Source organism: Hyperolius riggenbachi, chromosome 4 (genome assembly GCF_040937935.1).
Source record: "Hyperolius riggenbachi isolate aHypRig1 chromosome 4, aHypRig1.pri, whole genome shotgun sequence".
NCBI lineage: Eukaryota > Metazoa > Chordata > Amphibia > Anura > Hyperoliidae > Hyperolius > Hyperolius riggenbachi.
The window spans coordinates 402,258,005-402,499,654 of record NC_090649.1 but is presented as its reverse complement, the minus strand read 5'-3'; the positions used below and the strand labels follow the sequence as shown (position 1 = coordinate 402,499,654).

Here is a 241,650-nt window from a genome sequence, read left to right as displayed (position 1 = left end):
GTAGTACTGCATAGGCACAGAACTCTCCCGGTGACGGGAACGCAATGGGGCGCGCGCAGCCGGGCATGCGCAGTATTAGTAGAGGATCCAGGCTGCCTGGGATGATGGTAAGGGGCCGATCAGGCTGGACCAGGTATGTATAATTTTTTTCTTTTAGGTGGTCTCTGGTTTCCTTTTACCCCCCCCCCCCCCCCTGGCACCTAACCTTAACCCTCCCCATGGTGGTGCCTAACCTTAAATTCCTCCCCTGGCACCTAACCTTAACCCTCCCCATGGTGGTGTCTAACCTTAAACTCCTCCCTGGCACCTGACCTTAACCCTCCCCCATGGTGGTGCCTAACTTTACACTCCTCCCTTGGCACCTAACTGTACCCCCCCCCCCATAGTGATACCTAAACTAAACCCCCATTGGCTGCTAACCTTAAACCCCCCTGCTGATGCCTAATTTTAACCCCTCCCAATGGTGGTGCCTAACCTTCAAGGGAACCTGAAGCGAGTAAAACTATTTAAAATAAACACACGACGTAGCTGCTGCAAATTAATATTACATACTAACCTCACCGTCAGTTCCTCTCTGAAGCTCACCATTTTCTTCTTACAGACATCCCTTCCAGTTCTGACAATATTTTGTCAGAACTGAAATATACCAGTTGCTGTCAGTTACAACTGAATGTGCAAGATAATGTCCAAGTTTCCCTATGGCTCAAGCAGAGCCGGGCCAAGGCATAGGCTGGAGAGGCTCCAGCCTCAGGGCGCAGTGTAGGAGGGGGCGCAGAATTCATTCAGCTGTCATTCCTAATTGTGTTTGAAGCAGAAAAAATAAGAAAAGGGGATACATGGCAGTGACTGCAAGCCATATAACTAGATATTAAGGTGTTGGGGAGGTTGTGGGCCCTGTGGCGCCTCTTAGTCTAATAGCAATCATTGTGTGATGGCTGGGGTGGCAGGGATGGAGGGGCGCACTTTGGTGTCTCAGCCTTGGGGGCTGGAAGACCTTGTCCCGGCTCTGTGCTCAAGTGGGTAATATTACAGTTTCACAGTGTGCTGACCAGGAAGCTGTTATGGGGTAATGGCCATTTTTTAAATGGAGGACGGAGAATCCCATTGATCACAGTGGACAATTGGGGCGCAGGAGAGAAGAAAGAGATTGCAGAATCCACTACATAGGAGGTAAGTGTGACCTGTGTATGGTTACATGGTGGTGCCTAACCTTAACCCCACCCTCTTGGCTCCTAACCTGAACATTCCAAGGTGATGCTTAACCTTAAAATCCCCCCCCCCCAGCTCCTAACCTTAACCCCCCACTCCCCATGGTGGTGCCTAACCTTAAAGGGTAACTAAAGAGAGGTATATGGAGGCTGCCATGTTTATTTCCTTTTAAGCAATACCTGTTGCCTGCCAGCCCTGCTGATCCTCTGCCTCTAATACTATTAACCATAGCTCCTGAACAAGCATGCAGCAGATCAGGTGTTTCAGACTTTAAAGTCAGATCTGACAAGACTAGCTGCATGCTTGTTTCTGGTGTTATTCAGACACTACTGCAGAGAAATAGACCAGCAGGGCTGCCAGGCAACTGGTATTGATTAAAAGGAAATAAATATGGCAGCCTCCGTATACCTCTTACTTCAGTTCCCCATTAACCATTTGAGGACCACAGGCTTACACCCCCTAGCGGCGTAGGAGAGGATTCACCGCCGGGAGACTTGGAGCAGGATACAGCCGGTATGGCTTATCCTGCTGCTGCACAAGTTCCCGGTGACGTTAATTACTATTCACACTGGCGTAACAATAGGGCCCCCTAGGACCCGCTCTGGGACTTTTTGGGGGCAGGAGGGGTCGCAGCATAAGAGGAGAGCTGTGGCTGCAGATCGGTGGGGAGGGGGGAAATTCCCCTCCCCCTCCCTCACCTCGGGCTCTCCTCTTAGCGCTACCCCTCCTGCAATCATTGGTGGTGCTCGTGGCAGCAACGGCGGCAAGCTGAACACATACCTCCTTCTGGCCGGTCTCCGATCACTAAGTGCTTTATGGAACTTCCTGTGTAAACAGGAAGTTCTATGAAGCTCTTAGTGATTAGTGATCGGAGACCTCCGGCCAGAAGGAGGTATGTGCTCAGCTTGCCTGCCGCTGCCGCCGTTGCTGCCACGAGCACCACCAATGATTGATTGCAGGAGGGGGAGTGCTAAGAGGAGAGAGCCCTAGGTGAGGGAGGGGGGGGGGGGGAATTTCCTCCCTCCCCACCGATTTGTGGCCACAGCTCTCCTCTTATGCTGCGACCCCTTCTGCCCCCAAAAAGTCCACGAGCGGGCCCTAGGAGGGGGGCAGAATTCTTTTTGCAGGGGGGCCCGGGGCTTTCTAGGTACGCCCCTGACTATTCCCCTACTTGGTCGACGTAAATGGTGGGGAATGATGTACTTGGGCTTCCAGCTATTGCTGGAGGCCGAAATACAGTGTTTTAAAAGTTACTGAAGTTACTCACTGTGCGCCGCTATAGCCGTAAATCCTATTACGGTCTATGGTGGCGCTGGCGCTGGCTGGCTGCGCTGGATTACCAGTGTTCGCCCCTAGCGACCAAGCTATTTTTTAAGGTTTAGGCCACTGCAGTTTTAAGAGCTCGCTGCAGGGCCATACAACTTAGTACACAAATGATCCCCCCCCCCTTTTTTTGTTGACACCAACAGAGGTTTCTGTTGGTGGCATCTGATTGCTGCTACTACTTAGTTTTTTTATTAATTAATTTGATTAATTCATTAATTTTTATTCATTTTAATGTTATTTTTAAATAAAAAAATGTTGTTTTCTTTCCCACTCTAACCCCCCGAGAGCCAATCAGTGTGATCAGCGATCATCCTCTTAGCCACTCAAGGGGACAGCTCAGTGACAGAGCGGCCCCCTGTACAGCGCTGCAGGAGATCGCTGCGCTGTACAACAGAAATACCGTCTCCTTCTCCTTCTAAACAGCCTGCTAGCCGTGATAGCGGCTAGAAGGCTGATCACAGAGCTCCGCTCCGTGTCTCGGCAGGGAACGATTGTGCAGGCGCACAAGCTTTCCCTGTTAATCGTCGCCCCAGGACTTGACGCCAATCGACGTTAGGTGGTCCTGGGGGGAGCCATTCTGCAGCCGCCAATTGGCGTTATGTGGTCGCAGAGTGGTTAAACCTCCCATGGTGGTGCCTAACCTTCAACTCTCCCCCCTCCCGGCACCTAACCTTCACCACGGTATTCAGTGAAATCCTTGTAGCCCCAATTTTTGAAGATATAACTGGTATTTGGCACGATCATTGTAGCCACATTTTATGTTAAAGATATTAACCGTATTCAATGAGATCAATGTAGCTACAAAATTAAGGGTTATAGTGTAGAAATTAGGTCCTGTATTGTAGCCGCAAAGATTTCCATGATATAACCATAATAAAATAACGGTTGAAATGTCATCGCTTATAGCCGCTAATCACGACAAATAACATGGAAGTCTATGGCGGCGCCCTATTTATACAGACGGCTCTGGCACCCTTTTGAGCTGATACTGTCCCTCACAGGAGCTTAAGGAAGCCACACACCATACAATTTTCCACATTTCTTTTCAATTCAAGTATCAGAAAAAATGATTACAATATTTCAAAAATCTGACTAATGTATCACACACATAAGTTACATTTTTCTCTAAATATGAAAACACAATGGATTGAAAACTCTGAAAAAAACTCCTTGCCTCCATACTTAAGAAAGTGAAAATCTACCGTATACCATTTAATTTCTATAAATATTATGGAAATATCAATTTCTCCAGGATGATACAGATGTCATGTCCAGTCTGTAGAGCAGGATTGTAATGATCAGCAGTGATCAGCTCAGCGCGCTACTGACGTCAGTATACTTTAATAGATGTATTATGCAAGTGATTGGTGCACCACGTTTACACAACAATATATATAAAAGCAATACAGAGGTAATAACCCCCAGTGGCGAGGGCCCACTGGTGGGGATGAGGAGTAACCCCCAGTGGCGAGGGCCTACTGGTGGGAGCGAGGTCAGACAGGCAAAAGTTGGCAACAGATCAGATTGGTAAGGTACAGAATCATAAGGCAGAATCAGAGTAAGTATTCAGGCAGAAGTCGGCAACAGATCAGATTGGCAGAGGTACAGAATCGTAAGGCAGAATCAGAGTCAAGAACAGGCAAAGAGTCAACAACAAGTAATCAATACAATGTATATATATTTCCTAGTCTAGTGTGAAATCCCTGGTGTCCTGCCGGATCAAAGCACACAAGGATCTGACTAAGGTCTGAGCGCTAGCACCGTGAAGTATTCGCAACAACAGACAATGGGCTACTGACATCTCCAAGCTTAAATGCAGACAGGCAATTCCAAGCGTCCCGCCCAGAATACTTCCACCAATCAGCAAAGAGAAACAGCAGCCAGATGTCAGCTGACCGGCCGGTCAGCTGACTCGTCTCCTAAGCCCATAAAGGTCCTGCCGCTCCGCGCGCGAGCGTGCCGACCTGACCTGATGTGCAGCAGAGAGACCTGTTCTGCCGGAGGCCATGATAGACGCCTGCGATGAGGCGGCGATAGCCGCCATGACGTCAGACGCGGAAGCGGCGGTCGCGTTGCCTTCCGCCGCTGAGGTAATTCCACTATTCCTAACAAGGCTCATCCATAAGGCAACCAAAAAGGTCAAGCGACAAGCCAAAGTAGCTTTATTTTAAGGTACAAACACATGCCTGATTTTTCCAAACGACCGGTCGTTTGTACGTCAAATCGGGCGTGTGTACAAACGGTCGTTTGGCTGATAAGGCTAATTTTATGAAAACAAGCCTTATCAGCAGAACGACCATTTTGACGTCCAAATGAGCGTACCGAACGACCGGTTGTTTGGAAAAATCAGACGTGTGTACGAGCTTTAAAGAGGAACTTCAGCCTAAACAAACATACAGTCATTAAGCTACATTCGTTATGTTAATTAAAATAGATAAATAATCTCTTGCCCACCCTTTTTTTTTTTTAAAGAACAGGGAAATGTTTGTGATTTCATGGGGCGGCCATTTTTTGGTTGAGAGAAGGTGACAGGGAGCATGAGACACAGTTCCAACTGTCCTGTGTCCTGATCACCCTCCCAGTTGCTAGGCAATGAGAACAACATCAGAAATCCCATCATGCTTTGCACAGCATCAGGTGGAAAATGCCCAGGCAGATTTCTTTGATCGGGTGGAGCTTAGCTTCTCTGCAGCTAAAAATGAGGCTTGGGTAAGAAAAACAAAGTTCTGATGCTGTGAAATTGTTAAAGAAACACCAAGCCTTTTCATTGCTGAGTAGAATTTTAGTCTGGAGGTTCACTTTAACCATAGTTTTGTCTTTCCATACCTACATACCTGTCTGTACATCCCCTAACACTGGTTTGTCAGCAAAGTACCTCAAATTCAAAATACTCTGCTTTCCAATACAAATTTGGGGGTACTCTGAAGTCAGTAATTACTTTATCTATTTGTTAATGTCATCTAATTATAGGCTTGCAACCAGTTATAGTAATAATAACTTGTGGAATGCTGATTCAGTGGCTGTAAAATAACAGGCATAGGGACACAGCAATAGCCTAAGGTGTAGCAGCTGCAACAGAGCCCAGAGGCAGGGAGGCCGCCACTGGTCTGAATGATTATACTGACCTTTTAACTCTTCTGTGTTCCTCCTTCCTGTGACCCCAGACCATTTAAACATTGCGGTGAGAGACTTCAGTGTCCCATAAACTTTCATAAATGAGAAACCTACATCTTGGACAATATAATCACATTGCAAATGTGATCCCATTATATTGTAATAGTATGTTCACATAGGTTTGGTAGCAGTGCAGTCCGGCAGAATCCATTAGAATAGCACGATGCATGCTGTGCCATACCAGACAATGTGTGCAATTACAGTTGTGGTGAAGCACATTTTTCATGTACCGTATGCTTCACTGCATGCATTGCATACATTGCATCATGCTTGTAACGCACGACTTTTCCCCTCTGTTGCCTTGTGATTCTGTGCAATACAACGCTACAATGTGAAACTAGCCTTAGAGACAGCTACTTTTGCTGACTTGATGGCAGTGAGCAAGGACCCCACCATCAGTCCTAGGGCACAATGGTAGGTGGTGAGAAAGTCAGGGTAAATAGTGCATAGTCATAAAAACTGATGTTAGTGAACCAAATACAAAACTTAAAGGAATACTGTAGGGGGGTTGGGGAAAATGAGTTGAACTTACCCGGGCTTCTAACGGTCCCCCGCAGGCTTCCTGTGCCTGTGCAGCCACTCACCAATGCTCCGGCCCCGCCTCCGGTTCACTCCTGGAATTTCAGACTTTAAAGTCTGAAAACCACTGCGCCTGCGTTGCCGTGTCCTCGCTCCCGCTGATTGTACCAGGAGCGTACTGCGCAGGCCCTGTATGGTCTGTGTCTGCGCAGTACACTCCTGGTGACATCAGCGGGACCATTAGAAGCCCCGGGTAACTTCAACTCATTTTCCCCAACCCCCCTACAGTATCCCTTTAACTAATAAACAAAAAGCCCACCTGCTTAGTAATGTGCAACTGGCCGCGTGCAGCGTGTGCGCCCGCAACCTTGTGCATACGGCCATGGCCCCCCTGCCCCCCTGCATGCATGGCCTGTCCATGAGACTGCCCGCGTGCCATGCATGTGCAACAGGCACATGCCGCACGGACGCAGGGACACAGGGGTATGCAAGGACAGGGAAATTATTATATAGCATTTAGGGAGAGTAAAGAATCCAGGAGCAACTCGCCATATTACACTTCAATAAAACTTCAACTTTTAATGTTGTATTATTATATAGGATGGTATACATTTATATATGACACCTTAGGGGGCATGGAGACCACTAAAGGTGGACATACATTATGTTCCATTGTCGTTCCAATTGATTCTTTTTTTCCAGTCAGGAAACGGTTTGTCGATGGAAAGATAGTCGATCAGTACTCCACACACTGCAATCAATATCTGATAGATTTGTGCTGTCAATCAAACTGTTCAGGAAGTCAGTCATAAAGCCAACCCTCTTTTCCCCTCCACTACGCTGATGGTGCGCATGTCGCGAGTGTAAAAGGCCCCATAGACTTTCATTGCCTTAGCGTTACCGCAGGGTAACGTCACGCAATGAAAACGCCTCAGTGTAAATGGGGCCTCAATATTATGAAATATACGGACTGGTAGTTCTCAGGGGCTTCAAATTCTTTGGGGGAAAGTCAGACAACACACATTTGTATTCAGTAGTGCGAGAGCTAGCGATTTATAGGCAGACATGCAAGCCTGTGCCCTATTCATTTCAACTGTGCCTCCAGATATACAAAAGAGTTCTATAGTTTATGCCTTCCGTATATCAGTGCAACCCGCCTGCTGCTTTGGCGAGCTCAGCAGCACTAAGCCAAGGGATCACAATATGCAATCCCTTGGTTTAGTAGATCACGCTCATAGTATTCCTAGTAAATCAACAGTGGCGTAGCAATAAGGGTTTCAGAGGTCTCGACCACACTGGGGCCCTTGGGCCAGAGGAGCCCTGTAGGGCCCTCTCTTAGCTGTTAATTGGTCCTGTGCTTGTAATAATTACTTCTATAGATGCCTTGAATGGTAGTAATCATTAACAAGCTCTTTCTTATCCCCTTCTTGCACCTCTGACACTGTAAATCAATCTTAATATTTACCTAATCAGTGCTGCCAAAATACTTATTCCTAGATACTGGAAAATACACTACTCCTTGGTAATTAAGGTTGTAAAATACAGTAACAAAATATGTTACTGATGGAAAGGAAATATGCAAAATAATAGCTTGATGATTTTCTACTTGACAGGATTAATTTGCTGAGCAAAAACGTCTGCAGTGAAGTGCTGCCAACACTGGAAATTTGTGATTGTGCTGTCTTGCTATAGCGCTGGGTTTTTTGGTTCACAATTTAACACTTTTTCATAGACTCTTGAAGGTTTGTGTATGTACATCGAACAACAAACTAGTATTTGTGGTTTAGTTTTAAGTGCTGGAACGCAGCAACCGCAAGTGAGCTGGTGGAGTAAGGACATCATGAATCGAAATAGATGACACATCCCTTTTTGCTAGCTTTCATTATTGTATGTGTCTGTAGGGGGGCATTATTGGCACATGGCAAACGCCGCATAACGCCTTAATTGGGCTCCGCCATAGCCACAACGCTATAGCACACAGCCTGCACAGCTGTAATTCGGGGTTCCGGCGATTGCCAAACACCCAAATTACTTCTCCCTCCAAGTTGCTACAACTTGGATAGTAATTAACGCCGTAATTCGGCTCACCCTGCGCCATAGTGTCAAGGCAGCAAATTGCAATGAACACGGAAGATGGGGGGAGTGTAGGCACAACTAATTGACTGAACGATTCTTTGGTCACCTGCCATACTTTTTTTTTTCTAAACATGTTTTTCTGAACATCCTTAGTCATACCATAGTTGCCAATTTTTTCAGAGGCTAGCCTCCACCAACGCTATTGGAACACTTCTATGCAGTCCTCTTTCATGTTCCAATTTATCACCACAGTTTTTTGGGGGCCAGGTCCAGCTGTTGTTGTTACAACAAAATGGAGATCAACTGTTTGCTCCAGATCCTATCTACATATAGCAGACCCCTGCGAGAAATGGCATCTGTGAATTCTCACACCAGAAGCCTACTGCATGTTTACTTTCATACAAGATCTTAAATTACAGTATCACTGAATTTTATCTCCAAAACAAGTTTTATTTTGTTTGATCTTACATATAATTTTGACGGAAGGAATGTGACAGCCTTGTCTTCAATGAGGATTAATCCCTCATTTTTGTAGTGAGGCATTTCTTTTTTTATTTGAAATTTACAAAAACAAAATATAGCAGGCCCCTTTAACACAAAAGTATTAGTAGTCATTTATGGCTGTGATTAAGGCTGCTTTCACCGTGGGACGTTACAGGCGCACATTAGAGCAGACTGTAACGCAGCCCACCGCACAGTAATGAAAAATCAATGGGCTGATCACAGTGCACATGTTGCGTTACATTGTAACGCTGCACGTCAAGACAACGTACTGCATGCAGTACTTTATACGTAGCTAAGCCGCGTTAGACTGCTTGCACATGCTCAGTAATGTTGGGGAGAGCGGCCAGGCACATGGCTAATTAATATTCACTGCACTCAGTGACGTGCAGTGTTTACTTCCTAGAGCGGCCGCTTTGTGCTGCAATTGGCTGGCAGGACCACGTAATGTCGCATGCGTCCAAGAGTATGCATCACGGCATCACGGACGCCAGAGTGAGCTGCACAACGCGGCTCGCTCTGACGTCCACATCCAACACCACCAGGCGTTGCGTTAGGGGCACGTTATGCGACCATAACGTCCCCTAAAACGCAACGTCCTGGTGGGATAGTTGGAAATAGGTTAGTTTATTTTATCTTGAAAAAAAATATTAGTGAAAGAAAAAAATCTGTGTAATTAACTTACCAGGTCAAGCAAGAAGGTGACACATGAGGCTTTTTTTTTTTTTTTTTTTGCAGTAATTGCCCTGGCTACAGAGTGCAACAGAGGCTTGTTAATAAAAAAAAGTCTAAACTTCAAATCTGACTTCAGGGCAGACGTAAGAATTTCACATGTGTATTTTAGTGTTGAAAGTCCGGTTTAACTGTGAATAACTTTATAACGACTTTTAAATGGCTACAGATTGCCCAGCAAGCTCATGATGAACCAGATCTCCCAGGAGTGTGTAAGGGGCTGAAAGAGACCGAAAAGCCTCCTTACTAAAATGCTATGCAAAACAGGTTTGCCTTCTTAAAACATAAGGTATTTGCAATTATTCAGGTTGGCGTAAGCATGAGGTTTCCCACAGTGCATCACTGCTGAATATGCTAATCATCCCTTTGTTGTTTCAAATATCTAAACACACCTCCATAACCGCTGGAATGCAATGATGCATCAGCTTGATAATATTACAGAATATTTTTGGGATTGACTTTCATGTCAGGTTCATACAGTAGATTGAATGATTATATGAGTAACAGTTGCCACCTTGTGTTCGCTGCTTATATTACAACATACAATGTAGCTATAAAATGGGGAAATGCATTATGACATACTGTATATGGTCTGTGACTCTGTGTCCTCTTCACACACTGTCCTGATCTCCAGCCACATCCTCTCCCTCTTCACAGATACCAAAAAGCCTCACAGTGAAGATAGGAGAGAGGTTTCCTGGTAAGCTGCACCTGTTGTGTCCAAATGTACACACAGTACACAAAGAGAGGGGGGAAGCTGATGTTTGCTCCCTATTCCATCCAGCTGAGCTCCATCAACAAACTAACTGATAACCTAAATGTATGCATGCATTGGCTAGGCTTGGGGTGCTACATGACAGAAACACTGCTGAATAGCTCCAGCACTTCAATCTACTGTAAAGGGGCCCATACACCTAACGATTTTCCCGCAGATATACAGCAGATTCGATCACTGTGATCGAATCTGCTGTGAAATCATCGCGCAAACGCTGACAGAACGATCAATTTCCATCCAAAAGCAATCGTTCGCGTCGATTCCCGTCGATGCGTCCATGCGGAAGATTTTTCTCGATCGCCGGCGGGTCGGGAGTGCGTCGATAGCGGCGTTCGAATGCCCGATGACCGACGCAATACAGTGGCAATTCATTATCTGCTCCGACCGGCAGATACATACCTTCCTTGTGTTCCACGGATGTTCCTCTCTCTAGCTTCTGGTGCGACTTCCTGGCGCTTTGAGTCCGCCAGGAGAAAAGCGCTATATAAGCGTTTGTCTTTGTCTTTCTTTTAGCGTCAGACACTAGAGGGAAAAACATCTGCGCTGGAACGCAAGGAAGGTATGTAACTGCCGCTGCCCACCGCCTGCATACACACTACTCAATGCTGGAGGGGAGCACAGAGGGGAGAGCCCGAGGTGCTACCAAGCTCTCCCCTCATGCTGCGATCCCTCCAGCCCCCAAAAACAGGAGAGCAGGGGCTTCATCCCCTATTGTTACGCACACAAAAGCTCGCTTGGCCCTTGCAAATGCTAATCTGGACAAAGAAGAAGACTTCTGGTCTTGTGTGAAACAAAAATTGAATTGTTTGGTCACAATGATGTTTCCTTCATTTGGCGTAAAAAAGGAGAAGTCTTCAACCCAAAGAACACCATCCCCACTGTCAAACATGGTGGTAGGAACCTAATGCTTTGAGGTTGTTTTTTCAGCCAATGGACCAGGGAACCTAATTACAGTTAACGGCACCATGAAAAAAGAGTAATACATGAAGATTCTCAACGACAACATCAGGTAGTCTGCAGAGAAACTTGGCCTTGACCACCAATAGACATTTCAGCATGACTATGACCCAAAACACACCGCAAAAGTGGTGAAGAAATGGTTAGCAGACAACAACATTAACGTTTTGGAGTGGCCCAGCCAGAGTCCTGACTTCAATCCAATTGAATCTGTGGAGGGAGCTAAAGAGTGATGGCAAGAAGACCCTACAACTTGAAAGATTTGGAGCTCATTGCTAAAGATGAATGGGCAAAAATACCTGTGGAGACATACAGAAAGCTGGTCTGCAATTATAGGAAGAGTTTGATTGCTGTAATAGCTAATAAAGGCTTTTCTATTGATTATTGTGAAGGGTATGAATCATTTTGGACTGTGCGCTTTTTGCTCAAATGTAAATAAAAGCTGGGAAATGTTTTTTCCCTCAATAATGCCTCTTGTACATCATCTTATTATCTTTTGGTAGACACCTATGTCATTTCCCATCAAAAATTCACTTGCTGGTTGAATAAAAGTAAGTTTAAGTCAAAATTTGCCAGGGGTGTGAATAATTATGGGCAGCACTGTAGGTGATATTTTCACAACTTTTAAACCACCAGCAAGCAAGAAAATACTCAAAATAATTCTAATAGTAATTTTTCATCAACTTTTGGGTACTTTTTTAATTGTAAAATGCTTAAAAGTTATTTTAAGGAGAATATGAAAATTGTCTCCTAAGAGATACATTCGGAGAAAAAAAGGTTTGCATATTGGCCACAGGCCTCTAATCAATACATTTTTCTCTTGACTTTTCTCCCAGGAGATACTGTATTTTCACACTCATAATACACATTTTAAGCCTAATCAAACAAGAAAAAAGTAAACAAAATACGTTGCATGTTATTTTTCTTCAATTTTTTAGTATTATTTCAATTGCAATTTTTTTTTTAATTTTACTATTTGCTGCTGTGAGCAGCAGTGTTGCCAATAGCTTTTTTTTACACTTAGAATTGTATATATTGGTTACAATCCAATACAATTTTTTTTTTAAATTTGCCGCCTGATGTGATGACGCTGCGTGCGCCAGACACTTGGGGGCACACGCAGCATCATCAGAAGAACACGAATGGGGACAGGAAGTGGATGAAAGAGGATGAAGAGGAGTTCGCCGCTGGGGTTCGCTGCGAACAAGACGTGTGCAGGGAAGCCGCGAGGTGCCGGCGAGAGATCCCGCACGCTAGCGACACCGCAAACAATAGCAATTACTGGATGAGCCTGACTCCAGCTATTTTTTTTTTAGAAGTCATCCATACCACTAGAGAGGTTAAAATTACTTTGTAACTCCTTGCAGCAAACTCAGGACAAATTTTAATTACATAGAGGCTAAGGACACTTCTTACCAAGAGTACCTAAAGCTAAGCGGTCAGATCCAAAATAACCAGTGGAGGTTTTATGTGGAGGGTAGCCTGCAGTGCACAGTTATGGGAAATAAGAACTTTTTCCCTGTTCCACTTAACCATTTAAAGGACAACTGTAATGAGAGGGATATGGAGGCTGCCATATTTATTTCCTTTTAAACAATGCCAGTTGCCTGGCAGCCCTGCTGAACTATTTTTCTGCAGTTGTGTCTGAATCACACAAGAAACAAACATGCAGCAAATCTTCTAAGATCTGACAATAATGTCAGAAACACCTGATCTGCTGCATGCTTGTTCAGGGTCTATGGCTAAAAGTATTAGAGGCAGAGGAGCAGCAAGACTGTCAGGCAATTGGCATTGTTTAACCACTTGAGGACTGCAGTGCTAAACACCCCTAGTGACCAGGCCATTTTTAGTAATATGTGCCACTGCAGCTTTAAGACTAAGCTGCAGATCCGCACAACACAGCACACAAGTGATTCCCCCCCCCCCCATTTCTCCCCACCAACAGAGCTCTCTGTTGGTGGGGTCTGATCGCTCCCCCATGTTTATTTTTTTTAAATAAATATTATTATTGTTGTTTTTATTAAAAAAAAAAACGTTTCTTGAATTACCTGCCCTCCCTCCCTCCCCACAGCCAGCGGTGATCTTCTTCTGCCTATGAGAGCCGATCCCTCTCTTGTCCCCCAGGGGGACAGCCGTGTCACACGGCTGTCCCCAGTGCAGCGCTGCTGCTGATCGCAGCGCTGCAGCATGTAAATAGACGGCGTGATCGCTGTCTAACAGTCTCCCGAGCGGCAATCGCCGCTCGGAGACTGAAGAGGGGGTGGAGCTCCACCCCCCTAGCAGGAGATGCGCGCGCAGCCTGCGCGCGATCTCCTGCAAAACAGAGCCCCAGGACTTTACGCTGATCGGTCGGCAGAAGGTTAAAGAGAAGCTGTCAGCCATACTATCTCAGGAAAAAAAAGTAGATAAATACTTGCTCTACTTACATAACATATGTATTGCACTGTCCACATTATGATTCCTGTGAATTTTATAAAGGAAAAGTAGAGAATCCTATTCTAGACAGTTTCCATATTTACTGTGACTATTTTGAAGCCAGTTGTGATGTAATATCCCCCCTTAGTCTCCTCTGCCTGATTTGCCCGCCCTTCACTATAGAAAGTGCATTGTTTCAGCCTGAGAAATTTTGGCCAATCAGAGAGGAACAGAGGTGTGGGAGGGATAAACAGGAGGGAAAGAGGCTTCAGCCAATCAGGCTGCATTAGTTAAGTCTGAGGGGAAGTAGAGAAGCAAAAAAAAAGACAACCCAGCATGCCCTGTAACTTCTCTTTTGTGTACCAAATTTTCTGTGTACCAAATAAGAGTCATGTAAACTGGGGAATGATAATTTATCAACAAGAAAAGTAATAGTGATTTTAACATTTAGGTTGCCTGATTAGCATCCTTATTACTTGTTTACCAGATAAAAATAAAGAATTGATTTTTGATTTTATGTCAAACAGTTACTCTTTAAAATAAATATGGCAGCCTCCATATCCTTCTCATTGCAGTTGTCCTTTAACCATCATTATGCATTGGCGTGGATCAGTAAGTGGAAACAGAGATTACAGTCACAGTCCCCACAGGGTCGCAGTGCTGAGAGCTCTGAAAAGTTGCAAGGGATTTATGTATCATCAGTGGACGTGTGTGTGTGTGTGCGTGTGTGCGTGTGTGCGTGCGTGCGTGCGTGTATGCGTGTGTGTTCACTTTTTCAGTTGAATGACTGAAATAAATTACATTTTGGATAACGTTCTAAATTATTAACATCAGCGGCAGGTTGGGGCGCCAAGTGGATTACTGCACATTTTGGGGGATTTTGGAGGGAAAAGGAGTGGATGGAGCTAACTGTTATGAAACTCTGTACTCTGTACAGTGCTGCAGAAGATGTCAGTGGTATATAAATACATAATTATATAGTAGGACATTAGACTATGACTATGGCACAATTATTCTGAGCACCTCTGAGGACAGTCAGAAAAGGGGGACAAATACAAAAGAGGGGGATGCATAGGGGGAGGGGGATAAAGAGGTAAAGTTACAAGACAGAGAGCGTGGTGGGAGAGGAGAAATGGCAGGAAGACCTCCCATCAGGACTGCAGACATCACCAGTGCTTCTTGGCAGGGACATGCTGTTAAAAGAAGCCACTGAAATCTGAAAAGAGGAAAAGGTCATAGGGAAGACAACAGGGTGGGAGGGGGAGCTGGGAAAAGCGATAAGATCACCTGCAATCAAGCTACTCTAAATTGCCTGAAGCTTCCTTTTCTGCTTACTACAGAAGTTGGCTGTCAGCACCTGTATCACTGGCTTCTGCAACAGCAGACTGCCTTGCATTATTGATTAATTACTCTGATCAGGATAAATAATCAATAGTTCAGGGCACTCTGGTATTACAGAAGCCAGTGCACATGGCTACTAATGACAGGAAACTTCTGAAGCACTAAACACATCCTGTCACCTCTCCCTGCTAATGTCCCAGCTGCAGCACAGCAATCTTTCTCTCTCCTCACCCTGATCTGCAAATTCACTCACTGCAGGCTGCCTACAGGAGAGGAAAGGTGTGTGTGTGTGTGTGTTTGAGGGAGGTGCTACATCTAATGCAATAAGTAGTACAGTCCCATGCACTGCCTGCTGCTATTTTCCAGAATGTAGCCCAAACTATGAAAAAGGTCTCAGGTGAAAGAACAGTGCCTGAGCACCACCCCTAGCCATGGCTGTGAGCACCTGCAGCCTTGCGGTAAGTATGCCACCTGTTAAGACCTACCATAAGGAGTGCGTACCACAATCTGTGGAATCTTCCAGCCAGGGTCAGCTGTATTCTATAGTGGTAAGTCTTTTGATTTTGATGTGCGATTTAAACCTTTGGCCAGTGTTCGCATACTGGCTCAAGCTAGTAAAGCCAGTAAAGAGTCTTTAGCTAAAGGTAGCCATACACTGGTCGATTTGCCATCAGATTCGACCAACAGATTGATCCCTCTCTGATCAAATCTGATCAGAGAGGGATCGTATGACTACCTTTACTGCAAACAGATTGTGAACCGATTTCAGCCTGAAACCGTTCACAATCTGTTGTGGTGGTGGTGCTGCTGCCGCCGGTCCCCCCCCCCCCCCCGGCACACATTAACTGCTCCGCCGGCGCGACTGCCCCCAGTCACCGCTGCTGCGTCTCCGCTCTGGTCTCCAGGTCCGGCATGCTTTACTTCTTCCTGCCCGGCAGGAAGTTTAAACAGTAGAGCGCCCTCTACTGTTTAAACTTTCTGCCGGGCTAGAAGAAGTGAAGCATGCCGGACCCGGAGACCAGACCAGAGCGGAGACGGAGCAGCGGTGACCGGGGGCAGTCGCGCCGGCGGAGCAGGTAATGTATTGCCGCTCTATTGCGTCGGTTGTCGGGCACTCGAACGCCGCTAGCGACGTGCTCCCTACCCGCGGGCGATCGACGGTAATTTTCCGCACGGAGCGATCGACGGGATCGGACGAAATGGATCGAAATTCGGCGTGTAGCGGGAACGATGTGACAGCAGATTCGATCCCAGTGATCGAATATTCTGTCGATCTGGCGGGAATCGGCCTAGTGTATGGCCAGCTTAAGGCTCCCCCTAATAATCCTGTGCGCCATAAGTGGCTGAAGCGCTTTGAGCCCGCCTGAAGAAAAGTGCAATAAAAATGTTCTGTATCTTGTCACATCTTGTAATACGACACATCTTGTAATAAATATGTCAGCCTCCCCTTCCCTCTTATTTCTGGTTTCCTTATACTCCTTGCAGAATGCTACAATTACTTTCTTCCATTTAGCGATTGTTTTCTCAGATGTCTGTAAGCACTCTTCCACTTCCTCAAGCTAAGTACACACATACAATAAGTGTCACCCATTGGGAATCGGGAAATATTCCCTTGGGCGACAATTCTGAGAACAAAGTTGTAAAGACACATCCCTAGTCTTGAGACTAGAGATGTGTTCTGTTGCTATGGGGGGCGGAGGAACAACAATCAACGCAAAACATAACAGCTTCCATCGGTTGGGGGGGGGGGGGGGGTATTAAAAAAATAACGTGAATGGTCTTGCTCGGGCATCAGGGGCTATTAAGTATCTGAAAGGATCATGGTATTGCTCGCCTGTTTGAAGCTTATAACATTCCACAGGTAATATCTTGTCTCCATTACTTTCAGCTATGGACCCAGAACAGCCAGGTAGATTGTATGTTCTCCCCGTGTCTGTGTGGGTTTCCTCTGGGTACTTCGGTTTCCTCCCACATCCCAAAAACATACAGATAAGTTAATTTCCTACCCCCTAAATTGGCCCTAGACTATGATACATGCACGACTACTCGATACATACTGTACATGTGAGCCCCTCTGAGGGACAGTTATTGACAAGGAAATATACTCTGTACAGTGTTGTGTAATATGTCAGCCCAATATAAATAATTTAATTTGATAAATAAAATAAACAGGTGCTATGTATGATTAAAGTCTGGCTGCATGCTTGTTTCTGGTATGTGATTCAGACACTACTGTAACCCAAAGGATCAGCAAGACTGCTGGGCAAGTGGAATACTTCATAAGAAAGTAAATATGGCAGCCTACATATCCATCTCACTAGTGTCCCTTTCATATTTGAGGGTTATATTGCTACCAGCAATGAAAAGTACATTCCACTTTTTTTATTTCTCGGAATTTTTCTCTCTAGAACTAGTATTTCTTATTGGAAATAATCCTCAGGTTAAATCATTTGGCCGTCCAAAAAGCCAAATCACCGTAAACCTGCTACTATGACAGGAAAGACTGTGATGAGGGCAGGACCTACACTACATGATCCTATTTAATCAGATTGATATGAGGTTTATTTTTCTAGCATTACACATACAAATACTGTGCACAGATCAGTTGTCCTACCCTCCCCCCCAGTAAGGCTGCTAGTGTTGCCAGGAAACTTTCTGCCAAAATGAAACCCATAAGTAGGCTAGCAGGCCTAGAAAGGTTATATGGGAGGGATTCTGCAGAATAGCAGGGAACAAAATAAAAACATGAAGTAACCTCCTGTCTGTGTGTTGGCTGGCTGGGGTTATTTAATCTTTTGTTTCATTTGTGTTTCTTCAGTAGGGTGAAGCTAATCCTCTCTCTAAGGTCAGCTGTCCTGAAGGATGAGTTGGGAAAAAGCGCTTTATGCATCTTGAAAAGTGAATACATGGAAAGCAGTCATCCCACGAAAACCTGCATGCTGATAAGTCACCGAGTAAAACAAAATGTGAAAAGCGGTAAAAGTTCTGAATATTCTAAAAAGATATTCTTAAATGGCCTGGACACATTAAAGAGGCTCTCCATCCTAATATAGAAAATCCTGCAGCGCTGCTGTAAAGAAAAGTTATATTTACCTGCGGTAGTCCCACGAAACAGTCTGGAAGACCCCCGCATCACTGCACTTCCGATGCCTGGCCCCGCCTCCCCTCTCTACCTGGAGAAATAACCGGGCATTTTTCTCTGGGGAGAGAGGGGAGGCGGGGCCAGGCACCAGCAGTGGAGTGATGCGAGTCTTCGGGATGGCTTTGTGGGACAAGACACCGCAGTTAAATATAATTATTCTTTACAGCAGCGCTGCAGGATTTTTTTATATAAGGATGGAGATGCTCTTTAATTAAGGTCCAGTTTCCACTAGGGCTGAATTCGGCCTGAATCTGCAGTTTCCCCACAGGCATGTCGCACGGGGGAAAGCTGCCTATGCTATGTGGCCAATGACTTGCCATTCAGATTACATGCCTTTGCCAATCTGGACAACATTCTGCAGATTTCTCCAGCACGCACTCCAATCCCTGGCCGTGCCATGCTAAGCGATCTGGTTGCATGTTTGCATCACTTCAAGTGCCGGTTTGCATCCTGCAAGATGCACGCCGGCTAGTGGAAACCATCTCAGGTGTACAAGAAAAACAAGATAAGTAATTGGATTAGAGTGCTTTCGCAAACTAACCATTTTCAACAATTAGTTTAACAAAAAAAATATGAATGCGGACTCGCATATTATGATACTCTATGGTGCCTGTGCATTTTCCAGAGGCATATGCGATTCCGCATTGCGTCCAAAATGCAGCCCACTATCATTTCCTGAAAAGGCTAATACTAGCAAAAACGTTTCTGTACCGTGTTAGCCAAACAAATTACATAGGTAGAAAAAAACAAAGTTTTTGTAAAAAATAATACCTTTTAATATTAGAACTAGATCCCAGAAGGCTTGCATAATTTAACTCTATTGGCCAGGTATTTTTTACAAAACTTTTTTCTACCTGAAAAGGCTAAGCAATTCAAATTATTCTTCATTGTAACCATAGCAACGGTAAGATAATAAGTACAGGGTTCAGAGTTCTCTCCTGTCAGTCCATGACATTAGTTCACTGCACTACCTAGCCATGCACTAATCAGGATTTGAAATCATAACCTCGATTTACAACTTCCTTAGCTGACCTGTAATGACATTTTGATTTACATCTAAAGAAACCCAAAAAGTCAATTTTTATTTTACTGTGTGCAGCTTTAGTAATGAGAATCTGCCAACTAATGAAGTAACATCATTATGGTCACAAGAATTCTTGAGTGTTTCTGATTTATGTCAGCTTCATTGGGGGGGGGGGGGGGGGGATGTAGTATAAGGCTTCATAAGAGATGTAGTTACAGCTAAGCACCAGGAGATGATTTCAAGATTTTTCAGCAGTGCTCCTTCAAAGAGAACCTGAACTGAAAATAAAAAGTAAAAATAACCATACACAGGTCATACTTACCTCCTGTGTAGTCTACTCCTCAATCTCTTTCTCCTCTTCTGTGTCCCGTTTGTCCACGGTGATCAATGGAATTCTCCGTCCTCCTTTTTAAAAATGGCCATTACCCCATGACAGTTTCCTGGTCAGCATACCGTTAAACTGTAATATCACCTACTTGAGCCATAGGGAATCATGGACATTACCTTGCACATGCAGTTGTAACTGACAGCTGCTGATATATAACTGACAATAACTGGTATATTTCAGTTCTGACAAAATATTGTCAGAACTGGAAGGGATCACTGTAAGAAGAAAATGGTGAGCTTGAGAGAGATACTGATGGTGAGGATAGTATGTAATATTCATTTGCAGCCACATCATGTGTTGACCTTAAATAATTTTACAAGCTACAGGTTCCCTTTAAGGCACACTTAAAGTGACTCTGTAACAAAAATTACAACGTTTTTTCTACCATCCTACAAGTTCCTAAACCTATTCTAATGCGATCTGGCTTGCTGCAGCGCTTTCTACTATAACCATCTCTGTAATAAATCAATGTATCTTTCCCCTGTCAGACTTGTCGGCCTGTGTCTGGAAGGCTGCCAAGTTCTTCAGTGTTGAACTGTTCCTCTATGCACACTCCAGTGTGTGTTTTATTTACATAAGCCAGCAGCTTCTCTGCTATCTTATCAGTGATAGAAGAGAGCTGGATAAAAATCCTCCTCTGGAGGCTGTGAAAGGAGCTGGTCTGTCACATACTAAGGAATTAACGACATAGGCAGAGCTGTCTGCAGGAAGCCTGTAATGTTCAGTGCATGAGAGAAGCTGGGGACAGAAGGTAAACACACACAAGTGATCTCTTGAGATTCAGAAGTAAGGCTGTATACAGCCTGCTTGTGTATGGATGTATTTTCTATGTGTGGACATGCTGTACATCAACCTACTTCCTGTTTTGGTGGCCATTTTGTTTGTTTATAAACAAACTTTTTAAAACAGTTTTTGACTACTTTTAATGCGGCGGGGAGCGGTGAAATTGTGACAGAGGGTAATAGGAGATGTCCCCTAACGCACTGGTATGTTTACTTTTGTGCGATTTTAACAATACAGATTCTCTTTAAGTATATTATACATTCTGTAAATGACTTCAATACAGTCTCTAGAACAGCAGCACATTTTATTCCATCCATTGTTTTAAAATCAGCCTTACAGCGTCATCATTTCCTGTACAACAGATAACATTGCAGCACACTACAGAGCAATGCATTGCAGGTGAGAAGCAAACTTGACAAATGGTTCTTGGGCAAAGATACAAACTATCTTATGTCTCCATATATACACATTTTTTTGTCAGTGCAGCAACTATATATACAAAAAGAGAATAAAATAAATAGATCACTTATGTTAAAGCATAGTTTTTTTGTAACCCATTTCAAGCCAAAACTTTCATTTTTAGTTTTGAATACGGTGGGCCAGATCAAATTCACTTTTTCTCCTCGGAGAACATTTTCATCTTCTGTTTAAAATAACTTTTCTGCATTCTGCAATTTTGAAAAAGTACCACAAAGTAGGTAAAAAGTACTGTCACAATTATTCTGAGTATTTTCTTGCTTGCTTGCTGGTGGGTTAAAGAGACTCCGTAACAAAAATTGCATCCTGTTTTTTATCATCCTACAAGTTCCAAAAGCTATTCTAATGTGTTCTGGCTAACTGCAGCACTTTATACTATCACTGTCTCTGTAATAAATCAATGTATCTTTCCCCTGTCAGACTTGTCGGCCTGTGTCTGGAAGGCTGCCAAGTTCTTCAGTGTTGTGGTTCTGCTATGAACTTCCCCTCCAGGCCCCTCTATGCACACTGCCTGTGTATTATTTAGATTAGGGCAGCTTCTCTCTTCTCTTTTACATGCTGGATAAATCGTCCTCTGAGCTGGCTGGGCTTTCACATACTGAGGAATTACATACAGGCAGAGCTGTTTGCAGGAAGAAAAGAGCAGCCTGAAACTTCAGTGCATGGGGGAAAGAAACACACAAATGATCTCTTGAGATTCAAAAGGAAGGCTGTATACAGCCTGCTTGTGTATGGATGTATTTTCTATGTGTGGACATACTGTACATCAACCTACTTCCTGTTTTGGTGGCCATTTTGTTTGTTTACAAACAAACTTTTAAAAACGGTTTTTAACCTCTTTATGCGGCGAGGAGCGGCGAAATTGTGACAGAGGGTAATAGGAGATGTCCCCTAACGCACTGGTATGTTTACTTTTGAGTGATTTTAACAATACAGATTCTCTTTAAAGGACATGTTATTGATAAGATGAGAAATATCGCCTAGGAGAAAACTTAGAAGAAAAAGTCAATTGGATCAGACCCAGGCCCATACACAATTCACTTTTATCCTAGGAGATAATTTTTCATCTTCTATTTAAAATAACTTTGCAACTGAAAAAGTACCAATAAGTAGATTAAAAAGTACTTACTTTTTGGTACCTTTGCTTGCTGGTGTTTTAAAACCTAGGTTCTCAACGTGCGGTACGCGTACCCCAGGGAGTACTTCTGATGGTTCCCCCTGGTACTCAGACTTGCTATACTTAACCAAGAATAACAAATTTAGAGTTTTTAGAAAATGATACATCCCATTTAAAGGGACACTTAAGTCAAACAAAAAAAACAAGTTTTACTCACCTAGGGCTTTCAATAGCCCCCTGCAGCTGTCCGGTGCCCTCGCCGCCTCCCTCCGATCCTCCTGGCTCTGCCGGCAGCCACTTCCTGTTTCGGTGACAGGAGCTGACAGGCTGGGGACGCGAGTGATTCTTCGCATTCCCAGACACATTAGCACCCTCTATGCTGCTATATGGTATATGATATATGCTATAGCAGCATAGATGGCGCTATTGTGGCCAGGAACGCGAAGAATCACTCGCGTCCCCAGCCTGTCAGCTCCTGTCACCGAAACAGGAAGTGGCTGCCGGTGGGGCCAGGAGGATCGGAGGGAGATGGCGAGGGCACCGGACAGCTGCAGCGGGCTATTGGAAGCCCCAGGTGAGTAAAATTCATTTTTTTTGTTTGACTTAAGTGTCCCTTTAAACAACACCAAATTAGTAATTTAGCTAAATAAAAGCAATAGTAAATGCTTGGAAATTGTTTAGAACCAATTATCATGTAATATGATCCATACATACATTTGTCAAGGGGTACTTGCGATAATGTTTACTATGCTACGGGGTACTTGGCGAGTACAGGGTTTTAAAAGGGGTACATACTAATAAAATGTTGAGAAACACTGTTTTAAAAGACATTTTGACAATTATGAAAATATCACCTAGGGGAAAAGTAAAGGGGCCCATACACCTAACGATTTTCCCGCCGATATACAGCAGATTGGATCACTGTGATCGAATCTGCTGTGAAATCGTTGCGCAAATGCTGACCAAACGATCGATTTCCGTCAGAAATCGATCATTCCTGACGATCCGTCCATGCAGAAGATTTCGCTCGATCGCCGGTGGGTTGGGAGTACATCGATAGCAGCGTTCGAATGTCCGACGACCGACGCTAGTGGCAATACATTACCTGATCCGGCCGGCGCGTATCCCCGTTGCTCCTTCTCCGCTGGGTTCCGGCTGGCTTCACTTCCTCCTGTCCCGACAGGAAGTTTAAACAGTAGAGCGCCCTTTACTGTTTAAACTTCCCCGGACAGGAAGTACAGTGAAGCTGCAGCCCTGGAGGCCAGAGCGGAGAAGAAGACGACCGGGGGACTCACGCCGGCCGGATCAGGTAATGTATGCAGGGGGGGGGGGGGGCGGCAGCTTCACAGATGGTGAATCGATTTCATGCAGTAAAGGCAGCCATACGATTCCTCTCTGATCAGATTCGATCAGAGAGGGATCTATCTGTTGGTCGATCTGATGGCAAATAGACCAGTGTATGGCCACCTTAAGAAGAAAATGTTATTGCATTTGGGCCCCAGTGTGTAAGTGCCAGAACTTCTAACTACGGTAGTTTTCTTTCACTCTGCAATCCTACTGGGAAAACATCCCCTAGTTGGTACAGGAGGTCCACGGAGGAGATCAAGACAGTAGTAAAACTTGACAAGCTCTAAGCCAGTCTATCCAATGCTGGTTCCACTGCAGCTGCATAAATAATTATGGAGAACCATGTATAAAATATTGTACATTCAACGTCCAAAAAAAGTCCCTTCCTGCATTCCTGGGCGTAGAATCTACATCCATGATTAAAAGCTGCCAACCGTCGCCGCTCATGCATAACAGTTTAACAGTGAATGATAGTTGAAATCATTCAATAAAGTTGGGAGGCAAAAAAAGTTTTACAAGTAAAAAAAAAAAAAGGTCACCATAAAAAGTGGTTTTTATTTCCTTACATTAAGTTTTAACCGCTGCCCAGCCTATGAATCCCTTTTTAACCCCCTATAATACCTAGACATGTTAATACACCTTAAAGCGGAATATAACCCTGCATTTCAACTTTGCTCTAAAATATTATTTACAGCATATTATATGCAAAAAAGCATTTTTTTTTTACTAGACCAGCATTGGAAGGGTTAAACACAGAGGTTTAAAGGTCCTGGAGAGATATGCAGAAGTTCAGATAGATACATTCTATTTAGTTACATGTATCTATTGATAAACAGTTACACACTCTTTGGCTGTCATCCAAGCTCCTCAGTGAGAGAGATGAGTCACATTCAACACTTAGATACATTATGTAAACAAAATGTATCTATTTCAGCTTCGGATGCGTCTGCAGAAATCTAAAGGAACTTTAAAGCCCTGTGCAACCCTTCCAATGCTGGTCTAGTAAAAAAAAAAATGCTGGTTTCATATAATATACTGTAAATAATGTTTTAGAGCAAAGTTGAAATGCAGGGTTATATTCCGCTTTAAATGATTGGCGCCTACAGTGATCAGTTGTGGTCGCTAGGGCAACAGTTTGGGGACCCAATGGTCTACAGAAGCATTGCGCCGCCATTGTCTAGCAATGCAGCTGTACAGCACTGGGGCCACTGATCGCTGCAGACGTGCAGGCTGAGGATAATGGTCCGACGCATGCCTAACAAGTAGTGAGATAAGGCCTTTGTGGTATCAATTTAATCAGGAAGAGCTGAAGAATATGTTTTTATGGGTTTTATAACTGTGGGACTTACGTGAAAATTCTCGGAAGGGTGAACACTGTTCTAAAATGACAATGTACAAATAATGTCCAAGTAGTTGTATAAACATTTTCCTACTTTTCATGTTAAATATCAGAGGCAAAAGCTTTAATTCATTGTGTGTAGGATTTAGCTCTATTGGAACACATCATTTGCAAAAGGAGTGTCTGCTTTAATGCACAGCCAGGGTTGTTATTTTGCATATCAGACGATAAAGTATTTTTCTCTGAAAGCAAAAAAAAAAAAAAAAAAAAAAAAAAAAAAAGTATGAAAAGCTGTGGTGTCAGACAATTACAAATGTTTATAACAAGTTGCATTTCCTCTGCTCTCTTCAGACACTTCAGTCAGAGACACAGGACACTTGACGTTCGCTCACACACAGGTTTAACAGATGCACTGTGAAGGAATTCCCCCTCCCCTCATGGCTCATTCTGCAGTCAGAATAGAGCAAACTTGCCATCAGTTCACAATGAAAGGAATTTGTTACAGTAAACAAAAGAGATAAGCAAATGAAATGTATACATCAATATTTACCAGCACTTCAGGAACTCTCTCAATCCCAGGTAAAAAAAAAAATGTTAAATGATAGTGTTCCTTTAACCTCCTTAGCGGTAAATCCCGAGTCAGGCTCAGGCTGGAAATCCACAGCACAGAGCGGTAACCACGATCTGGATCTATGGGAAGTGTGTAATGTGCAGGGTTGTCACAGATCTATCCAGCAGTATGATTTTTAGGGTTTAAAAGCTTTTGAAAAAATTGCAGTGCATTCAGACACTAAAATCCGGAAATAATTATAACGCCAGGAAGGTTGATAGAAGAGATTGGTGTGTGGCCCTCCTAACAAGGATGTGGCATCACTGCTGATCTTACACAGATACAGACAACAGGTTTCAAAAGCAAAACCTTTCGGTTTGCAATTATGGAATCCCAATACTCTTGCTGTGTTTCCCTAGTAATAAAATACCGGTACATGAAAACAAGAATAGGACTACTGTAATTGTCTGCACCTAGTTTGGGGACCCCAAGTTATGCTACGAAGATCTTGATGCCAGAGATGTGAGACACAAGGTCCTGAGCTTTCTTACCATATGAATCTAACAAAATAGGCTATGGCCCTTTTATTTTTCGAAGATTTGAAACCATTTCACAAATAATTGAGTGGCTGCACAAATTCAGATGAAGTATAGGAATGCTTCGATGTACTATGCACATTTCAACACCTGACACCACAAAGTCAGGCATTGAATGAATTAGACAAGCTGAAACCATGGGCGTAACTACAGGGGAGTAATCTCTGCAACTGCAGGGGGGACGGCTAGAGCTGTAAGGAGGCCCCAACTTCACTCCTCCCATAAAAGTGGTCCATCCTTCATTATCAGGTGTTTTTGTGACTACACTTGTTATGGGTGTGAAGATTATGATGGCCACACTTGTTTTATGACCCTTGAAAGTTAGGCCCCAGGGCTGTGAGGGTCACAAGTGGATGACAAAGGAAACTGTGTGTGAAGTGGGGCCCCTATCAAAAGTTTTGCTCGGGGGGGGGGGGGGGGGGGGGGCATGATTCATAGTTATGCCCCTGAAACTTAGCCTGTTATGTCCTTGAAAACCTGCCCTGTCCATGGAGAACAACAAAAGATGAAGCAGTCACAATCCAAGAGTGCTTCCAAACAGAAAACATAGGTAACAAAAAACAAAACAATTATTGTATAAACATTTGGCATATAATTATAATCATTACTTTTGTCCCTGTCCTGTACCATTAAGAAGAGTGATATTTTTTTAGATTATTTAAGTTTAATATATAGTATCTCAAAGCCCTGTGTGAGACTCTCTCACGACCAGAAGTCATTTTGGATACTTTAAATCTTCTAGTAAACCACAAGCCAGGTGAATTGAGCAAAATCTTTTAGCTTTTAAAAGTAGCAAGGGATCCAATAATGTACACTCAGAGAATTGATCATTCAGACAGGTATAGAATTAAACACCAGGTTCCTATTATATGGTGCAGGAATGCCAGATTTCCGGTTGAAGAAGATGACTCCCGACGTGGACAGTGAACGTGATGGCGGCAGGAAGTACTTGCTATATACACAATATGAAGATATAATCTTCACCCCTTTGCCCAAGAACCACAGCTTTGGTTATTCAATGTCTTCTGGCCTTACAGGGTGGGGCAGAGGTATGATAGACTTTTTCTCTGTGTCTCTCGATAGTGCCTTCCTCATATCTGCAAACATACAAAAAGATTAGTGTCACAGTATATTGTGGTAACACAAGTGGAGAGAAATAGGACATATCAGCTGGGAGAGACAGCACTTTTGACAGTGTTATATATTCATTTGCAGCTACACGAGCTATGTCAGCATATCTATGAAAGGAAGGAAAGGAAAAATGTCAATCTGCAACAGCAAGCAATGATGTACTAATGTTTGCTGTATACCATTGCGAAAAGCAACAGATGGTTTGCTACAGGCAAAACTTTCTTTACCTTTTCCAGATTCTATCAGCTCATTTGTTTTCAGTCACCAGCTATTTTCAATCTAAATGGAAGTGCTGAAAAAAGGCCAGCATTTACTGGCACTTGCTAGTGATTTCACTGGTGCTGGCAGGTATTTTTCCAGTGACTGATGTGGAGGTCAAATTACCAGTAAAAGGCACCAAGATGCCTGATTTTCAGCATAAATGCCCAGGAACGCCACTCGTCTGCGAAGACTCATCAAAAAGAAAGGACCATAATGGTCTCAGTGTATTTAGAATAAGGGACACAAAGTAATCTGGCTTTCTCAGTCTACTCCCAGCAGACTTCAAATAACAGGTACAAGGTTCACATGCATAAAGAAAACAAGGGGAGCCAGATAGTGAATTACTTTTATCTAATAAAAAGAAGTAAACAAATTATACTGGATTTGGCAGGCGTTTCTTCTTTTACTGAGAAATTTAGGGATCTGTCCAAACTTCAAATTGATTTTTTATTGTAGTGTTTACATCTCATATTACTTTATAACTTTTTTCCAGGTTGGAAAATGCTTTTATCTGCACCCCCACTGGCTTGGCAGTGGATACTAAGTTTGCGCCCAGCCTCTCTCTAATCTTATGGCCCAATACACGGAACTAATGCTAGGTACACAAGATGCAATTTTCTGACAGATGTTCTGTCAGATCGATTATTTCCAATATGTTCGATCTGACTTCTGATTGATTTTCCGTTCGCTTCTATGGAAAAAATTGATCAGAAGTCAGATCAGACATGTTGAAAATAATTGATCTGACAGTACATCTGTCAGAAACTTGCATTGTGTGTACCTAGCATTAAGGCCCGTACACACGCTAGATAGGCTGGAACGACGGGTCCGTCAGACCTTCCCGCTGGGCGGGCGTTCCAGCGACAGTCCGGCGTGTGTACAGTCTGTCATGCAGACAGATAAGGCTGTTTCTGAACGATCCGCCGTTCCAGCCTATCTAGCGTGTGTACGGGCCTTTACACTTTTCAGGGGATACCTGGCTCCAACTTAAAAAGTAGCGTTGTTGATTTATTGATGAGATCTTATAAGAGGAAGATCTTTTGACTGCATAGCATCTTTAATAGAATCAAAGGATATTAATAAAGAGAACTGGTCGTTGGGGTGCATGCACTAAACTGCAGTAAGCAGAATAACTGGCATGACGTCTTATGCACAATAAGTAGAGCATAACAGATTGCATGTAATTCATTGCATTCTGCTCTACTCATTGTGCAGTAAGATTTTATGCATGTTATTCTGCTTAGCGCAGTTTAGTGCATACACCGCCTTTTCTCTTAGTTGGCATCTTGATCATCAATTTTCCTGATGCAACCTCTTAAAAAGTTGGCAAACAAACTTTTTTTTGAAGTGAACTAACTGTAATGGTTATATAGCAGTGCAAAGCTAGCAGTACAACCCCTAGCTCAAAAGTATTCCCTAGGCCAGTTTGGTAGGCTCAGATGGCATGCCAATAAACTTAGCGATTGTTGTAGTAGAACAGAGGCACCAGCAGTGCAACGCTTTTCGCAAGCGAAGCCCGCTTCATCAGGCAATACACGTGGGGACAAAACAGAATTTCAGCAATAGCAGGTGTAGCGCCTCACCTGCTATTGCCAAATTCTGTTTTGTACCCACGTTTATTGCCTGATGAAGCAGGATTGGCCTGCGAAACGCGTTGCACTGCACTTTTTGGGGTACTATATAATAAATGTGATTGCTACTATTCAGACAGTCTTTCGTGTCTGCTTTATGGAGGTAAGTCCACCACTTCCTCCAAGCAAATTTTAAAGGTTTTATCCATTTTTATCCTGCTGGCGCCTCTGTTCTCCTACTGCTATACTGTGTCCATCCCTGGTGGAGGGGTGATCTACCCCTTTTTCTAATATACAGAGAGTGACTTCTTATCCCTGAGTGAGGACAGGTCTAATCTCCTCACCTGCCTAGACAGTGGTTGCCTATGTGGTAACCCACGCTTGTGAGTATACTCTTCTAACTGATTATCCTTACTTTATTTTTGCATAACATACTACACTATATTTTAGCAATTGTTGTGATCATTGTGAGATTGTTATGAATCATTTCATGGTGGTAATTTTTGCAATACTTTAGGAAAGAAGAGAGTGAGAAGGGGTAATAAGGTAGAGGGACTCCTGTTTATAGAGAAGATGAAGTAGAGAGAGCTGGTATGGTATATACTACTATCTTCTATTTAGAAAGGGGTTCTTTACAATAAGTAGTGGAAATTACAGTGTGACCTTAACCGTAGCAGCTTGTCACTGATGTTTAGGATTGCTGCCTCGCTTATATTTTCACCTGACATGAGCTCCCATAGGGCTGGTTCACAGTGGTGCTCGCCAGCGATCAGCTAACGCTAGTGCAGTATTACCCTATGGGGGCATTCCCACAGCAGCATTGCTTTTTGTTTAAAGTGTACCCGAGATGACATGTGACGTGAGGAGACAGACGTATATACACAGTGGCGAGAACACAGACACCTATGCTGTGCGCTCCTTTCCTTTTTTCCTTGCCTAAAAGAGTTCAGCTATGTTATCATGCTATGCATCTGACAGTTTTTCTCCAGTCCAGACCCAGTGGGGCTATAACCTCCCTCACTGATAAATTACAGCCATAAAACACTTTACTAAGCAAAAAACTTGGCTTTGGACTGCAAGGGTTAGATAAAAAGGTCAATAGTTCATGTATTTTCCCTCTGGGATGCTTTAGGCTCTGTTCCCACTTAAAGGGACCCTGAGCAGTGACTTAAATTAAATGCATATACATACTATGCATATGTTTTGCATCTGAATTGAATGCGAATTGTGCAGATAGCTTATTAGAGGTGCTGCACATGTGAGCTGTTGGTCATTTTAGATGCAGCCTGTTGTGGTATGCGCTGGCCCTCTCCGTGCTGTCCATTAAAATGTAAGTTAAAACATTTTTGCTCAGCTGCTCCCAGGGTTATACATATGTAGTTTTTGAACATAGGTTAGGCCACTTGCCCGGAGGTCTACCTCACTGTGGCGCAAGTGTCCAGTATATTATACTTGGCATGCAAACTATAGTGGAAGCCAAAGTTCCTCCATAGCATAATAAATGTAGCATTTGTTTTGGACGCAGGGCATGCATTTTCAGCCTAATAGAGGTGGTGCATGCCTGAGCAATTAACCAGTCAATTGCAGCATGTTTTTAGGGATGCACCCCCCCCCCCCCCGACTTAAAATAAAAGGTTTCACGTACCTGGGGCTTCCTCCAGCCCACTGGCGTCCTCCTGGCTCCTCTCCGTGTCCCTCCGGCGGCTCCCGGGTCGGCTCTTCCTGTATCCTGACGCTCGTCGTCATCACGACGGCAGGCGTAACAGGTCTGTGCATGCGTGGTTTAGTGTTATGACGCGTAGGGGCCGGCGTGATGACAAGCGTCAGGATCCAGGAAGAGCCAGCCCGACACCTAGAACGGGTGTCGCTGGTAACGGGAGCCGCCGGAGGGACACGGAGAGGAGCCAGGAGGATGCCGGGGGACCTCGCGGCCTACGGTGGCCTGGAGGAAGCCCCAGGTAAGTTAAATCTTTTAATTTAAGTCCCTTTAAGCAGAGGAACGTACATTTTTTTGTCCGTTTTCCGCTTCACAGTGAATAGCTCCTATTTTATAAATAGGAGCCGTTCACTCTTGTCATGCTGCATTTCATCCACCGGATCTGATGCATTAAGCAAGCCACGCTTCTGTGCAGTCCACGATAATCCCGGGCAGGTGGATGCATTCCCCCATACAGCATATAGCAGAGCGCATCTGTCCCGGGCTACAGCTGGACCACGGCGGACCATCAGCTCTCGCTGGCCACACGTGGTCCGTCAGAAACTGGAACACAGCCTCGGGCACTGCAATTGAGCAAAGTCAATTAAACATTTAATCAACTTTGTAAATCTTTATTTATAAAATAAAACCATGGGAAGTTTATTAATGTCTATTTTAAAATCGTGGTTCAAATCCCAAATTTGCTGCTTGAAGCATTTTCAGAACGATTGCGCTTGAAGGAATGCTGCAAAATGTTTGCTAAGTGATTCTGTTTTGCAGTGTGAACAAAGTGGCAGACTACAATTTGGCGGTACGTCCAGATGCCATCAGTGAGGGCTGATGCACACCAACAGCGCTTTTAAAAAGCGCTTGGCTAATGTATTTGAATGGGATGGATCACACCAGAGCTATGTGATTTTCTCCCAAACGCGAGTCCTGCAGCATTTCTGCTGATTTCTGAGGCAATTCAGCCTCAATGTTAAGTATAGGAAAGTGGAAAATCGCTCTGAAAAGTGCTAGAACCGAGAGATTTTCCAAGCCTTTTTGTTACAGAAGCTGCTCAGTTCCACCTCTACTGTAACAAAAAATAAAAAACGCTACACCAAAACTTAACGAAGCGGATCGTTCAGGATCAGCCTTGTCAGTCCGCCGACAGTGCGTACACACACACTTCTGTCTGATGAAAGTCCGCCCAGCGGGAAGGTCAGACGGACCCAGTCGTTGGCTGCTGTCGTGCGTGTGTACGCACCTATACAGAAAATTGTATGGTGTGTACTAGGCATTAGTTTAGGTTTTAATCACTCCACAGACCTCAGAGGCATCAGGAGATACAGGTTGCTCAAGGAAAAATGTATGCTATGGAGAGGAAAAGATAGAAGTGGGTGTCAGAAAAAAGGATTTCCAGCAAAAATACTAATTTGACAGGGTTTTCTAACCTGTCCCATCAGTATTTTGTGAAAGTTTTTTAAGCCAGTGGTGTCTGATAGCACCCATAAAAAGGAGAGACTGTAGCCTGATCTAACCAAAAATATTACACAATGTCCTTATGTTGACAGGCATATTTAGGAATAAAAAAAGCAAGTGCCTACACACAATTTTGAGGGGAGCTCAGTCCAGTTCACAACTAAAATAAAAAAAAAAAATTACGTGACAGCTGGTTAGCGATTTCATGCATGTTGTCACCATCTGTGATGATGTTCCAGTCAAGTCCAGAAGCTACCTTAGGGAACAATGGCAGGGAAGATTGTTGGGACCAGTCAGATCCTTTCTTCATCATACTATCCAATCCCCTAAAGCACATAACACAACTAAAGCCACATTCCCTGCCATAAGACTGCGTTAGTAGTGATGTCAGAATGATCAGCAGGGCTGCCAGGCAACTGGTATTGTTTAAAAGGAAATAAATGTCAGCCTCCTTATACCTCTCGCCTCAGGTTCCCTTTCGGTATAATGATGCAAGCCATTGGTACACCATCAAACTGATCATCCTGTTTCAAGATGGACAAATTAACATATAATTCAGAAACCAGTACATCCAATCAAAAAGCTGGTTAGGATTTTTGCTGGTGGTATTGAAAACAAATAGAGACAAACTCAAAGTTAGGAACCAGCTGTAATGTTTAAGCTATTTGCCTTCAGAGATTCCTCCAGACTGCTTTATACGGAACACATATTGGTTGGGTACAAAGTAAAGCAATATTTTCTGGCCAGTAACCAGGTCATCCACTGACATTTCCAGCAAAGTATATTTTTAATAAACAAATCTGAAAATGTGTAAGGCTTAGGATAGAATGATTTATTCCTGACTTACCATAGGCATCCTCATCTGGCTCCCCATTACTCGCTGAATAGTACTCTATTACTGTCCTGTAGACGCTGTAACCCAGCTGTTTATACATGTTCACAGCTACTTGATTGGAGACTCTTACAAATAGATCAACAAAAAATCCTCCTTTCCTGCGTGAGAAAACAAAGGGTTAATTGGACTCGTGTTGTGTTTAAAATTGGATGCTGTCATTTCACTACAGAGCTGCCATCACCTTTCAGAGATTTCCTCAAGCAGTTCCATCAGTTTTGCAGCTAAGCCAAGGCGTCGGAACTCAGGTGCCACAGAGAGCGCAGTAACATGCCCATGCCACTCTTCTCGTGCCACGGAGCCTTCAGCTTTCCCCATTACTGCAATATAAATACACATGGCATTTGTTACCATAAACAATGCATCTTTTCCAGTGGTGAAAGCAAGAGTAGCCTCAAAACATCTAGACCCAGAAAGGAGCTAAACTTAAAAAGGTGTAGAAGCTTGAACAGAGACCCCAAAATAGGATAAAACGGTGTAAAAAATGTTTAAAAGAAACCACAGCTGACGATCGTCAAAAGTTTTATGCATACCTAGAGCTTCTCCAGCCCCATCAGCACAGATCGCTCCCACGTCACCGTCCTCAGCCATCTCTTCCTCCGGTATCGGGTCCCGTTAAGAGAAATGAGCTCTTTGCAATAGCAATTTGGAGTGTACCTATTAAATGCTATTTTTTGTATGAAATAAAATAATTGTGTCTATTTGGTCTACTGGGGAGGTAAGTCCACCACTACCTCCTCTTTTAAACGGTTTTTTTTAAACATTGTTTTATCCTATGTTGGCGCCTCTGTTCAAGCTTCTACACCATATTCTAGTCAACCCCAGGTGGAGGGGTGTAACCCCTTTTTTCCTTTCTACAGAGAGCAACTTCTGAAACATGAGTGGGGTCGGGTCATCATCTCCCCAGCCGCCTATACAGTGGTTGCCTGTGTGGTAACCCACTCTTGTGAGTATAACTGCGCTAAGTCATATACTGTGTTTATTTGTGACTTACAAACATACTAAAATCATATTGGGTTCTCAGCCTCCTTTTCTTTTTTCTGTCTGCAAGTAAACTTAAAAAGGAATTGTAATGACAATATAGTACAGCAGCCTTTCTCAACCTTTTTACCTTGGAGGAACCCTGTAAATAACTTTTGGATCTCAAGGAACCACTGCATACTATTTTTTTGGTCTCGAGGAACCCCTATATTTATTTTTCAGGAGGCATGGTCTTTAAATAGGTTAGGCTGCTAATTTCACTACCTCCTATTACACTGCCACTCATTAAACTGTCTCCTGACCCCCCAATTTAGTGCTTCTTGTTACAGTACCACCTATTATAGTGTGCTCTATTATACTTCCCTCACGATGGGGTAAAATGCCAAGGAACACCTGCAGAGTCCTCAAGGAACCCTGGTTGAGAAAGTCTGTAGTACAGGGTAACACTCCCATATGGCACCAAAGAAGGCAGCACAGGTTTCTGTAAAAGGACACTCAAAGCTAGGATATAATAGAGGCACACAGGAACTAGACAGCATCTGCCTGTAAACTCACAGTCATGGCAGGCAGGCAGGGAGTAAGGCAAGAAAAGCGCTGGAAAAATGGGTGCTCCAGGCGCCGCCATAGGCCTTAGTGGGAATTACAGCTATAGAAAAGCTCAGTCAGTAATTTGAGAGCCATCAAAAGACGGAGCCCAAATTGTAATTCCGCCGCCAGCAATAACTGGCAGCCGAATGACAGCTAACCCACGGTGGCCTAGAGGTGGAATAGTAATTACAGCTGCCTGGCCTTTTGTAGGAGCAGAGTGAGCAGTTTTTCGGCTTAACCGTGCGCCTAAATTTAACAGTAGGCCACCCTGTTCAATGTTATAAATGAAATTATTACAATGGCAATGTAATCTTTTGAACACCTTGAGATCACACTTTAGGCTCATCAACAATATGCATGGGCTGATTATTTTAAAAAAGCATCCCAAAGAAAATTATTTTCTAGTACAGTAAAGCTTTTCACACATGACAAGTGGCACCAATTCTTCCTACATCTCTAAAGGAAGGTATACAGCTGAAAAACACTACTGGCTCCTTCCGGGCCAGGAAGAAGGCCGGCCTTTGTGGATAAAAGCTGGTGGTGCAGTAAAGATGGACTACAGATACAGAAGAAGCTCTGCAGGAAATCAGTGGCTTTACCTTATTGAAAAGTAGCACTGAATGAATTTTCTTTACTCTAAAAACATTAGTCAGCAGTGGGCACTGAGTGTGGTAATCCTAGCTTGTATTAGTAAGCCCAGCACTCTCTGCTTTTAAAGTGGACCTGAACTCTTGCACAGGACAGAAAAAAAACAGAGAGAAATGCACCCTGTATGTATTTTGACAGTTTAGCTAATTCCCCCTCATTTGTGTCTAATCACAAGTGTAATTTGATCCCTCAGCTGTGTCAGCTGGCTGCCTGGTAAAGCAGCTAATTTGTAAACACAGGATTTTAACCCTATGTCTCCTTCCATGAAAGCAGGAAGGAGACACACTGCAGAGTTATTGTAGGATTTGTATCAGCTGTAATAAAGAAATGTTTTTCTTTAAAGAGACTGGAACAACATTTTCAGCCTTATTTCTTCTATCCTATAAGTTCCTATACCTGTGCTAATGTGGTCTGGATTACTGCAGCCTTTCCTAGTTGCACAGTGGCTGTATTATCTCTGTTATATAATCTAATCTTCTTTCCCCTGACTGCTTTGTAGGGCTCAGGCACTCAGGCTGGAATGTGCTGCTCTGCTGTGATAGGATAGAAGTTATGCACACCCTCTCCACGCCCCCTGCAGGCTCTGTATAAGTCAGAGACTGAGCTTCTCTGAGCCTGTCACATGCTGGTTAGCAGCCATGCTTTTTGTTTATAAACACTGCCTAAAACTGGCAATTACAGGCCAGGATTGTAGCAGGGAGTTTCCGAAACAGCACAGAGGGGCCCAGGAGAACATAATGAATAGAATGGTATGCTTTTTATTGTAAGACTTTTAGAGTACAGATTCTCTTTAAAGGTGATTATGTTGTTACATATATTTCTGAGCAAAGAGGTTGTTCTGAGTTCAGGTCTGCTTTAAGCTCTAAGACAGCTGGAAATATTATGGAAAAGGAACTTAGTACTTACTGTAGCCCATAAGTTCACCACCTGGAGCCTCAGCGACAATGAAATATTCTGGCCAGTGTGCCAGATACTGCAAGTAAAAAGGGATCCCATACTAATGTTGTTGTTAAGGAAAATATTAGGCAGAAAAGAACTATTAACATTTACTATACTTCTTTTCATTCATGGTAACAGTATACAGTTAGTGTAAAAAAAAAAAACCATCTAGTGTAATTCGGTCAATGCTTTACCCAGAAGCCTGCATCAAGCAAAGACATCCACAGCACAGCAAATTTTAAAGCACACCCAAAGTGAGAGGGATATGGAGGAAGACATATTTATTTCCTTTTAAATAATGCCAGTTGCTTGGCAGTCCTGCTCACATTTCTGCCAGTGTCCAAATCACCCACGTAAAACCAGCATGCAGCTTATCCAGTTAGAAACATCTAATGTGCGCGCTTGTTTAGGGCCCTTTTCCACTAGAGCGATTGTGATTGCTGAATCGCAAAATCGCAAATCGCTAGTGATTTTTAAATCGCTAGGGTTGTTACTTTATCATAGAAAGCATGAGAAGTATTTTCCACTACAGTGATTCGATTTGGAAATCGCTAATCGCAAATCGCAATCGCTTGCTGGAGCGATTTTTACAATGATAATGCAATGCAAATGAAAATCGCAAATCGCAATCGCATAACAGAATTAATGAAAAATCGCAATCGCAATCACTGGCGTTTGTGATTTGTGATTGCGATTGCTAGTGGAAAAGGGCCCTTAGGGTTTATGGTAAAGGCTCAGATCATAAGCAGCCAGCCGGAGCGGACAGTGTATTGTCCACTCTGATGGTCCGCTGTGGTCTGGGGCACATGTTACCACCTGTCTGTCTACCAGGGCTGAGGAGTCTATACAAAAATCATCCGACTCAGTTTATGAAACCACTGACTACGTCTCCAGGTACCCAAAATTGCTCCAACTCAGACTCCTCAACTCCAGTGCAAGAAGGCAGATAAGTGATGAATTCACTGTCTTCAGATGCCTGTATGAAAGAACCCTAAAAACTACAATTAACACACAGATTTTCCACCAAATCCCACTACTTACATTCCTTCAGGGAGCTTCCCAACCCTCCTATTCTCCAGGGCTGTGGAGTCGGAGTTGGAATTGAGGAGTCGGAGCAATTTTGGGCACCCGGAGTCGGAGTTGGAGTCGTGGTTTCAGAAACTGAGGAGTCGGAGTCGCGTGATTTTTGTACAAAATTCACAGCCCTGTTAAGTATTAAACTAAGGAGTCGGAGTCGAGGAGTCGGAGTCTGAGCAATTTTGGGTACCCGGAGTCGTGGTTTCAGAAACTGAGGAGTCGGAAGATTTTTGTACCGACTCCACAGCCTTGCTCTTCTCCACACGTCCCTCTGAGTTTGTATGCACATTGCTAGGCTGTGATTACTCCTGCTCAATGCCTAAGCATGAATATGAGAGTGATCATCACAGGGGAATAGAGGGTAGGCCAAGAGTTCACTCATGTGGAATGGCACTTATCCTCTCTTAGCCATCAGCACCTGCAGATAGATCTCAGGGAAAGTAGATGGGAGGGAGTTATTGATGAAGGGAATCAATTTTTTTTTTATTACTAGGTTTGCTTCAACTTCCCTATAAGTATCCTGCCAACAAATGCAAATAATCAGGATGGGTATAGGTTAAAGGACAACTGAAGTGAGAATATGGAGCCTGCCATATTTATTTCCTTTTAAATAATACAAGTTGCCTGGCAGCCCTGCTGATCTATTTGGCTGCAGTATTTTCTTAATCGCACCAGACAAGCATGCAGCTAATCTTGTCAGATCTAACAAGAATGTCAGAAACACCTGATCTGCATATGCTTTTTCTATGGCTAAGGCTTCATTTCCACTAGCTGCCGTGTGTCCCATGAGACACGCGGCGGCACTTCCTGTTGTGCGAGTACGCAGCCGAACTCCAGAAGCCGTGCAATGCATGCGCGGAAAAATGCTGCAATATTGTCTAAATTGCTGCGGGCAAGCGATTCAGCCGGCGGCAGCATTATCCCCTATAGCAGAGTTTCCCAGCACAATTTGCCTGCAAGGAAACTGCGGATTCAGCCCGATTTCCACACTACTGGAAACGGGCCCTAAAAGGATTAGAGACAGGGGATCAGCAGGATATCCAGGCAACTGGTATTGCTTAAAAGAAATAAATGTGGCTGAATCCATATCCCTACAGTTGTTCTTTAAGGTTTTACATTTATTTGAGGTACTTTAAATAATGCACTGACTTCTTATTGCCAAATGGTGTGAACAAAAGGAAGCTCACTCTAGTGGTTGATTATGGTATCACAGGTATCCAACCATTTCACAGTTTCTTCAGTATTTGTGCAGGCTACAAGCGAAGTCTGTAGAGAAGGTGGCTTAGCGAGTCCCCTCCTCTATACACCCTATATACCCGGCACTTCATTCATGCACCATCATTTGCATTTTATAAGCAGGATTCATTCTGCCAGGTCAGCTTTGTGCATGGATGTGTGATTAACTGTAATGCTGAAGTTTTAATTAAAGCAGAATATAACCCTGCATTTCAACTTTGCTCTAAAACATTATTTACAGCATATTATATGCAACCAGCAATTTTTTTTACTAGACCAGCATTGGAAGGGTTAAACACAGAGGTTTAAAGTTCCGTGGAGAGATATGCAGAAGTTCAGATTGTTACATTCTATTTAGTTAAATGTATCTATTGATAAATGTTACACACTCTTTGGCTGTCCTCCAGCTCCTTCTCAGTCAGAGAGAGTGAGTCACATTCAACACTTAGATACATTTATGTAAACAAAATATATCTATGTCAGCTTCGGATGCTCTGCAGAAATCTCCTGGAACTTTAAAGCTCTGTGTAACCCTTCCAATGCTGGTCTAGTAAAAGAAAAATGCTGGTTGCATATAATATACTGTAAATAATGTATTAGAGCAAAGTTGAAATGCAGGGTTATATTCCGCTTTAAACAACTAAAATGTCCAGTAAGGATACAGTTTCTGTCAGTGGGTCCAAGTTTCTGCAAAAAATAAATAAAATACCGTAAATAAACAAACAAACAGACAAGTATCAAGGTAAAATTAGTGTGCATAACATATCAAACCTCAACTATTCAGTAGTCATTCATAACTTACACATTTCGCATTTCGTGACATAGGCCCAGTGCACACCAAAACCGCTAGCAGATCCGCAATACGCTAGCGGTTTTGGGAGCTGATTTCAGAGCGATTCTAGGTATGTTTAGAGAGGTTTTCTAAACATACCTAGCGGTTTTGCGTGCGTTTTTGTGTAGCAGATTACACATATTGTTACAGTAAAAGCTGTTACTGAACAGCTACTGTAACAAAAATGCCTGGCAAACCGGTCTGAACTAGCGTTTTTCAGAGCAGTTTGCGTTTTTCCTATACTTTACATTGAGGACGAAACGCTTCCGAAAACCGCAAACGCGCAGCAGGAGGCGCGTTTGCGGCTTGGCAAAAGACCGCAAACCGCCGGTGTGCACCATCCCATTGCAATACATTAGACAAGCGTTTTTAGAGGCGGATGCGGCCGGCGGATCACTCCAAAAACCGCTCGGTGTGCACTGGGCCTTAGGCTGGATTCACAGTGGTCAGTTGCATAATGCACACATTATAGTGTGTGTGAACTGCAATGGAGACTGGACATAGACTAATACAAAGCCTGCATGCAGAACGTTAGCATAACGTGATCAGTTACACCGCAGAGATTTAAACAAGCCCATAGAACTGTATAGGTGTGACATGCAGAATTTTTCTGCAACTGAACTGACGCACTGCAAACTAGCCCTTAGGCCTTGTTCACATCATAAATCAAAATCACCGACGCCAGACTTTTGTGATTTTGTGCACAATTTTTTTAGCGCCTCCCGGCACTTACCTGTGCGTTGCGATTTTTTGTAAATCGCTTTTCTAAAAGCTACGTCATATGTTTATTTTAAATTTTACTCGCTTCAGGTTCCCTTTAACCACATCAGCCCTCAGTCGTATTTCACTTTATGCATCCGAGCAATTTTCATCTCCCATTCATTTGCCTATAACTTTATCACAATGAACTGATCTATATCTTGTTTTTCCGCCACCGATTAGGCTTTCTTTGGGTGGTAAATTTTGCTAAGAGCCACTTTACTGTAAATGCATTTTAACAGGAAGAATAAGAAAAAAAAACTGAAAAAAAAAAATTCATTTCTCAGTTTTCGGCCATTATAGTTTTAAAATACTACATGTCTCCATAATTAAAACCTATGTATTATATTTGCCTAATAGTCCCGGGTATTACACCGTTTAAATTATGGCCCTAACACAATGTATGGCGACAATATTTTATTTGGAAATAAAAGTGCATATTTTCCGTTTTGCATCCATCACTATTTACAAGCTTATAATAATAAAAAAAATAAATAAATAAAATAAATTGAAATATTTCATCTTTACATGGCAATTTAAAAAGTTTAGACACTTAGGTAAAAATTTAGTTTTTTTTTTTTTTTTTAACCATTTAGTGGCATCCTAACGCATTAATACGTCATGCTTTACCCTATTAACGGCAACATGACGTATTAATAAGTCGCACGTTCCCGCCGCTGCTACCGCCGTGTGCGCGCCGCTACGGCCGCCGTTTCCGTCAGGATCCCGTGCTGAGGGATTGGGGAAGAGGACCAAACGGTCCTCTACCCAATCGCAGTGCCTGGAGTGAATGGACGTGACCGCGAACAGCGGCTACGTCCATTCACAAAAACAGGAAATGTAACAATTAAATAAAGTGTAAAAAAAAAAAAAAGTGAACACATATTATAACGAGTGTTCACTAGCGCCATCTTGTGGCCAAAAAGTATATGACACGTACAAAATACATACATTTACAAGTACATACTTTGAAGAACCTAGAATATGACATATTTTCAGTTGTTTCACACTTTTTGGTTATGTACTATACTTCCACATGTGTTAATTCATAATTTGGATGCCTTCAGTGTGAATCTACAATGTTCATAGTCATGACAATAAAGACAACTCTTTGAATGAGGTGTGTCCAAACTTTTGGTCTGTACTGTAGATGTAGTTTTACTATTTGGCCACAAGATGGCAGCCATGATTTTATTTACATTACATCACTAAGTGTAACATGTACGCTTAGAGGGACTAGGGGGGACGTAAGAGGCAGAAAGAGCAAGGCTTCCGAGAGAAGCCATCTCTTTTTCTGCAGGGGAAAGGGATCAATGATTGGGCACCATGTCCCAATTCATTGATCCCAGGGCTAACAAACCGCGGCCCGGGAGCATGCGTGCAATCGGCCGCGGAAGCGCACATGCAGCCTTTTTGGACGTAGCCTCTACGTCCAAAAGGCTTAAATGGTTAAAGCACTTTTTTTCTTTTTTTAAAGCCCCTCAAGCTCTGCACCTTGGCTACCCAGACACTGCTTTATTTGATCTGAGCTTGGTGTAATTTGCCTTCTAATCTGAGGAAGCGGTCTGTGCTCCTTGAAACGAGTTATCGTTTTTGTGTCTATTAAAATTTCTTTCTTATATTAGTGTTGCCCCTTCTTCTTAGAGATAAGCTATTTTATGTTTATTACATCCATGATTATTTTTTTGGGGTGCCTGGGAGGCAGTGATATTGTTTACAGCTCCCTAGCTATTAGAGGTGGCAGTCAATTGTTTTGTGTAACCAAACATTCATTTTTTTCTGGAGTGCGACCCACACATTTGAAGACAAAGAACCTAAGTGGGGACTTATTTCCTCACTGGTTTTTATACTGTGGTTGCTGGTCTTGCAACCCACCTTTGTGAGTACCCCATCACTTTGGGCTCTATTCATAAAAAAGATGTGGCGAAAAAACTCCTGGAGGTAAAATACCGCAGCGCTATTTTACACTTCTGGGTGGTCATTCAAAAAAATCTTGAAAGCTGCGATGCAAGAGCGGAGATCTCCCGCTGAAAGCTGGCGGTAAGCTGTCGGAAGGCATGCGGAAACACTTCAGCCGGCAGAGTCCCTCCGTGCACTGCTCTCTCTGGGAGGTCTGTCCCATTCACTTGTATGTAATCCGCAAAATCAGAGGAAGCGGTATTTCCCATCCACATACCGCTTCCTCTAATCTTTATGAATGGCTATTTTGTTACTTTTTTCTAGATTAATCTAGAAAAACACTGGAGAAGGCGGAAATTTCTCGCTCTGCTGGGGGATCGTAGATTTTCATGCAGGAACAGCTTTTATGAATGCCCACTTTGCTAAATGGACGAGAAAACCCGCTGTTTTGAGCGGAAAACTTGCGGTAATGGTTTATGAATAGAGCCCTTTGTATTTATCCAGAACTTGACATTAATATACTACACCATCAGAAGATCTCTCTCTGTGTTTTTCCTGTATCCGTAGGAAGTCTTGGGACTCCTCTGGACTACACACCTCCCACAATGTGTAATATAAATCACTGCAGAAAATATCAGCTTTTTGGAAGAGTACTAAAAATATTGCAGAAAACCAACCAGGCTATGAGCCTAGCTCTATATGTATAAGGTTTGCTGGCACCCTAACATTCCCTGTGCAGCACCCTGGTTTTCCTGAAGTTTTGCTGTATATAAGGAGGTTTTCTGGTACCCTAGCATCCCCTGTGCAGCACCCTAGTTTTCCTGAAACTTAGCTATATATAAGGTTTGCTGGCACCCTAGCATCCCCTGTGCAGCACCCTGATTTTCCTGAAGCTTAGCTGTAAGGTTTGCTGGCACCCTAGCATCCCCTGTGCAGCACCCTGGTTTTCCTGAAACTTAGCTGTATATAAGGTTTGCTGGCACCCTAGCATCACCTGTGCAGCACCCTGATTTTCCTGAAGCTTAGCTGTAAGGTTTGCTGGCACCCTAGCATCCCCTGTGCAGCACCCTGGTTTTGCTGAAGCTTAGCTGTATATAAGGTTTGCTAGCACCCTGGTTTTCCTGTAAGGTTTGCTGGCACCCTAGCATCCCCTGTGCAGCACCCTGGTTTTCCTACTACTTTGCCTCAATAATCCTGAATCACTATGTCAGCATCAGCATGAAGAATTCCAAGAGCTGATTTCCATGTTGTCTTACATGTTGTTAAATCGGAACAGATCATCGCAGGTGAAGGCTCTCAGGGAAGTCATCCTGTTCACACACCAGGGAAGTAGGGAACCAGCGAGGCTGCAGCAGCGGAAGTGGGGCATATGCAAAGCCGCCGGTGAGAAAGGACATGGCGTCAGAAACCTGGCAAGGCTGAAATCCGCCATGCATGTTGCTGGAGCGGTATCAATCCGCTACTGTTAGCTGGGATCAGATATCAGATATATCGTCCATGATTTCCGATCCCCTGTCCAGCTGGCTTTCCGTAATAACAAGAGACATATCATACAAGCACATCACTTCTGCCAGCAGCAGCTAGCTTCCATTCACGTCAGCAGCCGCAGGAGCTGTCACTCAGAGCGCAGTGGCGCACTGTCTGACGGGAAGTTCCAAGATGGCCGCGTCCATTTGAATCGCTTTCCCTTATCTTCCCGTCTCCACATCCCGCTGCAGACCTGTGTTCCCTGTCACTGTTGTGCTTTATGAGGAGGCCGTGCTTCTGACTCCTCTCCAGCGCTGAGAGCACAGGCGGACGATTACTTCATCACCAGGTCGGTGTGTGGGCACTGGCTGCAGGGGCCATTCATTCATTGTGCCCACCACAGCTCTGGGGCCAGGAAAAAATAACACTTCTTTACATGATAAGGAAGGCTCATTGCATTTTCCACCTATTGTCATTATTTGCTATGTAGTAATTTTGATTTTACAATGCTGAAGCAACTGATATACAAAAATTGCCCTGCAGATTCATGTAATTAATAATGAATAATAATTATTAGGTTGTTATGTATTAGGGCTATGAACAGTGCCAGCTTTGTATATCGCCACAGAAAAAAAATGGTGTCAGGTAGGATAGCAGATTTGCATCAAAACGAACAGCTGATCTATTCAACACCATGCAATGTGTTGGTGCTTTATAAATCAATAAAGTAATAATATTCCATGTACTGTGAGGGTGCAGAGACCCTGCAAAAAACACTATCCACGGTGCCACCTGAATATGTTTAGTACATTTGTGTAAGCAGAGGCAGCAGCTGAAGCAAGCGATGTGCCCAACAGGGCTGTGCAGTTGGTATAAAAATCATCCGACTCCTCAGTTTATAAAACCTCTGACTCCAGGTACCTGAAGCCCAGCTGCTGAAGGGTCTAGTAGCAGGTCACCTGACGAAAGGTGCAAGAGTACTGAAACGTGTTGTCACGCCCAGAGACAGAGCCGGCTTACACCACAGATTATCTCTCTTGTAGGACGGCCCCCTAACACTTGACCCGCTGGCCACGAACCAGCGTTTCCCACAGCATGAAGGATCCTGAAATTTGTGAGATAAGCCCATTTTAATCTTTGCTCTTGTAAGAACAACTATTTACTGGCGCACATTATTGCACTAAATAAAGAAGGTATTATGCCGAAGGAGTGCTCCTCCTTGTCATGTCTTAGTTGAACAGGGGAATCAATGGCTAACATTGCACTGCATTAAGCAATAGAACAGCAGATATGTAATTGATTCTCAAAATTTGTGAGAAACCTAATTAAGACGAAATGGACAAGGTGGTAGTATCAATAGCTTTTTGTTCATAGATCGGCCATTAACCCATTTGAAGTTGGCATTAGGCTGACAACATTGTGCCACCCAATAAGAATTTAACTGATTGCAGCCCTAACTGCATCGCTCTGTCCTCTCTTCCCACCCCCTTTCCTACTCAGCTCTAATGCACAAAATAAAGGCGTGTACACACGTACAGCTATTTTTGCTGGAAGGGATTGGGCCTTGATCCCTCGGGCAACAGTTTTGGGGCCTAGCACTGTACAGTTTCCAGAGCAACACAATTGTTACTATGGATGGGGGAATGAGAGATAACACGTGAGGCACACTATAGAACGACTACTGGCAGGTGGGCTAAGGAGTGGAACAAAGGTCTTATGTGGATGCTGTCATTTAAAGATTCACTCTACGTCATTTTTGTGGATGTTACTTTCTGACACATGAATCTCCACCAAGCAAAATCCTCATAAAAACTGCACCACACACGAGCAATTAAAAAATATACAATGAGCTTTATTCAAAGTAATGGTTACACAAAATTGGGTTAAAAACAATTAAAACCAAGGGGTCCAGGGGTTACTTTCTGACACAACATGAATTTTCAAAGCAGCGGTCCGGCTGTCCCTGCAACACCCTGGTGAGCGGTGGAGGAGAATGAGCAGCAGGACTGGTGCTGTAAAAATCTCTGTAGATTCATAAACTTGCGTCCAAAAACATGACGTAAATTTCCAATAGCACTGTCCTGAAGTAGTTAATCAAGCTCAGAGGATACCTGTTCACAGCCTTGGTTACCGACATAGGGGTTCTGTTTAGCGCGTGTATGTACTTTTACAAGACTCCAGTAAAATCACAAGTTGCGGTAAAACTTGCTGTATTTAATTTAGGAAAATTCTGCATTATAAAATCAATCTCTTTGTATAAATAGACATATAATATTTAGGAATTGTTTTAATCTAAGCATATGTCCTTCTGTATTTTTCCATAGAAATAATGTGGATATTTGGAACCCATGTCGAACATCTATGAAGAGAGGCAAACAATGATTGCAGCAGGGGATTTGCAGGAGTTTGTTCCTTTTGGCCGTGATAACAGCAAGCACCACCCCAATGCATTGAATCTCCAGCTCCGGCAGCTGCAGCCAGCCTCTGAGCTATGGTCCTCTGATGGGGCAGCAGGCCTGGTCGGATCTCTTCAGGAGGTGACCATTCATGAGAAACAAAAGGTAAGCTAGAGTTCTACCAGCCATAGACATTATGGGATTCATGCACAAACCAGTGATATGCTGCAATTCCTGGTCTTAAAGGGAATCTGAAGTGAAAATAAACATATGATAGAATGATTTGTATGTGTAGTACAGCTAAGAAATAAAACATTAGCAGCAGAGATATGAGTCTACCGTATATACTCGCATATAAGCCGACCTGCGTATAAGCTGAGGTACCCACTTTACCCTCAGAAGCCAAGGAAAAGTGATTGACTCACATATAAGCCCCCTCCACAATAGCCAGATATGCCCCCAGTACAAGTCATCCTCTCTTACCATAACCAGATGCGCCCCAAGGATGATACAGCTGTTTCTCAAGACGCCACTAGATGGCATCACAGATCTGAGACACAGCGATTTCCACACAGGAAGAATCCCCGATCATTGCACTGCTGACACGTTACTGACAAACTCTGCTCCCCAAGTCTGGGGACACAGGTACTCTTGAGCAGTGCACTCTGCACACAATGTTGCAGGAGATGGGGCACAGACAACAGCAGGGAGCCAGCTGGCAAGAGCAGGATCTAGTGCAAGATCCTTACGCTCCTCTTCAAGTAACAAAACCTGTTCCTCCATCCGTTCTGCTCCACTGACTTGCATATAAGCCGAGGGGGTAACTTTTAAGTACATTTTTGTGCTGTAAAATTAGGCTTATACGCAAGTATATAAGGTAATATTGTTTCCAGTACAGGAAGAGTTAAGAAACTCCAGTTGTTATCTATGCAAAAGAGCCACTGATCTCTCAGAGTTGTCGCAGAGAGCTCTGTCTTCTGTAGCCTATTATCTCAAGTGTTTGCCACTGTATTTTGTTTTTTCTGCAGAGGAAAGTTCAAAAGTTCAGTAGCCTGCTCTGTGAAATCATTTAGAATGCTGAGTGTAGTGTGTAAACTGCAAATATTAGAGAATGATGCAACATAAAAAAAAACATTATTTTCTTTGCTACTGATGTCCTATTAATTATCCATACTACACAACCAATTTATTATATCATAATTTTTTTTTTCGCTTCAGTATCACTTTAAACACAGATTACTGGGTTTTTATCTTTTTTTTGTTTAAAGAGAACCCGAGGTGGGTTTGAAGAATATTATCACCATACAGAGGCTGGATCTGCCTATACAGCCCAGCCTCTGTTGCTATCCCAAACCCCCCTAAGGTCCCCCTGCACTCTGCAATCCCTCATAAATCACAGCCACGCTGCTGACAAACAGCTTGTCAGAGCTGGCTGTGTTTATCTCTATAGTGTCAGTCTGCTGCTCTCCCCGCCTCCTGCAGAACTCCAGTCCCCGCCTGCATCCCTTCCCTCCCTGATTGGAGGGAAGGGACGGGGGCAGGGACCGGAGCTATGCAGGAGGCGGGGGAGCAGCTGAGACTGACACTACAGATGTAAACACAGCCTCACAGCACGGCTGTGATTTATGAGGGATTGCAGAGTGCAGGGGGACCTTAGGGGGGTTTGGGATAGCAACAGAGGCTGGGCTGTATAGGCAGATCCAGCCTCTGTATGCAGATAACATTCTTTAAACACACCTCGGGTTCTCTTTAACGACAGCTTACTGCTCCATCTTTAAAGGGAACCTTCAGTGAGAGAGATAGGAGGCTGCCATTTTTTCTTTTTAAACCATATCAGTTGCCTGACAGTCCTGGCGATCCTCTGCCTCTAACACTTTAGCCATGGACCCTAAACAAGCACGAAGATCAGAGGTTACTGACAAAAATCTGCCAAGATAAGGTACAAGATTAGCTGCGTGTGATTCAGACACTACTGACGCTAGAATGATCAGCAGGACTGCTAGGCAACTGGTATTGTTAAAGTGATCCTTAAGTCAAGTATAAAAAATGAGATTTACTCACCTGGGGCTTCCCTCAGCCCCCCGCAGCCGATCGGTGCCCTTGCAGCCCCGCTTGGACGCTCCAGGACCTGCCGGCGAACACCGGCCGACAGGCATGGGAATGCGAGTGATTCTTCGCGTTCCCATGCCTGTCGGCCGTCACCGGCCGAACCGGAAGTGTTCACTGGCGGGTCCTGGAGCGGGGCTGCGAGGGCACCGATCGGCTGCGGGGGGCTTAAGGATCACTTTAAAAAGGAAATAAATATGGCAGCTTCCATATGCCTTACGCTTTTTTAATTCCTGTGACTTATAAAATAGGGAGCCTTTTTTTGCATTTCTGTTCATACAGTTTGAGGTAGAAGCCTGCATTGGGTTGGGTTCAGGTACCCATTTTAATCGGGTTGTGGGTAGCGGGTCTGTGGGTACCAGATTCACAAAAAAGCGGGTAGCGGGGCGGCAGATCTGAAAAATTAGACCCGCACAGGGCATCAGGTCGGGTACCCGCGGGTTGGGTATGGTTCGAGTACCCGTTTTCATTTGAATCGGGTTGCAATACGGGTAGCGGGGGTGCGGTTACCAGATTCACCAGAAAGCGGGTTGTGGGTCGGATGCTGGTGTGGGTCTGAAAAATTAGACCCACGCAGGCCTCTAGTTTTAGGCACATAAAATTACATTCATTAAGATTAACATTTGAGCATAAAATTAGCATGTGAGCATTACATTCTTTTATATAAATGTATGCAGTATTGTGCTTACATGTACGGTTATTACCGCAAATGTTTACTTACATCACTAATAGCCCCTGATTCAAATAACTTTTCTCTACAAGTTTCTCATGGGATATGTTTTTTTGCTCTCATCTATATATTTTCCTCGCCTTACAAGAGCACGAAGGCAGCGTTCACACTGATCCATGCAAATTCTGTATCTGTGGTTTTTTTTGTTTTTTGTTTTTTTTGTTTTTCTCCTTACCAATGTATTTAATTTACATGAGAATGTATCTACTTGACTTCAAAATTTAATATGATTTTGACAAAACTGATGCGATTTTTGGGGGTTTCCATTGACTTACATTAAATGTGAATCCCATGTGGAAAAAAACATTGCAGTGTGATTTTAAAATTCAGTAAAATAGCAAAATGCACAAAAATAAGAGAAAAAATGTGCACTGCATTGTGTCTGGCCCCAGTTGGCCTAATTTTGTGGGTTATTCATTGATTGAAGATTTTCTGCACTTGTGTATTTTTGCATTTCTGAAAAATTAAAAGTAAAACTTTTTCTGCATTGCTGGTTTCCTGCTATATTTTTCTCCACGCTTTGCTGCTGCAGATTCTTGTATTTGATTGTGGATTGAATTGGTGAAGTGACACACCATTAAGGATCTATATGCTATTATTACCCCCAAATTTATGCAAATTCAGTGACTAGGGGCCATATGCAATTCACTTTTTCACCTGAGTTTTCTCCTAGGAGATAATTTTTCATATTCCATTTAAAATAACTTTCCAGCACTTTTCAACTAAAATAACTAAATAATTTTGATATTACTTTTTCATCTAGATTTTGAGTATGTTCTTGTTTTCTGGTGGCTTAAAAGGCATTTTATTAACAAGTTTAAAAATATCACCTAGGAAAAAATTCAGGAGAAAAAGGGAATTGCATATGGGCCTAGAAGTTATAGATAAGGGCCCATATGCAATTCATTTTTCCTGCTAAGTTTTCTCCTAGGTGATAATTTTTCATATTCTATTTAGAATAACTTTTCAGCACTCTATATTTGAAAAAATACCAAAAAGTAGGTGGAAAAGTGTTCTCAAAACGTATTTTCTTGCTTGCTAGTGCTTTAAAATGCATTTTATTAATAAGTTTGAAAATATCACCTAGGAGAAAACTTAGGAGTAAAAGTGAATTGCATATAGGCCTAGGTGTGAGAACATCTCTTGTGAGGAAACTCAGGTGAAAAATTAACTGAATTAAGACTGCCTCAGATGCAGGTGACCTGGGTTTTAATCTCAGCTCTTCCTGTTCAGTAAGCCAGCACCCATTCAGTAAAGAGTTCTTGGGCAAGACTCCCTAACACTGTTACTGCCTGCCAAGTGCGCCCTAGTGGCTACAGCTCAAGCACTTCGAGTCTGCCAGGAGAAAAGAGCAATATAAACGTTATTTGTCTTGGCTGTAGCTGACTATACACTCAAGTTTTTTTTTTTTTATGTTGATATGTGCCAGTAATCTATTGCCCTAATAAATACAGTCTATTCACTTTCTATTGCCGTTGTGTTGTGTGTAGTTTATCAATCAAAAGTCTTTAGCCTTCAACTTTGGCCGATCACTGACCAATTTGCCAATTTTACCGCAATAGTATTATGAGGGCCAACACATTTTGAAAACTATGAACAGATTGTGTAGGAAAGCTATCAAACTACATGTAAGTGGTGAAATTGGCCAATCTAAACAGGGCTGTGGAGTTTGAGTCGGAGCATTTGGGTACCCGGAGTTGGAGTCGTAAGATTTTTGTACCGACTCCACAGCCCTGCATCTAAATTGGATGTACAGACCCTTATGGGATATGTTAAAATCAGTGCGTAGGGGGCTGGGCAGGAGAGTGGTGGGGGGATTGATGGCCCATACCATTGTATTGCATTGAGCAGCACAATACTTGAGGTTTAATCAATGCTTCATAGATTCCTGATGAAGTCTGTCGAATTCAAATTTTCTGTGTATGGTAGGAATTGATTGATTTCCACTTACATAGGATTTGGCTTGGCTTATCCGGCTTTAACCTGAGACAGAGTAAAATAAAGAGCCGATACTTGGGACTTCCTCCAGCCCCATGAACTCTTTCCTCCCTTGACTTCCTCCCTGGTGGCTCCATTCCTCTGTAATCGCCCCTGGTATTTGGGCTCTTATCGGACCGCTCTGCGCATGTACGGCCCTGTAGTTGGGTGCTTTCTGCATCTGCCCAGTACTGTCTGCGCAAGCACAGAACACTCCCAAAGTGGTGGTGCGACTGAAGCCCTATGACTGGCCCTCAGAGGAACAGAGTCACCGGGGAGGAGCCCGAGGTAGGCAAAAGAGTTGGGACTAGAGGAAGCCCGTGGTAAAATACTTGTCTCAGGTTCACTTTTTAATTATCCAGAGTATAGACCGCTTTGGATCACACTTTTAATTAAGGCCCAAAAAAGGTTAATCTGCGCACATAACTGTTTTTGTAATACTTTTCTGTCCCTTAGGAAAGTTGGCAGCTGAGGAAAGGCATTGGTGACCCTGGTGAAGATGTGGAGTACGATGAAGAGCTCTATGTAGCTGGGAATGTTGTGATATGGAGCAAAGGAAGTAAAATGAATGCTTCTGCTGTATATAAAGCATTTACTGTTGACAGTCCAGTTATACAGGTAATGAAACTTGAAACTTTTTTTTTTTCTTTCTCTATTAAAACCAAAGAGAACAATCTGGTACAAAAACACTATTTTACATGCTCCAGATGTGCACGTTATGTAGCTTAAACGTTGTAAAGGGAACCCGAAGTGAGAGGGATATGGAGGCTACCATACTTATTTCCTTTTCAACAAAACCAGTTGCCTGGCATCCTGTTGATCTTTCATGCACCAGTTGTGTCGGAATCACACACCTGAAACAAGCATGCTTCATATACAGTCAGACTTCAATCAGAAACACCTGATCTGTGTTCAGGGTCTATAGCTTGTTCAGGGCTTGTATGGCTTGTCCAGAGTCTATGGCTAATAGTATTAGAGGCAGAGAATCACCAGGGCAGGCAAACAATCTGCGTTGTTTAAAAGGAAATACATATGGCAGCCTCCATATTCCTCTCACTTCAGGTATCCTTTAAAGTGGTATGAAACTCAACATTTCTTCTTTGCTCTAAAACATCATTTACAACATAAGGCCCCATTCACACTGGGAATCACAAAAACGCTTGCAAAATCACTAGCATTTTGCGAAGTGATTTTTCCCACAATTTTTTACTTTATAGTAAAGTGATTTTGGAGCAACTATGTTTTGCGATTCTTTAACATAGAAACGCATTTGCTCCAAAATAACCCCCCCCCCCCCCAAAAAAAAAAAAAAATGTTGCATGCATTGCTTTTGAGATTTCAGAAAATTGCTAATCACTGATGATCGCCAGGGACGGATCTAGGGGGGGGCAAGCGGGTATCTTGCCCCAGGCGTAGTTTGTTGAATTCTTAAAAAGGCGGCAAAATGAATGGCAGTCTAGGCGCCAAAACCTGACCTTTAGGCGCCAAAACCTTACCTTGCCCCAGGCGCAACTTGGTCTAGATCCGTCCCAGATGATCGCGACAGTGAGAGCATGTCCATACACCTAAAGGACACCTGAAGCGAGAGTATATTGGGGCTGCCATATTTATTTCCTTTTAAAGGGGAACTTCAGCCTAAACAAACATACTGTCATTAAGTTACATTAGTTGTGTTAATTTAGAATAGATAGGTAATATAATCTCTTACTCACCCTGTTTTAAAAGAACAGGCAAATGTTTGTGATTCATGGGGGCTGCCATCTTTGTCATGGGGGCAGCCATCTTTTTGGTTAAAAGGAGGTGACAGGGAGCAGGAGACACAGTTCCAACTGTCCTGCGTCCTGATCACCCCTCCCAGCTGCGCACCCTAGGCTTCAAATGTCAAATTCAAAATGTAAGAGAAAAAAAATTGCACCAAAACAGCAGAACGAGAACAACAACATCAGAAATCCCATCATGCTTTGCACAGCATCAGGGGGAAAATGCCCGGGCAGTTTTCTTCTGTGCAGCTAAAAATGAGGCTTGTATAAGAGAAACAAAGTTCTGATGCCGTGAAACTGTTAAAGAAACACCAGGCCTTTTCAGTGCTGCTGAGTCGATTTTTAGTCTGGAGGTTCACTTTAAGCAATACCAGTTGCCTGGCTGTCCTGCTGAACCTCTGCCTTTAAAGCTAATGTAACCCCAGATTTAAAAAAAAAAAGGCAGAAACTCACCTAAGGAGGGGGAAGGCTCGGTCCTAATGAGCCTTCCCTCTCCTCTCCCGGTGCCCTCCGTGCTGCGCTGTCTCCCCCGTTCGCATCCGCAACCGCGGGGACTTCGGAAGTCTTGGAGAGCCGAGTCCTCCCGAACACAGGCGGCGCACACGCGAGTGCGTCATAGAGGGCGCGCGTGCGCAGTGTAGAGCGCCCCGTCTTCGGGATCACTCTGGCTCCCGAAGCATTTCCGAAGCCTCCGTTCGGCCAGGAGACAGCGGGATTTGACCGAAACGGTCGAATACCGCTACGGGGGAGCCAGGACAACAGCGGGCACCGGAAGAGGAGAGGGAATGCTCTATGGGACCTAGTGCCTCCCTCTCCTTACAGTGAGTATCTGACTTTTAAAGAAAAAAACGGGTTCCCATTAACTTTAAGGGCCCGTTTACACTATCGTGAATCCACATGCGTTGTCCGCATGCGGATTCGCATAGCCAATACAAGTGGATGGCCCTGTTTCCACTTGTCAGTAATCCTGAGCGTTTTTCTGTGCGGGAGAAATATGCACGGAAGAGCCCTCAGAATTTGCACACCGCTATGCGAATCGCCACTAATGTATTTAATAGGGAAATCGCATGCGGTTTTGGCATGCGTATTTTACCGCGATTTTGCATGTGATTTCGCATAGAAACTAATGTCAAATCACACAGGCAGTGACATGGTTAAAATCGCATAAATGCAAATCTATGCGAAATCGCTGTAAAATACGCATGCGGAATCGCACACGTATGCGTTTTCGTCAGTGGGGAATCATCGGCGATTCCGTACCGCACATGTGGAAATGGGCCCTAATACTTTTAGCCATAGGCCCTGAACAAGCAAGCAGCAGATCGGATGTTTCTGACATTTTTGTCAAATCTGACAAGATTAGCTGCATACTTGTTTCTGGTGTGATTCAGCCACTTCTGCAGCCAAAGAGATTAGCAGGGCTAACAGGCAACTGGTATTGTTTAAAAGGAAATGAATATGGCAGACTCCATATACTTCTCGCTACAGGTTCCATTTAACATTGCAGTAGCACTTTTTTTTAAAACACTAGCAATCGCCAACGATTTAAAGAGCTGCTTAAATTGCTAATAAAAAGCTCCAGTGTGAACAGGTTTTAAAATCTACTACCAGAGAAAGGATTGGTATCAGAAAAGCATTCAAATAGTTACACAGCACTTTTTTTATGCTATATTATCTTTCGTTCACATTTCTTTATGAACCACAGTTAGTAAACATTCCTAGCAGTGCTGTATTTCAGCTGCATGCTTACCAGAAACTGAGAGGAGAGAAATGATCACTAATCTATACTGTAAATATAGCACATATCCAATAAAATGCAATGGCAGCGTTCAGAGCAGATAAACTGTACTATGAACTTGTAATTTGTAAGCAAAAGATATTACTTGTGCACAAAAGCAAATATGAGAACTGTACGAGTAATAAAAAGTAGGAAACCCCGTTTTTTATTGAATGTTATGTCAGAGTTTTGTCCTGCTTTAAGTTGTTGACCATTGTCACAAAAACAGTTTTTTTTTATTTTAACAGAATTTTATTTTGGTCATTCCACTTTGGTTAGTGCTCCACTTGTTAACTGCTGTGATAAGCACAGGCATGTGCTAGCATGTGCACTGGGCTCATTATTGCTGCAGACTAACAATCACATACTCCTACAACTGATGGTAGAGAGGGCATAATTGTACTGTAGTTTGGGCAAAGGTGGTTAAAAGCTTAAAAAAAAAAGATTTACTGTTCAGTTGTGAGTTTTTCTGTGTCCCAGAGCTACAGTCTATGAACTGTTGAATTTTTTTTTATTGTATCTATTCCCTGAACTCCAAAAAACGTTCTTTAGGCAAGTGTTTTGTGGCTGTAATTATTTATCAGTGAGGGTTGTGCTATAGTCCAACTAGGTTCCTGACTTGAGAGAAATTGTAATTTGCATACCTGAATGAACATAGGCTGGTTATATGTAGGAATGGCGTGCCATGTGTTTACCTCATTATGTCACATGTCATATCATCTAGCCTTCAACTTTTTTTTCTTTTCTTTAGGCTCTGTGGTGTGACTTTACCGTATTCAGCAGTAAGTCCGATGATTCAGAAGGTTAGTTCGTCTTACAGTTAGGTCCATAAATATTGGGACATCATCAAAATTCTAACATTTTTGGCTCTATACACAACAATGGATTTGAAATGGAAAAACATAATGTGCTTTAACTGCAGTCTGTCAGCTTTATTTTGAGGGTATTTACATCCAAATCACATGAACGGTGTAGAAATTGCAACAGTTTGCATATGTGCCTCCCAATTGGTAAGGGACCAAAAGTAATGGGACAGCATAATCATCATAAATCAAACTTTTTCACTTTTTAATACTTTGTTGCAAATCCTTTGCAGTCAATTACAGCCTGAAGTCTGGAAACGCATAGACATCACCAGATACTGGGATTCATCCCTGGTGATGCTCTGCTAGGCCTGTACTGCAACTGTCTTCAGTTCCTGCTTGTTCTTGGCCTTTTGTCTTTAGCAAGTGAAATGCATGCTCAATCGGATTCAGGTCAATTGATTGACTTGGACATTGCATAACATTTCACTTCTTTCCCTTCAAAAACTCTGGTTGCTTGTGCAGTATGCTTTGGGTGATTGTCCATCTGCACTGTGAAGCGCTGTCCAATGAGTTCTGAAGCATTTGGCTGAATAAAAGCAGATATTGCCCAAAACACTTCTGAATTCATCCTGCTGCTTTTGTCAAAGTCAACAATCGAGAAAAACTTCACCAGAGAGAATACAGAGGGTTCACCACAAGATGTAACCCATCGGTGAGCCTCAAAAGCAGGAAGTCTAGATTAGAGTTTGCCAAATGACATCTAAAAAGCCTTCATAGTTCTGGAACAACATCCTATGGGGAGATGATACCAAGATCAACTTGTACCAGAGTGATGGGAAGAGAAGAGTATGGAGAAGGAAAGGAACTGCTCATGATCCTAAGCATACTACTTCATCACTGAAGCATGGTGGTAGTAATGTCAAGGCGTGGGCATGTATGGCTGACAATGGAACTGATTCTCTTGTATTTATTGATGATGTGACTGCTGACAAAAGCAGCAGGATGAATTCAGATGGCCTGTAGTGGCATGAGGATAGGTGAGCTACAGCTGGAAGACTGGCCAACATGGCTTCCAGAGACATTCATACAAGCAAGGTACGTGTGCTTATCATAAGATGTAAGATGAGCACAGCTACCTTGTCTGTCTCACTACCGTCATCATTATTTGGAATTCCTGTTTTTAAAAAGAATTATATAGATGAAACTTCTTGTTTTGTGTGAAGGCATCAGCTAAATCAGCAGTATCTTAAATTCCAGCCCCAGCCAGGTGAAAAAAAGCTGGGAGTTGTAATATCCAACCTGGCTTGGGGGTAGCTGGGGTGCAGTACAGGGAAGAAGCGTGGGCACAACGGTGGTTGTAACTCTCCTCCCATGGATCCAGATGCTGGCTGCCCGTCTTACGGTCCTTGGAGGTTCTCAATCCCTCGGGTGAGATCACGGTTTGTTGCATGACAGGTTGCAATCTCTCCATAGGGGTAGAGCGCCACCTGGAGGACATGAGGGAGAACTGCAGGGGAGGCAAGTCTGTGCAGGGTCTGCTTCAGATCTCTTTGCAGTATGATTTTTATTCCCCCTGCTTTTAGGGTCTAACAGCATATGAAAAAAGTACCTCTTTTAGATCCTAAAATCAGGAAAGCATAATACCACCAGGGAGGTTAAACAACAGTTCAGTAAACTGCCTCTATATATTTGTTGTATACTACTCCTCTTGTTACCCCCGCCACTCCCTTTAGATTGTAAGCTCGCAAGACTTAAGGTAGCCATACACTGGTCGATTTGCCAATAGATCGACCAGCTGACAGATCCCTCTCTGATCGAATCTGATCAGAGAGGGATCGTATGGCTGCCTTTACTGCAAACAGATTGTGAATCGATTTCAGCCTGAAACCGATCACAATCTGTTGAGCTGCTCCTGCCGCCGCCTGCCCGCCAGCTATACATTACCTGAAGCTGGCTCCCGGGCGTCTTCTCCACGCTGCACCGCACCGCTCTGTTCCGGCTCTTCCTGTGTCACTCCGTGACTAGGAAGTTCAAATAGAGCGCCCTCTATTTGAACTTCCTGGTCACTGCAGTGACACAGGAAGCGCCGGGATGGAGCCGGAACAGAGCGGTGCAGCGCGGAGAAGACGCCCGGGAGCCAGCCTCAGGTAATGTATACCTGATCGGATCGGCCGCCGCTAGCGACGCGCACCATACCCGCGGGCGATCGAGGGTAATTTCCCGCACGGCGCGATCGACGGACCGATCCGATTTTGGGAGGAAAACGGATCGGCGGGTACGTTTAGCGCGAACGATTGGCAGCAGATTCGATCCCAGGATCTAATTTGCTGTCGAAACGGCCGCGAATCGGGCCAGTGTATGGCCACGTTTAGACTTAGACTTCCCTCATTGTGCTCACAGTGGGTTGCCTCTTCCTTGACCTTCTTTCATAGGACAGAAAGTAGTTTAGCGGCAGGGTGCTGTACAGCATGCTTGTAGTGTGATCATGAGTGGCAAGAGGTGACTCATAACTTGTGCTGCCACAACTCAATAACCTGTCACGTCATATAGGCCTGGAACCACCGTATTAGAGGTTTGACAGTTGACCTCTTTCAGGTGCCCTACATACTAAAAGGCAGTTACGTTGGAAATATATGACTGTCATGAGGCTAAAATCTGCTTTTATACATGTAAAGTCTATGGAGATAAGGAGGTAAAGCAGGGAATGGTTATGGGACCTGTACATGGCTTAATAAACGGCAAGAATGTTTTATTGCCATATCTTCTTATATATTGCTCTCAGGCCAAGATATAGTGGAGAAGTGCATCTGTATCCTGCAGAGCTCCTGCATTAATGTACATAACACAGAAGGGAAGGATTACATAGCACCATTGCCTTTTCAGGTAAGTAGGACTTCAGTTATTCAAGAATCTATGGTATGGTGATTCACAAACTGAGGAATATATAAAATGAATGTGTGACAGGAAACCAGGGCTGTGGAGTCGGTACAAAAATCCACCGACTCTGACTCCTCAGTTTACGATTCCTACGACTCAGACTCCTCGACTCCGACTCCTCTAATTTGCATATTACAATCTTGTTGATTGAAAGCATGTAACATGAAATTCGTCTCTTAACTGCCAACACTTAGGAATTTTAAAAGACAACTGAAGTGAGAAGGATATGGAGATTGCCATATTTATTCCCTTTAGTCATAGACTAAAACTCGTCCTTGGTAAGAGTACTTGTAAAAGGTACATGCCGGAACAAAGAACATCTATCAGGCCCTAGGCAATGTAACTGTGGGTATATGTAAGAGTGATGTGCAAGTACTCTGCAGGGGAATAAGGAGATTCTTCCTCTATTACACATTCTTCATGCAAAATCTGATCCAGGTTTATGGGTGATAGACAACACCTCTGTGTTCAATGTGCACAACATTCTCAGTGGATTCCCTGCAGCTCTGTGGAGGGTGCATATGTAGAGTATAGTACTACTGTGTAACAAAGTAAACCTGAGACAGATAAAATTAAAGTTTTATACATACCTGGGGCTTCCTCCAGCCCCCTTCAGGCTAATAAGTCCCTCGCGGTCCTCCTCCGCCACCTGGATCTTCTGCTATGAGCCCAGGTACTTGAGCCAGTCTGGCGTAGTGCGCATGCACACACTCCGCCGCCGGGAGCGTACTACACCTGTGGAGCACTATTGTGCAGGTGCAGAATGCTCCTGGCTGTGGAAGCGGCATGCAGCCGGACTGCGCTGACTGGCTGAATTACCAGGACCCCTAGCAGAAGATCGAGGTGGTGGAGGTGGACAGCGAGGGACTGATTAGCCTGAAGGGGGCTGGAAGAATCCCCAGGTATGTATAAAGCTTTTCTTTTCATCCTTCTCAGGTACCATTTAATTCGTAGTCACTAAACCAAATTTTAACATATTAAATTATTTGATTTCTTGAGCAAAGAGAGTGCGTACATTTACATTTGCATAAATCAGAATCAATGCAGAATGATTTCCATCTCATTGACCATCTCTATTAGTGACACGGCTACACATCAGGCTTCATACTTGCAGCATAGACGTTATTTAGTTTATATAAGAGATTTCTGTGTACACATCATATATACAGTCACAATCAGATGTGTATATTTGACTTTAAAAATACGGGGACTGCTTTATTGAAGCAGCACAAGTCATTAATTTTGATTGGTTTACTTCATTTTTGTGGACTAAGCACAGCTATTACTGTATGTATAAATTATTTATGATGACTACCGTATTATCTGAGAAATAGAACATTGTATCATATGCTCTATTTTAATTACAGTTTAAATTCATTAGGAGTCAGTGCATTTTCCCCGACTCCGACTTCACAGCCCTGCAGGAAACACACTTTATACAGAATTATCTGAAAATTTCAAGAAAATTTTTGAGCCGATAATATTGTGCCCAGTGTTAAAGTGTACCTGAGATGAATAATAAAAAAAATATACATACCTGTGGCTTCCTCCAGCCCCTTTCAGGCTGGTTGCTCCCTCGCCATCCTCCCTGGCCGCCTCGATCCTTCACTAGGCAGCCTGGTAAACCCGCAAGTCAGACAAGGTGCATTACAGCTGCTCGCGCTCTCCGGTTGCCAGGAGCGTTGTGTGCCTGCAGACGTAGAATCCACCCGGCAAAGGAAGCACGATGGGGCACGCGGCTGGGCCGTGCATGCACCGTACTCCCAGACTGGTGGAATTACATGGGAAGCTAGCGGAGGTTCCAGGTGCCCTTAAAGGACTTTGAGGGAGTGATCAGCATGAAGGGGACTGGAGGAAGCCCCAAGTATGATAACCTGCAAAATACTATTTGTTTTGTACTTACATATTTTCTAACACTCCTCTAAAGGATTTAGAAGTACAGTACAAGCAAATCTGTGTTGCTTTGCAGGCATGTATAGACACTACTAGTAGTTTCATTGAATTTATTTAAGCTCTCTTACCTATAGATTTTCCTGTACCTCAAATCTCTTTTAGGTTGCGAATGTTTGGCCCACAAAATATGGCCTATTATTTGAGCGCCACAGCCACTCACCTGAAGTGCCACACAGCCCCACCTAGGTAAGTATTATTTCAGTATATTGCGCATTCTGTCATACTCTGTCAGGTTGTTGTTTTTGACCCCATTTGGGGCCTTACTTTCTGTCCTATGCTGTGAACCCTGGCGATCACTGGAATAGCAAGTGAGAAACATCTACTTAAACCAGGGGTGTCAAACTCAAATATAAAGTGGGCCGAAACTGTACACGGAGATCAAGTCGCGGGCCAACCTCAATGTCTACTGGCCACCTCCCTCCCTTATAAAGTTCCCAGATGCCCCCCCCCTCCCTCCCCTATGCAATTCCCTGGTGTTTAGTGCTTTACCCCTCCCTCCCACATGTGGCTACCATTGTAATCTAGGGCTTCACCTCTGATATAGCTTCCCTGGTGGTCTAGAGCGTGTGTATATTTGGCACAGCATGACCTTACGGGGGGGGGGGGGGGGGGGTGTAACATGCATCCACAGTGCCTTTGGTCCATTGCATACACTGAAAATTCATTTTCATAAACGCTTAGTAGTTACATAAAACACTTTTTTTCTGTAGTGATTCTCTATAATGTCTTATTTTTATCCCAGGGAACCCTTGCCAACTATGTTCAGCATGCTGCATCCATTAGATGAAATCACGCCTCTAGTGTGCAGATCAGGAGGTGAGTTCTCATCACATGCGAAAGAATGAATTATTAGTACTTGTAAGGACTCTTCTGGCTGATCTGAGAATCTCCTCCATATTCTTGTTTGCTTCCATTAGTTCACTTTACTCCTTACTTTTGCAGGCATTTTTGGCAGCTCTCGGTTACAGTATGTATCGGATCACACCCTGAGGATTGTCTTCACCAATACTGACCCTTCCATTGTGATGACCTATGATACTGTTCAGGGGTCACATACTGTCTGGGCTCTTCGCAAAGTCAAGTCAGAGGTAAGAAGACCAAAATGGCCAGTGGGTTTTGCCTTGCTGCAGCCTACTTTCCATCACACCTAAACAACTGCAGATACAATTCCATGGCAAACTGATTTGTGGGCAATAAACACATACTGTATGTTAAAAAACAAGAAGAATAAATCTGATAACCTTTTCCATATAGAAAATTAGGTTACATGAAATAACAGCAGAAAATTGTAAAATGTAGAGCCACAAATCTGAGTAAACCAGCAATAATTCTCTCTTCAGTATACTGTAATCTAAGGGCTGGTTCACTCGGGCGACTGCTGGGCATCCCGCGGCTTCTCGGTCAAATGCTATTCTGCAAGTGTGCAGAAAAGCATTTAACTGCTTAGGCTGCCAATTCTTAGGCTAGCACTAAACAGAGGCAACAAAACATTAAGGCCTCTTTCACAGTACGACGTTAAAGTCGCACGTTCTAAAATGTTTCAACGCTGACTAACGCACAGCAATGCTAAGTCTGTGCGATATTCACAGTGCACACGTCTCGTTTGTGTGTAACGTGTAGCATTATTAGAAAGTGCTACATGCTGTGCGTTATACACGTTGTGCGTTATACACGTTATTAGCTGTGTTAGACTGTTGGCACATGCTCAGTAATGACTTGGAAGCATACTTTTCATTGCCTGTATGCCTATTGTATGCAATGATAACGGGGCATTAAAGAGACTCTGTAACAAAATTTTCAACCTTATTTCTTCTATCCTATAAGTTCCTAAACCTGTTCTAATGTGGTCTGTGTTACTGCAACCTTTCCTAGTTGCACAGTGGCTGTATTATCTCTGTTATATAATCTAATTTTCTTTCCTTTGCCGGCTGTGTCAGGTCAGGCACGAATGTGCTGCTCTGCTGTGATAGGATAGAAGTTATGCACACCCTCTCCACGCCCCCTGCAGGCTCTGTATGAGTCAGACTGAGCTTCTCTGAGCCTGTCACATGCTGGTTAGCAGCCATGTTTTTTGTTTGTAAACACTGCCTAAAACTGGCAATTACAAGCCAGGATCTCAGAAGGGAGTGGCAGAAACAGCAAAGAGGGGCCAAGGAGAACATAATGAATAGAATGGTATGATTTTTATTGTAAGAATTTTACAGTACAGATTCTCTTTAAGTTGCGGTGCGACTTTTTGTGGGCGTTGCGTTGTACGTTTGTGTTGCAACTTTAATGTCGCATCAAAATGCAACGTCCCACTGTGAAAGAAGCCTAAATTTAGTTTGTAAATGTTTAAATATATAATAAGATCATGGGATATCTTAAAAAGAAAAAGTCATTTTTAGGAGTAGGAGGATAAATACAGTTGTTTCTCATTAGTTTATTTTCACCTTGGGTTCACTTTAAATACTGGCTGGAATCTCACTGGAAGCAAGCGATTTGCTGTGCTTTTTTCCCTCCCAGCGCTCAGCAGCATGCAGCGTTTCTGGTAAAAGTGCTTTTCTAAGCGATTTGTTCCGAGCAGTTTTGTAATTCACTCCCTGATGCAAGTCAGGAAGTGAACTCTTTGACCCGGAAAAGCATAAATACAATGTATGCATTCTAACAAAAAGGGAAACGCAATCGTCGCATAAAGCGCTTTTGTGGGCCTTTAGCGATCTTCCAATACCTTCCATTATAGCAAAAAAAAAAACCAAAAATGGTCCAGGCACCGCTTTGCTGAACGGACAGCGCATGCACCACGCTGATATGAACCTTCTCATAGAGATTCATTGAACAAGCGTTTTGTGAAAGCCGCTAGTGTGAACGAGCCCTGATGGTTTGCCACATTGATTGGCACTGAGGGAATATGGTGCAGAACTAAAAGACCAGAGTCTAATTCAAAAGATAAGGTTACACCAACACACTAGAGGATTTATCAAACTCACATTTTGAAGATGTTTTGAACTAATAATACAAGAATTCTCCTCACGCTGGAGAAGACTGTGGTCTGACAGCTAAGTGAAATAGTGTAGAGTTGGTTGATGTCTGCCAGGGATGGTCAATGAGATTCAAAGTATTTCCAGTTCAGGCTGGGTTCACTTATGACATGGCATGAAAAGCAGCGTTTTTTTGAAGGTGCGTGAGTTTTTTTGTAATGCGTTTTTCATGCGTTTTGCGTTTCGCATCTGTGCATCACAGGTGCGTTTTGATGCGTTTGCAGTCTGCTTTTCATGCGTTATATGTAATATAACCAGGAAGTAAACAGGAAGCGGAAATACATCATCATTGAAAAACTAAAAAAAGCATATAAAACGCTATGCATATGCGTCACCATAGACTTTCATTATGTGCGCTTTGGCAGCTATCCTGCATAATATGCAACAAAACCAGCGTTCGCGAAACACATACTGAAAATCACAGGTCTCCGCATCTTTTTCTGCGTCCCATTGATTAACATTGCTGCATAAAACGCAGCGTTTTACGCAACGCTAGCATTTCTGTATGTGTGCACCCAGCCTCATGCAGGATTATGCAAATTATGTAAGCAGGTTTGAATCCTGCCAAGAAGGAATTTGGCGGGTCCATTTTTCATATATTTGCATATAGAATTTGCATAATCCTGTATAAACTCTGAATTATTTGACTTTCATGAGGTGCTTCCTGCAGACCCATGTAAATGGTTTTTCAGTAGAAAAGAAAGGCACAGTATCCTAAAAATGTTGCAGCAAGAATTGGAAATAGGATAATGGGATTCTAATTTATTTTAATCTAATGTATGCTGTTGTGAGCTGTAAACTGTTAGTCTGTGATGCCGATAAAGGAATACTTGTAAAAAAAGGCGTGTTCTTCTAAAAACAAAAATCAGTAGGTGTCTCAACTTTTGTAAATACTGTGGAACAAATGCAGATAAACTTCTGTGTTATAAGACATTGTTTTACAACTTGTTTTATATTTTGTTGATGTTTTGAATCTAGGTTTTTTTTTGTTTTTTTTTTTGTTTTGTTTTTTTGCAAGTTATAAGGTATGTTTATCCAATTCAGTAAGCTTTTCTCCCACATTTTCTCTCAACACGTTTTCTCATATTTTTTACAAAATACCTTGCAAAGATATGAGCATGTGTGTATCAAAAAGAGAAAGTGGGCACGCACATCCAATGCAAAAAGGTCATTTATTATTGCCTTTAAAAAAGAAAAAAAAAATGGCTACAGTACCATTGACAGGAGAGGAGTACAAGTCAGTTAGGGGGTCGACAGCTGTTTCACACCAATAGTATGTGGCGCATCATCAGGACATCTGAGTAGCTGCACATAGACCACTTTTATGCATACTGACATCATCAATTAACATTTGACAATTAAGATAATTACCCTGTAATCATGCTCAGGTTTGCAGGAAGCTGTCCTTCCGGATCTTTGCTGGTTGCTGTTGGCCTATGAGGAGTCACATTTACAGGGGGCAACACTGACGGACCTAAGGCAAGCAGCTGGGCCACTAACTTCTGCCCCATGAAACGCACGCCACGCACATGAGGCTAGATATGGCCATCTAGACGTATAGGAGACGGCGTGTAGCCCACTTCCGTGTGTTGAGACGCACGCCAGATGTATATGGTCGGTCGCATGGTCCCGATGTGACGTCTTGATGAACGTACTTCGCCTTTTGGGTAGGCCTGAAAGATAAATCGAAATCGTGATCACCAAGATCACAATTTCGGAATCGTCAAAGCGGCAATTATCGCGATCACGTCATTTTCACATGGGGGAAGTTTGAAGAAGTGTGCTTGGCAAAACTCCGGGTTCCTGTATGTCACATGACATACAGGAAGTATTCTGTGCATTAGAAGCTATGTCCAGAACTGATGCAGCTTGGGGGACAGAGGAGGCACAGAGAGACACAGAGAGAAAGAGCAGGCACAGAGACACAAAGGGGGCAAGAGAGAGACCCAGAGGAGGCATAAAGAGGCAAAGGGGGCACAAAGAGAGACAGAGGAGGGAACAACTAGGCAAAGAGGGGGAACAAAGCTTGATTGGAAGGAAACCGTGCATCGAATCAAAATCGCATTTTCAGACAGAAATCGCTCAATTCAATTTTTTTCCTAAAATCGTTCAGGCCTACTATTGGGCATTCCTAGCGCGAGGGGAGCCCCCGTTGCTAGGCAACTTGAAAGAGCGTCACTGCCTCAATATAGGCAGGAAGTGACAGCACTATTGTTGTCTGTAGGACCCAGCAGCAAATCAGCAAACCGGATGGTAAAGATCCAAAGGGTAGTGATTCCGTGAGGGCTGTCGACCCCCTAACTGACTTGTACTCCTCTCATGTCAGTGGTACTGTAGCCATTTTGTTCTTTTTTAATGGTGATAATAAATAACCTTTTTGCATTGGATGTGCGTGCCCACTTTCACTTTTTGATACATGCATGGACATTCAACTTGGGCTACAGCACTCCGAAGGCGTCTCGTCACGGCCCTGTGCACTGTTTTTTCTCTCTAAATACTTCAAAGATATGAGCATGTGTGGTAACGCAATATAATTGAACATTCTCCTTCTTCAGATAATCATTCGTAACTTTTTATGCAATCGTTGAACTGCTTGGGACACCCCATCAGATTTATTGTTTATTGAAAACATTGAATTCAATGTGCACTGTGGATGGCCTGCATAGGGCTAAATGGTTGCAGTGCTGTTTTTGACCTTTTACATTTCTTATAAAATAGTTTATACTTTTGTGATTTAAATAATCTTATTGCTTTTGACAAAACGAGTAATAATTTGTGTTGTTGGAACAGGAACAAAATGCAGTGCTGAAATATCCAGATCTGTTGGGCACACCACAGCATGGGACAATAAACAGCTCTCTGACGGCTCATCTGCATAGTGTGTCTAAAGTAGATTCTCCGACAGCCTCTCCTTTCCAGAACTATTCACCTATCCATGGCCAGAGCCGTTCAGTGTCCTCCCCAAGCATCCACTCTCGCTCCCATTCTCCTTCTATTTCCAACATGGCTGCTCTCAGGTACAGAAGCAAATAATGTATTTCTCTTTTGTTGTTGAGTAACGAACCCGTTTTTTGTTTTTTTTTCATAATCATGTTTGAAAAGAAACTTTGACTAAACTTGGTAGGCTGCCATTGCTTTCTTCTTTTTAAAGTGGACTCCGAACTCAGCAACAGTATAATAACCTTTGAAGAAAAACATGTATTTGATACAAATCCTACAATTAATCTGCACTGTGTATTCTTCCTGCTTTCATGGAAGCAGACATAGGGTTAACATCCTGTGCTTATAACTTAGGTGCTCTGAGGCAGCAGAGATTCCTGAGCTGACGCAGCTGAGAGATCAATTTACAGTTGTGATTAGTCACAGATGAAAAGGGGGGAGGGGGGAATCAGACAGGCTAAACTCTAAATACATACAGGGTGCGTTTCTCTGTTTTCCTTCTGTCCTGTGCAAGAGTTTAGGTCAACTTTAGGAAATGTAAGTCGCTTGACCATCATGCTCATTTTCTGCCCTTCTTTCTGGCTTTGAAAAGAATTGTAGAATCTTGTGCTCTAATTCATTGTCTGCAGGCTTGTTTCAAATCAATAACGCAGGTCTGTTATATAACCCCGAAGATCACAATGGTGGTCAATAAGATGATAATTGTCTTGAGTAAAAGCTAATTTTATGCAGCTTGGGATGGACCAATCAAGTGCACCTGATGCTGCATTTGATTGGTCAGTTTCTAGGCTGCATGCACAAGCATAAAATCTGCATCAGTTTGGAATTATAAGCATCCCACTGACTAACCCTAACAGGTAGCTAGTATTTTATGTGGGTCAGCAATGCTGTTCTCCATATTTCTCCTAGTACATACCGTATATTCCGGCGTATAAGATGTCTCTCCCCCCCCCCCCCCCCCCCCCCCAACTTTTCCAGTCAAAATATAGTTTGGGATATACTCACTGTATAAGACTACCCCTCTTCCAACGCACACCAAATAAAAATTAAAAAATCATCATATACTGGTGCTACGTATGAACTGATACTGGTGTTGTACTGTATGTGGTACCCAGTATATAACAGTATATAGGCGATGGACTGGTTGGATTGGTAAGTCTCCCTCTCACTAAGTGGATTGGTCAGCTCTCCTTGTCTACATGCTTATCAGAGTGGTATGGAAGAATAGATTGCGCTGTGCCCATAAAACGCCTCTTTCACCCTTCTGGCCCAATTCTGTATCATATTTACCTCCTTCTCTGCCTCTCAGATCTCACACGTGCGCTTGTGCCGCTTCACTACAGTCCTCAGCAGGGAGATCTGAGAGTTGGTACAGGATAGGGCGTATCACCCGGCTTCAATGAAATCCGGCGTATAAGATCCCTGACTTCTCAGAAGATTTTCAAGGGTTAAAAAGTAGTCTTATAGGCCAGCATATACAGTTTTATCTTTTATTTACACATTTGCTGAACTCAGTAATGTCGCAGTTTATTAATGGACATCTTACATTTTTTCCCTCTTCATGACGCATAATAACACTCAGTGTTATTTTCAGTGGTGGCTTCCATGATTTGTCTATGTACAAATATAGTAAGCACACAAAATGTGCACAAATCTGTGGTTCTCCACCAACCTCTGTTTTTACTGTTAAAAGCACTATTAAAAGCTGGAGCCCTGGGCTGAGTGTAGTCCACAATGTATGTTACATTTCAAACGTATGGTTAAGATGATTAGTTAAAGTGATACAGAAGCGACATGGGGGGAAAAAGACAGATACTAGTCTATGGAGAGGGAAGGCCCTGGATCCTATAGAGCCTTCCCGATCCTCTCTCGGTGTCCTAGTTTCAGCGCTGTCACCCTTGTTGCAGGTATTCAACCAACTGGTCGAATGCACCTTTGAAGATTCTCGGAAGGCATTAAAAGCACTCGTGTTTCCGAAGACAGGTGGATCTGTACTGAGCATGTACGTATGCTCAGTATGGAGCTGCCAGTCTTCAGAAGCAAATTTGAACAGAAAACAGGGCTGACACTGAGACAGGACCAGGACGTCTCTATAGGATCCAGAGCCTTTCATTTCCATAGATGAGTATCTGCCTTTTTCTTCCCCATGTGGCTTCAGTATTGCTTTAATCATACACAAATTCTCTCCTAAAAGAGTACATAGAAATGTATCTAATTGATCTGTTTATCAATTTCTAATGCTGGGAATACACGGGTCGATCCGGCGGCCGATTAGCCGCCGGATTAACCTCAGCCGCGTCCCCGCGAGGATCGATTGCCGCTCGTCCCCGCCGGCGTTTCTTTATCAGCGCACGATTCCCTGCCATTGTCCGCCGGCAGGGATCGAGCGGGCGGGAGTCGAGCGGCTTGATCGGGCCAGCTGAATATTATCAGCTGGCCGGATCAGCTGGTCAATACACGGTACAGAAACGTACCGTGTATCCCCAGCATAAGTCTGTGACTAGCTTTTTGCAATCCTGCCTCACATCTGCTTTTTGCTTTGTCCTACACGTGAAGCATGGAGTGAGATACGATCACATATGTGCAACCAGACAGTCAGAGGCGACACGGTATCAGAAGTATGAACAACACATCCAATTAGTGAACATGTATTTATTTGGACCAACACCAAGAAGCCAACATTTCATTTTGACGCCACAAGGAGTATCTTTAGCTAGGCAAAATAGGTCAAAGCCCAGTCTAAAAAAAATAAACAAAACAAAAAACATTATAGTATGCCAAATGAATGCAGTCAAGAGAAAATATAGTTGAATAAAACACAGCTCAGAAACATGAGATGACGATGTCATGCTTGCAGCGACTCAGCTAAACCAGTTGCTCTCCCCAATGTGCATGATATAATCATCTCCTATCTATTTGTACATTGGTTAGAATTGGGTATCGGGGAGGGGGATTTTTTGAGAGGATGAGATTCATTAAGGGAGTTTTTTTTTTTTTTTTTTTTTTTATAAATGAGGTAGGTTTGGTGTTAGGCATCGGGAGGAGTGGTTTGGTCATTTCTTTTAAATATTTCATTACTTTTGTATACTTTACATTCCAAATGCATGTATCAAAAGAAAATTGTGTTTTAGATATTCTTCAAAGTTTTATGTATTCTTTAAAGCCTCATTTAAAGGTTTGGTATAGATGTTTTTGCATAGCAACCTTTTTGTTTTCCTTACAGCCGCTCCCATTCTCCAGCTCTAGGCGTGCAGTCCTTTTCAGGTGTACAGAGGTTTAATTTCTCCAGCTATACCCCATCCCCAAAGAGGTACGGAGCCTCCCATTCTCCTAACAGCATGTCCAGTGAGTTCTTCACCCCAGAAACTGAGCCCATTGTTCCTGAACTCTGCATTGACCACCTGTGGACAGAGACCGTATCCAATATAAGGTATACACTGCTACACATTACAAATTAATACATTAATATTTTGTTCTCTAAAAGGTCCAGCATTTCATGTGCCTTATTCATATTAAACAGCTAAAGAGAGGAACAACCATCCAATATATTATGTTTGTAAATTTGCACTATGTCCAGTGCCGGTGTGTACCACAAATAATTCTGGGTGAGGCATCCGCCACACTTGGCGAAATAAATCTGATTCTGATATTTCAGCTGTACAGCTTTATATGTAACCTTCCTATTTCCAGCTTGTTGCTTGGTTAATAAATCAGCTATACCACATCGCTTAGGTCATCTCTATGCACACTTCTTGTACTCTACCACTCCACCGGCAGCTCTGTACTTTGTGCACAGATCTCTAAGTCACATGACTGACACTTCCAAAGGGAATTTCTCTGAAAAAGCTGCATCAAATGTGAAAATTGTGAAAGTAATGGCATAGTACCCCACCACGGCTTTAAAATAAGAAGTTGATTAACTATGATTATACTCTGTGCAGACTACTCAAACATATTGAAAAGAATTGCTCAGTGAATGAGTAACCATGTCCAGTCTTCACATTCACAGGGAAAAGAACTCCCAAGCCACAAAAGTATTCATCACTAGGGACCTGTGTGGACAGAAGTTTCTGTGCTTTCTTATAGAGTCCCAACACCAGCTCCGGTAAGCCTTGTTTATGTGATCTACTGAACTTAACTTTTTAACAGAATATGACATGATTCGCTTTTCAATAGGTATGTCCATTTCCTTGTGTTATTTGGTTGTGACTCGGTCTGGCTCCCCCTGCGTGCCTCCGCTCCCTCCCCTTGCCTCCTGGCCCCTCGTGTGTGTGTGTGTGTGTAGCGGCAGTAGCAGCAGCTTGCTTACCTAATCCGCCATGCCCGTGGGGATTGCAGACATCCTCCTTCTCTGTGCAGCTCACTCTCGTAAACTGCTTGTATTGATGACGCGATCTATACAAGCCAAACACTAGAGGGAGCCGTGGACAGGAGGACACATGGGGGGGGGGGGGGGAGAGAGACATGGAGAACACCATTTGGGGGAGAACATGTATATAAGACGCTCCTGGAACATGGGTGCACCAGGTTTAGTGTACTGTATATTTTTTCTTCCCTGATTCTTGCCCTGTAAATCTGGGTGCGTTTTATATTCTGGAGGGTCTTATATGGCAGTAAATACGTTCATTATTTTCATTCCTGGTTCACTTTAATAATTGTGGTGATCTTCACAAACATTGTTCTAGTTTTTATCTTACATACACCAATGCAAAATAGGTTATTGACTAGGGATTAGTATTTAATTTATAAAATTGTCAACATATTCTGTGGCGCTGTACAAAGTAAGAAACAAACATGGGGTACAAAATCATACAGACAATGATATACATCAATATACAAAATACAGAATTGGTAATGACAGTGACAAAAGTAACATGATGAATAAAATGTATAACAAATTCCAAGACGAGACTCACTCTCTCGTGGGTTTAAAGGCATGAGATAAAGTTTAAAGTTATTTTTGCATTGAAATTGACATTTTTGGAAATGTTTCTTGGCAATTGATTGCACATTAGTTGTTTTGTTGTGGATATTTTAATACATTTGGGGGTCCGAAATTTAGAAGAGGGGAGTATGTTGTTAACAGTCTGAATACATTTTGTATAACCAGATTTTTTTTTTTTTTAAATCTTTCATATCCAGTATGGTGAAGTTCGAAGAAAGCAATGATAAGTCACAGCTGATCTTTGGCTCCATCACGAATATCACTGCAAAGGATGCTGCTCCTATGCAGGTGGTTTGCCATAACTTCTTACTGGTTACATTAAACCATGTTTTTTTGTCTTCTAATCTTTCTAATTTCCATATTACCAGAGCATTGACACCATGGTGGTACTTGAAACCAGTGGAAGCTTAGTTTTATACACTGGAGTGGTTAAGGTAAGTGTTCGCAAACTGTGAACTGGAGATCTCTTTAGCTGAAGTCCAATAGTTGTCAGTTACTTGCCTTAAAGTGTATCCATAGCTTGGGTGCAAAATGAGGTACTTCTAAGTATCCTATTGACGCTTCAATCGCTGCTTTGATGTCCCTCGTCACTTAGCATGGCCACCCTGAATATTAGTGACAAGGCATTGTCCCTAATCATATCGGGCCACGCAGCTCCTCTTCCTGCATCGTGACCGTGCAAGCCCGCCCATGTGTAGTAAGCCAGAGCCGAGGGCTCCGTGCTACTGTGCATGCGGGTAGGGCTCGCGCTGCTACTGTGCGGCCAGGATGCAGCAAGAGGAGCTACGCGGCCTCGATGGGGAGTAGAGCCGCACTTAGCAATGGGGGGCTGCCGACCACCAAAGGAAGCCTGATAGGATCCTGAGGCTTCCTTCTCTTCAGGGTAATGTCTTATTTTGAACCCAAGCTTCGGCTTGTGATTACTTTAATGCTGCGCGTTTGTTGTGCAGAAATTACACTTTGAGACAGTAAATTCATTTTATTGCAGGTTGGCAAGATCTTCATCCAAGGATTAACTACACTTTCGCTTGGCATGTCTAATTCAATGCCACGCCCGAGCACCCCACTGGAGAATATTGGCACACCTACTAAGTCATTGAACAAACATTTGGTGCCTATGGAAGATATGGTATGTATGCAGTTCATGGTAATTATATTGTGTGGTACATTATCCATACCACTGGTCCTCAGCAAGCAGCACAGTACTCATTCTTATACCCTCTCAAATGAATTTGCCCACCAACTAAATGCTGTTTTGGTACCAACCCCTGCATGTGCCTGCACGTATCACACCTTCCTGTTAAAATTATGGTATACATCATAAACAGATCCTCAGTTGAGAAATGTCATTTCCCCACATGCATCCCATAATGTGGATTTCTCAGATAGCCAGGCTGCATCCGGGTATACAGTGCATCCAGAAAGTATTCAGGTGTAGTCACTTTTTATAACATAGCAAAATAATAATAAACTTATACACACACACATACATTCAAGTCCGTTACTATGTCATGTACAATTTAGATCTGGCACATCTCATTGTATTGATCATCAGTGATATGTTTGTACATTTCACCTATGATAAAACCTGTTTATATGAAGTATTACAGCTTTTTCAGACTCAAAGGCTGTGTTCATACTGCACACTCCACACAATGGAACGGATCGGTACGGATGTGAACAAATCTTATGCAAAGCAATAGGAGCTGTTCCCATTAGTCCATTCAGTCTGTTCCAAGGAGCGGAACACAAGTTTGGGTCCTGCACGAATTCTCTGGGTCGGACGGAGTAAGTGGATGCTGACGGGTATATTGGACAGTTGGCGACGCAAAATGGAACAGAAAACACAAATGAAAAACTGATGTCCAACATGGCACAATGATCATTTTTCAATTTTAAACAGAGCAGTTTTTCATCCTTACAGTGTGAACCCAGTCTTATCGTGCGTACTGGACCGTTAGCCTATATAGATCTTCTTTCTGAAGGTGGCACAGAAATTGTTTTCCTAATATTAATCAAAGTACTGTTAGGAAGTTCTCACATGACTTCTAAAGTCTGAGCTGGCATAAAAGGATCATAAGTTCAAAAGTCGCACAGATAAAGTTTTTTAGGTAAAGCAAATTAGGTTTATTAAACTCAAAGTCATGCAAATGTAGCAAATTGCAATATCTGCTCCAACCTAGATCTACAGTTATGAAGCTTTGGATAACCATTGTTAACCTCATTACTGCATCTTTCTGTGATTTAAATTCACTCAAAAGTACTGCGGTGAAAGGTAATGCAAACTATAACCAAAGCTGTCGATCGGAAAATGCTCGGAAATTGATCGGAAAGCAAATTGAACATGTTGGAAATAATTGATCTGACAGTAAATCGACCATAAAATCTCATAGTGTGTACCCAGCATAAGTGCTTCAGAAAACAGGACTGTATTGGACCCAGTGGGTCGAATAGCTCAGAGAAGCTCTTTTGCATAGATAACTGACGTTTTATGTAAGGCTTCCTGTACTGGAAAACAATATGATACGGTTTCCTTTGCTACTTGTGTTCTATTTCTTAGCTGTACATACAATTATTTCTCCTATGTGTATTTTCGCTTCAGGTTTGCTTTAATAGTGACTTCAAATCACGGTGGAGTGATGTGGGAAACCAAATTTGAACGTAGAAATAATCACAAAGGGGGCCGTGTAAACATATGGTGGAGCATGTACTCCCGATTCAGTACAAAACATAAAGCTCAATATCTCAAAATATATCTAATTTTATTGATTGTAGAAACAGTAGAAGGATTATAAAACATATAAAAAACACATGGGATGGCCACCCCGCCACAGCACAACCGCAAACACGCTAGCACACCATTCACACGCCGGCAACTACTGAGCATAAGCGACAGTGGACATGCTTGTAAAAGGAGTCTCAGTCTTGATACACCAGGTGAGGCAAAAAATAGTAGGTAGAAAGTAAGCATGCAGTAGCTAAAGGTTAGTCTATGCGCTCTTCCTTCCAGAAAGCAATGTTGTTAAGCACATAAAGTATCAAGCAGGATACATGAAGCAGCATCAGCCTTCAAAGAGTGTCCAGCAACAGTTTACGACAACCGGCAGCAGACAACTCCAACGTATCACAATGATAAATCAATTGTGGCCTCCATACATGCCTTCAACTGCATAGTTCAACTACATAGCATATGTGTGCAGCTTGTCTCACCAATCCGGAAGAGGGCTTTCCACCGGTATAAGCATCTCCCAATGATGTCAGGCAATCCGCAATTTACCCAAAGTGGCACCGGCTTCCAGGTGGTTCACCAATGTCCATCAGTGTATCCGTGTGAGCCGGTGGATGGAGGTCGTTGGATGAGTCTCCGTAGGTGATGGCGGAGGTTGGGGCGGCGTGGCGTCCCATGCAGGAGATTGACAGCTCTCCCCGACGTTTCGCCGGCTTCCGGCTTTCTCAAGGGGTGTAGCTGTCAACGTCATATTCTCCAGCCTTTAAACTAACTAACACCAATCACAGCTTCAAACGTCTCACATCCGCACGTCATCACGCACATAGATGCATAGGGGAGGGGTCCAGACAGACAACACAGCGGAACCCAGTGGACAAGCGGCAGGTGGATAGAAGCTGAAGGCAGGGCTAGCCCCACCGATGCAAAAGCGCCTGAATAACGCCACCAAAAGGTAGCGTCTGTCGCGCAAAAACGGAAAACAGGAATTGATTAACTCGATGTAAAAAATAATGATGAATAGGTAATCGATCTTCCCACCTACCATTAATCCAACCCGGTCCGTGATAAAACTGGCCCCAAACCCCATGCATAAATATCCTATCCCAGTAGAATAGATAAACGACATTATGGTTTACTATATAAACCCTTATGACATCCCAATAACAATAGGTGGTAAAAATAACTGCCCAAAAAACACCGCACTCCTGGCGCTCAAAAATATTGTTCCTCCCTGTTATTAAAACAGGGAGGAAACTAAAGGGATACTACCCCAGCAACAATTTCGGAAAAAACTATAGGGCTATCAGCAATCCCAACCCAAATCCATAGGTGGGGAGATTTGAAACCCAGGGCATTTGTAAAAAAGAATGTCCATGAGAACCCCACCAGGCACAAGGACAGCAACAATGCCCCCCGTAGCGCCAAAACACACCCAGGCAATCAAGTGGGCAGAAAATGGGAATAGCTCATATATTCATTCAGACCTGGTGGTTCCAAGGCCTGTAACTTATAGATCCATCGGGATTCACATCTTAGGAGCAATCTATCTAGATTGCCCCCTCTGATTGTTGGATGAATACGATCCAGAACCATGAATTTGACTCCTCTAGTGCTATTGTCATGTTCGAGGGAGAAGTGCCTGGCTACAGGAGAGCCCGCATCACCCTTCTCAATACTTTTTACATGTTCTGACATGCGTTCTCTTAGGGTTCGCTTTGTTTTGCCTATATAGAACGCGCCACAATGGCACAACAGAATATATACTACCAAAGTTGTCTTACAATTACCAAAATGGGACAAGCAGACTCTCCTGCCACCAGGTATGCAAAAAGCCTTACCCACCCGAACATATTGACAATAGTCACAACCTCCACATGTATAAGTACCCAAGGTGGAGCAATGTTTCCTGGGACCCAGACCAGGGAAATGACTACGTACTAATCCATCTTTCAATGATCTCGCTCTCCTGAAAGTCAGTTCGGGACGAGTTGTCACCACAGGTCCAACCACCGGATCGCTCTGTAGCAAATACCAGTGTCTGTCAAGGATGTTTCTTAATGGCGGATGCTGCGCACAATACCTCGTAAGAAAACGTAAAGGCTGGGTATCAGCCCTCCCTATCTCATCTCTGCTTCTTCGTGGCCGGAGAAGATCACTCCTCTTGCTATTCCATGCCCGATTAAATGCTCTGCGCAGGCAACCATCACCATACCCCCTCATCTTGAATCTAGTTTGTAGATCTCTCGCCTTCCGTAAAAACGATTGGTCATCGGAGCAATTCCGTCTGACTCTAAGATATTGTCCGATCGGTATCCCTCTAATAGTATGGGGGGGGGGGGTGAAAACTGTCGGCGCAGAGTAAAGCATTACTCGCTGTAGCCTTACGGTACAAGGTAGTGTTTAAACGACCATTAGCCGCAACTGATATCCTAATATCTAGAAAGGCAATGGTCACAGGCTGCACTTCCAAAGTAAATCTTAAATTACGATCATTCTGGTTCAAACATGCAACAAAATCCGACATCTGTGCAGATGTACCAGTCCAGAAAATCAGAATATCGTCAATGTACCTGTGCCATGATAACACGTGGCACAGGTACTCGGACAAATCGTCGTTCGCAAAGAGGGATCTCTCCCAGTCCCCCAGGTACAGGTTTGCGTACGACGGGGCACAAGTTGTCCCCATCGCCGCACCCTGCACCTGGAGGTATCTATCTCCATCGAAGGCAAAGATGTTGTTGGTCAACAAAAAATTTAGCAACACTAAGATGAAGTCATTGTGCGCAGCATCCTGCACCCCCAGCTCCCCCAGGAAGTTGGACACCGCCTGAACCCCCGGGCCATGGGGGATGCAAGAATAGAGGGACTCGACGTCAAGGGATACCAACAGGGTTCCCAGAGGTACACTCATGTCATCCAGGATACGCAAAAGGTGAGTAGTGTCCTTAACAAAAGACGGCAGCCCCTGCACATGCGGCTGGAGGTGCCTATCTATGTAGACACTTATTTTTTCAGTTAGCGAGCCTCTGCTCGACACGATGGGGCGCCCAGGTGGTTTCTGCATGCGTTTATGCACCTTTGGCAGGGCATAGAAAGTGGGCAGGATTGGATCCACAACTTTCAAATAGGCAGCCACCTCCTCATCGATAACTCCCGTAATTCTGGCTTCATCAATTAGGGCAAAGAGTCTCTGCTGGCAGGACTCAAGACCCGACATCGAGACCCTCCTATAGCACCCCCGCTGGCCCAAGAGGTCCAGGCACATGTCCCTATAATCACTAGTTGTCATCAGCACCACATTCCCCCCCTTATCGGAGGGTTTGATGGTCCAATCCGTCCGGGTCAGTAGCAGGTCATAGGCCTCACAGTCACTACCAGTGAGCTCAGACCCCCCATCATTGGTCACCTCCAAACTGGCTAGATCTCTCTCCACTGCCTGAATAAAGCATTTGATACCCACATTCCCTGTGAGGGGTGGGAACCGTGTAGATTTACTCTTAAATTGTTGATTGATATTTATATAGCGTGGAGTGGTAAACCTGCAGCCACCCCATGCCCCAGTCGGTTCCAGAACATCCCCGGCTCCCCCACTACTCTCTTTATGTAATAAATTCAAATCTTCAAGTGCCTCATTATCACCCTGAGTTAAACATAAGGGTGATGTCATAGCTTGAGGTGTTTCTATAACCTTCTTTTTGGCCGTGGATCGCAGAAACAACTTTCTGCAGAACAGATGCAGGTCAACCACAAAATCAAATTTATTTAGCTGCTGAATGGGACAAAAACCCAAACCTTTACTAAGCAACTGTTCTACACATTGAGGCAGATTTTCTCCAGTGAGGTTTATGACCTGCAATTTATCTGATCTGTTTAGGGGTGTCTCTTTGTCATTACCGGGTGACATACTTAGTGATTCACCTTTTATTCTAAAAAAGGAACCGAGGATGAAGATGAAAGCGACTGAGACAGAGAGCCTGTGCCAGACGCTGCTGCATTTTCTCCACATGTTGCCTGTGTCTTTTGAATTGATTTCTTTATCTTATCCTGGAGCCGTGTAGGGTATCTTTTCCCCTTTGACTCAGATCCCTGACTAGATTCGGATGTAACTGAGCTGCCACTCACTATCGAGGAGTCAGACTCTTCCGCACCTTGATCAGCTGGTTTAGGTTTAGGTTTTGGTTTAGGTTTCGGTAATTGTCCCCGTGGTTTGGGGGGGATGGGTCTGTTATCCCATCTATATGCTTGTCCCGTTTTATAGGCTAGACGGTCATTAAAGATCTTTTTGTCGCGTGTAATGACTATATCTTTGTTATATTTTTTAATATGTTTTTCCAGCTGATCGTTGCCTTTTTTGTATAACTCCCCACTAGAGTGAGCACCAAGCTCCGCTGTAATTTTTTCAATTTCTCTGTCCAGGACTATTAACTCTGCTTCATCGAGATCGTTCATCAATGACAGGCAGACATGTGCACAATTTTCAAAATTGGCCTCCCACTTCCTTTTGAACTCTACACTCAGATTCCTCCGATGTGGAAAGACCTGAATTCTTAACCATAAAGGAGAAAAATGGTCATTAATGTATTCTTTGTTATATTTGATATTCCACCATGCTCGTGATTTCTTTTCATATAGCCGTTCCAACTTTCTAAAGCCCGTATTGATTGCCTGATGTGCGTCCCTAGCCCCCACGGACTGCGCACAATCACTCTCTACCTGTGTGACGAGTGAGTCCCACTGTAAAATCCTTCAATACACTTGAAAGGTCCACCTATATAGGCCCAAGAGTCACCCCAGAGTCTATTGAAATAACTCCTTTTAACCCCTCCTTAACAGGGTCTTCACTAGCCAGGGGATGATTAACACCTGGACCTATAATTATGTACAAATTACATCCAATATATAGAGAGTACTGCACCACCCAGAGTAAAAATAATCACAAAGGGGGCCGTGTAAACATATGGTGGAGCATGTACTCCCGATTCAGTACAAAACATAAAGATCAATATCTCGAAATATATCTAATTTTATTGATTGTAGAAACAGTAGAAGGATTATAAAACATATAAAAAACACATGGGATGGCCACCCCGCCACAACACAACCGCAAACACGCTAGCACACCATTCACACGTCGGCAACTACTGAGCATAAGCGACAGTGGACATGCTTGTAAAAGGAGTCTCAGTCTTGATACACCAGGTGAGGCAAAAAATAGTAGGTAGAAAGTAAGCATGCAGTAGCTAAAGGTTAGTCTATGCGCTCTTCCTTCCAGAAAGCAATGTTGTTAAGCACATAAAGTATCAAATTTGAACGTAGCCTTAGATTTGAACAGAAATCACAATTTTTTAATGCTTTTATGACTGACAAAAGGTAATGAATACATCTCTCTCAATGCTAAACAGCATTGCATCCACATTGCCACTTAGCACAGGCAGCACTGGAGTTGCTTAGGTACAACTCTGAATGTCCTTGAGCAACAGTCAGAGCTTGGCCTTAAACTCTTCCAAACACCTCTGGAGAGACCTGAAAATATCTTGTAGACATTTTCTATACAGCATGATACAAATTGAGGGGGGGGGGGTCTAAAGGGAATAGCTTGAAATCTGTTTTCATTTGTATTGAATATGAACCCCACAAGAAATCTTTTATTCCCGTTGCTTAGGTTTTGAACAAGCGTTACAATGAAAGTAGCTGTCAGCATTATACATTTATGGAACCAACACCTCAGCTGTATGGACTGGGTGGTGGTGGGTCACATCCAGGCTGTAGTTTTCTGACATTTTTATGTCTTTGTTCTTTAGTAATGGGCTTTTGTTCTTCACAGGGGGCTTTACCATCTCCAGTTCCCGAGCTGCGGGATTCCACTAGGCTTCATGAGTCTAATTATTTAGATGACTGCACTTTTCTCCAGTTTGGAACATATATCCACTCTGTTCGAGATCCTGTGTACAACAGACTGACACTGGTAAGTTATTGTAGTGTGTTCTTTATGCCAGTTGATTTTTTATTAGATCCCATCGGTAGACAGGAGTGCAAATCGGAGCGCATCGCTCAGAGGACTGGTTCAAACCTTAGTGTTGCTGCCGAGTTTAGAACACTTGTGAAATTTTTTTTTTTCGTGTAAATGAAATTTCACTTTAAACCAGTCTAGCTTGTAAACACATTTCAGAATTTCTCTGATGTTGCTATGTTAAATGCCATGCTAGTCACTGATAATATCCTAGTTGTGTGTAGGCACTCATTGTAGAGCTTGTATTTGTCTGTGTAAAACATGGGTGGGCAAAGTTGTATTTTTTTTTTAAATTGGCCTACATTCCACTTGAATGCGGCCCGATGTAGTCTGTGTCTCCCTCCTTTTCTTCCTCCCTTCAGACTTCTGCGGCTAGGAATGATTGGGTGTAACTCATCCAATCGCTTATTCCAGCGGCGCTCTCCATGGTGACGGGGAGTCATGTGACATGCTGGTGCATAATGATGGCAGGTCACATGACGCCTACATTGCTATGGAAAAGTAAAAAGGATCAGAATGCACATTTGAATCCGGCCCACGGGCTGTAGTTTGCCCAGGCCTGGTGTAAGAGCTGCTTCAATCCATGGTGATTCACCTCCCTGCCAGTAGGAAAGACACTGGCATCACTGATAAATGTAAGAGTATACATCAGGATAACATAAGCTTTTACTATGAGCAAACATAAGCAATTTTATTCATTGTTATATTAGGTAAAGGTACTCCATTATGAGCTAAAAGGGGAACTCTACGGAAAAGAAAATACATGTATCCCACAAGTTAAATGGATATTTCAACTTGTTATAAAACATATTTTTTCTTGCTTTAAAGAGAGCCCGAAGTGGGCTCAAAAAAAAAAAAAAATGGCTACCTGATCCGCAGGGCTGAGCAGATCAGGTAGCCGCAAAAAAACGCCGCTCCTGTGGGCCGCAATGGCCCACTTTCACTTGTGTGACCCCTGGGTCACAACAACGCTCTGAGAGACTGTGTTGTCTCTCATAGCGTGCAGGAAGAGACAGCTGCAAGAACACCCCCAGTGGGCGTTTTCAGCAGGGAATCACTCTCCTCCTTTCCCCTTGAGATTAGTGACAATCAATGTCGGCAATTTCAGGGGGTTATAGCGCGGCGGTGGGGGACACACAGAGGCATGACATGAGGCAGAGAACATTCCTCTGTGTCCCATCTGTCCACCGGCTGCACCGCCTTGGGTACACGTTAATTATTTGCTGAAACAGAATTTTTGGAATTCGGCTTGAGTATAAATAAACTTTAGAATGCTCTTTTATATGTCTTGCTGTGTTAGTATATTTTTTTTTATTAGGACAACCCAGCCATCCTAATGTTCTGGAAACTAAATTTCTCTTTTGTTGAGGAAACTAATCGTGTGCAGTCTCCAGCTGTCCTGTACAGAGAGGGCTGCAGTTTGAGCACTGGAAGAAAGCAGACCTGTGCCACATGACTATTTAACAGTGGAGTAGTGAAAGAAATCAGGAAGCACAGGTGGTAAAGGCCTTATAAGTTGGGGGGGGAGCGGGGTGGGGGGGTCCATGTGAGTGGGGGGGTATTAGTCATAGCTGGTGAATAGAGTATGAGAGGCCATGAGAACGGTAATCCTGGCTACACCTCATATCAGAAAATGATAAATCCAGAAGGTCCGCTCACTCATATGTAGACCAAGTCTGCTGTTTTATTCAAAAAACGTGACACAATTCCATTCCATAACCAACGATTCGTTTCGTGGCCCCGAGGGGTCCCCTTTGTCAAGGTAAACACACAGAATGGTACCATCAGGATTGACAAATAATAGGATATGAAAAGAAATGGCTTATTTTCTTCCAATTATGTGATCGGGGATGTTCTTTCCTTGTAGTGGTACACTTGGAACAGAGATTTATACGACTCCCCAGATTTCTGAAAAAATGACTTGTGACCTGTTATCTGTGGTTACAGAATTTAAAAAAAAAATCTATTTAACCCTTTAAAGGGAAGGTCCAAGCAAAAAAAAAAAAATGAGTTTCACTTACCTGGGGCTTCTACCAGCCCCATGTAGCCATCCTGTGCCCTCATAGTCACTCACTGCTGCTCCAGTCCCCCGCTGGCAGCTTGCCGACCTCGGAGGTCAGGGCCGCATTGCGTACATTTTTACGCATTCCCGCTAGTGCAGGAACATTAACATATACATTTTTACGCGTTAGTGGTGCAACGCATACATTTTTGTTCCTGCACTAGCTGGAATGCGTAAAAATGTATGCAATGCGGCCCTGACCTCCGAGGTCAGAAAGCTGCCAGCGGAGGACTGGAGCAGCAGTGAGTGACCACGAGGGCACAGGATGGCTACATGGGGCTGGTAGAAGCCCCAGGTAAGTGAAACTCATTTTTTTTTTTGCTTGGACCTTCCCTTTAAATATTGCCACTGACTTCTATCGGCATTTCTGTGTTTCCACTGTCCTTGTTTCTACCTAACCACTTAAAGAGGAATTGTCGCGAAAATCTTAAAGAAAACCTGAACTGAAAATTAAAAGTCAAAATAAGCATACACAAGTCATACTTACCTTCCATGTAGTCTACTCCTCAGTGTCTTTCTCCTGTCCCGCGTCCTCTTTGTTCACTGTGATCAAGGGAATTTTCCTTCCTCCATTTTGGAAATGGCCATTACCCATAACAGCTTTCTGGTCAATACACTGTTAAACAACATGTAACATCGCCCACTTGAGCCATAGGGAAACATTAACATTTACCTGGTACATCAGTTTTCCTCTCAGCTATAACTGACAGAAACTGATATTTTACTGACAGCAACTGATATATTTTAGTTCTGACAAAATGTTGTCAGAACTGGAAGGGATCATTGTCAGAAGAAAATGGTGAGCTTCTGAAAGGAACTGATGGCAAGGTAACTATGTAACGTTCATTTGAAGTTACCTCGTGTTCATTTTAAATATTTTTACTCAGTACAGGTTCTCTTTAAAATTTAAGATTCTAAACAGCCTCCCTGCTCACCGTACACTGTTTTGGAAGTTGGACGGAGCAACTGCCATTCACTAAGTGAATTTTTAAGATAAAGAAATCCCTGTGAACCCCCATGAGGAGATGGGTTAGTCAGATTTCTACTACCTACTATAAGTGACAGCAATATAGGACAAAAGCAATTCATGGCTCATTTTACTCAGGAAGAAACGTACTTCTTAATTGTATATGTTTACATACAGTGGTTTGCAAAAGTATTCGGCCCCCTTGAAGTTTTCCACATTTTGTCACATTACTGCCACAAACCTAAATCAATTTTATTGGAATTCCACGTGAAAGACTAATACAAAGTGGTGTATACGTGAGAAGTGGAACGAAAATCATACATGATTCCAAACATTTTTTACAAATAAATAACTGCAAAGTGGCGTGTGCGTAATTATTCAGCCCCCTATGGTCTGAGTGCAGTCATTTGCCCATAGACATTGCCTGATAAGTGCTAATGACTAAATAAAGTGCATCTGTGTGTAATCTAATGTCAGTATAAATACAGCTGCTCTGTGACGACCTCTAGAATATTGGGAGCAACAACACCACGAAGTCCAAAGAACACACCAGACATTCAGGGATAAAGTTATTAAGAAATTTAAAGCAGGCTAAAGGGGCCCATACACTGGTCGATTTGAGCCATCGATCGATTAATTCTATAGAATCGATCAGAAATCGATTCTATCAAATTCCCCAATCCCCTTTAAAGGGGAACTAAAGTAAGAGGTATACAGAGGCTGCCATATTTATTTCCTTTTAATCAATACCAGTTGCTTGGCAGCCCTGCTGATCCTCTGCATCTAATACTATTAGCCATATCCCCTGAACAAGCATGCAGCAGATCAGGTGTTTCAGACTTTAAAGTCAGATCTGACAAGACTAGCTGCATGCTAGTTTCTGGTGTTATTCAGACACTACTGCAGCGAAATAGACCAGCAGGCCTGCCAGGCAACTGGTATTGACTAAAAGGAAATAAATATGGCATCCTCCGTATACCTCTTACTTCAGTTCCCCTTTAACACCCCCCCCCCCCCCCCGCTGCACTGTGCAGCTTTAATGGTTTATTACTCGGTCATACAACTTACCACCAAAATGAGTTTTACCTCCTTTTCTTGTCACTAATGCAGCTTTCTTTTGGTGCTATTTGATTGCTGCTGCTATTGTTATAAGTTATAAATAATGATCCTGTTCAGTGTCTTCGCCAATAATACTTCATATGAAAATGTGACTGACAAGTCTCTGTAATTTGGTGTAGATGCTTAGAACTTTTTGTAGGAATGTTTTACATTTTTGTAATAGGAAAGTGCCGTTGCCTGAATGAGATTTCTTAACATTTGTGTTTTTTTGCTCAGGAAATGACAAATGCATCTATGGCTAGAATAACCATTCCAGACATTGCTACCTCTGAATTAGGTAAGTTTCCTATATAGACTATAGTTTATATCTTAAATGGGCTCTTGAACCTGAAATTGTTTTAGCCCCTCCTCCTGCAGCTTTCCCTGTGGCCCTGGTAATGAGTTTATACTTGGGATTCTGTTTAATAAAGACCCTGGTTATTGATTGCCACTCATTTCTAGTAGGATTGCACCAATGACTGCTCTGAAATACTGCATTACTGCAGTAGGAGGATTTATTAGTAGGAGGCTACTCCTCGGCTTTCCAGTAATCTCTTGCTCTTCATCAGTGGAGTTTTACAATTGTGCCTTTATCACTTTCATGCATTATCCATGGGATGAATAACTTGGTTCAATTTGGTATTTGTTTTAAACTGACTGGCTCCATTTCTGTGGACTGAAGCTTCCTTTAACTAGTTTGACCCCTGCAGAAAGAAAAAAAATCGATATGCTTAGCAGATTAGATCATTTTAAGTGATCCTGCCAGAGATCAATGCTTCCTCATGCCCACCATATCGTAATTTTGATTTCTAGATGAAATTTATTGATCGTGTAGGCTGTAAAGATTTCGCTCAAAAGGGGACAGTTGGGTGTCGGCAGTTGCGGCAGTAGATTTTGGGACAGCCGGCGTGCTCTCTCTCCTCCCCCCGCCCCAATCCCAATCTAAAATGAGTTTCACTGGTTAGATAGGGGCAGTCTTCATGTTCCAACTGATAAGTGGTGCACAGTTGAGCTTATTAGAGTTTTAGCTTTTAAGTGTAACTGCGGGCATAAAATCAAAAATCAATTCTTTATTTTTATCTGGTAAACAAGTAATAAGGATGCTAATCAGGCAATCCAAAAGTTTACTGTTCTTGTTTATAAATGATCATTCCCCAGTTTACCTGACTTTTATTTGGTACGTTGCCGCACAAAGGAAGTTGCAGGGCATGCTGGGTTGTCCATTTTTGCTTCTGCACATTAGTTAAGTCTGAGGGGAAATAAAGAAGCAAAAAAAGACAACCCAGCATGCCCTGCAACTTCCATTTTGCGGCAACGTAACAAATAAGAGTCAGGTGCACTGGGGAATGATCATTTATAAACAAGAAAAGTTAATAGTGATTTTAACTTTTGGATTGCCTGGTTAGCATCCTTATTACTTGTTTACCAGATAAAAATAAAGAATTGATTTTTGATTTTATGCCCGACAGTTACACTGACAGGAGTGGTGTTCAGTTTAGACAGTTACCATACTTTGTAGTTGGAGTGCCGACATCTATAGAAGTCCATCCAAGGTGGTAAGTGGCTGGTACAGCTGATCAGAGTACTGGACAGCTGGTCAACTGTGCTGTAGGAATAGATCCAGCTGTCGTGTCTGCACGTGTATGTTTTGGCTGGTGGAGGGAACTTTGCAGACTGGATTAGATTAAACAGTATAGCTCTTCGTTAGTGCCAGCAATCACAGTGGTGTGGGATGGGGACTACTAGTGTACCAGGCACACACCTAGGTTGAGCAAGATGGTTGAGACAATAGCGCTCGTAACAGTAGTTTAGCTGCCTCATGCTGAGTCAGGTGTGTCAGCAGGGAGCCCTGGGTGTGAGGCTGTGTGGAGAGCCGAAGCAGCAGAGTGTGGAGCAGCTTGAAGATGGGAGGGACTCTGCTCACACTAAGACTGTGGCACTCATGTCCGCTACAGCTGTCACAGAGCTGCGTCAGCCACACAAGGAAACCACAGCACTCTGACCTTTCGGCACACACGTGCTGGGGTCACGGAGAAGGAGCGTCTTGAACAATACGTGCTGGTGTAGGTGCAATCAGACACAGCATCTGACACAGGACGGAGGTGAGGGCATCACTCTGTAGTTACTAGTCCGATTATGTATATTTATACCATAAGTCACTGACTCTTTCACCCCAGTTTGTGCGTCTTATGGTCTGAAAAATACAGGAATATATTTTTTTTTCCTTTTCAGTTAAGAAGTGTCTTCAAGCCATTAAATACATTCTACCGAAAGAAATAGCTGTTCAGATGCTGGTAAAGTGGTATAACTGCCACAATGCCCCTGGAGGACCCAGTAATCACTCGGAGTGGAATCTGTTTGTCACTTGCCTCCTGAACATGATGGGTTATAACACAGATAAGCTGTCCTGGACTCACAATGTAAGTGCTGTACAACTGTTGTTCACAGGATTAGATCACTTTGCAACAAAGAAAGATGTGGGATTCTTGTAGATTCATTTGTAGATCTTGCATGCATTTCTAAAAACATAGTGCAATTGTCACTCTCTTTACCTTTTTAATAGGGTAGGTTTGCAGTTTTGAATTAAGTAACCTCTTTTGCCTGAAAATATTTTAGAATTTATTTTTTTTACATGCTTTTTGTAGGGATTGTTTCAGAGTATTCCATCCAGTTGTGTAGCCACTAGAGGGTGCAAATATCTGTTGTCACTGTTTTAGCCATATACGATCACTCAATGTTGTGTCTGGGGCCAGTTATGTTTAATCAATGTAGATTTTCTAATGTTTAATCAATGTAGATTTTCTAGCATTTCATGATGATGCATCCGCACTCCCTTACACAACAGGACTGCTGCTTTATTTATTTATTTATATAAAGTGTTTTAAATTCTCTGGAAGTATTCCTGCTTCATGCTTTGACCTCACTGAAAACAAATTGTGGCTTTTCTAACCTTTGAATAAGCTTTTATACAAACCACAATTTCAGCTTCCAGCCCTTTCCTATGATGCAGACTGCTATATATCAGTTCCATAAGATCGGGCTTGGTGATTCTTAAAGTGGCCACTATCGGTCCAATTTCTAGCGAAAAATCGTTCAAGTGATCAGAAATTCTGATCGGATTCGTTGTAAATAATCTCCATTGGTGGACACAATCGATTATGAACGAGTGGAAAAAAATGTTGCCCGAATGAATTTTCGTCCAACCAAAATTTGGGTTTTCTTGTTGGTTGTGATAGATAGGAAGTAAAGATTGGTTCGTTGATGGTGTAGTGAATGATTTATTACAATATTTCAATTCCCATCAGAATTTCTGATCGCTCGAACGGTTTTTCGCTAGAAATTGGACCGTTAGTGGCTACCTTTAGTATCCCACTGGCACATGTCAAGAAAACTTGTGAGACTACATCTCTTTTGGAGACCTGCAAGTGTAGGGACAATATAAAGAACTATTCCATTTAACATCAAGAACATGTGGGCACCTGTAAAATGCGAAACCGCTGTGTTTATTTTTAGCATCCAGTAAAAACACACAGTACTGTACCGTGTTTATACCTCACCCTTGCCTGGTACACCCAGCAAAGGGATCATCCGGTCGACCTTATATCGCATTAAGGATGCATCATCGCGGACCGCTCAGTGACGCTGCAGCGGGGATAAAGGCCTTGTATACTTCACCGGGGAGGGTGAAGAATAAACACTGTACTGTCTGTTTTTACTGGATGCTAAGAATAAACAGTGGTTTTGCATTTTACTGGTGCCTACATGTTCTCTTGATGTTACATGGCATTTACCTCTTATCTAGTCTGTGGAGGCACAGTATCCAAGCGATGAGCTGGTGGTAGCTCCAGGTAATTTAACCAATCCAACCAGAGTGCATAAACTGGTTTTCATTTCTGCAAGTGTCAAGAAATAACTTCACCAGACTAGTTTGCCGTCGCCCATCTACCAGAAGATCACCAGTCACTTTTTGTAAGCTCGCATATGGGACAAACATACAGACTGGTGACAGCGCTCATGGATGTATCTGATTGCAAGCCTACAAAGGCAATGCAGAGCCGCTCTGGAACTAAATACACGCCGTGAATGCAAAGCAGATGTAAATTGTGTACTAATTCTAATCTAAAGCTTTTTGAAGTGATTTTGAAACCGTTAATGCAGCTGGCCACTAGTATACTTACATTCAATTCACACAGCAGGAGGAATGGCAGCGCTTTCAACTCATACCTGAATGATTTTTTTTTTTGCATAGATGTGCAGAGCTCCAATAACTACTGGACTAAAGTACACACCAACACTCATTACAGGCACAAAGAGGGGGATATAGCTTCAGTGTGGGGTGAACCTATACCTGAATGATTTATCTGCCATGAGATGCATATGGGACATATAAAAAATGTAAGAAAGGTGTATAGCAGTAGAAGTCATCACAAATATTCATCAGCAACACATTCACTTTTCCTTGTAAATCCTTTTGCATTGTCAGTGCAATGAGTTGATAGCCCTCAGTGACTGCTGCATAACTAGAAACACAAAACCTACATTATACTCTGCTTTCTGCATGCAATAGCTATCTGCCTGGGATCTTCAAAACTGTGGAATTGCTGCTTCATGCCATCTTGACTGAGAGAATTCCTAAATTGCTGTGTCCGTATGGAACTGATGTCCTGTATATGGATTGTATAGTAAAAGTGATCAATCCTGTGCCTGCCTGGTTTGTCTACAAGTACACCATTATACTATTTACGGTTAGCTGCAGCAGGTTTTTCTTTGTTCTGCTGATATTTTTGTGCAATGTATTGTTTGTTGTTATATCATCTCTCTCTTACTTTTCAATAGCTTGATTTTGAAGGCTCACTGTCACCTGTGATTGCTCCTAAGAAGGCTCGGCCATCAGAAACTGGCTCTGATGAGGTAAAAGGCAAAATCATTTACTGATGAATGTGACATTTTTTTATTTAGAATTTTCCTCCTGTACCTTAAATTTTTATTTTTTTCCTACAACTTCCTTAACAAGAAACTCGGGGTGCTGTGTAAAATGGACCTAAAAAAGAAAGTGATTTATTATTGAAAGTAGGTCAAAAGAGAACTTTCGAAAAGTTTGTTTTATGACAAATAAATGCTTATTGTGAATTTGATGGCAGCACCATGTTTCAAAAAAGTTGGGTCAGAAGACTAAGAGCCCTTTCACACAAGCAGCTGACAACTGCTCAGAACTGCTTGCTGCTGCCTGGTAACTTCTCACTGCTGCTTGGTAACAGCTTGCTGAGTGCGCAGTCCAGCTACCTGTAGAAAATGGGCCCTAAGCTAAGCACACACTTTCAATTATAATTGGCCAATCACTGACCAATTTTATCACCTCCATGTTGTATGTGGGCCAGCAGATTTCGAATACTGAAGCTGGGTACACACAAGATAAGTCTATGAAAACTGAAAGATCAAAGATAATCTGCAGATAATCTTTGTAAAAAATTTCACAAACGACCTCCAAAGATAGCAACAAAAGATATTTGTCTCTCAATCTTTCAGATCCATCACGGTGGATCTGATCTGCAGATGATTGTTCATTAAACAAGGTGTGTATGTGATCTGCAGATATCTCTTAAAGAGGAGCTGTCAGCCATACTATGCCAGATAAAAAAACTACATATATAAATAGATAAATACAGGCTCTACTTACATGATTGATGTATTGCACTGTCCACATGTTGATTTCAGTGAATTTTATAAAATAGAAAAAGGTAAATTGAGAGAATTCTGTTTGCTGGCAGGGGCCATCTCTCCCTTACTCCCCCCCCCCCCCCTCCTTCTCACAGCAATAGCATTTGCATCCATAGGAACCCCCCCAGCCCTGCTGCCGTATCCATAGGGATTCCCCCTGCATTGACTCTCAACCCTGCAGCATCTCCGCTCGTCCTGCAGCATTACAGCGCTTAGTGGGGAAGAATAAATGCAGCTCCATCTCCTGGAACCATGTTGAGGTGAGTCTGTGTGCGCTGCATATATTCTTCCCCGCTATGCTCTACAATGCTGCGGGACCGCGCTGAGCGGGGATGCTATAGGGTTGAGTTTACATGCAGGGAATCCCTGTGGAAATGGTAGCAGGGCCGGGAGGTCCCCTTGTATACAGAGGTGCCCACTTAATGCGGTGGAGATCATGCCTGTTGGCTGGAGTGCATGGAGGGGGTGGATGGTGGCAGACTGAGAGGCAGTCAATGAGAGGTGTAGGCGGGAGAGTGACACAGACTGCAGCCAATCAGGCTGAACTGGCTGTGTCTGTGGAGAAGGGGAGGAAAATAAAGGAGAACTCCCCGCCCCAGCCTGCACTGCTACTTCTCTTTTGCAGCTGAATTCTGCGTACTAGAAGAGCTGGGGACGTGAGGATTAATAGCTGCAATAAAAAGTAAGTTTGATTTTGAAATTAGGCATTGCCTTTTCAACATTCATTTTATATGTTCAACAGATAGAAATAAAGAATTTTATTTGGTTTCCATGCCTAACCGTTACTCTTTTACTTTTTGTGTGCACAGGCATGTGTGAAAAAGAAGGAAGTAAATAGACTATGAAAGTATTTTGCAGGAACTGATCTTTTGCAGATACTGATCTTTTGTATGTGTGCAGCATCTTTAGGGCTCTTTTCCACTATGAAATGTGATTGCAGTCGCATTTCAATTTCCACATTGCGATTGAGCTACTATACTCAGTATAGTGGAACTCAATCGCATCCAAAACGTGGCAGAACGATGATTACGCTTGGACCAAAATAGCAACGCTATCGGATCACACAAATGGAAATCACTGCTGCCGTTTCCATTAGTTTTAATATACCTTGCTTTTTGCGATCTATTAGCAATCAGAATCAGATCGCAAAACGCAGGGTAGTGGAAAAGGGCCCTTAGAAAGATCAGTCTTTTAAACCTCCCTGACAAACGTATGCGACAGATAAATTCCTTCGTTTGCAAACCGTTTTATCTGATGGGTGTACTCAGCTTGAGAATTTCCAAAGACTTTTTTTCTTGTGTGTACCTAGCATTAGAGTTTGTATAATGCTGGAAAAAAAACCTCTCACAACTAGTTAAGATGATTGGCAACAGGTCAGTAACCTGATTGGGGTTAAAAAGAACATTCCGGATAGACTAATGCTTCATACACACTTGAGATAAAAGTCTTTGGAAAAGGCAAGATCACAGACCAATTTTACCCCCTTCCATGTAGTATGAGAGCCATACTCTACACAGTCTATTCTATGGAGCTGCACTCCCCATCAGAAAAAAATCTTTGCAGGATGCTGCACACAAAGATGCCCGTACACACTCAAAAGATCATTATCTGCAAAAGATCTGTTCCTGCAAAAGATCCATTCCTGCAAAATGCATTCATAGTCTATGATATCTGCAGATCCTCATACACACTTGGTTTAACAGACAATCATCTGCAGATCATCTGCAGATCAGATCCACCAGGATGGATTTTCAGATCTGCAGATGATTGCCAGATATGCAGATGAAGTCTGTTAAACCAAGTGTGTATGAGGATCTGCAGATCTCATAGGTATGAATGCATTTTGCAGGAATGGATATTTTGTAGGAACAGATCTTTTGCAGATAATGATCTTTTGAGTGTGTACGGGCATCTTTGTGTGCAGCGTCTTGCAAAGATTTTATCTGATGGGGAGTTCAGCTCCATAGAATAGACTGTGTAGAGTATGGCTCTCATACTACATGGAATGAGGTAAAATTGGCCTGTGATCTTGCCTTTTCCAAAGACTTTTATCTCAAGTGTGTATGAAGCATAAGGCTTGGTGCTTGCTTGATTTGTAAAGTTCTTGCTAATGTAATGCTATGGGGAATTTTTTAAAAATCGCATCCCTCAAGTGGGATCACACCCATAGCATTACATTATAAAGAGCTTTTCAAATCACAAGTGCTTACAAAAGGCTTTGAAGAGCGCTGTTAGTGGGTTCCGGACCTAAGTCTCTTAGAAGTAAAGGTAGGGAGGGGTATACCACTCTGAAACATGTGCAAAGAGTGTAGTATTTAATTCCTCAGTGCAAAATACAAAGACATTGATGATTTCTTCGTCTACAATGCATGATATCATTAAAAGATTCAGTGCATCTAAAGAAATATCTATATGCAATGGAGAAAGCCAATAATGGATGACTGTGATCTTCAAACCCTAAGGTAGCACTACATTAAAACAAACATGGTTCTGTAGTGGATATCCCTACATGGGCTCAGGATCAGAGTGGTTAGGTACTTGTAAGAAGGTCAAGATTACACACCAAAACATTGAAATGTGATATTGGGGCCAAGCAATTGGAAGACTTTAGGGTAAAGCATTGGGAAGGGGGTAGATTAGGCAGGGCAGGGCGGTGGAGTCTGTACAAAAATTATCTGACTCCTCAGTATGAAACCACCGACTCCAGGTACCCAAATTTGCTCCGACCCTTTAGTCTAATACTTACCAGGACTGTGGAGTTGGTACAAAAATCATCCGACTCCAACTCCTCGGTTTTATGAAGCCTCCGATTGAAGGTACCCAAAATTCTTCTGGCTCCCGATTACACACAGTCCTGAGATTAGGACTGGTACTGGGTATAGAAAACTTTGTGTAGTCCATACCATAAATTAAATGTATGTGCATAGTCACCCTGCTTACTAAGTACTTGCTATAATCACAGCTGCAAGTTTATGCCAAATTTTCCCAGCCGGGCCCTGCAGGCTTTTTGTTTTCTTAAAACTTCCAAAGTTCAACACGGGTCCAACAAGGTGAATACTTAAACAAGGTGCTGTAATAAAATATAATGAATCTGTTCATTTGTTTTTATTAGGACTGGGAATATTTGATACATTCAGATTACCATCGGACGGTTGAGCTGCACGTCTTGGCCAAAGCTCTGCAGTTGGATGCTCTTGATGTACCGCCACCTAAAGATGAGGAGCATCAAGTCTTGAATCTGGACTCAACAGCACTTCTGTTCAGCCACATTCCCGCCATTTTTTATGTCCTTCATCTCACTTATGAAGAGCTTAAATTGAATACATTAATGAGGGAGGCCGTCCGCTCACTGGTCATTTTGCTCCTGCAGCTTGCAAGGTGAATAACCGCTCCAGCTGTTTTGCTTCATGTTAAAATGGTATAGAAAAAAAATGCAGACATTTCAGTCAATGTCCTCCCATGACTTTGCTTGTGCTGTTTTGTTACAGAGCCATGTGTGTGCTTGCTGTTTTCATATTTATTTGTAATCGCCTATTGTTTCTTTTGCAGGGATTTGAATTTGCACTCCTACATAGATTTTTACTTTAGAGATTTCCCACCTTTTCTTAGGAACTCCAACCAGACTTGTCATATTGAACCAAGTAAGTTCTGTGGTTTCATGGCTCTCTTGTGGGACTAGTTTGATGCACTATCTGTCCCAAGAGAGGACGAACAGCTGTGCACTCATAATAGAACTACAGTTCAGAGTGAAAAGCCACTCTTCTTTAGAAAAAGACAGCCAGTTCAGCTCTGTGCATCTGGAACAAGCATGTGGCTAATCCAGTCCGACTTAAAGGAAACCAGAGGTGATATAAAGTAAAAGTTTTATACATACCTGTGGCCTCCTCCAGCCCCGTCTGCACGGATCGCTCCCACGCCGCCGTTCTCAGTAGTAGACGCAGAATGCTCCCAGGTGCCGCAGAGATACGAAAAAGCGCACTACGCATGTGCCGACTGGCCGAAGTTACGAGACCTGGTACAGAAGATAGAGAAGGCTGAGGACGGCGGCGTGGGAGTGATCCGTGCAGATGGGGCTGGAGGAACCCTCCAGGTATGTAAAAAACGTTTAATTTACATCGTCTGTGGTACACTTTAAGTCAGAACTATCTACACTGCATGCTTGTTCAGGGTGTATGGTCAAGAGTATCGGAGACAGTAGTTCAGCAGGTAAACCTGGAAATATGCATTGTTTAAAAAGAAATACATATGATCTTCATATTCTTCTCAGTTCTGGTGTGCTTTAATTGCAACCCTTTTTAGCTTGCTTATGTATAAGAAAGGAAAGCATATTGGTTGATAAAGTTGGTTTACAGGGTTCCTACCTAAAGGTGGCCACACACGATACAATAAAATGATCCGATTTTACGGCAATTCGATAAAAACGATCGGATCTCCCGAAAAAATTGAAAGCTTTTTTTTTTTTTATTCGACTGAAAAACCCGATCGGATTTCCCGTTTTTTTTTTTTTCCATTTTTATCTATCCCGAATGCCACATATTTTTCTTCAATTTCTCTAAAGATTGTATGGTGTGTGTTAGATTGTCAATTTATTAATATACACACCCTAGCAATTTTCTCTGAGTTTCCAGTCATTTTTATCATAATTGGGGTAAAATTGAACATAGGTGTGTGGTACATTGGTCAGATTTTTGAAATGTTACAATCAGTCATAAAAATTGATTGCAATTCTTAAATTGAACAGATATTTAAAAAATTGTATGGTGTGTGTGGCCACCTTAAGACTTGGATATAGGACAATCTAAATTTGCTGCCTCTCAGTGGATTGGTCCAGGAGTTGAACATTCGTAACGGGCTCTCACTCTTGGCAACACATTCCTCCTGCAGCTAGATTAAAAGTTTCTATGCAGTCTGTATTATACTGAATACAGATTCCAGACGTAGCTTTTTCAGCTGTAGTTTTAGAAAATCATAGCCATGTGCAAATCGAAATGAAAAGATTTATTTTTGATTTAAATATTTTTATTTAATATTTAACAAAACAAATATCACCAAGTGTACATGAGAGCAGGAAATGCATCCCACGCAGGGCAGCTAATGGAAACAGAAAATTGTGACACGTAAAGCACTCCAGCAGCACGAGGCATTATATACAGGGGAGACTACTGTAGGTCAGAATGACAGTCATGTACGTTACAAACAGCACAACAAAACAAACAAGCCCCTGGTCTTGGAGTTTCAGCAGCAAGCAGGGCCACCTGTAGTCCTGAGAGGGATTAAAGATGAGGGGAAAGGGAAAAAATCATCCCGTCCTCTCGGTGTGCCCACCCGTCACCCACAGGGGTAGGAGAGAAAGGAGTGAATAGCAGTTCAAGAGAAATAAAAGTGTGTGTGGGGGGGGGGGGGGGGTAGAGGAATGGAAGAAAGAGTAAGAAGAAAAGAGAAGAGAGAGCAGAGGAGGAAAGGGAGTCCAAAAGAGCATACTCAGTATGTGGTGACTACTGTAATTCTGTGCCTAGGCCTGGGAGTTCAACTTGTATCCAAGGCTGCCAAATCTGAAGGAACTTTCTGTGTGAATCACGTAGGATACTAGTTAGCTTCTCATTGACCATAAACTCCGACATGCAGGTTTTAACTTCACAAAAAATTGAAGGTGTCTCTTTCCAGTTCTTTGCAATAGTCATTTCGGCAGATTGAAATAGGTAGGAGGCTAGCATATTCTGATTTTCGCATAAACCATCTATTCGACCATGAAAAGGGGCTATCCAAGGGTCCTTCCATAGGGTAATCTGAAAGTATTCTTTTTAATAAAAAGTGCTTTGCAATACTTTTAACAATTTTCAGTTCACGTTTGCTTTGCTTAAGTGTGTAAAACCTCACGTGTTCAGTGCTACTAGTATAGCATATAAAGAGACTCCTCCTAAAACGCCGCATCCCTGCGGCTGAAAGCTCCATAAATCACCCCTAATTCCCATGGCTAAATCCACGACTTTCTTGGTTGTGGATTTTGCTGCCCTAAGCCCAGAGCTACAGCCCAAAGCTCTGCCTCCATGCGCGTCAATAATCGCTGATCGCCGCCTCTCCCCCGCCCCTCTCAGTGAAGGAAGACTGAGAGGGGCGGAGAGAGGCAGCGATCTGCGCTGATGGACGTATGTAGAGGCAGAGCTGCAGCAAAAAGCTCTGCCTCAATGTGGAAGGAGCCCCGCGATGTGCCCCAGGTAATTTGGGTGATTTATGGAGTCTTCAGCCGCGGGGATACTGCGTTTTAGGAGGGGCAATTATGTTAAAGAGGTTTTTAAAGTAAAAACCTCATTTTCAGGAGACTTCAGAGTCTCTTTAAAGGAGAACTGAAGTGAGGGGGACATTGAGGCTGCCATATTTATTTCCTTTTAAACAATACCAGTTCCCTGGCAGCCACACTGAGCTATTTGGATGCAGTAGTGTCTTAATAACACCAGGAACAAGCATGCAGTTAATCTTGACAATAGTGTTAGAAGCACCTGTTCTGCTGCATGCTTGTTAAGGGTCTATGGCTAAAAGCATTAGAGACAGAGGATCCGCAGAATAGCCAGGCAACTGGTATTGCTTAAAAGGAAATAAATATGGCAGCTTCTATATCCCTTTTGTTACAGTTGTACTTTAAACATATGCAAATCAAACCAACATGAAGTGCAAGAGCACAGCATGCATGGGGTTTTATTTTTTTGTTTGGGTTTTTTGGGCTATTCACACTAGAATACTTTTAAAACCTAAAATTGTAAGAATATCGTTTATTTAACTATGTATTCATTGTGTATGTATGCATATAAACATTCATGTATTTTTACCATTCTAAATGTTATTCAAAATGTTTATCGTGCAGGTCAAATTGGATTCATGAATTATCCCTCTTTTTTTGCTGCTGAGCCACCAAGCATCTATCACTGGCTGAGTTCCTGTCTGAAAGGAGAAGCTGTTTCTGCTTACCCATACTTACCTGGGATCTGCGAGAGAAGCAAGCTTGTTGTGCTGGTGAGATGTGTTTTGTTTTAAAGTATCTGTAACTCAATGATTAGATGTTTACTAACTAAAAGCTCCAAGTCAGACACATATTTTCCTAGACCTGTGTAGACACTCCATTACAGAGCTTATTATTTCTGTGTACAAGTTCCCTGTTTATGTTCTCTAGGCTGCAGTCTTCTTTGAAAAATCCCATCTGTGCCTCCCATCTTGCAGTTAGAGCAGGGGTGTCGAACTCAAATACAAAGTGGGCCCAAATTGTGCACTGGGACCTAGTCGTGGGCCAACCTAGATCTAGAACTTTTAAATTCCTGTGCACCATGTAGTGTACACTTGCCATGGTTGCAAAAAAGCATTGCTGGCTACAGACTAATATTGGATAAAAAAATAAAAATAAAGGAAACCAGAGACCACAAAAAAGTTTTATACCTGCCTGGAGCTTCCTCCAGCCCCATGCGCACGCATCGCTCCCACGCCACCGTCCTCCACTGCCTGCAGCTCCGGTATCAGATCCCGTTAGTTCTGCCAGTCGTGGGCATTCTGTGCAAGAGAAGTGCGCCCTCTACGTATCTCTACAGCGGTCACCGGAGAGATACATAGAGAGCGCATTTCCTCTTGCGCAGACTGGCCGCGACTGGAGGAAGTTACGGGCCCCCGTACCGGCGATAGAGAAGGCTGAGGACGGCGGTGTGGTAGAGATCGGAGCGCATGGGGCTGGAGGAAGCCCCAGGTATGTATAAAACTTTTTTCCTTCTCTGGTACACTTTAAGTAATTAAAAAAGCTAATATGGAATATTTGGTATAGCATCGAATATAAAGGCCAGTTTCTAAAGAATGTTTACATTTGCTTTACTCTTTAAACAATATTTAACACTATAGGATAGGACAGGGAGGAAATGTCTAAAATGTGTGCTGCCTTATTGCAGCCTATTACTGTATATTCCTTTTTAGTGTATTTTTTCTTTACATAAAGCAAGAATGTATTTGCCATTCTTGAACAGCAGGAACAGGCTGAGAATTCTTTCAGATGATTTCATACAAGACACGTGATATATTTACACAGGATTTTGGCATGCACTATAGACCAATTAAATAAACCATATTAATGGTGCTTAAATAAATTGAAAGGAACTGCTTGTTTCACCACATAGCCTCCAAGGAACTTCCAGTTTACATTTTATTTTCAAATTAAATTGTGAATTATTGTGACTCCTGCTTTTGCATAATATACTTTTGTGAACCGTCAGCTGTGCTTGTAGACCTATTTTTACATTCTTTGTTGCAGAGTATTGCTTTGTACCTACGCGGTGATGAAAATGCTGTAGCAAGTGAGACTTCAAAATACCTCACCAAAATAACTGCAGGTATTATCCTACTCATGGTAAAATCATTGGGGGGGATTTTTCAACTCAGGCCCAAAAATCTTAAGAGGAACAGCTACCAAAAAGCAAATATATTTTCTATTAAAGTGGGACTCTTTGCCACAGACTCGATTCTGTGTATATTGAGTATACAGGAATCGAGTCTGAGGAAGGCTTCATGGCCAAAAGCTTACTCCTTTTCTTCTAAGTTAGCCAATAAATGGTATCACTTGATTGAAAACGTCTTGCTTTTACTGATGGCTAACACAGTACAATATTCCACTGCTACTACCTCTGTTTACGGTAATTAAAACAAATCTCATTGCTTACTTGATAAATCAGCCTTATGATGTCTATAATATGTTTAAAACATTTTCTTGGTTTGTTTTCAGGCCAAAGAAAGCAGCAGCAGGAAGATGACAGAAGGTGTGAACTTATCATAGAACACATCATCCTTATGTTGTGGATTTGTGTTTGAGTTTGTAATTTACCTTTTAACTTCCTTTCACAGATACAGCCTAAAAATTAACCCTTCAGTATCTAACCTGTCTGAAAAGCTGGTTGTTTGGATGAGTAATATAGGTGAGTTTCTGTAATGTATTCTGCAACAGGGGAAGTTGAGTTTGTAAAATATTAGCCACAAATTGTCCAGCAAGCAAAGAGAACTACAGGTAGAAATGAGCCGTGTTGTGGAAATAATGTCTTTGGGTCATTGAGTTTATCAGAATGGTTGAAGAAGGAAAGGAACTCTAAAAGCTAGAGATGTGGTATATTACCTTAGTCACCAGCTTCTACTATTCAGCACGGTGCTCCTACTGCTGTACATCTGTGTAATGTCACAGCAATGGTCATAGCCTGGTCAGCTTTAGGCCAGGTTCTGGCCTAAAAAATTGATGCTTTAGCGGAACGTAATGGAATGAACAAGAACGATGTGAAGAGATCCGTCGTTAACCAATGGATCCATTCACATTGGTCCGTTCCACCGCAAGTTTGGGTCTGCAGCATTTTTTTCAGGATCTACGGATGCGTCGCATTGACCGCACACTAACGAAATGGAATGGTGGGTAACGGATGGAAAACTGATTCCTAAAAATGAAGGTGTTCTAAGGAACAGTTGTTTCACGGATCAGTTTTCCATCTGTGCCAGTGGGAACCGGGTCTTAGCTAGGAGGATTTGGTTAGGTTATGTACTCACTGGCACCCCCTTTCCTAATACTATGTGGCCACATCAAAATACTGTGTGCAGTGGGCTTGTCAGTTGGAATGTTGAGCCAGACCTTCAGGTATAACAAATTTATGTTGTGCTAAATCTATTAACTTGCAATGCAATTGACAATTTGCACTGCAATTTAAATAGCATTTATGACATTTTATATTTATTTCTATGAGCTTGAACTAGGGTTCTTAGCGTCAAACATTTCCTTTGCTCTTTTGATGTTAAGAAGTCTGGTATAATTATGCATATGTCAAACGAGATCTCTCAGACCTTCCCAAAGGTAGGCTGTAGATGTTTGAGTAAGGAAATGGAATAAAAAGCTCACTAAACCGTTAGGTATCAATTATTCCACCGTTCAGAAGATAATCTACAGTAATTGTAGAAATGATTTCAAATTGTCGACTTGATCCAGCCATCTCAGCAAGTGCAGTCCAAGAAAGAGGTATTTAAGAGCCCCAGAACTTCATTGCTTGTTCTACAGGTAGATGTAATTACTGTTTATGTTAAAGTGAATGGGAACCGCATTTTAAAAAAAAATGAAGCAAATACTTACCTAAGGAGAGGGAAGACTCTGGGTTGTATAGAGCCTTCCGTCTCCTCTTTCGGTGCTCTCTATCCTGTGCTGGCTCCCCCCCCCCCCCCCCCCGTTTCAATCCCCCACCGAAAGGGTATTTGGAAGTCTTCGGGAGCCGTGTCCTCCTGAAGACATGCGGCTCCATACTGCACAGGCGTGAACGTGCAAGAGAGCGTGCTTGCGCAGGTGCAGTACAGGTCCGCCCTTCTTCAGGAGCACTTGGGCTCCCTGAAGACTTTTGAAGCCTTCTTCGCGGAGTAAAGCAGTATTTGACTAATTTAGTCAAATACTGCTACTGTGCGAGCCAGCCCCGGAACGAGGGGACCAGGAGAGGAGCGGGACGGCTCTATATGACCCAGAGCCTTTCCTCTCCTTGGGTAAGTATCTGTCTCATTTTTTTAAATGCGGTTCCCATTCACTTTAAAGCATCAGAAATTAGAAGTTGCACATTTTAGATCTGCACATGAGGTATGCCAAAAGGAATCCTCTGTTCATAAGGATAAGGCTGTTTGCTCGTGACTCCCTGGGCAAAAGAAGATTTTCTGAAACAACATACTCTGGACCAAAGAATTAGAGATAGTTGTTTGGCCATAGTACCGAAGGCCGTTCCATTGTTTTCTAATCCCTCCGGGAGTTCATTAATTTTAGCTTATCTTCTGCTTTAGGGTTTTCTCTCAGGGATTTGGAATCTCTGCCTTTTGGGGTTGCCCTTCCTATAAGGCATGCCATATACCAGTGTCGACAGCAGCCTGCTTCTGATTGGCCAGAATCAGTCTGCCTTCTTATTGGACGTCAAGATCTCTCCAAGCAAGCATGTGAAGGAAACCTTCCACAAGCTAAATCAGTAAGTGATAACAGCTGGTTTCCGTCAACCACTAAATTATAACATTGTTGTAGCTTTTTCTTTGTATCTAGATTCCACCATAGATGGTGTTTTTAGTATTTTCCTCTTTTTAGTTTTCAAATAGCAGTCTAATATTTCAATACGTAAACATCAGACACCTGCAATGAGTGTGCAGCTGATGGAGTTGGAGCTCCTGCACTGCATGGTTCAGAAGGCACTAGAGTTTGGGCAGAGAGAACACAGTGTGAGCATGATGTAAGCATGATATAGGAACCTACCGTATATACTCGAATACAAGTCGAGCTCGTGTATAAGTTGACTCCAATATTAAACCCTCTTAAGTTGGAATTTTTTATTGACTCAAGTATAAGTTTACCCAGCAAAGTTAATGGCTGCACTTTGGGCTCAGGAGGGGTTAAAGACTGCACTGCATACAATATTGCAGCCATTAACCCCTCCTTTCCCTTAAGTGCAGCCAATACCTCCTCCAGGCCCCCAAGTGCTGCAATTATTCACTCCCTTTTATGCATCCCAGTATTTCCCCCATTCCTTGTTAATTGTTATGGCCAGGACATTTAGACCTGTGTTTTCTTGGCATTTCCTTTCCTCAAAGTATCACTTACCACAGGGTAAATTGCTGCAAATGGGAATGTCACTATTAGTACTCACATAACTCAGTGTCTTCAGTGTTGCCCGTGACTCGTGTATAAGTCGACCCCTATACTTTTATGAAGTGAATCAAACCTAAATTTCTAGACTTATACTCGAGTACTGTATATACAGCATGTCTTCACATGTACACAAGCCTTTCAAGGCAGAAAGCCATCACTACAACCAGGGAAGCTGCATATTTGACATGGGCATCAGCTATGGCATCTTCCATATTCCCCACTTTAGGTTTCCTTTAAAGAGTAACTGTCAGGCTGCAGAAGCTAATTTAAACCTCTTCTCCTGTGTTAAACAGTTTAGAAGGAAGCCAGAAAGGCATTAGTGAAGATAAAAATCTCTCTTACCTTTGATGTGTGCTTATCAGCAAAGCTAATTAGACCCAAGAGGACGCAAGCCGCATACTATACTGCAAAGCATTCTGGGACCCTCCCCTCGGCTGCTAATGAGACGTTACAGCAGCTTGTAATCAGTCCAGCGCGTAGCACTGATAAATCTCCGGGCAGAGTACACTGCAGGAGTCAGCTATTGTTCCTAGCCACATGGCTCATTAATATTCACTGCACACTGTGTTATTCAGTACGAGCTTCTCTGTGATCAGGAAGCAGGCAGGACATGACGACACATTTGACAGAAAAACATGGAGCCTGCCATGAGCTGTCAGGAGCATCTATCTCTGCATATACTATATACAAATTCTGTGAAATCCAAACGTGGACAGTGAAATGCATATGTAATGTAAGTACAGCCAATCTTTAGCTACTGATATATGTGTTTATTTTCTCTGAGACCTTATACCTAACAGCTCCTCTTTAAACTAGCACGGAGAGTTTTATATTTTAATTCCCTTCTTAAGTGTTATAAAACTAAGAACCAATATTTAGTGATGTGGAATTGCGGTATTACTGCATAGTCTCGAAATAAGCTTGTGCATTGTATGCCCAATTTTATTTTGGGGAAACGATAATATAGCTGACTAGTACTGGCCACCCTTTATTTTTATTTAAAATAAGCCTTAAAAGACCAATCGTAAAATATCGGTAAAAAACAATGGTGTTGTACAGCAGCTATAAACAACCCTCTTCTCACACTGAGCCCTCCCACAACCGACATCTAACCTTAACCACTCCCTCCACATGCTTAACCTTAACCACCAGCCCCACACAACCTCAACCACTCAACACCCACGCACAACCTTAACCACTCACTCCCCATGCCTTACTTTAACCACTCAACCCGCAGCCTAAACCTAACCCCCCCACCACCTATGCCTAACCTTACCCCCCCCCCCCCCCCCCCCCCTCGCCACTGTCTGCAAAAAACAGAAATTTCCCAAATTGTCTGATTCCCTAAAAAACAATGATTTCTTCGCCATGGATATACATCATTACCACTTCAGTTTATTAGTCAATGTCTCACTGCCTTCCAGTTGTAGATATTACATATATCCAAGGGTGCTTAAAGTGTACCAGAGATGACATGTGACATGATGAAATAGACATGTGCATATACAGTGGCAAGCATACAGACTCTTATGCTGTGCTCCTTTTATTTTTTTCCCTGCCTAAAAGAGTTAATAATTACCTATGGAACTGACAGTTTTTCTCCAGTCAGGGCTCAGTTGGCTCACTCATAACAAATTACAGCTATAAATCACTTTCCTAAGCAGATACCTGGGCTTTTTACTGTGAGAGGAAAAGATGATAAAAAGGTCAATAGTTCATGTATTTTTTCCAGTAACCTCCAGGACAGGTCCACCATGAGACGACATAGGCTCCTCCCAGGAACAGGAAACGTTCCACTTGAGCACTCTATAAATTTTAAACCAACCCCTCTAACCTCAGTTGACGTTTCCTGTTCCAGGAAAGAGTACTCTATGTCGCTCGCCGGTCCGTCTAGCCAGGTGTGCTGGGGACCTTTGGTTGGCGACGCATGGTGGACCTGCCTGGAGAGGATGGGGGTCCGATGTAAGAAGGTCGGCTGTTTTACCTTCTTAGGATGCGTCTTGGCTGCCCGGGTGGTGGTGGTTCCGAGGACGCGAGCGGCGTCCATGATTCTCTCTTGGCGGAGGCTGTGGCGCGCCGGAAGTGACGTGGGGCAATCCTGGGCGTCCGGAGGGATTGGCAATCGGATTGCCCTCAATGGCGGCGCTCGTAGAGCGGACTTCCGCCCTTACGCGACGTCACTTCCGGTCGCGTGAGTGAAGAGACGCCGGATATCTGCATGGCTCGGCATTTCGTTGTGCGAGCGGAGCAGGATGGACGCTAAGCAGGAGCCGGGAAAGGTAAGATGGGCGGAAGGCTTGGTGACCTTCATGGTATGAGCCGAGGAGCCCTATACCGCGTCTATGCTGAGGTCTGATCTGATTATAAATATTAAGACACATAGCATATGATACTGCTTATGCGTCTGATCTGAGGTCTCTTACTTTGACAGAGGATATTTATTCATATATATATTACGTCTGTCTGAGGTTTGAATTTATGCAGGGCTTAGTATGTATATCCATGCATATATTTTGGGACATCTGGTAGTCACTTTGTTGCTAATCCATCTAGATGTCTTATTGCGAATTTAGAAAGCCTGTTGTCTCTGCATATATTGTATACATTTTTTTCCCCAGAGTACCTCAGTTAAGGTTTATGTATAGTTTATTGATATACATGTACCTTTTATTTTTCATTCTGGTGAACGGATGATTACTCTAACCACGCTCTGAGAATTTATGCACCTGGGTGTCATTATAGCTACAGTTGTAGGCAGAGGATTGACATTTGGTTTTTATTGTGTTTTATTATAGGGCACAGAGTCTGCTGACCCTTCAAGGCCTAGGAGGCGTTGCCCGCTCTGTGACACAAAGCTTGCCCAGACGTACACTAAACAGTTTTGCCAACCCTGTTTTGTAAAATTAATTCAAGAGCAATCTGGGGGTCTGAAACAGGAGATTATGACAGCAGTTAAACAAGAAATGTCTGATACAATTAAATCCTTAAAGGAAGTTTTTTCTGCTGCTATGACCCCACCTACAGATACGTCTAGTGCTAGCGCTAGTACGGCTGCACTGGCAACTCCTGTACCTTGTACGGGTGAAACAGGGTCTGAACAGCCAGCAAAGAGTAAGAGTAAGAGTAAATCCTCCACCAAAAGACCTATCATTTCTTCCTCTGAAGATGAAGAGGCTGAAGAAGGGGAGGAGGAGGATGATAATGAATCTGAAATATCTTCAGCCAAGAGTATGGAGAGTATATCAGAAATAAAGAAAGTGTCTAGATTCAGATTTCCGGCTGATGAGACTGATCAGCTAATATTGGCGATCAATAAAACTTTAAAAATTGAACCAAAAAAATCTGAAGAGATATCTTTACATGATAGATTGTACCAGGGAATGGAACCGGATGAGCCACTTACATTTCCGGTACATAGGTCTACAAAGAATACTATTCTTAGTCAATGGAAATACCCAGATAGAAAGTTGTTCATGTCTAAGGGGTTTATTAAGAGGTTTCCATTCACTGAAGCGGATGCCAAAGTATGGGATTGATGTCCTAGACTTGATGCAGCATTCTCTCAAGTTAATAAGGATAACGAATTAGCTTTTGAAGATCTGGGATATCTTAAAGATCCACAGGATAAGAAGGTGGAGTTTGCACTTAAGAAGGCATGGACGTCAGCAGGAGCAAATTTTCGACCAGCTGCTGCAACAACATGTGTATCCAGGGTATTAGCCTTATGGGTAAAGGATGTTGAAGAAAAGGTAGAGAGAGGAGCATCTAAGGAGGAGATCCTAGAGTCATTAGACGTGGTGTCAAAGGCTACGGATTACATAACAGACGCAGCAGCAGAAAACATAAGAGTGAATGCAAGAACTTCTGCTTTAATTAATTCCGCAAGACGTAATTTATGGATAAAGAATTGGGAAGGCAGTCAGGCCTCAAAAGCAAGGGTGTGTAACATACCCTTTGATGGAGACCTGTTGTTTGGGGCCCAGCTGGGTGAGATACTGGAGAGAACAGGAGATAGAAAGAAGGGATTCCCAAAGAAAAAGAAATTTATACAAAATAAAAGGTTCTTCAGAAGGAATAGACAGGAAAGCAGGGATAAACCTCAGCAGAGAAGGAAACCCTGGGCTATCAATAGAGAGGGAACGAAAAGGAATTTCCCTTTTCGGAACCCAGAAAACAAAGAGAAGAAGTGACGCCAAAGAGAGAGTTGGGGGTCGTCTAACACAATTTTATTCTCAATGGACGGAAGTAAGCAGAAACGATTTCATCCTCAGTCTGGTAAATCAAGGGTACAAGATCCAATTTCAATCACTTCCAAGAAACAGGTTTGTTTCCACTCCTCTGCCAAGGGACAAACAAAAGCGTCAGGCCTTACAAGGCATCATAAAAGATATGATAGAGGAGAAAGTGGTAGTTCCGGTTCCTTGCGATCAACATCGCAAGGGATTTTACTCTACGATTTTTCTAGTAAAGAAACCGACGGGCAAATTCAGGTTAATCTTGAACCTAAAACCTTTAAACCCGTTTGTGACTTATCAAAGATTCAGGATGGAATCGATCTTCTATGTAAGAAACTTGCTAACCCCCAACTGCGTCATGACGAATATAGATCTGAGGGACGCCTACTGGCATATCCCAATAAGAGAATCGTCACAAAAATTTCTCAGATTTGCGGTAAAACGGAAAGATTCAATCCAGCACCTCCAGTTCAGAGTCCTGCCCTTCGGCATTTCATCAGCACCCCGCATATTCACGAAAGTAATGGGGGAGGTGATAAAGGACTTTCACGTAAAGGGAATTCTGGTAATTCCCTATCTAGACGACTTACTAGTAGTGGCAGACTCGTATCAACAGGCAAAGGAGGACACGAAGAAGGTGCTGGATCAACTTCAAGCTCTCGGTTGGCTGATAAATTGGGAGAAGTCGGCATTGGAACCGACATCAAAGATACAGTTTCTAGGAGTAGTCATAAACTCGGAAAAAGAAAGGCTGTACTTAACAGAAGAGAAAATGACAAAGTTAAAGAGGATAATACAAGATTGTATAACAGATCCAAATCTAACAATAAGAGAAGTCATGCGAATACTAGGATTTCTGACATCAACATCCCCTGCAATCCAGTGGGCGTTATTGCACACAAGACAACTCCAATATTGGATGATGGAAGTCTGGAGCAAGAAGCAGGAGGATTTGGAAACAGAGGTAACATGTCCAGAGACAGTATTAAAGTCATTAGAATGGTGGACGTCAGAAAAGATTCTAACCGAAGGAAGATTATGGACAATCCCAACACAAAGATATATTACCACGGATGCAAGTCTCCTAGGATGGGGAGCTTATCTAGACGGAGAGATGTTCCAGGGTCTCTGGCCAAGACTAATAAGGCACCAGTCGTCAAATTACAGAGAGCTAAGAGCAGTAAAAGAGACATTAGTACGGACAGTACAGTTACTGAAAGGGCAACATGTGCAGATCAGGACAGACAATACGACAACAGTAGCCTACATAAACCGCCAAGGGGGGACAAGGTCAAAGAAACTTCTAGACCTGGCAATAGATATCCTAACGATAGCGGAAGACAATTTCCTATCCTTATCAGCAGTCCACCTAAAGGGTTCCTTGAACAGCATGGCGGATTTCCTAAGCCGACACAGACTATCGAATTCCGAGATAGAGATATCCAGGAAAGTCTTCAGAACCTTAGTCAGGAGATGGGGTCGGCCCCAGCTGGACATTTTTGCGAACAAAAGAAACACAAAATGCAGAAGATTTTATTCCTTAAATCCAGGAGAAGGGGCGGAGGCAGTGGACGCGCTCAGTCAAAGTTGGACCTTCAAGAAAGCATATGCGTTCCCACCAATTCAACTGATACCCCGAGTTTTGCAGAAATTAATGCAAACCAGAGCAACTTTAATCTTTATAGCTCCAGACTGGCCAGGGAGAAGCTGGTATCCAATTCTCCTGAAGATGAGGCTGGAGGGACCAGTGAGACTCCCTCACGGGAAAGTGCTGTCTCAGGTGCAGAGAGGAAGTGTAAGTTACATACCAAATCTAAACCTGTCTGCCTGGCTTCTGAGAGGTCTCCTTTAAGGAAGAGAGGGGTTTCAGAAAGGGTTATCAATACACTTCTGGACTGTAGAAAGAAGATAACCAAGAAAATATACTTAAAATACTGGAAGACTTTCAACATGTGGAAGGAACAATCAGGTTTTTCCGGAGGAGTGATACCCACAGTGTTAGAATTTCTACAGGAAGGAGTAGAGAAGAACATTGCGCTAAGTACATTGAAGGTGCAGGTGACAGCAATATCTACTTATCTGGACATAAAGTTAGCAAATGATCCCCTTATTATTCAGTTCTTTAAGTCTATAGAAAGAAAGAAGCCTATAATCAATAGGAAGGTTCCTTCTTGGGATCTATCCTTAGTATTAAGAGTTTTAAAGGGAGATCAATTTGAACCAATAACGGAAATTCCGATAAGACAATTAACAATGAAAGTAATTTTTTTAGTAGCAATTACTTCAGCCAGAAGAGTTAGCGAGCTGGAAGCCTTATGTTGTGACGAACCCCTTTGTCTAATGTGTAAGGACAAGGTGATATTAAAAACATGTGAGGAATTCCTTCCTAAGGTAGCTACAAGATTTCATAGGTCACAGGAAATTGTACTACCATCATTTAATGAAGAACCATCCTTGGACGTCAGAAGGTCCCTGATAGCTTATTTGGATAGAGTAGCAGATTTCAGAGAATCAAGAGCTCTATTTATCAATGCCACAGGAGCTACAAAGGGTAAAAAGATGTCTAAAAGAACTATAGCCAAGTGGATAAAGATATGTATAGAAGAGGCCTATAGGTTAGCAGGATCTACACTGCTAGGTACAGTTAAGGCTCATTCAACTAGGGCAGCTGCCACATCATGGGCATACAGAGCGGGTGCTACGCCAGAAGAAATTTGTAGAGCCGCTACGTGGTCAAGTATGGGCACCTTCTCAAGACATTACAGGGTGAATCTGATGACTGCAAGACAACAATCCTTTGGGGAGAAAGTTCTACAGGCAGTCGGCCCACCCTAGAATTGGTAAGATCTTCTTGCTCATCTTCTCATGGTGGACCTGTCCTGGAGGTTACTGGAAAAACCAGTGTTAGTTACCTGGTAACATCCTTTTTAGTAACCTCCAGGACAGGTCCGTAACCCACCCGGATAACGGGATATATATATATATATATATATATATATATATATATATATATATAGATAGATAGATATATATATATATATATATATATATATATATATATATATATATATATATATATAGATAGATAGATATATGTGTATGGAAATGTATTTATGTATGTATGTAATTATGTATATAGGTACATGGTATAAGGACCCTCTTTTTGGTTAACAGTTCTTGTGGTTGACTGAGGTTAGAGGGGTTGGTTTAAAATTTATAGAGTGCTCAAGTGGAACGTTTCCTGTTCCTGGGAGGAGCCTATGTCGTCTCATGGTGGACCTGTCCTGGAGGTTACTAAAAAGTATGTTACCAGGTAACTAACACTGGTTTCACTCTGGGACTCTTGAGACACTGCAACTGAGCAGAGACTATGAAACATTAAATCTGCTTTGTAAATGTTTATATATAAAATAAAACCTTGAGATCTCTAAAAGAGTCATTTTAGGAATAGGACAGATCCAATTGTTTATCTTATTAGTTTATTTTCATCTCTGGTTCACTTTAAGTGGCAGAATGCAGTACAGTACATTTCACACTAGCTGTTGCTATGAATGACTCAATGATAAGTTTACATTGCACTTACTTTTATTATTGCTTTTACAGTCTACTGTGCAGGTGCCTTCAGCAGAGGTTCCTCCTGCAGGAGAAGCAGAAGAGGAGGATGATGGGATGAACGACTTAAACCAGGAGGTGATGTCATTGATTTGGAGTGAAGATTTACGGGTGCAGGAAGTACGCAGGCTTTTACAAAGTTCCCATCCTGTGCGAGTGAATGTCGTACAGATGCCTGAAGTTAGTGACCATGAATACTTAGAAGAGAAAGAGAACAGGTAAGATGCCTTCAGTGTTGCCTGCTGCCTGCTACACTAATACTCATTTCCTAGGTTTTATGTAACATGTGGGTTAAGAATCTCTTAGAGGGACTGTAACCAAAATAACATAATTCATAAAATTGTATAATTTTTTTCCAATATTCATGTATAAATTAGTCAGTGTTTGCTCATTGCCACATCTTTAGTACTGGCAAGTGATCTCTGCAGAATGTTCTGCGTATTCTGAAGCCAGTACAAAACAAAGCTGGTCTCCTAGAATGCTCAGGGTGCACGAATTCCACATGATAAACAGCCTAGGGCTAGCCTTAGTGGGGTGGGGTTACATACCAATATACAGCAATATATAGCTATAGGAAGAGTTTCTGATGCTGCATATTTAACATAAAAGTGGGTATCATGAATAATTTACTGCATTTTACTATACACCCCACAGTGCCTCTTTATAGAATATTATCATCAATTTATTTTACAGTTGTTAGTTAAACCCCCGTTATCCCGAACTCGGTTAACCAGAAGTCCCAAGCAATCAGAAAAAAAAACCTGTACTTGCAGGATGCATAAATCTACTTTTCTCTAATTGCCATCCGGGACAACATGAGATCCGGTCCCGCCCCAGATCTGGGGAAACATAACCCCAAGAAGATTAAAAGCCCCCGCCCTCCCTCCAACCTCAGTTCATCTGTGTTTCCGTGTCGGAAACACCTAAGAAGAGAAGCTCCAGCTTTTTATTTTTTTTTGTTATATATTACTCACCAGTGTGTGAGTTCGTTCTGGGAGGTGGTGGCCTGGGCAGCGCAGGAGGCAACGCCGGCTACGATCCTCCGGCTAATCCGGCATGCGGCCTCTATGTAGCGTATGGCCGACATGCCGAGCGTTCCCCTTCAGAGCCGGCTCTGCAAGGCGCATCCGCGCTCTGTCCGGCGCATGGTGATGACGTCAGCTGGCTGACGGCCGGAAGGGGGCGGACTGAGGAGACCCAGGAAGAGTGAAACGTGTTCCTGGCGTCTCCGTCTCACTTGCACTATCTCCGCAGTGGGGCTACGGAGAGGAGGATGTCGCAGAAGGGAGAGCAGCCACAGCAGCCGCAGCAGCGGGACTCTGAGGCGGCAGGTCTGACTGCAAAATCCTCCGGGCAAGTCCAGCCATCAGGGTCAAGTACGGTAAGCCCTCCAGTGGAGGACAGGTTTGGTTACCTTACTTACTCAGCATTGATGGCTTATCAGGTCTTTTTGTCTGTTTCTATCTTTTTATGTGTTTAGACAAAGACTGATCCTAAGGCTGCTGGACAAGTTAAGACTTATAAGAGATGTGGCTTGTGTAACAGCAAGATAGCTTTAGAAGCCCCAAAGAATTTGTGTCAGTCCTGTACCGATGATATTGTATCCTCCCATTCATCAGATATTTTAAAGGGGGTAATGGAGGTAGTTAACAGGAATATGCAGGAGACTTTGGACAAATTTAAAGAATCCTTTGTACCACAAGCTCCTGAACCCCTTCCAGGACCCTCCTCAGGGTTTTTTGCCCCCCCCCCTTCCACCCTTTTTGAAGGTTTAGGTGCAGAGGAGGAGGAGGGAGAGGAAGAAGAAGAGGAGGAGGAGGAGGGGGTGTCCGTCTCACACGAGGAAGGGGGAACAGCCTCATTCAGAGGGTTCAGAAAAGGAGGAGAGGGTTAAGACTCCGAGATTTTTATTTTCTCCGGACGAATCTTCTGAGTTACTTAAGGCTGTATACACCACAGAGCAAATTAAGGAACCAGTTCCTGAATTAACCCCGCAGGACCAGGTATATTTGGGTTTAGGTCAGTCTAAGGGTAGAGTGTTCCCTATCCATAAGACCCTCCAGGATATTATCACCTCGCAGTGGCAAAACCCGGAGAGGCCTTTGTTCATCCCCAAATCAGCTAAAAGGAAGTATCCCTTTGAACAGTCTGATATTGAAAAATGGACAAAATGCCCAAAATTAGACGCATCCTTGTCGAGGTATTCCAAGGACGCTGATTTGTCCTTTGAGGATACGGGGGTTCTCAAAGATGTAATGGACAAGAAAGTTGATTCCCTACTTAAAAAAGCATGGGAATCGGCGGCGTTTGGTTTTATCCCAGGAATCTCAGCCACTTGTATCGCACGTAACCTTAGAATCTGGATGGATAATTTATTCGAACAGATTGCTAAGGGAGTTCCGCTGAAAGATTATGCAGCCTCACTACCAGTAGTATTGAGGGCAGTGGCATTTTTAGCGGATTCGGTTACTGAGCTCATTCGGGTTTCGGCGCGTACTACAGCTCTCGTTAATGCTGCTAGAAGAGCAGTGTGGCTAAAAACCTGGGAAGGAGACCAGACGTCTAAAAATAAATTATGCTCAATCCCGTTGGAGGGGAATCTCTTATTCGGTTCTGGACTTGATGAGGTTCTATCTCGTTCAGCAGAAAAGGGCAAGCAGTTCCCGAATAAAAAGAGAAATTTTAAAGGGAGGAAACCTTTTGTCCCTAATAAACAGTCTTCTGATCAACCGAAAAATAGGAATGTGCAGAAGAAATGGTCCTTTCCTAGAGGGAAAGGTAGAGGTGGGTTCACTCTCGGGAAGACTGAGCCCCCCAAAACCAATAAATGACTCATTACCAGTGGGGGGGAGACTAATTTATTTTTGTTCGGAATGGGAAAGGTTAAACCCAGATCCTTTTGTTTTTCAAATTATAAGGCGGGGTTACCGGCTTCAGTTTTCAAGGACTCCCCCTCACAGGAAGTTTGTGAATCCCTATCCAAAGGACCCAGAGAAAGCATGGGGCCTGGAATCAGAGATTCAGAAGTTATTAGAGAAAAGGGTAATTTTGCCAGTCCCCCAGGAAGAGGTATTCCAGGGGTATTACTCCCACGTTTTTTTGGTAAAGAAGGCCAACGGGAAATTCAGATTTATTCTGAATCTCAAATCTCTCAATCCATTTTTGATTTACAAAAAGTTCAGGATGGAAAGCATCTATTCTGTAAGAGCACTATTACAGGGCAAGGAGTTCTTTGTTTCAATAGATCTCCAGGATGCCTACCTGCACATACCCATTTTTCCAGGTCATCAGAGATTTTTGAGATTCGCAATCAGGGTCGGCTCCCAATTGCGTCATTTCCAGTTCCAGGCGCTTCCCTTCGGGATAGCATCTGCCCCACGAATTTTTACAAAGGTATTAGCAGAGGTCATGAAGGATTTGAGATTACAGGGTATATCGATCGTCCCGTTTCTGGACGATCTTCTAATTTTTGCAAAGACAGAGGATTTGGTTTTATGTCACAGGGACATTGTAATCAAGATCTTGACTCAAGTAGGTTGGATTATAAATTATGAAAAGTCCAACCTGACACCTGTCCAGGAGATCACCTTTCTGGGGTACAGGATAAACTCTTTAGACATGAAGATTTATCTTCCATCGGAAAAGATTGTGAGAGTTCAATCCGAGGTGGAGAAACTTCTCACCCAGGAGGTTTGTTCACTTCGGCAGATCATGAGAATACTAGGTCTGTTCTCCTCTTCAATGCCAGCAGTGACTTGGGCACAGTTCCATGGCAGGGAACTACAATCCCTTCTTCTAGACAACTGGGACAAATCTCAAAAGTCCCTAGAGGGATCAATCTCGATTCCAGAAACAGTCAGAAACAGTCTAGTTTGGTGGCTGAGTCTCGAGAACCTGAACAGTGGGAGAGTCTGGAGACAGGCCAGTCCAGTGAAAATTTTCACGGACGCAAGTTCCTGGGGCTGGGGAGCAACAACAGAAGGTTTTCATGCCCAGGGGGATTGGCTTCCCTTGATAAGAAAGAAATCTTCCAATTTCAGGGAGTTGCTGGCGGTTCAGAAAGCGCTTCAATCTTTTCAATCTCTAATACAGGGAAATCATGTGCTGATTTTCTCGGACAACGTCACCACGGTGGCATATCTATCAAAGCAGGGAGGCACAAGATCTCGGGATCTGATGTTTCTCGCGTCGGAAATTTTCAATTGGGTGGAATCGCGAGTTCTATCCTTAACGGCGGTTCACATGAAAGGAATTCTCAATATAGAAGCAGACTTTTTGAGCCGCCAGCAGGTCAGTCAAGCAGAGTGGGAGTTACATCCGGAGGTATTCCAAATGATAATAGAGAAATTTGGGACCCCGGAGATCGATCTTTTTGCTTCCCCAGCAAACGCAAAAGTAAAACAATTTTTCTCCCTACACAAGGGCCAGGGGTCTCTGGGGCTGGATGCCCTAAGTTTACCATGGGGGTTCAACCTGAGTTATGCTTTTCCCCCTATAGCTCTGCTTCCGCAGGTTTTGGTGAAGCTTCAGGAAGAATCGGGGAAACTGATTCTCGTAGCTCCTTTTTGGCCGAAAAGGCCATGGTATGCAGCCCTGCTAAGGATGGCAATGAGCCCACCTTTTCTGCTACCAGTTCGTCCAGACTTACTAATGCAGGGTCCTCTACTGCATCCCAGGCCCCACTTGTTCAAACTGGCCGCATGGATCCTGAAAGGGTGATTTTGAGGAACAAAGGGCTTCCTGAGAAAGTTATTGAGACGCTCCTGAAGTGTAGAAAGCCGGTGACTCAGAAAATCTATCGTAAAGTATGGAAGGTATATTTAGCGTGGTGTTCATCTCGTTCCAGGGATAAGAATTTGACTCCTTCAGTGTTAGAATTCTTACAGGACGGATTTGATATGAGACTAGCACCCAGTACACTAAAGGTACAGTGTTCAGCATTATCTATTCTTTTAGATAGACACCTGGCACAGGAGGAGTTGGTTAAAAGTTTATTTAAAGCCTTACAGAGATCTACACCAGTCAAGCAGAAAATCTTTCCGCAATGGGATCTATCCCTTGTTCTTAATGGCCTCATAAGAACCCCCTTTGAACCGATCGAGAAAATTGACATAAAATTTTTGACTCTTAAACTAGCCTTTTTGATTGCAGTCACGTCGGCTAGACGGCTAAGTGATCTACACGCTTTATCTATTAAAGACCCTTTCCTAATTATATGTTCCGATAGTGTTAGGATGAGGACAGACCCGGCCTATTTACCTAAGGTCACGTCGGAATTCCATAGAGCTCAGGAGATTATTCTGCCCTCTTTTTGTTCCAATCCTTCGGGGGAGAAAGAGGAAGGTTTCCATTGTTTAGATGTAAGAAGGTCACTGTTGGTTTATTTAAAGAGGTCAACAGAAAGGTGCTGCAGGCGGTGGTCCCTCCCTAGGTGAGTCTTTAAGTTTTTTAAAGACTTTCTCGCTTATCTCTCATGTTGTCCCGGATGGCAATTAGAGAAAGACTCCTATTAGACCTACCGGTAATGGAGTTTCTGATTGGCATCCGGGACAACGGCTATAACCCTTCCCTTTCCTGTCAGGCACCTTTCCTTGACGATTAGGAGCACGGTGGGGGGGGGGGTATATTAAGCATCCACGAAGGTTGTTTATTCTCTTTTTTTCCTTCCTTCATCTTGGTGTTTTGACATAGTTACTTTCAGACGCACTGAGGTTGGAGGGAGGGCGGGGGCTTTTAATCTTCTTGGGGTTATGTTTCCCCAGATCCGGGGCGGGACCGGATCTCATGTTGTCCCGGATGCCAATCAGAAACTCCATTACCGGTAGGTCTAATAGGAGTCTTTACGTGTGGAGCATAGGACTGTTTCTTAGCTAAGCCTATGTTTAACATTGACTCTCAAGCAACCAGAAACTACACTTATCCGGCATCAACCAATCCCTGTTGGTACCAGATAATGGGGGTTTTACTGTAGTAAGTTTAGATTCTAAAATACATACAGTATAGAGATGCTACCTACAAGCAAACAGGTTTATATCTGTGAAATGATGAATAGATAAAGAACATCCAAGGTGACATGATGAGATAGACATATGTATGTGAGTGCTAAGCACACAAATAGCTAGGCTGTGTTCCTTTTTTCCCTTTCTCTGCCTGAAAGAGTTAAAAATCATATATGCAAGTGACAGTTTCTGTCCGGGTCAGACTGTAGCATAACCCTCACTGATTACTAATTACAGCCACAAAATACCATTCTGTCAGTAAATGGCTTCTGAGAGAAGGAAAGAGATAAAAGGGGTCAATAATATATAGATTTGTGCTCTAGCATACTTCAATGACGGTCTCATTTAGCAGAGACAATGGAACGGTAAAAACTTAAACTAGACTTAAATATAAAATAAAACAGTGGGATATCTAAAAAAGTCATTTTTAGTAGGAGGAGGATGAATACAATTGTTCTTCTCATTAGTTTATTTTCACCTCGGATGTCCTTTAAAAGCAAATATAGAAATGACAATTCAATATTTCTGTATCTATGGGTTGACTTTTTAATTATTGATGACATGCTGGTTTTTAGCTCCCTGACTTCAACTGTGTGCTAGAAGCCAGTTGCTGATTGTTGTGGATTACAGAATAGCAATCTTTCTGGCATATGGTTAATTTGCATATATTCAGCAGTGTTGCACTGGGAGACATCTCAAGCTCACTCCAACCTGAATTATTGCAAATTCTTTCTGTTTTAAGAAAGCAAACTTTTTTGTTTTTCTGGCACTGTTTGGCTGTATGAAAATTCCAGACATTCAACAAAGAACCTGTAGCGGGAGCACATACTGACCTTGTCTGTTAGATCTGCCATAATCCCTAATCCTCCTCTTCATTACTCTGAAGTTCTTTTTTTAACTAGCACTCATAATGGTAACAAAAATCATCTTCCAGGCTGTCCTAGTTAGACAAGACACAGAACATTTATATTGTGCTTTTCTCCTGGTGGACCTAAAGCGCCAGAGCTGCAGCCACTAGGGCGAGCTCTATAGCCGCAAGAACTGTTACGGAGTCTTGCCCAAGGTCTCCTACTGAATAGGTGCTAGCTTACTGAACAGGAAGATCCAAGATTCGAATGCAGGTCGCCTGTGTCAGAGGCAGAGCCCTAACCGGTACACTATCCAGCCACTGCTTAAAGAAGAATTGTCGCGAAAATCTTAAAATTTAAAACACATACAAATAAGAAGTACGTTTCTTCCAGAGTAAAATGAGCCATAAATTACTTTTCTCCTATGTTGCTGTCACTTACAGTAGGTAGTAGAAATTTGACATTATCGACAGATTTTGGACTAGCCCATCTTCTCTTAAGGGGGGTCTCAGGGTTTTCTTTATTTTTAAAAGCATTTAGTGAATAGCAGTTGCTCTGTCCAACTGCCAAAATAGTGTGCAGTGAGCATTGAGGCTGGCCAGCATCTTTGTATTAATCATTTTCAGTGAATGTCTTCATAAAGAATGAAGGCCATGCTGAGAATCCCCCATGAAGAGATGGATTAGCCCAAAACCTGTAGGAAATGTCAGATTTCTACTACCTACTGTAAGTGACAGCAACATAGAAGAAAAATTATGTATGGCTCATTTTACTCTGGGAGAAATTTACTTCTTATTTGTATGTGTTTTGAATTTTAAGATTTTCGCGACAGTTCCTCTTTAACCTCCTGAGCGGTATGGACGAGCTCAGCTCGTCCATCACCGCCGGAGGCTGCCGCTCAGGCCCTGCTGGGCCGATTTTCCTCAAATAAAAAGCAGCACACGCAGCCGGCACTTTGCCAGCCGCGTGTGCTGCCTGATCGCCGCCGCTCTGCGGCGATCCGCCGCGAGCAGCGGCGAAAGAGGGTCCCCCCAGCCGCCCGAGCCCTGCGCAGCCGGACCAATCAGTTCCGGCCAGCGCTAAGGGCTGGATCGGAGGCGGCTGACGTCAGGACGTCACTCCGCTCGTCGCCATGGCGACGAGGAAAGCCAAACAAGGAAGGCTGCTCATTGCAGCCTTCCTTGTTACTTATGCTTGCCGGAGGCGATCAGAAGAACGCCTCCGGAGCGCCCTCTAGTGTGCTTTCATGCAGCCAACTTTCAGTTGGCTGCATGAAATAGATTTTTTTTTATAAAAAAAAAAACCCTCCCGCAGCCTCCCTGGCGATCTCAATAGAACGCCGGGGAGGTTAAGGAAAGGGGCTTGGATTACATTTTCCATTGTTAGTCACTGGAAGAAGCATTGAATGGCTCATTTACTTATTGTGCACTATATTCTTTGTGACTTCATATGATAAAGGAGGACTTTCAGCTATTAGGAGCCTTACTGGAGATGGGAGTGTAAAGTTTTCTCTTTACAGGGTTTTTGTTTTTTTTAAAGCCTGGAGATCCCTTTTGAGTGAAACTTTTCAGCCTGGGGCCCTCTAGAGCTGTATAAGCAGTGTTTTGAAAAGCACTAGGCTAATGAAAGCCTATGGCAGTGGTTTCTTAGGAGCCATCGCGATTTTGCTAAAACCGATATACCCTGAAAACGCTCTGTTTTTAGTAGCAAAATTGTGAGTGGTTTGCGATCTCTAGAGGGCCCCAAGCCTTCATGTTGCTATATTAAGCCACAGTTAGAAATCTCCTGTAATGGTTTTATGATTACAGGTCATTTTTTTTAGCAATCATTTACTTGGATGTTATTAAATCTAACATGAAAAATCATGAGCCTGAATTGCCAAGTATTGTATTGCAGGTTGTTACAGCTGTGTCAGAGGACCATGGCCTTGCCTGTTGGCAGAGGGATGTTCACTTTGTTTTCTCATCATCCAGTCCCTACAGAACCACTTCCTATCCCTAAACTGAACCTCACAGGTGAGTTCTTCTTTTATCACAGGTATACCAATAACATTACTGAATAAGATAGAGAAAATGCTATTCCCATTCTCTTAGCAAACAAATGTACAATGCCCAGTAACTAGCTGAGAGAAATCACCACCAGGAGACTTGGACGCAGGATACAGCCGATATACGGCTTACCCTTCTCCTGCACAAGTACCGGCGGCGTTCATTACTATTCCCCCTCTAGGTCCTTGTGGATGGTGGGGAAAGATGTAATTCAGCTTCCAGCTATTGCTGGCGGCTGAATTAGTGTTTTAAAAGTAACTTCTACTCCATCTTCTGACGGTGCCGAAGTTACTCACTGTGCGCTGCTAAAGCCGCAATCCCTTTTATGGTCTATGGTGGCACCGACTGCTCCGAAATCTCCTGCGCTCTAATCGACGTGCTCGGCTGGCACCAACCATTCCTTACAATTGGGCTAAAGGAAATCTTTTTTTGTGTAAGCAAGTGGTAACGCAGCTAAATTGGAAGAAGACAGATTTGAACTAACAAAGGAAATCTGGGACTCATGGATAAAATCTGCATTCTGCTGTCCAAGATTTTGTATGTATTTTTTTTGCCAGGATATTTGTAATTTCCCTTGTCACAGAGTCTTGTTCTAATAAACCAGTATTGTTATCCTCTTACGTTTCTCAGTCAGTTTTGTTCTACACTTGACTCTGTTGATATACCGTAGCAGATCTCTTGTTTTAAGGGTCCATACACTCAGTGATTTTCTCATTAGATTCCTTTCAGGTTTGATTCATCTGCTGGGAATCAATTTTGGCTAAAATTCGATCAAAAGTATTGATCAGACAGGATGGAAAATTCAAAGCAATTGGGGGCTCAGCAAGAGCATTAACAGATCCATGTCCCATAGATTTGCACTGCATCAAACAGTGCAGTTCTGCAGTTTCATTGATTGCTTTTTTTGTTAATAGATTCCCTACTGGAATCTATAGGAAATTGATATGCAGTGTATGGTAGGAATAGTTTCCTTCTGAATTGATAATTTTCAAAAAGAAATCAATTCTTTCCTGTTTAACCTGTTACCTAGTGTTATAAGGTTTGTTGGTGGACATTCTGTTTACTCAGTTGGTACTGATTTAGGTGTGTGCAATCTAAGGTCATGTCAGGCCAGACCAAACTAGTTCATTAACCACCCTGGCGTTCTATTAAATGCGCCAGGGTGGCGGCACAGTAGTATTTTTTTTAAATCATGTAGCTAGCCTAGCGCTTGTAACGCGGTGCATCGGCGGGTAGCGGCGGTGATCGTCCTAAACACGCAGCTAGCAAAGTGCTAGCTGCGTGTTTTTAAAAAAAAAAATGAAGAAAATCGGCCCACCAGGGCCTGAGCGGCGCCCTCCGGCGGTAATGGACGAGCTGAGCTTGTCATTACCGCCAAGGAGGTTAAAGAGTAACTGTCAGGCATAAAATCAAAAATCAATTCCTTATTTTTAACTGGTAAACAAGTAATAAGGATGCTACCCAGGCAATCCAAAAGTTAAAAAGCACTCTTATTTTTCTTCTCCATAAAACATCATTCCCCAGTTTCACTGGCTTTTATTTGGTACATCTGCCGCACAAAGGAAGTTGCAGGGCATGCTGGTTTTTTTTTTGTTTTTTTCTTCTATACTTTCCCCTCAGACTTAACTAATGCAGCCTGATTGGCTGAAACCTCTTTCCCTCCTGTTTTCCCCTCCCACATCTCTGCTCCCCTCTGATTGGCCAATATTTTACAATGCACCTTCTACTGCAGAGCTGGGTGGGAGTGTCTAAAGAGGAAGGAGGGCAATGATACACAGAGTAAGGGAGGAAATGTCAGTGTTGGCTTCAATATAGACACAGGAAAATATTGAGGATGTTCTCTTTTTTTTTTTTTTACTATAGAAAAATCACTAAAATCAAAATGTGGACAGTGCAATACATATGTTATGTAAGTAGAGCAAGTATTTATCTACACATATGTGTTTTTTTTTCTGAGATAGCATGGCTGACTGCTCCACTGCAAGTTTCACTGTTTTTTATGTTTTCTTGAATAGAAAAATTGTGTTTGTAACAAGGGCTCTAGATACCGAGGCTTAGTTCTACTTCACTTGGAAATAGACTTAGCAATAAGTGCCTGCTGCTAGTTCAAAACTTGATTTATCAAAAATATACTGCATCTTGTGTATATGCCACGTTCAAGGTGGCCATTCATCAGGCGACATGGTGGTCAGTTGACCATCCGATTCAATTATCGAATCGGATTAAAATTGGTGCGTCCAAGAGCCTACCTAATTGGACTGGTAAAGTATACTGCATGATGGTCCTACATCTTGCAGTATGCCGATTGATACATGCGACCAATTTTGGCCCGTAATTGGTCATATGTATGGCTCAGACATTATACTTGCAGTATCCTTGACAGTATTTTTACTTGCAGTAAACATGACCTGTTTGTGTCCGCCCCTGGCTCCGGGCTCCATCTTCATACACACGCCCCAAGTGGTTGCCGGCGTAAAATGGGCGCATTTGCGACGTCGCACATGGGCCCATGTATACGCTGGCAATCATGTGGGGTGCGTGTATGCGGACTGAGCCTGGAGCCCGTAGCGGACATGGACAGGTAACGTATACTGCACCAGGAGAGCACATTTTACATTGGTAGCGGGGCGGCAAGATGGCGGATGCGACATCACAGGGCTGATTCCCAAAAGATTTCATACTGAAATTGATCAGAAAGCGGCCTGTTGTGTATGGGCATTAGGGATGATCAATGAGATGCAAATATTGCTCAGTTCATGCAGGATTATGTACATTATGCAAACTATTTGCTGAAGTGGTTGGATATTTATGGCTCTGTCATTTCATGCAGTGTCTGGATGGCAGAATCAGTTCATTTCAGCTTTTATGGAGGACTTTGCTTATATGCTTCTAACAGAACAAGTGCCATGCATAACAAAGAAAGTGCACAGCTGATTAGAAGTACAAGGAAAGAAGATGAGCCCAGCAAAGTAAAAAAAAAAGATAGATAGATAGATAGATAGATAGATAGATAGATAGATAGAGCAACACAACACTATCCTAAGAACAAGCAAATTCCACTGGAAAAAAACACCAACATAGCAACAAACAAATTTCACTGGAAATACACAGCAACAAGCAAATTCCACTAGAAAAAACACTATCCTGATAACTGTTTTCTATCTAAAATGTTATAACAGCTGTGAGCACTCTGGTAATTACATGTATATCATTGAAGTTACATTATTTATAATTATGAAAAATTCCTTTCTGAGTTTGTCTTTGTAAACTATAGGCATTAAAAGATAACCTGTCATTATAATTAACAGGGCGAGCTCCACCCAGAAACACAACTGTGGATCTGAACAGTGGAAACATTGACGTTCCCCCAAACATGGCATGTTGGGCCAGCTTCCACAATGGTGTGGCTGCCGGCCTGAAAATTGCTCCAGCATCCCAGATAGACTCTGCATGGATTGTGTACAACAAGCCAAAAAATGCTGAGCTGGCCAATGAGTATGCTGGATTTCTCATGGCTCTGGGCCTCAATGGGCACCTCACCAAACTGGCGACGTTAAACATTCATGACTACTTAACCAAGGTAAAATTGTCCCTACATATCTGCTTTCTTTGAATACCCTACATATATGTTTTTAAAGCTATTGCTGTGACAGTTTAAACATGAAGTCAAGAATTTTAAACAAGGGCTGTTCTACCATACATAAGGCCATTAGGGGGCCTAAACTGTGTATGAAATGGAGACAATAACTGGAACCGCTGTTCATCATGCTTACCATAGTTAAAGGAACACTATCAAAGTTTACCTTTGTTTTTTATAAATGCCTTAAAAAGTGGTCTAACACCCAGCATTTCAACTTTGCTTTAAAAGATTGCTTACAGCTTATAAACTATTATGCCAGATTTTTTTTTAGCAGAAATTCACTGAATGGATTAAACATGACATTTTAGTGCTGCATTTAGCTAGAAATCCTCCTCCGTGCTTGCTTGTTTAGTTACAAATGTATCTATCTACAATGTAACAAACAAACACCTCTCTGAGAGAACAAAGAGGGCTTCCCCGGCAGGCTTTTCAAAGGTCTATTTGTATTCCAAATAAAGATACATTTGTAACTAAAAGATAAGAACGATGCTGATTCCTAGTTGAATCCAACACTAAAATGTCATGTTTAACCCATTCAGTGAATTTCTGCTTTAAAAAAATCTGGCATAATAGTTTGTAAGCTGTAAGCAATCTTTTAAAGCAAAGTTGTAATGCTGGGTGTTAAACCGCTTTAAATAGGCAGGAGGGCCTTTCTGATGATTTACAGTGTTAGTAAAAGGGGAAAAAAACATCCCTCCCTTATCAGATCTCTGGAGAGACAGGGTGTTGGGTTTCGGGTGTCAGACTGCGGAGCTGCTATAACAATGTATAATGCTCTCTCATTCCCTCTGCTCTGTCCTGCTTGTATAAACAAAGCATGCTATGCTGACAGGAGTGTGTTGTAGCAGGGAAGATCACTGAATGAAATCTGCACACCCAAGACACTCCTGTCTGCACACTGCCCTGCTTGTATAAACAAAGCACACACTATGCTGAGTGAATGAGAGAGCATTACACAGTCTTATAGCAGTCTGACACAGGAGACCCCACACCCTGGCTCTCCAGACCATCTGATAAAGGAGGGATTTTTTTTGTATTTTTCTCTTTTTACTAACACTGTAAATCATTAGAAAGTCCCTTTTGCCTAGTTAACCACTTAAGCCGAAGGGTTGTTTATTTTTTGCATCTGAGCAACTTTCACTTAACTTTATCACTACTCATCACAATGAATTTGTCTATATCTTGTTTTTTCCGCCACCAATTAGGCTTTCTTTGGGAGATACATTTTGCTAATAATTATTTTATTCTAAATCCATTTTAACAGGAATATTAAGAAAGAAATGGAAAAAAAATCATTTTGGCCATTATAGTTTGAAATTAATACATGCTACCGTAATTAACACCCATGTATTTTATTTGCCCATTTGTCCCGCTTATTACACCATTTAAATTATGTCCCTATCACAATGTATGGCGCCGATATTTTATTTGGAAATAAAGGTGTATTTTTCAATTTGCGTCCATCACTATTTACAAGCCCATAATTTAACAAATTATATTAATATACTCCTTTGACATGAATATTTAAAAAGTTCAGACCCTTAGGTAACCAATTATGTTGTTTGTTTGTTTTTTGTGTTTTTTAATTGTAATTTTTTTTTGTATTAAGAATTGTATGTTTGTAATTTTCATTCGCATAGAAACAATGGAAAATCACACCAGCATTGCCATGGTTAAACTCGCATACATCGTCATCCATGCGAATTCGCATGAAAATTCGCATACACCCGCATGCGAAATTCACATCCGCATGCGAATTTTTACCGCAGCGATTCGCACCACGCAAGTGGAAACGGGCCCTTAAAGGAAATTTAGGCTACTGGGATAACCCTGATAGCATGTAATTTAATATTAGGAGCATCAGATAATAAGGATAGATAGATATTTTTTTTCTGCTTGAAAGTGTTATAGATGGCATATGCAGAGATCCTGCCCGTCCTCCCCTCTGCTGACTCGGGCTGCACTGTAACAGCTCTCCTTTCTTCCTGCTGAATCTGTATGGGACGTTAAAATGCAAGGGGTCAGCGAGTGCTGTGGACGATCGTAGATAAACAAATAAGCAAGATAAATGACTTGCTTACACTGCGTTTTACACTGGGATCAGTTCCTTTGCTGCCAGTTCTACAATCCTCCCCAGCACTCGCTGAGCAGCCTGCATCTCTAGTACAGCTTCAGCAGGGAGAGAGGAGAGTATACATCAGCTTTTACAGCGAACCCCCACAATTCGGCCATCTGTGCTCCCACGGCTGGGAGCGTTCTGTGCTTGCGGAGGGTCAGAACTCTTCCTGACCACTAGAGCGCAACGGGTACACATTCCCAACCGAGCTGCGGATGTGCGACAAAGTGTGGCTCAGCCGAGCTTTCGGGCCGAATTTCGGGGGACAGGAGCCACCCAGGGGGACGGCAAGGGACGAGCAGCCTCAAGGGGGCTTAAGGAAGCCCCATGCAAGTATGGCCCCTGAGACCATTTTCATCTCAGGTACACTTTAAAGTAAACCTAAGATAATAAAATACACAGAACTGATACCCGATACCCATACAGTGGGTTGCAAAAGTATTCGGCCCCCTTAAAGTTTTCCACATTTTGTCACATTACTGCCACAAACGTGAATCAATTTTATTGGAATTCCACGTGAAAGACCAATACAAAGTGGTGTACATATGAGAAGTGGATCGAAAATCATACATGATTACAAACATTTTTTTACAAATAAATAACTGCAAAGTGGGGTTTGCGTAATTATTCAGTCCCCTGAGTCAATACTTTGTAGAACCACCTTTTGCTGCAATTACAGCTGCCAGTCTTTTAGGGTATGTCTCTACCAGCTTTGCACATCTTGAGATTGAAATCCTTGCCCATTCTTCTTTGCAAAACAGCTCCAGCTCAGTCAGATTAGATGGACAGCGTTTGTGAACAGCAGTTTTCAGATCTTGCCACAGATTCTCGATTGGATTTAGATCAGGACTTTGACTGGGCCACATGGATATGTTTTGTTTTAAACCATTCTATTGTTGCCCTGGCTTTACGTTTAGGGTCGTTGTCCTGCTGGAAGGTGAACCTCCGCCCCAGTCTCAAGTCTTTTGCAGTCTCCAAGGGGTTTTCTTCCAAGTTTGCCCTGTATTTGGCTCCATCCATCTTCCCATCAACTCTGACTAGCTTCCCTGTCCCTGCTGAAGAGATGCACCCCCCGAGCATGATGCTGCCACCACCATATTTGACATTTGGGATGGTGTGTTCAGAGTGATGTGCAGTGTTAGTTTTCCGCCACACATAGCTTTTTGCATTTTGGCCAAAAAGTTCCATTTTGGTCTCATCTGACCAGAGCACCTTCTGTTTGCTGTGTCCCCCACATAGCTTGTGGCAAACTGCAAACGGGACTTCTTATGCTTTCTGTTAACAATGCCTTTCTTCTTGCCACTCTTCCATAAGGGCCAACTTTGTACAGTGCATGACTAATAGTTGTCCTATGGCCAGAGTCTCCCACCTGAGCTGTAGATATCTGCAGCTCGTCCAGAGTCACCATGGGCCTCTTAACTGCATTTCTGACCAGCACTCTCCTTGTTCCGCCTGTGAGTTTAGGTGGATGGCCTTGTCTTGGTAGGTTTACAGTTGTGCCATACTCTTTCCATTTCTGAATGATCGCTTGAACAGTGCACCTTGGGATGTTCAAGGCTTTGGAAATCTTTTTGTAGCCTAAGCCTGCTTTAAATTTCTCAATAACTTGATCCCTGACCGGTCTTGTGTGTTCTTTGGACTTCACGGTGTTGTTGCTCCCAATAATCCCTTAGACAACCTCTGAGGCCCTCACAGAGCTGCTGTATATGTACTGACATTAGATTACACACAGGTGCACTCTATTTAGTCATTAGCACTCATCAGGCAATGTCTATAGGCAACTGACTTCACTCAGATCAAAGGGGGCCGAAAAAGTATGCACACACAACTTTGCAGTTATTTATTTGTAAAAAGTGTTTGGAATCATGTATGATTTTCGGTCCACTTCTCATGTGTACACCACTTTGTGTTGGTCTTTCATGTGGAATTCCAATAAAATTGATTCATGTTTGTGGCAGTAATATGACAAAATGTGGAAAACTTCAAGGGGGCCGAATACTTTTGCAACCCACTGTTAGTCCCTCACATAATGTACTGTGGTAGAAAATATGTAGCATGTTACACAGGCCTCAGTGAAAGGTGAGAAGCCAGGACAGTTTATTTGCTAAATAGCTCTCAGGGTGGATGAGAAAAAATTCTCACACCAAAGTAACCCCCAGAAGCCCAAAAGATATAGGTCACCTCAGGACACTAGTGGAGAGGAAATTCTGCGGTGTGCATAAACTGGTTGCCTGGTAACTCCTCTACCAGAAGGAAGTCACCTAGTATGATAGTTGTTGTCTCTTTATAGATCTAGCTGTTTAACCAAAATATTATTTTAAAACCATTTATGAAATGCTACGTTTTAGTTCAATTTTTTTCTCCTCTGGCATAGATATATATCATATGGGATATGGCTACATACATCATTGGCTCTATGTTCAGAAGATGTCTAGTAAATTACTTTTTAAGTACTTATTCACACTTTACAATAGTTGTACGCTGCTAACATCTCAAAGCGTTTTCTGTTCTCCATCCCCTTGCAATCTGTATGCCAAAATTAAGTAGACAGAAATCCAAAGTTTTCCTTTTGATGGTAAAAAACAAACTAATAAGCAAAAAACTTGCTTCCTGGTTTTATTGGAGCCAATTTATGAATAATGTTGACCGATGACTGCTTAAGGTGGCCATACGTCTGTCGACTTGGCGGCCAATCGACTATCAGATTTGGTAATTATTTTTGAATGTGATGAAAATTGGTGCTGCCAAGAGCATGCCTGATCAACAATTTGACCAATTCCAGGCTGAAATTGGTCCCATGTATCAATCGGACATGCTGGAAAATCTCGGGCCAACGTACTTGATCGGGTGCATGGCCAAAATGGCGTGCGATAATCATAAACTCGGCAGAACCCCTGGCCGCTGTCCCCCAATGTTTCATGTTCGCAGGTGAAGTATAACTGCACGGGCATCGGGAAGAGGCATAGAACATTAGGGGGACAACAGCCGGGGGCAGCATGGTGGCCTGCGGTTTATGGTGGCCAACATATCTCGATCAGCTGCCAGTATCGCTAGTTGTAGTGGTATCTTTATGCTTTTGTATGAGAGGATATTATTTCCAGGCTTTCCCGGTTTACTTAACCCTACTGCTTCTACTCAAACAAAAGTTATCTTGTTACAGTTCCAAGCACCCAGTGCGGAAGAGTCTGGGTGCCGCAGGTTAAGCTACACAAGTCTTCTCTTTCTTGTGGTTCAGTGAACAATGAAAGCTAGCCTGCAAATTTCCCATCAGTTCTAGGAGTCGGCAATCGTGAGTTGGTAATTTCACATGACAGGGCTCCACTAGAACAAGGAACAAAGTATTTACTTTTTTTTTTTAACCATCAAAATTTGCCTTGCATGTCAAAGGCTTAATCACTGTAGGGTGTAGATGCACTTTAAAACTGAATTTTTTGTTGCACAAACCGCATATGGCATACAGAATGTAATATTGGGGGACTTTACTTACTAAACTACAGTATTAGATGGGATATTATATTTGTTCCTGTAGTTTGGCTTTAGTTATTGATCATTTTGTACCACTGCTAAATAATGTAATCTGGACCTAAACCATTGTTATCATACCAAAAGGATTCAGTTTACCTAATATGAGTTTGCCTTTTGCATCCTATAAAAGGTGGTTTTCATTTTCCTCAGTTACCTGTATATTGGAATATACTTTCACTTCACTTGAAGTAAAAAGCAAGGTGGCACTTCTCTGAAAATAAGTGCATGAAAAGGTCAATATTTTCACGAGTTTCAGAATTATTCCTCTGCGACTTTTCTTCTTTAAACCTGCTATGAGTAAATTAAATAAATTATTGGACACATGTTATAAGTATAGTAAAGTTCTGAAAGAGCTCATCTGCTTTAAAGGACAACTGAAGTGGGAAGAATATGTAGGCTGCCATATTTATTTCCTTCTAAACAATACTAGTTTCCTGGCAGCGCTGCTGATCTATTTGGCTACAGTAGTGTCTGAATAACACCAGAAAGAAGCAAGGAACTAATCTTGCCAGATCTGATAATGGCAGAAACACCTGATTTGCTGCATGCTTGTTCAGGTTCTACTGTCAAAGTATTAGAGGCAGAGGATCAGCAGGACAGCTAGGCAATGTGCATTGTTTAAAAGGAAATAAATATGGCAGCCTCAGTGTCCCTCTCATTACAGTTGTCCTTTAAGAATTAGTTGGAGATCATACAATGGGTGGGATTCATGGTAGAATCTAAAACCCTTCTAAATAACCAGTGGAGCCCCAGTTAGCTGCCTCACCTAGACTTTTGCCATACCCACAAAGAGATGAAATTTAAATAAATCCTTTAAAGTGTACCTGTAGGGAAAAAGTGCCCCATTTACTTGACTCAGTAGAGTAGAATAGAGCCTCTGGATAAGCTAAAGGCTTTCCCTGTTCCCTTCGCTTCCACCAATCCAGTGCTGATACCCCCCCCCCCCCCCCCCAAACCTCTTCAACAAGGGCGTGTCGAGAAGTGCGCACAGTTTCCTCTTCCATCCGTGATAGAGTGTGGCTACACAGGGTAGGGCACCTGCGCAGTAGCACGGATACACAGGGTTGGACACCTGCACACTAGCATGGACACACAGCACCAGACGCCTGCGCAGTAGCACGGATACACAGGACAGGACACCTGCACACTGATACGGACACACAGCACAGGAGGCCTGCACAGTAGCATGGCACACAGCGCAGGACGACAGCGCAGTAGCCCGGACACACAGGTTGGAACGCCTGCGCAGTATCATGGACACATGGGGCAGGACGCCTGCACAGTAGCACAGACACACAGGGCAGGACGCCAGCACGGACACACAGGGCAGGACGCCTGCAGAGTAGCACGGACACACAGGATGCCTGCACAGTAGCACGGACACACAGGACGCCTGCACAGTAGCACGGACACACAGGAGGCCTGCACAGTAGCACGGACACACAGGAGGCCTGCACAGTAGCACGGACACACAGGACGCCTGCACAGTAGCACGGACACACAGGACGCCTGCACAGTAGCACGGACACACAGGAGGCCTGCACAGTAGCACGGACACACAGGAGGCCTGCACAGTAGCACGGACACACAGGAGGCCTGCACAGTAGCACGGACACACAGGAGGCCTGCACAGTAGCACGGACACACAGGACGCCTGCACAGTAGCACGGACACACAGGACGCCTGCACAGTAGCACGGACACACAGGACGCCTGCACAGTAGCACGGACACACAGGACGCCTGCACAGTAGCACGGACACACAGGACGCCTGCACAGTAGCACGGACACACAGGACGCCTGCACAGTAGCACGGACACACAGGACGCCTGCACAGTAGCACGGACACACAGGACGCCTGCACAGTAGCACGGACACACAGGACGCCTGCACAGTAGCACGGACACACAGGACGCCTGCACAGTAGCACGGACACACAGGACGCCTGCACAGTAGCACGGACACACAGGACGCCTGCACAGTAGCACGGACACACAGGACGCCTGCACAGTAGCACGGACACACGGGGCAGGACGCCTACACAGTAGCATGGACACACGGGGCAGGACGCCTACACAGTAGCATGGACACACAGGGCAGGATGCCTGCGCAGTAGCACAGACACAACGTGCAGGACGCCTGCGCAGTAGCACGGACACACAGCGCATGACACTTACGCAGTACCACGGACGCACAGGACAGGACGCCTGTGCAGTAGTACGGAGCTACTCAGGCTTGGTTTTTTCATGAGTGGGAGCATGGCCACCAACTTTCAGAGGGTTCCAGCGCTGGATCGGTGGTCTCTACGAGGACGTGGGAAGCCTCTGGAGAATGCAAAGGTTTGTGTCAGGTTTGCTTTAAATAATAAAAAAAAAGACAGGAATTAAAGTTTTTATTTATATCCCACACAGTAATATAGGTGAAAGTGAGTGTCCCAATCCTTGTAATCCATCTAGCCTATGCCCAAATCCTTGTAATCCATCTTGGTGTTATTGCAGTGTCTTAATTTGTAAGTCTTTTTGCTTGATTGAAGAGTTGCATAGCAACCATCTGCTTTGTTGTTTCCAAGAGCAAACTGAGCGCAATCCTGCCATGGCATTCTTGAATTTCCCACTAGAGCTTCTCATTGGCCCACTATTCTTGACCAGTCCTTAGTGGCAAATCCAGATATGCTCCAGTGGGGCTTGATTGAATTTTCCACCGAGTGTCTATGCCATATTTCAACACATTGCTGATGAGGATTTCCGTTGGTCAATACCAATGGAAAGTAATGACAGGAAATTCAAGTATGCTGAAGCCAGGCCTTTTACTCAGGGTCCAGTGGGCAAGCAACAGAAGCAAACACAGAGGGCAGCATACTGCCATCAAAATAGAATTATACAAGAACAGAACAGTACACATGAAGGAAACCTTACTCAATAAACACAATTAGAATTATGGGTTTTAATAGATTTATGTTAATAACTGTGTGTTTTATGAAAATATTTGATCACATTCCTAGTTTGCTTTAGGTTTTTAACTTTTTATAGGTTACCTGTTTGCCTGGATGAGAGTAGCTATCTAGGCACCCTTTTGTTAAGGGGGTGGCCAGATGGTGCCATAAGCCTCTCATTCAATTGCCCTACACTCTCCTAGGCACTAGAGGTGTGAAATATCCTCTTATTTTTTTACCTTAACTGGCACAAGTCATTGTTGCATCCTGTTTAAACCAGTCAACAAGGAAATTAAAGATGTCTTTTGTAACTATGTGTACCACCCTTATCATATTGATTCCAAAGCCAGGCAAAGATCTAACACGCCTTTTGTCCTATCTGCTTTCACAGGATGCCAAGATCTTGGCTAAAATCCTTTCTAACAGATTAAATAAGTTCATTCTGACGTTAATTCATAACAAAACAGCACAAGTTCTGATTGTTATTAAACACAAGTTGTGATTGTTAATTCATAACTATCAGACTGGCTTTATGCCTGGGAAAAAGACCTCCCTTAACATCACATGTTTGTTTGGAAACCTACAGGCCAACCACATAAATAACGCTCAACGTGTTGTTGTGTCCTTGGATGCTGCCAAGGCCTTTGATGCAGTGGAATGGCCCTTTTTACTTTCTACATTGGCTTGCTTTGGCGAGAACTTCATTAGATGGGTACAAGTCTTATATGAGAGCGCGGTGGCTCGTGTATGCACTAATACCTCCCTGTCTGACCCCTTACCTATTTGCAGAGGGACCAGGCTGGGATGTTGCCATTACTTTATGCTTAATCAAGCATAACCTCTGGCTTGTAGAATTAGGGCTGACTCATGCATTGAGGGACTTTGTATTGGAGGTACTGAGGAAAAAATCAGCCAATATGCTGATGATACTATTCTGTGCTTAGGTAACCCCCATGACTCCCTGTAATGCTAAAATTGCATTGCGAGTTCAATATACCATAATTGCTAAGGAAAGCACAGCACTTGTTGCAAGAAACTTGGTTTACTAAAGCAAAATATTTAAGATAATGCAAAACACAAGCAATAGTAGAACTGTACAATTGCAAACACAAATAGGAAAGCATTCACATACAATCTTCCCAATAATAAGTAAACACAAATGAATACTTATCTTTCAAAACGCCATGAAATCCTGCTCAGATTATGGACCCACAGAGAATGACTTTTCCTTTTCAAGCTCATACATGCTCCCTCCTTGCACAGGAACTCCAAAGAAGCATGTCTTCAGTCCTCAGTGGTGTGGAACAGAAAAAAAGCTGTGTGTGTGATATTCTATCAACTCCTCCCACAGCTAACCTGTTGCAGTCTATTGTAACTTTAGTCACACCTACTCCTAACACAATGGCTGCCATATTGGCATTGTTAGACGCAAAATGGAGTCTGCACATGGCAAAGACTCCATTTTACATTGGCACACAAGACACTAAGAAAGTCAATAAATATAGCATAACACCCTCTCTCAGTATCAATTGACTTTATTAGTGAAATAGGCAAATACTCTGGACTCTCTGTGAACTGGGCGAAGTCCGTTATCATGGGTATAGATCATCCAGCAATGTCTCCTGAACTCTTTGGTCACTCCTCCAGTGACAGGTCAAATAATTTGCCTTTTGCACATCTTAAAGATACATGTATTAATGCTCCAAATCACACTATACTACAACAAGCATCAGGTGTATGGCTATCTGTTAAGAATCTGTCCTTGCTTACCTCCTGGGAATATCCTACCCCTTTGGCAAAATCCCCAGTTATCCCTCTGGGCTTATAAGGATATAGTGTACTTGGGTCAAATACTGCAGGGCTCTAAGTTTCTTTCCTATCCTACATTGAAAGAGCAATTTTCATTGTTACCCATTCATTAATTTATGTATGCCCAACTACAGCATGCCCTTCAGGCTCAATTTCAAGCTGGGCTGCCTTGTACTGGGGAATCACCGGTTATGGAAGAAATAAAGGATGGTCCTACTAAACACGAGCTTGGTACTTCATACTCCTTTCTCCTTGAAAGACTGACATCACCGGTAACTGATAATGCCCTTGCTAAGTGGACTCAACTAGGTGTGCAACTGGATGAGGAAGAATGGGAAGATTGCCTGGCTACTCCTAAATTCATATCACCCTGCCTTAGTGAAAGACTCAATTATATACGCTCCATCAGAGCTATCTCACCCCATCCCGTATAGCTACATATTTCCCCCCTCTGCCTCCAACCTTTGTCCCAAATGCTCCATACCTAACCCTTCATTTTTGCACCTTATCTGGCAATGCCCACCTGTTGCAGAATTTTAGAAGCAAATAGTAGATTTCTTACATGATGTTATGGGCTCACCTGTTTCTCTAGACATTAAACATTGCCTCCTTAATCTGCTACACAAAGACACTCCCAAATCCGATAACGTTTTTCTGATGGAAACGCTATTTATGGCCAAACAATGTATTGCATACCGCTGGCTATCTCCCATTCTCCCTACTCTAGAGATCTGGAAAGTCAGAAGATACTTACCTTACAAAAAATTGGTATATGCCCACATAAAGTGTCCGGACAAGTTTAACAAAGTTTGGGACCGTTGGTTGTCCAATCCTTTAGTGTAACTTGCATGCAATAAGTTTCCTATGTTCTCTGTTTTTACATAGATGTTATCCTTTAGAGTTCTTAACATGCACTTATGTGTATATGCCTTTCTTATACTCTGTTTTTGCATTTATCTGACTTTACATTGTAGTTACTCTGTACTGCCTTATATTTCAATAAACACCTTTGGTTGATAAAAAAAAAAAAATGTCTTTTGTAGAAGGTATTTGTTTGTAAAAACTAGAAAATTCAAGTAATCAAAACGTGGCATGATCATTTTAAGGCAAAAATATATAAGTATTGGTTTGAATTAAATAATTTCCAGTTACAAGCTGTGTCTTCTATAGTCTTTTTAGATTCCTGATGCACACTATTTTTTTTTCTTTTTTTCCTCTCCTTTTCTTTTTTTTTTCCAACAGGGTCATGAGATGACAAGTATTGGTTTGCTGCTTGGTGTCTCAGCTGCAAAGCTTGGAACAATGGACATTTCAATTACCCGACTTTTGAGCATCCACATCCCAGCTCTGTTACCGCCCACATCTACAGAGCTGGATGTACCTCATAATGTGCAGGTGGCAGCTGTGATTGGCATTGGTCTGGTATACCAGGGAACCGCTCACAGACACATTGCAGAGGTTCTGCTGGCTGAAATAGGTAACACATTATCTCCAAAGAACAGTCCAATTTGCAGTTTCCTGGAGTCTGACAATAGTTATGCACTTAACAGTTTTGGAACGATATTCACATTTTATTTCACTTAGATTAAAAAAAAAAACATAGCTGATGCTTTTGCCTCCTGTAACTTGTGCACATCTAATATATTCCTATTGATTATGCGTTAAGAGACACTGGTTGTCTTGAAATATTATGTAAAACATCTGATTAGAGTAATGGCAACTTTTTTGCATGGCTTGAAGATATTGGTGTAGTCCTCACGTACCCCCAACAGTGCATGTTTTGTGAAAATCCACAGAGGTAGTTAATGAGCTCTGCTAAGACACTAAATACCTCACCTGTGAATGTTTGTGATTTTATGCAATACATGCATTGTTGGGGGGATACTTGAGGACTGAGTTGAAACACCCTGATGTAGGGGCAATACCTTGGTAAGAGCATGCTGTATACACCTGCAAGGCTTAACCCCTCACTTTGTAGCCTGATTTGTCTTTTGTCAGCTGAATCAAGTTTCCTTGACGGACCATTGCATTTTCAGCCCTCAGCGTTGTCTGTGCTTCCGCACTAAAGCTTTTATCGGAAAACGTCTGTTTTTCCTTGAAATTTTCAGGCTGTAAGAGACATTCTTAATTCAGTAAGACCACACTTTGTATCGCTGCTGTGTTCAGTCTTTCCATAGTGTAAGAGGTTCACACTGTAGTGTCTTCAGCAACCTCAACTTAGTTCAGCATGACCTTTCCTCAATCGCTTTCATTTTTTCTTCACAGATGATTCTTCACAGATGATTTCTGTTACAGTTGATTCATGGATTGTGTTTTAAAGAGGAACTCCAGCAACAATAATGTAGTAAAAAAAAGTGCTTCATTTTTACCATAATTATGTATAAATGATTTAGTCAGTGTTTGCTCATTGTAAAATCTTTCCTCTCCCCAATTTACATTCTGACATTTATTACATGGTGACATTTTTACTGTGCGCAGGTTATGTAGCTGCTCCTAGCTGTTTTGGCTGTTAGAGACAGCTGTAAACAGCTATTTCCTGTCTGTGAACCCTGTTACATTGTAACAAACTGCCAAAAGTACCGCGGTCCCAGAGCTTCTTGTGGGAGGGGTTTCAGCACAAAATCAGTCATACAGCACCCCCTGATGGTCTGTTTGTGAAAAGCATTATATTTCTCATGTAAAAGGGGGTATCAGCTACTGATTGGGATAAAGTTCAATTCTAGGTTGGAGTTTCTCTTTAAACTACTTGTTTATTCGCAGTCACTACCTGTTTAATTGAATTGTTTAATGCAGCTATGATCTGATCCTTTTATTTTTTAATCTGATTATAGGACGCCCCCCAGGTCCTGAGATGGAGTATTGCACAGACAGGGAATCTTATTCATTGGCTGCTGGCCTGTCTTTGGGCATGGTATGCCTTGGGGTAAGGCCTAACAGAAATGTATAGATCACTTATACATTACAATAAACCGTTTTGATGGTGTTCGTTGCTAAATTATTGTTGCTTTAAAATCTTCACTTCTTAAAGGGAACCTGTACTGAGTAAAATTATTTAAAATAAACACGTGGTAACTTCAAATGAACATTAAATTGTTACCTTGGCATCAGTTCCTCTCAGCAGCTCACCATTTTCTTCTGACAATAATCTCTTCCAGTTCTGACAACATTTTGTCAGAACTGAAATATATCAGTTGCTGTCAGTTATATATCAGTTGCTGTCAGTTATAGCTGAATGGACATCTGATGTGCCCGGTTATGTCCATGTTTCCCTATGGCTCAAGTGGACGATGTTACAGTTTAACAGTGTGCTGACCAGAAAGCTGTTATGGGGTAATGGCCATTTTCAAAATGAAGGACGGAGAATTCCCTTGATCACAGTGGACAAGCAGGACGCGGGAGAGGAGAAAAAGATTTAGGAGTAGACTACACGGGAGGCAAAGTATGACTTGTGTATGTGTATTTTGACTTTTAATTTTCAGTTCAGGTTTTCTTTAAGAGGTCTCCAAAATCTCATAGTCTACACTCATTTACTGCATTACAGAGCTAATTCAGTGACCTTTCAACTGCTAGTCTGCTGAGACCTAGGTGAAAGTCGCAACCTCTCCAGCCTGGAGACTCCAGCCACCTTATAGCAGATCCTTTTTTCATTAATTCCTGGCCGAAATTGCTAGACACGTTGTCTAGTTGTGCATTGTAATCTGGAGTGTTTTGTTTTTTAACCTTAGCATGGGAGTAATCTGATTGGCATGTCTGACCTGAACGTTCCAGAGCAGCTCTACCAGTACATGGTTGGTGGACACAAGCGGTCGCATGTCGGCGTCAGCAGAGAAAAACACAAGTCCCCCAGCTATCAGATCAAGGTAACTTTAATGTGGTGTCTTTTGCAAAGCTTGTGTGTGTGTTTGAAATATTTTAATGCCATTAATCTACTGCTTTCTACTTTGCTTCACCCACCTACAAACAGAACAGAGGACAGGTAAAGCAAATTATTTTTTACAGAAGACATTTATTGTATAAAGCCGTATTAATCGCATTACAGCTGTTGCCTAAAGTATCATAAGCTTGTCAAAAAATAATTGTATGAAAGCATGAATAACATTATTATAAAAAAAATTGTTGTCAAGTGGGCCAAAAAATCCAAGTCACTATTTAAAAACTAAAGGTGGTCTTTAGTGATGTGTGGGCAGATCGACCATGAGACAGATCTCTCTCCGTTCAAATTAGATATGTTGCCTTCTCATACACGGCAAACCAATTCCATATAGATTTCAGCATAAAATTTATCTGAAATTTGCCTACCTTAACCACCTGCCTGGACGCCCTTCCTCCCAAGGTGTAAAATATCCCGCCTTACTTCCGGGCCACCCTGGTTACCACAGGTGTTTTACCACCTCACACACATGCCTGGTGCCACATGGTACAGTCACTTGGTAAAGCGGGTGACAGTGGATAGGGTTGGTGTGGAGGAGACCATTTACACACAGGACGTCGGCTGGGGGTACATACCATGCACTTGAGTGAGCACTTCCTCCTAGATTTTCCAGCATGCCGATTGATGATCATCGATCAGGTGGACAGGTTGTAGCACTGATTTGCAACCAATTCAATGCAATTTTTTAATCGGATGGCTGATCGGCCCACAACATCACTAGATGTACGGCCTCCCTAACACTCATGTCTTTTTAGTCTTTTAAAATAAATATTGTTTTTTCTTGAGTTTTCTCACCTACTTCTGATAGGAAGTAAAGGGCCTGGGCACACAGTCACGTTGCTGAGTGAATTCCAGCAATCTGTATTTGAGTGTACAAGTGTGTCTGGGCTCTAAGTGTAGTGAAAGTATGCCAAAATCACACTGGGGGTTTCCAAATGTTTGGCAATTGTGTATGCAATTGTCAGTTTTTCTGTGGAAACTGGTGCTCAGAACCTTCACCCCCTGCCACTGTCTGTCATTGAGGGTGTCTATCACAACGTTGGGCCAATAGCAGAGTGTAGCAGGGATGGGCCTATGTTCATCTTTCTGAAAGAGAATTGAGAGTGGCAGATTACAATAGACTGGGCTTCAGAACACTTTTAAAGAAAACATACATCTCAGTAAGTGACTGCACTACACTTAACACCTCAATGTTATGTTAAAGGAAACCTATCAATAACAGTCCCTTTTAAGTTGAGTTGAGGAACCTTCCATGAACCCCATTTTGATGTAAATGTGTGGTTTCATTGTGGAGTGTCAAGCTACACAGCACAGAAGGTGTATCTGAGGACTTGCACAATCAACATCACACTTACAATGCATGGTGTATACTCTTGTATTGCAACCTGGGCATGTATTGTAGTCAGCTACATGTTTCTGCTACATGTCATTTGTGTAATCATAAGCCGTAACCATTCATTTTCTTGGTTTATTCCTCTAATGGTGCCCATCAATGTTACAATCCTAACAAATCCATGTAGGGGTAAACTGAATGAGTATGCTTTGAATGGATACGTTAGGTCCCTCTTATTGCATAGAAATGGTAAAATTGTACAATGTAATAGGAGATAAGTACTGGTAGAGACAAAAAGGACACATGGACACCAGGAGCTGGTTTTGGTTAGGATGTATCGGTCACTACTCCAAAAAAAGAAGTCCATGCCACAGCCAAGTTGTTGGGTGAGAAGTAAACTAAACACAAAAGCAGGAGGTGCACATAATCATAGAATACTGCAACTCTAAATACAAAATAGAAAATCCTGCTCCTACCTTAACCACTTCAGCACTCAGTCGTTTTCACTTTATGCATCCAAGCAATGTTCACCTCCCATTCATTCGCCTATAACTTTATCACTATTTATCACAATGAACTGATCTATATCTTGTTATTCCGCCACCAATTAGGCTTTCTTTGGGTGGTACATTTTGCTAAGAGCTACCTTACTGTAAATGCATTTGAACAGTAAGAATAAGAAAAAAATGGAAAAAAAATCAGTATTTCTCAGTTTTTGGCCATTATAGTTTTAAAATAATACATGCCTCCATAATTAAAACCCACGTATTGTATTTGCCCATTTGTCCCAGTTATTACACCGTTTAAATTATGTCCCTATCACAATGTATGGCGACAATATTTTATTTGGAAATAAAAGTGCATTTTTTTCCATTTTGCATCCATCACTATTTACAAGCTTTTAATAAAATATTTCATCTTTACATAGATATTTAAAAAGTTTAGACCCTAAGGTAAATATTTGTGGTTTTTTTTTATTTGTAATTTTTTTTTTATTATTATTATTAAACATTTTATTTTGGGTATTTTTGGGAGGGTGGGATGTAAATAGTAATTTTCTTAATATAAACATGTTTTTTTTTTTTTAATGTAGATGGCAACCTTAGGTTTGTTTACATGACATCACTCTAAGCGTAACATGTACGCTTAGAGGGACGTAGGGGGACGTAGGAGGCAGAAAAAGCAAGGCTTCCGAGAGAAGCTGTCGCTTTTTCTGCGGGGGAGAGGAATCAGTGATCGGGCACCATGGCCTGATTCATTGATTCCTGGGCTAAAGATCCCCGGCCAGGAGTGCGCATGCAATCGGCCACGGGAGCGCACATTGCCTCCTGGATGTAGCTCTACGCCCAGGAGGACAAAGTGGTTAAGAAGGAGGCTCACAGTCTATTTTATATAAAAATATTTCGACTTTTATTTAGTATTTAGGGCAACGCGTTTCACGGCATAGGCCACTTCCCCAGGTCATATAATGTGCCTCTGCTGCCACCGTATGACACCACATGACACTCTTCAGGATACCAACTTTTACAATCATTTTCCTTGTTTCAGAATCAGAAACACTTCCTACATCTGTATATTGGTATTTAGCCCCGCCCTCCCAGTGATGCTTAGCTTAAGCTGTTTAGCTATGTAAAATACTTACTCTTCGCATTCTGGTAAACCAGACATTATTTTCACTGGCTTCTGAATTCTTAGAATCATTTTGCAAAGCTGTACCTGACAAGACTAAAATTTCAGAATTTGAGGGAAAACTTTATGATGAGAAAACACTAGCTAAATGTTTTAAAAATTAATTTTGTACAAACAATTTTATTAAGTTGTTTTCATTACAGTTCCTCTCTTTTTTTTTTTTTTTTTTTTTATTTTTTTTTTTTTATTTAAGTGACTTCATCCAGCCGTTTTCTTTACCTTCTGGTTTCCTTATTCAAAGGACAATGCATGTTACTGCAACGTCTACGGTTAATAAAATGTACTCGGGGCATTTTGTTAATTTGCATAGAGCGATACAAGGGAGAGATTACAGGATAGAGAGGCAGTATTTTTCACTTCCAAAAGTTGAGGTTATGTAACATAACTGCATTAAGTTCTGTTATGAAACACAAGCTCAGAATGAGGTATATGCATTCTATGCTTCCATGCAGAGTTTGCAGATTCAACCCTTCAGTATAAGATACAACCCTTCAGTATAGAATATAAATTAACAAATGTAGAAGCCCTGGGAACCGTTTTAAAGCACATTTTTCATACACCGATTCATACACACAGCAGCTAGTTTACTTTTAGTATAAGTTCAGGGTAACAATTTCTACTATACTGTACATGCTGGGCTTAGCTTGCCCATAATTTACAAATAGGATTAAATAAATAATGCAAGAATATGGAATTTTTGACAAACTCCTGTTTCTATTTCCAGCTCAAAATATTAATAATAATAATTAGTATTATAAAAAATAATAGCAGAGCTATTTTAGTACTGCCTTGTTAGTCTCATCGCTCCATGATGCCCTTTCCATAGTGCAGTGTAGATATGTGCATGTACTCGCACTAGAGTCCATTCATATGTATGCGTTAACACATGCGTTCCAACGCAACACATACATTCTCTGTCGTAGTGTCCATTGCAGTCCAGATGAGAATGTGTGTGGAAGCACATCTGTGGTCTGGACAACTGTGGTTTACATTTTACCAACGTGTATTAACCAACAACGATGTGTTTAAAAGTGTTCCAATGCAGGAATGGATCCATCACATCTGTCGTCTGTCCTGCTGGGGTACATTGTGCTGCGATGCAGTGTAATCCAGCCCATAGTGTTTTGGAGCTAGGACTGGTTGGCGCTAGTCAGCAACGACACAGGCCTTGCTCCCAGCATCATGATGAGTGGGGAAGGGGAAGAGGCTGCACACCCCACCGCTTATATTATAGATTTAGAGAATGTGTCCAGAATCTTAATGCCTTTCTTTAGCCTTGCCAGACTGTTGATCGTTGATCTCATTTGCTTCCTAGGAAGGCGACACCATTAATGTGGATGTCACATGTCCGGGTGCTACTCTAGCATTAGCTATGATCTACTTGAAAACCAACAACAGGTAATTCACAGTACTACAAGGAAATTCTTTTAGAATTTACACAGTTTTATAGGCAGAGTAGCAAATTGGTGCCAGTCAGGCACAGCAAAGCTTGGGTTTAGGGATGGTGTTGGTAGGACAGAAGAAGCACACAACAGGAGTGGACAATATAAGCCTTCAGATATGTCCTGTGGAAGTTTTAGGGTTACCGTAATTGATTTAGATCTTGGGAAAGCAATACATGTAGTGTACTTGGAATTTGCAAAGGCACTTGCCATTGTTCCTCACAATATCCTGGTACAGAAGCTGAGGATACCGGGACTAGGAGAACGTGTGTATGTGGAAAGAGGACTGGTTAAGGGACAGAAAGAAAAGAGTGGTGGTAATGGGTCATACTTAAAATGGGAAACTGTCAGCAGTGGGGTCCTGCAAGGGTCAGTACTAGGTCCAATCCTTTTTAGTTTATTTTATTAATGATCTAGCAGATGGAATACAAATTAATGTTGCCATCTTTGACGATGATGCAGAATTGTAAACACTAAGCAGGACAGTGACATTTTACCACAGGATCTCGACAGCATGCCTGTATACGCCGACAGATGGCAGTTGAAATTTAATGTTGATAAATGAAGGGCATGCACCTTGAACTTGAAAGTGGTAGAACACCATGGATTCAAATCCTTATCAGAGCTGCTGTAGCAGTGAAGGTTAAAGATCAGTGTACGCGCGCAGGGCCGAATTTCAACTTTTTACCGCCCAAGGCCAACAAAACCATCTGTACGGTTGTCTCTGTGTTCCACAATGAAAATTTGCCTTTCTTTCCATCATTGGGGTCACGGACAATATCATTTTTAGCAATACGCATACAGATTATGAGTTATGTTTTCCTTAAGAACTTTTATGGTATGCTTGCCATCTCATAAATGATGCACCCATTGTGTCACCATGAGAGTTAGGCTGAAGTGTACCTGCAGGACAGAGCTTACAGGTCTTGTAGGGATGACACAGGTACAGGACAGAGTTCAAAGGATAAAGCTGACCATGTAGATAGAGATGGATGCATAGAACAGCTTTACTGCCCCTCACTCAGCCGCCCCTGAACAAGGCTGAATTTCTGGTACCTTAGGCCATGACCCATGTGGCCTTGCCAGAAATCCGTCCCTGTAAGCGCGGTACTGCTGCGTAGTGTGCGCTCCTACCTTGTGTGCCCTCTATTCAACTGCCGCAGGATGTGAATTATCACTAGCACGGCTGCTAGTACGCAGTCCGATGCTTCACATGTTGCAGCATATGAAAGGCTACAGCAGCGCTGCTTAATGAATCCAGCCCCATATGAGATAAATTACATACAGCTGGGAACATCAGACTTGGAGAAGGACTTGTGAATTCTTGTTGCAGTGGATGGATAGTGTACTGCTTAAGGGCAGTCTCTGCTCTTCCTGTTCAGTAATCCGACACCTATTCAGTAAGGAGACTTTGGGCAAGCCTTCCTTACACTGCTACTGTTACTGAGCAGTGGCTACAGCTCTGGAGATTTGAGTCCATCAGGAGAAAAGCGTGTTATAAATGTTCTGTGCCTTGTCATGTCTTGATAACAAGCTAAATGCCAAGCAGCAGCAGCAGCTAAAGCAAATAAAATTCTGGGATGCATAAAATGGGAAATAAAATCACAAGATGCTAGTGTACTACTCCCTCTGTATATATCACTTGTGATGCCACATCTGGAATATCGGATACAGTTTTCGACACCATACTAAAGGAAGGACATTGACATACTAGAACAGGTTCAGGTCAGGAGGGATGGAAGGTCTCACTTGACAGAAGAGGTCAGACAAACTGTGTTTGTTTAGTTTGGAAAAAATATGCCTGATGGTGACTTGATTAACACGCATAAATACATCAGGGCAGTACAAAACTTGGCAGATTAGCTTTTTGTCTCTAAGCTTGTACAAAGGACAAGGGGATAAGATCTGCATAAGGAGGAGAAAGGGTTTTGCCATCTATTTAACAGAGTAACCGAACAGCTTGGGGTGACCCAAACCACTAGGAATGTATAGGGGGCTGAAAGAGACCAAAAAGTCCTCCTACTGAAAAGCAAAGCTTGGTGCCGCCATCTGGTGGCATGGCCATGGTGATGGCTCACCACCATCTATTTAGGGAGGTTTTTTTACAGTAAGTGGTTAAAATGTGGAATATTTTACCACAGGAAGTAGTCATGGTAAATTCTAAAGCTAAATCTAAAGGAGGTGTGGATGCTCCATGGCTTTATTAAAGTTGATCCAGCGATTTTTATTTATTTATTTTTTTGTGACCACCACCTGAAAACTGTAAATTAGCCCAAACCTTGAAAGGGTTGTTTGACTTCCTCTGAATCAACGGGGACATGTCAAGGTGCAAAACAGACATGTACCTAATATTTACGTTATTTTTTTATCTTGGTTAGACTTGATGGACTTTTTCAACCACACTATGTAACTGTGAAACTTGCATTGTGTGCTTTTACTGCCTTTCATTGCAATGGTCTGTCTAGGTTCACCGAATTTTATATTATGATGGCATATAAAGAATACAGAAGACTAAAATTCTGGTCAGCGACTGTATAATTGTATCTGCAATTTTAATGACTTTGTATATTTATTTGGATATTTTGTGGCAGGCCGAAAGCACTGCTTAGTTTCTTCATGTTCATTTTATTTCCGTTTGCTTTTTCTTTTCTTGCCTTTAGGTCAGTTGCTGATTGGCTGAGGGCCCCAGACACCATGTACTTACTTGATTTTGTAAAACCTGAATTCCTTTTATTGAGGGTATGAAAACTTTTCTTCTCCTTGTATACTTATGCTCGTGAAAGCAACCTTATAATTAAGCAAAGCTAAGCTAGCTATTTAATGGAGCCATGCAGTTTTTACAGTAGACCTGAACTGAGGTCATAATATAAAACCAAGTTTAATTCTGCCTTCTAGGTATTCTTTCTTCCTAATGTGCCACGTAACTCAAAAAATAATCCGTGCCTCTGAGCTTCAGTATTCTCTTGCATAGACTTCACATTATATTATGGACGGTACTGTACATGCTTGTCATGAGTGTGATCTGCAGATTTATATTGTAGCTACATGTGTATTAATGAACTGTAGTATTATTCTATAGTCATGTGAAAATGCAACCGAGATTTAATCTTCATTTCAACAATATTGAGGCGTTTGACCTGTTTCGGAATGGCACTAAAAAATGGTCCGGTCGCGGATCTCAACGGATGCGAACGGATCCAATGTTAACCTATTCATCCGTTCAACGTGGTCCATTCGAACAGATCCGCTCCGTTAAACGGACCGCAAGTTTAGTGCTGCAGCGATTTTTCTGGACAGCGAAACGGAAATGGAGGCTGAAGCACTGACTGGGAGGCAAGGAGAAACGGATCCTAAAAACACACTGGCTAAAAAATGGACTGTTCCTGCCAGCAAATACCTACTTTGGTGATGGGGGGGGATGGGGAAACGGATCTGAACCAATGGAATGGAAATGGATCAGTTTGAACAGAAATTGGAGCTGTTTTCACGGATCTGTTTCCCTGAAAGTGCCAGTGTGAACCAGCCCTAAAGGTGACCTGTATCAAGCACCATTTACATTTTGCAGTGCAAAATACCTTTATCACTACCTAGAATTAAAATGACATGCACCAGATCAAGTGCAAAACAATTAAACATTCTTAAGGAGCTCTTGGAGGAATCGGTCTTCTTAAATATGTGACATTTAACGAATTTACTCTAACCACTTCATGCCATGGGCTGAAGGCTTCAAATGTGCAATTGAGCGTTACCATACACATTCATGTTTAGCAAGACTTTTATAAACGTCCTGTTTGCACTAAGGCCTCTTTCACAGTGCGACGTTAAAGTCGCACGTTAGATTTCAACGTAGACTAACGCACAGCAATACTAAGTCTGGGCAACATTCACAGTGCACACGTCGGGTTTGTGTGTAACGTGTAGCTTTATTAGAAAGTGCTGCTGTATGCTGTGCGTTATACATGTTATTAACTGCGTTGGACTGTTTGCACATGCTCAGTAATGACCTGGAAGCATACTTTTCATTGCCTGTATGCCTACTGTATGCGACGATAACAGGGCATAGAGTTGCGTTGTGAAATTCTTGGGACGTTGCGTTGTTAGTTTGCGTTGCGACTTTAACGTCGCATCAAAACGCAACATCCCACTGTGAAAGTAGCCTAAAGGTGCACAAGTGGGATGTTTAAAAATTTGCATTTTGCAAGTAGTGGTTAATATAACATGACTCGAGTATAAAATAAGTACCTCATTTTTATCAGAGAGAATAGATAACCGTGGTAGACACAAATGATTGGATTGCTAGTCAACTTATCAGAGTTTTGTTTAAGGGAATCCAATGTGAGAAGGATCTGACGGCTGCCATATTTATTTCTTTTGAAACAATAAACATTGTATGACTGTCCTGATATTCTTCTGCCTCTAATGCTTTTAGTCATAAACCCTGAACAAGCTTTAAGGGCTGGTGCACACCGAGCGGCTTTTTCAGCGTTTCTGCAGCCGCAAGCGGCTGCGGATCCGCTTGGTCAATGTATCTCAATGGGGTGGTGCACACCAGAGCGGGAGGCGTTTTGCAGAAACGAATCCTCCCGGGGTGAGGCATTTTTTGGATTTCGGATGCGTTTCTGCCTCAGTGTTAAGTATAGGAAAAACGCAAACCGCTCTGAAAAACGCCTGTTCAGAGTGGTTTTGCCAGCGTTTTTGTTACAGAAGCTGTTCAGTAACAGCTTTACTGTAACAATATATGACATCTACTACACCAAAACCGCTGCACAAAACCGCAAAACGCTAGCTGAAACGCTACAGAAAAAGAAGAAAAAGCGTTTCAAAATCTGCTAGCATTTTGCAGATCTGCTAGCGGGTTTTGGTGTGCACCAGGCCTAAGATCAGATGTTTGACTGAAGTTTGACTGAATTTGCGGCATGCTTGTTTCAGGTGTCTGGATCAGACACTACTGAAGCCCAAGAGATCAACAAAATTCTAGGCAACTGGTATTGTTTGAAAGGAAATACAGACTCTCACTTGTGCCCTTTATATTACATCTACTTATTCTTTATGTACAGTTGGAAAGAAAATTAAATATTTATTAGTCTACACATGTTAAGAAAATAAACCATTTTGCATAAGGAATACACTCTGTCATGTCATCATATTTATTAAATTGCTATTTCATTGCAGACTCTCGCTAGATGTCTTATTTTATGGGATGACATTTTACCCAGCGTGCAGTGGGTGAACAGCAATGTACCACAGGTAAATGTGCATGAAACTTTCCCATGGTATGTGCTTATTACTCGGATGTTGTTTGTATAGCCTGATCTTTGTGTAACTTGAAGAGAATGTGTAACAAAAAAATACCCTCTGGGATATACTTACCTTAGGGATGGGGAAGCTTCTGGGTGCTAATGAGGCTTCCCCATCCTCTTCACCCTCGGGTATCCAGCGCTGGCACACCCCGAACAGCGGCGTTGTAAATATTTACCTTCGCAGCTCCAGTGCAGATGCAGTACCGGCTTTCTGATGGGCACCGGCAGAAATAAATAAGTTACTGAGCACAATTGGGTCGCTCTACTGCACAGGCGACAGGCTTGTCTGCTTTATTTTCAGAGGCTGCCATCGCTGGAACCCAGAGGGTGAAGAGGATGGGAAAGCCTCATTAGAATCCAGAGGCTTCCCCTCCCGAGGCAAGTATTCCCCAGGGGTGCTTTTTCCAACCAGACAAGCAACTGATATCAGGCAGTTTGCCTGATCCAACCGGCAGATCAACTCACACGGCTGTTGGGCTGATATCGTGCAGTTAGCAACGCGTCTACAAACCATTTGAACGACTTGTTTTGAATGCGGCCATATTGTTCAGTCCCTCGTTCCACTTGCGCACGCAGTATGCAAATGAGTCGGTCGCTTACTTGGTTGGTGCACGGAAAATCATGAAATCGCTTGGTCATGCGGGCGGTCATGTGTTGCTCGTGCGGAAAAGTTGCATGTGTGTATGAGACCTCAAGGTTAAAAATCCAGGTTTAACGTTTTGACTGTCTCAGATAAAATAAAAAAAAAACCCTACTTATTGTTTTTTTTTTTCAACTCTGCTACAGACAGAAAAACTCAAATGTTTCTCAGCCACACTGTTTTTTTTACCACTACCAAGTTTTGTTTGGAATTATATTGTGAATGAACATTACCAGCGTTAAATAAGGACTATTTGGTGTACATAGAACGCTATTGGATTAATCATTGGGTATTTCTAATCGTGGCTGGCTGTTAATGTTACAGTGCACAGTGTTCAAATATCATCGTAGTTCAATATCCAGTAATATCTCCAACACAGGACAACTGGAACTGAAAGTCCAGGAGTATGGTAGCTGTCTCCATGTTATGGCCTTAGCACAGTTGCTCTTTTCATGGCTGCACAGATTTAAAAAAAAATCCAGGCATTAAACAGACTTTGAAAGTCAGAATCCTTTGAGTTTGTTTATACGTGTCCACGACCGATAAAAACACCATCTGCATAGTATTCAAACAGCCAGCTTTCTGTTTGTCAGACTTTTTTGTTTTCTTGTTTGGCATGACTTCATTATCCACGCCAATTATATCTAGTTTAGGAGGAATACAGAGAATACAGAAACTCGCTCCTTTGGAGGGGGTCATATAGTCATCCACCTAGTCATGATCATCCTGCTGATACACAATTCTGTATTTTGTTTTGACAAGAAAATTCATTTTTCACACTCCCTACACAACAGTGAATTCTCTTCCAGAAGTACAGGCAGTACCCTACTTACACAGGTTCCATTCCCAGACACTGTAAGTCTGTTCTGGCTGTAATTCCAGCATGTTTATCGGGGCATGAAGAAAAAGGTTTTACAGCTCTGGATTTGGACATATGGTTTTAACAATGCTTTTTGGTTGTTTTCAATTTGCTTTAATTTTGTTTAAACATCTTACAACAGTTTACACAATGATGTAACATGTATTAACAAAAATATGTAAAAGTGAAAACAGTCCTGTAGAGCACATTTTGTCCATGAAGGCAACTTTGTATGAACGAGAGGTTTCTAACTTGAGTGTTGTTAAATAGGGGAGTATCTATATATGTAATGCATACAGTAGTAGGAATATTGCATCATTTCACTCCCTCTTTCACCTAAGGAATATTGCAAGGATTAAGCACCTCATACCTCCAACGGATCTTCCAACCCTAGTTCATGCCTTCATCACATCAAATTTGGATTACTGCAATGTCCTCTATACAGGCCTTCCAAACAAAGGCCTACACTGCCTGCAATTAGTAAAGAATGCCGCCGCAAGGCTGTTAAATAGCTAACATTGCCATTGCCACATAACACCAACCCTTTGCTCACTCCACTGGCTACCGATAAAATCGATAATTATATTTAAAATTGGCTTATTGACATCCATATCCTTGCACAATCTGGACCCTGGATACCTGAAGGACTTGTTGTAACTGCATCCCCCCCCCCCACACACACACACACACACACAATCTTAGATCAAAAGGATGTGCAATACCTTGGTCACCCACAGAGTACACCTCAAAACCTTTGGAGACAGAGCCTCCTGTCATGCTGCCCCTACACTTTGGAACTCCTTGCCACACCCAATCAGGACAGCTCCATCCCTGGAACCATTTAAGTCCAAACTGAAAACCCACCTCTTTAACGGGAACCTAAACCCAATCTCAAAAATGAGTTTCACTTACCTGGAGCTTCTACCAGCCCCCTGCAGCCATCCTGTGCCCTCGACATCACTCCCTGATCCTCTGGTCCTCCTCCGCCAGCTAGTTTCATTTTTGCTGCCTCAGAGTCGGCGGGCCACCATGCATATCATTGCACGCGTTACCATGGCGGGCCACCATGCATATCATTGCACGCGTTACAGGATGCTATAGCAGGTGTCAACACGTACCTCTGTACGCGTTGCATCTGGCTATTTCTTTGGTTTGAAGATATGCAATTCACTGGAAATCGTGAACACAATACACTTCCCCAATTTCCTATGCGTTTCCCTAAGATCAATGTCTCTCTTTTCTAGATAATCACAGGAAACAGTGCTTCACTTCATACAGGAGAGCAGCCTGCCTCAGAAGATTTGAATATGGAAACTCTGGCGTGAGTGGCTTTAGCTAACATTTTACCTTATTAACATTGGAACGATTTTATCTTTGCCTCGTAGAAAAAAGGGTGAGCAGATAATTTAAGGTTACAGCATGCAGTTTTACAGGCTTTTGACCAAACCCTTTCAAAGAGGTATTTCACACTTTTTTATGAGCTAGTACTAATCTATACACCTGAAACACTTATAAGTTATTCGTTATATAATGAATGTGCAGTTTTATATGCACAAGAAGGGCAGTTCACATCTATGCACTAAACACCCCATCTCCTCCAGTTCTTTGACAAGTTCATGTATAGATTGTGTGGAAGACTGCCTGTATGTTATGCGCATGCGCAGAATGCTCTTGGCCCCAGAAGCAGGATTGTGGATGCACGTGACTGGAACAGCGCATTTGCCCTTGCTGCAACTTAGCTGGTTGGGGTTTTAATGAGTGGTGACAATGGCTCAACAGATGGGCCTCAAAAACTATGGGGGGAAGGGGTGCTGGTAGTAGCCCAGGTAGGTAAAAATCTACTTTCATTGACTGGCTTAGGTGTGCTTAAATAGAACTCCTTCATCCTGACCCCACCCCAGCTCTGTTATGCATTATTGGGGGGGTAGTTTTAATTTTTACATGGTGACTGTCTGCTTATCCTGTTTTGATTTTCATCACTTATGGAAGCAGAGTGCTGCATTTCAGAGCAATAGCACGGTGCCTGTTATGGGTTATAGGAAAGGAGTGTGACTCAAATTGGCACTTATATTCCCTATACAAAACTTTTCAGGAAGGAGGCCTGGTCTGGAGTGCCGAGCTTCCCATGAGTTCTGAAGCAGCCGGCAGTCAGCTATTGGGGGGAAAGTCTCAGTAATTTAAGAATTTTTTTCTTTTTATGGTTTCTGAAATCATACCTAACAGCACTGAACGTTCAGGGTTTGAATTTTTCCTGCTTTCTTTAATTCATCTTAAGAGCTAAACATAACATTACAGATCCAGCTTTCTCATATCTGTATTCTGTCATCTTGTTTCTAGTCAAGCTCATGTTTACATAATTGCTGGAGCGTGTTTGGCGTTGGGATTTAGATTTGCCGGATCAACAAACTTGGATGCATTCAACTGCCTGGTGAGTTCAGTTTGTGTAGTAATCAAAATAGTGCCCAGTGCATTTAAACCAACCAAACCGCCTGGTTGTCGTCTGATTTTGGTCCATTGGCCGACAATCAGGCGTGTGTACTCATGGAAAATTTCTAGACGATCATCTGATGATAGGCGGTTTGCCGATCCATCCAGCGGATCAACTCTGCATGATTGGCCATGTGTGTACAAGATCGTTTGAACAACGCACTTGTTTTGAACGTGGCCATGTCGTGCAGTTCGTTGTTTGTCGTTTTTTGTCAGTATGTTAATGAGTTGGTTGTTCAGTTGTTCGGTGTGCACTATATTGTACATGTGTACGTATCTTATAATTTATGACATGGTGAGTTTACCTAATGGTTTATATCATTCCAGTGTAAATTTGCGAAGGACTTTGAATGCCTGTCTGGCCAAGCAGCTAGCACAGTAAGTCACATTCAGTTCCTCAGATCCAAAAATTGTTTTATATTTTGTTTAACATAAATTGTGTTGCAGCACTCCAGTGGTATGACACTCTTTCTGTGAATCATCTAAATAGCTAGAAATTTACTGTGTCACTGACAGGATAAGTGTCTGAAAATATTCAGTTTCAATTATTTAATTGAAAAAAAATAATCATCAGAACATTTGAGACAATAATATGAGTGAACAGAGGCGCCAGCAAGATAAAAGGTACTAAAAAGTTTAAAATTCCTCAGGAGGTGGTGGTGGTAGACTCACCTCCTTGAAGTATTGAAGTATACAAGATACTGTCAGCTTTTTAACAACAGGTTTATTTATATACTCCAGACAACCATGCAACGCGTTTCGCAGGTATATTCCTGCTTCCTCAGGCTATAACAAATAGGAGTACACGCAGTACAGTCTCAAGGTCACGATAAGCCTCTCTGTTGTTTTATGTTGTTTTATGTTGTTTTATTTTATGAATTAAAATAACTCAAGATGTAGTGGACATGCTAGTCATAAGCCAAAGTACAATAAACATATGAGGGGTAATAATGCAAACAAAATTAGAAAAATAAAAACGAAAGGATAACTGTGACACTATTTACTTAGAGCCGTACTGGACGTAGATCCTTTGAGGAAAGGGACTTAGCCCCAGAGTTCCTTAACTACTTTGGCCTCCTGGACGTACTAGCTACGCCCAGGAGGCCATGTGCGCGTCCGCGCGCTCCCGCGGCCGATCGCGTGCACGCTCGCTCCCGGCCGCGGATCGTTAGCCCACGAATCAGTGAATGGTGCCCGATCACTGATTCCTCTCCCCCGCAGAAAAAGCGACAGCTTCTCTCAGAAGCTGTGCTTTTTCTGGCTGTTGCATCCCCCATACGTCCCTCTAAGCGTATGTTACGCTTAGAGTGACGTCATGTAAACAAACTCATGTTACTCAAAAAGTAAAACTGCAACTAAAAGTAAAAAAAAAAAACCTTACACATTTACATTATAAAAGTTCTGCTTACATCCTCCCAAAAAATACCCAAATAAAATGTTTAATATAAAAAAAACAAAACATTACAATAATTAAAAAAAATGTAAATATTTACCTAAGGGTCTAAACTTTTTAAATATCAATATAAAGATGAAATATTTCTATACTTTTTTTATTTTAAACTTGTAAATAGTGATTGATGCAAAACTGAAAACATGCACCTTTATTTCCAAATAAAATATTGTCGCCATACATTGTTATAGGGACATAATTTTAACGGTGTAATAACCGGGACATATGGGCAAATACAATACGTGAGTTTTAATTATGGAGGCATGTATTATTTTAAAACTATAATGGCTAAAAATGAGAAATAATGAATTTTTTCCGTCTTTCTCTTATTCTTCCTGTTAAAATGCATTTACAGTAAAGTGGCTCTTAGCAAAATGTACCACCCAAAGAAAGCCTAATTGGGGGTGGAAAAGACAAGATATAGATCAGTTCATTCTGATAAGTAGTGATAGAGTTATAGGCTAATGAATAGGAGGTGAACCTTGCTCGGATGCATAAAGTAAAAACGACTAAAGGCTGAAGTGGTTAAATGGAATGTCCGAGGTCGAAAAAAAATCTACTTCCCGAAAGCTTCCTTCAGCCCTGCTTCCCGCCGGTGGCCCAGGGTCTCCTCCGGTGCAAGATGCTGACCTCGCCTGGTCGGCATCTACTGTGCCTGCGTGAGAGCTGCTCGCAGTGGCACTGAGGTCATTTGGAGTGTACTACACAGGTGCAGTATTTCAGCACCACTGTAAAGTGTACCCAAGGTGACATGTGACATGAGATAAACATTTTTATGCACAGTGTAAAACATGATATCTATGCTGTTTTACTTGTTTTATTTTTCTGCCTGAAAGAGTTAATTTAATTTATAGGCAAAGAAGAGACAGCTTATGTCTCATCAGTACCTTGTCATGGATATAAGTAAACATCACTGAAAAGCTAATTACAGCCATAAAACTTTTCCTGGCAGAATAAAAAATCTGAGAGCAGAGGGAGATAAAAAAAAAAAAGGTGAATAGTTCATGTATTTTCATTTAGGGACACTTGCTGCCAGTGAGCAGAGACGACAAAACATTCATTCTATTTTTCAAATATTTAACACTTAATGTGTGTCGGGCATACCACTCTGTGGCCCCAGGAGTCCCCCATAAATAAATGTGCGAAATGGCTGTAAATCCTTTAGCTAGCACTAGGCTAGCTAGTTCTAGTGTCGGGCACCCACCGCTCCTCTGCGATCCCCCAGTTTATACATTACCACCCCCCCCCCCCCCCCTGGATCCAGCGATCGCGCAGCCTCCCGACACACCTCTGGTCTCTCTATGGGGAGGATCGGGTTTGCGAATTACGTCCTCTGCGATCCTCCCCATAGTGAAGAGGGGAGGCTCTGCCGATCGCTGGATCCAGGCTGGGTAATGTATAAACGGGGGCGCGGCGGGGATTGGAGGGTGCCGGAGACTCCTTCTAGCTAGCCTACTGCTAGCTAGTGGGTTTATAGCCATTTAGCACATTTATTTAAAAATCGGTCTAAAAGTAACAAAACCTCCTGAGTGGCGTAATGCTCAGGAGGTTAAATATAAAAGAAAACCATGGGATACCTAACAAAGTTCTTTTTAGGAGTAGTAGAATAAATACAATTGTTTATCTCATCAGTTTATTTTCACCTTGGGTTATTTTAAACTACTAAGGGTTAGAGGCCATTATCTGCTTACATTCCTGTGTGTCCTTAAACTCATACTATCCTGCCCAAAATTTCAAAAGTCGGTCAATCTTGTCATGGGATATGAAAATCAGCTTCGCTTTTGCCCAAACTCTCTCCATTCTGATAACCCACTTCATCAGAGTAGAGAAGGTAGTTGACTTTTACAAAACTGGAATTGGTGCTCTGGCTGTGCTCATCAAGTGTGGGAGGAGAGGTTTTTTTTTTTTTTGTATAGTTTGACTGGTTTTGAAGATAGGCTTGGGGGTTAAATCGAAGTGAGAGACTAGTGACCTTTTGGCTTAATAAGTGTACCTGTTTTCAGAAGGTGCTGTACTTGGCTACACAACTTCTGAGTTACTCCTATCTTTATTATTGCCTGAGGAAGCGGGCTAGAGACCCGCGAAACGCGTTGCATTTGTTCTGGAGTACAAATTGTTTAAACCATACATAGTGGTTGTGTCATGCCCGTTTCTAGCCCCGTGCTGGGCGTGCCACCGCCCGGGGGCGCTGTTTGGAGGGGGGCGCTGTAATGGAGGGGGGAGCCGGATCCGCGGAGAGGGCAACCCGACCTCTCCCTCCCTCTCCCGGGCCGCCCTCCGTGCTCCCCCCTCAGATGTATAGTGAGCAGCAGCAGCCAGGGAGGGAGCGCCGTATACAACTCACCTCCCTGGCTCCAAGCGCTGCTCTCTCGTTGCCGGTCTTCTCCTCTCTGCATACACGCTTATACACACGCTGCTTCCTGTTTAGCCGGAAGCAGCGTATGTATATGCGTGTAGGCAGATGGGAGAAGACCGGCGACGAGAGAGCAGCGCTTGGAGCCAGGGAGGTATGTTGTATACAGCGCTCCCTCCCTGGCTGCTGCTGCTCACTATACATCTGAGGGGGGAGCACGGAGGGCGACCCGGGAGAGGGAGGGAGAGGTCGGGTTGCCCTCCCCGCGGCTACGGTGCTTCCCCCCTCCACTATGGGGGACAGCTACCTATCTAACCTATCCTGGGGGGCACCTACCTAATCTAACCTACGCTGGGGGGCAGCTACCTATCTAACCTATCCTGGGGGGCACCTACCTAATCTAACCTACGCTGGGGGGCACCTACCTAATCTAACCTACACTGGGGGGCACCTACCTAATCTAACCTACACTGGGGGGCAGCTACCTATCTAATCTATACTGGGGGGCACCTACCTAATCTAACCTACACTGGGGGGCAGCTACCTATCTAACCAACACTGGGGGGCAGCTACCTATCCTGGGGGGCACCTACCTAATCTAACCTACGCTGGGGGGCAGCTACCTAATCTAACCTATACTGGGGGGCACTTACCTAATCTAACCTACACTGGGGGGCAACTACCTATCTAACCTATACTGGGGGGCACCTACCTAATCTAACCTACACTGGGGGGCAGCTACCTATCTAACCTACACTGGGGGGCAGCTACCTATCTAACCTATACTGGGGGGCACCTACCTAATCTAACCTATGCTGGGGGGCAGCTACCTATCTAACCTATACTGGGGGGCACCTGTCTAATCTAGCCTATACTGGAAGGGGGGGCAGCTACCTAATCTAACCTATACTGGGGGGCACCTATCTAACGTATACTCAGGGGCACCTACCTATCTAACCTATACTGGGGGGCAGCTACCTATCTAACCTATACTGGGGTGGGCAGCTACTTATCTAACCTATACTGGGGGCACTTATCTAACCTGTATTGGGGGCACCTAGCTACCTAGCTAGCCTATACAGGTGACAACTATACTGGCTACCTATATTGGAGACACCTACCTAAATGACCTATACTGGGGGCACCTACCTATCTATCTAACCTATGCTGGGGGCAACTATTCTGGCTACCTATATGAGAGGCACCCACCTAGCTAACCTGTACTGGGGCACCTACCTATCTAACTTATACCGGGGGCGCCTGCCTATCTAACCTATACTGGGGGCAACTATACTGGCTACCTATACTGGAGGCACCTACCTGGCTAACCTTTAGCGGGGGCAACTATACTGGCTCACCTATGCCTGGCTACTCATACTGGGGTACCTATTCTTGGCTACCTATACTGAGGGGACCTATACTAAGTGAAACTAGACCTGGCTAACCTATACTGCGGGCACTCATACCTTGCTCGGGGGGGGGGGCGCAATTTTTACACCCTCGCCCTGGGTGCATTTTAGCCTAGAAACTGCACTGGGTTGTGTTTTGGTTTTGGGGAGGTAAGTCCACCCTTGCCCCCAACTTTTATCTGTTTTTACCTATGATCTATTTTTACTCTGCTGGCGCCTCTGTTTCCATTGCAATTATTTTTATCCACCTGGTGAATGGGTGAACACCCCTTCTACAGAGAGCAACTTTTTAGCCTGAGTGGGGACAGGCCTAATATCCCCATAAGTGCTTTAAGTGGTTGCCTGAACTCGGCATCCCGTACTTGTGAGTATATTTCTTATTGCTGCTACCTTGGCATTCCTTTATCATCAATAATACACTATTGGGGCTCTCGATTGTGTTTTTCCTTTCTTTTACATACTGTTTTCAGAAGAGTTGGATCTTGCCATTTAGACTGAAAACAATTTTATTTGCTCAGTAGATTGAATGCTATTAGTGCTTTATCTTCTCGGGACTCATCCTGAGTTGGTGTCTAGGTTTTATTTGTAAATCGACCAACTGTATGCCAATAGAATGGAATACTGTAAAGACCTTTATATCATTAATGTTGACAATCAGTTACCTGGATAGTCATTCATGTAGCAGGAGAACAACAATCATCTTCAATGTACCTTGTGTCAAAAAATTCTCACAAATGCCCCCTGCTCAGGCACTGTTAGTTGTCCCTTCTTTCTTCACAGAGCTGAGCAGGATTGAAGCTAGGTATTGTGTTGTCATCACTTCAGAGGTTTGATTTTACCGAACATTTTGTTAAATGTGTATTCATTAACCAGCTGAGCGGTTTGGACGAGCTCAGCTCGTCCAACACCGCCAGCGGCTGCCGCTCAGGCCCTGCTGGGCCGATTTTAATGAAATAAAAAGCAGCACACGCAGCCGGCACTTTGCCAGCCGCGTGTGCTGCCTGATCGCCGCCGCTCTGCGGCGATTCGCCGCGAGCAGCGGCGAAAGAGGGTCCCCCCAGCCGCCTGAGCCCAGCGTAGCCGGAACAAAAAGTTCCGGCCAGCGCTAAGGGCTGGATCGGAGGCGGCTGACGTCAGGACGTCGGCTGACGTCGATGACGTCACTCCGCTCGTCGCTATGGCGACGATATAAGCAAAACAAGGAAGGCCGCTCATTGCGGCCTTCCTTGTTTATTCTGGGCGCCGGAGGCGATCGGAAGATCGCCTCCGGAGCGCCCTCTAGTGGGCTTTCATGCAGCCAACTTTCAGTTGGCTGCATGAAATAGTTTTTTTTTTATTTAAAAAAAACCCTCCCGCAGCCACCCTGGCGATTTAATCAGAACGCCAGGGTGGTTAAAGCTATTACCGCATAGCAAGCTTAAATTACAGGCCAGTGAGGTAAATTACCAATGTGTGCGGTAAATACCTCAATAAATGTCAAGAAATATCAATTTACAAAGATTAGAGCATTTAGTAAAACCAAGTGTGAAGTGAGGTTTTCATCCACCGCTTTGAGATGTCGTTAACCAACAATTGGGATTCGATAAAATGTTACAAAATGTTACAAAGCAGCCAGCCAATAGGAGGAGTCGCCAAATCCTGCTGCTTCCTCCATTGGTGCCGATATACTGCCGGGTGGAACAAGTTTTCCTCCCCCAGCCAGCAGAGAAGAGAGCTGGCACAGGATGCGGTTTCCCCTGCAGCACTTTAGACAATATCCCTTTAGACTCCTGCTCCAAGATGCCGAGGAGCAACTGGTGAAATCATCCAAGCCTTGGGTGTCTCATGTTCATTGAAAGTTTATCTAGGCTGCTATTAAAAATAAAATGTTAAGAAAGACTGACCGATTCAGAGGGAAAAGAAGGGGACATGCCAGTCTAAAGGGATGCTGGGGATGCCTCTTACTATTGTAATGTTGTCACAGCACAGAAGTGGGAGAACATCACTGTAGTGGAACACAGCTTGCTGCCAGACCTACTCCACAGTGGGTTAGAATTCTACTGTTTAGCAAACAGGTCTTAGTGAACTGAAGCTATGTTTTTCGGGGAATTACCAAACTTCTACAGCATGTGTGAAATCTTAGAGTATACTAAACAAAAAAAAGTTTTTCTGCATGAGGTAATTTTACTTCACATGAAATTTTTACAAAACACGTCTTAGTGAATCAGGCCCATTGTATTATTGCCATTTTAACACCTTTATAACTAGGGCCCAAATTGTTTTTAAATACATAAATCCAATGTTAAATTGTTTGTGTTACATGTGCTGTTACCCTTGTGTGCGAATTGTTTTTTTTTTTTTTAAATGGAACATTTTTTAAAGCGTAACTGTTAGGCATTAAATGCAAAATACATTTTCTATTGCAGGGTGTTACACAGCAAAAAAGGGTGCTAACAAGGCAATTCAAACATTTAAAATCAATCTTACTTTTTTCCCTGATAGGTTTTTCCTCCTCATGCCGCCAGGCTCTAAGAGAGTACGCACGGCCGCAGAAGAGAAGTGACAGGCAGGCTGAATCAGCCTGATTGGCTGAAGCCTCTATCACTCACCTCTGCGCTGCGATTGGCCGCCTTGTCTCCCCTTCACTGCGGTGGATCTAGCCGTTGTTAGAGCGCAAGGAGGGGGGGCAGAGGCTATCTCCTGTCTCTCCTCTGCCCCCCTCCTCTAATAGCATGTCCACTCGGTCTCCGCCCGCCTGCTGCATCTGCCACCGTCGCATTCCCCTTCTTCCCCGCACTGATCAATTGGGAAGGGTAAAGGCGGCGCACACAGCCTCACCTAACAATGGTTCCAGGCGCTGCAGTTCCCCTGTATACTCTCTGCATTGCCGCCGGCGGTAGTGCAGAGAATAGATGAGAACAGCAGCGCTTGGAGCCATTATTATGTGAGTCTGTGCATGCTCCATTTATCCTCCCCACTGTGCTCAGAATAAGTGCGGGGAGGAGGGGGATCGGGAGTGAGGGGGGGGGGGAGAATCTACCCTAGGAACCAAGATAGCCACTGCCAGGAGGGGGATAGTTCATTAAGAATATTAAAAAAAGAATGAAATCTAATAGGTGGACAGTGCAATACATCTGTTATGTAAGTAGAGCAAGTATTTATCTAGTTACATGTGTATTTCTTTAGGGGGACATATTATGGCTAACAGTTGTTCTTTAACCACTTCAGCCTACAATGTCGAAAATCGTATGCATCCAAGCATACACCAATTCATTCGCCAATAACTTTATCGCTACTTATCACAATTAATTGGTCTATATCTTTTTTCCGCCACTAATTAGGCTTTCTTTGGGTAGTACATTTTGCTAAGAATTATTTTTTTCTAAATCCATTTTAACAGGAAAATTAAGAAAGAAGTGGAAAAAAATTCATTATTTCTCAGTTTTTGGCCATAATAGTTTAAAATTAATACATGCTACCGTAATTAAAACTCATGTATTTTACAAAAAATAAAATCTTTTATGAACTCACCATACTCCTAACGGAATACCTTTGGGTGTCTTCTTTCTAAAATGGGGTCATTTGTGGGGTTCCTATACTGCCCTGGCATTTTAGGGGGCCCTAAACCGTGAGGAGTAGGCTTGAAACCAAATGTCGCAAAATGACCTGTGAAATCCTAAAGGTACTCATTGGACTTTGGGTCCCTTAGCGCACTTAGGGTGCTAAAAAGTGCCACACATGTAGTACCGCCGTACTCAGGAGAAGTAGTATAATGTGTTTTGTGGTGTATTTTTACACATACAGATGCTGGGTAGGAGAAAGATCTCTGTAATTGACAATTATTTGATTTTTTTTTACACACAATTGTCCATTTACAGAGAGATTTCTCCCACCCAGCATGGGTATGTATAAAAATACACCCCAAAACACATTATACTACTTCTTCTGAGTACGGCGATACCACATGTGTGACACTTTTTTGCAACCTAGGTGCGCTAAGGGGCCTAACGTCCTATTCACAGGTCATTTTGCCATTTTGAGGCATTTGGATTCTAGACTACTCATCACGGTTTAGGGCCCCCGGTTCACGGTTTAGGGCCCCTAAAATGCCAGGGCAGTATAGGAACCCCACAAGTGACCCCATTTTAGAAAGAAGACACCCAAAGGTATTCCGTTGTGACAAAAAATAAAATCTTCTATGAACTCACCATACTCCTAACGGAATACCTTTGGGTGTCTTCTTTCTAAAATTGGGTCACTTGTGGGGTTCCTATACTGCCCTGGCATTTTACGGGCCCAAAACCGTGAGTAGTCTGGAAACCAAATTTCTCAAAATGACTGTTCAGGGGTATAAGCATCTGCAAATTTTGATGACAGGTGGTCTATGAGGGGGCAAATTTTGTGGAACCGGTCATAAGCAGGTTGGCCTCTTAGATGACAGGTTGTATTGGGCCTGATCTGATTGATAGGAGTGCTAGGGGGGTGACAGGAGGTGATTGATCGGTATGATTGAAGGGGGTGGTTAGAGGGGAAAATAGATGCAATCAATGCACTGGGAAGGTGATCGGAAGGGGGTCTGAGGGGGATCTGAGGGTTTGGCCGAGTGATCAGGAGCCCACACAGGGCAAATTAGGGCCTGATCTGATGGGTAGGTGTGCTAGGGGGTGACAGGAGGTGATTGATGGGTGTCTCAAGGTGTGATTAGAGGGGGGAAATAGATGCAAGCAATGCACTGGCGAGGTGATCAGGGCTGGGGTCTGAGGGCGTTCTGAGGCTGTGGGCGGGTGATTGGGTGCCCTAGGGGCAGATTAGGGTCTAATCTGATGGGTAACAGTGACAGGTGGTGATAGGGGGTGATTGATGGGTAATTAGTGGGTGTTTAGGGTAGAGAACAGATGTAAACACTGCACTTGGGAGGTGATCTGACGTCGGATCTGCGGGCGATCTATTGGTGTGGGTGGGTGATCAGATTGCCCACAAGGGGCAGGTTAGGGGCTGATTGATGGGTGGCAGTAACAGGGGGTGATTGATGGGTGATTGACAGGTGATCAGTTGGTTATTACAGGGAAGAACAGATGTAAATAATGCACTGGCGAATTGATAAGGGGGGGGGGGGTCTGAGGGCAATCTGAGCGTGTGGGCGGGTGATTGGGTGCCCGCAAGGGGCAGATTAGGGTCTAATCTGATGGGTAACAGTGACAGGTGGTGATAGGGGGTGATTGATGGGTGATTGATGGGTAATTAGTGGGTGTTTAGGGTAGAGAACAGATGTGAACACTGCACTTGGAAGGTGATCTGACGTCGGATCTGCGGGTGATCTATTGGTGTGGGTGGGTGATCAGATTGCCCGCGAGGGGCAGGTTAGTGGCTGATTGATGGGTGGCAGTGACAGGGGGTGATTGATGGGTGATTGACAGGTGATCAGTGGGTTATTACAGGGAAGAACAGATGTAAATAATGCACTGGCGAATTGATAAGGGGGGGGGGGGGGGTCTGAGGGCAATCTGAGCATGTGGGCGGGTGATTGGGTGCCCGCAAGGGGCAGATTAGGGTCTAATCTGATGGGTAACAGTGATAGGTGGTGATAGGGGGTGATTGATGGGTAATTAGTGGGTGTTTAGAGGAGAGAACAGATGTAAACACTGCACTTGGGAGGTGATCTGATGTCGGATCTGCGGGCGATCTATTGGGGTGGGTGATCAGATTGCCCGCAAGGGGCAGGTTAGGGGCTGATTGATGGGTGGCAGTGACAGGGGGTGATTGACGGGTGATTGACAGGTGATGGACAGGTGATCAGTGGGTTATTACAGGGGGGATAGAGGCATACAGTACACTGGGGGGGGGGGGGGGTCTGGGGAGAATCTGAGGGGTAGGGGGGTGATCAGGAGGGAGCAGGGGGCAGTTTAGGGTTAAAAAAAAACAGCGTTGACAGATAGTGACAGGGAGTGATTGATGGGTGATTAGGGGGGTGATTGGGTGCAAACAGTGGTCTGGGAGGTGGGCAGGGAGGGTCTGAGGGGTGCTGTGGGCGATCAGAAGGAAGGGGGAGGGAGATCGGTGTGCTTGGGTGCAGACTAGGGTAGCTGCAGCCTGCCCTGGTTGTCCCTCGGACACTGGGACCACCAGGGCAGGAGGCAGCCTGTATAATAGGCTTTTTTGTATACATTACAAAGCCTATTATACGCATTGTGAGCGGCGATCCGGGTGCTAGTAACCCGCCAGCACTTCCGAACGGCCGGCGGGTTACAGCGCGAGGGGGGCAGAGCCAGTCGCCAGCGGCTGATCGCGTCATTCGCCGCATAACCACGCCCGCCACCGCCGATGGGCGTATTGCGGTCGTTTGGGCCCAGCCCTTGCCGCCGCCCATTGGCTTAAGGCGGTCGGCAAGTGGTTACAGTGTAGGTTTGCAGCTTCTGTCTGGCATTCAGCAGGCTTTCATTTCTTATTTTGGAATGGTATTTTCCATGATAAGCCTTGTACAGTCAGTTTGGGTGTTTTTTTGTTTGTTTGTTTGTTTGTTTTTCTTCTTACTGTTTGCAAAGTTCCATTCACATTACTTTTTTTTTTATTGATATCTCTGAACTGTTTGGCTTTCAGAATAATCACATAGCTTTCTCTTGTGTCATGCTTTCTTCTAGACAGGTCACTATAACCTGGAGACGTGCCTTAGTGTGGTACTCTTATCTCTCGCTATGGTAATGGCTGGCTCTGGCAACCTCAAAGTTCTACAGTTATGCAGATTCATGCACAAGAAGACTGGGGGAGAGATGAACTATGGTTTCCACCTGGCTCACCACATGGCACTTGGGCTTCTGTTTTTGGGTGGGGGAAGGTGAGTAGCATTTTTCTACAATAATGATGATGATGATCATGATCTGAATTTCTCTATGAACAGGGATACAGCATCCGTATGACCATAAGGAAGATTTTAGTTCTTCACTATAGATGTTAATTGCTGTCTGTGTGCCGGCTGAGGAGAACTTTACTTACTTTTCATATTTTGTCTGTTGAGGTACAGTGGGGTGCGAAAGTTTGGGCAACCTTGTTAATTGTCATGATTTTCCTGTATAAATCATTGGTGGTTATGATAAAAAATGTCAGTTAAATATATCATATAGGAGACACACACAATGATATTTGAAAAGTGAAATTAAGTTTATTGGATTTAGTGTGCAATAATTGTTTAAACAAAATCAGGCAGGTGCATAAATTTGGGTACCACAAAAAAGAAATGAAATCAATATTTAGTACATCCTTTAGTAGATCCTTCTTTTGCAGAAATTACAGCCTCTAAACGCTTCCTGTAGGTTCCGATGAGAGTCTAGATTCTGGTTGAAGGTATTTTGGACCAGTCCTCTTGACAAAACATCTCTAGTTCATTCAGGTTTGATGGCTTCCGAGCATGGACAGCTCTCTTTAAAGGGAACCTAAATTGAGCGGGATATCGATGTTTCCTTTTAAACAATACCAGTTGCCTGGCAGGCCTGCTGATCTCTTTGGCAGCAGTAGTGGCTGAATCACAGACCTGAAACAAGCATGCAGCTAATCCAGTCTGACTTCAGTCAGAGGACCTGATCTGTATGCTTATTCAGGGGCTGTGGCTAAAAGTATTAGAGACACAGGATCAGCAGGAGAATCAGGCAACTGGTATTATTTTAAAAGAAAAAATATATATCCTTCTCCGTTTAGGTTCCCTTTAACTCACACCACAGATTTTCAATTCTATTCAGGTCTGGGGACTGAGATGGCCATTCCAGAACGTTGTACTTGTTCCTCTGCATGAATGCCTTAGTGGATTTTGATCAGTATTTAGGGTCATTGTCTTGTTGAAAGATCAGCCCCGGCGCAGCTTCAGCTTTGTCACTGATTCCTCGATATTGGTCTCTAGAATCTGCTGATACTGAGTGGAATCCATGCGTCCCTCAACTTTGACAATATTCCCTGTCCCTGCACTGGCCACACAGCTCAACAGCATGATGGAACCACCACCATATTTTACTGTAGGTAGCAGGTGTTTTTCTTGGAATGGTGTGTTGTTTTTCCTCCATGCATAACGCCCCTTGTTATGCCCAAATAACTCAATTTTAGTTTCATCAGTCCACAGCACCTTATTACAAAATGAAGCTGGATTGTTCAAATGTACTTTAGCATACCTCAAGTGGCTCTGTTTGTGCTGTGGACGGAGAAAAGGCTTCCTAGGCATCACTCTCGAATACAGCATCTCCTTGTGTAAAGTGCACCGAATGGTAGAATGATGCACAGTGACTCCATCTGCAGCAAGATGATGTTGTAGGTCTTTAATGCTGGTATGTGGGTTGACCCTGACTGTTCTCACCATTCGTCGCTTCTGTTTTTCCGAGATTTTTATTGGTCTGCCACTTCGAGCCTTAACTTGAACTGAGCCTGTGGTCTTCCATTTCCTCAAACTGTGGAAACAGACAGCTGAAATCTCTGATACAGCTTTCTGTATCCTACCCCTAAACCAGTGATCTGCAAACTTGGCTCTCCAGCTGTTAAGGAACTACAAGTCCCACAATGCATTTGCCTTTATGAATCATGACTGTGGCTGTCAGACCCCCCGCAATGCTTTGTGGGACTATTAGTTCCTTAACAGCTGGAGAGCCTAGTCTGCAGATCGCTGCCCTAAACAATAATGGTGAACAATCTTTGTCTTCAGGTCATTTGAGAGTTGTTTTGAGACCTCCATGTTGCTACTCTTCAGAGAAAATTAAAAAGAGAGTACAATTGACCCCCTTAAATACTCTTTATCTTAATTGGATTCACCTGTGTATGTAGGTCAGGGGTCACTGAGCTTACCAAGCCAATTTGAGTTCCAATAATTAGTTCTGAAGGTTTTGGAATCAATAAAATGACAAATTTATGCACCTTCCTAATTTTATTTAACCACTTTACCCCCGTCCGTACAAATTTCTCCGTCCCTTTTTCCATCCTTTAACCCCCAGGGACGGAGAAATCCGTACTTTCCGCGCTCCCGCCGCTGCCTGCGCTCCCGCTCGCTCTAGTGCGCACTCCCATGGGTAAACACGCCACCGGCCGCTCACCCGGAGATCAATGAACGGGAAAATCCATTCCCGTTCGTTGATCTAAGCCCCGCAATGATCCTTGTGATCATTGTGAAAAAAAAAAAACGTTCCCAGCCTCCTAGTACTTCCTCCAAGCGTCTGGAAGGACGCTTGGAGGTCGCATTAAACAAAAAGTTACTGTTGCCATCTTGTGGCCAAATAGTAAAACTACACCCTAAAGCATTTTTCACATCCAAATACATTACTTATACACAAAAAATTAACTCATTACCTCCCACACTCCCCATTTTTTTTTTTTTTTTGTAATTAAAAAAAAAATTAAATTTACAATTAAAAAAAAAATACATAAATAGTTACCTTAGGGACTGAACTTTTTAAATATTTATGTCAGGAGGGTACAACACTGTTACTTTATAAACTATGGGCTTGTAATTAGGGATGGATACAAAACTGAAAAAAATTCACCTTTATTTCCAAATAAAATATTGGCGCCAAACATTGTGATAGGGACATAATTTAAACGGTTTTATAACCGGGACAAATGGGCAAATACATTTCATGGGTTTTAATTACAGTAGCATGCATTATTTAAAAACTATAATGGCTGAAAACTGAAAAATAATGATTTATTTCCCACATTTTTCCTATTTTCCCATTAAAACATATTTAAATTAAAATAATTCTTGGCATAATGTCCCACCTAAAGAAAGCCTAATTGGTGGCGGAAAAAACAAGATATACCGCATATACTCGCAAACAAGCCGACCCGCATATAAGCCGACCCCCCAACTTTTTCCTGAAAAACCAGGAAAAAATGATTGACCCTCATATAAGCCGGGGGTAGGAAATGCTGGCCGTGTGATCCCCCCCAGTGTGTCCCAGTATAGTTAGTATAGTGCCCAGTATGGGTAGGTAGTGCCCAGTATAGCTAGTGAAGTGCCCAGTATAGCTAATATAGTGCCCAGTATAGCTAGTATAGTGCCCCAGTATAGCTAGTATATTGCCCAGTATAGCTAGTATAGTGCTCAGTATAGCTAGTATAGTGCTCAGTATAGCCAGTATAGTGCCCAGTATAGCTAGTATAGTGCCCCAGTATAGCTAGTATTGTGCCCCAGTATAACTAGTATTGTGCCCCAGTATAGCTAGTATTGTGCCCCAGTATAGCTAGTATAGTGCCCCATTATAGCTAGTTTAGTGCCCCCCATAGCTAGTATAGTGCCCAGTATAGCTAGTATAGTGCCCCCCATAGCTAGTACAGTGCCCAGTATAGCTAGTATAGTGCCCCCCATAGCTAGTATAGTGCCCAGTATAGCTAGTATAGTGCCCCCCGCCTCAGGCAACCCCCGTCCCCCTGCGGTCGCCGCTGCTATTAGCTTACCCTGCGGCTGCCGGCTTCCAATAGTGACCTCTCCGTCTCCCGGGCATGTAAATAGATCACAGCAGCTCGCTCCACGGCGGCTGCTGTGTGATGACAGGAAGCTGTAGGGAGAGCGGCTTCCTGTAACGGCGATGTGTATCGCCGTTGCTATGGAAACCGCTCTGCCTACAGCTTCCAATCCTGTCATCACACAGCAGCCGCCGTGGAGCGAGCTGCTGTGATCTATTTACATGCCCGGGAGACGGAGAGGGGACTATTGGAAGCCGGCAGCCGCAGGGTAAGCTAATAGCGGCCGGGGGGGGGGGGGGGGGGGCCTACGACCACCGACCAACGTGACTCGCAAGCAAGCCGACCCCCCAACTTTTGGCCCACTTTTGGGGGGTCAAAAATTCGGCTTGCTTGCGAGTATATACGGTAGTTCATTTAATTGTGATAAGTAATGATAACGTTATAGACAAATGAATGGAAGGAGCGCTGAAAGGTGAAAATTGCTCTGGTGCTCAAGGGGTAAAATCCCTCAGTGGTGAAGTGGTTAAACAATTATTTCACACTTTCTGTAAATCCAATAAACTTCATTTCACTTCTCAAATATCACTGTGTGTGTCTCCTATATGATATATTTAACAGACATTTTTTTATCGTAAGAATCAACAGTTTATACTGGAAAATCATAAAAAATTAACAAGGTTTGCCAAACTTTTGCATCCCATTGTATCTATGGTACTGATTCACAAAGTTTTTCTGTTAAAATACCTCCCATTACTTATTAACTCACAATTTATCTCTCCTTAAAATGACTTAAAGCTATGTACTCACCTGCAGATATCTTCATGAGCTCTGTCACCCAAGGGATCAGATACCGATCCCTGCCAGGCAACAGAGTAGCTATGATGATACATGCGCGTCGTCAGCCTCTGGCGGACAACACGTGTTTCTATGCAGAGGGACAATGACCTGAGCGGTTTCCGGTGGATGGGGGAGCATGGAGAACAATGGGGTCAGGCATCGATCAAGATCTGACCGGACAGATCTTTAACGATCGACCTGTGGTGACTGTGCACACCCACCAAGATCTGCTGTTATTAGAACGATCTGTCGTTTGTCTGCAGCAGTTTAATTGTGAGGTGAGTATGGACCTTTATTTATGATTATTTCCTTATCTGTTTATCTCACGCATTAGCTCTCCTTACTGTTAAGGTGAAAAATAAGTAAGCTTTGTAAATCAATCCCCATGGGAAGAGAAGAATGTAAGTGAAATTCTGTAATGGCAATTTTATCTTGGAAACCTTTTCTAATTAGTCATGAAATAGTTAGGTTTACATTTAATCTTAATCCGTTTTTAATAAGAACATCCTCTTTCTTCCATTGTATGGCTCAGGCCAAAGTTACTGAACTAAATTTCACAGTTTTCAGAAGCATCGGGCACCTTGCCATCTCATTTCAGTAATACCTAGTTTGACAAGTCCAGAATAATTAGTTAAAAAAATTTTTTAAAAAAATACAATAATTTGTCAATGTCTTGCAATGTTATATTTTCAGGTATTCACTGAGCACCTCAAACTCTTCAATAGCAGCTCTGTTGTGTGCCATTTATCCTCACTTTCCTGTACACAGCACAGATAATAGGTGAGTATAGCCCTGGATGTCTTCTTTATGTCAATGTTAATCTGTGCTCTTTTGTTTTATTGTTTTGATAATAATGCCTAAAGATAGCCATTTATCTCTCGACTTGGCGGCCTATCGACCATCTGATTAAATAATTATCGAATCGACTAAAAAAAAGGTGCCGCCAAGAGAATGCCCAATTGATGATGCGACCAATTTCGATCTGACATTGGTCGCATGTATACTTCGGGTAGTCGTGGTCAATTTGGTGTGCGGCTGTAACAGCGAGCAATATCGGGACGAATCGTAACGAAACCCACGGCAATGTTCCCTGTAGGTTTTCCTGAAGTTTCCATATGGCACCAGCAATTGCTTATCTCTGGCTGTTCATTGACCCGGGTCACAATGATGAGCTCCAGCGAATAATACAATGTGAATGGTTGGCCATAAAAGTTTTTTTTTATGCATTTAGAGTGATATTGTGATGTGTAGAATTATTGTTGTACAACTGTATTAGTTTTGATCTTTGCAGAGCTGTACTGTATGACACATTTAAGCCGGGTAAATGTCATTTAGTTCTTGTGTTAGCTATTAGGAAGCCTGGAGCTTTGTTCATGCAGGGAGTTGGCTTACACGTTCGCTAAACTGCATTCCATCTTAGCCATAGAAATCTGTATGCCCTGTAATTTGCATTCCTTTGCATTCTATTACATTAATTCAATTCACTAATACCAGCTCATTTCAACTTGGCAGATTGGAAGTACATGGTAAGTAGATTATTATAAAACATTCCATATGTTTAGGCAATGACTAGGAGGGTTAGAGGATGGGGTAGGTAGAGGTTAGTTTATGTGTGTGTAAGTGTTGATATTGGGAATCAGATGTGGTTACTCTTAGGAAGTGGGTTATGGTTGGGTATCATTTAGGAGTCATGAAGGGGGTAACCTGCATTATTTGTCTTATCTTGTCCTTGGAACTGCAATTACAAAAACTGTGTTGAGGTACATAAAATTCTAGCATCAAGAATCCTCTTTACCACTGGCTGTTGGGACACGAGGTCTGCAAGATGCATCATTTTCTACCCCTAACTCCACTACCTATCCCAACCATAACCTCCTTCACTGCTTTATAATGGCTAAGCCTAACATCCTCCTCTCCCATGACTTGCACTAACTGGAATCCCCAACCCACAGTAGCCTGACCCTGTCACTAATTTCTCCCCCAGACCCTGTCACTAATCTCCCCCAGACCCTGTCACTAATTTTTCCCCAGACCCTGTCACTAATCTCTCCCAGAACCCATCACTAATTTTTCCCCCGGAACCTGTCGCCAGAGTCCCCCAGAGCCTCCCCCATCCTCCCTCACACCAAGAAATAGCGATACTTTCCTATCGGCATGCAAATTGCACATTTCTATAGGACTGGCCACCCAGATAGATAATCTGGGTGACCAGTCCTATAGAAATGTGCTATGTGGTTAATCATGTTGTCCATAGCAAATCATTAAATCCCTACTCAATTTAGTAGGGTTAGAGCAATGTTTCATTTACTCTAGTTTTTAATCATCTGGATAAGTCTCTCAAAACGTTCTATCTGTTTAGTATGCTTTGTTCTTTTTAAAGTCACTGTGAGTAACAACCATGATATGTTTGTGTGTATACAGGTATCATCTGCAAGCTTTGCGGCACCTCTATGTGTTGGCTGCTGAGCCGAGGCTTCTGGTCCCTGTTGATGTGGATACAAACACACCGTGCTATGTATTGCTGGAGGTTACTTATAAGGTAAACTATATCTTTGCTAGCAGAAAAGCTAGTATAAAAGGGTGAATAACTATAAATGCTAACAGTGGCCATCCTATTTCCTATACTGTAATTATATTTCCCTCTACAGTATTTGTAAAGACACCCGTTTGTTTGTTTTTCTTAGAACTGTAGTTAATGGGTGCTTTTCTCTGGGCTATTCACATTTGGAGGCAGTTGAACTTATTTCATCAATGAAAATCTAGAAGCCGTTTGCTTTATGGCATTTTATTACACTTCCTCTAGTACAGAGCTGTTATGTTCTGTGACTTCAGCAATCACTTCTCAGTTATTGCAGGGGACAAGGCAGGGTTCACACTGTAAACAGATCCTTTTTTCATCCAGTAAACGTATCAGTTAGTTTCATTGGGCATCAGTTCTTCATCTGGTTTTCCACTCCATTTTCACATTCCCACTTGCTCTGTACCTGTCATTATGTTCCTGTGCCACAGCTGTCCGTTTGGGGTTCTTGCATGCTAGAGACGCCAGTATACCAATCCGTGAGCCCCATCAGGAACGTATTGGTTTGCTAAAGACCTATTGGAATCCTTCCTGAGCACCAGGGAGGGTTTTCATTGGTCCAGTACTCAGTGAACAAACTAAAACCCTGGGGAGGCACCATTCCCATTGGTCTTTTGCAAACCATTTGTAGCCTGATGCCTCTGATGGGGCTTGATCAGATTGATATATTGGCGTTTTTAATGTGCAAGGACCCAAATAGACAGCAGCAGTAGTGGCGGCAAACCCAAATGGACAGTGGCAGGTGAGTATTTTGCGAAACATACGCAGCGAGTAGCCTGGTGGAAACAGACACCATCCGCTCTCATTGACTAGCATTGATTCTATTGGACTCCGTCGAAATCCATTTCATCTGGCCGATCCAGAATTATCTCAGACCACCCATACTAGCGTTCCAATTCTTTCCACTATGTGAAATAGTTTTATTGCCAGTTTGAACGTTGCCTAACAGTTGATTTTGACATGGAAAAGTCTTCACTTCCTCCTATATCAATAAATCTATATAAGAGCCAGTCAATATTGGTATTGGAATGTGGAGCACTAATTTTGAATCTGAATATCACATGCACTAATAGTTTTGATTTGATGTCTCTTCATTGTGGAAGAAGTATGATCTGTCATTGTTGTAGAGGGAGAAGGGAATGACCGTGGCTTCACTGGTTTTCTATGTATATTGTGGCAGGAAAATGGTTCGCATCCAGACGGTAAAACACATAATGACATATACCCATGCATACGGTAGTTTTTTCCCACTTTCCAATTAATAAACGCATGGGGCACCAGTACCCAATATATAAAAAAAGGGTAGTATGCATTACGTTGTGCAGTGCTTTGCATTTTTTTAAACATGCATCTTTTCTGGATCTTGTGTGGGAGGATGGTTATGCACCTGGGAACATTTCATAACAAAATCGTATTGTACTTACATGTATCTTTACCAGGTCACTGTATAGCAAGCAGAGATTCCTGGTCTCCAGCAGGGTAGACATCCTAGACTGAGATATATAATGTCTACTATTCATTTTCAGAAGTTGCTGAAAAAAAATCAGTATTCCTGCATCTCCTGTTGGAATAACAACAGAAGTTTAGTTTCTGTAATTCTGTGTGGTCTTATTGTCACCAGATTGCCAGCAAAACTATCAAACAGTATCTGCCATTGATAATTAAACACTGTCACAGACTCCGTGCTTAAATTATTCATCCGGCGCCAGACTCCAACAGCTGAGTATAACCAGCTAACTTTCACAACTGCGGATCATTGAACATGAAGTCTTTTGTAAAGCAAGTATTTTGTGAAGAAGGCAGCAGTATTCCCACCCAGTATTGATGCTAATTAGGGATGGTCAATGAGATGCAAAGATTTCTGAGTTGATGCAAATGTATGCAAATTTGTATACAAATATATGCAGTTTGAAAATGGATCAATCAATTCAAACCCAGGTTTAAATTAATTGGTCCATTTTCAAAGTGCATCTTTTTGGTCATCCCTAGTGTTAATAGGGCACAAAAAGGGCTAGAATGGATATGATCAGGATATTCAGAACTGTATGTTTGTATGGTATGTTGCTGTTGTCCGCTATTACACACCTACTTTGACCTAAATCTCAGGCTCTCTTATGGAGGGGGAGTTGGGGAATATGTAAAGTATGGTGTTCTGTCTGAATACAGCCATGATTAATCTCTATGTCTGCAATAAGTTAGTTCCTGTAGATGCCTTCTCAAACCAAATACAATGTGTGTTGCGTCTTTAGGTGTTTAGCAGATAACTCTCTGTGTGACCTGTCTTAAACTGGGTCATTTGCACTATGCAAGTTGTGCCAAAAGTAAGCTTTGCTTCAAGTCACAGGCAGGCGGAGCATTATCAGAAATAAACTATTGACCTCGGGCCAGGCGGCCGTAAAGGACAAATGAAGCTGAAAGAGGAACTGGAGTCAAAATAACATAATTAATAAAATTACTTTTTTTCTTTATAGTATCCAAGTATAACTGATTTGGTCAGTGTTTGCCCATTGTAAAATCTTTCCTCTCCATGGTTTAATTTCTGGAATTTATTACAAACAGCAACATTTTTTAGTACTGGCAGGTAATATCAGTGGAATGTTTTTGTTCTGAGAGTTCTAAAACAAATAGAAAATATCTCTGGACTCCCTGATGCTCTGGGGGAGAATTCTGCTTAAAAAAACACCTAGGCTAGGCTTCAGTGGGAGGGCGGGGCTACATACCAATATACAGCTATATAAAGCTATTGGAAGTGTTTCTGATGCTGAAACTAGCATATTTCATGTAAAAGTGTGTATCCTGAATAATTTACTGCATTCTACTATATGTCACTACAGTTCCTCTTTAATTGTCAGTAACAACAGATTAGAAAGTTATAGGACTTATAATTGTTGGCCGTACCTTGACTTCTGCTGTGAACGAAAGTTAGAGTAACTGTAATGCCATATAAGCAAAGTATAAAGTAAAATGGAAGTTCTTGCAACTTCTCTATTTCAGCTGTTGAAGGTACTGGCCTCTAGAGTGCCTAATTATGTCTTCTGGTAACAGAAATCACCATATTAGTGGGTCAGGCTAGCAGTGCAGGGTTTATATCAAGTGTTCCATTACTGCTCTATATTGGTTACTTATATGTCTCTCTACAGGCCACACAGTGGTACAAAGAGACCACAGAAAAACTGATGGCACCCACTCTGCTTCCAGAGCTGCACCTCCTTAAACAGGTACACAAAGGAATGTTACTGTTTTTGCACAAGCACAAGTTTTTTTTTTGTTTTGTTTTAGTGCTGAATGGAGGGAAGTGAGTAATTTTAAAATAAATCAAATTGTAGAAAATCACTTGAACATGAAACAATGCTCTGGTAATTTGCAAACCTACTGCAAAGTCATGTAACCGCTGCTAACTCTGTACTGGTTTCTTTCATATCAGGCGTTAGACCTCACTGGAAAGTGGGGGTGTTCATGAAACAGGTTCATTGTGGTTATTTTCTCCTTCTTTAGGGGCAATCTGCTGTTCAGGTTTCTGCCCTGCAGGTTTATCATTGAGCAATCATTGATGATTGCCTTCAGTTCTGGTCTGCATAGAGGTTTGGTAGTGCCAGGGGAGGTCCTTCGTGCTAGGCACCACCAGGGGGTTTAGGGTTAGGCACCACCAAGGGATATTGGTTAGTTTTAGGCATGGAGAGGTAGGACTGGTGTTTAGTATAAAGTTAGGTTGTTATTATTATTATTGATTTATATAGCGCCAGCATCTTCCTTGGCGCTGTACAACAGCATACAGGGTATAACAATACGAAATAAACAATACAACAGTTAATACAAGACAAGAGTGGATAACTGCTAATGCAGTGAATAAATTAACTGCGTATTTTTACACAGGGGTGTGAAGTATGTACACACACTACACAGCATTGTGAGACAAAAGGGGAAGAGAGCCCTGGCCAAAAGGCCTTAAAATCTAAAGGTTTAAGGCAGCGCTGTCCAACTGGCGGCCCGCGGGCCACACCCGGCCCGCCGGGCCACCTGCTACGGCCCGCTCGTCTCCCTGGGATGCAGGCATGGCTTGCGCTAGGGGCGCCATACCTGCTCCCTCTTATTGTGGCCTCTTCTGTGTCCCCGCTGCCGCTGCCCCACAGCTCAGACCTCACAGATCGCGGCGAATGAGGTAAACAGAGTGTGCAAGGTACCCGCACGGAGTACGTCACATGCGGAAGTGACATCATTAGTCACTTCCGCATATGACGTTCTGCCGCGCGGGTGTCATGCGCGCGCTCTGCTTGCTTCAGTCGCCGCGATCTGTGAGGTCTGAGCTGTGGGGCAGCGGGGACACAGGAGAGAGAGGTAACGGGCTCGCTATCTAGCTGGGGGGGGGCACCTGTAACTAAGTGGGGGGCACCTGTCACTATCTAACTGGGGGGGGTACCTGTCACTATCTAACTGGGGGGGCTCCTGTCACTATCTAACTGGGGGGGCTCCTGTCACTATCTAACTGGGGGGACACCTGTCACTATCTAGCTGGGGGGGCACCTGTCACTTTCTAGCTGGGGGGGGGCACCTGTCTATTTAGCTGGGGGGACACCTGTCACTAGCTGGGGGGACACCTGTCACTATCTAGCTGGGGGGACACCTGTCACTATCTAGCTGGGGGGGCACCTGTCACTATCTAGCTGGGGGGGCTCCTATCACCATCTAACTGGGGGGGCTCCTGTCACTATCTAACTGGGGGGACACCTGTCACTATCTAGCTGGGGGGGGCAACTGTCACTATCTAGCTGGGGGGGCACCTGTCACTATCTAGCTGGGGGGGCACCTGTCACTATCTAGCTGGGGGGCACCTGTCACTATCTAGCTGGGGGGCACCTGTCACTATCTAGCTGGGGGGCACCTGTCACTATCTAGCTGGGGGGGGCTCCTGTCACTATCTAGCTGGGGGGGCTCCTATCACTATCTAGCTGGGGGGGCTCCTGTCACTATCTAGCTGGGGGGGACACCTGTCACTATCTAGCTGGGGGGGACACCTGTCACTATCTAGCTTGGGGGGACACTTGTCACTATCTAGCTGGGGGGACACCTGTCACTATCTAGCTGGGGGGACACCTGTCACTTTCTAGCTGGGGGGCACCTGTCACTATCTAACTGGGGGGGCACCTGTCACTACCTCATCCGGCCACACCACAGCATCACCGCCAGCCTGGCCACAGCAGCACCGCAAGGCATTTCAGCCCACACATCATCCCCAATCCGGCCCAAAACACTATTGCCAGGCACAGCAGCCAGTAGAGGAGTTTTAGAAGCCAGGTTAGAGGTGTCTACCATATTAAAGGGGCATTCTGCTTATTTATGTGAAATGCTGTCTATTTATGTGCCTCATGACTGCTGAATTTGTCGTGTTGGGGGCCTCATGATTGCTGAATTTGTCTTGTTGGGGGCCTCATGATTTGTTGGGGGCCTCAAGATTGCTGAATGTGTCTTGTTGGAGGCCTCATGATTTTTTGGGGCCTCATGATTGCTAAATTTGTCTTGTTGGGGGCCTCATGATTGCTGAATTTGTCTTGTTTGGGGGCCTCATGATTTGTTAGGGGCCTCATGATTGCTGAATTTGTCTTGTTGGGGGTCACATGATTGCGAACTGTGAGACTATGGAAAAGCTGAATCGTCATCATGAAATAATAGCATTAAACCTACTTTTTTAGCTTTTTAAAACGGAAAATAAAACTGGAAGGTTCTAAAAAAAAAACCACATTTTTCAGGAGTAGGATAGATGAAATTGTTTATCTTCACAGTTTATTTTCAACTTGGTTTTTCCATAATGTTCATGTATGAGTTAAAACGTTTGTATGTAGTTTAAATTGCTGTTGCCACTTTGCGATAGATAAGTGACTTTTGGGTTGCAGTTTGGACACTCGGCCTCCAAAAGGTTCACCACCACTGTCCTAATCTAATGTCCCACATTGCTAAGTTCATGTAAATTTGTCTCCACCCGTGGCCACACCCATTTTTCGGGCGCCGCTCTACGCTCAACGGAACCCTCGTGGTTTTTGGCGCACGTCTTCACCAAAATTTTAAATTGCATTTTATGGAAAGTGCTGCCAATTTAATTGTCCTTTAATTTTTTTTATTTTCCGGGGGGGGGGGGGGGGGTCTGCGGCTCTAGCAAGAACCTTCGGCCCTCCGCCGTGGAATCTGACAAAAAAAATGGCCCTCCATGCCCATGAAGTTGGACAGCACTGGTTTAAGGGATAGGACAGTAGCTGAAGGAAAGCTGTGTATGAGATGGTAGAAATGGTGATCAGTGGGCAAAGTGTCCTAGGTTGGAGAGTTTGCTTGCCTGAAGAGGTGAGTTTTTAGATTGCGGCCTAAAAAGAGTAAGTGTGGGTGAGTGGTGAATGTGTTGAGGGAGAGTGTTCCAGAGGAGGGGAGAGGATTGAGAGAAGTCTTGTAAGGGGTAGTAAGGGGAGTGAGGTGACCAGGGAAGAAGATGGGAGGATATTGTTAGTAGAGAGGAGATTGCGTGTAGGATGGTATCTGAAAATAAGTTGATTTAGGTAGGAAGGAGCTAGGTTGTGGAGAGCTTTGTAGGCGAGAGTAAGGATTTTCATTGTAACCTTTGTCTAACTGGCAGCCAGTGAAGGGACTGACATAGATGGATTGGGCTGGAGAAGCGGAAGGAGAGGTGGATGAGTTGTGCAGCAGAGTTCATGATGGACTGTAACAGGGCTAAACAGTTGGCAGGGAGGCCGAAGAGCAGAGAGTTGCAATAGTCTAGTCGTGAAATAATCAGGGCATGCACCAGAAGTTTGTTAGTGTCCTGTGTGAGAAAAGGGCGGATGCAGGAGATGTATTTTAGGTGGAGGCGACAAGAGGAAGATAGTTTCTCAATGTGTAGTTTGAATGAGAGACTTGAGTCCAGTATTACACCTATGCAGCGAGCCTGGGGGACACGTGTTATAGAAGTGTCATCAACAGAAATAGTGATGTCAGGGAGGGGCATTGAATTGTGAGAAGATAACCATTTAAGTCTTGTCCATATTGAGTTTTAGAAAACTGGAGGACATGAAGGAGGCGATTGCATAGAGACAGTCAGGGACACGAGCAGTTAAAGTATCCAAGTCAGGTGCTGAAATGTAGATCTGGGTATCGTCCTTGCATAAGTGATATTGGAAGCCAAAAGACCCGATGAGCTGACCAAGACCATATGTGTAGATAGAGAAAAGGAGAGGTCTGAGGACAGCCTTCTGAAACTCCAACAGTGAGGGGATGTGGAGAGGCAGTGGTGCTGGAGTGGGCGACTCTGAAGGTCCTATCTGAGAGGTAGGAGGAAGGCCAGGAGCAAGCAAGACCGTGAATGCCCATGGATGAGAGGATTTTGAGAAAGAGAGAGTGGTCCAATGTATCAAAAAAGGAAGAGAGGTCTAGGAAGATGAGAATAGAGTAGAATACATTAGATTTAGCAGTTGCCAGGTCATTGGTTACTTTAAGTAGGGCAGTTTCGGTTGAGTGGCTGGGGTGGAATTCAGATTGGAGGTCATCAAACAGAAAATTAGCAGTGAGGTGGCGGACTAAGTCAGTATAGACTAGCTCAACTAGTTTGGAAGAGAAGGGGAGAAGAGAAATAGGGCAGCAGTTGGGCAGGGAAGAGACGTCAAGAGAAGGTTTTTTTTGAGTATAAGCATAAGGGCTTGTTTAAATGAGGATGGAATGATTCCTTAGGTAAGAGAAAGGTTGAAGAGGAAAGTTAAGGCAGGTGAGATTGTTAGGTGATGGTAACACATTGGTAAAGATTATCAATATTCTTCTATTGGAATAAACTAATAGAAATTTGGTAATATTACCAATATCCTACTAGTGGCTGTCTCCGGGGGCTCTTTTTACATGTATCTGTTTTTATTATGTCCGAAATGCTAAGCAAAATGTACTTTGTGACAAACACTATGGACTAATTGGTTGTTCTAGAAGAAACAACTTAACAGATAACATAAATTATCAATTATTTTCTGTATAGTGAATGTTAACACATTGCCTAATGTTTTTTTAAACACTAGATAAAAGTGAAAGGTCCTCGCTACTGGGAAATAGTAATTGACTTACGAAAAGGAACGCAACATCTAAAGTATGTGAGAATATGCTTTTTTTAAAAAAATAAATACATTACGTATTCTTTATTTTATGTACATAATTTGTTAACATAGGTAAGTGATGTGTTTTATGTTTCAAAAATGTACATAGCTTGACTTTTAACAAATTGTAGACACGCTGTGGCAAATAAAGACCATTTAATAGATCCAGGGCCAAACTCAATTCCAAAATGTGGAAACTGAATGATTAACTGCCAGGCAAATTAGGTCATACAGAAGTGTGAGAAAGAACATTTTTATTTTCTTTTTCCCACCTTGAGTTTGTCATGTTAATAAATTAGTGGATTACATGTGAGGAGGAGAGAGGGGTGTTCAGTTTACGGAGGTGATAAAATAGCAAGCGGTCATCCTAGAACAGTGATTTTTTTCACATTTGAAAAAAAAAAAAATTATTATTAAAGTAAAACCTGACGTGAACCTTGGGTAAAAAAAAATGGATATTTTCCTTAGCAGTGGGAAACCTCTGGATCCATGCTGCACTTGTGAAGTTGCACGGAGCCACTCATGCATGAGCTGGGCAGGGGTGGCCATACTGGCGCAGTACAGCTGCACTTGTGCATGAAGAGGTGTGCCGCCCGGAACAGAAATCTGACAGGCTTTCATGAGATTTCTTTCAGGGGTGTACAAGCAGCAACGATGGCCTGGAGGATGGCGTAGGAAGGTTCCAGAGGCTTGCCTCTTCTTAGGTAAGTATCTGTTTTTTTTTACTCTAGGTTTCCCTGGGGTTCACTTTGAGGCAGGGGTCACACTTGTCGGCTTTCGTGCGCGTTTTCTGCACAGAAAAACTGTTTTCAACTGAGAACTCATGTTAATCAATGAGCTAGGTCACACTTGAATGCAGATTTCGCATGCAGAAAAAAAACTGACTTCTTGCGCAATTTGTCAGTTTTCTCTATAAATTACATTATCTGTTGTAAGGTAGAGGTCACACTTGTATTTCAGTTTTCTGAAAAGTGTAGAAACTGAAAGACAAGTGTGACCCCTGCCTAAAATAAATATTTTAAAAAACACCCACACAGCTGCCCACCAAACCTCTTTAATCCCTTGTCCCCCATGCCGGCTGGTGTATAGACAAAGACAAGACAAATAACATTTATATCGCGCTTTTCTCCTGGCGGACTCAAAGCGCCAGAGCTGCAGCCACTAGGACGCGCTCTATAGGCAGTAGCAGTGTTAGGGAGACTTGCCTAAGGTCTCCTACTGAATAGGTGCTGGCTTACTGAACAGGCAGAGCCAAGATTCGTATAGCCTCATCTGGTGTGGATCTGTAAAGAGCTTTATGATTATATGATTAATGATAAATTATATACCCTTCTAACTACTTTCTTGTGCTTTTGTTCAGTCTAACCTCTTACAAGAAGATTCTTTTATTCTAAAATGACATAGAATGGTGCTGTATACAGTATGTCCTTCAGAAATTTACTGTTAACAACTATCCTTACATTTCATTCTACAGCCAGCTGTAAATTTTAAGGACCGGATTGTAAGCCCAAATGGCACTGCTCTGGCGAAGCAGCTAAAAAACGTGCAACAAAAATGGGCATCCCGCTAAATAGCGGGCCACCCTCTATGTGAACTGTGGCTATCAATATCAGGTGCTACTGTTTAGCCTCAGTTAGAATAGCAGGTTCCCAATTTTTTGTCACGGGGGTTTTAAGGCCAGGCGTCAATGTGGGCGTAGGGGGTTAGTTGCCCACCAGGAGGATTTGTTAGTTGCCTACCAGGGTGGATTATTAGTTGTGGTGGTGGGGGGGTTATTAGGGTTCTGTGTGAGCGTAAGGAGAGGTTAGGTCTAACAGGAAACTTTGACACTCCTACCCACCAGTTTTTTGTTGTTGTTGCTTGTTTGTTTTTTTTCCTGTGGAATACTTGCATTTTACATGCCACACAAAAAAAAAAATCAAGCTCCCAAGCTGGCACTACTACTGATTGACCTCCATCTCCTACCCAAACCCATACAACTACAAATAGCCCATGTTTTACTATCAGCTATATCCCTAATAGTGACAAATTGGAAATCAGCAAACCAAATCAACATAACCCAAGTGTTATCTGTGGTTAATAGAAACATCTCGATGGAATACAAAATAAGAAGCAGGACATTAGGAGATCACAATAATTTTGTTCTAGCCAATTACCACTTTAACTTGGTGAACTGATACCTCTATACTTTTAGCCTTGTCGGTACCTTTTTTCTTCTCTTCTTTCTCTTTTTCTAATCAAATCCTACTTGCTCTTTTCTCTACTAATGCTCTTCATTCCTCCTAGTAGCTATTACCTTGGTTATATATAGATGAATAGTCACCCTTATAGAATTGTTGCTATCACGCTAACAACAAAGTCACAGTACCAATAAGTGTCGTAAGCCTGATTTGCTACCTGCCTCGATACTTATTTTCGATCCCAAAGTTGGTTGTTACCTGTCACAGGTTTAGCTAAAACAACTAATCCGGGTTCTTAGGTTTTGGAGTGATTTAAATATTATTATTATTATTCTTTATCGTTCCTAATGTTTACTGTAATACATTTGTTATCTTACATATACTGTAGTCATATATAAGATTCATAGCTTTTCAACTGCAAGTTTATTTGAATTTTTGTAATTAACATCTGCTCAATAAAATCTTTTATGATGAAAAAAAAAATCAAGCTGAAATCTAGTTTGCCATTAATCCTTGCAAAATATGGATTTTTCATTTAAATAATGATAAAACTGCAATTGCTGAGTGCTGAAAAATAATTTAGATAAAAAAAATGTCCAAGGAGAAAACTTAAAGCGGAAAATAACCCAGCATTTTATTTTTACTAGACCAGCATTGGAAGGGTTACACACAGAGCTTTAAAGTTCCGTGGAGAGAAATGCTGCCGCAGCCGAAGTTTAGATAGATACATTTAAGTAAACACAATGTAACAAGTGAGGAATGTGACTCTCTCTCTCTCTCTGTGTCCAGGAGCTCCTGCACAGTCAGTGTGTCACATTCCACACTTGTTACATTGTGTTTACTTAAATGTATCTATCTAAACTTCGGCTGCGGCAGCATTTCTCTCCATGGAACTTTAAAGCTCTGTGTGTAACCCTTCCAATGCTGGTTGCATATAATATGCTGTAAATAATGTTTTAGAGCAAAGTTGAAATGCTGGGTTATATTCCGCTTTAAAAGAAAAAGTGGATTGAAGAAGACCCTCAGTCCGTTGCCCCAGCTTTGCCCGTCTTCAGTCTCCAGTCCTCTTTGTGGATATAAGTAACTGTGATTTTAACACATTGTTGGTGACTGTTTTAGAAAGCTTTCTTAGATGGCTTAAAGCATTAGATTAAAAATAGATTGAAATCATACTTAAAAATCTTGTCAAGATAGTTTCTCATGAAGTTTTATCTATGTGGTTTTCTTAAGAAATAAATACTTTGAAAAATATTGGCCACAACTCATGCAGAGAAAAAACTGACCACATTATGCAGTTCTGGAGCCCACGAGTAGGTCTTAAAGGGAACCTGTACTGAGTAAAATTATTTAAAATAAACACATGAGGTAAGTTCAAATGAACATTAAATAGTTACCTTGCCACCAGTTCCTCTCAGAAGCTCACTATTTTCTTCTGACAATGATCCCTTCCAGTTCTGACAACATTTTGTCAGAACTGAAATATATCAATTGCTGTCAGTTATAGCTGAGCGGACAACTGATGTGCCCAGTAATGTCCATGTTTCCCAATGGCTCAAGTGGACGATGTTACAGTTTAACAGTGTGCTGACCAGGAAGTTGTTATGGGGTAATGGCCATGTTCAAAATGGAGGACAGAGAATTCCCTTGATCACAGTGGACAAACAGGACGCGGGAGAGGAGAAAGAGATTGAGGAGTAGACTACACGGGAGGTAAATATGACCTGCGTATGATTATTTTGACTTTTAATTTTCAGTTCAGGTTTTCTTTAAAGTGAAACTCTTCTATATTGGGTTCAGTGAAAAATACTTCTATTTTTCGGGAAAGGTTACAAGCTGTTCTTGTACTCTTTTAGTTATTTATGCCAAAATGCATTTTTTCAATATAAAAAGATTTAATACAGGATGCAGCCATGATACTCAGTCTGGAAAGGATGCTGGGTTGTTTTTCTTACTTGTGGCATGCTGTGTAACCAGGGCCGGCCGGCCGGCCCGCCCATGAGGCGGGGTGAAACTTTTGCCTCAGGTGGCACTTCTGGGGGGGCGGCACCCCCTCCCTCGCCTGGGTCCCCCGTCCTCCGCTCCCCTCCAGCTTTAAAAAGTTGCGTCGCTGGCTGCAGCTGTAAGAGGCAACGGGCGGGGATCACTCACCTCTTCTTCGTTCCAGCGTGCGCTCCACTGACGTCACTTCCTGCGGCGTAGCAGGAAGTGACGTCAGTGGAGCGCAGGCTAGGCTGGAACGAGGAAGAGGTGAGTGATCCCCGCCCGTTGCCTCTTACAGCTGCAGCCAGCGACACAACTTTTTAAAGCTGGAGGGGAGCGGAAGACGGGGGACCCAGGCGAGGGAGGGGGAGTCCGACCCCACTCCCCGCCGCTAGGCCCAATACTCCCTGCCTGTCCGCTATCCCCTTTAGCTCGGGCGGCCCCTCACACCCACGGCTTGGGGGGGAGGGGGGTTATTTGCTTAAAGCTTGCCTCAGGCGGCAAAAAGTCTAGGGCCGGGCCTGTGTGTAACGCTGGAACAAAGGGATGGACTCCATCATGCTTGCATTCCTTGGAGCGGGGTAACATGAGTGATAATTAGGAAATATTAACATATGTTATATCTAGCTAATTAAAAAATATACAATTCTGTGAAGCAAGATGATGCATTTTGAAAACTTTGGGCTAGATTATTTTTGTAGGGATCATTTATTTATGTTAAATTTGAAGCCACATACACTTTTGGTGACAATTCTGCAAAACTATCGTCATTCTGTATGCCTTTTATTCCTCTCAATTATTTCTTAACAGCTGTTACTTGTTTTGCTTCTGCTCTTGCAAAAACAACAATAACATTTGTTAATGGAAAAGAATGTACAACTTCTTTTTAAAAATCCCTATAGTAAATTAAAAAAAAAACTGCACATTTCCTTTCAAATGCTTCTGCTTGCACAAGGATTTCTATAGGAAAAGCTTTACTTCCAGGTGGTAGTTTTTAAATTTCCTTCTTCCCCTTCAGATCAATCCTTTCTAAGGAAGGTGTTCTGTATGTGAAGCTTCGTGCTGGTCAGCTCTCCTACAAGGAGGACCCAATGGGCTGGAGGAGTCTGCTCGCTCAGACTGTTATGCACAGGAACTCAGAAGCCCGCACATTTAAGGTAACATTTCCCTGGAAAAGTGACTTCTCACCTTTTACTTACACAATTCATTGTCGCACCTAGAGGCCTCTGATGCTGTGTGTGAAAGTGTACACCGTAGATGAAAGTGGTTACAGGGGTGGCACTTGTGTAGACTTGCTGAGTGCCCCTCAGAAACTACATACTGCATTTGCCATTTTTTACCTTTTTACAGTTATTTAACATAAGAGCTATTCAGTCCATAAAAACCTGAATAGGATTCACAGTATGGTCATCTGACCACAACTACTTCTTGTAGCCCTTCTTCCCAAGGAGCAATGCCTTCTGGGAGATGAGGAATGGGTGAGCTGCTTGCTTGCTCACCATCCCACCCAATCAAGATTTAAGAACGGTGTTGTCGAGCTGTCACTTGCCCCCAGCTCGGCAGCAATTAGGCTGCAGCTGCCGAGCTGGGGGCAGGCCATGGCAATGCAGATGGGTGTGGCTAGAGCCAGTGGCATAGCTAAGGAGCTGTGGGCCCCGATGCATAACTCTCTACATAACAATTGATACGGCGCACCAAAACATGCCAATGGCAACTACAGTGTCAGAGGTGCAAGAAGGGAATGGGGAGCAGTTTGTTAATGATTACCACTATTTAAAGTATCTGTAGAAGTCATTATTATGAGCACAGGACCAACAGAGAGCTAATACTGCAGTTGAGGGAGGGCCCTTCGGGGCCCCTTTGGCCCAAGGGCCCCGATGCAGTCGCAACCTCTGCAACCCCCAATTGCTACGCCTCTGGCTAGAGCCTCAGCTAAGATTTTGAAAGACAAATCACCAAGGCCGCAATATCGAGAGGACAGAGTGATCACCTGCTTGGAGGGATGATGTCGGAACAGGTAAGTATTTAACCCTGACACACCTCATCCTCCATCATTAACAAAGAGCCTGTCATGACAGGCTCTGTCATTTTTACCTGAGTAAGTTTTTTAGCTTTGCTAATACTGTAGTTCTCCTAAAACCAGCAGCGACCTCACCAGAACAAAGACTTGAATGGGCAGTTTGCCACACGTCTGATTAACTGTTTCCGATAGCAACCAAATTTGGTGAGTACAGTACAGATGAATACCCTTGGCTTGTTCCATTTATTACACTTAGAGGCTACTGCACCCCCTGTGATCATTCCCTCTCTGAGGTACGCCCACTGATTGACATTGGCTGACTGTGGTAGGAATAAGATTGTGAACTTCTTCGAGAGACTGCTCGCACCCATTTCCAATAGGCTGCATCTGAATTTGCAGGATGGGGGAAAAAAGTTTAGTTGGATGCATTTGTTTTCATATTACGCATGTGAATCCCCATAGCAGTGCACAGCTAGAGGGATTTGGATGCATTCTCTAATCAGACACAGTGGAAGTGAACCCTTAGTGATATGAAGTATTTATATACAAAGCATTACCTACAATGTCAGTGCTATATAATTGCATATTATAATAATTTGTGCTTTTTTTCTCTTTGGGCATTGCTGCAGTAAGTCATATCTATTCACAGAAACCACTCCATCCTAATATTTTGAAATAAATTTAAAACATCCAATGGAAGTCTTCATTTCTCTAGCAATTGATACTGTATATGAATGTACAACACTTTGCCTTCTTTGGCCGTGGGAATGATGTATGACGTGACAATGCAAATTCCCTTTGTACATAATTTTCTTTATAAAATAACTTATTCAAGCTTGTTTTATCTCCACATTTGAATCTTTTTATAAGGGAAGCATCAAGTGCTGACATGAATATGTGTCCAGCAGGATGTGGTTAGGAATCCATGAAGCTTAGAGGATGGGTGGGGTAGCTCAAGCTGTGCAGTGCCTGTAACAGATGACCGTGTGATACAAGTGGAATGGGACACATGCCAAACCCTACTTGTTTCACCTTCATACATTTAAAGCTATCCTCACATGCCAAAGCATCGTATGATGAAAGAATTGATTAATAAATACACCACTATTCTATATCACACCAACAAACAAATCAACCATGAATTCAGACTTAACAGATCGAGACAGTCCAGCACTTCCTATAGCAGAGGAGTTGCTTTGCAACAAATTAAGAGATCTGCAAAGTAAGGAAAAAGCTCTTGGCACTACTGTTTAAAAAGCGGAGCTTCTGGCGATGCACAGGGCACAAAACAGTCGTTGGGTAGACCACCCTGCATCATTGCTGCTCCACAGCCTCACTGCTGTCTGGGTATGTTTTATCATGAAATAAGCCACATTTTGGACACTAAAGATGCCGCTTTTTATCCAGTAGTGTCGGGAGCTTTTTATCCAGTATTGCCGGTAGATATTTATCCAGTATTGCCGGGAGCTTTTTATCCAGTATTGCCAGTAGATATTTATCCAGTAGTGCCGGGGGCTTTTTATCCAGTAGTGCCGGGGGCTTTTTATCCAGTAGTGCCGGGAGCTTTTTATCCAGTAGTGCCGGGAGCTTTTTATCCAGTAGTGCCGGGAGCTTTTTATCCAGTAGTGCCGGGAGCTTTTTATCCAGTAGTGCCGGGAGATATTTATCCAGTATAGCCGGGAGATATTTATCAAGTATAGCCGGGAGCTTTTTATCCAGTATAGCCGGGAGCTTTTTATCCAGTATAGCCGGGAGCTTTTTATCCAGTATAACCGGGAGCTTTTATCCAGTATAGCCGGGAGCTTTTATCCAGTATAGCCGGGAGCTTTTTATCCAGTATAGCCGGGAGCTTTTTATCCAGTAGTGCCGGGAGATATTTATCCAATAGTGCCGGGAGATATTTATCCAGTATTGGCGGGAGCTTTTTATCCAGTAGTGCCGGGAGATTTTTATCCACTATTACTGGTAGATAATGTCACGGAAGAGTCGTGAAACCAGAAAACGCAATTGCAATCGGTTTCCTGCACGAATTGTCGTTGCGTTGCCAGATCAAGGTTTTATGTCTAGGGGGGGTAGCAGTCTGTCAGCCTGGGGTCTTCTTTTGGAAATCTAGCATTTCAGTTGTTAGCAGAACTTTCTTTTTATGAGACAAGTGGCTCTCTGAGAACACCTGGTTGTGTAATGAACTTCATCAAAAAAAGTTCCTTCATGGGTAGTGACACCCAAGTGTGAACATGCCCTTTGAAAAGGATACCATTTGGTGAGCCCCAGCAAAGCGAGCTTTCCACACAGCAGGGGTCTAGATCAGCAGAGCCGTGGAACCAGCTTAGAAATAAATGCTGTATATGATTTTTAGCCTGTTTAAAGAATACCGTTCATATGAGAGGTATGAAAGTTATCTCATTCCGCTGGTCCGGATCTGGTGAATATTTTCATATTAAATTGAGGCCACTGACATACCCAGAACCCGAGGTATTCTGCTACTTCGTAACCGGACATGCGACCGCAACCAAGTTTGATGTCATATGAACTGTCATATTCTGAGGAATATGAATCTGTGACAGTTATGTGTGTGCGGGAAGCGTAAGGTGAGATATGGAAAATGTCATATTTGGTGGGCACCAGGAACCCACCCAGGAGGTTAACCGCACCCTGTCCAGCCCCTGGGCTGAACCTGAGACCCCACCAAACATGTGGATCATTCAAAAGAGCTTGCCAGGTACTCCTCCTTTATTTCTTCAATTCCATCTTCATGGGAGCATGCTGCTGCTTTGAGGAAGAGTAGCGGCCATCTTGTCTGAACTTTGGCTCCTGAACTGAAACAAAGAACTGCACGTGTTTTCCCAGAAAGGACATATTTCCACATGAACTTAAGTATTCGTATTTTCTTCCCTTTTTATTTATTTTATACTGTGCTACAATTGTCTCTATAATTGTTGTTTTTAATGATTTTCTGTATATATGAATTATTTATAATAAAGATTTCTAAAAAGTCATTTGTTCAGCTACCCCTGCTATTGAGCCGCACAACCGAATTCTAGCTTCTGAAGAGTCGCTACTACTGTTGATAGCTAGATAAACTAGAGTGTATTTTAACCGTTTTTGTTTGCAGGTAATAGTTAGGTCTCCTCTCTTCTGTAGGAGTGGTGGCAGTTATACCCTGAAATAGTGTGTAATTTGTATTACCGTAACTCACAAGCTCCCTTCTAGTCGATCTGCTGCCAAAATCCCAGCGGTTTCTGCGCACCGATTGCGACCACAGATTGCATAGTCTGTGTGCTGAAACCAATTGGAAGGCATTGTGCGGTCCGGCCACTAGGGGGCTTGTGACAGTGTTTGGCAGAATTTGGGATCTGTGTTGTGCTGAAAGTATCTCAGATAGCGCTATCAAATTAGCCCTGTCCAGACATGAACTAATTTATTGGTGTTGTAGCTGAATGCAATATATTTTTTTATATATACAGAGAGACTGTGTAGCCCAGTACCCCTCCCCAAAAGTTTTCTTTTATTTGTCGTGAAAATGTCCGGGAACTACAAGAACATGTGCCAAGCAGACCTGGAAAATCTTTGTGAAACGCGGGGCATTGACATCCGCCACAAGACAAAACAGGAAATGATAATAGACTTGTTTCAATGGGATACCCAGCAACTGTTGGAGCGGGATGTGTCCACAGAGGTGGACACCAGCCCATCTGACTCAAATCAAGGGGAACCAGAGACTGAAGATCCTGAGCGTACAGAGGTTGAGCATCCTAAGGGCCCTGCGGCAACAGCTACGCAGGAGGCTGTCAGTATGGACCCCGTCTCAGAGCTTCTCCAAGTACTCGCCCGGAACTGGCCAGTACTGGACTGTCCATTCGTGCTGATCCTCTAATGCAGCAGGCATTACAAAAACTAATAGACACTGACCCAGATAAGTACCTGCAGTGGTTGGAAGCGCTTGAGGAGCGCCAAGCCGCTGCGGCAGAATGCCAAGCGGAGAGGGATTCCGCTGAGCAAGAGCGGGAGCGTCAGCATGAACTGAACATGGCAAAAGTGCAACAGACCAGCCGGAGTTTATTGCCCAGCCTCCTTGCTGAAGGAGCCGCATCCCCTGTAAGTGCAAAATTTCAATTTGCTACTATTTAAAAAGACACTGACATTGACTTGTTCTTGCTATCTTTTGAAAAAGCATGCCGTCAGTCTCGTCTGTCCCAAGACCAGTGGGCCAGACATCTGACACCTTTGCTGCACTACAAAGCGCTTGATGCTTTCGCAGAGTTACCTGTGGAAAAAGATAATGATTATGCCGCTATAAAAGACGCTATCATTACTAAATATCAGCTGATGTCGGAAGCCTATTGCAAAAAGTTCAGGTCCTGGCAGAAAAAAACTATGGACTCTTTATCAAGATGTGGTCAGCAGTTTACTCACCACACTCCGCCAGTGGACTCTAGGCCATATCAAGGGGTTTTACGACTTGATAGTCCTAGAAAAGTTTCTGAATATTTGCCCTGCTGATGTACGACAGTTTGTGCTGCCGCAGACCTCGCTGAGACCTTTGTGACTACCAGGGTGCCTAACACACGCAGAACTGCACAATCTAGCTGGAGAGGCGGTCAGCTGAATACCAGGACAGACCCTCCTGCCTCTGAGCCATCTGCCACAGGGGCTATTCAGTGCATCTGCTGCGCCCAGGCCTGGGGCACCTGAAGGGGTCACCTGTCACTACTGTCGCAATCCCGGACAAATGAAATTCAACTGCCCGGAGCGGTGGCAGACAACGCCAGCACCTGGACCGCCTGTGCCTCGCTCACGGCAAACGCAGACAGCCAGCGAACCCCAGCCTGGAGTACCCACAAATATCACGTTTGCAGGTGGGGAAGGGATCCACTCCCCCACGAGCAATCACCAGCTGGTTACGGTGAATGACCAGCTTGTCACCAGTTTCCGAGACAACGGGAGACATCGTCCCTGACAAATACCTTACCCTCACGGGAGTGGGGGGCACTCTTTCTCACATTCCTCAGGCTCAGGTGTCCATCGACTGGGGGGTGGGGGTTCAAGAGAAGGTTTTTGGGATCCTGGACCAACTGCCGGTCCCAGTTTTGTTGGGGAACGACCTGAGCAAACTTGTGTCTTATTATGAACCTGCCCAAAGCCCCTTGAAATGCCAGGATGGAGAACGAACCCTCTGCCCACACCCAGGTACTTTGCACATGTGGGCAAGACCAGGGGGGAGGTGGGTTGAATGTGCCCAGTTCAAGGGTACCGGATTCAATAGTACCTGAGTCAAAGGTACCTGTGTTTAATGTGCAATCTGTCAGTTGTGATGAAAATGTTATTATACCTGTCACTGTCATTCCTGCATGTAAAAATGATGTAAGTAATGCCAATATGTGCCATTCTGAAGGTATACCTGTCCTAGCAGTAACTCGCAGCCGTGCTGCTCAGAACCTGAGCTCAGAACAGGTGGAGGGGGTTCCGGCCTCCTCTCCCTCCTCTGATCACAAGGATGGTACCTTTTGGCCACTGAGCTCATATGCCACGGGCCAGCTGGCTGAAACTGAGAGTGCTGCATTCATGCAAGCACTCCAGAATGACCCTAGCCTCGAGGCACTCAGATGACAGGCTTCTGAGCCCCTCACAGACGAGGCTGCATTCAAGGTATACTGGGAAGGTAGGAAGTTGTGGGAAGTTGTACTGTGAGCCTGTACACCCCACCGAAGGTGGCATGAGTGTGGGTACCAAGTTGCTTGTGGTACCTAGTGCCATCCAGGGGCATGTGCTGAAGTCCGCACATGACATTCCCCTGGCAGGGCACTTAGGAATCCGCAGGACACTTGATCGTATACAGGGACATTTCTACTGGCCTAGAATGCAGATAGATGTGACGAACTACTGCCGCTCATGTACCGTTTGCCAAAAGGTAAAAAGAGTTGGGAATCCCCACAAAGCTACCTTGTGTCCACTGCCAATCATAGGTGAGCCCTTTCACAGAGTGGCATTCGACATAATTGGACCGTTGCCTACTCCCAGCAGCATTATTGCCGGGAGCATTTTATCCATTATTGCTGGGAGATATTTATCCAGTATTGCTGGGAGATATTTATCCAGCATTGCCTGGAGATATTTATCCAGTATTGCCTGGAGATATTTATCCAGTATTGCCAGGAGCTTTTCTTCCAGTAGTGCCAAGAACTTTTTTTCTTCCTTTACATGAACTTTCCATACCTATTGATCCAGAGTACATTGTCATTCTGGGTCCATCCCATACCCATTTCAGATTTCTATCCTGCTGCATACAAATTTGTATGTTCCATCAAAGCTACATACAAATTTTGTATCACTCGATATGTCTTCTGGTTTTTGTAGCTGGGTAAGAATTGAAAAATCCATGTATATTGAGAGAGTTCTCGCTTTGGAGTTGCCAATGGGAAGTTACCAAATGTAAAAATTAATAGGAGAGAGTGTGAGAAGACAGACGTACAGTATAAGCTTAGGAACGCATTAAGTGCACACTATAAAAGATACCCAGCCAAGATGGCCATTAACCACTTTAACCTACCTGGATGTGTATAAGAGTCGAGTGTAGTTGTGGAAGGTGCACTACCAGTTTGTCACTAAATGAGGCACATGTGGTATCATTTTAACTGGTAGGAGTTGTAGAATACATTTTGGTGTGAAATAGGACAACCTCAATGCAATCCAACCTCAATCCAACATAAAAATAAAATTTTCAAAATTATGATCAAACTTCGGAAAGTAAAACTACACAAGATATATGTGGTAACATTTTAATCATAAGTAGTAGAATTAGATTTTAGGGTGTTTTAAGGTTAAGGGCTATGTTTTGTGTATTCTTTTTAGTAAGAAACTGAATCAATACAATTTTCAGATATTTTGTACCAAATACAAGACTTTTAAAATGAAAACAAAGTGACAGAATATATTAGAAAATAACAATATTGTTACCTTAGGAGCTTGTTTTTTTAAATGTGTATGTCATGAGGGTATATTACTGTTATTTTTGCAAATAAGGTCTTGTAATCATCGATAGTGTACATTGAGAAAGCAAAAAACAAAACAAAAAAGACACCTTTATTTACAAAGTACAATATAGTTACCATACAATGTATTAGGAACTTAATCTATATGTTGTAATAAGTAGGATGGATAAGCAAATAAAATGTGTGGATTTAACTTATAGTTAGCACGGTTTATTGTAAAGCTATAATGGATGTAAATGGAGAAATAGTCTTTTCAATTTTTTCCCTTATTTTCCCTTTAAAATGCATTACTAAACAAAAATATTACTCGCCCAATTTGTCCTGAAAAAAACTATATAGAGCATTTAGGTGTGATAAGTAGTAATAAAGTTATTGGTGAATGAATGGGAGCAGCACTAATATGTGAAAAGGGCTCAACCTATGGATGAAAGGCTAACATGGAAGTAGGCCATGTGTCTTAAACTGAGCACTATAGTTTAACCACTTGAGGACCCAGCCTTTAACCCCCCCCCCCCCCCCCCCCCCTTAAGGACCAGCGCTGTTTTTTATGATCTGTGCTGGGTGGGCTCTGCAGCCCCCAGGACAGATCAGGTTGCATGCAGAGCGATCAGATTGCCCCCCTTTTTTCCCCCCTATGGGGATGATGTGCAGGGGGGTCTGATCGCTCCTGCCGGCTGGCATGTTGCGGGGGGGGGGGGGGCACCTCAAAGCCCCCCTCCGCGGCAAAATTCCCCCCCTCCCTCTCCTTCCTCTCACCCCTGGTGATTGGGGCTGCACAGGACACTATCCGTCCTGTGCAGCCTGTGACAGGATGTCCTTTGTCACATGGCGGCGATCCCCGGCCGCTGATTGGCCGGGGATCGCCAATCTGCCTTACGGCGCTGCTGCGCAGCAGCGCCGTTCAATGTAAACAAAGGAGACAAACGTCTCCTGCGTTTACATTTAGTCTGCGAGCCGCGATCAGCGGCTCGCAGGCTGTTCACGGAGACCCGCTCTGTGATCTAACAGGAAACGGCCGCTCGCGCGAGCGGCCTTTCCTGATTAATTAGGGAGGCACCTGGCGACGCAGATGTGCGTCGCTGGTCCTCCAGCTACCACTTTGCCGCCGCACTGTATGAGTGTGCGGTCGGCAAGTGGTTAAAAACAGTTGAATATCATTGCTGATAACCACACCTTAGCCCTGCTTAAAGGTCTTCCGAGGCAAGTAATTTAATCTAGCTTTACTTACCTGAGGCTTCTTCCAGCCCCTAGAAGTCATTTGTGTCTTTAGCCGCAGCTCTGGTCTTCTCTGGGGTCCCGCTGGCAGTGTCTAAGGTCTGCAGACCCCTGATGACGTCTTCCGTGCAGGTGTCTGCGAGCACCCGCTTGCAAACATGCCCACGTCATCGGGAGCGTACTGCACCAGCACAGTACTACTGCGCTGGCTGCTCAGGTGACGTAGGTGCATTCTCATGCAGGGCAGGTGCACGTCCTGCATGCACAGAAGATACCGACCCATCAAGTGACTGCCACCCTCAGAGGCTGCTAGCAGGACAAAAATGTCTACTAGAGGCTGGTAGAAGCCCCAGGTAAGTAAAACTAGATTTAATTGCTCTCCTCGGAAGTCCTTTAAATGACCACTTTTGTGACAAATTGTAAAATGTAAAAAAAAAATGAAAACGCATAAATAAAAAGTACATTTCTCCCAGAGTAAAATGAGCTATAAATTTCTTTGCTCCTATGTGGCTGTCACTTACAGTAGTTAGTACAAACCTGATGTAACTGACAGGATTTTGACTAGTCCATCTCTTCATGGGGCTTCTTATTTGTACATGTTTACATGCATTTTAAATTTACAATTTTTCGCGATAGTGGTCCTTTAACCTCTTCCTGCAAAATGGACATTTTAAAATGTCAGTGTTTTTAATTTTTAGTGTCAAACATGATCTGTTTTGCAAGGCAGAGGATCAGGAGTGTGCCGCCGGCCGGGGTGCGCACGTGCACATCCACTTTCCGCCGCCTATGGGCTGGCAGGAAGTAGTTATAATAAACAACCGCCCTTGTTTTCAACACATTTTTGTTTCCCTTATTCAATATAACAAATGAGTTTATTTATGATTGAATTTCCCTTGAGGCTTACGTCTTTGGAAATCTGGAAAGTTCTTTCTATAAATTAGGCATTCAGGATTAAAGTATGACACAACGGTTTGTGATGCGGATGTGGCTTGGTAATCCATTCATCACACACACTGTTCTTTTCTTCCCTTATTAGCCGGAGGCCATTTCCGCTTTTACATCTGATCCAGCTTTGCTGTCATTCGCTGAATACTTTTGCAAGCCAACAACGGACATGGGCCAGGTAAAGTACAGATTTATTTGACACGTGGCAATGTTTTTGTAGGTCTTAATGTGAAACCTACCAATGTATCAATGAACTAGTCACTTTAGAGGCTATTCCATGGTGGTGTTTATTGGTATTTCTGTTACGGCTGGCATCAACATTTTCCACCTGGTGATTTGTTTAATGTGTCTGCTTACGCCCCTTGACTATGCATAGTTGTCCTGTAACAAATGATATTCATTTTCCCACAATGCAGTGAGACAGACCTTGACATTTTTGTAAGTCCCTGATGGAAGCTTTGGAGTAGCTTTTTATAGTGACCCTGTAGTGGATCCATGCATACTAAAGTGAACCTGAGGTTAGAGTGGTGTGGAGGCTGCCATAAAGTAATACCAGTTGCCTGCTGCCCTGATGATCCTCTGCCACAAATATTTTCAGCCATAAATCCTGAAACAAGCATGTAGCAGATCAGTTGTTTCTGACAATACTGTGAGAACTGACAAGATTAGCTGCATGCTTTTTTTCATGTGTATTTCTGACACTACTGCAGCCAAATAGATCAGCAGGGCTGCCAGGAAACTAGTATTGCTTAAAAGGAAATAAATATGGCAGCCTCCATATCACTCGTACTTGGGTTCACTTTAAACCACTGTTCTGTCCTGAAATAGAAATATTAAATTACAGCAGCAATCGTATATTTCTAATTGGCTACTTAGTGGCTGAACTTCCTGACTCCTTTCTGATGCCACATGTTGTTGTCTATGTGGGCAAAAGACAGCATGAGTAATCAGAAGGGAGGGGCAAGGGCTGATCATGTGCAAGTCACCAAGCACGCTTGATTGACTTGTAGGACTTTTTTTTCATATAGATGGACAGAGAGGAAAAAGTAGGTGGGATAGAGACAAAATGTTCAGGGTAACAAACACTGTCAGTCATCTGTTTATAGTGAGAAAAGAAACCGCAAAAGGACAGATCATAGAACAAACACCTACTTGTACTGTATGGCAACAAAGACGGCTGTAACCAATTTGTTTGACCACAGGGAAGCTCTATCTGGATTCCTAAAAGTTACTAGTTTTCGAGTGCGTAAACATAAAATCTGACATTAACTGGCTCTAGTATATAGAATGATATTGTTTCCTTGTGTAAAATTGTACATTTTGTATATATACATGTAGCATATGTAGTTCCGTTTTAATATTTCTGATAAATAAGCAATATTGCAAAGTAGTCCTTAAATGTCTACTATCTATTTTACTCTTTCAAGCTCAGCAAACAAGCACAGATTAGCGAATTCTCAACTAAATCCAGAGTTGAGTTGCTCTAAGAAATAATAATATCATACATCCGAGTACACACACACGCACCACACCACACCACACACACCACACACACACCCTGAGTGGCCAGCAAACCTCCTACTAAAATTGGTTTGCTGTCAGCCTGGTTATGAGCTCTGCCACCAGAAAATGTGTAGACCATTTGTGGCTAGCAGCCCAAGTTCCCACTATGTTTTAATTGTTAGTTAATGGCTATGTCTCTTCCGTGAGTGCACATAAACGTTGTGGAAGAGTCTAGTACTGAACAATCTGCACACAAACTGTTTTTGGAAGCGAACATCCTCCATTTGCTGCATCTGTCTTGAATGCAAGTTGTGTAATCTGCCCATGTTTTGAGCTCTGCACATCTATGCAGTTGGTCAATTCGGTTGCAGCCTGCATTTGGAAGCACTGCCAATATCCTCCTGTTGTATAAAGACCAACTAAAATGCCAAAATTCCTCTATTACAAAAATCAATTTTTATTTTATTACTGCTTTGTAATTATTTATCCCTTTAGAAACAAGAAATCTTGGACTTGTTTTCCTCTATCTTGTATGAATGTGTAACCCAAGAGAACCCTGAAATGCTCCCAGCCTACATTGCAATTGACCAGGTAATTTTCAGTATACACTATTATGAAGTAGCATGAATTTTGCCTTTATTTTATATATTTTGTATTTACAGTGGGATGCAAATGTTTGGGCAACGTTGTTAATGGTCATGATTTTCCTGTATAAATCGTTGGTTGTTACAATAAAAAATGTCAGTTAAATATATCATATAGGAGACACACACAGTGATATTTGAGAAGTGAAATGAAGTTTATTGGATTTACAGAAAGTGTGCAATAATTGTTTAAACAAAATTAGGCAGGTGCATAAATTTGGGCACCACAAAAAAGAAATTAAATCATTATTTAGTAGATCCTTCTTTTGCAGAAATTTCAGCCTCTAAACCAGGTGTAGGGAACCTATGGCTCGGGAGCCAGATGTGGCTCTTTTGATGGCTACATCTGGCTCTGGCCCCAGGGTTCGATACTACTGTATTCCCTTTGTTGTTTACCTTAGACATGCAGCCGCTTAACCCCTAAAGAAGTACATATATGTGTGAAACAGCCACTGGGCTTCTGTCAAAGTCAAAGCTGTAAGCTTGATGTGGATGTTCTAGTGCAGGAGTAGGGAACCTATGGCTCGGGAGCCAGATGTGGCTCTTTTGATGGCTACATCTGGCTCACATACAAATCAGGAGTGGTTGATTCACTAAGCTACACTGCTCAAGCAGCGCAGCTTAGTGTGGCAGCGCAAATAACATTTTCAAAGTAAGCATGTTACTTCTGTAGCGTGCACTACTAACTTACTTGCGCTACTCCAAAACTAATGGCTGCTCCAACTGTCCCACTCTGGACCCTGTCGGGTCCAGTGACTTTGTAGGACGAGATCCCTGCACTTTGGTCCAATAGGCTGCCTGTCAAGTGACAGGCAGCCTATTGGGCTAATCAAAGTGTGGGGATCTTGTCCTATAAAGTGAATCAAACCCTCAAGTCAGTTAGCTAATTGTACATACTGTTAGTCGGTATTTCTGCTGTCTGGCTCTCTGGGAAATTGCTGATGTTGCTGAAACCCAAGAGAAGCTGAAGACGTGTCTGACGCTTCCGCTGCCCGGCGGATCAACTGTATACACATCACCATGGCAACACATCACGCATGCGCACTGTCCCAGTTTGAAACATATTGTATGGCTCTCATGTAATTACATTTTAAAGTATGTTGTGTTTATGGCTCTCTCAGAAAAAAACGTTCCTTACCCCTGCTCTAAAAGCTTCCTATAGGTTCCAATAGAGTCTGGATTCTGGTTGAAGGTATTTTGGACCATTCCTCTTTACAAAACATCTCTAGTTCATTCAGGTTTGATGGCTTCTGAGCACGGACAGCTCAGCTTTAACTCACACCACAGATTTTCAATTATATTCAGGTCTGGGGACTGAGATGACCATTCTAGAACGTTGTACTTGTTCCTTTGCATGAATGCCTTAGTGGATTTTGAGCAGGGTTTAGGGTCGTTGTCTTGTTGAAAGACCCAGCCCCAATGCAGCTTCAGCTTTGTCACTGATTCCTGGACATTGGTCTCCAGAATCTGCTGTTACTGAGTAGAATCCATGCGTCCCTCAACTTTGACAAGATGCCCAGTCCCTGCACTGGCTACTCAGCCCAACAGCATGATGGAATAGGTAGGTAGCAGGTGTTTTTCTTGGAATGCTGTGGTGTTTTTCCTCCATGCATAACACCCCTTGTTATGCCCAAATAACTCAATTTTAGTTTCAGAAGTCCACAGCACCTTATTCCAAAATTAAGCTGGCTTGTCCAAATGTGCTTTAGCATACTTTAAGCCGTTCTGTTTGTGCACTTGGCGGAGAAAAGGCTTCCTCTGCATACAGTATCTCCGTGTGTAAAGTGTGCTGATGGTTGAACGATGCACAGTGACTCCATCTGCAGCAAGATGATGTTGTAGGTCTTTGGTGCTGGTCTGTGGGTTGACTCTGACTGTTTACTCCATTTGTCGCTTCTGTTTATCCGAGATTTTTCTTGGTCTGCCACTTCAAGCTTTAACTTGAACTGAGCCTGTGGTCTTCCATTTCCTCAATATGTTCCTAACTGTGGAAACAGACAGCTGAAACCTACGAGACAGCTTTCTGTATCCTTCCCCTAAAACATGATGGTGAACAATCTTTGTCTTCAGGTCATTTGAGAGTTGTTTTGAGACCCCCATGTTGCCACTCTTTAGAGAAATTGAAAAGAGGAGGTAAACTTACAATTGACCCCCTTAAATTCTCTTTCTTATAATTTGATTCACCTGTGTATGTAGGTCAGGGGTCACTGAGCTTACCAAGCCAATGTGAGTTCCAATAATTAGTTCTACAGGTTTTGGAGTCAATAAAATGATAACCGTGCCCAAATTTATGCACCTGCCTAATTTTATTTAAATAATTATTGCACACTTTCTGCAAATCCAATAAACTTGGAACATTTCAATTCTCAAATATCACTGCGTGTGTCTCATATATATGATATATTTAACTGACATTTTTTTATCGTAACAACTAACGATGTATGCAGGAAAATCATGATGATTAACAATGTTGCCCAAACTTTCGCATCCCTCTGTATATAGTGTATGTTTGTAGATCATACTTGATCATTATTCATCATAAATAACTTTTACTCACAAGGAAGTGGTAAAAAGGACTATCAAGGTTGGGTGGTTGTCTAACTAAAGTTCCAGAAGTTTTCCGAAGACTTATCTGAAGCTATGTACACACCTTAGATTTAGATCACCTTTGCAGAAATTATCATTTTGTGACGGAAAGGAAATCTAAAGTGTGTAGCATTGTCCTAAGATGATGTTTGCTTCCCCTTTAGAACACACTTTTCTGAAACCTTCCATTCATGGCGACGTCAAAGGAAATTCCCACAGCAGGACACTGCTCATACCTCTTCCCCAGGGTCGGGCCGAGGCAAAGGCGAGAGAGGCTCCAGCCTCGGCGCAATGTAGGAGGGGGTGCACAACTCACTCAGCTATCATTCCCCTATTGTGTTTGAAACAGAGAGAGATAAGAAAAGGGGATAAATGGCAGTGACTGCAAGCCAGATAACTAGAGATTAAGGTGTTGGGGGTCCTGGAGCGCCTCTTAGTCTAATAGCAATCAGTGTGTGGCAGCTGGGGTGGGAGGCATGGAGGGGCGCACTTTGGTGTCTCAGCCTTGGGTGCTGGAGGATCTTGTCCATGTTCTGGTCCTCCCTTTCCCCCTTCAGTGGCTTGATAGTGTACTGGTTAAGTGCTCTGCCTCTGACACTAGAGACCAGGGTTAGAATCTCGGCTCTTCCTGCTCAGTAAGCCAGCACCTATACACTGCTATTGCCTACTGAGCGTGCCCTAGTGGCTGCAGCTTTTGATGCTTTGAGTTTGCCAGGAGAATAGTGCGATATTAATGTTCTGTCTTGTCTTGTCTAAATAGAAAAGAACACCCTGCTCAGCTGGCAGCCGTACAACTGTCATTTTTTAAGTGCCATGACAAACTATTGCTAACAGTCATTTTTGGTGACAGTTATAACAAATGTATATGTGGCTTAAAGGACTTACGAGGCCAATTTTAGAAAAAAATAAATTAAAAAAAGTTAGATACCTGCATCAGTTTGTAAGGCACGGAGGACGCCGTCCGCGTCCTCCGTGCCGTTCCGCCGGGTCCCCGCTGCTCAATAGCCCCCCGAACGGCCGCCGACCGCACGGCCAGGGTCGGGATCTCCAGCCTGCACAAAGATGGCCGCCGGAGCTGGCCGCGGCTGCGCAGTTCACATAGCCGCGAGTGCGGCTGCGCAGCTCTAAGACCAACCCCCCGATCCACGCTACAGGAAACAGCCTAGAGCTGCGCAGCCGCACTCGCGGCTATGCTGATTGCGCAGCCACGGCCAGCTCCGGTGGCCATCTTTGTGCAGGCTGAAGAGCCCGACCTGGGCCGTGCGGTCGGGGGGCTAGTGAGCGGCGGGGACCCGGCGGAACGGCACGGAGGGCACGGACGGCGTCCTCCGTGCCTTACAAACTGATGCAGGTATCTAACTTTTTGTTTATTTATTTTTTTTCTAAAATTGGCCTCGTAAGTCCTTTAAAGAGGAACTTTACTGAAACGTAGTAGTGGGAAGAAAGAACTTTAACCCAGGAATAAACTTCATCCCAATCAGTAGCCGATAAACTCTTTCCCATAAGAAATCGTTACTTTTTCTATAATGTTTCATTAGAAACGTCTAAATGGCTGATATTGAGGTGAAACCCCTGCCACAGTGTGATGTCTGGGCTGTGGCCCAACAGTTTCCTGTCCGTGAACCTTGTTGCATTATGGGAAATCATGGCTGTTTCTAACTACGCACGCACACACACACACACACACCTATCAATTTACCGGTATTAGTGGTTATAGATAATGTAATGGCAGTTGCTTTCTGCTTTTTCTGCTTGTCTGCCAGCAGTAAATCTGCTGACCGGCAGACTCACAGTGGATCAAACAACTTGAATGAATTATATAGCGAGTATCAGTCATTTCTTGATCTATCATCGATTTATTTACCTTTTCACTTTGCAATATATTGACTTTATTTTTTATGACTGTTCATTTTTTTTAAACAGTCAGTTCGAGCGCTAGAGAGGAGGGAGACAACAGAAACCTTTGAGCTTTGGCAAATCAAGCTGGTTCTAGAGTTCTTCAGCTCACAGAGCCTCCAGGAACGGATGAAGAGGAACCCAACTAGAAGGCTCTTCATGAACTCGGAGTTTCTACCTGTAATGAAATGTACCATCGATAACACTCTAGACCAGTGGCTGCAAGGTAAAATTAGCAAATGTTCAACATTGTAGTGATTGATTGCTTTTTAACCTTATCATTAAAGAGCTGTTAAATCAAACCTGGACTTAGAATAAACTCAAGAGATAATGGTTTGGATGTATAGTATCAATGGTGTATATAGTACTTTCCTGGTGTCTCATATTCTAATTTTCATTGTAAGTGGTTACATTTTGGCTTTGAATTATTGATAAATAATTATCCGTATAGTTTTGACCAGGAATAGTTATGATTGAAAAGAAACTTGTTAATTAGCTTTACCCAAGAGGCAAGATTCGGTTTTAGCCAATCATCCATCAAGTTTTTAACAAATAAGATACGCTTTAAAAAGAATCTGTAATAAAAAAAAGTGTCCCTTGGGAGTATTTACCTCGGGAGTGGGAAGCCTTTGGATCCTAATGAGGCTTCCCCTGTCCTCCACAGTAACCCCGATCCAGCACTGGGACCCCCAGACAGCTGCAGATGCTAGTATTTACCATTTAGATCCAGCGCAAGCGCAGTACCATCTTCCCCCTTGGGCTTTGGCAGAAATAGTCAAGCCCGATCTCTGCTATTTCTACTGCAGCCTGAGGAGGAGGTTGGTACTGCGCTTGTGCTGGTTCCAAAAAGTAAATATCGCTGCATGCTACAGGTGCTACAGCACCTACACGCATCTGGGAGCCATCGCTAGATTAGGGCTGCTGCAGAGAACTGGGGAAGCCTTGTTAGGATGATTCTACCGATGTAGTAACCCCCGGGGCACTTTATTTTATTACAGATTCTCTTTAAATAGATTTTAAACCTAATTGATGTCATCTAGGTGGAGCTAATGAGAATTTACTGGTCCAAGTAGTTAAGAGCAGTAAGGGGCATCTCCATTTCACATTGTCAGTAATAATTTGATTATTGCTGTTCAGTACTGCAAGACTCAATTTTCAGTGACTACCAGAGTCTCTTTAGTAACCCATAGACCGCAGCAGACTTCACATAATCTGGTTGTTCAATACGAAGTCTATTTTCTGGAGATAGGAGTGCCACTGAGTGGTTTTATGTCGTAAGTATGAACTTGCGGGAGGCAAGTATGACTGCCTATGCCTTTCATGTTCAATTACAGTATGTTTCGACTTTAAGGTGCATGTAATAATAAATAGCCGAGCCTGATAGTATCTGCTCTGCTGCACAGGTGCGAGTCCTTTTGCACGTGTGCAGTAGAGCGGATAGCTCGGGTTCGGCTATTTCCTCCTTAACCCGAGGGAAGAGTTGGCTAGCTAGTGCACCTGTGCAGGATTGCGGTAGGTAAATATTTACCTCGCCACAATTCGGGTGACCCGGGCAAGCTAATGGAGGGACGGAAGAGGACAGGGGAAATGTCGTCAGGATCCAGAGGCTTCCCACTTCCGAGGTCAGTATCCTCCAGAGGGATTTTTTTTAATTTCAGATCCTCTTTAAGCTTGGTATTTTTTTGTGTTGTGATGACTGACGTTTTGTGAACTGTTGAGACAACTTCCAGTGTGTTTAACCACTTTACCCCCCCCAGTGCTAAATTTCTCCGTCCCTCTGCGCACCGCTTCACCCCCAGGGACGGAGAAAGGCGCACTTGTTTGTTTACTGGCTGGAAGTGGGCGGGGACCTCGCGCGCACACTCCAGCCAGCCAGCACAGCAGGTGACTAATTGGATGTTAGGAACAAGCGTTCCTAAATCCAATTAGACGCGCCGATTGCGGACACAATGGAGACTGCTTCAAACAGAAGCAGTTTCCATTGATAACAAAGAAATGTAAACAAACGTGCAGCGCGCGATCGCGCGCACCCGCGACCCGCGCGTGCGCGCACACACACCCCCGCTCTGCAGTGCAATGATTGGTTATGGGGACCCCAGTCCCCAATAACCAATCATATCACAGTAAAAAATCAATGGAAGCAGCGCTGCAATGTACAAATCGCGCTGGTGCTTCAGGGGTAAAACCCCTCCGTTGTGAAGTGGTTAATGATCAATCTATCCCATACCTGATGTAAAAATAAGGTACTATCGGATATTACAAAATGAAATTTTCTTACCCGGTTGCCACTAAATGTCAAACACACTGGGGTGGGCCACAGAAACACAGAAGTGCCCACGGGGCTCCAGACCTGTTCAGAAAGTCTTTAAGTAAAAACCATCAGCATGGCAGCCATGGCCTGATTGGTGTCACTGAGCTGGGGGAGGGCTGCGGAAATGCAGGTGGGAGTGGCCACAGGGCTCCAGACCTAATTCAAAAGTCTGGGCCAAAATTGCCATGATGATTTGAGGGGCGGGGGAGGTGGGGTTTACGGATATTAAACATTTACAGGCCAGCTTGTGAGAAAATGTCATTTTTAATATCCAGTTGTACCTTATATTTGCATAAGGTACAGAATAAATAGATTATTTAGCAGGATGGAGGTGCTTTTTAAGGTGCCTATCAATGAAACAGTCTTGATTGTACAGTCTTACCGCATCTGTGTAGTTGAATGGTAAACTGAGTGAACATGCTTTGTAGACTTTAGGTAATCCCTCAAAAGGGAAAAAGATACACTATCAAGATTGCATTATTAGTGGGCACATTTAGAGAAATGTTCACTAATTATGTCTTACCAGAGTTTTCTCGTTCCAGCAAAGCTAGCTGTGTGACTGATTCACTTTATTTTCCTACAGGTGGAGGTGATATCGCCCTGCACTCGTACTTAGCTGGACAACCAGTAGAAGATTCTCAGCTCAGTATTTTGGCCTGTTTCTTGGTTTACTATTCTGTCCCCCCTCTAAAGGAATTATTGGAAGGAAAACTTGAAGGTATGTATTTCCCTGTGTACCACTCTGCCATTTAATCAGCAAGTTTGCTCCTCAGTATCAATTAAAGGTTCTGACAACTGACAGAACAGCGATAAGACAAATGCAACACACACACAACATCATACATATTCAGCTGTGTTTCTAAAATGGTAAGTAATCATCTAAAACTGAAAAACTAGAATATAGCCTACACATTATGAGAGCACAAATGCTGAAATCCCATTGTAATTTTGGAATTACAAGGCTGGAACATATTATAGTCTATTTTTGTCTGCATGCTGCTATAATAAAAATGTAATGTGATGCAGGATCTTTGCCTGCCAATACGCAAGGGCTTCTGTTTATTTTATTTTTAACTTCATAGTAAGTTCCAATAAGTCTTTTTATTGTAAAATAGGACTAAAATGAATATTGTAAGTATACAACATTAACAGAGCCTTATTTTAAGACGTGTCAGATGAAAGTACACGGACACTGTAAAATGTATGAATGACTTAGCAAATTCCTTTATAATTAATTCTCATTGAGTTTCTGCTCTGACCTCTCATTGGCTGCTAGTGCAACAAATGCAGCTGCTTTATACCAGAACTACATACACACCATCCTCCACAACCAAAAAACAGAGCAGGAGGGTGACACCTCATTGCATACACTGTTTTATTCTAGTGGTATTATAAGCCACAATAGCCTCAATTCTGGTAGCTATGTGCGGTAAAAAAAAGTTGTCGTATGCAGTATTTCAGCAGTAAGCGTTCGGTAAATAATAAGTCTTTATTTGTCTTCCAAAAGTTGGGATAGTCTTTGGAAGATTTTTTTTTTTTAGGTGGTGGGGAGGTGTTTTTGATTATGTAGCAACCTATTTCTACTATTCTTTTCTATCACACAGCCTTAAAGGAATCATCAGGCTCAAAATAAAAAAAATCAGCGTCACTCACCTGGGGCTTTCTCCAGCCCCTTGCAACGGACTGTCCCACACCAACCGCTCCACTCTCCACCCCCGTCCCGGGCTCCCCGCTCAGTGCAGAGGACGACCTCGAGGTCTTCCTTACAGCGACTGCATGAAGCACCGCTACCAATCATGACAACGTTGTCCGCGGCGCACTGCGCAGGCGGAATCGCATGTAGGGTGCAAAAGGCCTTATAGTTTCAGACATTTTGTGTGGCACACAATACCTGATGGTAACATTTAGGCTCTCTGCATGTTTAGCTTCCATACAATGTCTTTACATTTGTGGCAAGAAATTGATTTTAAAGCTAATCTGAAATGAAAATAAACTGTATAGACAATGTGAATGGTAATTAAGTTTCTAGAATCTCATATTTGGTTTTTCATTTAAGGGGCTGGATTTCTGGGCTTGAATTCTAAACTGCCACCATCTCCGTATGACGTTAAATCTGCTTCATACAGCTCCAAAACAAAAGAAGCCTTTTTGAACATTTCAGCCCTTTCCTGTTATCATCAGTGTGTTCCCAGCCAATTAGAAGTGTTGTTGCTTCTTTTTACTTTGTAGGAAAGCCAGGGCTGCATTTGACTTGTTTGAAAGCCTCATTTGCATAGATAAAAGCACTGCTTTATTTACCCTCGCAATGAAAATAAAAAAACCTCAGACAATTTCTTAGTAGAGCTAGTATCGTATGTGCCCATACTTATCTCATCATCTCATGTGTCAGCTTAAGTACATTATAAAGAGGACCTCAGCAATTTCCCTTATACTGTTGCACACATTTTTAAATTTGATAACTGCTGCTTGGAGTTCAGCTATAATTTTTAAAGATGATGGATAAATACAATAAAAATCAGCATCACAAAATAAGAATATTTGTGTATCTGTATTAACAGTCTCTTTTTCCTCTTGCAGGAAGTAGTAATTTTTCGGATCTGCTATTGAAGTTCCAAGAACTCAAGATGCCAGTGAGAGCTTTACTTAGGCTTGCACCCCTCCTCCTAGGAAATCCTCTCTCTATAGTCCTATAACAGACCTTCAGGATGTTCCAAAGTACAGTGGTCTGAATACTGCATGGGTGCTGAAGACGGTATATGTCAAGAGACTTTCTGGTGCAGGTCTGTTCCGTAACGGACTATGTGGCTTAACCATATAATGACATTCTTCATCTGATTACAAAGCTATATATATATATATATATATATATATATATATATATATATATATATATATATATATATATATATATATATATATAATATATTGTAAGCCCATACAATATTGTTAGGAATACTATGGTCATGATCATTAAACCACATGAGCCCGGGCTCTCAGGATGGGTTGGCCATGGTGATGTTTGGATGGTGACTTACTGTTAGCAGGCCTGATACAGGTCTAGGAGTTACATATAATGGGAAGATGAAATAATTACAAGATCAATTCTTAATCACTATCCCACTGTATTCCTACAAGCAATAAGTTTGTCCCAGTTCCCACATGTAATGACCCCCGACAGAGCAGTATTCAGCAACTTGAAGACTGTAAGAACAGCATAAGCTTATTGATGTCTGAAGTTATGCAGAGAAGAAGACTTGCATCAATGAAGTCTCCAAAGTCTTTTAATACAGGCAAGGCAAGTATCCTTGTCTTTATTTGTCTTAAAATTAAGTCTATTTCTATTATAAGTATGGCATTGTGATGCATTGTATATAAACTTTTGTTAAAATGAAAAATAAAAACCTATTTCGTTTTACATTTAATGTGTTTGAGGGAAGTTTTAACCAATTGCTTCATGTTATGGAGTCTGAAAATTGGCATTCGACTTTCTGCTTCTTTTTGTTTTAGATGTGTCATTCTGTTACTAAATTTAATTTTAGTACTGTTTTCATCATAAAGTATGTGTTTTTTTTTACTTCATTTTGTTCTTGGTAGTTTATATGCAGAAATTATCGCTGGAAAACGGGCAGATTGCTACAAACACAGTTAAAATGATTATGTGCAGCTTTTCTTTCCTGCCAGAGGTCTGTTACTCTGTTCATTGATAGTTTAGTCCTCCAGTGGTTCTCCTCCTCCTTGGCCGGCAGAACACAAAGAATAGCCTTGGGGCCTTTCCGGTGGAGCAGGTAAATAGGGTGCATACGGCAAGTGGCTAAGAAGAGCGCCACATAGAGCACAATGTTATTAGTGGCTTTTGCGGTGCCCACAGTATAATAAGGGGTATGATCTGGCAAGAGGAAGTCTCAATATGAAAATCATATACAGGAAGTCTCAATACGAAAATCATAAGGAAATTCATATAACAGCAATAGGAAGTCTCAATACGTGAATCATATAGTGGGTGTCTCAATAAGGAAATCATGCGGGACTACATACAACCGCAATAGGAGGTCTCAATACAAAAATCACATAGTGGAAGCCTCCGGGCACCCACATTGCCCTGTAATGCCCCTAGTCACAGCTTTGTGCTGGGGGTAGGGTTAAAGTGTATACGAGCCGAAGTCGGGTACAAAAGCAGATACTTACCTAAAGAGAGGGAAGCCTCAGGATCCTTTTGAGGCTTCCCTTTCTGCTCTGCTCTCCACCCGTCGCTGAACGTGGCCCCCCGGAGATTGACGATATTGCTGGTTGCCAATTCCTATCGGGGCCACGCGGCTCATCTTCCGCATTCTTGGCTGCGCTGTAGATGCTCGAGCCCGCCAGTGCATGTGCAGTAGCACGGAGCTGCGGGCTCTGTCCTACTGCACATGCGCCATGCTTGCCTGTCTCTTGCATGGCTATGACTGCAAGGAGAAGAGCTGCGCGGCCCCGATGTGGAGAGGGGCCATGATCAGCAACAGGGGGCCGCACTCAGCATTGGGGGGGCTGCTGCCGACCAAGGGGAACCTCAATAGGATCCAGGGGGGTTCCCTCTTTTAAGGGTAATAAACCCGATCTTGGGCTCGGGTTTGCTTTAATGGCTAGACATCATTTTTTGGGAGAGGGTTGGGGGTTAGGGACTACCACCAGAAGAGGGTTAAGAGTTAGGCACCGGGGGTGGGGGTTAAGGGTTAAGGATCAGTAGAGGGAGGGTTCAGTGTGGGAGTATCATTAGGTCTTATTTAAAAAAAAAAATCTGTAAAGAATCATTTACCGATATTCTACTAGCGGCAGTATCCAACATTGTTTTTTATAGGCTCCTTTATTATGTGTACGCCTTTCTGGTCCAGCCCTGTACTGCTAAAGTATGGTGTGCCCCAGGGTTCGATACTACTGTACTCCCTTTGTTGTTTACCATAGACATGCAGCCACTATATGTTCAAGTACATATATGTGTGAAACAGCCACTGGGTTTCTGTCAAAGTCAAAGCTGTAAGCTTGATGTGGATGTTCTAGTGCAGGAGTAGGGAACCTATGGCTCGGGAGCCAGATGTGGCTCTTTTGATGGCTACATCTGGCTCAAACAAATCAGTAGGGGTTGATTCACTAAGCTACATTGTTCAAGCAGCGCAGCTTAGTGTGGCAAAGCAAGTAACATTTTCAGAGTAGGCACGCTACTGCTGTAGCATGCACTACTAACTTATTTGCGCTTCCCCCAAAACTAACGGCTGCTCCAGTTGTCCCACCCTGGATCCTGTCAGGTCCAGTGACTTTGTAGGGTGAGATCCCTACACTTTGATTGTCCCAATAGGCTTGCCTGTCACTTGACAGGCAGCCTGTTGGACCAAAGTGCGGGAATCTCATCCTACAAAGTGAATCAACCCCCAAGTCAGCTAGCTAATTGTACAAGCTGTTAGTCGGTATTTCTCCAGTCTGGCTCTCGGGAAATTGCTGATGTTGCTGAAACCCAAGAGAAGCTGAAGACATTTGACACTTCCGGCAGATCACCTGTATACACATCACCAGGGCAACAGGGGCGTGAGCCCTCTGCTGCGCATTCCGACTGTCCCAGTTTGAAACATATTGTATGGCTCTCACGGAATTACATTTTAAAATGATGTGGCGTTTATGGCTCGCTCAGCTAAAAAGGTTCCTTACTCCTGTTCTAGTGGATTATAAAAGACACATTTTTGAGGGGGGGTGGGCTATACTAGCTTGCAGGTTCTCAACATTTATGCGTACCCTTGTTATGAAGGAGCAGGCGTTTTATGAATGAATTGCACAGGTGCATGCACAGTAGGAATTCTAGGTATTGAGGAAATTTCACATAGGCACGGCCGGTTAGTATGAATGGACTATTGTGAGTGTCCATTCATCCTTGCTCGGCATCTATTTACTCAGGCTTTTATGACGGTTGTATATGCTACGTGATATGTTCCAGTGCCTTCCTTAGCTATAGAAACTCTGCTAGTGCTGCTAGGTTACTACTGATTGTTATGCAATTCTTGTGTAATTATGATGGGTATTGTCAAATGTCAATATGGATTGCAGAAGTAAGAAAGGAAAAAAAATGCAGATCAGACCTCTTTATTTTCTGGAATGAACTGGGCACAACTGAGATTCTCTTCAGTGCTTTTTAACAGTTTAACCACTTGCCGACCGCACGCTTATACCGTGCGTCGGCAAAGTGGCAGCTGCAGGACCAGCGACGCAGTACTGCGTCGCCAGCTGCAGGCTGATTAATCAGGAAGCAGCCGCTCGTGCGAGCGGCTGCTTCCTGTCAATTCACGGCGGGGGGCTCCGTGAATAGCCTGCGGGCCGCCGATGGCGGCTCGCAGGCTAAATGTAAACACAAGCGGAAATAATCCGCTTTGTTTACATTGTACGGCGCTGCTGCGCAGCAGCGCCGTAAGGCAGATCGGCGATCCCCGGCCAATCAGCGGCCGGGGATCGCCGCCATGTGACAGGAGACAGCCTGTCACTGGCTGCACAGGACGGATAGCGTCCTGTGCAGCCCGGATCTCCAGGGGGGGGCAGGTAGGAGAGGGAGGGGGAGGATTTCGCCGCGGAGGGGGGCTTTGAGGTGCCCCCCCCCGCAACACCCGGCAGGCAGGAGCGATCAGACCCCCCCCAGCACATCATCCCCCTAGTGGGGAAAAAAGGGGGGCGATCTGGTCGCTCTGCCTGCACGCTGATCTGTGCTGGGGGCTGCAGAGCCCACCCAGCACAGATCAGCTAAGACAGCGCTGGTCCTTAAGGGGGGGTAAAGGGTGGGTCCTCAAGTGGTTAACTAACCTGTGACTTCTGTGCCTGCAAAGTGCAAGTAGTGCTTATTTTATACATAAAAGGGGAGTTAGGCCAGATCCACACTATTTGTAAGCGCTTATGTTTGATTAGTGTTTGCTGAGTGGTTGTTAAAAAATCAATCACATTCACTTTCATTAAAATCGCGGTAAAAATCATCGCAGTTGCAGCGATCACGTATGCGGAAAAAGTACGTGTTTGCAGCAATTTTTACGCGATTTTAATGAAAGTGAATGGGAGCGATATTTTTAACAAGCGCTCAGCAAGGGCTAATCAAACACTGGAGCTCACAAAAGCGCTTATAGTGTGGATTCAGCCTTATTGTGTTGACACAAAGATTCTCCATCATATGAACCATTCAACTCGCCGCCGCCACGCATTCTCGCCAATCTCGCCGCTGTCTCCCCACTGCAGTTCACTTGTCCTGCTGTCTCTATGACGGCAGAGCCCTGTGAGCAGGTCAGGAGACGATTTTGTTGGCTCCTGACCCTGTCTATCAATGTAAGCACTCCCTATGCACAATAGTCAGTTTGGGGGCCAAGACCTGTCTAACTGGAATTCCTTCCTCTTACCACTTTTCATGATGGATTCCAACTAACCACTGCATATCAACACACTCCATGAAACCAGCCATTTTGTCATCACTATGATTTGGTCATTTTGAAATGACACCTATTGACTGGATAGTGTACTGGTTAAGGGCTCTGCCTTTGACATGGGAGACCAGTTTTAGAATCCTGGCTAGGGTCAGTACCTATTCAGTAAAGTCCTTGAGCAAGACTTCCTAACACTGCAGGGTGGTCCCTTGAGCGCACCCTTAGTGGTTGCAGCTCTTGAGCGCTTTGAGTCCAACAGGAAAAAAGCACTATACAAATGTTAGTTATTATTTGAAAGTTACTTATAACAATCAATGGTATTCACTACACAGGTCAGTGGTTTTAATTTAATGCTAATTACAATTTTGACTTTTAAAATGGAAGGTATTTGTACATATTCAGCTTCATGTAAGCAAGAGGTTTCTCCATCTGGTTTTTACACTTGCCTATAGCAAACGTCCAACAGCATAAGTTACGGTTAAAAGACAAGTTCCTTGTATTTGCTTCTCTGCGGAAGGTGCAATGCAGTAAGCTGCCAAGTTCCCTAAGTGCAAGGTCTGGGGGAAGTTGCGTTTTAGCTATCGAGCATTATTGTTAACTATTCTAATCAGTTTACTGGTAACATTGGCTGTAACACAATGTGATCTTTTAAAAGAATGGATCCATATTGACTGCCGGGGTTTGTGTTTTTCTAACGAACTTGAAACAATAGTCACAGGCATGCCTGTGCAGTGATAATACAGAATAAATATCATCAGCCAGACCAAGCCTATACAAAAATAGAATGACCTATTTGATCAGTGGCAACCTACTATGACCAGTGTTTCGTTTATACAACAGAATGTTTGATCAGTCAGCTATTTAGAAGTGGCATTTCCTCTAATGTTGCTGTAGAGAATGTGTGGCTCTCTGGTTTACTTTCCTTTATACTTTTCCAGTAAACCCTGATTCTTTTACAGAATCCCCCCGTGCATGCACCCGCCACATATCCAACACACGCCCCTCCCCTTTGCACAGCATGGACCCCATCCACAACATGCATTAAACTGCTGATTAGTATTATAGATTATTATTTAGTATTTATATGGTACCAACATCTTCCGCAGCACTTTCCAGAGTACATATAGTCTTGTCACTAACTGTCTCTCAGAGGAGCTTACAATCTAATACCTACCAAAGTCATATGTCCATCATAGTCTAGGGCCAATTTTTAGGGGAAGCATATTTAACTTATCTGTATTTTTTTGGGATGTGGGGGGAAATCTGAGTGCCTGATGGAAACCTACGCAGACACAGGGACAACTGGCTGACTTTCAAACCGGGGACCCAGAACTGAGAGTGCTATCCACTGCGCTATATATACACTACAGAACGTATATGGAAATGTGTAATTTAGTTCTTCTGGATAGTGTGGAAATGTTTTATAACTTCTTGAGTTTTACTGCTGTCACTGTCGTCATTGGGAGAACTGTCCCTCACTTCCTGTACCTGGGACCTACATGGCTTTAATATGAATGGCAGTTGCAGAGAACAGGAAGACTGGGTTTAAAGGTTAGCGTGACTTCTATGTTTTTGTTTATTCTGCAAAAAGTTTTTTATCTGTTCCCTCTCACTTTGTTGGAAGGACCTCTCTGCTTCATGTCAAGAGGAAGTGAGGGATATTCTTCTATATTGGGATAGCATTGAGAGCTCAAAATGGGTTTTAAAGAGAACCCAAGGCGAGGTTCTAACAATGAAATCTAAATACAGAGGCTGGGTCTGCTTATAGAGCCCAGCTTCTGTTGCTATTTAGAGGTCCCCTAACTTCCCCCTGCGCTCAGCGAGACCCCATAATTCACAGCCGCGCTGTGCGGCTGTGTTTACTTTTGTAACGTCAGTCTCCGCTCTCCCCCGCCTCCTGCAGAGCTCCGGTCCCTTCCCTCCAATCAGCGTGGAGGGAAGGGACGTGGGCGGGGACCAGAGCGATGCAGGAGGCGGGGGAGAGCGGAGACTGGCATTACTAAGGTAAACACAGCCGATGCTGACACACTCAGTGTCGGCAGCGCGGCTGTGAATTATGGGGTCTCGCTGAGCGCAGGGGGAAGTTAGGGGGAATCTAAATAGCAACCGAGGCTGGGCTCTATAAGCAGACCCAGCCTCTGTATGGGGATTTCATTGTTAGAACCTCGCCTCGGGTTCACTTTAACTCTTAGAGCTCGTTTCCACTATCGCAAATCCGCATGCGTCCAACGCATGCGGATTCGCACATGTAATGCAAGTGGCTGGGCCTGTTTCCACTGTAGCATTGTTGAGGTGCGTTTTTTTCAGCGGTGAAAAAACGCACAAAAGAGCCGCAGAATTCACCTGCGAGTGGAATGCATGCGAATCGCATGCAATGTATTTAATAGGGAAATCGCATGCGATTTCCCCATGCGTTTTTTGCCGCAAATTCGCATGCAAATTTGCATAGGTACCAATGTAAATTCACACAGGCAGTGACATGGTTAAAATCGCATATACCCTCACCTATGCGAATTCGCGGCACAAAACGCATGGGGAATTGCATCTGCATGCGATTTCATCAGCGGTGGAATCCAGGCGATTCCGCACCGCAATAGTGGAAACGAGCCCTTACGCACTGTGCACCACCTTGGTGTCACACAATGATGGACTTTGGTCCATGCAGAGGAAAGTGCTGAAAAAAGCGGTACAGGCCTAATGTAGATCAGCTTATACAATAAACGTAACTGCTCACCTCAGGAGGCTTGTGTATCAAACGTGCTACTTAATTTTTTTATTTTTTTGAGGCTATGCCACTTATTGAGATGAGTGATTAGAGCTTCCTGTGGCACATGCCGACTGGAACAATGAATGTGAATGAATGAAATTGAAAATAAATTACTGAAGCTAGGAACTTGTACCTTAGCTCCCATCTATATTTCCTGACAAGTGCTCTTTAAAACAGTGGAGATGTGAGATTTCAATAGTACATGAAACTGCAGCCAGTGTAATAATTTGTTTAGTGTCCAGCCTACAGATCTGTGGCTTCCAATAGCTATATATGCTATTAAAAATTACCACTTGTACCACAAAAATGCTTTACAAGCATCGCTTGTGGGTTTGGATTTTTTTCTGGAATTTCAAATGGAACCCATAAAAGCCCACAGAAAGCTTTGCTAGTGTCTTCTTGGTGGGATCTTCTAGTTCTAGCTGGCACTCCCGCACCGTGATTCTGCCCAAAAGTCTAGACCCCTGCAGTGTCCAACTAAAGTAGATGCGAGTCCCACAACTAGTTTTAGTCTCATACTTTGGGAAACATAGGTTTAAATAGCCTTCCTCCTAAATTCAGTTAGTAAATGTGTGTTCCTTCTGCTCAAATGCACGTGTGTTCTTTGTTACTGCGTTTAGCTTACAGTTTTCATAACTTTGTTAAACGCCTCAGAGACAAATTAGGAACAAATGTGACCAGAGCAAGTTAATTTACAGTTCTCACAGACCTCCTCTGTACTATATACTGGAAAGCTTACAAAGTGAAACTTGAGCTCAAAGTAAACTTATGCTTTGAAGGGTAAGATCAATATTAAACATTGTTATTTACCAATGAGATTGCAAGAACACACAGAACATACAATAACAAGCAAGCTTCAAAGACTTACGTGGGAACTTCTGCAGAGGAAGGCAGTGCTTATTTTAATTTATGGCCTGGTAGTGAATTACAGCTAAACATTGTAAAACCCCCAAGGCAAAACTTTTTTTTTTTTTCCATTTTACATGCGTAGCTGCGGCTCCGATCCGGCGGCTCGATTAGCCGCCGGATCGCCTCTTCCGCGTCCCCGCCGGATTCGATTCCCCGCTCCTCCCCGCCAGCGCCGCTTATCTTCCACTCGATTCCCTGCCATTGTCCCCTCGCGGGGAGCGAGCAGGGAATCGGCGGTAGGGAGATCCGTCCTATCGGATCTTATCAATCAAGCCGCATCAGCGGCTCGATTGATAAGGAGCATCTACCCATGTAGATGCGGCTTTAGATACCGTGGAAGGGTTAAGACCACTATCAGTTTTATTTTTTTTATTTCTGTCTGTGGCCTCCCTTTATTTCACTCGATGTCTTGTGCCACCCATGAACTGAATAATAACCATAGAGTTGCATTTTCTATGTTTCAGGATTCTTGTCTGCACTGGATGCTCCAAGATGGCTTGATCTCCCGGACATAAAGTCATGGCCTGGCACAGCGTCTCCTGCTTAAACCTCTGTTCTGGTGGGAGACCAGGCCTTTGCCTATTTTCACCATGTGATGTACCCATACAGGCAAAGAGGCCTGTCAAAGGATCTTCAACTATAGACTCAGTAGGGCACACCAGATGGTCACATGTGCCTTCAGCATCCTTGCTAATAAATGGTGGTGGATGTTCCATATGCCATTAAAACTTCAGCCTAACACCGCCACTATGGTTGTGAAGACGGTGTGTGTCCTCCACAATATCAAGCAGCAGGAGGAAGGCAATGACCATCTGGACTGAGACTAACTTTTGACAATTAGGTATTCAAGCAGGGAAAGTGTTCAGGCTATTTGTAACAGAGAGAAATTGGGGGGAGTCATTTTAGTCACCAGAGGGACAGGTTCCGTGGAAGGACAGATTACTTTAGATGTTTCTATTGCTATTTTGTTGTAGCTTGTTTAGAGTTGTATTGTTTTTTGGGTTTTTTTGCGTTTTTGAAATTCTAACTTTTTCTCATGATACATTTTTTTTACATCTTTGCACATGAAAGGAAACTCATTGGACTGTGCTTCACAGTGCAGATGGACAATGACCCAAAGCATACTGCAAAAGCAACCAAAAGAGTTTTTGGAGGGTCCATCTCCTTAAGGGGAATTCTCAGTGCTTTTCTTTTTTCAAGATCACTTACTAAACAGCAGTTGCTTATTCCAAATACCAACAGAAGCCATCTCACCGAAATAGCCTGAAAAAGACGAACTACAGTTACATTAGGTGATGTAATTTCAGTTTTAAGATGTAACGATTGTGGAATTATCTTCGTGATCAGTGCACAAGGCATGCGCTGACACGGCGGAAAACCTCCACAATCGTATGAAAGGAGAGAACCCAGCTTTGGTGCAAAGCACCAGTAGAGGGAAATTCCCATCGGCTGGTGGAGCTGTGGAGTGCAGAGGAGCAAAGCCTCTGTACTGCCACAGATGCCAGATGAGAATTGTCCAAATTGCAACCGAGCAGGGCAACATGGCCCCTAAAGAGAGAGAGTACAGCAACAGGGTGTATGTGTGTCCACCAATCTAGTCGCCAACCCGCGACGTCGAACACACAATTGTGAAGATCAGGTGGGAAAGCAATCGCAAGAGATGGCGATTGCTAATAGCGACACAAGACTGAACAAGCACAGAAAATGCAAAATGGATGTATGTATGTATGTCCACCAATCTTGTTGCCAACCTGCGTCGGTGAACACACAACAGAGGAAACCAAGTGAGAACGCAATCGCAAGAGAAGCGATTGCGAATGAGAATGAGCACAGGAACAAAATGTATGTGTGTGCACCAATCTAGTCACCAACCCGCGACGGTGCACACACAACAGCAGAAACAGAGTAGGAATGCAATCGTAAGAGAGGCGATTGCCAGAGGTGACACAAGACTAAGCAGAGGTAAACCCAGGAGCAGAGCAAAGGCACAGCAAATCATACAATGAGAATAAGGAAAATAACAAACGCTAACTAAACGCGAACACCGCACTCATTCGCAACAGCGAACGCGTTTACAGCACGGTCTCCGCACGTTAAGCGCAACAGACAAGCACGCCACCCTAACCACCGACACACAAACACGAAACAGAGAACGCGAGCGCTTACTTAACGGTTACCTCATCGAGCCTACAGCAAGCGTTCGTATAAGACAGACTGACGGACGGAAAACAAGAATATGAGAGATACGATCTTCCACCAGAGCTAGTGCGATCCGGGTTCAGGGACAGGATAGGAAAGATCCACTGCTCTTTCCGCCAGAGCGAGTGCGAACCAAGTAAGGAAACAGAGCTAGCAGGATCCACTGCTCTTTCCGCCAGAGCGAGTGCGATCCAAGTAAAGCAACAGAGCTAGCAGGATCCACTGCTCTTTCCGCCAGAGCGAGTGTCATCCAAGTATAGAAACCGAGTTAGCCGGATCCACTGCTCTTTCTGCCAGAGCGAGTGCGATCCAAGTACAGCAACAGAGCTTAGCAGGATCCACTGCTCTTTCTGCCAGAGCGAGTGCGATCCAAGTACAGCAAGATGAGGTAGCCAGTAGCAACCGCTGCTCCAGCTTACCCTCCAAGAATACAGATCAGACGGATCCACAGCCGCTACTGTTAGAGACAAGTGCGATCCAAGTAGATGAACATAAGAAGCTACCAGTAGCAACCGCTGCTCTGGTTAGCACCCCCAGACAGACAGAACAGGCAATACAAATACAACCTGACTGAACTAGAGGGGTGTCTAATACAGCCCCCAGAAATACTCTAAGATAACTTTAACAATCCAACAGGGAAGGCTGACACTCCAGGAGTGTATTAACAAACACTTATGACCAGCAAAGCATTCTGGGAGCAGAAGGCTTTTATACTGCCAGCCCTCAAAGAAGACAGCTGGGCAATTTGCATGTATGCAAATACCTCAGCAAAGCAACTCTGAAAGTTGCAAGATGAAGCCAGGTCTCTTTTCCAGAGGCCTGCATCCCTCAGACATAAGGAATGGTCAAACAGCTGTCTGCCTGTGCAGCCAGCTGAGCGGATCATTACATAAGACTCTTCATTGTAGAACAGGGGTGGCAATTGCGTCAATCACAATCTACTAGTAGATCCCAAAGGACAGCTAGAAAGATAGTGGTCGGACGCTCAAGTAGTAAAGTGGCCACAAGCTGACAGTGCAGCGCTGGCCAGTCACAGCGCAAGAGCAAATTTCGGGCAGCTAGCAATTCCCATGAGCTCGGGAGTAGAAGGAACTGCTGTCCTGTTGCAGCCATGCCAGCCCATAGGAACTCAACCCCCTCCTCCTCCCCGGCTTCTACTTCCTGGGCCCGAGTTCTTGGCTGTGCCAAGCACCATCACTGCGTCTGGAAGCCATTGCTACCAGCTGCTACCGTCACATCTATCCAGGACCAGCAAGTAAGCCAGGCTGCCAGATACTGCAATTATGTTTGGAGATGGGGAAGGGATTATGCCTAATAGTGTGTTTGTGTGTGTGGGGGGGGGGGGGGGGGAGTTTTTAAGTAGCTTGTAAGTCCGAAAAGTGTGGGCACTACTGCTGTATAACACTAATTTCACACAAAACAATAACATTTGAGCACTGACTTCTTAGCTATTAGACAGTAGTTTTAAATCTCTGCCTGGAGATGGCAGAAACACGTAATTACCTAATGCTGGGAATACACTGTTCGTTTCTGCAGTGCGTTTCTGCTCTCGATTGTTTTTGCCGCTCGATTCTGCAGTCGATTCTCTTATCTTCCACTCGTTTTTCTTATCTTTTTCCATTCACTTCTATCAGAAATCTTGTGGCAAAAGAATCGAAAGGTAGATCGGACATGTTGGAAATTATCTATCGAACCATCTAATCACCTAAAAAACGAACAGTGTATTCCCACGGGAAGGGAAGCCTCTGGATCCTCCAAAGGCTTACCTCTCTGCCACTGCCAGAGACCCTCCAGCTGATTAGGGCCATGTTCTTCTTCTGGCACAAGCGTGGTCATGCTGCAGCCACGTGAGCAGAGCCACGCCTGTGCAGTAGCAGAGGGCCACTCATGCAGGAGTGGCTCTGGCTTACTGTGCAGGTGCGGCCATACTTCTGCAGGCTTGAAAAGGAGCGCAGCCTGATCAGATTATCGGCAAAGCCCTTTTTTGTAGTGTCCATGAGCGACAAAGGGGAACCAGAGGACACAGTGGAAAATCTCTACAATCCAGAGACTTCCCTCTTCTTAGGTAAGTATGTAAATTTGAACCCCTTGCTGAAGCACTTTAAATTAAACTAAAACTTTACTGCACATTGGCATACATCTTTGTGTTTCGGTACAAGTATGTTCACCAAAATTCCCCAAAAAAGTCAGTCACATGAGAAGCAATGTGACAGTTTCTATTAACACACGCATGCATACTGTACAGTACCTATACACCCACATTCTCTTTTCTTTACTGTGACATGGTACCATGCAGCCCTGTGACAGTGTTCCTCTTTCAGTTCCAAAAGCCATCCATGTGTAACCTATCGTGGATTAAAATCACGGGTGTAATGCCTACCAATCTAACCTATATTCTCCCTCGAGACACGGTGACATAAACCTAATGCAGACATACAGCAGGGAAAATACGTATTGAACACATCAAGGTTTTTCTCAGTAAAAATATTTTTCATGCGGTTATTGCCATGAAATTTACACCAGATATCTGTAAGAAAGTAATTCAAATATTACACAAAGAAAACAAAAAGTGCAGCTTAGGCTGAGCTTACAATACCATGGAGTCGCAACTGTGAGTTTCCAATGTATCTTTTACAGATGCGCTGGGTCTATCACACTGGCACTGTTGTGCAAACGGTAACAGAACTGAAGAAAGTGTACAATAAAAAACTTAGTGAGTGCGGACACTGTCTGTTCTCACAGGCTTCCATTGATTCCGCCAAAATTCGCTGCATCGGAATCCGTGTCAGGTATTATCGAGTATCGCACAGCCTTCAGTTTCCATCATCGGAATTGAACTAACAGATCCATTCAAAATGGACACGTGAACAGATCCTATTACCTTGCATTGGATTTGATCACATTTGTTGATCTAATCCGTTTCCTCTGCAATAAACTAATTTTTTCTTTCCCATTAAACACATAAGGTTTATTGAAAGAAGTACACATTAGAAAACAGAGGCACAACACTGCACAGAGCCTGTGCAGAGTGTTGTATATCCAAAATATTATAAAAGGATAACAAATTGACATGTTACAATTTGATTGCATACAGCAGAATCCCTTTAAACTCCAAGGGAACAGGAAAAGTAGTTTACTATATCCAGAGGTTTGCTATATCAGAGTTACTATAATGAGATTCTACTGTATTAACAAAACGTAAACCAAAAACAACAATTTAATGCCAGTGGGAACCCAGTCTATTACTGAAATGTATTTAATGCGTAGTAGAAAAAAAAACACGCTGATCGCCGGGAAAATCATCGATAGAATCGCAAGGTGGGTACTTAGCTTCAGTCCTTCCCTTAGATTTTCAGATGGATTCAAGCTGGGTGCTAGGCTGGACCATTCTAGCAGCTTGTTCTTTCTCAGACACCAACTGAAAGTTTCCCTGACTGTGTGCTTGAGATCATTGTCTTGCTAAAATGTCCACCCTCATTTAATCATTAGCATTGGTAGATGATAGATACCTGACAAGGTCTGCATTAAAGCGGAACTGAAGTAACCTAAACAAATAAGAGTTTCACTTACCTGGGGCTTCTGCCAGCCCCCTGCAGCCAGCCTGTGCCCGGGAACTTACCATACGTTTCTCTGTTCCCCCGCCACGGCTCACTTTCACTTCACGTAGTTGGAGTGCACTGCACCTGTGCGGCCCTGGCCGTGCGTGTCCTTGTTCACGCTCCCATCGCCGGGAGCATACTGCGCAGGCACAGTAGAGATTTTCTTGTACTGCGCCTGCGCATGATGCTCCTGGCCACGGGAACGCGCACAAGGATATGTGTGGCCAAAGTGCAGTGGACATCGACTTAGAAGTCAGGCTTCCACTACGTGAAGTAAAGTGAGCAATGGCGGGGGAACGGAGGATTTGTCCAGGACGGCGTGGGCAGAGGTCGGCTGCAGGGGGCTGGCAGAAGCCCTAGGGGAGTGAAACTCTTATTTATTTTTTTAGGTTACTTCAGTTCCGCTTCAACTAAAGAATTATATTTACACTTTACCTAGATGAATATTTTTTACCCTTTCAGTCATATTGGGTCTTCTGTAGCTTGTGAACTCCCTCTCGACCACCGTTTCACAGCTACGTATGTTGTGAACCACTTCAAAGCCAATCTGGACGCTATGCAAAACATTTCCCCATGTCCGCTCCTGAGACCTCTACCCACCCTGCAGCTCCTCCTAGTCTTTCTAATTCCTGTCAAACTCGAGATTTCCATCACCACAAGTACAATAAAGAAAAACGCTTTTATTACATTGGAACTGTAACAAGTTAAAGAAGAACTTTACTGAATACAACTTAATGAAAAAAAAATGCTTATTTTGTACAATATTAACTTGCGAATTATTTAGTCAATGTTTGCACATTGCAAAATCCTTCCTCAACTTCATTTATATTCTTAATTTATCACAGATGACGGCATCTTTATTGCTGGCCAGGTGCATCACTGTGGAATGTTTGTATGTTGTGACATGAGCAGAAACAATACCTTGGCCCATATGCAATTAACTTTTTTCCTGAGTTTTCTCATAGGAGATAAATTTGCATCTTCTTGTGAAAATAACTTTTCAGGAATTTGCAATTCAAAAAGCACCAAAAAGTACTATTAAAAATATTTTGATTACTAGCTAATGGCCCAGCGTTGCCCGGGTATGTATTTGGCTGGTCATTGAAATGAAACAAATCTGATTTGCTGTTTGTGGCTCCACCCCCTTTTCTGAATTTGAAACCCAGTCACCCAATGTCAACTGTACCAGGTTTGACGCTTGTGCCATTAACAGTGCAAGAATGGAAGCAAATAAATATTCCCCTTGAAAATCAATAGGTGAATTTCGATTGGCTTTTGTAGGCTCCACCCACTTTACTGAATATTAATCCCAGTCACCCTGTGACCAACTGTGCAAAGTTTGAGAACCCAACCATAAACAGTGTAAGAATGGCTGCAGTTTACATTTTCCCAGTGAAATGTGTATTTGTCTCCACTCACTTTTTTGTTATGGGTATAAAAAGTATCCTATATATTATTCCAGGTAATGTACTGTGTGTGCCAAATGTCAATCAAATCCATTAAGCCATTGTTGCGTGATTGAGTAACAAACATCCAAACTTTTGCATTTATAATATTAGTGAGATGAGATTTTCTTAATTGCCGGTGGTTAAAAGGTAATTTTATCGACAAGGTGTGAAAATATCTGAGACGTCCCTGCATCACCCGACTGCCGGCGCCTGACCTGCCTCCTCTCTCTCCCTGGAGAAAAATGCCAAGCTATTTACTACAGTAACTTTTACCTGCAGACTGCCGGAATTTAGTATTTACTCTGGAGCTCCTCTTTAATGTCGCCTGGACTTTTGCAGGACCAGGGTGACCTGTTTTTCGGCTTTGCCTTGCATCCAAATTTCCTGGCACTTTAATTACATGCATGCAAAAATATCACTTAGGAGAAAACTCTGGAGAAAGCGTTAATTGCAGATGGTCCCTTGGCCTTTATTTAATTCATCTTTTCTCCTACGTTTTCTCCTAGGTGATATTTTCAGACATTATCAATAAAATGCCTTTTAAGCCACCAGCAAGCAAGAAAATACTCAGAATCATTTTTGTCATAAGCAGGGACGGTTCTAGACTTCTTGTTGCTTGAGGCAAACGTGAGTATGTGCCCCCCCCCCCTTCCCCAATTTGGAATGATCCTACAGCACTTAACAATTTACTCTACTTCATTGAATGTTCTCACATGACATGCTGCAGCTCAACACAATAGCACACTGACTGGCTGTGAGTCTGTGACAAACAAACTGCTCACCCTCAGCCACTCCATTCTTCCTCAGTCAGGACAGCAGTGCTACCTTCTCCCCTCTGCTGTGCAAGTGAAATGAAGCACTGCAGCTCTCCGCCCCCCCCCACACACACACACACTCGCTGTCAGACTCCTCACCAGTGCTGCTCGGATACTCCTTTTCAAAATTCGGATCCGGATACCCAGATAACTGATCCGGGTCGGATATCCGATTTCAAAATTTTCCAATCCGAATCGGATATCTGACCCTAGTATCCGGGATATCCAGGCAAATTCGGATATCCGGATAGAAAACCGGAAGTGGCACAGGGTATATGAGGCATGTAGCATCATTATTTTGTAAAGGGGAACACTAATTGATGATGTGGGGACTTAAAATCCCCCCCCCCCCCCCCCCAAAAAAAATGGCTGTCAACATTAGGCCGAGGTGCCAGACAGCGGTCGTGCAGCCCACATTGTGTCCAAAGTCCAACCGCGTACAACTGGGACATGACAGTTTTCAGCCAAGACACCTCCAAAAAATTACACAGCAATTGTGTTTTGGGTTAAATATAGGTGGTATCAGTGGCCTGTGGCACCCTGGCCTGGTGGTGGGAGCTTCACAGGCAATAGGAGCAGGGCAATGCAGCAGCAGGTGTAATGTGTGCCAGGAGCATGCCGGACGTGGCAATTGGCACTTAGCATGTGTCACTTGGCACGTGGAAACTGGCAAGTGACACGTGCCAAGTGACACATGCCAAGTGCCGAGTGACAGTTAGAGAGCAGAGGAGAAGACACTAGTGCACACTAACTGTCACACTGGCACTGCTCACAGCACAGCAATTCTGTAGAAAGCTAACACAGTAGTACTACTACTCTAACAACTACTAGCACTGACTGCAGTACTACAGTACTAACTACACAATAACACAGTAATCCTAATCCCTAACCTATACCTAAGGCTAATAGCTGGGCAGCAGCTGGCCTGGTCTGTGCACAGCACAGACTCATAGCAGCTGCCTGCAGCACACACTCTGACTGTCACACAAATGACATCATGCTAATTAATGATTTAACAATAGTGTAGTGATAGTGAAGGCGTTAATCACTGAACAGCTTTTGGTTTATCACTGTGTACAGCCCTTACTAGGCCAGCAGCACTGGAGCACACACTCTGACTGTCACACTATGCCATCAATCAAGCTAATTAATGATTTAAAAATAGTGTAGTGATAGTAGTGAAGGGGTTAATCACTGAACAGCTTTAGGTTTATAACTGTGTACAGCCCTTGCTAGACCACCAGCACTGGAGTATGTTTCTCAGTGAGCATTCAGCAAGCTAAGACGATATGTCTCATCATGGCAGCCCTCCTTATTATACAGGGGGGCTGGCCAGTGTTCCTTTCTGTGATAGGGTGCCAGGGTTTAGGCTGGGAGCCCTCTGATTTGCTCAATGAGGTCAGGTGGGGCTGGCCAGGGTTCCCCTCTGTGATTGGTTGCTAGGGCTTCTGCTGGGAGCCCTCTGATTGGCTCCAGGACATCATCTCCTTAGTTACAGTATTTCAGATCCGGATATCAGCGTGATGCGCCCAAATATCCGCAGATAGTTATCCGGACTTTTAAAAATAATCCAGAATCCGAATCAGATAGCGGAAAAAAGTTTGGCTATCCGGGTTACCCGGATATCTGTTAAGCTTGGAGGTGTATTCTCCACAGTCAGCATGCAACACATAAGCTGACGTGAAGGAGGTACACACACTAGCACAAGGAATCAGGATATCCCCAGTTTAGTGGAGGAGAGGACTGACTCCAATAGGAGATTGTGGTGCACAGAGCCGGTGCAGATCCGAATAGCCACAAACAACACTTTCGTAATAACGTCTCAGCGCAAAGTAGCGCTGAGCGCATAAACCAGGACTGAGGAGATCAGGACAGGTAGACAGAATGAACGCTTGCTTAACTAGCCACTACTTAGTGACAGCAAGCGTCCACAATAAAACAGACTGGAATGAGGCAGCCAATGCGTTTGCAGCAATGGCGTGCCTCACACAGACAGGACAGGATAGTCAGGAAATAGCAGGATCAAGATAGATAAACGTAACACAGATAAATATACAATAAGTATGATTTCCTAGCGTATTACAATTACAGCTATCAATGAAACTATTTGTAACGTCTGACTAACATATGTATATATCGGCAATGAACCGATATATGACATAAGCAGGAACTCTGACTAAGACTGGAGTAATACAGGGAACAGGACTCAGAAGGATTCGCTATCTCTTCGCAGAGATGAACGCAATCCGCAAACAGGACCAGGAACAGGATAACTAGCTCAGCGTGCTGGAACGCTGACTAACGGAACACAGGATATAAACAGTTCGTGTAAGTATATATCAGCGACACTGATATATCAACGTAACACGAATACAAGGAAAATAACAAAATGCGCAAGTATGCGTATATATTGGCGATGAACCAATATATGACACAAGACAAGCAAGTAACAACTTCTAGAACAAGAGCAGAACTAGGAGGACTCGCTGACCCCTTCGCAGGAGTCAGCGCAGTCCACACGGACCAGGAACGAGGTGGGGCACGAGCAGAGTAACAGATAGAATCTGAGACTATGGTAGCCCATGAGGCATTGCCGGAAGCAGTTCTTTATACTGAGGTCATCCAATGGGAGCAGACCTGCAGATTCCCACACAAGTGAATGGTAATTAATCACAGGCTGATAGCAGGAAAAGGCAGACAATGATATGCAGCCTGCAGGAAAGGGATTGCCCCTCCATTGCAGCAGACAATGTTTGTTTATACAAAAGCATATTAAACTGTCATTAACTTCAGAGCGACTGCAGATGGAATCAGCAACTAGTTTAAGTGCAAACCAAACTATGCAAGCAAATGCATGTAATGACATTAGAACTGCTTGGTTTGCAATACCACTGCAGTCAGCAGTAAACGCTGCAGAAGCGATCATAACAATATCCGGAATCCTGATGAGCAGCATACAAGCACAATACAATAAGCACAACAGCACAACAAGGTGCTTTTCCCCAATGATGACTTCTTTACCTCGCTCGCTCTCCTCTTCCTTCTCCTTCTACTCTGAATGCATGCTGTTAGTGTAAACACAGTACAAACAGTACACAGTACAAACCTGCTGTCCCTGTAATATCTGCGCCTGCGCCTGCAAATGTTTCACCTTGCTTCGTGAGAGAACCGGCCTTGGTCATAACTTTTTCAACTACTTTTGGTACTTTTTTAATTGCAGAGTGCTGAAAACTTATTTTAAATAGAAGATGAAATTATCTCCTAGGAGAAAACTTTGGAGAACAGGTGAATTAAATAAGGTTCCCAGAGTGCACTGAGAGCAGTAGGCTTTGTAACATCATAGCCTAGGTTAAGCGTCACTGGGAGGGTGGGGTTAAAATTGGGTATCCTGAATAATTTACTACATTTTTCATTATGTCACTATGGTTCCTCTACCTTTGTATTTACTACATATATTGCAATGCCCTTTCTTAACTGTCCAATTTGGTTACTTTATTGTATTTAGCATTTCAATTCTCAGTTTCTGCTCTTAAACAAACACAGGATGTTTCTTATTCTATAGTCTTCATTTGTTTAAAGATCAAATGACAAAGTTCCTCAGCACAAGCAAAAGACCATTGTGATATTTTAGGAACTTCAAGGAAATCATCTGGAAGCAATCCCAGAAATATAACTAAATTTAAACTATAGTCCTTGTATTTGGGCCAAAAATATTTCATTGTAGCAAAGAGAACCTGCTGTATAGGACACAATGTGCTTAATTCATTAAGCATTACCGCATTCGGTAATGCAGAAAACAGATGATTTTACCAAATATTGTGTCAAATGTCAATTCACTAAGGCTTTTACTGCATAGAAAAGTAAAATTACCAACTGGTGAGATGAAGTACCGAAATAACTCATTAAATGTCAATTCACAAAGATTAGGCCATTCGATAAAACAAGTGAGATGTTCGGTATTTTACCTCCAGCCTGGAGCTGTCGGAAACTAACAATCAGTCATTCGGTAAAATGGACAGGCAAAGGAGACAGCCAATAGGAAGAGCCACCCTGTCCTACCTTTTGCTCCAGTGGTACCGATGTATTGCCAGACGGGACATAGGAAGAAAAAAAACAGTAGCAGTCCACTTTCGTAGCGGGTTCCCCATTTATGCCTTTAGATGTGCACAGCGAAAGACTGATGCCCTCTAGTGGCATGCATGCAGATTTAAAGGTATGCGCTGGGGATGGCTTATACTGTTGTATACTGTCACAAGCAGCTCTTGCAAAGGCTGATGTTTTAGGAAGACTGTCACACGCCCCCTACTGGCTGGACCACTTAATGTCTCCCAGTCTGCTTCAGCCCACAGACCACCCAATCTTGTTGATGGAGTCGATGTGCCAGAGTAGCTGGAATTGGGCAAACAGACAGGCCAAAAGGAAACGTGTGAAACACCAACAATTTCCTATACACAATTTTACGGTAAAAAAGCTGCCACCAACCTAGTTTATTTGTAAATAGAGGCACACAGTATCTAATCTGAACTAAGGAGGAAAAGATTAACACAATCAATTGTTAAATTGTTACTAAACATGGTCTCTTCTGACACTATTGCCACAAGCAGTGAGTAATAATAAGCCAATAAGATACAGATATGGGAATCCAGCGCTCTGGCTGGAAAGCTGGACTCTGCATGCATGTTGCAATGCTGCTTCTCTTATAATGCCATTATACAATTAACCTTCTAGCAAACCCATGGTGGCAAAAAAAAACTAAAGTTACTTACCTAAGAAGAGGGAATGCTCTGGATCCTCTAAAGCAGGGCAGTCAAACTCAAATACAAAGTGGGACAAAATTGTAAACTGGGAGTCAAACCAAGTCGCAGGGCAACCTTAATGCATAGTGGCCACTCCCCTCCATTATAATGTTCCCTGGTGTCTAATGCTCCCCTTCCCCGTAGAACTCCCTCATGTCTAGTGGCCTTCTTCCCTTCCCTATGCAGTTCCCTGGTGTCTAGTGGCCCCCTACCATATACCATTCCCTGGGGTCTAGTGGCCCCCTCCCTCCCCTATATAGTTCCCTGGTGTCTAGTGTTTCCCCTCCCCATATGGGTTTCCTGCTGATCTTAGGGCTTCACCTCGAATATAGACTCCCTGGTGATCCAGAGTGGGCCAAATATAATGCAAAGTAGGGAAACCACTTGGTGACCAGATTTGGCCTGCAAGCCATAGTTTGACATGTATGCTCTAAAGGCTTCTGACATCCCTCTTGACCCCATTGCCACTTGCTGGGACCCTCTTTTAGTTTGCAGTCACACTCCTCTTTGTGTATGAGTGTTGCTGTACTGCACCTGCATGAATATGGCTGCACCTGTGTATATCTGACAAGCCCTTGATGAGTAGGTTGAGAAGGTCTGTGTGTGGGGACGGGGGGGGGGGTGGCAGTCAAGGAGGATATGGGAAGCCTCTGAATATCCACCTAAGTATATAACTATTTTTCACCACCTCCTTGGGTTCACTTTAAAGTCGAAATAGTGGACCTTTAATTGGCTTTCCCGAAAATTAGCCTTAGACTATGGAGGGTATTTGATTGTGATGCCTTCTCAGCTTCTGAAGGACAGCTGAAGAAAAGACTGCATTCATTTTAAGGCACCGTGAAAGATAAATAAAATGAATAACTGTTATTCCTGCTGGTTATTTTTAAACCAAAGATCTAAATACACTTCAGTTAAGCAGTGAACCTGTTATATCTTCAATCCAAAGTAACGCAGTATAAACAAGAGAAAAGAAACCAAAGCCTAATGGGTTCTGAAGAAGCTGCCTTCACTATTGTAGTTGTGCGTCAGACCAACAGCAGTTAATTTGCCCAGTAGTTAATTACTATAAGCGCAGCTCAGGTATTTGGGTATTGTGCAACCTCAACATTGTTTGGTGTTGAGTTTCAACCTAGCAAGTATTCTGCTTTCTTTCACAATCTCTCATATGCAAATGAAAATGAAACGCGCTCATGCTAGGGTACAGTAACTTTTTGCATTGCACCCCAATGCAGAAACACAATTAGGGCTCAAACCCACTAGAAGCCTTTTCTAGGCGCTAGTGATTTGAAAAGCTCTTGCTAATGCAATGCTATGGGGGATTTTTATAAAATCACATCACTCAAGTGGGATCACACCCATAGCATTACATTAGCAAGAGCTTTTCAAATCACAAAGCGCTCAGAAAAGCACTCCTAGTGTGTTCTAGGCCTAAAACTAATGGCCCATGTTAAAGAATGGGATTTTTAAATCAAGTAAAACTGACACTATGCTGTATCACAGGATCTGCATATGATTGTGCATGTCATGCATCAAAAACCAAGAAGTGTGAATGAAGTCTTATGAGATTTTCTAGCAGGTTTACTGCCAGATTGATTATTTCTAACATACCCAATCTGATTTCCGATCGATTTTCCATAGACGTGAATGGAAAATCGATTGGAAATCAGATCGGACATGTTGGAAATAATTGATCTGGCAGTAAATCTCATTGTGTGTATCAGGCATTAGACTTTTCTGATGTACTTGGAGATGTTGAATACAATTTGTGTGCGAATAGAACTGTACAGAATGTCTTTCTCAATATGCACCTGCTATCCGAGTTCAGAACTGGCTTGTGATCTAGCTGGTCAGACAGGGATACCATTTAGAAATCTTGGGGAAGTCACATGTGGCCATGGGAACATGTGCCAATTGTGTAAGTGTCAAATACAAAAAAACAAAACAGGAATTACATTAAAGGAGTACTGTAGGGGGGGAAGGGGGAACTCTTATAATGCAGCTTATTGCACTGCAATGCTAATCCTATGGGACATTAGCGTTCCATTGTAACGTGTAGCGTTATGGTAATGCACTGTTTGCACTGCATTACCTCTAAACGTATACATAACCAGGTACAGGAAAGCATGCTTTTCATTGCCTGCATGCTTTCCTGTACCTACTGTATGTGGCAGTAACACAGCGTTATTGTGCGTTACCACCTTTTTTTGTGTTGCGTTGTAATGCTGCATTGTGACTTTAACGTCGCATTACAACGCAACGTCCCACTGTGAATGAGGCCTGAGTCTGATGACCAGTTTATAGATCACCAAATACTGTAGCATTCATCACTATCCTTGTGGAGTACACCGTAATAAGCAATGGAAAACAGTTATTCAGTCACAAGGCCACCACTTTTGCAGCAGATCACCACTACAGGAAGCAGTGCGTGATTATAGTTACTGTGCCACTTACTGCTAGTGTTCCAATGAAGAGCAGAGGTCCTGGTGGGCTATACGTTACTTCATTCAAGTAAACAGAGCTACAGACTTACAGTAGTGGCAGAGCACAAATTGCCAGTGAACCAAATATGAATGCCATTTTATAAATTTGGCATTATGAAAGTTTCAGGTATATATTAAAAAATGGTAAACAAAAATATATATTTTTTTTACCCCATCTCATAAATGGACCCCAGCTGAATCTACATTGGTGCCAAGTAGCAGATGCCTAGATTGCACATAATTTTGTAATATTTGCCCTGTTCATTTCAGCATTGGGTGTTTTTGGCAGAGCAAGTGTTTTCGGTGCCGCTACCATCAGGCGTCTCATAGACGCCAATGGTAATTATCAGCAAACAGGTGCGAGTAGTAGCCAGCATGCTACTACATAGATTTTAATGGTAGTAGACATTCATAAATGATCGGCTACTAGTATCGTTAATTTAGGCGCCTGAAAAAATTTAGGGTTGGGCACCTGGGGAGGGGGGGTGTCGGTCAAGCTTAGGCATTAGGTAGGGGGTTAAGGTTAGGCATTAGATAGGGGGGTTTAAGGTTAGGTACCTGTAAGGGGGGGTTAAGGTTAGGTACCTTAATCGAAGGGTTAAAGGGAATCTGAAGTGAAAATAAACTTATGATATAATGATTTGTATGTGTAGTACTGCTAAGAAATAAAGCATTAGTAGCACAGATATGAGTCTAATATCGTTTCTAGTACAGTAAGGGTTAGGGCTCGTTGTCACTTGGGCGATTAGCGGGGGATATTAACCTATGGCAGTGATCTCATTGCCGCCGATCACGGGTGTTTTGCGCTAAGCAGAAATTGCAAAACGTGTTCCCTGCAGCATTTGCCGCGATTCTGGAGCAATCGCGATACATTGCTTAAGAAAGCGCCGATCATGATCGCTCTGAATGGCAAGTGTTCAGTGATTTACCACGCTAATCGCGGTTTTTCTGCAGAGGAAACTTCAAAAGGTCATTAGCCTGCTCTGTTTCATCATTTAAAATTCTGTGTAGTGTGTAAACTCCAAATATTTGAGAATGATGCAATGTTATAAAAAACTGTATAACTGAAAATAAAAATATGAGACTATTTTCTTCGCTACTAATGTTCTATTAATTATCTGTACTACACATGCAATTCATTATATTATACGTTTTTTTTCCGCTTCAGTGTCATTTTAAGGTTAGAGGGGGTGCCAGGTAAGCCAATATTTTACTCATATCTACTTATCCTGGCGCCCAATTGAAGCAGCACTGCCTCTTTATACTCGGTGCCACCTTCAAGTGATTACGAAGGAGGTTAGTTCTATAGGGGGTTAAATCAGAGGAAAGCCAGGAACCCACTAGGAGCGAGTTTCTGAGCGATTTGCGATTTGAAACCTCTTGCTAATGTAATGATTCCTTTTCCAAATCACTAGCAATTAGAAATCGATCCTAGTGGGTTTCTAGCCAAAGACTGCAAAAACATGAAGGGTAAGTAGGTAAGGTTTTATTATCGGGTGTAGGGGTTTGTCATTAGAGTTGTGACTACTAGGACATGGTAGGTGTTATCTTGTACACCAGTGGTCGTAGCAATAGGGGATGCAGAGGTAGTGAGTGACTGCATCGGGGCCCTTGGGCTTGAGGAGCCAACTCTCAATAACAGTATTAGCTCTTTATTGGTCCAGTGCTGATAATATTCACTTCTATAGAGGATTTGAATAGTAGTGATCATTAACAAACTGCTCCCCATTCCCTTCTTGCACCTCTGACACTGTGGTTGTCCTTGGCAGGTTTTGGTGTGGCATATCAATTGTTATGTATAGAGAGCTTGGGGGGCCCCAATGAAAAACTTGCACTGGGGCCCACAGCTTCTTAGCTACGCCACTGTTGTACACTCAAGGGGTGCATTAAGTGGGAATAGTAATTTTGTTAATATAATGGCATTTTTTTTATACGAAGGAGAAAAAAGTGTTTAACGTGTAAGAACATTAGGACATTAGAGCTGAGATAGGGAATTAAGACCCAGCCGGGATTATCATATTCCACTGGGTGGAGTTCTTCTTTTATAAGATTTTTCAAACCACGTTCCAGTAATCTTACAATGTAATAGTAGCCCTACTGGCTTGGATTTGGTACTTGCCCCGGGGATGTACATACTATATACACACAGATGGGTGGGCATCCAGTTACATTGTAACGCTTTCAAAACTTTGTGCATTATGTATGTAACCCCCCCAATACACACGCACACATAAATACACCAAAAGTGTTCAGTGCATTTAGTTGTTGTATGAATCGGTTTCTTTGTAATTGCCACAAGATAATACTTTAAAGAAATCTATAAATGTGTATTGTCACCACATTCAAAACATATGCAAATATGCTTGCTTGTAATGTGTTGCCTATACTATTATTTAAAGTGGACCTGCACAGGACAGAAGAAAAACAGAGAAATGCAGCCTGTATGTATTCAGGGCCCATTCACACTAGAGCGTTTTGCCGCAATTTCGGCAAAACGCTCAAACGCGAGCGCTTTTTAAAAGCGCTAGTGTAATTAAACCCTATGGGCCTGTTCTTACTTGGGCGATTTGCGCTAAATGCCGCAAATCAGCCAAAAACGGCCAAAAAATGCGAAACGCAAACAAGTCGCCTGCACCATTTTCAGGTGATTTCCCGGCGATCGCGATTCAGTGCTATAGAAGCACTAAACGTGATCGTGGCAAAATCGCACCAGTGTTCAGTGATTTTTCCTCTTTAAATCGCAGAAAAATCACTCCTGCAAAACGCCGGCGTTTTGCATTTCTAAGTGTGAATGGGGCCTTCGAGAGTTTAGCCTGTCTCATCCCTCATCTGTGACTAATCACAAATGTAATTTTATCTCTCAGCTGTGTCAGCTGGCTGCCTCCGCAAAGCAGCTAATTTGAAAACACAGGATGTTAACCATATGGCTGCTTCCATGAAAGCAGGAAGTAGACACACTGCAGATTTATTGCAGGATTTGTATCAGCTGTAACAAAGAAATGTTTTTCTTTAAAGGTTATCAGGCTGTTTCTTATCTTTTAGAGCAGAGAGAAAGTTCTGAGTTCAGGTCCGCTTTGTACATCAATCTTTAGATTGTAAGCTCGCAAGGGCAGGGCTCTTTCCCCCTTTTGTGTCTTGGAATTCATTCTACATTTTATTCATCGTGATACTTTTATCACTGTCATCATTACCAATTCTGTATTTTGTATTGATTTTGTCAACTATGTATTTTGTATATTGGCGTACACCATTGTCTGTATTTTTAGGTACCCCATGTTCGTTTCTTACTTTGTACAGCGCCAAAGAATAAGTTGGCGCTTTATATTGTTATTATTGATTTATATAGCGCCAGCATCTTCCATGGCGCTGTACAACAGCATAGAGGGTATAACAAAACAAAGTATACAATACAAACAGTTGATACAAGATAAGAGGATATGACCGCTAAAGCAGTGAACAAATTAACAACATATCTTACACAGAGGTGGGAGGTATGTACACCCAATACACAGCATTGTGAGACGAAAGGGAAGAGGGCCCTGGCCAAAAGGCCTTACAGTCTAAACATTTAAGGCAGTGGTCCTCAAACTAAGGCCCGCGGGCCGAATGTGGCCCCCTGAGGCTTTTTTTTTAACCAGCCCCCCACTCAGTGTACGCGTACCACAGGTCCGCTTCATTTTTAAAGATTGGTGGTCTGCATATAGAATAGCAGTGCTGACATCACCCATCCACATGGAAGCCAGAAAGCAGTAAGGCCTCGTTCACATCTGAGTAGCGCAGATGGCTGTGCAATCCGAACGCAGTGCATCCGATCGCACGCCATCTGCGCTGCTGCCCGCTGATCCCATCCATTGACCGTGATGGGATCAGCTCTGCGCTTCCGGGCAAAATGCAGGCAGCAGTACGCAAGCGCTTCCCATCGCATCGTACTGCTGCGCAGCGCAGTAGATGTGAATGGTAGACGGGCAGTCTATGCCCTTCTGCCGTTCCTGCGCTTCAGCACATCATATGCGCTTCCATATCCGCACGGAAGCGCGTATGATGTGAACGAGGCCTAATTCGCTGGTTTCCAATCAAATTCCACATCAGGAGACACTGCTATCCAGTCGGACTGCAGGTTGTCACGTGGGTATGCTTCACTGTCTGGCCCGCAAAGACTTCTACATCTTTTATGTATACTCCGGCCCCCCTAGCAGTCTGAAGTATGTTGACCCGGCCCTCGACCTAAAACGTTTGTGGACCCCTGATTAAGGCTGGTTTCACAGTGGGACGTTACAGGCGCACGTTAGAGCAGCCTGTAACGCACCCCACCGCACAGCAATGAAAAATCAATGGGCTGTTCACAGTGCCCACGTTGCGTTACACAGTAACGCTGCGCCATTAGACAACGTACTGCATGCAGTACTTTGTAAGCGGCAAAGGAGCGTTAGACTGTTTGCACATGCTCAGTGACGTTGGGGAGGAGCGGAGAGCGGCCAGGCACATGGCTAATTAATATTCACTGCACTCAGTGACGTGCAGTGTTTACTTCCTGGAGCGGCCGCTCTGTGCGGCGATTGGCCGGCTGGACCAGGTGATGCTGCATGCGTCCAAGTGTGTGCATTACGGCATCACGGACGCCAGAGTGAGCTGCACAACGCGGCTCACTTTGACGTCCAAAGCAGGGAGCACCAGGCGTTGTGTTAGGGGCACGTTATGCGACCATAACGTCCCCTAAAACGCAACGTCCTGGTGTGAAACCAGCCTTAAAGTATATGACAGTAGGTAAAGTGAAGCTGTGTATGGGGCGGTAGAAATGGTGCTTAGTGGGCAGTGTCCTAAGTAGGACAGTATGCTTGCCTGAAGAGGTGAGTTTTCAGATTGCGCCTAAAAATAGTAAGTGTGGGTGAGTGACGGATGTGTTGAGGGAGAGTGTTCCAGAGGAGGGGAAAGTATCGAGAGAAGTCTTGTAAGCGGGAGTGGGAAGACGTGATCAGGGAAGAAGACAGAAGGATATCGTTAGCAGAGCGGAGATTACGTGTAGGATGGTATCTGGAAATAAGTTGATTTAGATAGGAAGGAGCTATGTTGTGGAGAGCTTTGTAGGCAAGAGTAAAGCCCCGTCTACACGGGGCGATGTGTCTTATCAATCGAACCGCTGATGCGGCTCGATTGATAAGATCCGACAGGTCCAATCTCGCTGCCGTCGATTCCCTGCTCGTTCCCCACGAGCGGACAATGGCAGGAAATCGAATGGAAGATAAGCGACGCCGGTGGGGACGAGGGGGGATTGAATCCGACACATGCGCGGGCGAGCGGGGACACGGCGGGTATGCGCGGGGATGCGGAAGAGGCGATCCGGCGGCTAATCGAGCCGCCTGATCGCTACGTGTAGACCCAGCTTAAGGATTTTAAATTGTATCCTTTGTGTAACTGGCAGCCAGTGAAGGGACTGACAATAATAATCAAGCCAAGTTGGAAAAAAGAGAAATGAAACGGATCAGAAAAAAAGGGGCAATTGTGAGAAATTGTTATACTGTACTGTATATAGATTACATGAAGTAGCACAGTCTTTGGCTCTTGGTGGCAACCCCAACATCGCTTTAAATTAATGATGATATCTAAATTACTGTTATCTTGATCTCAGAGGTCTCAAATAGTAGTGATAAAGTTTTGACTTGAGCGCTTCAAAGCATAAGTACACAGAAGGTTCCGTGGTGAGCTGAACTTCAAACCTTCTGCATCAGAGAGAGAACTGATCCCAACTAGCTATACAGGGAGCAGCAGCTATTCTGAAGGCAGATTATACCACAACGCTACAGCTAGAGCCGGTGTAGCCTAGGCGAGGCTGAAAAGAAACTTTATTTGACAGATACCAGTCAGGCAGCGTGTGGAGGAGGCGCACATGCGCAGAAGGCAGAAGTGGGTGGCTGGGCTGCGCACGTGCATTCTGTCTCTCCTTGCGAGGCGGGAACGCGCAAGGGGGTGTGTGGCGTTTAGTGACAGCTCCAGACTGCCTTGTGACAGCTCACTTCAGGGAAGCTGCAGCTGCCTGGGAAGGAGAACTTTGGAAGAAGAATTGGATGACATTGAAGAATCATGTCACAGTGGAAGAGGCAAGAAGTGCATCTAAGGAGCAGCCTCCTCATGCCATATAGGAAGAGACTGCACACTATAGCTGCATATCTCTGCTGGCCACTTGGGCAGGTAAGCATGATTGGATATATCAGTTCCTGCTGAATATTGCATTTCTGTAATATCACCATGTATGTGACTTAAATAGGTAGAAGCACTAGTTTGGGATCAGCTTGGCCCCTGCATGTCATACTTTCCTCAGAGGGACTGATTGATCAAGACCAGTACAAAGAAGATTGGTGCAAAGGTGGAGCCGTTGCTTATAGCAACCAATTAGATGCATTTATCATGTAAAGACTGAAAGCTGATTGATTGCCCTGGGCAACTGCTCCACACTTTTGCACCATCCTTCATAATATCTTCCCTGCAGGACCCCCTCCCTCAGCTCCTGCAGTATTGTCAGAGTAACTTTAGGGTGCTTGGAAAGAAAGGAAAGGTCAGGGTGGTTTAAAACTTTGTCTAGGAAAGAAACAGCAACTGACATTAAAGCCAATGTGTAGTTGTAAAATTCTATATAAAATGATACAAAATTCTATGAGTGTTTTCTTATTCATGCATATTGCAGTTTTCTTTTCTACAGCTATTTCAAAGTGCAGCTAACAGAGAAAATAAATTGTGATTTTAGCTGCTGGGCTGCACCAAATGTCTGTTGTAAATGGAAGGATTGTTGATACTTGCAGTCCAGTAGCTAGAAAACTGATTTTTTTTCCATGAAAAATGAGCTTACACCACGTATAGCTTTGTGGCTAGTTTGCAAATTATTATCTCCACCTGAGTAAAACCATCTATACATCTTGCTGTCCAATCTCCCTCTCTCTCTCTCCCCCCCCCCCCCTCCCCCCAAGCACATTTTACACTTCCATTTACAATAAGTAGCACAAAAATGTGATTGTATTTCATTCTTAGGTAAAATAACTGCACCCTATCAGCTAAGTCGCTTTCCTGTGCAGGGCTCTTGTAAAAGTGCTGTTTCACACACTGGGACTGTAAAGAGGAAGTTGTATTTGTGGTGAATGCTATATGATGACAGTCTTGTAACATTTTAAAGCAGCTTCCTGTTTCTTTTTAAAGATTAATTCTGAAATTCAAATAAAGCTGCCAGTGGAGAGAGGTGTGCAGCCACAGATGTGGTGAGGTGTCTACCTTTGTCATGTGACACATTTAGGCGCCATTTACAAAACTACCCACATGCAAGCTGCTTATGGCACTTGCAAGTAAGTACACATACAAAAAGCAGTTGGGGAAAAAAAGACGCTGGACTAATCGTATCACTTTGATTGCAAATTAGCTTGAAGAAGAAAAGGTCTCTACATGTAATTCATTGATTTTTTTTTATTCATGTTTGTGGAGGTTTACATTTTGTAGGACAGTACATTAGGAGGAAACAAACCTCTCCTATGTTTTTCATCATTGTTTACAAAATACTGTTAATGCTAAGTTATTATTGCTTATGTGTGTGTCAATTGAGGTCACCAAGTTTGTCATTCAGCATTTAAAGCAAAACTACAGTCACAAATGTTTTCTTGGCCCTGTGCAAGCAGTCAGTAGCAGAGCTTGTTTTATCGGTGTATGAGCTCCCCATTGGAGTACCTGGTCAGGATCCCGCTCTCCAGCTACTTCCTGCACCACAGACTGTCATAATTACAGGCTCTAGTGTTATCAGAGCATTCAGTCTGTACCCTGCCCCTTACAGCCAGTACTTACAACCAGTGTTTACTGCAGTATGTTGATGTAGAGGCAAACAGCTGTAAAGGTGGCCATACACCTGCTGACCTGTCACCAGATCGACCAACAGATCCCTCCCTCTCTGATTGAATCTGATCAGAGCGGGATTAATTGCCTACCCGCACACTGCAGACAGATTCCCAATAGATTTCAGCATGAAGTCTATCGGAAATCATCTTAGCACCACTGACGGCTGCTGGACCACCCCAAGTGCATGTGCTGCCCCCCATCCGACATCACTAAATGTGCTGGTGTCACATGGTATAGGTGCTTGTGGTGACAGTCAAACAAGACGCCAGTCACTGGAGGAGATGACGATTCATACCAATGTGGCAGGTGAGCCCTTCGACACTCCAAACAGTAAAAAAAAGGCCCATGCGGCAAGTGGACTAATTGCACCCTGCCAAAGGCGCCCATGTAAAGCCCATGTAAATTATCAGTATTTGATCACTAGAGCGGAAATTTCAGTGCCCACCCAAATGTTGATATTTTTAGGCTACTAGAGCGGTGCCCGAGAATTTGCGGGTTTTTTTGTGGATGTGGTACGACGTGATCATCGCACCGCATCGCCGCTAGTAGTAACAGGCCCTTAGGTTTGGGGGGTTTAAGGGGTAGGTAGGTAGTTTGTCTAAGGGGGGTTAAGGGTTAGGTAGGTAGTTTGTCTAAGGGGGGGTTAAGAGTTAGGCATTAGGTAGGAAGTTTGTGTGGTGGGGGGGGGGGGTTAAGGGTTAGGCAGCTTGTTTCTGCAGGGGGGCGGGGTTAAGGGTTAGGCGTCAGGTATGAGGGTTCTGTGTGAGAGTAAGGTTAGGTTTGGCCATAGTAAAATATCGGTATTTAATACGAATATTTTACACTTTTATAGTAAAATATCGGTATTTAATATTGCCAGGCGCCATTTTTCAATGTACACTTCCACAGGCACGGCGGAGTACACATACACTTGGGGACGAAGCTGGGCGCCGTCATAGCAGCAATGCTATGCTGCGCACCACGCGTAGAGGTAATTTGGGGCTCTGGCGGCTGCCGGACCCCGAATTACATCTCCCTCTGAGTTGCAACAACTCAGAGGGAGAATACTACTTAACACCGCCTCGGAGTTTAGCAGCAGCAGAGAGAGCTGTCATTCTCCTCCTACTCCTCTCTGACTCCCCCTCTGAACTGTCACCTTGGTCATCTTGTCTCTTAGGATCCTATGTGGCATGGTGGTATAAAGCAGTGTACATATGCTAGAAGATTCTCAGCTCTGGTAGGCCAGTGCGTAGTCTCTCCCAGGAATCTAGCATGTGTATGGCGGCCCCCGATGCATAGCTGAGAGATCCAGAGCACCAGATTGCTAACACATTGCTCTCCTCTTCACTCCAACCACCCACCCAAAGCCACATAGCTGTGTGCCATGCCGTCATCCGTTCTTCTCCCTACATAGCAACAAAACATGTCACTAGCCTCTAGGCTAGAGACACGTTCATTACCCTACATGTCTACATTCACTAGTTTTATATGCTGATCCATAGTTTATGTCAAAGCGAAAGTGGAAACTCATCAACTTCTAAGAAGAAACACAGAATAACTGATTACATATGTATGCACCCCCTTTAGTATGGCAGGTTTAAGCCATCCCTGGGGCAGCTTTCCCATAGTTCCCTCGTTATGTGGTGACTATATGTGTGTAGTTAAAGCAGAATATAACCCTGCATTTCAACTTTGCTCTAAAATATTATTTACAGCATATTATATGCAAAAAGCATTTTTTTTTTACTAGACCAGCATTGGAAGGGTTAAACACAGAGGTTTAAAGGTCCGTGGAGAGATATGCAGAAGTTCAGATAGATACATTCTATTTAGTTACATGTATCTATTGATAAATGTTACACACTCTTTGGCTGTCCTCCAAGCTCCTTCTCAGTCAGAGAGATGAGTCACATTCAACACTTAGATACATTTATGTAAACAAAATGTATCTATTTCAGCTTCGGATGTCTGCAGAAATCTCCAGGAACTTTAAAGCCCAGTGTAACCCTTCCAATGCTGGTCTAGTAAAAAAAAATGCTGGTTGCATATAATATACTGTAAATAATGTTTTAGAGCAAAGTTGAAATGCAGGGTTATATTCCACTTTAAGAAGTCTGAAGTTACTGTACTATACATTCTTATGTATGCAAAAGATTTAACTCCTGATGAGAAAGTACTATGGTTTGAAAAGACTAAAAGTTTAAACTGAGATTTGTGACCATCAGAAGAAATAAAATGTGTACCTACCATGGTTAATGCGGCACATGAAGCATGGTGGTGGGAGCATCAGGCTTTGGAGGTGCTCCTCTACAGCAGGCCCTGAAAGGCTTGAGAGGGTAGAGAGGAGAATGCATGCAGCGAAATGCAGAGAAATCCTGCAGAGAAACTTGCTGCGGACGGTAATAATAAGCCTGAGCCTTTGGGAAATATTTATTTTTCCAGCAGACAATGGAAAAGGCTGTTTAGTCACAATAGCCTTGCAGCCTGATTTGTTGTAAAACTGATATTTTATCCACTAAACACTGAAAAGAAGAGGGTACAATTACTGTAGTTCCTTTGTGATTGTTTTCTCTTTAGGAGTAAAATAAAGGACCACTCCAGCAAAAAATTAAGCAGTTAAAATCTGTCAGAACCGACAGGTTTTGGACAAGTCCATCTCATCATGGGGTATTCTTAGGTTCTCTTCGATGTCAAAAGCACTCCCTGAACAGCAGTTGCTAAGTCTAACTGACAAAATACTATGCACGTTATTAGGGAGGCTGGCTGGTATCTTACTATTTTGGCATTTAAACTGACGACCAGGAAATGCTCTGAAAACAAAGATAACCCTGAGAATCCCCCATGAGGAGATGGTCTAGTTCAAAACCTTTCATTTACTTTTGAAAACAACTGCTTACTTTTTCCACTGTAGTGGTCCTTTGAAGCCTTAATCCACCCTCCCATATTTTTCACTGTTACTTAACCACTTGAGGACCCACCCTTTACCCCCCCTTAAGGACCAGCGCTGTTTTAGCTGATCTGTGCTGGGTGGGCTCTACAGCCCCCAGCACAGATCAGGGTGCAGGCAGAGCGACCAGATCGCCCCCCCTTTTTTCCCCACTAGGGGGATGATGTGCTGGGGGGGGTCTGATCGCTCCTGCCTGATGGGTGTTGCGGGGGGGGGGCACCTCAAAGCCCCCCTCCGCGGCGAGATTCCCCTCCTCCCTGTCCCCCCTGGTGATCTGGGCTGCACAGGACGCTATCCGTCCTGTGCAGCCAGTGACAGGCTGTCCCCTGTCACATGGCGGCGATCCCTGGCCGCTGATTGGCCGGGGATCGCCGATCTGCCTTACGGCGCTGCTGCGCAGCAGCGCCGTACAATGTAAACAAAGCGGATTATTTCCGCTTGTGTTTACATTTAGCCTGCGAGCCGTGATCGGCGGCCCGCAGGCTATTCACGGAGCCCCCCGCCGTGAATTGACAGGAAGCAGCCGCTCGCACGAGCGGCTGCTTCCTGATTAATTAGCCTGCAGCCGGCAATGCAGAACTGCGTCGCTGGTCCTGCAGCTGCCACTTTGCCGAGACGCGGTATGAGAGCGCGGTCGGCAAGTGGTTAAGGTGAGTGGGGAACTGTGCTGTTTGTTATACTCACCACTCCACTTGGGTTTCCACCACATGCTCTAATCTGCAGGTCTTGCTGTGCTTCCATCCTGGGCATCCTCCAGGATGACATGGCTACTGTGCTCTGGATCTTCCTTCAGTGTGTTGCCACATCCCTAATCAGGCATACCATTAAGATTTAATCAGGGCTGTGGATTCAGAGTCGAGGAGTCGGAGCAATTTTGGGTACCTGGAGTCGGAGTTGGGAAAAAATGCACCGACTTTGACTCCGACTCCTAATGAATTTAAACTGTAATTAAAATAGAAAATATGATAAAATATTCTATTTTTCAGTACCTGCATATCACTCTTACATGTACCCACAGTCACATTGCCTAGAGCCTGATAGATTTTCTTTGTTCCTGTCTATACCTTGTCACAGGAGCCCTGGTGGCTGGAACGCGAAATGCCTTCCAAACGGTTCCAGCGCACAAATCGTGCAAACTGTGGTCGCAGTCAATGTGAAGAAACCGTTGGGAATTGACCGCAGACAAACCAGAAGGGAGCCCGTGGGTTACGGAAATACACTTTACACACTATTTCAGGGTATAACTGCCACCACTTCTGCTTTCCTGGGCCAGAAGCACACACTGACTAGCTATTTCTAGACCTGCAAATAAACGGTTAAACACACTCTATTCTGTCTAGCTAACAACAAAAGTAGTGTCTCTCCAGAAGTCTGGGTTCAGTTTCTGTAGGCTGAATAATAGGGTAGCTGAACAAACAACTGACGTTAGCGTCGGTTTATTAATGCAATATAAATAATTAATATATACAGAAAATCGTTAAAATCAACAATTATGGAGACAAAATGATAACACAGTATAGAAAATAAAAATGGAGAAAAAACAGATACTTAAAGTTCATGGAAAGATGTCCTTTGGGGAAAAATCTGAGCACATAGAAAATGTGCTTTGTTTCTGTCCAAGAAAATGGCTGCCAGCCGCATGGTCCTCTGGCTGGCTCAATCAGGTGATGGTAAACAGGGAGGACTGAGGTCCGCCTGCCGGCCATGTCCTTTTGATGAAGCTGGTTCGGGGGTGTGGCAATGCCCGCCCCCTCTGAATTACCCACCAATGACAGTTCATTCCCTCTGAGAGATTTTAGCTTTGAACTTATAAAATGCCATAACTCATGAACGATACATGTCATATTTAGGTGGATAACAGATTCATACTTGTCGGAAAATACAGATTAATATGATATCAGACGTGACTTGGGTAGCTTCTCAGGTTCCTGAGAAGATTCATACCGCAATAACTGGACGAGATATTGCCATGAATTTTATACCCGCACGTTGGGCAGACTTTAACGAATAAGACCATATGAATTTCATAGCTGTGCGATATACGGTTTTTCGTATACCGACAGAAAATCATACCACACATGCTTTCAGATCTGCCCTTCATCGGTGCCATGAAGTCTGTGGGAAGCAGGTTTGGAATAGGCTTCCTGCTGGGAGTAGCTTCCTTGCTCTCCCTGTATGAAAAGGGCTCACCAAATGGTGGGCAATTGACACCTGCCTGAGGTAATTAAAAATAAACATTCTCCCTGGACACAGGCCTGGCCCAAGCTAATTAACAAATCAAAAGTCATCCTGCGTCTAAGTACTGCTAGCTCTCTGCTGAGAAAAGAGGGAGCCCAGATTGACTGCAGATGCTCCTACACAACCAATCTAGATTCTAGCACGTCAATGGCAATCGGTGCAATAAACCGATTGCGTTCTCGTTTCTCACGGCTGTTCCGTGACATACCTTCTACAAGTACTCTTACCAAGGACTAGTTTTAGTCTATGACTAAAGGGAATAAATATGTCAGTCTACATATCCTTCTCACTTCAGTTGTCTTTTAAAATTCCTAAGCGTTGGCAGTTGAGAGCTTAATTTCATGTTACATACGTTCAATCAACAAGATTGTAATATGCAAATTAGAGGAGTCGGTGTCGGAGCCCTGGATTTAATAGGAAAAAAATATGTTTTATAATTCAAATCACACCGGTCCTTTCTATACTGGTCCATTATCCTTCATATTAACAATTAAAAATAAGAAATGTATTAATTTAAAGGATGGTTATAAAGTTTAGAGTCAGGTAAACACATTTTTCAGAAGAAAAATACACATATTTACATAGATCTGTAGATCAGTCCTGGAAGAGGGATAAATGAGGAAGAAAGAGGGAGAGAGGGCAGGATTCCCAAAGAGGAACTGTCCCTCCAAAAGAGGGACAGTTGGGAGCTATGCATGTGGGCAGTGGCATAGCTTATGAACTATGGGCCCTGGTGCAAGTTATACATTGGGGCCCCCAAGCACTCTATACATAACAATTGATACGGTGCACCAAAACCTGCAAAGGACAACAATAGTGTCAGAGGTGCAAGTAGGGGATAGGAAACAGTTAGTTAACCTCCTTGGCGGTCTGATTCTTTCCAGATTTTAGGGTCTAAAAGCAGTGCAATTTTTTTTTCACTCTTTCAGACCCTAAAACCTGAAAAAAATCATTCTGGCAGTGAGATCTGCAGCAAAATAAAAAAAATGTACCTTCCTGGGCTCCTGTGCTGCAGTTTTCTCTTTGTCCACAAGATGGCGCTAATATACATATAAACGAACTTCTCTATATTTCTCTAATATAGAGAAGTTAGTTTTCAATATTAGCCCCGCCCCCAATGACATCACGCTGCCACCATCGCTCTGCTGCCACCACCACAGCTGCGCTGCTCCAACTGGCTGCCGGGTCCCCGGAAGAATAGCGGGGACATGGGGGATCCCGGCGGCCAGGGAAAGACCCCACACTGTCGGGGAGAGAGGCTGGAGTCCCGCTGTGCAGCGAGATCGCGCGCGGGACTCCACAACCACAAGTAAGGCTCTGCAATGCATACCCCGACCTGAGCTCGGGATCACCGCTAATAGCTTGTTTTTTCTACCCCGAGCTCAGGTCGGGAAAACCGGCAAGGAGGTTAATGATTACTACTATTTAAAACATCTATAGAAGTAATTATTACCAACACAAGGCCAATAGAGAGCTAATATTGTGCTTGAGAGAGGGCCCCTCT

General features: G+C 43.3%; 2 protein-coding genes across 3 annotated transcripts; one reads left to right on the top strand and one right to left on the bottom strand.

The window, feature by feature from the left end:
• Positions 1-26,357: 26,357 nt before the first annotated feature.
• On the bottom strand, positions 26,358-43,273 carry NAA20 (N-alpha-acetyltransferase 20, NatB catalytic subunit). Its single transcript, XM_068232286.1, has 6 exons — positions 43,019-43,273; positions 38,935-38,959; positions 35,927-36,017; positions 32,988-33,123; positions 32,759-32,904; positions 26,358-26,885 (listed from the first exon to the last, which is right to left on the bottom strand). The coding sequence occupies exons 1-6, from the start codon at positions 43,192-43,194 to the stop codon at positions 26,800-26,802; spliced, it is 660 nt and encodes a 219-aa protein (XP_068088387.1). The 5' UTR covers positions 43,195-43,273; the 3' UTR covers positions 26,358-26,799.
• On the top strand, positions 43,185-204,099 carry ANAPC1 (anaphase promoting complex subunit 1). Of its 2 annotated transcripts, XM_068232285.1 has the most exons (48): positions 43,185-43,578; positions 45,554-45,790; positions 50,895-51,056; positions 54,727-54,778; positions 57,564-57,664; positions 59,774-59,850; positions 60,408-60,487; positions 60,614-60,759; positions 65,482-65,708; positions 68,855-69,061; positions 69,641-69,736; positions 70,774-70,864; positions 70,945-71,010; positions 71,565-71,705; positions 79,129-79,269; positions 83,679-83,739; positions 85,674-85,861; positions 88,278-88,352; positions 92,272-92,537; positions 92,709-92,800; positions 96,019-96,167; positions 97,441-97,519; positions 97,909-97,942; positions 98,028-98,098; positions 99,972-100,150; positions 108,660-108,886; positions 117,412-117,530; positions 120,872-121,143; positions 132,827-133,061; positions 134,416-134,507; positions 135,310-135,444; positions 139,853-139,935; positions 142,640-142,718; positions 145,152-145,226; positions 148,023-148,099; positions 149,116-149,206; positions 149,593-149,643; positions 161,095-161,288; positions 166,418-166,504; positions 168,146-168,263; positions 171,443-171,520; positions 176,339-176,406; positions 181,592-181,730; positions 191,834-191,920; positions 193,741-193,836; positions 198,399-198,597; positions 201,266-201,400; positions 203,260-204,099. In XM_068232285.1, exons 2-48 carry the CDS (start codon positions 45,578-45,580, stop codon positions 203,373-203,375), a joined length of 5,847 nt encoding a protein of 1,948 aa, XP_068088386.1. In that variant the 5' UTR covers positions 43,185-43,578; positions 45,554-45,577; the 3' UTR covers positions 203,376-204,099. The 2 variants fall into 2 exon arrangements, with proteins under 2 accessions (XP_068088386.1, XP_068088385.1); XM_068232284.1 differs by lacking the exons at positions 43,185-43,578; positions 45,554-45,790; positions 50,895-51,056; ... (3 more) ...; positions 139,853-139,935; positions 142,640-142,718 and having other exon boundaries at positions 60,414-60,487.
• The last annotated feature ends 37,551 nt before the right edge of the window (positions 204,100-241,650 follow it).

Coding starts and splice junctions, on each gene's coding strand:
- NAA20 (XM_068232286.1), bottom strand. CDS start 43,194: ATGGCGGATTTCAGCCTTGCCAGGTTTCTGACGCCATGTCCTTTCTCA. Junction 33,124..35,926: donor TGGTGAACTTATGGGCTACA/GTAAGTACTAAG, acceptor TTTATATTGCAG/TAATGGGGAAAGCTGAAGGC. Junction 32,905..32,987: donor CTTGAGGAAATCTCTGAAAG/GTGATGGCAGCT, acceptor TTTCTCACGCAG/GAAAGGAGGATTTTTTGTTG.
- ANAPC1 (XM_068232285.1), top strand. CDS start 45,578: ATGTCGAACATCTATGAAGAGAGGCAAACAATGATTGCAGCAGGGGAT. Junction 92,538..92,708: donor TTGCTCCTGCAGCTTGCAAG/GTGAATAACCGC, acceptor TTTCTTTTGCAG/GGATTTGAATTTGCACTCCT. Junction 121,144..132,826: donor TTCATGACTACTTAACCAAG/GTAAAATTGTCC, acceptor TTTTTCCAACAG/GGTCATGAGATGACAAGTAT.